Source organism: Nycticebus coucang, chromosome 2, assembly GCF_027406575.1.
Source record: "Nycticebus coucang isolate mNycCou1 chromosome 2, mNycCou1.pri, whole genome shotgun sequence".
NCBI lineage: Eukaryota > Metazoa > Chordata > Mammalia > Primates > Lorisidae > Nycticebus > Nycticebus coucang.
In genome coordinates this window covers 144857993-145099611 of record NC_069781.1, presented here as the reverse complement: position 1 = coordinate 145099611, position 241619 = coordinate 144857993, and the positions used below count along the sequence as shown (strand labels likewise).

Here is a 241619-nt window from a genome sequence, read left to right as displayed (position 1 = left end):
TAACAGTTTAAAGAAAATTTATGGGTCAACTAATACCAAAAAAAACAAATATTTTTACAATTATTCTTCACAATGTGTTCCAACAAAGTGTTTTCCAAATATCTCAACTACCAATTCTCCAATCTACCTCAGAAGAATGTTACGTTTCCGATCTACTTCTACAGAAAAATGGGTAACATCGACAACTTAATAAAAACATCTTCCTTTCAAATTCGTTCCACAAGTTGGACATGGCTCCAAATAAACTGAGGCTTTTTTTCCTCAGATAATAAAGAACCAATGCCAGAGACTGCATAATATATTTTTAGCTACCAAGTTCTTTCCTCATTTGAAGATTTTTGCTCTCTTTACTTCTGCTCAAATATTCTTCATGGAATACACCAGCTATTTCTCCTTTCCTAGCTCTGCTTAGTTCATGAAACTGTCCAACAAAAACTAATTCTTTTTTTTTTTTTTTTTGTAGAGACAGAGTCTCACTGTACCGCCCCAGGGTAGAGTGCTGTGGCGTCACACGGCTCACAGCAACCTCTAACTCTTGGGCTTACGCGATTCTCTCGCCTCAGCCTCCCGAGCAGCTGGGACTACAGGCGCCCGCCACAACGCCCAGCTATTTTTTTGTTGCAGTTTGGCAGGGGCTGGGCTTGAACCCATCACCCTCGGCATATGGGGCCGGCGCCCTACTCACTGAGCCACAGGCGCCACCCCAAAAACTAATTCTTAACAACTACTATAAAAACTATATGGGATAGAGAATATTAAAGGTATCCTGTAGTTTAATTTTCATTCCATGAATACACTCAACATTCTGGTTTTCCTTCATCTTAACATCTTGCCTGTCTCTAAAATAGAACACATAACTTGAAATGGTTAAGCCTGACCTAAGTCAAGCTGCCGGTAGAGCTTTAGAAATTTCGTTAGTGCTTTCTGTCAACTATACAAGATCCTTAAGAGGTAAAACCTTTCCTCCCCTGTCTGTAATCTCCCAGGAAACATTTATAATCTTTAAATGTTTTTTCTTTTAACCCAAATTAAAGATTTTTCTCAACAAATATAAGGATTTCATTTTAGACAGTCGACACTATCTCATTTTGCTTTTATGTCATTTGGCACCAATAGAGTACATGCTTTCCTAGTTCTCAGCTAATCTCCAGGAAAACCTTTGTGTGATTTGAGAAACTGAAACAGATGGGTGCCCAAGATTTTTCATGGCCTACTTGAGTAGGTTTTAAATAAGCAGTTAATTTACCTTAAAAGACCTATTTCACTCATTAGCCTTCCTTCATAATTTAAAATAAAAAAGGAATACAGACTGAGAAAACATGTTCATTCCAACTTCAATATTACAGATAATCCCAAAGCGTTACATATCACTGGATCTACAAAACGTTTCACTCCAGTTAGCAGTTTAGCCACGGTTGCCCAGTGGAATTACAAACCTGGTGACTTCACTGCTTTAAATGTTTCCTACGATTTCAACTAGTGCAATATTGTTAACTTCCCATCCTAAACAGTTTCCTACTGTTATTACTAAAACAGCTGTCAGCTGCTGGGCTTCGGTAACCTCTTTTTACAACCCTTTATTCAATGCTTTGGGATCCTCAAGGACGGGTCATTCCACATCATTCCTCAAAATGAGATCTAAGAACCTGACGCCTCAGAGGGTCTCCGATCATCACTTGCAGGGGCAGGAGAAAAACCACTGCCGAGAGCTGATTGCCCAATGCAGCAATGTTAGCTCACATCCGCATTTAAGACAGCCCGGCCACTCTCCTTTTGATGTGAGACTACTAAGGTAACAACTTCTTCTGGCTTTCATAAGCCTCTCCCTGGACCCGGCTACCTCCAGCACTCCCGACCTGAGAGCCGCAGCCGAGTCTCCGGCATCCCGACACCTAGACTGGCGGCTGGAGCGCGCCCCCGCCTTGCTGGGTCCCGCCGCCGCACTCCATAGGCGCCCTCTCCAGCCGGGCACACTCGCAGGCACACGCTCCTCCAGCAGTGCCATGTTCCGGGAGGCGGCAGCAGCTCAGCCCCAGGAGCAGCGACTAGGGGCGCTCGCGCCCCGCCCCGCGCCCCCGGCCAGATGGCGGCTCCCCCAGACTCCGGGAAGGAGGCGGTGGTGGGCGGGCCGTGGCAGACCCGCGTTGGGGGCTACTAACGGCCTGTCACTGTCAGTCCAGCGGCGGCTCAGCACGAGGCTGGCCAGACGGCGCGTCCAGGGCCGGCCTGGGTGGCTAAGGCGCTTCCCCTACCTTGCTCTGGGGAGGGAAACAGGAGCAGCGCAGAATTGCGGGGGTCTCCTCCCAGGCGCCGGGGACAGGCTCGAATCCACGCCTCTCCCTGGACCCCGCCCGGCTACCACCACACTCTTCACCGAGCTGCCGCAGCTGAATCTCTGGCGTCCTAGCCCGCACCTAGACTGGCGGCGGGAGCTCACCCCCGCCCCCGACTCGACGGTCCGGCCCCCGCACGCCGTAGGCGCCCTTTCCGGCTGCGCACACTCGCACGCACACGCTCCTCCAGCCGTGCCATGTTCCGGAAGGCGGCAGCAACTCAGCCCTGGGAGCGGCTGCGAGGGGCGCTCGGGCCCGCCCCGCGCCCCCCGCCCAGCTGGTGGCTCTCACCTGAGCCCCGGCTCCTCTGGACACAGGGAAGGAGGCGGCGGCGGGCGGGGCCGCGGCAGACCCGCGTCGGGGGCCACTAACGGCCTGTCACTGTCAGGCCGGTGGCGCCTCAGTACGAGGCTGGCCGGACAGGCTGGGTGGCTAAGGCGCCTCCCCTACCTTGCTCTGGGGAGGGAAAGGGGAGCAGCGCAGAACTGCGGGGGTCTCCTCCCAGGCGCTGGGGACAGGCTCGAAACCGCACTCCTGCTTCCTCCTCTCCTGTCGCCACAGCCCCCTCGCCCGCACAGACCCCAGGCACAGCCAGCTGAGGAGGGTTTACCCCATGAAGAGTGCCTCTGCGTGGCCGTCGCTGTCCTTGTCTCCCTAGCCACCGCAACCGCCAGTAACGCCAACGGAGCGGGACTCGAAAACATCTCCGGTCTCGGTCTGTCCCTCACCACAGCCTCCTGGCTCCCAGGACAGAGCGGCCAGGCCATTGGCTGTGGCGTGGGCACGTGACTCCTGCAGACCCGTGACTCCCGCGAGCACGGGAAGGGCAGCTTGACCGCCCTGCCCCACCCCGACCCCCCTAGCGCCCGCCCCTCCGCATCTCAAGCAGCAGGGCGGGAGAGGAGGAACGTACCAAGTGGGCGGTGGCAGGGGGGTGTGCAAGTCGGAACTCCTCCCTTCGCAATGGTCAGTCTCCCCGCCCCACCCGGCTGTCACCGCCTCTCCTCTGTTGTCACCCACCGTGAAAAGGATGAGGCAGCACAGGCTCCACTGACACTGCCAAGCAAACGAGTTGTGCAGTAGTTTTTTGCGGCTACCATAGCAGTGGCTGTGACTGGAGACTCCTGGAAATGGCGGCCATGAAGAGGCCCTACATAGGATACTAATACATACTTTTTATCGGGGGTGAGTAAACAGTTTGAGTTCGGCCACAGGAAAGATGATGCGAGGACCACAGCTTGAGGCTGAGGCGAGGGTTTCTACCCCACCCAGCGGCTCTAGCCAGCAGGCTCGCCCTGCTGTCTAGGCGGGGTAGCAGCGCGCTCTTCCCCTCCACAGTGCGCCTGGTGGGGACGTCCCAGGCGCCAGGCGGGGCCCGGTACCCTCGCTGAAGGCGCAGTGACATGCACCTGTACAAGGGGATCGCAGGACACCTCTTAGTAACATCTTCTGATGGCCTTTTTGAAAGAGAAATTTCAGTGCGATTTTCCAGATGTGGTATACTGAGCATTTAAGAGGGAACTGCCCAGGTACACTGAAAGCGTGCATAAGGAAAACCTACTAATACCAGCTTAGCATTGCAATAGTGCCCTGACTTCTGCTAGTAGGAGCGTTTTATTTACATAGAGATTAATCTGCAATTGTTTCTACATACCTTAACCTAGTTAAGCACCCAAGGAGTTACATACTCAGCGGGAAATCATCTCCATGTCATCTGTGGCCTCTAAAAATTCCTGTAGCATCCGTTTGTGACTTAATGCGTGCAGTTACAAATTTTTATTAGTGACTATCCTTTATGTCACTAAGAAACTGAAGGGTTCAGATGTGACCACGGCAGATGAGGTGACATTCAGACTATTCAGGGACGGTCAAGTCCCAACAAATTACTATATAGAGCATAAACTCACATTAAAGATCAAGAGTTTTTCCTTTTCTAGCTTCTTGATTTCTCCCAACTATAAAACATTACGTTCACATGTCAACAGCATACCTAGAAGTGGAATAGCGTTACATTTTAATTTGGGTACTTATGTAGTGAAATACAAAGAAAAAAATGCCTATAAAAAAGCTAACAGAGCTATATGATAGAAGGAAAAAATTTTCATTGTGTTACCCTTACTGCCACTTGGGAAATTGCTATTGCTACCTTATCTCAAGTAAAAAAGCCCTAAAGGTAGGTTCTTAAATACATACTTAAAATAATCATCATGGGGTGGTGCCTGTGGCTCGGAGGAGTAGGATGCTGGCCCCATATGCCGGAGGTGGCAGGTTCAAACCCAGCCCTGGCCAAAAACTGCAAAAAAAAAAAAATATATATATATATATATATTTTAGGCATAATAATGACTGTCTCAAGAGCAAGGCCCCAAACTGGACTCAGAAATTCTTAAACAATTTGATTAGAGTTGTTCATGCATTAAAGCTATTTTTTCTCATTTGCAAAACTAAAATAAGCTAAAGCTAGTTTATTGAACTAATAATACATAAAGGTTTTATCGTTTCCTCTATATTGTAATATCTATTCTATACAATGTTTTACATATATGCTGATCTTTCCAACTTATGATTATACTTCCAATTTCCTCACTCAATTATTTTTTATATACTTGCAGTGTCAGAGTAGCCAAGGATAATGTCAAAAATGTCTTGTACCTTTTTCTTTTTAAAGAATGATAGTGGTTCTACAGACAACTACCTTAGCCTTCTTATACCTTCAGTGTGCTTGACGTGTCACTTAACAGTTGGAAATACAATAAGTATTACATGATGTAAATATAAAAATATTTAAAAATATTACTGACATAAGTGTATATAAAGGGCATGTTAACTTAGAATGTGGCTGTGGCTAAAGATGTGAAAGCAAAATACATCTGAAATTTGACGGAATTTTTATTTCACAGTAATCCAATATTATTCATAAAAGGGACCAGGCAGTTGAAAATGGATGACATTGGAATAACTGTTAACTAGCTTGTATAATAATGTCTTCATAGTTAGCTATAAATAGCAGAAGACTTTAAAATGGTGCTCTGTTGTTTTGACATAAGTATAGCTACAAGTTGGGTCCAGGTTACCACAAGATGTGCACAGCATAGAATTAACAAATAATATAAAGAGTTTATATAGATAGGAAGTTAATATTTTATTTCTCCAGAGACATATTTACAGGTAAATGGAAGTTAAAGGCCTGCTTGCACACCAAAGCCAGGTCCTTTGGGTGGTTCAGTCAAGGAGGTCTTACCTCCAGCTGACTCACAGGAGAAGCACCCACTCCTAAAATAAAAGCAAGGAATATTAAGTTAATGATTAACATTTGTACATTTTTTACTTAAAAAATTATAATTATTATTTCTAACAGTCCAGTTAAGTAACTATTTGTCCTTTAAGAACTAGCATGTTTTATTTAATTCAAACATATTAACTGCTGCAAAATTTTCTATTCCTAAAGTTAAATATGAAAAGACATGTCAAAACTCATAAGTATGAAATATAAAAATAGCACTAATATTAATTCCCATTTATTGAGCAATGTATATACATTAGCTCATTTAATTTTTACAACAATGCCGGGCAGTGCCTGTAGCTCAGCGAGTAGGGTGCCAGCCCCATATACCAAGGGTGGTGGGTTCAAACCAGGCCCTGGCCAAACTGCAACAAAAAAATAGCCAGGAGTTGTGGCAGGTACCTGTAGTCCCAGCTACTTAGAAGGCTGAAGCAAGAGAATTGCCTAAGCCCAAGAGCTGGAGGTTGCCATGAGCTGTGGCACCGCAGCACTCTACCCAGGGCAACAAAGTAAGACTCTGTCTCTAAAAAAAAAAAAAAAAAAAAAAAATGCCATGAGACAAGTGATACTGGCTTTATTTTAAGCTTCAGAAAGCAAGGTTTGGAGAATTCAGCATCTGCCAAAGATCAGAGTAAAAAACTAAGGTGAAAATAAAACCCAATCTGAGAGAACATTTTTTAAAAACCTGTTTTAATAAACCACGACACTACATTTGTTCTTTCTATACTTGAAGTTTATTTAGATTGAGATCCACTATCACAGTGAACAGAAGAAACATGTACATTTATACTCTGTATTTGGAAGTAACAGAAACTAGATTCCTTGACAAATAAGATTTGGGAGAATATCCCTTAGAAGTAGTGAAGTAATAATCTATTTATGTTTTTTTATGGCTATATAAGTAGTAGCAATTTTTTGAAAAATGATTTCAGACCAGGGTGACCACCACAGACATAAATAGAAGAAAATAAGAACAGGCCCTGATGGAAGAATTTGTGAAGAGAGGCAGAGCAGAGGTAGAAGAACCTGTCTGGCTTTTTTTCATCCCTACACATATTTTCCAGGGTAATTGCTCACCTCTGCCCTGGCTGACCTCTGTTGCTAGAGCCTAGCTCAGCACCTAATCCATATCACTTAACCCTTCCCCCACTATTCCCTGGCTCAGCTAACTTACTTTGTTCCTTCTTTAGATTTTAGCTAAAGAATTTGTTATTTATATGTTTTCAACCCCCTCTGGCTTTGCCCTTCCCATTTTATCATCAATCCTATAAGTCTATTAATTAGAGCCCCAGGAAATCATTTTCTGTTGAAGGCGACAGGAAAATGACACCAGATAATCATCTGTAAGATCTTGCAAGTTATCAAATACATTGCAAATAACTGTAATGTATTGTAATGAACAATGCTACATAGGTCTTTTTGTTCACTATAGAAACAGATCAAATAGCAGTCATTGTATACTATCTGTCAGAGCCTAGTGTTAATGTTGTAGGGTAAGTGGCAAAATGATACTTAGCTAAGAAAAAAGACAGTATTTGACTTTGTATTTTATTTTTGTTTTTTTTTTCCAAGATGGAGTCTCACTTTTGTCACCTTGTAGAGAGCCGTGGCATCATAGCTCACAGCAACCTCAAACTCTTGGGCTCAAGCAATCCTCTTGCCTCAGCCTCAACAGTAGGTGGAACTATAAGTGCCTGCCACAACGCCTGGGTAATTTTTCTATTTTTAGTAGAGACAGGGTCTTGCTGTTGCTCAGACTGGTCTCTAATTCCTGAGGTCAGGCAATCTACCTGCCTTAGCCTCCCAGTGGGCTAGGATGACATGCATAAACCACAACACCCAGCCTGTATTTTTGTATTAACTGGGTACAACTGCTTTTCTTTAACTGCTAATGAAATAATGAAATTAATTCATTTTGGAGGACCTTTCAGCTACCCCTTTCTTCATACTACTCTGTCTACAACTTTTTTCTTGATCAATTATCAAAATGGAATGTGATTTAAATGTTTCCTTTTTGAAGTCTCTTAAAAGCTGAGCATTTAATATCTTAAAGATTCTCATCAGTTTGAATGAATATGGATCTTTTTAAATTAATAAGCTCCTTAATATTAAAACCTTCTTTACCAAATTAGGAAGACTATAATAACTAAAGTTTGGGGAACAATAAATAAAATTAATCATATATACTAAATGAGTTTTCACAGGATTATGGCATTTTACATATGGTAGTAATTTTAAGAATGATCTGGCCCAAATTTCCTAAAATTTGTTCCATGAAATTAAAATCCCGTGATATACTTTATTATTATTTTAGAGACAGGGTCTGGTTCTGCCACCCAGGCTGCAGTACAGTGGCAAAATCATAGCTTACTATAGCCTTGAACTCCTAGGCTCTCGGCTCTAGGGATCCTTCTGCCTCAGCCTCTCCAGTAGCTGGAACTATAAGCATGTATACCACACCCAGCCTATGGCATACTTCAGAAAAAAGGGATTCTAGTGGTCCACTATGGCTGCAAACCTTCTCCTTTTCCTGCCACTCACACAATGCATATTTAAAAATTATAAAGACTATAAAATCTGTCAGTTAAGCCTGTAATTTTGTTTAACCTGTTACAAATGTAATTCTCTGCTAGCCCCATCTGTAAATATGTCTCAGAACACACAAGAGGCAGTGACTTAGCCCTCTGTATTCACCTGACAGCCATAATTTACATGAGGTTTTTCACTTAATGAACAAAGAATGACTTTCCATGATAATATCATGTTTAAAATGCAATCTAATATTTTACCTTGTTGTCTTCATTAAAATTCAAAAAGTACTTTTTTTTTTTAACATTCCAACAATGTATATATATGTATCATTTTAATTCATCTGCACTCTAGAAAACTTGGCTTTCCTGTAAACTTTTATGGCTTAAAGGTAAAGTATTTTATGGAAGTTTAGTGCTTATCTGTTTATTATTGCTGAGATATAGTACAGTCACCATTGCCCCTACTTTTAGTGTTTAAAAACAATAAAGTCTAGAGTCATCTCTCAATAACCACACTGGTACTATAGCCTAGCTATATGTTTTTTACTTCTCAGATATTGCCTCAACCCTGCAGAACTGTGCAAAATTTAAAATCTTTATAAAACTAAATATGAAGAATTCAAATTGTATTTAAAAGTAGTTATAAACTAATTTTTCTATAATAAAAAGAACTTCTATTAATTAGTAATTTAAGCCAGGTTTAGAAGTTATTTTTCTTTAACCAAATTTTTATTTTTTAATTTATATATAAAATAAAAATATTTATTTTTCTTTAAATTAACCAAAAATAAGAACAATCACAGCATACAAATATTTTCTAATGTCAAAATTAAGAAAGAGTATAGTGGACTCTTGAAAAACACAGCTGTGTGTATTGCATGTGTTCACTTATATTTTGATTGTACTTAGCTTCTGCCACCTTTGAGACAGCAAGACCAACATTTCATCTTCTTCCTCCTCAGCCTACTCAAAGTGAAGATGACAAGGAAATGTCAGAAGATACTCAAAAGAGGTGAAATAGGGCAGTGTCTGTGGCTCAGTGAGTAGTGCGCCGGCCCCATATACAGAGGGTGGTGGGTTCAAACCCAGCCCCTGCCAAACTGCAACAACAACAACAAAAATAGCCAAGGGTCATGGTGGGCGCCTGTACCCCCAGGTACTCGGGAGGCTGAGGTAAGAGAATTGCCTAAGCCCAAGAGCTGGAGGTTGCTGTGAGCTATGACACCATAGCGCTCTACTCAGGTGGACAAAGTAAGACTCTGTCTCTAAAAAAAAAAATGTGAAAAATGTAGACAAAGCAACTATCTGTCTATTTGTGTGACAGGAGACTAATATTGGATTAATGTTGTGAATTAACAAAGTATGAGAGTCTAAACGACAAAATTAGAACTATAGAATTATAAACACCAACATCTAATCAGAAAAAGGGAGTCATCTAAAGAAACCAAATAGATTACATGAGGAAATCTTCACTTGAGAAGTTGAAAGAAGTTACCAGTTTGAGCACAAACCTAAAAACAGCATAAACTTATTTAAAAACATCTAAATCCTAAAAAGAAGCTAAAGCTTGTAGAAAACACTATGAGATAGGGTCTTTTCTGGGTAAGGATATCTGTATTTGAAGCAAGATGGCTAAGGGATAGGACCATTAGCTAAGAAAGATACTGTAATGTTAACCAACAAAAGATTTTACTTCAGTTGCCTCTTTATTATAAAGGAGAATGATTTTTCACAATGGAAATGTTTTATCTCCTTAAAAACAAACAAGTATACCCCTAAAAGTGAGGAACTAGGAAGAGAATGCCAAAACTCTTTAAGTAAATCTATAGGCACAGGGTGTTGAAAGTAGTATATGCAGGAGAACCTCTATAAGTTGACCATGCCAGGGACTGTAACAAACCGGTCAACACACGGAGGTGGTCAGCACAAGGAACTAGGCCAACTGCACTGATGCACACATGTTGTGTGTGTCAAGTGAGGTCAGCCTGGGCATGGTGGGTCAACCCTGTAACCTCAGCACTCTGAGAAACTGAAGCAGGTGGATTACTTGAGCTCAAGAGTTCAAAACCAGCCTGAGCAAAAGCAAGACCCTGTGTCTACTAAAAATAGAAAAATCTAGCCAGGTGTTATGGTGAACATCTGTAGTCCCAGCAACTCAGGAGGCTGAGGTGAGAGGATTGCTTGAGACCAAGAGTGTGAGGTTGCTGTGAGCTATGATGCCACAGCATACTACCCAGGCACAGAGTAAGACTCTGCCTCAAAATTAAAAAAAAAAAAAAATTAAGAAAAAAAAATAGAAAAGAAAAAAGAAAATTTGGTCAATTTAAGGAAGTAATCACTGTAGTCAATGAAGGTCCTACCATATCTGCTTCTTAGAAAAGAAAGCAACAGTTAACAAAGACCAGCTAAGCTAGTATTTACAAAACTCAGTTATCTTGAATTGATCTCATTGTCTCTTTAAGGAAGGTTATTAGTCTGCCAGAAGGATGAGCCAGTACTTCTAGAGAGGAAACTATAGAACCACTTATACTTAGTAATTCAACTTTAAGAATTGTTATTTTTGATAAAACGAAGGAAGAAGTATTTAAAAACAAGAGAATAAAGAGCACATAATAGCTCTTTTGAAATATCAGACTAATACGCAGCCATTAAAACCTACCAACATGTTAAAAGAAGAAAAAGTTTATAAGACATTAAGTAGAAGAAATAATTACACAGGGATTACAACCATAAAAAAACATGCAATTATTAAGAAAGAATTTTGAAGGGTGGCGCCTGTGGCTCAGTGAGTAGGGCGCCGGCCCCATGTGCCGAAGGTGGCGGGTTCAAACCCAGCCCCGGCCAAACTGCAACAAAAACAAAAAAATAGCCAGGCGTTGTGGCGGGCGCCTGTAGTCCCAGCTGCTCGGGAGGCTGAGGCAAGAGAATCACGGAAGCCCAAGAGCTGGAGGTTGCTGTGAGCCATGTGACGCCACAGCACTCTACCAAGGGCAGTAAAGTGAGACTCTGTCTCTACAAAAAAAAAAAAAAAGAAAGAAAGAATTTTGAGTAATTGAACACTTAGATATGAAATAGCAGTAAAAGTTCAGTTTATAATTGAAAGAAAAGTTAATTAGTATGACACGATTCTAGCATAGGAGCAACCTGGATAAGCAATGGATCAATATAAAAAGATCTAGGCATTCTAGATGACTATTAAATGCAATCGACTGTGTAATATATCTGAAATAAGGGTTGATGTAGTCTGCGTTATTACAAATATAATGTCTGGAATAAAGGAGGCAGACTCATAATCCTCTGTGCTACTAAGTACATATCTCAAATACTATGACTGGTTTAAGTACCACATTAAAGTCACTAGAGCCAACTAGAAAATCCACAGAGGACAGAGACTAAAGTTGTATTACATAAGGAAAAAAACTGAAAGAACTGTGAATATTCAATCTAAGAAAAAGATATGGAGAAGATAAAATGGCTATTTCAAATAACTGAACAGCTATCATTTGGAAAAGATATTAAAACTATCTTGTGTTGGCTGAGTGTGGTGGCTCACATCTGTAATCCCAGCACTTTAGGATGCCAAGGAAGGAAGATCACTTGAGGCCAAGAGTTCAAGACCAGCCTCTCTCTATAAAAAATATAAAAATTAGTTGGGCACTATGGCGCATGCCTATAGTCTCAGCTGCTTGGGAGGTTGAAGTGGGAAGATCGCTTGAGCCTAGGAGTTTGAGACTACAGAGAGCTATGATTACACCACTACACTCCAACCTCCGTGAGACCCTGTCTCAAACAAACAAAAAAGATTGTGTTGATACAAAGGGCAGAATTAAATTTTTAGGAGGAAATTAGAGGGTTTTAGGAGTAATTAGTCTTTGAGTCAATCTTCTACCAGCATGAATTTTTAAACTATGGAATAGATTTATCTTTGTAGTAAATTTTCCTTCTCTTATAAATACTCAGATACTCAATAGGGTTTTAGGGGGAAAAAAATCTTATTCTAGATACCATCCAAAGCTCTTGCCAATTCCTATGAATTTAGGATATAAAATTTTAAAAATTAAGTTTATGTGAAAGATTAATTTAGGTTAAGCCATTAAAACTTATTATATGTATACGAACAAAAGCATACCTTGGCCCAGGTTTTGGAACTTTGCCAGCCTTAAGCTCATCAATAATATCATTAATATCCTTAGGCGTCAGATCCTCCTAGGAAAAAACAAATTACAACAGTCATGTTGAAATTATTTCATACTGCTTGAGTCTGTAAATCCCTAAAACCAGTTATTTTATTGTCTGCCTGCCTTTCAGCTTACAAGATAGTTACCAAGGTAGCAACAACTGAATAATTCCTATACATAGCATATAGGGCTAAATATAAACTGCAACAAGAGCTGTAGCTGAAGAGGCAATACGGAGTAGTGCTTTGCAGTGAAATACATCTGCATTTAAGTCCTGGCCCCACTACTTACTAGCAATCTTGGACAAATTATTCAGCCTCCCCAAATTTGTTTATCTGTAGAACTACTTCAGTGTGTTTTTGAGGATTAAATGAGAAAATATAGAAGTTAGAACAATGCAAGGTATATGGTCAATAAATGCTATATCCTTGAAAAATGATGGGGTACCAAGTATAATTAGTAACTTGTAAGTAGACTCCTAGTATCGCTCCATAATCTTACAAAGCTCTTACTACTAACTGAAACAATCTCTGTCTCTTCTGACAAATCCATCTATAGGCTGTTGCATTTAGATTTCTAATGCTACTTACAAAGTCTCGACTAATTCCTATTTAAATCCATAATCCAAAAATTCAGTGAAAACACGTTTTGGACAAATGAAACACCAAGTAAAACTTGGCTTCAGGATTTCAAAGCCTAGAGGAGCAAGGGACAAAGCCCTCAGCCAGCCCAAGAAACTCTAACAAGAGACCGTCGAAACCATACAAAGTTAAGATCCCCAAATGCTGTATCCTTAATATAAGAGAAAACAGGAGGTGCAGGACTGGGCTCATGCCTGTAATCACTAGGAGGCTGAGTCAGCCCTGGAGCTCGGGAGTTCAAGACCAGCTTGAGCAAGAGCAAGTCCCTGTCTCTACTAAAAAATAGAAAAATTAGTTGGGCATGGTGGCATGTACCTATAGTACCAGATATTCAGGAGGCTGCAGCAGGAGACTACTGAGAACTACTTGAGCCCAGGAGTTTAAGGCTGCTGTGAGCTAGGCTGAGGCCATGGCACTTTAGCAGGGAGGGCAGAGCAAGACTCTGTCTCAAAAAAAGGGAGCAAATTAGAAATTAAACTATCCCTGAAAGAAAACTGCTAGCCTGGAACTTTTGGACTAAAGGAGAAGAGGAGACATAGGGGACATAATGAGTGAGGGGAGGGGCTTTTCCTAGGCCAGTAGGGACTTCTAGGAGCAAGAGAGGATCCCTTCTTTTTTTTTCTTTTCCCCCTATACAGGGTCTCATTCTGTTACCTGGGATAGAGTGCAATGGAATCATCGCAGCTCTCTGCAACGTCCAATGTCCAGGCTCTAGCTGGGCCACCACTGTACTTAGCTAATTTTTTGTAGAAATGGGGTTTTGACTATTGCCCAGACTAGTCTCTAATCCCTGGCCTCAAGTGACCTTTCTGCCTAGGCCTCCCCCAAGTGCTGGGGTTATAAGTATGAGCCACTGTGCCCAGCCACAGATCCCTCTTAAAGGATCTACTTCACTCTGTCTTCAAAGACCTTCCATAAACAAATTTCTAAGAAATATGACCTAACAAGATCTGAATGAGACCATGATATAACTAGGATGGCAAGTGATTTTTTTGAAAAGATAACAAGAAAATTCCACATATCTGAATATTTCTTAAAAATGTAAAGGTCAAAGACGAGACCAAAAATACAAATCTTAACAGACAAGTACTCAGTTAAAAACAAAAAAGCAATACTTATGAAATCCAGCTAAAGTAGTACTGAGAGGTATGATACCATCTCTATAAAATTTTTAAAACAAGTGCTATTAGTCTGACTGCATACATACATGAAAAAAAATTTAAAGCATGTATGACATGAATACACATTAAATTTATGATAATGGGGGATGAAAGATTTAGGATCGAGTGCTTCACCGTATATATAGCTTATTTCTATAAATGATGACAAGGATAATTGTAATATCTGAAGTAAAATGTGGCAAAATGTTAAGTCTTATTTGTTAAGTCTTCATAGTTGCTATGCCAAGGTTATTTTGTATACTAACATGTAAATTACCAAATTTTTCACAATTTAGAAGTTTAAGACTTTTGTCATCCTCTAAAGGAAAACACATTTAAAGATAATTTTTTAAAAACCTGGGTATTTATGCCAACAGCTTCTTCTAAATGAGCCAATTCAGAAACCAACATCTACAGGACATGAAATCAGTACTTAAGGTATTTTAAATATGACATACAACTTAAACTTACATTAAATGAAATACTCACATAATAATTGCCATTTATTTGAACGATGGGTGCATTTACACAGGCCCCTAAACATTCCACCTCTATAAGAGTGAAAAGTTTATCAGGTGTAGTCTCCCCAACCTTTATTCCTAAAAACATAAATAATCTTCATTAGGACCAGGTTATACTTTGACAGAAATTCAGTTTAAGAAAAAGAAAACCCATAATACATTACAGAGATATACAGTAAGTATTTTAGAGTATTACATTTATTTAAAAAAGAAAAAAAATTGTGTAATTAGAACATGCAAGGATGGCTTTTCCTTTTTTTTTTTTTTTTGTTTGCGACAGAGTCTCACTTTATTGCCCTCAGTAGAGTGCCATGGCATCACAGATCACAGCAACCTCAGACTCCTGGGCTCAAACGATTCTCTTGCCTCCAGCCTCTTGAGCAGCTGGAACTACAGGCGCCTGCCACAACACCTGGCTGTTTTTTAGAGACAGGAGTCTCACTTTTGTTGAGGCTGGTCTTGAACTCCTGAGCTCAGGCAGTCTGCCTGCCTTGGCCTCCCAGAGTGCTGGGATTACAGGTGTGAGGCATGGCACTGTTTTTTTTTTTTTTTTTTTCTTTTTTTTTTGAGACAGTTTCATTTAGTCACCCGTGGTAGAGTGCCATGGGATTGTAGTTCACAGCAACCTCAAACTCATGGGCTCAAGTGATCTCTTGCCTCAGCCTCCTGGGTGCCTGCCACAATGCCCAGCTATTTTTAGAGAAAGGGTCTCACTTTTGGGCAGGCTGGTCTCAAACTCCTGAGCTCAAGCAATCCAACCATCTCAGCCTCCCAGACTGCTGGAATTACAGGCATGAGGCATAGCCCGTGCAAGGATTTAAGCAAATGTCTTCCTTTAAAAAACAATCAAACTTCAACAAACCCATCTCTAGTGTTTATTATTATATAGCAGTGCATCAGACTATATTTTCATTTTGATTGTGAAAATTAAACTAAAATCAGTCACACTATATGATTAGCAAAAACTCAGAAAATACCTAATGTCAAAGATTATTAAAGTTTTGAAGAAAATGGCTACTCTCATATGTTTAAGGAACACAATTTGGAAAAATATGATAAAGGCTAACCCATCAATTCTACTTCTTGTAAATAACTTCAGTATTTAATAGGACAAGTATGCAAAGATGTATGTACATGAAAGTAATTGCAGAGTAACTTAATTTATAATAGAAAAACGAAGCAGACATATATTGTGCTATAGAAATATAGTCAAAATAAAGTATAAAAAGCAAACATAGACATAGTATATTTATGTATTTAATAATCAATATGATATAAAATCTGTAATACACCCAACTGTTATCAGAATTTATACATTAGAACTCAGGAGTAGGATTTTGAGCTGACTTCAACTTTCTGTTCGAATACTTCAATACTGCCCAACTATTTTTACAACATGCAAGTACTGTATATTTAATAACAAAATTAAAGGATAAGTCCTTTTCTTGCATTTGACATATGTAGGTATAAATGCAGCAATGGCATTTCGTATGGAAAAATCCCCATTTACTTTTTAAATGCTACTATTATATAATAACACCTATTTCAAATGCCCCTTCCTGAAGCATTTTTACTACACTCTTATTTGTTCCTTGGCTGCTTTAGAAGAATATATACATAATAATAGTCATTTTTACATGTCACACGCTATCACACAGTAAGTGAAACAATTTTCTAAACAATCAAAATTTTAACACTCCTCGAAGCTTTTCAAACAAACTTAATGATTTAGAAAGAAAAGATAACAGATAACTCAGCTTTGAGGCTAAGAACTAAGGTAGAACACAAAATTGGAAGAAATAAAGGTGGGCAGTAACAGACAGCCTTCTACCAGGGAAATAACAGATACAAGAAGCTGGTGGAAGTTGGAAACCCCAAGAAAATAGAAATATGTCAAATCAATAAAGACAATTTTACTTTTTATCAAAGTCACAATATAATGTATCCCATACCAAGCTTTTTCTGAATTGCTTCCAGGATGCTGTCAGAGTTTCCAAGCCTGCAAGGGGTAGTAGTGCAGACCTGAACGTGATACTTCCCAACTGGCTTTCGATTATACATTGTATAAAAAGTTGCTACTTCATATACTCTCATTGGAGGTACTTGTAAAACTTCCACAACCTAAAATATTAGGACATTTTAAAATATTAATTGAGCTTTTTAGGTATGTTGTAAAAAGTACAATTTCAACATTGCCTCAATTTGGTAAAAATAGAAAAGTTCTTCAAAAGTAGAAAACATTCTTGTATTGATAATTACAAGATATAAACACTTTGATTTTTGCAGACATCTTACACTTAAATCACACAGAGCACAGAAATTAATGGAGTCATAGCACTGCCTCCTCCTTCTACCCTACTCCTCATCTCTGAGAAAGGATATTCTTTTTCCCTTAATCTTTAAGTCTTTCACTATTAAGAATCTCTACTTTGACCAACTCATATTTTGTAATTTTAATAGTCTAAATGGCAAAAATTTAGTGGTCAAATCCCAATAAAGTAAACAATTAGATTTTTAAAACCCTACACAATTTTTTTAAAAAGCCTTGATGTTACTTGTGAGGTACAGTACATGCAAATGGTACTGCAAAAGAAAAAAGGTTCAGAATCAAAGCTATTAGTCCATATTTGTTTACATATCTACATTTAGATATCTCTGCATACATCTCACACACACACTTCTCCAGAATAATCCAAAACACAACTTTCATTCCATATCACAATACTCTTTCAATAGCTGGATATAATAGACAAGTACTTCCCAACCCTTTGCATCAAGGCATGAATAGAAAATACCTGTTTTGATGTCCCAGGGTTCAGGACTAAGAGGGCCACTATCTCAGCATGCCTCTCTTAGTCAGCAATTAAGGAAAACAAGGCTTTCTAGATGTTTGCTAGGGCCTGCTCCTTATACAGTTGATCATGACTATAATCATAGTTATAACTTTCTAGGTGATCTAATATCGTTAAGACTTCCTATCTGACACTCTTAAAATTATACATATTATATGTAGTATGCCCACATTTTAACATAAAAGAAGAGGTCATTAAATGAAATTCAGATGAAAAAAATGTAGAACTTTATCAGGAATTCTAAAGGAAATGTATTCTCAAAAGACATCAAATCATGGCTTGATTGTGACACACAAACTAGCTGTGCTATTTAATCCAGTGATTCTAAACCAGGAATGTATGTGAATCTGGGGAACTCTCTACCAAAATATACATGCTAGAGCCCTACTACTTAAGTAGTTTAACAAACCTGGACGGGGGCCCTGATTTGTCTAATTTGAAAAAGCTCTCCCCTGGAATTCTCCCACATACCTCCCTATGTCTTAGTGACAGAGAGATAATTAGTGAGCTTAAGGATTTTTTTTGTTGTAAGGTTGGGTATTAGTTGGGTGCTTCTTGGATTGGGGAGGGGGAGGGGAAACAACACTAAAAGTCCCAAATGTAAAGTGAAAAGCATCTTGATTCTATTCTCTGTACACTGTTTCCTGCCTCTTCCTCCATACACATCCAACTCTAATTAGACTAGAACAATATTTATTTTTATTTTTAGAAACAGAGTCTCATAATGTTGCCCAGGATGGTCTTAAACTCCTAGGATCAAGCCATTCACCCAACTCAGCCTCCCAAGTAGCTGGGACTATAGGCACAAGCCACCATACACAGGGTGACAGAGTAAGATTTTGTTCTTAAATGTTCTGACATTTAGTTTCTTACTTATTTTCCTCTGCTAAGCTTGTCAATAAGACTCAATAAGACTTCTGACAGGCCTGTCATTATTAAAAACATGAATTTTTACAAAAATCCCCCAAACCATAATTAGAAACACATACCTAAATCATTATTTAGAAAAGTAGGCTATTTAGCTTAAAATAATGTAACTCCCAAAGAAATGTGATTTATTGAAAAAATAACCACCTGACTACGTTTACTCAGGATAGTACCTCACTAAACTTGCTTTATAACATTTTTCACAGTGAGGAAAATAGTAAGGGTCCTCATAGTGTTAGTGTACTGTGCAAACAAAGCAAATAAGAGGTCAATAAACTAAATCTAAAATTTGCGTTAGGGATTCTATTAGATAAACCAAGGGTATTCATATTCTTCAAGACAGATGATGGTTGAGCCTAACAGTTTTAACCCAGTGACGTCTACAGAGTGATAACAATGACGTTCAGCAGCATCTCCATGACATTCAATTAGAAACTGCACTGATTTGGAAATGAATTCAGTCCTAGCTCTATCACTGAGAAATCATTACATAATAATTGGACATCTACCTTGTTCAAAACATTGCCAGTGAAGAAGTCAGTCCAGAGAAAAATCAAAGATATTTTCCACTATAAAGTATGGCTTAATTGTATAATTCTCATAAGAATCAAATAGTATGTGGGGTTTTCTTTCTTTTTTTTATTAAGGGGAAAGCACAAATGCAGTCCCCCACTTCCACAAATTATGCAGTCAAGTTTCCCACATTTGGGGAAATCACAGGGGTCAGCACATCCGAAGTGCAATGGATGAGCCTTGCCCTGGGAAAACCACCTTTGTGATCATGGTATCTCCCCTGCCAAGTAAGTATAGTATGTGGTTTTTTTGTTTTTGTTTTTGTTTCTTTTTTTAGACAAAGTCTCACTTTGTTGCCCTTGGTAGAGTGCCGTGGCATCACAGCTCACAGCAACCTCGAACTCTTTGGGTTTAAATGATTCTCTTGCCTCAGCCTCCCAAGTAGCTGGGACTAAAGGCACCCATCACAATGATAGGCTATTTTTTGTTGCAGTTGTCATTATTGTTTAGCAGGCCTGGCTGAGTTGGAACCTGCCTGCCTCGGTGTGTGTGGCTGGCGCCCTAACCACTGAGCTATGGGCACCGAGCCAGTACATGATTTTTGTATAGTACTTTGTAAATGATATACTATATTGCCACACAAATGTAATTATATTATTAGGATATAAATAAACTTGAAATTTGGATTACTGCTGAAAGCTATTAGAAAAATAAACAAATCTTAAAATATGTACAAATAGACTAACTTCATATCGTTAGCCAAAATGGGTCACTCATATCATTTTTGCAGGTTCCAAGGTAGCATAAATACTACATATTATATAAATTTTTGTTAAAGCCCATAATCAAAGATGTACAATACTAAACAGACTCATACTAGCTATACCCGGATCTTTTTTCCCTGTAATTCTAATGTTTAAATGTTATGCTAATTTTCAGAATATCTTGATGCTAAATTATACACATCTGGGATCTTTTATCTTTATTGTAACTGTTTCAAACCTTTTTTGGGGGTGGGGGTGAGGAGACAAAGTCTTACTCTGTCACCCAGGTTAGAGTGCCATGGTGTCAGCAACCTCAAACTTATGGGTTCAAGCAATCCTCCTGCCTCAGCCTCCTTGAGTAGTTGGGATTACATGGGCCCACCACCATGCCTGGCTAGTTTTTCTAGTTTTTAGTAGACAAGGGGTCTTGTTCTTGCTCAGGCTGGTCGCAAACTCTTGAGCTCAGCTCCCAGAGCACAGGCATGAGCCACTGCATCTGGTCCAGCCCCTCAAAAAACCTTCTTTCACCATAATACTTCTATTTTCTGCAAAGATAGAAAGCTTAAAGGAACCAACAAAAAAACAAATATAACTCAAGGAAACATATAAATGACTAAAGGGCTCCAAACTCCTAGATTCTGACACTGGAGATTCTCAGGGTAATCTCTACATAAGGAAATTATCATACATAATCTCTCCTCTTTTCCAACTAAGGTAAAAATGAACCAGTACCTTATTCATTGCAGAGATGGGCAACCACCCATGCTGCCTTTGAGCTAAATCCAGAACTGGAAGCACAGCGGCTGCTTTATGCCCTTCTGGGTAGTTTTTTACAATTGCCTCTATCCTCTGTATAAAAAAGGAAATCACCCACTTTATACATACAAAAGTTACTAAATATTCTGTAAATTAATAATGATATAGTGTTAACTTAGTCATACCTTATAGTTTTCTGGTGCGAAATCAAATGGAGTATCTGGGTTATTCTCAGGAGTATCTCTGTGCTATACAAAGAAAAAAGGTTTTTCAAAATTATCAACGTGAATAACACTATATATCACTATACTATTACTTGATTGTTTAGTCTCTCCATTTTAATTACAACATGATATAGTATATCTATCTATCCTTTCATCAAAAAGAATGACTAAACACACGAATGAATATGATTACCAAAGTTAACAGAACTCAAAATTTTAGAAAAGTTTTAGGAAGCATTTTTTTAAAGATTAAGGGAAGTAGCTTTAGGACCACTAAAACAAACAACAAAGAAAGTATTATCTAATTTCTTTTTTTTTTTAATTGCAGTCTTCCCAAACTGCCATGTGTGCTTTTACTATAATTCCTTTTTTTTTTGGTATTATCTAATTTCAGTAGATAAGAGGATCTTCTAATATAATTACCAAAACAATGCCAATTATGAGAAGCCTTATGAAATTAAGACATAAGGCTCAGCGCCCATAGCTCTGTGGCTAGGGCGCGGGCCACATACTCTGGGGCTGGCGGGTTTGAACCCAGCCCAGGCCTGCTAAACACCAATGACAACTACAACAAAAAAATATATCCAGGCGTTGTGGCAGGTGCCTCCCTGCTTGGGAGGCTGAGGCAAGAGAATTGCTTAAGCCCATGTTTGAGGTTGCTGTGAGCTGTGATGCCATAGCACTCTACCAGGGGCAAGATATTGAGACTCTGTCTCAAAAAAAAAAAAAAAAAGAAAAAGAAAAAAATTAAGACAAAATTTTGAGTGTGAACATATGTACATTTTTCCAAAAAAAAAAAAAAAAAAGATATCAGCTTGTCAGTGACCAAATCTGTGCCAAAAAAACATTAAGACTCATTACTTAGGGAAGGTACAAAAGGACCATTTCTTCTCCATATTTTTTCCATAAACAGAAAGTAATCAATAGCAAAAACTCTGTTTCTTCTAACAAGAAATCAAATGAGTCACACTGAGATTAACACTTATATACATTAAAGATATGTATGTGTGGTAAATACAGAACTGAATCTCTTGATATGTCAACTCTTGGGAGTTCTACTATTTTTTTTGGGGGGGGGGAGTTCTACTTTTTAAAGGATGTAAATTTAAAAAAGGAAAGAAAATAGAAACTTGGACAATGATCTTAAATATGTGGCCTGTCTGGTATGTTTTTAGACAAAGATGATAAAACATAGCAAAAAGCTATTTATTATACCACTAACTCTTAAATCATCATACAAGCCCATTATATTGCATTCAAACAACACTAGATTAATCCCTAAAAACTGCACCATGTAAGAAACAGGAATACATTATATTTTCCCTTCTAAATTGTGCAAGTGAACTGGTAAATTCATAGACTTCTCCCTGTAATAAAACCTTGAAAACCAAAAATATAAAGGGCAGCTGCTAATATATTCACTCCATTGCTAAAATCCATAAATTTCAAACCACTATTATTTTGGGATTCCCCAAGCTACAGCCTCAGAACCTTCAGTCAACCAACATGATTGATTTTTTGGGGGGTGGGGAGGGGAAACAGAGTCTCACTTTGTTGCCCTTGGTAGAGTGCTGTGACATCATAGCTCACAGCAACCTCAAATTCTCGGGCTCAAGCAATCCTCTTGCCTTAGCCTCCCGAGTAGCTGAGACTAGAGGGGCCTGCTGTAACATTAGAGATGGGATCTTACTCTTGCTCAGTCTGGTCCAGAACTCCTGAGCTCAAGCAATCCACCAACATGACTGAATTTTAAGAACCCAAAGAGTTGTTAGAATCAGGTTAAAGGCTCACAGTAATTTCACCAAAGAACAAAGTAGGTTCTTATTCCTACAGTTTCCCTGGTGCCAATTTAAATATGAGAGCTTTAGGTGGAACAACGTATCTTTTTAAATGTAAATTCGATTAGCTATATGTAAATATCCCAATGGCCATGATATACCAAAGATACTGGTTTTTGAGATATTTTGGCTTAATCACAATCAATTACAGATTCCTTTGTTCTTTCTCCACTCCCACTGCTTCACTTGACTTGTTAAAAAAAGAAAAAAAGAGAAAAAAAGATATTTTGGCTTATTACAATAGATTTACCGAAATTTCCAAGTCTTTTCTTTTTGAAGAAATCTAAGTAATTACTTACCACAAATAAAGCTCCTCCTGCTCCATTTTGCACAGCTGTCTTATGCAAATTCCTCATATGTCTTCTCTAAAATTTAAAATTTTAACAAAGTTCAGTAAATCACAGCCTTAAGAAATGTTTCATAAGGAAATACTCTAAGATTCATAATTTAAAGCAATAAGATTAACTTACAGAAGTAAAAGATCTCAAGAGCTATAGTCTACTACTCTACACCCTGCCCCTGTCTATTTCCAGAGAGATATAAAAAATAAAGACGCAAAGGCAAGGTTATTCACATGCCTTAGGTCACACACAAGAGTCAAAGGGAGAACCAGGACCACAATCCAGATGTGCTGAGCTGTGCACCCTTTCTACCACCCCCTGGCTGCCAATAGCACTGTCACTCTGGCCACCCTGCAGGGATAGGAAACCTGTTGTGGCTTTCTGATTTCAAGATTCTTTTTTAAACATCAAAAGAGGCAAGAAAAGCTTCATCTTTCTCTACTACACCCCTTTTAATAAAAGGATTTGTTCTACAATATTTGGATTCAGTCAAAAGGCTACACTTGAGGACCCAGAAAGCCACATATCACGTTAAGGCCACAGGTTCCCCACTTTTTTTTTTTTTTGAGATAGAGTCTCAAGCTGTTACCCCCTGGGTAGAGAGCCATGGCATCATAGCTCACAGCAACCTCCAACTCTTGGGATCAAGTGATACTCTTGCCTCAGTTTTTCTACTTTTAGTAGAGACTGCTTTTCCTCAGGCTGGTCTTGAACTCCTGAGCTCAAGTAATCCACCCACCTTGGACTCTCAGACTGCTGCAATTACAGGCGCGAGCCACCACACCCGGCCTCCCCACTTCTTTATGAGGACCTAAATAAAAATGTTTTCATTCTATCCAATGAGTCATATATGCTATACAAATGAGTCAACTATATCCTCCTTTTCAATCCTGTATTAAATTAGTTCAGAAACTCCAGCTGTAAAAGTAGTTGCAGAAAACTACTTATGACATATGTTCAATTGCTTTGGAAAGAATCTGATTACTCCCTCTGTTGCCTTCATTTTTCTTTGCCCTTTTGCTCCTACCCTGCCCACTCAAGCAATCAACTATCACTTTAGATTCCTCCCACTTTTGAGTTCTGCTAACCACAGACAAATGAGAGAACCCTGAATTAAAACAAGCATGGAACTGGCAAAGAGTTGGGCAATTCAAAGAAGGCAAACCGAAGAAAGTAAAAGGAGTAATACAACACAATTATATACTTAACTTTCCCCTACGTCCAAATAATGTTTCAGTTGATGAAGTATATTTACCTGGAACATTTGCTTTAATTAACTAGACAAGACCTAGATGTAGAATAAGGGGCATAAGAAAAAAGATGGGAGTGATAAATATTAGTTTCAGAATAACTGGGGAGGAAGCAATTAGAGGGGGCTTCAATCATGTTCGTTTTTTTGTTTCTTACTACGCAGCTGGTGGGTATATAAGTGTTACAATTCTAAAGAATGTTTTTATATATGATAATTTTTTTAAACAAAGAATGCAACATTTACTTTCAAGGAGTCAGTCTAATTTCTTCCAAATTGCTTCAGGATCAATCTGTGAATTAAACACAATATTATATCTATATTCCTAGACTGAGATAAACATGAAAGCATGGCTGTAACTCCTGAGTAATACATAAGAACAATATCAGCATAAAACTTAACTGAAACTAAAATTTAGACGACAGCTATTTTTTCACCTTAGCTGAGAAGATATTAAACAAAAAAGCCACAGAACAATTTTTGAGTAATGTTAGTAAATTATTTACTAAATCCTGAGAGAAAACAAAGATTTCATAATAAAGGCAAAGGATTAATTTTAAGAGTAAAGAAAGTAATCACTCCTCTCTTTAACGTTTTCTGTTGACTGACTTTTTATCCACTCCTATAGTTGGGTTTCTGGGCTCAGTTCTCACTCCTATGTCCTTTTCTCCATAAGCTTATCCATTTTCATCAGTAACTCTATTCTTAGTACTCTCAGATCCTGTATATATTTGGTGACAAAAGGCTAACAGCCTGAAAAGATAGTAGACATATAAATATCAATGAAAAAAATGAGTAAATACCATGAACAAAAATTTCACAGAATTCAAATAGTTAAACTTACTAGTAAGTAAGAACACAATTTAAAATAACTGGCAGCTGCCTTGGTGCCTGTAGCACAGTTGTTGTGGTGCCAGTCCCATACACTAAGGCTAGCAGGTTCGAACCCAGCCCAGGCCTGCTAAACAATGACAACTGTAACAAAAAAATAGCCAGGCATTGCCGCGGGCGCTACTTGGGAGGCTGAGGCAAGAGAATCGCTTAAGCCCAAGAGGTGGAGGTTGCTGTGAACTGTGATGTCATGGCACCCTAACGAGGGTGACACAGTGAAACTCTGTCTCAAAAAAAAACTGGCAGCTGTCAAATTAGCAAAGTTTTTTTTAAATAGCACTTCATTCTGTTGAGTGTATGGAGAAATGGTGCTTTTTATACATTAGATAAAAATTCAATTACCCTTTTTGGTAAGCAAATTATGGAGAGACTAAAAAAGTGTCCATCTTATAAACCTAATAATTATACTTTTAGAAATTTTTCTTATAGTACAAAATGAGAATAAAGATTTACATAAAAACATGTTGCTTCTGTGATATTTACTGCAGCAAAAACACAAGCAACCCAAAAGCTCAACATAGGGAGGTCTTTTTATTTTTTTTTGAAACAGTCTCATGTCACCCCTTGGTAGAGTGCCGTGACGTCACAGTTCACAGCAATCTCAAACTCTTGGGCCTAAACTATTCTCTTGCCTCAGCCTCCCGAATAGCTGGGACTACAGGCACAATGCCCGGCTATTTTGGGCTTTTTTGTAGTTATCATTGTTGTTTAGTAGGCCTAGGCTAGTTCAGACCCACCAGCCTCTGTGTATGTGGCTGGTGCCCTAACACTGAGCTCTGAGTGCCAAGCTGAGGAAGTCTTATTACTGATAATTTCAACACTGAAATATTATATGGCTAACAAAAATATTTCCTAATTTTTTTTCTTCACATAGAAAAAAGCATTTGGTCCACAATCAGAATTGGAAACTATCAGGGTTAAACAAAACAAATACAACAAAAATAGCATTAACTATCATCCTAATGATATTAAATTTAGACACTAAGGAAAAGACTGGAAGGCCAAAAACAATTAGAAGTGTGAATCTCTGTTCTTATTACGTTAACAAGATTATGAGGGACTCTTTTATATTTATCTCTATTTTCCTAATTTCCTATTTAGCATAGAATAATATGACAAACTAAAAGTAAAAAAACTTACTTAAAATAAAATGTTCATTAGGTACAAAGGAAATTTATCACCTCTACTGTTAAACTCACTTCTTGTTCTAATCTCTGTATATCAAATTAAACATTACCAATCCCTACATTAAAAATGCTTCTATTTTAGATCAATATTTGATTTCTTTCTCATTAATCCAGGATGTGTCATGTACTTTCACTTAAAATAGGGAGTGAACCTTGAAAATTGTTCTTTAAACTATGTAGCTAAATATTAGAAGATCTATTATTTTTTATTTTTATAGTATTTTTTTCTGCTCCCAGGGCCTGTTGTGTCCTGCCTTCTCTTCCCCCGGTTTCTGTCTCCATCTGGTTATCAAACACCATTGAAGGCCAGGTTTGGAATTCCACTTGTGAAGTCTGAGGCTCCTTTACAAGTTTTTAGAGTTTGTGCCAATATTAGGAACCAACTGGGAGATGAAGTGCACTGCTAGGATAGATTGTCCCTCCACAGTGTCAGGATCTAAACTGGGAAGGAGGGAGTCAACAGAGGCACCTTATCTAGCAAGTGAAGACAGTTGAGATTAGGTAGAGTGTGAGAGGTTTAGGGATAGAGTCTGGGCCAGGGTCTGCAAGAAGGAGAGGAGGCCTGTCCAGGGATTAAGGATTGACTTTATTTTAAAGGAGCAGAACAGAGTCTGACTAGAAGTCAGCCCCTCACTCAGTTTCAAGGGTTTTTTATTAGTGTAGTTGGAGTGTCAGAGGGGGTCACGAAAGACAAAGGAAGTCTCCTTTGTCAGTGGAGTTATGAACAAAGTAAAGACTAGCTGGGCCAGTCTATGGTCAGATGTGTGTGTATGATTCAAAATGTAAATTAGGTGTCAATCCTCAAATGTATATGATACATTCTTCAAAGTGCAATCACTGGGGAAAATGCAATTAGTCATTCTTAGATTCTTCTAGAAGCTTTACTATTTTCATTTGAAATTCATTCAAATTTGTTTAAAGAATTTAGATGATCACTGCACATTATACACATGTAACAAAATTTTATGTGTACCTCATAAATTTGTACATTTTTCTGTTATTTTTTATTAAATCATAACTGTGTGCATTAATGCATTTATTGGGTACAGTGTGCTGATTTTGTATACAATTTGGAATACTTACATCAAATTGATGAAATAATGCTCTTTATAAAAGCTTTGCTGTGAGAGCCAAGCCACTTCACAGGTCTGATCTGTAGGTGGCAGTGGTCACCACCCTATGGTCGTGAATCCCACTAGCTGAGGTCAAGTTTAAAAAAAAAAACATTTTCCATCCCTTAACCCTGAGTCTTGTTTTGTCTTTCAGGGCTAGGTGTGTCTCCTGGACACAGCATATGGATGGCTTGTGCTTTTTTATCCAATCAGCCAGCCTGTGCCTCTTCAGTGGGGAATTCAATCCATTTACATTCATTGAGGGTATCATTAAGAGTGGTATAATCTGGTGCATCTTACAAGGGCACATGTGAAACTTACTAAATGTAGAATATAAATGTCTTAACACAATAACTAAGAAAATGCCAGGGGTGGCGCCTATGGCTCAGGGAGTAGGGTGCCAGCCCCATATACTGAGAGTGGTGGGTTCAAACCCAGCCCTGGCCGAACTGCAACCCAAAAATAGCCTGGTGTTGTGGTGGGCACCTGTAGTCCCAGCTGCTCAGGAGGCTGAGGCAGGAGAATCGCAGAAGCCCAAGAGCTGGAGGTTGCTGTGAGTCCTGTGACGTCATGGCACTCTACCAAGGGCGGTAAAGTGAAACTCTGTCTCTACAAAATAAATAAATAAATAAATAAATAAAAAGAAAAAAAGAAAAAAGAAAATGCCAGGAATGCTATGTTAACCAGTTTGATGAAAATATTTCAAATTGTATATAAAACCAGTGCATGGTGCCCCATGATTGCATTAATGTACACAGCTACAATTTAATAATAAAGAAACAAATAATAAATAAATAAATAAATCTCACTCTAAAAAAAAAAAGTGGTAGAATTTTATTAATCTTCTTATGAGAAGGTCTGTTGTGTAGTTTTATCCTTTGTGCCATTGTGAAAGCTAAATTTTGGCCTTTGGCTTCTAGCGTTTACTTAGGTGGTGGTCCATTGTGGTGTTCAGTGTTGAGAATAGGTCTAAGTATTTCCTGTAGAGCTGTTCTTGTTGTGGTCAGTTTCTTCAGTGCTTCTACATCCACCAAAGTTTTTTATTTTTTATTTTTTTTATTTTTTTAATTTTCAGATACATGTGAATTTATTTTTTTATTTTTTTATTAAATCATAACTGTATACATTGATATGATCATGGGGCATCATACACTCGCTTCATAGACCATTTGACACATTTTTATCACAGTGGTTAACATAGCCTTTCCGGCGTTATCTCAGTTACTGTGCCAAAACCTTTACATTCTACATTTACCAAGTTTCGCAAATACCCCTGTAAGATGTACCACAGGTGTGATCCCACCGATCCCCATCCCTCTACCCACCCCCCCTTTTCCCACTTCCCCCTATTAAGTTGTAACTGGGTTATAGCTTTCATGTGAGAGCCCCAAATTAGTTTCATAGTAGGGCTGAGTACATTGGGTACTTTTTCTTCCATTCTTGAGATATTTTACTAAGAAGAATATGTTCCAGCTCCATCCATGTAAACATGAAAGAGGTAAAGTCTCCATCTTTCTTTAAGGCTGCATAGTATTCCATGGTGTACATATACCACAATTTATTAATCCATTCGTGGATCGATGGGCACTTGGGCTTTTTCCATGACTTAGCAATTATGAATTGGGCTGCAATAAACATTCTGGTACAAATATCTTTGTTATGTTGTGATTTTTGGTCTTCTGGGTATATGCCCAGCAGAGGAATTACAGGATTGAATGGCAGATCTATTTTTAGATCTCTGAGTGTTCTCCATATATCTTTCCAAAAGGAATGTATTAATTTGCATTCCCACCAGCAGTGCAGAAGTGTTCCCTTTTCTCTGCATCCACGCCAACATCTCTGGTCTTGAGATTTTGTGATATAGGCTAGTCTTATTCGAGTTAATGGTATCTCAAAGTAGTTTTGATTTGCATTTCTCTGATGATTAAAGATGATGAGCATTTTTTCATATGTCTGAAGGCCGTGTGCCTGTCTTCTTCAGAGAAGTTTCTCTTCAAATCCCTTGCCCAGCCTGCGATGGGATCCCTTGTTTTTTTCTTGCTGATGCATTTGAGTTCTCTGTGGATTCTGGTTATTAAACCTTTGTCAGAGATATACCCTGCAAATATCTTCTCCCATTCTGAGGGCTGTCTGCTTGCTTTGCTTACTGTGTTCTTAGCTGTGCAGAAGCTTTTTAGTTTGATCAAGTCCCAGTAGTGTATTTTTGAAGCTGCTTCAATTGCCCGGGGGGTTCTCCTCATGAAATACTCACCCAGACCAATTTCTTCAAGGGTTTTCCCTGCATTCACCTCTAGTATTTTTATAGTTTCATGTCTTAAGTTTAAATCTTTAATCCAATGAGAGTCTATCTTAGTTAATGGTGAAAGGTGTGGGTCTAATTTCAGTCTTCTGCAGGTTGCCAGCCAGTTCACCCAGCACCATTTGTTAAATAGGGAATCTTTTCCCCACTGAATGTTTTTAATTGGCTTGTCAAAAATCAAATAGCGGTAAGTAGCTGGATTCATCTCTTGGTTCTCTATTCTGTTCCAGATATCTACTTCTCTGTTTTTGTGCCAATACCATGCTGTTTTGATCACTATCAATTTATAGTAAAGTCTGAGGTCTGGTAGTGTGATTCCTCCTGTTTTGTTTTTATTTCTGAGTAATGTCTTGGCTATTCGAGGTTTTTTCTGATTCCATATAAAACGAAGTAATGTTTTTTCAAGATCTTTAAAATATGACAGTGGAGCTTTAATAGGGAGTGCGTTGAAATTATATATTGCTTTGGGTAGTATGGACATTTTGATAATGTTGATTCTTCCTAGCCATGAGCATGGTATGTTTTTCCATTTGTTAACATTTTCAGCTATTTGTTTTCTTAGAGTTTCATAGTTCTCTTTATAGAGATCTTTCACGTCTTTTGTTAGGTAAATTCCCAAATATTTCATCTTCTTTGGCACTACTGTGAATGGGATAGAGTCCTTAACTGCTTTTTCAACTTGACTTCCACCAAAGTTTTGATTTCTCCATCAATTTTGAAGCTTAGTTTAGCAGAATACAGAATTTTGGACTAAAAGTTCTTTTGTTTAAGGATGTTGAAGTTGGATGGCCATGCTCGTCTGGCTTGAAAAGTTTCAGTTGAAAAGTCTGCTGTCTTCCTAATGGCTCTGCCCCCCATAGGTCAGTTGGTGCTTACTCCTAGCTGCTTACAGGATTTTCTCCTTCATCTTGACTTTGGACAGGTTCATTACAATGTGTATTGAAGAAGCTCTGTTAAAGTTGAGATGCCTTGAGGTTTGATATCTATCTGAAAGGAGTGTGTCAGGATCTTTAGTAAAACTTGGGAAGTTTACATTTATGATAGTCTCCAGTAGGGCTTCCATACCTTTGGGACAATCTTCTTCCCCTTCAGGTATTTCTATTATTCATATGTTTGAATGCTTCATAGCATCTTGTAGATCTCTAAGTGCCTGCTCTGCTTTCTCTCTCTTTTTCTTCTGCCTCTGTAACTACCTGGGTTAATTCAGAACACTATATCCTCTAGCTCTGAGGTTCTTGCTTCTCCAGGGTCTAATCTATTTTTGACATTTTCTACTACATCTTTCTATTCCCCGATTGCCCCATTCATTTCCTTAAGCTCCATCATATCCTTTCTATGTTCTACATATCTCTAATCCAACTTTTGGTTCTGTCTTTCTATTTTCTCATCCATTCTCTTTATTGTCGTAATCATCCATATTTCAAATTCCCTTTCTGTGAAATCCATTAATTCTTTATAGGAGGAGTCTTCTGTAAAAGCTGCCTCATGGTCCCTTGGAGGAATTGCTCTATTTTGTTTTTTCATGCTGCCTGAATTTTTCTGTTGGTTCCTTCTCATGTGTGCTTTCTTCTTGTTCACTTCTTTGTGCTCTTTTTTCCCTTTGACTTCATCCTTTGCTTCAAATTACCTTGTCTCAGAATTTAGGTGATGAAGAGACCTCTTGGTATGAGGCTAAAAGGAGTAGAAAGATAAAGAATGAACAGGGAGAAACAAGAGGAGAATAAAGAAACAGGAAAAAAGAAGGAGACTAAAAGAGAAGAAAAAGAAAAAAAATGGAAGGAGGAGTAACTGAAAGAAACTTGAAGAATAGGAGAGAAGGAGGTCAGGAAGAGAGGATGAGAGTGATGGAAGAAATGGTATTGATCAGCACAGTGCTAAGGCCATACCTGTAACTCAAGCATTTTGAGGGGCTGGGCTGGGTGCATTGCTAGAAATCAGGTGCTCCTTACCAGCCTGAGCAGACCCAGACTCTTCCTCTGCCAAAAATAGGAAGAGAAGAAAAAGAGCAAAAGCAAAAATCAAGACAGAAAAAATAAGTAGGGATGAAAACAAAACAGAAAAATTCTGCAGCGTGATTGTGCCAAAACTTTCTTCCTAGGATCAAAGGTAGAAAGGTCTCTTAGCCCCCTTGAGTCAGAGTAGTGCTGTGGCCTCCCTGCCAGACCACAGCTGTGTCACCCCAGCTCTCAGAAAAGAAAGAAAGAAAGAAAGAAAGAAAGAAAGAAAGAAAGAGAAAGAGAGAGAGAGATAAAGAAAGAAAGAGAAAGAGAGAGAGAGAGAGAGAAAAAGAAAACAAAAGAAAGAAAGAAAAAGAAAGAGAATAAAGGGAATTAAACATACCATTGTATCAAACAAAGGAGAAAGAGGGAAGTGGGATAAAGAAAGAAAGAAAAGAGAAAGACAAAAAAAGAGAGGGAATATCTTAGAAGTTGCAGAAATGATGTATGTGAGAGAGATGAGAAAGGTAGAAGACTCTCTATCCAAAGAGAGAATGTAGAAGAGTGAAATAGGGGAGAGAGAATAAATGAGGCTAAAGTACCATAACCAAAAAATACAGAGCCATTGCTCTTGATGAAAGTGAAAATGGAAGTTAAGAAAAGAACCAAACAAATAAGCAGGAACCATAACACATCAACACACAATAACAAAAAGCTCTAGAAACCAGAAGTAAGCAACCTCAACAACAAATAAAGGAACAAAAAAGAAAAAAAATGCTAACAACACCAACTAGAAAACAGAAAAAAGAAAAAATATTAAAAATTAAAAAATAATTATATTTAAACATATAATATAAATTCGTATATATTTATATAAATATATATATGGTAGAAGGGTTCAATTTTAGTAGGAATATATTTATGTTGCAATATATTGCTAGAACACCAGGTGGTGCTGTAGCTTTAGAAGACGGACACCACCACTAGTAACCTCTCTCTGGATCCCAAGCATAGACCTGTTTTCCAACTTAATTGTATGCGGTGATCACCTGATTATTTCCTCAGCATTCAGGCCCCACCAGGTGGGGATCTCAACACTCTCCAGAATGTTTCAGAGGCAGGTCTTGCTGTGCCCCCAGACAACAGTTCCCATGGGGTGCAGGGGCTTGGGGGGGGGATTAAAAAGTTAAAACCCCCAAAGATCTCAGCAGGGAGTCTCTTAAAACAGTAAAACTCTGCTCCTCATTAGACAATATTATAACTGATAAACTCATTACAGTAAATTCTATGTATCTCACTGTTTGATAATTCCAGGTCCTTGTCCTGCTAAATGTTGAAAACTAGGTAAATATCCCCATAATTCTGTACACTCCGCTTGTATCCTTTTAGTGTTTTCAGTAATAAGAGTATCCTGATGGGCACCTCTACCAAGTTCTGCAAGTGTGAAAATTAGATGTGAACACCGTACAGTGTGAAAATTAGATGTGAACACCACTTATTAGAGAATACACTTCACTATGTAGCTGCTGATTAATTTAGTTTTCTTATACCACTTTTAATATCTGAAACTATGAGACACTCGAAAAATAAGCTGACCATATTATTCTTTTTTTCTTTGAAGCTTGCATTTTAATATTTAAATTTTTTTATTATGTACATTAATGCATTTATGGGGTACAATGTGCTGATTTGATATACAATGTGGAAAGATTACATCAAACTGGTTAACATAACCATCACTTCACTTATTTATTTGTTGTGGTAAGACATTTATACCCTACTTTTAATAGTTTTGAAATGTATCATCACATTGTACACATTAGGTGAGGTCCCAACAAGTACCCTCCCTTCTCCAGGCCTCCCCTTTCCCCTCCCCTCTCCCTCCTTTTCCCTCCTTCTTTGTGGTCTGTAGTTGTATTTTATCATTTGTATGAATGTGTAGGTGATTTTATATTGGCTTAATAATAGTACTGAGTACATTGGATACTTTTTCTTCCTTTCTTGAGATACTTTACTAAGAAGAATATGTTACATCCAGGTATACATAAAAGAGGGTAAGTCTCCATCTTTTTTATGGCTGCATAGTATTCCATGGTACACATACACCACAATTTGTTAATACAATCATGGGTTGATGGGCACTTTGGCTGCTTCCATGACTTGGCAATTATGAATTGGGCTGCAATAAACATTCTGGTGCAAATTTCTTTGTTGTAAAATGATTTTTGATCATCTGGGTAAATACCTAGTAGAGGAATTGAAGGATCGAACGGTAGCTCTACTTTTAGTTCTTTGAGTATTCTCCACACTTATTTCCAAAAAGGACATATTAGCTTGCATTCCCACCAACAGTGTAGAAGTGTTCCCCATTCTCCACACCCACGCCAACATCTGTAGTTTGGGGATTTTGTGATGTGAGCTAATCTTATTGGAGTTAGATGATATCTCAAAGTGGTTTTGATTTGCATTTCTCTGATGATTAAAGATGATGAGCACTTTTTTCGTGTGTTTGTAGGCCATGCACCTGTCTTCTTCAGAGAAGCTTCTATTCAAGACTCTTGCCCACAAAGAAATTGGGTTATTTGTTCTTTTCTTATTGATTAGCTTGAGTTCTCTCTGGACTCTAATTATCAGACCTTTGTTGAAAACATAACCTGCAAATATCTTCTCCCATTCTGAAGGCTATCTGTTTGCTTTACTTATTGTGCTCTTGGCTGTGCAAAAGCTTTTTAGTTTGATCAGATCTTAGTAATATATTTTTGATGTTGCTTCAATTGCCAGGGGGGTCCTCCTCATAAAATATTCTCCCAAGCCAATTTCTTCAAGCGTTTCCCTGCACTCTCTTCTAGCATTTTTATGGTTTCATGTCTTAAGTTTAAATCTTTTATCCATCAAGAATCAATTTTTATTAATGGTGAAAGGTGAGGGTCCAGTTTTAGTCTTCTACAGGTTGCCAGCCAGTTCTCCCAGCACCATTTGTTAAATAGGGAATCTTTCCCCCAAAGAATGCTTTTGATAGGCATAGCAAAGGTAAAATGATAAATGGCTGGAATCACCTCTTGGTTCTTTATTATGTTCCTTATATCTACATCTCTGTTTTTGTGCCAGTACCATGCTGTTTTGATCACTATAGATTAATGGTATAGCCTGAAGTCTGATAATGTGATTCCTCCTGATTTGTTTTTATTTCTGAGTTATGTATTGACTATACAAATTTTTTTCTGATTTCATATAAAATGAAGTACTATTTGTTCAAGCTCTTTAAAGTATGACAATGGTGCTTTAATAAGGATTGCATTTAATCTGTAGGTTTGCTACAGACATTTTAACAATGTTGGTTTTTCCCATCCATGAGCATGATATGTTTTTCATTTGTTAACCTCTTCAGCTATTTCTTTACTCAGTTTCATAATTATCTTTATAGAGATCTTTCATGTCCTTTGTTAGGTAAATTTCAAGATATTTCATCTTCTTTGGCACTACTGTCCTTGATTATATTTTCAGGTTGACTGAATACACAAGTTTGTGTATTCTCCAAACTTCTTTCTAAAAAGAACATATTAGCTTGCATTCCCACCAACAGCCACTGATTTATAAGTATTGATTTTGTATCCTGAGATGCTGCTATATTCCTTGATCACGTCTAAGAGTTTTGTAGTTGAGTCCCTGGGGTTTTCCAGATATAAGATCATATGATCTGCGAACAGTAAGAGTTCCTCTGACCCATTTTGATACCCTTGATTGCTTTCTCTTGCCTGATTGTGATGGCTAAGACTTCCATTGCTATGTTGAATAGCAGTGGAGACAATGGGCATCCTTGTCTAGTTCCATATCTGAGTGGAAATGTTTTCAATTTCACTCCATTCAACATGATATTGGCTGTGGATTTAATGTAGATGGCCTTTATCAGTTTAATAAATGACCCATCTAAGCCTATTTTCTTAAGTGTTCTAATCATGAAAGGATGCTGGATATTATCAAAACCTTTTTCTGCATCAGTTGAGAGAAACATGGTCTTTCATTTTTATTGTATTTATGTGAGGTACTATATTTATAGATTTTTGTATATTGTAACATATATATCCCTTGTAACCTTGAGATAATGTTATTCTTATAACTAAGAAATGTACTAATTACTGACTAACCTTCAAAGATGCTGGATCTCAGTTAATGTTTATGAATATTATATATATTTACATATCTTTTTTTTTTTTGCCATATTTTCTTTTTATTTGGCCAGGGCTGGGTTTGAACCTGCCACCTCTGGCGTATGGGGCTGGCACCCTACTCCTTTGAGCCACAGGCACCACCCTATTTACATATCTTATACATGCTGTCTGTACAATACAGTACTCTCTGTAGTATATAAGTAGTATATACAGAATAAAAATGAAATTATATAATAAATGTTATAAACATGTCTTTTGCTTAATAACATGTCATGAATATTGATCCATTGAAAATTTTAAATTTTGAATACCTATAGCATTTGTTTTGATTTGAATTATTTCCATGCTATAAATATGGCATGATCTCGGGGGCGGCGCCTGTGGCTCAGTGAGTAGGGCGCTGGCCCCATATGCCGAGGGTGGCGGGTTCAAACCCAGCCCCGGCCAAACTGCAACAAAAAAATAGCCGGGTGTTGTGGCGGGCGCCTGTAGTCCCAGCTACTCGGGAGGCTGAGGCAAGAGAATCGCTTAAGCCCAGGAGTTGGAGGTTGCTGTGAGCTGTGTGAGGCCACCGCACTCTACCGAGGGCCATAAAGTGAGACTCTGTCTCTACAAAAAAAAAAAAAAAAAATATGGCATGATCTCCCAAGTATGAAGAGTGATTTAGAAAAAGGGTTTGTGTTGTGCTTTCTATTAATATAACCCTGACAGACTGATAAGTATATTAATTAGTAATTCTAGAATTAAATTTAATAATTGATTTAATTTTTAGTTTACCATCACTTCATATTTGTTAAAGGTTAAGGGTTGAATATTTCACCAAGCAGATCAAGAAGGATATGAATAAAACAAAAACCCTACATGGTTGTAAATACTATTCATTTTCATCTTCATTAAAAATTTTATGTTCCAAAGTTAGTTCTATAAATGCAACATATACTACCTTTCCCGTCAATGACATCAATTAGAGAACATCAGTTACACCAAGGACCTAGAGTGATTTTCAAAATCTGAAATTCCTTGTTGTGTATAATAAATAAAAAATGAGTCTTATCATATTATCTTTCACGTTAAAAATATGTGCTTAATATCCATTAGCAATTATTATATGAGTATGAGACTGTAACTATTAAAAATGATAAAGTTATTACTTTTTTAAACTCAATTCTTATGCCATGATACGTTTAAATTTCTTATTTAAACATCAAGGAAAACTGAGATAAATTAAATCACTTCAGAGAGATTTTATAAAGCCTTTATTATTTCTAAAACAATATTTTTACCTAATATAATGAAACTGGGCAGAGATTTTCATAAGAATATGAATTTATTCAGTCAAAGAAAAATCAGTGTACCACTCCATAGTAGCTAAAGTCCCACTTCTATCTAAAAATGAGCAGTCACTGGTGTTCCTTTGGAGAATGGCAATAAACAAACTAAAGGCATGTTAACAACCAAAATTCAAGCACCTTAGCAAAATAAATAATTCACAAATATTCTGCTCTTCTAGAGTTCTGTTTTGAAATTAGTATGAAGTATTCCTTTTGAGAAACTACATTGGAAGATCAATTCTATTTCAACGAAAGAGAATTTTGTCTAATCCAGTTACTTTTCTGTTACATCAAATGTTCTAAAATACCACCCCAGTTTGATGTATTTCTAATAAATATTTTTCAACAAACCCTTTTCTACCACACAGTATTCTTCCACTCTTTGGCTTATAGTTTGATGTAGGGAAAGATTAGGAGAGAGAGTAGAGCCCACCTGACACTGAGTTATTCCACAGACTTACTTTTCTAGAGCTCAGTATCCCAAATACCATCCCAGTAACATCTAAACTTCCAAAGCAGACAGAAAATAAGCCATAGGTTAGCAGATAGCAGGAAATTTCCCTCTGTAATAGGAAAGATTTTTCACTTACCTCCGCATCTACCAAGGAGATACAAAAACTGTGCTGTTCAATGATTCTAACTAGATAAAGCTGTTAAAGAGCCATGAACTCAGCCTGTTTCACCAGATTCTTGGTGGACCTTTTCGGACCAATGAATAGTGGGACTCGTTTCAACTAATTTTGAATAAACCTATGGATTCCTGCCTCCCTATCTAAAGAGCTGGTTGCCATGAAGCTGGTTCCCTTTCTCCTATACAAATTGAGCATCCCTAATCTAAAAGCCCAAATCTGAAATCCTTCAAAATCGAAAACTTGAGTGCTACTATGGTGCCACAAGGGACAATTCCACACCTGACCTCACGTGACGGGTTGCAGTCAAAATGCAGGTGCACACCACATGGTTTCTTCAGTGCATCTTCTGCTATGATGTATCTGTTTTATATATGCCCAGATTCCCCCATGCAAGCATGCCCACAAAGGATCAGAAAATGGCACATGTGTAGACCACGATCCCCACAATGCCCCACATGGGGGTCAAGACCTACATGCATCAATCACTGTGTTTTTTTTGCTTATTCCTTGCTTTGTAATATAAAGATATGGTTGAAAATGTCAAAAAGGGCTGCAGATACCCTTATGGGTAACTAACTGGAAGAGCAAGCATTTATGCTTACTATTGCATAGAAAACAAAGCTGTTGGAGAAGCTGGACGATGATGTAAGACACCTTAAAGAGTATGGTGTTGGAATGCCCACTGCTAGTGATGAACAGAAATTAATGAAATATAGAAAAACACTACACAAAGGCCACAGTGAAGATCTCCTTGTGTATTGAAAAAGTGCATCCATCAGTATCAGAGTGAACACCTGCCACTGAATGGGATGTCAGTCTGAAATAAGCAGAAATCTATCACAACGAACTGAAAATCAGAGGGAACTGTGACTATTCGATGAGCTAATTGCAGATGAGCAGCCTGAACTTAAGAAAAAGCAGATTTTAAAAAAAAGCACATTTTTAAAGATTGTGGTAACAAAGGACTTGCTGATCTTTGTGAAGTGGCAGAAAAATTTACTGATGAGGTTGCCATGGTTATTGCTGTTGAAAATCTGATCCCAGAATAAGTCTGCAATGCTGATGAAACACCACTGTTTCTTCATTATTGCTCCAGAAAGAGCCAGACTATGACTGATGAAACATCCCCTCTAAGAATTAAGGATGCCACAGACAGATTCCCTCTGCTGGGGTGTGCTGATGCAGCAAGGATGTGTAAGTGCAAAATTGCTGTGAAAGGCGAAAGTTCACATTGCCACTGTTTTCAAGGAATGAATTTCTTACCAGTCAGTTATTGTGTTAACAAAAAGGCATGGATCACTGGGGACACCTCTTCTGATCGATTTTACAAACACTTTGTACCAGTGCTCATGGTCACTACAGGGAAGCTGGACTAGATGACAACCACAAGATGTTGTTATTTCTTTACAAGTGTTCTGGTTATCCTACAGCTGAAATTCTCAACAAAAATAATGTTTGTCATATTCTCTCCCCCAGGAGTGACTTTATTAATTCAGTAATGTGAGCAGGTTATCCTTAGGTCAATGAAGAGAAAATATATAAACACTTTCTTGAGCAGCATGCTAGCAGCAGTGAACATAGGCCTGGGTGCGGAGGATTTTCAAAAGGGGTTTGCCATGGATGCTTTATATGCTGTTGCCAACACGTGGTCTGTGACTAAAGACGCAGTTGTGCAAGCCTACAACTATGTCCCGTGATAATGATGAACATGGTGGTGACTTTAAAGGATTCTATATGTCAAGTAAGAAAAAAGAAAAGATGTCTGCACTTCCCACAGATGCAAAAATATATACCTTTAGAGTTCATTAGTAAAGCCAGAAGAAGTGGGTATCAAAGTTTTTAACATCCATCTTTAGGCTCTAGTTGTTCATTCACTGACCAATGATGAAATAGCCGAAATGATTCTAAATCAAGGTGATCATTGTAAAAATGACAATTCCAGAAAAAATACCTATACACAACATATATGTATGATGGTCTGATTGAAGGACTAAAGCAGTGTGCATTTGTAACAGGAAAAGAAATCATGTGGTTATAAAATTTAAAAAAACTTCTAAGACAGAAAAACAAAACACAGTGTTATTGAGGCAGATGACTTTGGAGGAAACATTTTAAAAAGCCACCCAGTGGCTGCAGACCATGGCTCATGCCTAGAATCCCAATGTTCTGGAAGGCCAAAGCAGGAGGATCGCTGGAGCCCAGGAGTTTGAGGTTGCTGTGACCAATGAGAACGCCACTGCACTCAAGTGTGGGCAACAGAGTGAGACTCTGTCTCTAATTTAATTAATAAATAAAAAGCCACCCAGGAGAATACTTCTTCATGCCCAGAAGACCCATTTCCTAGTCCCTCACATTCTGCTCACCTAAAAAAATAATAATAATACAACGTTGCACACAGCATCACAGGTGGAGACTGAAAGCCTCATGTTTCCTGCCACTGTGTGTCAGCTGATACAGGTATTCTAGTGATGTTAAGCGTGCTGCTTAGTTACCTCAAACACATTGCTTTTTCACTGTCTTGATGGCATGTCTCTTTTTTTTGTTGTTAGGTACTTACGTGTGTATTAAGTGTAAGCAAATGAATCTTACCGGTAGCATATAAATAAATTCAGAGCCAGAAATGATGATGATGCCAGATAACCACAGATTGTCCTCATGGGTGCCTGAGATGATGAAAGCTTTGCTTTCTGATGGTTCATGTACACAAACTTTGTCTCATGTGCAAAATTATTTAAAATAGTGTACAAAATTCCCTTTAGACTATGCACATAAGGTATATATGAAACATTTGTGAATTTTGGATTTCGGCCCCATCCCCTAAGTATTTCCTTTTGTATATAAAAATATGAAAGCTATAACCCAATTATAACCTAAGAATATGGGGAAAGGGAGGAGAGGGGAGGGGAGAGGATGAGTGAAGAGAGGGTAATTGGTGGGACCACACCTATGGTGCATCTTACAAGGGTACATGTGAAACTTACTAAATGTAGAATATAAATGTCTTAACACAATAACTAAGAAAATGCCAGGAAGGCTATGTTAACCAGTTTGATGAAAATATTTCAAATTGTATATAAAACCAGTGCATGGTGCCCCATGACTGCATTAATGTACACAGCTATGATTTAATAAAAAAAAAAGTTAGTTGAAGCCATGAGGCCATAGACTAGAACACTGAAACTGCTAATACATGTCTATACAATATAGAATTCATTTTGTTTTTTGCATAATGCATAGATTTTAATGTAGGCACTCAATTCAGAAATTTTAAGGAATAGGCATTGCTGTATCTCAATATGAATAAAATGCCACAAAACCGATTTCAAAAAAAAAATAAATACAAAAAAATAAAAATATTCCAAAATCTGAACAATCTGAAATCTGAAAACATTTCTGGTCTTGAGATTTTTTGCGTAAGGGATATTAGACCTGAAAAATACATTGACTCTTCCTTCCTGTAACCCGATGAGTAAATTTCTTCACTGTTATGGGTTCTCATGACCAGAAATTTCATTCAGGGTGTCTATAAAGTTTGTGTGCAGTTTAAAATGTGATGGAATCTGTAAAAAGAATTAGAAAGGAAAACCACTTACAGTTTTTATTGTTCTTGTTATTTTTCAACATGTCCACCATAATTACTAATACAAAGAATATGATTCTGTAGTTCTGAGAAAACATTTTCAAGCTGATTTTCAGTAATACCAGTTATCCTTGCTTGCAAATCATCTAAAGATCAAGATCAAGATTTGCTTGAACAAACATTAGTTTTCACATGTCCCCATAAAAAGAAATCCAGTGGAGTCAAATCACAGATATTTACAAAGTTACAACTATTTTAAATAGCCCACAGACCTTATGGACACCCTTTAATTAACTTCCATTTGGTTTTTGTTTTGAGTTGTTATTGCTGTTGTTTTTAACTTTATTGGCCTTTGTTTGACACCTGCCTTATTCCCAATAAACAGTGTGATTTTTACACACACTATTACTCTGAGCTATAACCACAGTTTAAAATTTCAAGTGCTCTTAGCCTTTCCATCTATTAATGATACTAACAATTAAATAAATGTTTAGCTCTTTTTGTATGACATATACAGCATTTAGAGTTTTGTTATATATACTTCCTTATTTCATCATCACAAAATATCCATGGGTTGGTAGAATAAATTACTGTGTTTTTGTTTGAGGGTACTTCCCAGCCCTTTTCTAGGATGGGAGCACTAGCATTCCCTTTCACGTGACTCACATGAACCCTGACGTTTTCTCCCACTATGAAAACCAAAAAGTGGAGGTCACATTCTTTCATTCAGCTGGTGCAGGTGCAGGTGCATGGCCACTGTCTGAGGCTCCTGTTTGGAACTTTTAATCATAAGAAATTTGAAGACATACCTACTGTTAGATGAAATTTCTGGTGGCTGAATCCTCAGAGGGCTGCAGTGTGTGGCTGTGGTTGTGGTATACGGCACAGACAGAATGGCCAGATGGTTGTTGGGCATAAAGCTAGATTTTTTTAGCTCATCTACTGTTTTTTTAAAACTCTCTTTTTTGTTTCTAGTCCTTATCTTAAACATTGTTATTGTTATTAAATTTTAAGCCTTTTTAATTTTGTGAAGGCAAAAAAATGGAAACCTAATAAACACATGTATATGTAAAAATTTAAAAAATTAGAAAAAAAAGCTCAGTTCTTCAATTTTACCATCAATTTTGTGAGCTACAGATAGATTTCCAATACATTTATTTGCATATCAGATATCTAAAGTCATTTTCTGTTGTTTGCAATTAAGGAGTTAAGAGACACGAAAAGTGTGACTAATGCCTGGATTGTGGGCAACAGCACAAGGGGAATCTGGGTTTAATTATCTAGTTACTTGGAGGTTGAAGGTAGTAAAAACCAGGTATGAGACTCTGCTGGTTCACAGAGCCTAAGGTGGCAAAACAACTAATTAAATTATAGATTTTTATTACCTGAAATAACATGATCTCTAAGGGCAATGCCTTAGGGTACCATGGTGAACTTTCCACAGAACAGGAAGAAGGGTAAGAAGTCAAAGCCAGAGTTTTGTCTAAATATAACAGAACTAGAAAGATTATACCAAGGGTCTTGAATCCTTAAATTATCCCTTGAGACAGACAAAAATCTGGCAATTTCCTATGATTGCCTTAATTGTATTTCCTATACTTCAGGGTAGTTAAAAAACTAAACTGAAATTTAGAACCAGATGTTCCTAATTATGTAACTGAATTTATAGGTCCTCCTAGTAACTTCAGCTAAACTTAAGATCTGGAAAAGGAAAGAGAATAATTCCAATAATACATAATATAAATTTATTGACATATACAAAAGATTCCAAGAACTTCAATATCTCAACCCCTTCCCACACAAACTTCTTTCTTTATTCAAACAAAACTTTAACAGATACCTAATGAAATTGTTTATCTTTTATTGAAGCCATTATTCTTTTTTCACATAACTCAAATAAGAGCCATATTAGCATTCTTGTTTCATTGTCAATAGTGGGAGATAACACTTGAAAGGCAAGCAGCAACAAGTACTTTCAATTCTGTTGTAGGACCATATATGCTAGAGGAAGAAAAAGGCCATAAAAACACAGAGAACACTTCAAAACATTTTCTGGGAGTCCAGTGGTCTGGTACATGTTGGGATATCAAATCTATTTCTTCTAGTGCAAATGAGTCTCTTCAATTTTTGGAGGCAATACTTACTACACTTGAGTTTGCTGCCTGGAGTCATTTACCCATATCTCTGAAAGTCCTACAACTTTAAGCAGGACCTAGGGCAAGAAAATCTTATACAGCTGGGTCAGGAAATAGTAACAGCAAATTTGCTTCTTGATCTTTTTGATCTGCTAGATCCAATGATGGTCAAAGAATCTGTAATGGGTCAGAAGAGATGGAGCTTATGGCAAAATTACAGGGAAAACACAATAGTGTAAAGCAAAAATATGCCTCTTGCTGCTATTATCCTTTTACTGAATATCTTGGCTTCCTGCTAGACCTTGGCAGATAATATACATGTAACCACAAAATAATTGCTCATCCAACTCAAGGATTGTGTTATAAACTAGCACTATCTTACCACATGGCTTTGAAAGCCAATTGTATTTGTCAAACCAGGTTTCAGGAAGTCTATTGAGCAAGTGGTTCACAACTGGTTATGCCTGTCCCTGAAACTGCCTTTGAGCCGTCACACACTGCAACCTATTAAAAAATACTGAGGAGGTGGGTGGTGCCAATGTCTCAAGGAGTAGGGCACTGGCCCCATATCCCAGAGGTGGCAGGTTCAGGCCCGGCCCTGACCAAAAACTGCAACCAACAAACAAAAATACCAAGGAGGAAAGATTTCAATGTGACTCTGCAAGATACACATGCTACAGTCTGAGTTTCTGTGCATAGAGTGGTAAGTCAGTAAACATTTGTTGACTTGAATGAAAAAGATCCCACTGGCATTATTGCTCCATAGACTCTATTCTCTCTGATGGAACATTGTCTCAGTCTGTTTTGTATTGCTATAATAGAATACCTGAGGCTGTGTAATTAATAAAGGAAAGGAATTTATTCTCTCACAGTTCTGGAGTCTTGGAAGTCCAAGATCAAGGTACCAGCAGGTTAGGTCTCTGGTTCCAAGATTGTGTCTCCTTGCTATGTCCTCCAGAGAGGACATGGCAGAAGAGCAGAAGACAGGGAACTTACTCCCCCTTCTATAGTGGCATTAATTTATCCATGAAGGTGGAGCCTTCATCATCTAAACACCTTCCATTATGCCCCACCTTCCAGCATTGTTGTATTGGGATCAAATTTCAGTGTGAGCTTTCAAAGAGCATTCAAACCGTAGCAAACATAGAAGAGACATTCCCACAATTGACAAAGGTTTGAAAGCATCTCACATCCAAATAGCCTCAGAGGTGAATCTAAATAGATTTATAGAGAGTATTTAATGGTTTGGCTGGAAGGAGGAAAATTGGAGGACTGATTATCTTTGAAGAAAAGATATTTAAAAGGATTTTCAGAATACAAAGATATCAATTACCTGGTAGGAGGCTTATTATATGGGCTTCTTCCATAATGAAAGAGAAAAATTATTTATTCTTACCAAACACCCTTACTCTGGAACCGATTATCCTTGTTTACCTGTCTCCCTGTGTTATGATGGATTTACTAATAATTTAGATAATCTAAATTTTCCAGAAACACTGATTACTATCAACAAAAACGGGGTAATGAAAACTCAAGAGACTCACTGGAATTGTACACATCACATCATTATATTGTGAAAAGTTGGAGCAGTTATTGGAAGACTCAGTTACAGGTCAATTAACAGACAATATCTTGCAAGGTTAGATGTCCCATATGACGCTGCATGTATCTAAAATAGATAACAAGTATATGATATTATTTCATAGGAGTCTAATACTAAGAGGTATTTCTTGGTCAGAATACATGGGTCCAAAATCTGTTTGATTTTGGCTTTAGAGTTATTGCAAATCTGGAGTCCTGACAGGTAAGGAAATACAGGACCAATGTGTGAGTAAACACAGGGGCACATCACTCCCAGGAGGAGATGCTGTCCCGGCCAATACAGGAATAGGCTTTAATTTACTTAAATAAGCCTCAGTTTTTGCATGTTCTGTTATTCACAACTTCTCCCTATTCTATCTTTGATGGCTATCACTACACAATATCTAGGAATAATTCTCTGATTAGGGGGTGATAAATTCCTAGAAATAAATTTTAGTAATAAGTGGTATGTATACGTCTTAAGATTTTGATACATGCTACTCTGTTTTCTTCAAGGTGACTAAAACAAAAGCTCTAAAGTCTTGTTTTGGCTTGGCACTGTAGCTCAGTGGTTAGGGCAATGGCCACATGCCCCGGGGCTGGTGGGTTCAAACCTGGCCCAGGCCTGCTAAACAAAAAGCAGATGGGTGTGGTGACAGATGCCTGTAGTCCCAGCTACTAGGGAGCCCAAGGCCAGAGAATTGCTTGAGCCTAAGAGTTTGAGGTTGCTGTGAGCTATGACGCCATGGCATTCTATGGAGGGCAACGTAGTGAGACTCTGTCTCAATAAAATAGAATAAAATAAAATAAATCTTCTGTTTCAATTTCTAAAAATATTAACAGCAGATTTTGAAACAATGCACATCTACTCTTCTAGCTAAAACATACTCAGATTCAAATTAAGGAAGGTAAAAATTTAAACGCTATCAGGCCCAGGCATAATATGTGGCATTAAAGAGCTTCTTTCTTCTCCTAAAAATAAAATTATGATGAATCATTTTCTGCTAAAATTCCATACTGTATCTCACCAGCCAATTTGAAATTCCTCAAACACCAGAGTATGGGTTTTTGTACCCTTTTTTTTGTTTTTGTTTTTGTTTTTGTCTGGGGGGTGGCAAAGAAGAGTTCTTGTTTGGCTTGGCATTGTGTGTTTACTCCAAGTCCCAAGAAAGAAAAACATGGTAAGGACCTTTTGAGAGAGTTTGTGGGAAGGTAGGCAGTTATGAAATTTCTGGTGAAACATGACAGCCAGAAATAAAGCTACTCTCTGGAGGGTCATGAGAATTTTGTGTAAAGCCCAGCCAAGATACCAGGAAGCAAAGAAATAAAAAGCCTTAAGAACTATGGCTAGAAAATAACCTTGTTTAGGGTTATGGTCCTATAGAAATGTTTGGAATCAAAGAAATAGAGCAGTATTAAAATTTTTAAAAGAACTATTAATGGAAATATAGCACAAATACAGAAAAATGTACAAATTACAAATGTGAACTTGTTGAATTTTAACAAGGTTAAAATGCCTGTATGATCAGAGCTCAGAGGAAGAAAATATTTTTCCCTGCCCATATTTTTATACATGAAATAAATACTATTATAAAAAACAAAAGCAACTGAACCCAGAATTTCTAGTTCTAAGCTGGAAGTCAGTAGGCTATGACAAGTTGGCTGCCTGTTTTTGTAAGACAGTGATGTTGGTGCACAGCCCTGCCATTCATTTGCATATCGGCTCAGCCTGCTCTTGCCCTACAATAGCAGAGTTGAGTAACTTAGACAGAGACCATATGGCCACAAAGCCTGCTTTGCTATCTGGCCCTTCCCAGAAAAACTGTTGACCCTTGATGTAAACAGCAGAAGGAAGTACAGAGCAAGTGGTTGGAGGAATGAAAGAGAACCATTCTGTGGTCCAAATGTCTCCCTCTAAAACTTTCACGTTTTTTAGGAAATTAGTTCACTCAGAATTGTATCATTGAAAGCAGGTGATTAACCTTTAGCTATTAAAATAGTGTTCTGCTATTCCAAAGGCTATACACAGAATGTTACAGGACTTCCAAAGCTTTACAAATCCCATGTTCATTCAAGGCCCATTTTACCTAAACTTGCTGGAGATGGCGGCACCTGTCCATTTACTCAGGATTTCCACCCCCATCTTTTCTGACGGTAGTCCACTAAAAGAACATTCAGAAGTTCTCCTGATTTTTCCTTCACAAAAATATCCTCCAGGCAGCCCCTTAAGACGGGGAAATGAGATCTGATGATTTTTAAATTAAGAAAATATAAGGACCATGTGGAGAGCTCTGCTGAGATAATCTGAGTAACTCTCCCTGCCATACACGAGTCTTTCACAATCTGGAAACCCAGGAGCAATTAACAATCTCAGTATGTGCTAGGATCAGACATACACATCTTTCCAAAATTTATATGTTGAAGCCTAATCCCAACATGTTGGTATTGGGAAGTAGAGTCTTTGTGTGATTAGGTCATAAAGGTGAAGCCCTCATAAAAGAAACCTAGGGGAGGGCGGTGCCTGTGGCTCAGTCGGTAAGGCGCCGGCCCCATATACCGAGGGTGGCGGGTTCAAACCCGGCCCCGGCCAAACTGCAACCAAAAAATAGCCGGGCGTTGTGGTGGGCGCCTGTAGTCCCAGCCACTCGGGAGGCTGAGGCAAGAGAATCGCTTGAGCCCAGGAGTTGGAGGTTGCTGTGAGCTGTGTGAGGCCACGGCACTCTACCAGAGGGCCATAAAGTGAGACTCTGTCTCTACAAAAAAAAAAAAAAAGAAACCTAGGGGAGCTCCCTCAACCCTTCCCCCACATGTGGACGCAGCAGGATGAACCAGGAAGTGGGCCTTCACCAGACATCAAATCCTCTGATGCCTTTTTTATTTTTTTATTTTTTTATTAAATCATAGCTGTGTACATTAAAATCCTCTGACACCTTGATGTGAGACTCCCCAGCCTTCAGAACTATGAGAAAGAAATTTCTGCTGTTTATAAGCCACACATAGTGCTTCTGTTACAACAGGTGGCATGAACTATGGCAGTACTGTAGGGATTACTATAATTGAGGGTGTGAGCTTGCTATCAAGATAGATGCTATAGATAATGCTAAATATACAATAGTTTGCACAGATGGCATTTCATTTCCCAGCAATAACCCACTGGTTGATAACTTTGCACATAATTCACTAATTTTCGTAATAGCATGTATATCAATCTATGGCTACAGTTAACACAGAATGTATTTAAAATTTCACAGGCAGCTATTTTCTGCAAGGAAATAAATCATCATTCAAAGGAATACAAATAAATGTGGTTTGTGAAAAAATTATGGAACTAATCATGAATTTCTCCCCCTCATCACCCATCCTCTCCCAATTACTAACCCTCACCTTGCTATTTTCCTTGCTTTTCTCCAGGTAGGATATTGTGTGCAGGGGACAAAGAAAAATGCTAATGAAGATGTTTTCCCACATTGCTTACCCCATTACCCCTCAATGCCCCTGATGTGGATTTTTCCCCTTCATTGCTTCCCTTGCTTCCTGGACGCATACAACAACATGGCAGTGAAAATGATGTGACCCCTCTCAAGGAGTCCACGATGACAGAGAAAGTTATAAACTACACATTGTAGTAAAATTAGATAAGTGCTGATTTGGACCAAGTGCTATGAAATCACAGAGTGACACTAACTTCCTGGAAGGTCCTTGGAATTTATCTCCCTGGAGGTGGCATTAGGAGAGTCTTGGAGGATGAGTGGGAGTTCAGCAAGCACAGAAGGGGTTCCAGAGATAGGGAGGGGGATAAAATCATTTCAGGAGTAGGAAACATGGGCAAAGGCACAGAGAGATACAGTGCGATGTATTTAGGGAGTGTTGCCAGTCTGGTAAGCAAGCAGGCCTCATTTGATTGTGTTTCACTTTACTGCACTTTACAGATATTATGGTTTTTACAAACAAAAGGTTTCTGGTCATCCTATATCGCCAAGACCAGGGGCTCACTTTGTGTATCTGTGTTAGAATTTGTAAGCAATAAAGTATTTTTAATCAAGGTATATGTGATTTTGTAAACATAATGCTATTGCACTCTTAATAGACTACAGCAGCATAGTATAACTTTTATATGCTCCAGGAAACCAAAAAACTTGTGAGACTAACTTGTACTGTGATATTCACTTTATTGCAAGATTTGCTTTGTGAAAATAGTCACTGCCTTCTAATGGTCTAAAATTGCTCCCTAAATATCTCCAAGGTAAGCCTGTAGTTCCTAAAAGAATATAGAAAAATGGACTCATCTCGAAGATGGAGGACTGAAGCCAGCTTTCCACAGAGGCTCCCATCCAGAAGGAGAGTTAAGGGATGAAAATTTAGCAAGTAATCTGGTGGATTTGAGCTGCACCAAGAGAGAAGGTTGAGGAACGCACATCAACCCCACTGAGGTGAGCTGCGACCACAAGGATGCAAACAAAAGGTACAAAATCCATCACCAAGCAGACGGGAGTCCCTCCCTCCCCCATGAGACTGGCTCAAGAGCCCCACAAACAAACAAAGGGACAGAAATCAAAGGCCCTCCCACTACACTCCACGGGAGAGACCTTCTAAAAACTGGACCTACCTCCCCTACTAGGGTGCCATGGCGTTCTCCTGCCAGGTGTAAAACTGTATAAAATTGTAAATATCCTTTGCCTGCAACTCTGAACTCCCAGCACTCCCCTCCACTCTCACTCTGAGGTCTGGAGGCCTGTCCCCCAGGAGTTCGGATTCTTGGGTCATTTCTCGAGGGGTGTGGATAGTGCCCAAGCTGCGGCTGGTCAGGGCTGACTCTGGGGCATGGGAGTGAGGAGAGGACAGTCGGCTGAGGGGGAGCCACACCAGGGTGGTGCTTCCCTGAGTTGTGGTGCAGCAGCCCTCCTTGGGCAGCAATATGGCCAGGCATAAAACTGTGTGAAACTGTATCTTCCCCGCTTGCAACGCTGAGCTCCCAGCACTCCCCTCTGCCCTCACTCTGGGGTCTGGGGGCCTGTCCCCCAGGAGTCTGGATTCTTGGGTGATTTCTCATGGGGTGTGGACAGTGCCTGAGCTGCACTGACTCTGAGGCACTGGTGCGAGGAGAGGATGGTCAGCTGGGAGTGAACTGCTCCAGAGCTGCAGTTCCATGGGATGTGGAGCAGCGGCTGTCTTCTGGCAGTGGTGCGGCCAGGCATAAAACTGTGTGGAACTGTGTGTGCTCACTACCTGCAGCTCTGGGCTCCCAGCACTCCCCTCCGCCCTCACTCTGAGATCTGGAAGCCTGTCCCCCAGGAGTCTGGATTTTAGGCTGATCTCTCGAGGGGTGTGGACAGTGCCTGAACTGCGGCTCCAAAATGGCTCACTCCTGAATATTCTGAAGCCACACCCCCTGTCTCCCTGGGCAACCAGAGGAGGCCACCTGTGAGTAAGGGATTTGCCTGAGGTGACTCACAAACCCGGGAAGTTTCCAGGGCAGGCCGACTCAGAGAGGTAACCAAATACAAACCTCCAGCAGCAAAGACAGGACGTTGGAACTCAGAATAGCTTCTCTTCTGCAGGCGAATTTAGCAGGAAAAGAGACAGAATCCCACAAAGTTGTTCTGTTCTGTTCTGTTCTGTCAGTAACATCAATCAGGGGCGGGGCTGGGCCTGAGAGAACACCCCTTGACCTTCATCAAGTGCCAGAGGATGTCATGCCTCACCTCCTCCTGCTAGATAGTGGCAGAGGGCAGAGGCCTGGCAGATTTCCTTGCAATTCAGGCAGGTGCAAACCCCTGAAGTATCTGTTCACTGCAGGCAACTGGGTCAGCCATCTGCAGGGATATCAGTGACTGAGTCCGACCGAGGGGCAAGGTGGGGAAAGGAGGCATCAACCTTCCCAGACTGATCTATTTGGTGGGTGGCTCCTCCTGACTCCATGCAGCACTGGAGCAAGCCATATCAGAGTAGTCACCAGACCCCTGTGATCCAGTTCCCAGAGACCCCCTGAACTCTCCCACCCGAGACAGGTGCCAATTGAGACAATTGATTTGGACCTTTTGAACTGAACCAATAGACTGAGGACTTTTCAGGTGGTGCCCTGGGTGTGTGATTGTAGGAAGGTTTGATTTTCCTTTTGCAATTGTTGCCAGTGGTGGGTGGGGAGACTTAATTGTTGGTATGTCTCCACAGCTGAGACTTCAACCCAGACTAAATCTTTCACTAGGGTCGAACAGAAACCAGCTGAAAACAAGACAGAACCACTTAGCCCCACCACACCAGACAGGGCCCCAGTTTCTCAGGCCACAACACTGTACGGGCCCTCAACAAAGCCCCAGGGGAAAAATCAAAGGGAATAAAACAACCATGGGTTGGAATCAGTGGAAAAACTCTGGTAACATGAATAACCAGAATAGATCAAACCCCCCCTCCAAGGCAAGATATGGCAGACGTAATTGAAGATCTCATTCATAAACAACTGGCTGAGATGTCAGAAATTGAATTCAGAATTTGGATTGCAGACAAGATTAATAAAGTGGAATTAGGAATTTGAGGAGAAATTCAAAAGTTGTCTCAAGAATTTAACGAATTTAAAGACAAAACCACCAAAGACTTAGACACACTGAAGCAAGAATTTGCAGCCCTCAAAGATATGAAAAATACAGTAGAATCCCTCAGCAACAGAATGGAGCAAGCAGAAGAAAGGATTTCTGACCTTGAAGATAAAGCCTTTGAATGCTCCCAAACTCTCAAAGAGGAAGAGAAATGGAGAGCAAAAATGGATCATTCCCTCAGAGAGCTCTGGGATAATTTGAAGAAAGGCAATATTCGAATCATTGGAATTCCTGAAACCGATGAAATGCCCTCACTGGGCACAGAGGCCCTTCTGCATGAAATTATGAAAGAGAATGCCTAGAGATTCTGAAATACAGATAGCAGACAGCTTCAGAACCCCAGCACGATTCAATCTGAATAAGACATCCCCCAGGCATATCATAATTAACTTCACTAAAGTCAATATGAAGGAGAAAATTCTCAAAGCTGCCAGGCAAAAGAAAGCCATTACATACAAAGGGAAGAATATTAGAAAGACTGCAGATCTCTCTGCTGAAACTTTTCAAACCAGAAGAAGGTGGTCATCGACTTTTAATCTCCTAAAGCAAAATAACTTTCAACCCCGGATCATGTATCCAGCTAAACTGAGTTTCATTTATGATGGAGAAATTAAATACTTTAATGACATTCATATGTTGAAGAAATTTGCCATAACCAAACCAGCTCTTCAGGATATTCTCAGACCTATCCTCCATAATGACCAACCCTATCCTATACCACAAAAGTAAACTCACTCAGAAACTTCTGATCAAACTCCAACTTCCACACTGGCGAAAAGATTAAAAATGTCCACTGGACTTTTGAAAAACTTGATACCAAAATTTCACCAGACTTATCAATATTCTCCATTAATGTGAATGGCTTAAACTGTCCTCTAAAGAGGCATAGGTTAGCTGACTGGATACAAAAACTCAGGCCAGACATTTTCTGCATACAAGAGTCACATCTTAATTTAAAAGACAAATATAGACTTGGGGCGAAAGGGTGGTCATACATATTTCAGGCAAATGGTAATCAGAAAAAGCAGGTGCTGCAATTTTATTTGCAGATACAATAGGCTTTAAACCAACAAAAGTAAGGAAGGACAAGAATGGTCACTTCATATTTGTTAAGGGTAATACACAATATGATGAGATCTCAATTATTAATATCTACGCACCCAACCTGAATGCACCTCTATTTATAAGAGAAACTCTAACGGACATGAGCAACTTGATTTCCTCCAGCTCCATAATCGTCGGAGATTTCAACACTCCTTTGGCAGTGTTGGATCCATCTTCCAACAAGAAGCTGAGCAAAGAAATTTTAGATTTAAACCTAACCATCCAGCATTTGGATTTAGCAGAAATCTACAGAACATTTCATCCCAACAAAACTGAATACACATACTTCTCATCAGATCATGGAACTTACTCCAAAATTGATCACATCTTAGGTCACAAGTCTAACCTCAGTAAATTTAAAGGAATAGAAATTATTCCGTGCATCTTCTCAGACCACTATGGAATAAAACTCGAGCTGAGTAACAACAGGAATCTGCATACTCATACAAAAACATGGATGTTAAATAACCTTATGCTCAATGATAGCTGGGTCAGAGATGAGATTAAGAAAGAAATTGCCAATTTTTTGGAACAAAATGACAATGAATACACCAACTATCAGAACCTCTGGGACACCGCAAAGGCAGTTCTAAGAGGGAAATTTATAGCACTGCAAGCCTTCCTCAAGAGAATGGAAGGAGAGGAAGTTAACAACCTAATGGGACATCTCAAGCAACTGGAAAAGGAAGAATATTCCAACCCCAAACCCAGTAGAAGAAAAGAAATAACCAAAATTAGAGCAGAATTAAATGAAATTGAAAACAAAAGAACAAGACAACAGATCAATAAATCAAAAAGTTGGTTTTTTTGAAAAGGTCAATAAAATAGATAAACCTTTTGCTAACCTAATCGGGAAAAAAAGAGTAAAATCTTTAATATCATCAATCAAAAATGACAAAGATGAAATAACAACAGACTCCTCAGAAATCAAAAAAATCCTTAAGGAATATTACAAGAAACTTTATTCTCAGAAATATGAAAATCTGAAGGAAAATGACCAATACTTGGAAACAAATCACCTTCCAAGACTTAGCCAGAATCAAGTGGAAATGTTGAACAGGCCCATATCAAGTTAGGAAATAGCATCAACCATACAAAACCTCCCTAAAAAGAAAAGCCTGGGACCAGATGGCTTCACGTCAGAATTCTACCACACCTTTAAAGAGGAATTAGTACCTATATTACTCAACCTGTTCCAAAAGGTAGAAAAAGAAAGAAGACTACCCAACACATTCTATGAAGCAAACATCACCCTGATCCCCAAACCAGGAAAAGACCCAACAAGAAAAGAAAACTATAAACCAATATCACTAATGAATATAGATGCAAAAATATTCAACAAGATCCTAACAAACAGAATCCAGCAACACATCAAACAAATTATACATCATGACCAAGTCGTTTTTGTCCCAGGGTCTCAAGGCTGGTTCAATATACGTAAATCTATAAATGTAGTTCAGCACATAAACAAATTAAAAAACAAAGACTATATGATTCTCTCAATCGATGCAGAAAAAGCTTTTGATAATATCCAGCATCCCTTCATGATCAGAACACTTAAGAAAATTGGTATAGAAGGGACATTTCTTAAACTGATAGAGGCCATCTACAGCAAACCCACAGCCAACATCATATTGAATGGAGTTAAATTGGAATCATTTCCACTCAGATCAGGAACCAGACAAGGCTGCCCATTGTCTCCATTGCTCTTTAACATTGTAATGGAAGTTTTAGGCATGGCAATTAGGGAAGAAAAGGCAATCAAGGGTAACCATACAGGGTCAGAAGAGATCAAACGTTCACTCTTCGTAGATGATATGATTGTATATCTGGAAAACACTAGGGACTCTACTACAAAACTCTTAGAAGTGATCAAGGAATACAGCAGCGGCTCAGGTTACAAAATCAACATTCATAAATCGGTAGCCTTTATATATACCAACAATAGTCAAGTTGAAAAAACAGTTAAGTTGAATAAACAGTTAAGGACTTTGTGCCGAAGAAGATGAAATATTTGGGAATTTATCTAACAAAGGACATGAAAGATCTCTATAAAGAGAACTATGAAACTCTAAGAAAAGAAATAGCCGAAAATGTTAACAAATGGAAAAACATATCATGCTCATGGCTGGGAAGAATCAACATTGTTAAAATGTCCATACTACACAAAGCAATATATAATTTCAACACAATCCCTATTAAAGCACCACTGTTTAAAGATCTTGAAAAAACAATACTTCATTTTATATGGAATCAGAAAAAACCTTGAATAGCCAATACATTACTTAGAAATAAAAACAAAGCTGGAGGAATCACGCTACCAGACCTCAGACTATACTACAAATTGATAGTGATCAAAACAGCATGGTACTGGCACAAAAACAGAGAAGTAGATGTCTGGAACAGAATAGAGAACCAAGAGACGAATCCAGCTAATTACCATTATTTAATCTTTGACAAGCCAATTAAAAGCATTCAGTGGGGAAAAGATTCCCTATTTAACAAATGGTGCTGGTGAACTGGCTGGCAACCTGTAGAAGACTGAAACTGGACCCACAGCTTTCACCATTAACTAAGACTGTCACTGGATTAAAGATTTAAACTTGAGACATGAAACTATAAAAATACTAGAGGAGAGTGCAGGGAAAACCCTTGAAGAAATCGGTCTGGGCGAGTATTTTATGAGGAGGATCCCCTGGGCAATTGAAGCAGCTTCAAAAATACACTACTGGGACTTGATCAAACTAAGGAGCTTCTGCACAGCCAAGAACACAGTAAGTAAAGCAAGCAAACAGCCCTCAGAATGGGAGAAGATATTTGCAGGTTATGTCTCCAACAAAGGTTTAATAAATAGAATCCACAGAGAACTCAAACACATTAGCAAGAAAAGAACAAGGGATCTCATCGCAGGCTGGGCAAGGGATTTGAAGAGAAACTTCTCTGAAGAAGACAGGCATGCGGCCTTCAGACATATGAAAAAATGCTCATCATCTTTAATCATCAGAGAAATGCAAATCAAAACTACTTTGAGATATCATCTAACTCCAGTGAGACTAGCCTATATCACAAAATCCCAAGACCAGAGATGTTGGCGTGGATTTGGAGAAAAGGGAACACTTTTGCAGTGCTGGTGGGAATTCAAATTAATACATTCCTTTTGGAAAGATATATGGAGAACACTTAGAGATCTAAAAATAGATCTGCCATTCAATCCTGTAATTCCTCTACTGGTATATACCCAGAAGACCAAAAATCACATCATAACAAAGATATTTGTACCAGAATGTTTATTGCAGCCCTATTCATAATTGCTAAGTCCTGGAAAAAGCCCAAGTGCCCATCCATCCACGCATGGATTAATAAATTGTGGTATATGTACACCATGGAATATTATGCAGCCTTAAAGAAAGATGAAGACTTTACCTCTTTTACGTTTACATGGATGGAGCTGGAACATATTCTTCTTAGTGAAGTATCTCAAGAATGGAAGAAAAAGTACCCAATGTACTCAGCCCTACTATGAAACTAATTTAGGGCTTTCTCATGAAAGCTATAACCCAGTTACAACCTAAGAATAGGGGGAAGGGGGAAAAGGAGGGGAGGAAGGGGGGAGGAGGGTAGAGGGAGGGGGATTGGTGGGATTACACCTGTGGTCCATCTTACAAGGCTATATGTGAAACTTAGTAAATGTACGATTTAAATGTCTTAGCACAATAACTAAGAAAATGCCAGGAAGGCTATGTTAACCAGTGTGATGAAAATGTGTCAGACGGTCTATGAAGCTAGTGTATGATGCCCCATGATCACATCAATGTACACAGCTATAATTTAATTAAAAAAAAAGAATATAGAAAAAAAGTAGAAATGATATATCCAACATAATCTACATAGCTTTTTCACTGATTGGTTTTATTTTTAATTAATTAATTAATTTATTTATTTTTACAGACAGAGTCTCACTTTGTTGCCTTCAGCAGAGTGCCACGGCGTCATCCCGTTACAGCTCACAGCAACCTCCTTCTCCTGGTCTTAGGCGATCTTTTGCCTCAGCCTCCCGGGTAGCCAGGACTACAGGTACCCTCCACAATACCTGGCTATTATTTTGTCGTTGCGTTTTGACCAGGGCCGGGTTCAAATCTGCTACCCTTGGTAGATGAGGCCAACACGCTACCCACTGAGCCACAGGCGCCGCCCTCTGATTGGTTTTATTAACAAGACCATGAAGTGATAGTATGGTTAACTATCACAACATTGATGAGCAATTTCTCTTCCCATAACAATATTTTTTTAAAACCTAAAGAAAATAAAGTTCTCTGTAAAAATATTCTAAATGTAGGTTCCTATAACAAATCTTTATAATCTTTACATTATAAATCAACATTCCTTGGAATGATTAGAGTAATATCTGAATATTCTAGAAAAGTGTCTATGGCCCATAATTAAAATTTAAGAAGACAAGGTACAGAAAGATAGGCTTGGTGCTCATAGCTCAGTGGTTAGGGAGCCGGCCACATAGACTGGGGCTGGCAGGTTTGAACCCAGCCTGGGCCTGCTAAAAACAACAATGACAACTACAACAACAATAACAACAACAAAAATAGCTGGGGATTGTGGCGGGTGCATTTATTCCCAGCTACTTAGGCGACTGAGGCAAGAGAATCACTTAAGCCCAAGATTTTGAAGTTGCTGAGAGCTATGACTCCTCAGCACATACAGAGGGTGACTCTGTCTCAAAAAAAAAAAAAAATACAGAAAGATTGTAAATTTAAATTAAAATGTGAGATATGACCTAAGTACAGTGGCTCATACTTGTAATCCCAGCACTTTAGGAAACCAAGGGAGGAGAATTCCTTGAGGCCAGGAGTGTGAGTCCAACCTGACAAACACAGCAGGACCCTATCTCTACAAAAAAAAATAGAAAAGTATCCAGGCCTGGGAACACGAGCCTATAGTCCAAGCTACTTGCAAGGCTGTGACAGGAGGGAATGCTTCATCAAACTGGGAATTCCCCTCATGTCCTCCTGGTGTACTTTCAGAGGCGGAGCGTGTATACACAGATGGAATTGAGGACACCTATTGATTATATAGTACCCTCCTACACTTCCCAAGTCTGGGCCAATAAAGGAAAACAACCCAAGAGAGTCAGCAAGTAAGGGGATGAGTCAGTCTGTCTGTCTCTTCCCCACTTCTGGAGACAGACTAGCTCAGTTGTATAATAAGGACTTGCTTATGTGATATTGCTCCTGTGATCACTCCTTAGTATTGGCCTTGCTGTGATTATTGCCTCCTAAAGAGCTGGATAACCAGGGTAATAGAACCAAGAGGGGAACATGTGTCTGCCATTTTTTTAAAGAAATTCAATTATAAAGCCAAAAAGGGAACAGATTTGAAGAAGGTAGACTTTGTAAAAGTAACTTAGTAGGTAAAAGGCAAATGCCCTAGAAGAATTAGACAAAGAATCAGGAGAGGGGGAAGAAAACCTCACTTCTTTAAACAGTTTAGAGGTGATGTATTATAGTTGTCAACAAATGATTCTTGAGAGAAGAAACAGTGACCGTGAGAAGAAAGGAATAAACCAACACTCAATGGCTTCGATTGGAAGCCATTGTGAATAAGGAAGATAGACGTGGGGAGAATACTGGAAGAGAGAGAGAAAGAGTTTGAATACTGTCGGGGAAAATGAAAAAAGAAGCCAATAGTTGAATATTAAAAGGACTAAGGTGTAACATATTGGATGGGTTTAGAAACAATAAGGTAAAGCTAGCATGGTTCCACTGCTTCCTTAGGCTGACCAAACAACCAGGAAGCAGATGGTTGAGTTAATGCAGACGATAGGAGGGACAGACATACTTTAAATTGTTGTTTGTTCCATTAATATTTTTCATTTTTAGTGTTTGCATTGGATATTTAAATTGTGATTTTAATTGCATTTTCAAAATTGGTGGAATGTGTATTAGTCTTCTATTCATGTACAACAAATTAGTCCAAAATTCAGGGCTTAACACAATGGACATCATCTCACCATTTCTGCGGGGCAGTGATCTACATGAATCTAGCTGACTGCCTTTGGCTCAAGATGTCTTATGAGGCTGCAGTCATGCTCTCAGGCTGGGCTGTCAGGCTGATCTCATCTAAAGAGTTGATGAAATGGCTACATTAAACTTGATGGAGAGATGGTATTAAACTGAACATTATTTCTGAATCACAAATCAAATTTTAGCCTGTTAGTTCTGGAAAGCCATCACACTTGTTGGGTCTTTGTTTCTTCATTCAAAATATGACAGATTTTTGTCCCATCTTTGTTTATGATTCTGGTAATCTGTGATTTATTTAAAGAACTTTAATTTCCCAATTCTTGTAGTAGCCTTACCCAGTCTTTCCCTAACACCTAATTTTCTTTATGTTGCCACCTTTTCTTTTCTTCTAGACTACCCTTTAAAATTTTTTTTATTCTTCATTCGAATACTACTTTTTTCATACCTTACACATCTAACTTTTTTCCTTTTATTTTTAGTTGACTCATAAGTGTACACATTTATGAGATACAGAGTGATCTTTTGATACATACCTATGATCTACAAAGATTAAATCAGGGTAATTGGGATGCCCATCACACCAAATTCTTTTTTTTTTTTTTTATGTAGAGACAGAGTCTCACTTTATGGCCCTCGGTAGAGTACCATGGCCTCACACAGCTCACAGCAACCTCCAACTCCTGGGCCCAAGCGATTCTCCTGCCTCAGCCTCCCGAGTAGCTGGGACTACAGGCACCCGCCACAACGCCCGGCTATTTTTTGGTTGCAGTTTGGCCGGGGCCGGGTTTGAACCTGCCACCCTCGGTATTTGGGGCCGGCGCCCTACCGACTGAGCCATAGCCGCCGCCCCACACCAAATTCTTATCATTTCTTTATACTATGAACATTTGAAATTCTCTCTTCAAGATTTTTGAAAATATGTAATGAGTTATAATTAGCCATGTTCACCCCATATTGCTGCAGATCACTGGAACTCATTCCTTCTAACTAACTTTGCCTCTGTTGACCAACCTCTCCACATTCTCCCCTTCCCCTCCCCTCTTCAGCCTCTAATACCCACAATTATACTCTCTATTTCCATGTGCTCAATTTTTCTTCAGCTCTCATATATAAGTAATATATTGATCGTTCTGTGTCTGACTTATTTTGTTTAAGCCTTTCAATCTCATCCATGGTGCCATGAGTGACAGGATTTCGTTCTTTTTCTTAAAAGAGGGTCTTTTTATTGTTGTGTTTACTTATTTATTAATATTTTTGTACAGAAGAGTTCTCACTCTCTTGCCCGGTCTGGTCTCTAACTCTCAGCCTGAAGCAATCCTCCCACCTTGGACTCCCAATTGGCTGAGATTATAGACATGAGCCACCACATTTGACCATATTCTTTTTTATAGCTGAAAAGTATTTCATTGTGTATATACTATTTTTTTCTTTATGTATTAATCTGTTGATTCTATATCTTAGGTATTGTGAATACTACTGCAATAAATAGGAAGGTAAATGTATACCTTTGATACACATATACTAATTTCCTTTTTTGAGAGGGGGATACATATCCAGTAGCAGAAATGCTAGATCATATGGTAGTTCTATTTTTAGTTTTTTGAGAAACCATCACAATGCTTTCCATAATAGCTGTATTAATTTACATTCCCATTGAAAGTGCATAAAAGTTCCTTTTCCTCTGCATCCTCACCAGCATTTGTTATCTTTTTGTCTTTCTTATAATAGTCATTCTAGCAAGGATCAAATGGTATCTCATTGTGGCTTTAATTTGTATTTCCCTGATGATTAGTGATGAGGAGCATTTTTTTTTCATGTATTTGTTGGCCATTTGCACATCTTCTTTCAAGCAATGTGTGTTCAGGTCCTTTTCTCATTTTTAATGGGATTATTTGGATCTTTTATTATTAAGTTGTTTGAGTTTCTTTCATATTCTGGCTATTAGTCCCTTATCAGATTAATTGTTTGGAAATATTTTCTCCCATTCTGTACGTTGTCTTTTTACTCTGTTAATTATTTGCTGTGCAGAAACATTCTCATTTTAGTCCCATTGGTCTATTTTTGTTTTTGTTGCTGTGCTTTGAAGTCTGGGATAATTTTTTAATTAAAAAAAAGTTAATGTTTTGGCTGGGCATGGTGGCTCATGCCTGTAATCCTAACACCCTGGGAGGCTAAGGTGGGTGGATTGCTTGAGCTCATAATATCAGCCTCAGCAAGAGTGAGATCCTGTCTCTAGTAAAAATAAAAATAAAAATAAATATATAAAAAGTGAGGCAAGAGGATCACTTGACCGCAAGAGTTGGAGGTTGCTGTGAGCTATGATAATGCCCTAGCACTCTACCCAAGGTGACAACTTGAGACTCTGTCTAAAAACAAAACAAAACAAAACCAAAAAAATCTAATTTTTTAAGGAAGTTTCTGGGAGAGATAAAATGAAGCAAAATATTCAAGGATGTTCTTTGCAGTCTCTCCTCCCCAAATTTATTTCCAATGCAGAGGATAAGTAAATAATTTGGAATTATTATAATTTATTTTTTATTTTATTTTTTTTTTTTGTGATTTTTGGCCAGGGCTGGGTTTAAACCCGCCACCTCTGGCATATGGGACCGGCGCCCTACTCCTTGAGCCACAGGCGCTGCCCAGAATTATTATAATTTAATAAAGAATATATAATAATAAAGAAGGAAGTCTAAGCAGTGAAAATTTAACATTTTTCCATTTTATTGCAAAGAAATTTAAAACTATCATAACAATTAAAGCTTTGAAGCTTAAAGGTGCAGGTGTAGCTATCCAATGATACTTAGCCAGTGTGATTGTTGAAAGAGTCTGGGAAGCCCCGAGGAATCAGTGCATCCCCAGCAATAACACACTCCCTTTATACAGTGAAGACAGTCGCATCTGTTAGGAAAGAAGATAGGAAATTTTCCCATGATGTTCACATACAAAAACAAGATTGAAACATTTCCCAGACATTTATAAAAGTGCTATTTTTCCTGTTTTGTCATAAACCAAAATCTCTCAGTGTACAAATCTGTTAATACGGTACAAATTAGGACTTAATGGATTATATCTCAGTGATAATGATATACAACCATTGACTTAGTCCAGAAAAGGAGGGTTAATTTGAATAATTTGTTTTATTTTGGCGATCACATCAACAACAAAAAAATCTGTAGGACAATGGTATGTGAATTTCTGCTGAAGACAGCTTCTAATAAGGAATATTGTGTCTTCTGCTTTTCTTACTTATGCACCTGATACACAGTTCTTGCTTTGAACATTGAGGAGTAAAAATATCTCCATAGCATCGGAGTATCAGCAAGTTCTCATTTTCTCTTTTATAATTTGTGAGGAATTGGCAGGCCAATCAAGTGGTTATGAGGCTGTAATCATACCATTGGAAACTAATGAATGACATATTAAAAAAAACTTACATAAATTATTTTTAAAAACAGTTTTTTTTAATTTTTTTAATTTATTTATTTTTGTTGTTAAATCATAGCTGTGTACATTAGTGCAATCAAGCCGTACAATGTGCTGTTTTCATATACAATCTGAAGTATTCTCATCAAACTGTTCAGCGTAGCCTTCATGGCATTTTCTTAGTTATTGTATGTAGACATTTGTATTCTGCATTCAGTAAGTTTCGCCTGTACCCATTCTGAGATGCACCATTGATGTGGCCCCACCCATTACCCTCCCTTCACCAAAACCTCCCCCCTCCCTTCCCCTTCCTTGGCCCTTTCCCCATAGTCTTGTGCTATTGTTGGGTTATAGCCTTCATGTGAAAGCTCTAATTTAGCTTCATAGTAGAGCTGAGTATATTGGATACTTTTTCTTCCATTCCTGAGATACTTTGCTATTGAGATATAATTGATACACTATACAATTCACCCATGTAAAGTGTGTAATTCAGTAGGTTTTAGTGTATTCACAGAGTTGTGCAACCACTATATCCATAATTTTTAGAATATTTTCATCACTCCCCAAAAACTTATACCCATGAACAATCACTCCCCATTCCCCACCAACCTATTCCAGCTCACAGCAACCACTCATCTTTCTACTTTGTAGATTCTCCTAATTAGTAATTTTTTTTATATAAATACAATAATAGAATACATGAGACCTTCTTATTTTGAAGGAAGGTGTAGAAAAAGAGCAGTGGCCTGATTTTCTATTATTGTGAGTTTCTTGTCATAACATTTGGAATCCTTTCCCCCCTACATATTATGTCCCTAATTCCTGTCCCAGGTGGTAATAGAAGGGAGGATGGTTTCTGGCTGATTCTTTATAATGTTTTCCAGCTTGTTTCTTGTGGTACAAAGTGCATGCTCATGCTGATCTGTGGGGGATGGGAAGGCATGCCAAGTTCATCTGCTCTTTTCAGGCTTGGCTGCCTCTGGGATCCCCAGCAACCTAAATCACCTGTTAAGGTGACATTATATGGGTAAAAGCCATATATGTAAGCCTATGTTGAAAGTGTGTAATAAAAAGTCAAACACAGGAGTAGTTAGTTCAAACATCAAGTAGAAATGGACAAAAGCAAGACTGGAGTCAGGGTGTGGGGTCTCATATTTAAAGTTAGACAGAAACCAGGGTCTCATATTTAAAGTTAGACAGAAATCAGAGTACATAAGAAACTAGAGATTAATTTAAATGATTTTAGTGAAAGGTCTTTAGTATTCTTAATCAAGAATGTAGGTGGTCCACTGGGAGATACCAAGGAACAATGTTTCTTGGGCATTGATTTCAGTCTTTGCATTCTTGGAGAATGGATAGACATGATGGGTTACCTTTAAATTAGCCCTCTCCCCTTATCCCTTCTACTCTACCACACCCCTCCTCCATTCTAGCTAAGTCTACTTTCTGAAAACACGTTTTAGTATACTCACAGAGTTGTGCAACCAGATATTGTATTCCCAGTCTTTCTTCCAGTTTTGGTTAAACATGAGATCCAATGATGAGCAACATGATCTACTTTGGGATTACTGGGAGACTTACCAGAACCTATTTCCTCCCTAGATAAAACAAACAAACAAACTCCATGAAAAAATTACCATTTGTTTTGGCAAGACACTGTCTTTATTCGATCCCTAGATGTGTAACACCCACCTTGAAATCATGCAGGGACAAGTGAAAGGATGACAAGTGGGAATATAGAATACACCTGAGTCCTTGGTATGCATGCTGCACTTCTGATCTAACCAACCCTAGAATTCCTTCTCTTGAATGTTTGTTACAGGAGTTTTGACTACATTTAATTGCATATTCTGTTACTCTTCATAAAATTATGTTCTGAAACTAATGTACTACTTTCAAAGGATTATTGGTTACAAATCTTGGCTATAAGGTTGAATGTACTGCTGTACTTCCAGTATAATGTTAATTCCTTGGATTTCTGGTCAGGAACATCCTTCTAATGAATATTGTATTTAGCCAATATTTCAAGATGGGGTATGGGGCTGTGTAATAGCAGATCTGAAGAACTGAGGGCAGTCCCTGTGGCTTTATGTGGCAGCGAGCACTTCCTCATAGAGCTCTTCCTCATAAAGCATGGAGTCAGGAAAGCACCAAAATACAGGGCTACCAAATGAGCAGATTGTGAATTTGGGAATGTGGTGTGTGTAGGGAAGGTTGATTTTCTTTGCCATAAGAGTTATACACCTGGCTTTGTTGTCAAAATTGCAAGGGGGTCTTAGTCTAGGTCCAGTTACTCATCATACAATGATCCAGTTATTCAGACAATGAGGATTGCCAATGCAGGAAAGAAATTTTTAATGCAATAAACATCTTGTTGGGGGAGTGGGAGAAGCTGCCTCAAATCCATCTATCTCCCCGACTAAGGGAGATAATAGGCTTTTAAAGGGAGAACCACATGCTTTGGGGTATGTTATGGTATAACTAACAAGGCAGTAGGTGGGTGCCTGGGGGTCAGCTTGTAGGGAAACAGTGGATCTTGGCATTAGGAAGTCTGCCCAGGGGCTATCAGAATCTCAGCTCCTGGATGGTGCCTGTGGCTCAAAGAGTAGGGCCTTGGCCCCATATACGGAAGGTGGCAGGTTCAAACCCAGGCTTGGCTAAAAACTGAAAAAAAGAATCTCATCTCCTGTGTTTCCCAGAAAATCTACCATTTCTGGGAAACAACTCAAAAACTCAAGTTAGTTCAGAGAGAGGTTTATTTAAAGAAAAAAAAAAAAATATATATATATATATATATATTTGTCCATGGAGCCAGTTATTGGTTGAGTGCTTTGAGTTGAGTGCTGGGACCACTGACTAGGACCTGGTCTACACAACACCTCAGTTTCTCTATGCAAAGTGGTGTAGCAGTGCCCTGACACAAGGCTGGAGCAGAAAGGTTTAGGACGGGTTTATTGAAAGGAGACAGAGACCTCCTGGGCAGGGCAAGGATGGTGTCTGCCCCTGGGGCAGTTAGTGACCCCTTTTATATCGGGACATAGAGAGTGGGCCAATTCCACAGCCTGCCCAGAGCTTTGTGGGTTAAGGTCCTTTGGTACATTTAGAGGATGGAGCTAACTAGATTATTTGTGTTATTTTTTTTTAGGAGAAGAAAAGGAAGAAGAGGTTAGGAGGGTCCATGTAGGGACATGTTAAGGGCCCCCATAATCCACCTCAGTAAATATTTAAAGGCAAGCCTTGGCTAAAAAGCAGAACACATCACTTGGATTATGGTTTGGGGTTCATTAAAGGCTATAGCAGGGTCCCTAATTCCTCATGATCAACACACTATGGCACCTCCAAGAAGCAATATTGATGGTTCTTGAACCAGAAATCTATATCCCTTTTAACATTAAAATGATAAAAAAAATTAAATCAAATTAAAATGATACACTTGTGCTGCCTGGCGGCACTGTCCCTTCTAGAAAGTGATATGAGGTCTGGTACCAAGCAACTCTACTATACCCACGTCTTAATCCACTTTTTTCACATTAGGGAAAGTCAAGAATCAGAAAAGAGACATACATTCCTTTTAAGCAAGAGTCCATTCTGCAAAAAATTCTTTGCACTAATCCAGCTAAATGCAGGGTGGCACTGACAGTGGTCTTGACCCCAACTTCGCTCCCACAGACAACTAAGAGGGGATGGAGATAGCAAGTCTGCACTTAGGAAGTGATATTGGAGCTGATAGGAAATTCAGTAGGATGTTGCCCTGGCATGCAGGGGTAGGGAAAGCCTTTTGAGCAAGAGAAACCAGGCATACACATGAGGTCATGAAGACCAGCATGGACACATTGTGGGTAGGGCACAATGAGTACTTGAGATAGAGAATAATGTACTTTACATTCTGAGAGAGTTTCATGTTTGGAATGGAAAGAGGCAGATTGAAGCAAGGAGTAGAGAAAGACAGAAAGCTGAGCTGACGGTGACTCGTAAAGGCTTTCAACAGCATGAGCAGAAAATAGCCTGGAAACTATTGAACATTTCCAATCTGGTCGCATAATTACACCAAGATTCTCTGTCTCACATGCCTGCAGAAGCCAGGTTCTTCATGTAAATCATAAGGAAGCCACATGGAGGTGGTGATGAACTATGTCCATTAAAACAGGCTGCGCCGCCCAGCTCCAGGGTGTTTTTACCACGGGGGATACAGGCCAATATACCTAGATCTGTAAATTTTTTAAAAGAAGCCAGGAAGACAGCTACACAAAATTCCTAATTTCTGAGTACTTTCAACTAAAACAAAACCAAAGTTTTCAAAATGCCAAGACTCTATTGGCCAAATAACACATTTCCACCAGCTGGGTTTGTCAGATATGTAAAGGCGTCTAGGTTTTTAATCAGCACTGAACAATGCTGCAAAATAAACTGCGTGCACATGCATGTAAGATGCCATTTTTATGGTTTCATCACATTAGATTTTTAAGCCAGATTTGAAAACCCAAAGTATTTACAGGGTCACTTAATGGCAACATGGCTCAGGAGACAGGCTGCATGTAATGACTCTGTGGTTAGAAGTCTACCCCAGGACTGCAGCTGATTTATTCAGTGACCTTGAATAAGGTCATTAACCATAGTTTTGCTTCAGCATCTGTGTCTGTAACACAAAGATAGAAACAACCTAAGATACTTTTTTATAAATCACGACATACATTTTCTAACCAAAGAACACTTCTATTACCAGTAAATATATTTTTTTCAATCATTAGGCTCTTAAACTAATTTCCTTTTAATGCACGTTCAATATTTTCAGGCTCATTCCTTCTAAGTGAATAAATTGAGGGGGAAAGGTAATATTTACTTCTCTGTTTATCTACTTAGGAGGCTTCATTTGAGATTTTAAACGGGAGTTATCTGCATATGATCTTTCAGTCAAGGCTTTGAAGAAGTATAGCAGTTGTGCTGCTATAATTTGTAGGAGGACGCATTCAGTTAACTGTAATGGGCTCTTTTTTATTTGATTCCAAAATATATTTAATATTCCTATACTATATTGGTTAAATATATATGTGTGCTACACAGATATACAAAATAACTGTAATTTTAGCAGTTTCTGTTAAATTAATACATTTTATGTACTCCAAATTTCTACATAGCATGTGTTACCTTGTTTCTCTGATTCATTGGTAGGAAAGCCTTTTTCTCTCTTGATATGGGTTATTTTCAATTATGAGTAACCCCTTCAAGCTATCCAAGCTATCAATGACATTAAAAGATAATCTTTATGGGGCAGCTCCTGTGGCTCAAGGAGTAGGGCGCTGGCCCCATATACTGGATATGGGGGGTTCAAACCCAATTCTGGCCAAAAAAAAAAAAAAAAAAGATAATCTTTGTGTTTATTGTTTGCAAATTTTGTAATTTTTTCTAAGCATTATAAGTTAGTTGATGGCTCCTCTCGAACCCTGTAACTACTTTCTCTAAAGCACATACAGCTTTTACACAAGAAGTGTACACAGTTCATTTTTTTAGGAGTAAAAAAAGTAAAAGTAAGTATTATGACATGGTCCCCACTGTATCCTCTTCACCTCTGCTTCTTTCTCTTTAGCCAGAGACCACCTGCTCCAAACATTTTACCCTTATGGGGGCTACATTCTCTGGGTTTTTTTTTGAGAACAAGTATTACTATGTTGCCCTGGGTAGAGTGCCGTGGTGTCACAGCTCACATCAATCTCCAGCTCTTGGGCTTAGGTATTTCTCTTGCCTCAGCCTCTCAAGTAGCTGGGAACACAGGTGCTCGCCACAACACCCAGCTACCTGCCACTTTCTATTGATGGTCTGACTTCATGCATTATGTTTCACTTAAGTGATGGGTAAATCAGTAGATCAGCCATCATGGACTTCCTCATCTTGCAGACTTCAGCTATATTTACATTCGTTGAATTTGCACTAGCCATCTTTTTTATAAAGATGGCATATTGGGTTTTTAAACCCTTAGCTTGTTTGCTATCATTCTTGGGTTGTTTTGTATTATTAGACCATTTTAATGGGATATTATAGAGATACTAGGATTTTTCATCCGTGAAAATGTGAGCTCCGTGAAGGCAGAGGTTTTGGTCTTTTTGTTCACTTCTATATTTCAAATACCTAGAACAGTGCCTGGCACATACAAGTAAGGACTTACTGATGGATGGATTTGATGGTGGACATGAAGGGTAGACCCTGGTCTCATCACCCCATGGATGGAAGCTTTTTTTTTTTTTTTGTAGAGACAGAGTCTCACCTTATCACCCTCGGTAGAGTGCCGTGGCATCACACAGCTCACAGCAACCTCCAAATCCTTGGGCTTACGTGATTCTCTTGCCTCAGCCTCCCGAGCACCTGGGACTACAGGTGCCTGCCACAACGCCCGGCTATTTTTTTTTGTTGCAGTTTGGCTGGGGCTGGGTTTGAACCTGCCACCCTCGGCATATGGGGCCGGCGCCCCACCCGCTGAGCCACAGGCGCCGCCCTGGATGGAAGCTTTTTGTGGCATTGAGTTGTAGTCAGCCATGACAGCAGGGGTCAGTCTGATCTTGTCCCTAGAGGCAAAAGTGTCAAGGAGGTCCTGGTGACAAAGCAGAATCCAGATGAACCCCAGAACATCCAAGACTGCTATCTGGTCAGAGTCAGGCTTTCTGTCTGGGGACTCTTGGTAACAAAGCCCTTTGTTCACCCCCAATGATCTGTGCACATCAGGAGCTCCACAGGGAGAGTGACATGAGGCACACATTGGGGCACTTCTAATCCCTGATGTCCGATAGACCCTACATCATATACTGGACCGTTAAAAGTCCTAATGAGGCAGGAGAGGAGCAGACAGAAGTCAATGTCGTGGGCTCAGGGAAGCCGCACATGGAGTCCCCATGTTCCTGAATGGGATGGGACATAGGAAAGTCACATTCACGGGACTACATACCCCAACTCCCCTGAAGCAGGGTCAGTATTTCCCAGTAGAGGTGGAGCCTTCCCTTCCCCTCTCAGCTCCCACAAGGAAGTTTGCTGCCTCAGGCCCACAGTTATCCCTACATTCACCCTCTATCCTGAGGTGACAGATACCCAGGATACAGGAACCCATCAGTGAGCTAGACCAGCTCTGTGGTTGGAATTCCTCCCTGACCTGTGTCCTCAACTGCATTTCACATCCCTCTGCCTGATTCCTAGGACTTAGGGTGCCTCAGGCAGTCCTAAGCGCAGGTGACTGGGAGGGAAGGAGTGGTGTCTGCTGTGACAACTGGAAGGGCATAGTCCACGCTGCAGAACTGTCCACCTGCTGAGTTGGTCCCTGGGTACTGACTAAAATGTGGGTCTGGAGAGGTTAATTTTCCACATTTCAAGGGAAAAAAGCCAGCCCCACGGACATTGGTTCTAGCTCACTTGAATTAATCATCAATGTTTTGGTGTTGCCAGATTTTTTTTTTTCATTTTTGTTTTAGTTTTTCTGAGACTTCAGGAGCAGGGAATGGAAAAGTGAGAGAAGAAATGTTTTAAACAAGAGGGACTCCTAAGTACAATTTGACTACATGGAACATATTTTAAAATTCAAAAAAAATTAACATAAGATCCTGAGCAGACTGAGGTTTTGTCTCACTTCCACATCTGCCTGTGTCACTGAGTTGATACCAGAGTCCCAGGTCTGAGAGTAATAATCAGCCTCATCCTCAGACTGGAGGTTGGAGTTAGTCAAGTAGCGGTCAGCCCCAGAGCTGGAGCCTGACAACCGGTTAGGGATCCCGTCCCCTTTGCTGCTGCTTCCAGCACTGCTAAGATACATCAAGTACCGAGGGTCCTTCCCTGTTTGTGCTGGTGCCATGCAATGTCATAACTGCTGTGCCCACTGTCCAGGGTACAGGTGACCTTGATCGAGGCTCCCAGGGAGGCAGATGCAGAGGGCAGCTGAGTCAGTGAAAGCTGTGAGAGGGACCCTGGAAACACAGACACCCATTATGACCTGGAGGAAGGAAAGGATGAAGAACAGTCCTGGCATGGGTATGGGAAGTGGGCTGAGGAGTCAAGGTGCTGAGGACTGTCCTGACCAGTGCAGTGAAGAAAGAGAGTGAGGAGGAGGAGTGGGGTCCAGGCCATGGTGCAGACACCCCAGAGCTCTGCTGAGGCAGACACACTGCAAGTCTTTCTTATCCTCCCTCCAGACCCAGGGGAGAGAGAGGGGCCCTGCATGCAAATGTGCTGCTCTTCCCCTGCCCAGCCCAACCCTCCCTGGACGTGTGTACAGCCACACTGGCTGGGTGACATTTCTGGGAGGGGGGTGGATTCTGTTAGGTCTGCGACTCTCCAGTGTCACAAAGAGGACATAGCAGCTGGCTCCAGTGAGCCCTGAGTAGAGCCCAGGGTCAGGTGCCTGGGTTTCCAGGTGAGCCCACAGAGCCCTCAGTGACAGGTCAACAGCGCCCACTGCTGCCCAGCCCAGGTCCAGCATGTCTGTGACCAGGTGCCCGGGGATCCTGACAGAGGCTCATGCCCCCACCAGGGCCATAACCACTGCCCACTCCCTGTCCAAGGGCAGAGTAAAACCCCTCCTCAGGGCGGCTCCTACCTCATCTCATTCCTTAGTTTTCTATTTGGACCTCCCCAGTGGGAACAGGACACACAACTCACCCTACATGTAGGGGATAGGGTGTCTCCTACACAGATGATGATGGAGACTTGCTCTTTCTTCACTGTCAGCCACTGAGATGTCCACAGGATTGTGGGGAAGGAGCCCCTACACTGAAGGACAGTGGCATGTGTAGTATAAAGCGTCACTGAAGGAAGTCTAAGCAGCAGAAGGAGGCAGGGCGGGCTCTGCACAGCCTGAAGTTACAGCCCTGAACCCAGAATCAGACACAGGACAGGACTGAGGATGGAAGACCGAGGCCCCTTGCAAGGCTGGTCTCTGAAATCTTTCTGTTCCTTGCCCTCCATGCCATAATGTGGCCTTTCCAAAAACCTTCTAGACCCACAGAAGATTGTAGACTCTGGGATGGTTCTTTGTCACATTCTCAGCTCTCTGGCCTCCTCCCTGGGAGGAGGGTGTGTGTGGGTTGTACATTATGCAAATATGAGTCCTTCTCCAACACCACCAGCACCATCTGATTCTGGATCCTTGACCCAGGGGCAGCTCTTCTGTCAAGGAGCCTGGGCTGGTGTGACCTTTGCATTTGTTCCTTGGGAGGAAGCACCTAATGTCCCCTTTAAGTCAGGCCAGTGAGCTTAGGCCCAGGGACCATTAAATTTGAACCATTTTAGTTTCAGCCCTGGCTCAGCCCTGAGAAGTCCCACTCCGCCTGCTGGGCTGAGATAACTATTGTTCCTTCTTTGTTCTCCAGTCATGTGAAAGAGCTTTTCCATTGGCTGAATTTTACTTTCATTGTTATTTTCCTGGGGTCTCTCCAAAAAGGATTTTTTTTTTTAAAGTTCATTTTAAAAATTTTGGTTGTTCTATAATTTCCATTAGTTTTGTTTCATGACTTCTAATTTTTTCAGAGATTTTCTCCTTTCCCATTTGTTTCAAGAATATCTACAGTAGCTGATCCAAGGGATGTCATGATTGCTGACTTAGATACATCTGCCCTACAATTCCATCACCTTGATCATCTCAGTGTTGGGGACAGTGTATAGTCTTTTCCTTATTCTAGTTGTGGTGCTCTTGGTTCATAATATGACTAATGATTTTTTATTGTATCCAAGACATTTTTGATATTATATTATGAGGCTTTCTAGAGGTTTTGTCAATAGATCTGAAATAGTACCTGCTCTTGGTTCATTGTTTCTGATTTAATTTTCATTTTTCCTTTCTATGGAGAAACCGGACACATTTCTCTTTGTAAGCATTTAGTTTCAGATTTTGCCATCATCAAATCATATTGGAAAGGAGTTCCCTGCAGTCTGCTTTCCATCTGCTGAAATGCTCCCGAAGCCTCACATCTGTCTCACCCTGTATCATGATAATGACTTGACTCCCAGCAGCAATGCGTGGACACCCATTTCCTCACTGGCCTTCAGCACTGTTTTCTCCTGACTGTTCTAGTTCATGTACACTGGAATGTCATCTTAGTCTTGATTTGCATTTCCCTAGTGGGTAGTTTGCCTGATCATCTTCTTACGTGTGTAACATTATTATGCCCTATTCATGAAATATCTGTTGTCATCTCAATAATTTTCCAATTAGATTTATTTTTTTTAATATTGAGTTTTGAAAAGTCTTCATGTGTAGCAGCCATGAGTCCTTTGTTAAATAGGTCAATTGAACATTTTATCTCAGCTCATATATAATCTTTTCATCATTATACCAAGGACTTTCATAGCTCAGAATTTTCCTTTTTGTTGATGTCCATTTATTTATTTTTAAAATAATTTTATTGATTGTGTTCTTGGTTCTTTCTATGAGAAAGCTGAGCCCTGTCCTAGATGCTGAATACTTTATCTTATTTTCTGGGTCAAGTTTTATATTGAAGTCTATGATATATTTTAAGTTACTTTTTGTTAAAGGTGAAGATATAAATTGAAAATTTATTTCCATTTTCAGTGAATGCATATGATTTTGTAATTTCTGTTCCATGTTTAAATTTCTGTTCAAACATGTTGAATGATCTATGTGACTTGTATCCCATATCCTGGATGAAGTCATTGAATAGTCTTAGAAACGTGACAGTATGTAGTTGCAGATTCCTCTGTATTTTACATGTTGACCTCCCCATCATCTGAAAATAGGGGCAGTTTTGTTTTGGTCTTTTAATTCTCACTGATGAACCTCAGGGCTGATGGTGCACCCACCTGCTTTGCTTCCTGCCTTCAGGGAAATGCTGTCATAGTCCATCTTCCTGTACCATGTGAGCTGTGGCTATTGTGTAGGTTGTTCACCATGATGAGAATGTTCCCCCCTGTTCCTCCATATCTGAAGGACATTTTTTTTTCAGATATCTTTCCATTTAATGTATAACATGAAGCATTATTACATGTAATTCCATAACTATAAAAATAATCTTAAAATAGCATTTTTGTTCTTTAAACATTATTTGAAAAACATACAGTCCACAGTCCTCTAAGTATCTGATTTAGCGGGAAAGGGAGGCATATATTAGGGTGAACCATATGAAACGATGGTTTTTGTTAAGTTAAAATGGTAAAATCTTGGGTATTTCATATGGTTCAACCTAATAAGATCCTGAGAAAATTTTATTTGGCAACACACTATAAATTCAAAGAGAATTTATAGAAAATCACATTTCTAGTGAAGATAAAATCCTTCAGGATAGAAATGTGCACTATGGTCATGCCAAGATTTCTCCTTGTGATTTAAAAGATATGAAATCTTGGAATGTTAAGAAAAATTTAGTGCAGTCTGAAGGACATTTTGATCATGAACAGGCACTGGATGCGTAACCTGCAGACATGGTTAGTGTTATATCTATGGAGTGTTTAGAAGCACAGACTGGGAGCAGAATATTTATTCACTTATTTAGTATTTATTTTATTCATCTTGTATGGTTTAGCCCCTACGTAACTTGTCTGTAAGTATTTCATTTTGATTCTATTATAAGTGATGTGGTTTCATCATATTTGCTATTTTATTGTTAGCACAGCAATGCAGCCATGTCTGTTAGTTGAACTTGTCTCATGAACCCAGATTAAATCTCTCAGATCATAGTACTATGAATGTCTCCTGGACTCTGAGTGGGGCATGGTTGGGATCCATTTTTCTTGATTCCTCCAGTATCTCCATAGGAAAGATTTTTATTTTCTGTGAACAAGGGATGTCTTCCTGGGAAAACACAAATGAGGTTAGAGAGTAAAAGCAACAGCTCAGTCTATCAGGAGAACTGAAGGGAAGAATATGGTCCTGCCAGGGCTACTCTCCTTAGGACACCAGCTGTTCACACTAGATGTTAGCCTGAGCTGGACTTGTCAGGGCCACCAGCAGGGGTGACTGCATCAAGAGCAGACAGGAGGTTTTGATCTCACTTTTCCCTGTATCTGAAACACTATGTAAGCATTAGAATCGTCGTACCATATCAGACAGTAACAGCCTCATCCTCAGCCTGCAGCCCAGAGATGTGCAGGATTGGCTGAGGCATCTTTGGATCCAGAGAAGTGGCTGTGGACCCTGGAGCCCTGGTGAATATTTGAGTCTGACTTGACATTCAAGAGATACCTTGGATAGCTTCCTGGCTTCTGCTGATGCTACCTTATCTAAAAGTCCCCAAAACTGAAGCTATTGCTCACGGTGCAGGTGAGCTTGACTGAGGCTCCCAGGGAGGCACATGCAGGGTGTGGCTGAGTCAGCACAGGCTGGGAGAGGGACCCTGGAAACACAGATACCTGTTATGGCCTGGAGGAAGAACAGTCCTGGCATGGGTGTGGGAGGAGGTGTCAGTGGGCTGGGGTGTCAGGGTGCTGAGGACCGTCCTGACCTGTGCAGTGAAGGAGGAGGCTGAAGAGGAGAAGTGGGGTCCAGGCCATGGTACAGACACCCTAGAGCTCTGCTGAGGCAGACATGCTGAGGGCTCTTCTTCTCCCTCCAGCCCCAGAGGAGAGACAGGGGCCCTGCATGCAAATGTGCTGCTCTTCCCCTGCCCAGCCTAAACCTCCCTGGACCTGTGTGTAGCCCTAGTGGCTGGGTGTCATTTCTGGGAGGAGGGCCAGGCTGGGCTTGGTCTCAGAATCCTGGGGGTCCAGAGAGGACCCAGCAGGCGGCTCTAGTGAGCCCTGGGCGCTGCTAGGTTCCCAGCTGAGCCTCACAGAACCCTCAATGTTGGGCCCACAGTGCCTCCTTTTCCCCAGCACAGGGCCAGTGTGTCTGTGACCAAATACCAGGGGGTCATGACAGAGGCTTCTGTCCACACCAGGGCCTTGACTGCTGCCATTCCCTGTCCGAGGGCAGAGTGAGGCCCCTTCTCAGGGAAGATCCTGTATCACCTCAGCCTTAAGTTTTTATTTGAGCCTCCTTATAGGGAAGAGGACACACAACTCACCCACATTAAGTGTCTCCTATACAAACTGCACATTACGTAAAATATACATTACCTGACAACGAGGACAATTCGGTTCTGAACCCACTTCCCAGGCTGCTCTTGAAGCTGGTTTCTCTGTCTCCACTGGATCCCTTAGGAGATCACACAGAGGGAACAGAGTGGGGAGTGACTGGGGGATAAAGGAGCAGGCTGGAGACCTACTAGAGTCACTGGGGAATGCGGGGAGACCCAGGGAGAAGGACATCTTTTCAGTAATGAGAGAAGAGAATCAGCTCCCTTGGGGTTTCTTCTGAAGTTGAAATCAGAGAAAACCATGAAAAATAGAGGATGTGACTGAAAACTGTCACAGAAGGAATGCCCGTGGCTTTTCTTTTACACACAGTTTAGTAATAGGCTGAGGATCTGGCAGGAAAGAAGGGAGTGGAATGACAGGGAGAGAGACCTGAGGACTGAGAAGGGAAGTCATGAGGCAGAGACGGGAGGGGCAGGGTGACAATGACGGTTCCTGATATAGAAGGGATGGAGGAGAAGCCAGTGTAAAGATCAGACAGGCTTCAGGTGAAGGGTCGGGTTGACAGAGATTGGGGTGTATTTTCTTTCTTTTTGTTTTGTTTCCCACGTAAAGCACAGCCTCTCCCAACTCCTCAGCTGAGCTCTCTGGTCATGTCCCTTGGGGACCCTTCCTGCATCAAATCAGTTTCTTCCATGAGAAGTTTCTTTTTGGCCTCTGTTTTCTGATGGCTTCAGCTGATCCACCATTGTCATTCACCTGGTGACATTAAAGCTCACATGTGGATATTTAGGGAAAGAGACTTTTTATAACTGCCTCTACTTCAGAGTCACCCAGTCAGAATCCATATGGTACAGGTTCCCAGATGATCCATTTCCCCATGAAAGTCTGAGAAACCCTGGTCTGACATTCACCTTTCTCTGTAAAGACCGTCAACAGGAAGTCTGCCCTGATGGGCAGACTGACATCACACCATCATCTGAGTCTCCAGCCTCAGTCAAAGGCAGATTTAGGTCTTGTCCCCCCTCTGGGCATCTCCTGTGCTGAGCACCTTTGCAGAGTAGCCTGCTGTAGTCCTCAGCCTGGACCTTGGGCTGGGTCCCATAGAGAGTCAGGGCAGCTTTTCCCCAAGTAGGGAACCTGAGAACCAGGCAGGTGTCCAGGAGTGTTTGTTGTTCATCATCAAGCAGTGTCCTGGGGACTTGGGCAGACTATGGTTCATCCAGTAAAGATGTTGACCACTGGCGGGTGCTCCAATGCTAGAGTCTCACATGAGAGTGTCTGTCACTCCAGCAGACATGAGTCACAACAGTCACCTCAATACAGAACCCTGAAACCAAATCAGGTACATGAGAGGACTGAGGAAAGAACACAGAGGGGCCCCTTTAAAGGCATCTCTGAAATCTTTATGTACCTGGGCAGAGAGCGAGGAGGGAGAGGAGAAGGATGGGCATCCAGGCTACCGTGTGGGCTTTCCAAACACCCTAGGAGCCCACAGTTTCTGCTGGACTCTGAGATGGTTCTTTAGTCTCCTTTTCCACCCCGGGAGGAGGGTGTGCGTTGGGTTGTGCATTATACAAATATGAGCCCTTCACAAACACTACCAGCACCATCTGAGTCTGGGTCATTGGCCCAGGGAGGAGCAACACTTTCAGGCAGGCTGGGCTGGTGTAAGCTCTGAGTTTGCCCCTTGGGAGGAAGCACCTGCTGTCCCTTCTAATTCAGGCCATTGAGCTCAGGCCCAGGGTCCATTAAATTGGAACATTTGAGGTTGTTTCAGGCCTGGCTGGGCCCTGAGAAAACCCGCAGCTCCCTCTGCTGGGCTGAGGCAACTACTATTCATATTTTCTTCTCTACCTGTGGGAAGTAACTTCTCTAATGTCTAAATTTTAGTTTCATAGTTACTTGTTCTTAAGTTTCTAGAGAGACATTTTTCCTTTCTTTACAAAATTGTCTGTTACTTTTTATTTATTGTTTTATGATTTGTTTTTCAGAGACTTTCTCCTATCATATGTGTTTCAAGAATAAGTGAACTAGTTCATCAAGGATTATATCATCCCTGATTTAAAACTATCTGCCCTATAATTTTATAACCTACATCCTACCAGTGTTATGAATAGTCTTTTTTCATCTAAGCTATAATTTTTCTTCTTCTTGATATAACTCTTTTTTAACTTTAATCAAGACATTTTGGTTATTATAATGTGAGACTGTCTAGAGTAGCCATTCTCAGCCTGTGGGTCGTGACTCACAGGAACTGTATTAAAGGGCCACAGCATTAGGAAGGTTGAGAACCACTGATCTAGAGGTTTGGTCAGAAGATATGAAATAGTATCAGCTTTTGGTTCATTTGCTTTCTCTATTAAATTTCATTTTGTCATTATAAGGAGAAATGGGACAGAGTCTCCTTTGTAAGCCTTTAGTTCTAGATTTTGCAGTCAGCCAAACCATATTGAAGATTCCTCCCCTGCAGTCTGCCTTCCATGTGCTGAAATGGTTCTGAAGCCTCATGTCCCTCTCATTCTATGTCATCATCTTTCTCACTGAAGTTGTCCTACATGTCCCAGTGATGTTTATGCCTTGAGGCAGGGGAAATGCACTTTTGGTTTAAAGTGATGTCCTTTACAAAATCAGCTTCTCCCAATGTTAATGACCTGTGAGCATTTTCTTGCCTCCACAGATGAAACAATTTCATGTCTTTTAATATATTTATTTATTTTGTGGGCCATGAGAGGGTCCTCCTCCCTCTAGCGCTGAGCCCCTTGGGAAGAGGGGAGTAATCTCCAGAGCCTGTGGCTGGGAGCCTTATGGGGCAGGGGTTTCCTTCTGGCATAATCCTGCAAACTGCGCAGTAGCCAGTAAAGACCAGCCCTGGGGGTGTGACACCCAGGTTGGCACTGCCAGCAGGCTGGGCTGCAGACAGTTTTTTTTTGCTCTTAGGGACTGCCAGTTATCAGGGGAGTGTGTGTGGAGCTGAACATTCTCAGGAGAAGCCATATCATTTTAATTTTTTCCCTGGTTCAGGCTTTATTTAAAGTCTTTGTTCAAAAAAAAATGCATAGAGTGATAGTCGGATTCTAATTTACAGATACAGCTTTGACATCTCATATCAAATTAGATCACACAACAAAAACCATTTATACATAAAGGTAAAAACCAATATTTAAATTTTTATATTACAGAATATAAAAAACTTTATATTACAGAAAGCCAAAAAGAAAGTAAATACATGTTAGCCAACTTCATTTCCAAAGATTAGTCAAAATATACACATAAAAAGAAATTATAAAGTCATAATTGAGGAATGATCTTTCTTGTAAAATGTGTTTTATCATAATTTGCAAATGAATCACAGGAGATCTAAAAAGTAAGCCAATGGAGGCAGGAATTCCAAACACTTTAAAATGCCTCAAGTTGGGAGAGAAATGCTAGCTGAAAACAAGACACATCTGTCCAGACGATTATGTGCGTTTTTGCTTTTGCCAAATAATAAATATATCAGAGAAAAAGGTCTGATTTAATCTTGAATAAAACTGTGATTCGGAAATAGTTCATAAGTTTTAAAAGTTAGCTTTGACATTTGCTCAAAATATTTTTAAGTCTAAAACCCACTCAAATTTAGGACAACGAAAGTAACACATTTCCCAAGACTCAATCTTTTCACTGAGTGTTCACATTTACAATCTTAAGGTGAAATCAGCCCTACAGGAAAATAGGAATGGCGCCTTTTCCATGTTTGTAAATTGCATCATAAATCCAAGCACATGGAGACTCATAGTTTTGTCTGTTTTAAGGGAGAAAATCTAACCCACAACTTTCATCCCACAGGTTTCTTATTTGGGTTTCTCCATCTTAAGAGCTCTAGCTCTAATTTGCATATGGCGTGATAAGCAAAAGAAACAGTGATCACCCCACATACAAAAGGCCAGATTCCATCTGGTCACTGGCCAAGAATGGATCCGGTCTGGGGGTTCTGCTGGAGAGATCAGAGATCTGCAAAGTTCAAATAGTACAAATAGGGAGCAAGGTTGCTCAGAGCCTTCCCACTCCGAGATCAGCTTTTTGCACGTGCCAGACATTTCACACCTAATGTTCGAACAGAGAGGGCTCAAAACAGACCTGGGGTGGGCTGGGTGGGGAGAAGATGATGAAACAAAACCGACAATAAAACTTCCCACCAAGAGAACTGGAAAGCCCAATGACACACTTACTCCACCTCTGTGGGTCAAAACAGCCAACAGGTTCCCAGTGCGAAGCAAACCCCGGCTGCCGCAGTATACACTCGCCCTCTTTCAAGTTGTGTGGGTCTGAAATGATCCTGCCAATTCCCAGGCTCGCCACCCCACACAGTGGCTCGCTCAGCCGCTTGGGCCCCAACTGGCATCTCCACCTCCGCCAGGCACCGGTAGTTCTTTTAGGTGCACACAACCGAGATCCCCCTGCCTCGGGAGGGCGCTGGGAGGCGGAAGAGCTCTGACCTATATATATCTACACGTGTGCACAGCCCCAAAGCGACCCTCCAGGGTCATAGCACAGAGGTGACTTAGGCCCCGGGTAGGGTCCAGCTCAGGCTGGCTTGTGTCCGGCAGCAGGACGTAGGCTAGCGGGGGCTGCAGCCCCGGACTGGGCCACACACGGTGTTGCACGGGATCATGGAGCCCGGGTTTCCCGGGCTGGGGTGCGAGAGCCCAGGTTTCACAGCCCCCCAGTCACTTGTAGCCGCTGCCACCACACCTGAAAGGCGCCCGCGGTCAGTCGGGTAGCCCAGTGAGGACGCGCACGGGAGGGCAGACGACCACGACGAGATCTTTGCCATCTTGGAGCCCGGGTGGAACAGCGAGTAGGGGCTGCCGGTGTTGGCTGCGGCCGACCGCGGGAAGTAGACTCGCCTTGTCAGCGGCTGCAGCTGCGGCGGCTTCTCGGGTTGGCCTGCAGTGACTCGGGCACCAGGCAGCCACTTGGATCCGCCTAAAGCCTGGAGCCGGCCCTGAGCGCCAGTCGGCCCCGCCGCCCAGGCCGCAGTGCACCGGGAAGGCGAACTTGTTTTTAGCGAGCAGCGTCTTGGGCTTGCACCGCACCCGGTACTTGTATTCCGGGTGCTGCTTCAAGAGCGTAGTGCGCCGACGCTTCGTCTAGTGGATGAATGGCGGCTTCTCCGACTCCGTGCACAGCTTCAACTAGGCGCCCAGGTACTGGTCCATCTCCAAGCTGTGCATCTTGCGGTTCTTTTGGGCCATCTTGCACCGCGAGTCCGCCGGCGACCACTCCATGAAGGCGACATGGGCCGGGCCCACCGGGTTGGACATGCTCTAGCCACTGCCGCTCCGGAAGCGGCTGGGGCCCTAGGCACCCGCTCAGGTGAGTGTCGTGCGTGTGTGTCCCCGCAGCCGGCGGGGTGGGCATCCATATCATCTTTAAAGTAAGAGATTCCTCCCAATTCCAGATAAAGCAAAATGGGATATCATGAGTCTCATAGTCAGAAATCTTTTAAAAATGTGCTGTTTGAACTATGTAATGTGAACATTCTTAAACAATTAAAAACATTGTCTTAAAACTCCCTTTTAGAAAAGAAAGGACATGAACACATACCTGTATGCACCTACATTTTAAGGGAGTCTCTTTTACATTTTTTTTTTTTGGCCTGGGAGGGCTTAAACCCCCGCCCCCCATCTCCGGTATATGCCGCTGGCACCCTTACTCCTTGAGCCACAGGCGCTGCCCTAAGGGAGTCTCTTTTTATCTAATGCAAACGTGAATTTACATTTGGTATGAGCACTAAGGCTGTGTTTCTTCTGCCTTTCTCTTAATTCCGTCTGGGCTCTGTGGCTTCAGTTTTCCTTTCTCAGTTTTCATGAATCGAATATTTCCACTGCATCTTTCAAAATTTACTTTTACATCCTAATTTGTCAGCAATAATCCAAGCTATGGCCACATCCAGCCTTATCATCTTAGTAACCACATAAAGTCAATATTTTGACAATTTCTAAGCACAGAACTTGACAACCAATTAGGAAATGCCTGTCTGTTCTTTGTGATAATTGGTATGGGTGGGCGTTACACATGCCCATATGTATGAATGATGAAAACAATTGAAACTATTTTTATGCGGGTAATGGTGGTGTTCCTGACATCAACATAACCTTGTGTATCTAACGCATTTTCTTCACCCTGGGTTGTGACCCTGGCAGGGCTCTGTCATGTCAGTGCTTAGGAACTGTAGAAATTCCCTCCACCCAGCTTCCAGTGTTTTTTACCTTCTCTCTTTAGCCCCTGCCACATGTGGGCTAGAATTCAGCATCTTGTTTTTATACAAGGATATACTGGTGATTTATAAACCCCAATCTCCAATTTATTTAAGTCCTAAGTGAAACCTTCGCCATGATCAAGTGTCTAACGTTCTTTAGTTTATTTCAAAGTCTGCACCTTCCTCCTAACTGGTCCTTGTGCGGTGTCTCTGTCATCAATTCAGGGGAATGTTCCTGCTCCATTTGGACACAAATGGAGTCACAGGAACCCGCAGACCTCAGGAGCTGCCTTATAAGGGCAGACTCATGAGCTGGGATGTGCGTGAGTCTCCTATATGACTTCACAAAACTCAGCACTTCCCCTGCCCCAGGCTGTGTGGTAACCACTTTCAGTGCTGTCCCCAGACATGGACACCCATACACACAGGAAGGCCACATGCTCGGACATCTGGAATAAGCAAGCCCATTTTCCATGCCTTCTGCCTGTCTCTGTGGCCATGACCAGGCTGAGATATTTTACCCTAATAGCTTAATGTTAAGATTGGCTGGATAGAAATTTCCATATCCAGAGAAGGGCTTCAGAACTTGGTCCTGGAATGAGTAATAAATATAGGAGTGTCCCCTGAGTCTGGTGTTGGTCACAGAAGTTCAGAGAGGGCCTGTATTCTGGGATGGGGGATCAGACTGGAGGCTTGGGCCCTGGGTTAGCACTGGCCCCACCCACATCAGAGGCGTGATCATCACCCTCCTCCACAGACAGTGTTCCATGAACCCATGTGGCCAGGCCTAAAGCAAGAGACAGGCTCTGGTGCTCTGTGCACTGGGAACCACCAGGCATCATTGTGTAGGGCTTCTCCAGAGAGCTGGTGGGTCCAGGTCACATTACCCATGTGACAGTGCTGCTTGTTACAGGACAGGAGGAGGTGACTGTTATTTCTAGGAGGAGGTGACCTGCTGGGCCAGCTAAGTGAGCACAGCCGGCATGCAACACCCTGCATGGGCACACGGGGTGGGCACCTCATTGCTGGGACACAGCCTGACACAGGGATGAAGTCTGGTGCAGTCACTCCTGTGGTTGAGGTGTTGAGATCAGATGACCAGGAGCCAAAATGATGAACTGAGGTTTGACGAGTATATGCTTGTGTCCAAGGGTGTAGAGTTCTGATGAGGAGTCCTCAGTGTTACCAGGACAAAGTCTGACCATTCTGCGCAGTGCTGATATGTCCCCAGGGCAGCAGGTGTCAGCTTCTGTCCTGAGGATGGGCTCTGCAGGCAACTGGACCAGCAGGAGAAGTGCAGGGAACTGTGAGCACAGGGAGTTCCCAGGGAGTGGCAGAGCTGGGGAGGAAAACCTGCAGGGAGTCTGGAGCCTGGGCCTGGGTCATGGTCCAGGACAGTGAGGAGGAGGGGACCCAGGGCAGGATGAGACAGCTCATAACCTGCTCCTTGGCACCCAAAATGAAGACAGAGCTGCCTCAGATTTCTTTCCCTGCTTCATGTGCAGAGCAAAGTCAGAGGCACTTCATCCACATTGATATCCACCTCTAAGCCTTTCTGGCTTTTTCCTGGGTCCTGTTTTGTGGAACATTCCATGCTATTTGTTGAAGGATGGGGAAGCCCATGCCCTGGGTCCTACAAAGTCCTGAGAAGCTCAAGTTTGAAGATTGCCCCCTGTGACACCCCACTGCACCCCCAGACTGCAGCACTAATGTGGGGCAGGGACACACCCACACGTCCTGGGACAGGCCATGGCAGCTATCGGAGGGGATGGATTTTATGAGAAGAGTCTTCAAATTGTCTGTCCAGGTATTATGGATGCAGGGTCCACTTCCAACCCTTAAAATGTAGTCAGGAACCCAAACATTAGGATGGTGCCCTTTCCTCTAAAGAGCCTTCTGGATGATTCTCTTCAAAACAATTATAGGTCACATTCCTTTATTGGAGTGAAGAGACAAGTCTAAACTGTGCAGGTGACATACAGCCCTGATCTCCACAGTGGGGCTGAGCTGCCCCAGGCCCTCTTTTCTCCCCACTCTCTGCACAGGAAGGGCTGCTTATGCAAATGTATTTCCATCCAGGGACTGCTTAACCCACTTCCTTCCTTCCTGATCCTGGGCTGGGGCTCAGCTCTCTCTGCAGCCTGAGGAGGGGCAGGTTTGCTTTGCTCCTTTGGGGACCAGTGGGAATGGGAGGAAGCACCTGATGAGACCATACAAAGGTCCCTGGTCAGGGGACTGTGCCAGGCCAGAGAGGACACAGCTGCTTGAGTTCCTATGAGTGAGCACAGGGCCCAGACCTGAGGACCAGGCTCCTTGGAGTGACTGATCCTCCCTAAGCTGGAGGGAAGTCTCCCAGTGCCCCCTGCTTGTCTCAGCACACACACCCCCATGGTCCAGACACCTGAGGGCCCCCTTGCTCTTTGCAGTTCCAGTCACTGTCCACACACAGAGGCTGATCCCAGGGTAGAGTGACCCTAATACACTATGAGGGATGACTGGAGTTTCTCACTCCCAGAAGAAATCATGCACTGTGAGAGGCAAAATCATGTGTATATATAGCTTTTTTAGGTTCGAGTCCCCTGGTTTTTTACATTCTACAAAAACCTAACAGATCTCCATCATGGTAGGGACCAGAAATGTTGGAACACTCAAGGTGATTTAAATGGCACCAACAGGCTGTTCAGGGAAATGGAATTGAGAAAATTCCAGTAACCGCATCAGAGATGTGTTTGAAATTCAACAATTCAGAAAAAAGTTCAAAAGTTGTACAATGATTTTATGTATGTGTGTGTGTATCTATCTATCTATCTATCTATTTTTTGTTTGAAGAAAGGGTCTCACTTTGTCACTCTTGGTAGAGTGCCCTGGTGTCACACCTCACAGCAACCTCAAACTCTTAAGCTCAGCAATTCTCTTACCTCAGCCTCTCAAGTAGCTGGGGCTACAGGTGACTGCTACAACACCTGGATATTTTTAGAGAAGGGATCTCGCTTCTGGGGCAGGCTGGTCTCTGACTTCTGAGCTCAGGCAATCCACCCACTTCAGCCTCCAAGAGTGCTAGGATTACAGGCATGCGCCACTGCACCCGCCTGTACAATGTTGATAAAGACTAGATTTTACTTGTGAAAAATTAGTAGTTAGGTATGCATTAACACGGTTTCTGTGAAGTGAGTTTTATCTTCCTAAATGTGTACTTCATGATTATCTAGGTCTTACATTTCATATTAGTATTTGGTTTTAGATAGAATGCAATTTGTTTACATTCTAAACATATTTTTTCTATTTGTATTTTCTTACTTTTTTTTATAGCTTACTAGGAAGCTATGTGTGACATTTTAATGTTTCTACACAAATGCTGACTCCTGGACAGATGAACACAGACACCATCACTTCCTCTCTGTAACCCAGGAGCGAATCTGCTGTAACTGCACAAATGGTTCCCAACCCCTCTAACTTATTATCTCCCTTAGTAAATAACCTATGGTCTGATCCCTGGCTCCCTGAGGTCTCTCTCAAGGCATCCAGAGAGATCCCTTCCATTCAGGACAGACAGGTCACCTCTGGTGTAAAATATGGCCCTGACTCCTCCCAGCTGTTTGCACAAACCCCACACTCTTCAACCCCCTCAGACCACTTTCTGGTATAGCCCTGCCCACCCACAGCCACCTGCAGCCTCACTCACTGCCCTGTCCTTGGGAACCCTGAGCTCCTGAGCCTTCCACAGCCCCAGCCAGCTCTTCCTATGTCTGTGGGGGAGAGATGGGCTTTACCTGTAGGTTAGGGCAGAAGCTGACATTTTGAGATTATCCTGTATATATTATACATACCATACATAATTTTATAAATTTTTGTTTCATATGTAATGGTTTTATGTGTTGTCATCTGGGTGGATTTCACCATATTATTAACTTATTTATTTATTTTGAAGACAGGTGTCACTGTGTTGCCCAGGTTAGAGTGCAGTGCATCAGCCTAGCTCACAGCTCACAACGTCACAGTGCTGAGCTTGAGAGATCCTCTTACCTCCTCAGCCTCCCGAGTAGCTGGGATTATAGGTACCCACAATAATGCCGGCTAATTTTTCTCTTTTTAGTAGAGACTGGGTCTAACTCTTAATCAGGCTGATCTGGAACTCCTGAGCTCAAGTGATCCTCCTGTAATACCCAGCAAAAGGACCCCTAAAGGCCACTAACTAACTGTCTCAGCCTGAGTCCCCACATATCTCACACACACACCCCTTTGGGTTAATTCTGAGAACAAGATTCAGTACAAGCAAGTTTTCTGAGTTCCCAAAGACTCCTAGCTACAGGTAAAACAATGGTGAAAACTTACTCAAGCAGAGTTTTCCAAGCTACCAAGTCTCCTAAGTTTTTTCCCTTGCCAACTGCCACTATGTAACCCCCTGACTGCCATTTTCTGCTTCTGTGCTTGCTTGCCAACACAATACAAAAATGCTATAAAAATCAGCCTGCTCCTCATTTCAGGGCTGTTTGCCCTTTAGGGCTCCAACCCACCTGCACAGGTTTAATAAATCACCATCTGATTTATACTGAAAGTGGGGTCTGAGTTTTTCTTACAGGTGTCACATGAGTACAACATTTCTGAAGGCTCCAGTGAGATTGCAATCCCTGGACCACCAATTAGGCCCACCCTGGAGGAAAGACGTTCCTCCACCCTGGAGTCCTCGGATGTGTGAAGCCAGGGCATAGGTCTCCAAAACTTCTGAATTGGTAATTAATCAGTGACACCTGGGTGAATTTTGTAATATCTATCTGTGCTCTAGAGATTTTGGGGAGGGACCATCAGCCCATTAAACCTTTTGACCACAGGAGGTAAGAAGACACTGACTCTATGTTTCTGTCTGGGGACTGCAGTCATCTGGTATCTGGGGGATGAGGGAAGGTCAGACGTGACATTAATTTCCCATCCTGGACCCCCACAGGATGCTGTGGTGGGTCTCTGGTCTGTCTAGGTTTTGGACTCACAGGGGTGAGTCTCTGGTCTATCTCAGATCTCAGGTTTGTCTAATGTCTCAAGTTTATCTAATGCTGCCTCAGGTCTCAGGTTTGTCTAATGTCTCAAGTCTGTGTAATGCTTCAGGTCCCAGGTCTGTCTAATGCCTCAGGTCACAGGTCTGTCTAGGTTTTAGACTCACGGGGGTAGTCTCTGGTCTGTCTTTGATTTTCCCTTTTAAGACTCAAAAAAGATGAGTCTTTGTTTTGTCTGGTCTCTCTTCTTTAGATTCATAGAATATAAATCTGTTAGTTTCTCTTCTTTAGACTCACAAAGAGCAAGTCTTTAATCTGTTAAGTTTTCTCTTTTAAACTCACAGTGGGTGAGTCTTTAGTCTGTTAAGTTTTCTTTTTAAGACTCACAAAAGGTGGGTCTTCGGTTTGTTTAGCTGGTATGTGTAAGTTGTTTGTCAAATTTTTGTTTGCTGTTTCCAATGGTTTGTCAAAATTCCTTTCAAAGATTGGTCAATTCCAAGTCCAGGTGTCAACATCTTTGTTTTCTTGTTGTCTGTCAATGTGTCAACATACAATTTGTTTTATTCCTTATGTCTCCCACTGCCCTATAACCCACTTGCGGTTAAAACCCTCTCTTTCCATCAATTAAAGACTTACTACAAACTTAGTTAAAACTATTCTTCTTATTGACTGCTAAAAAAACTGTGGTTGCTATGTTACAAATAATCTTGAGATAAGGTGCTGGGATTCAGCAAAAGATCCAAAGTCAATTACCCATTTACTTCCTCAAAACAGCAGCCATTTAACATTACTCTGGTTGGCATGTATTCTGCTGATCTTCAGGCAGCTTCTAGGAGGGGGACAAGAGGTGGTCCCTCTGAGGGGAGGCGCTCCCTGGAAAACATCCCAGGGTCCCTGGAGAACCTGGAGCCCTCAGGAGACTGGCTGACAATCACTACTAAATTCACCTGTAAGTCACCTCTGAAGGTAAGCCACTTTAACATCTAATTTTGACTAGTGTCTACAAACACTGATATAATTATTCATAGTATTTTTATTGTGCTTATTTGTTATACATTTTTAAAAAATATGTAACTGTTTACTAAATCCAATCTTTATAATTTGTGAAGCTCCTCTGAGGGAAGGCCAATGAGATAGAGACCTCAAGTTGCCAGGCTATTAGCCTGGCAAAAGTTTTTAGAAACATGAAAAGCCTCAACCCTACTGCCCAATCAGAGGCTCCCAGAGATGTGTGTTTGTACCCGTCACCAAAAACACCATTAAAGTGAAAGCAGACATCCAATCAACCCCTGGAGTATTAGATCACTCACAGTCCTATTAAAAACTATATGAAAAAGTGTTCTGGTTTTAAAAATATAAGAGTGTAAAAATAAATGTAAACTTCTAGACATTGTTCGTGTCAGACCCATGACTGCTGAGTCATTTTATGTCATTTGTTCAGTCTTCATTAAAAGATTAGTCTCAGATTGAAACAATCTTGTATTAAAGTGAAGAGAAAGAAAAAACATAAAAGAGTTTAAAAGAATTCCCTAGAACTCAGCATTCTATGCCTTGAGACACCTAAGTTCTAATTATTGTCATCAGTTAGAGGTTTCTTCCTCTATATTGTTTGTATAAATGTCTGTCTTTTTTAATTCACTGTTTTTCTGCAACATTCCAGTTCCCTGATGAGAGTGCTCCCCAGCACATTGACTGATGCCATTCCCTAAGAGCCCTCCCGTACTAATTACACAGAGAGGAGGGCCCCAGTAAGGTGACAGGAAGGTCCCATGGTAGTCCTCTGTAATAGCAACCCACCAATAGAGGAATGAACATGCAGAGAAAAAGCAAGCTCTGACAATAAACTTACTTTTTGTTAACTCCATCTGTGAAGTAAAAGGTGAAATACAAACCCCTGTGTATTCCACAACTTCCTCACCTCTGGAAAATGAGGTTTAACTACCCTCCCCAACTGTTTGTGTAAAATCGTAATACAACCCCCTGTGTATTCCACAAAAGTTATTATCAGTTTAACTGAATAAATAATTAGCTTCATAGTAAATTTGGATCCTGCTTTATAAGAAATATATTTCTTTAAAAGTAAGAGACAAAAGTTAAAAAGATCTAAAGTATTTGTAAAATGTCTATACAGGTTAAATAAAACTTATAAAATAGTTTACATGTAATCCAGTTAACTATGTATTTGCTTTAACTTTCATTAGAAAGATAAAATGTCTGGGAGTATTACTAACCCAACTCCAAACAAAACAGAAATCAGTTACATGGAACTAAGCTAGTTTGTAATGACTTTCTGTTTAAAATATTATTGATTCTTTTTGTGTTGTTTTCCAGAAGTCAAGAAAATAATTTTCTGTCTTTTGAGCTATTTGTAGCTTTTCAAGCAATATATGTACTTATAAGCAAAGTTTAAATCATGTATTTTCTCTCTCCTTGAGATCTCTGAAATTTAAAAGCTATTTGTAAGTATTTTTAATTCTTGACAGTACACTTATTTGCATAAGTTCAATAAAAATCTGTTTTGTTCTATAAAATAATGAAGGCACTAGTTACCAAGGCTTTGTCTAAAATAACATTTCCAGAGGTGTTAAGACCGCACTAAGAAATTGAGGTTGACTTTATAAAGCAAAACAAACAAATAAACAAACAAAAAACCCTTTAAAAAACTGGACAGATACCCATCAGTAACATTTCCTGATCTGTGGTAAGTAGCAAAGGTCACTTGCTGACAGGTCCAGGAATCAAAATATGCTTGAAAACCTCAAAATGGAGAAATTTACCCAATGCATACAGGTACCTAATGGCACAGATGAAACTTAGGTTTATAAAAGGCTTTCAAGAAAGTCCAGCCTGAGATTCCTTATAAAAGGTTCCAACAAAGCCAACTTTTTAAAAAAGCCTAAATGGCTAATAATTATTCTTATTGCACTCTATGCAAATAATCAGACTCAGTATACTGAAAGTACAGTTTATTTTGACAACTAAGTTAATTTTGCTATATTTTGTTTTTAGTAAAGAGAAAAATTAGAGAGAAAAAATAGTTCAAAGAGAGGGGAAAAAAGGCTCTGACCCACCTGTATTAAATCCCAGCCTTGTCTAAAATGTCAACTCATAAAATAAGACATAACTGTTTTACTAAACTAATCTGTTAAATGGAGTTAAGAAACTGGTCAAAGAGTATAGAATTATATGCAATAGTTGTATTTACTCTGAAGCCTTAAGACTCAACAAAGATCACTTGTTAGCTATACTAGAGAATTTGTGCAGTATCAAATGTCAATTTCCCAGTAAATGGTGTAACTGTAACATTGCATACTACTGTGCCTAATTCATATACTCTGCTGAGTTTGTTGCTAGTAGAATCCAAGTGGCCCACTTGTGTGGACTTAAAAGATGACATCTAGATACAGTCAACATACCCTACTCTGGCCACATACTAAGAGCTGGCTGGTCAACACATGGCTGAAGCCTGAAAAATCTCCTTGAGGGACTTGTCTTAATTAGACTTTTGGACTTTGGGGAAAAAAGGAAGGGAAAATGTCACAGTTAAAAGTATATTAGCCCATCCACCACAGTACTATTAAGACCTGAGTAGAGAACCCAAGAAAAGTCACAGTCCCTAAGACCTCAGTGCTAAAATATCAGCACCTTAGGAAACAACATGATATTGAGACCCTAAATCAACTCCTTAGATATTAGATCACTGGCAAGTCTGTGAAAAAGTGTATGAGAGTGTATAAGTGTGGTGTGACTGAAAAAACTCTAAAAAATAGATTAAAATTGTATACATGTGAGTGCTTAAAAAATGACTAAGACAGGTAACAATAGATGGGGCTTCGCCCCCCACCCCGCCATTCACAGGGTGAAACAAATGCGTGAGTGTGCCCTTCTTCCCTGCTTCAACTTTGTCCCCTGGCTATTCTAAAACAAACAAACAAACAAAACAAAAACCAGTTCCAGGTTGTCCACCTGTTTTAGTTTTCTATCTATCTTTAATAGTGGTCTCTAAGGTAAACAACTCTAAAAGTGGAGAAGAGACCCAGATCAAAAGTTTCCTTTTTCTAAGGGTAAATAATTGGCCCTAAAAGATATTTTAACCAGAACTTGGTAGATAAAAAAAATACCTTTACATACTAAAAAAGTGTTCTAAATACAAACCCTTACCTTAATCAAGGTTATAAAGTCTTTACTGCAGTTTTTTGTCTAGAGAGGAAAATAAGGTGTGTGCTCCTTAGCCACAGTGGAGCCATCCAAAATGGTTAAAACTGCTTTGTTCATGACCTTGCTAAGGCTCAGAGAGTTTGTGCCTGAAAATAAAATTCTGACGTCTAAGCTCACCTGAGCCTGAAAAAAATAAGTGTTCCCTGCCCAGCCCTAAATATCAGCCCCTTCCCAGCAACACAGATGAATCAAGGATTTGACTCCCAAGAAGACAAGCGGGGAATGTAATAACCAGCAAAAGGACCCCTAAAAGCCCCTAACTATCTCAGCCTGAGTCCCTGCATGTTTCAAACGCCCCCCCCTTGGGTTAATTCTGAGAACAAGTGTCAGTACAAGGAAGTTTCCTGAGTTCCCAAAGACTCCTAGCCACAGGTAAAACAATGGTGAAAACTTACTCAAGCAGAGTTTTCCAAGCTACTGTGTCTCCTAAGTTTGTCCCCATGCCAACTGCTATGATATAACCTCCTGACCACCACGTTCTGTTTCTGTGCTCACTTGCCTGCTTGCCAACACAGTAAAAAAATGGTATAAAAATCAGCCTGCTCCTCTTTTCAGGGCCGTTTTCCCTTTGGGGCAGCGACCCACCTGCACAGGTGTAATAAATCATTATCTGATTTATACTTAAAGTGGGGTCTGAGTTTTTCTTACAGGTGGCACATGAGTACAACACTCCCAACTGGAACTCCCAGAGAGCCAGGATTCCAGGCATGAGCCACTGTGCCAAGATGGGTTCTACCTTCTGTTCCACATCTTTTTTATTAGTGGAAATTAAATAGTAATGTTAGTACTTGTATATATTTTTGTCTTTTGGGTTTTTTTTTTTAAAGGCAAAAATGAAACAAAGTTTATTGGGAAAGAGAGAGAGGTTTATAGAATAAAAGCAAAGTATAGGTTTATAGAGCAAGATATGTTCTCTAGGGGCAGCAAATGGGCCCCCATTGCCAAGACAAGGAAAAGGTAAGGAGGTATTGGGTTTTGCTTTTAATTTTTAGATTCTATAGTCATTTGGGGCAAAAATGAGAGAGAGTACAGTGGGGGTGGCTCGCATGGAATGCAGGCCCAGGGCAGCATGTGACCCGCTCTGGAGCTGAGCACCTGAGGCTGGAGGGCATCTCAGAGCAGATCCCTCCAGGATAAGGATCAGGCCAGGGGACACTTGCCGGGGATAGTGAGTATGAACAGGAGGTCACCAAGTAGGAAATGGACATTCATGGATGAAATGTAGATGGGGTGGGGGAGATGCTCAGCGCCTTCCAGAGCAAGGCTCAAAGGGGACACAGCAAATACCAATGTGGGGGCAGAGAGTGTGGAGGAGGGTGTGGGGCCTGTGAGTCCAGCAGGGATGATGCCCAGGACCCTGGGGCTGATTATCCTTCATGTGAGGGGCAGATGGTGACCCTTGGCTGTGCCTGTCCTCAGTTATCCATTATAAACTCAGTTCCAGGAGAAAAGCTCTAGGAGAACTTGGGACACATACCAGGAAGGACACATTCCTGGGAAGTTGGATGAAAATGATAGCAGAGCAAACAGGAAAGGGGTAGAGTGGCCTGTATCCCTGTGCTGGGACATAGGAGACAGTAGACTGAAGCCCAGGCTGGCAGAGAGGAGAAGAGAGTCCAGAGTGTCCAGAGAGGTGGTGATGCTGCAGCTGACACAGGAAAAGCCTGGAAGAAGAGCCAGACTGAGGGCTGCAGTGGGGTTGGTTGTATTCTGTGACTACAATGGGACAGTTAGGGAACAGGTCAGCACAATTCTGAAACAATCAAGGCTACAGAAACTCATTTACTTTCCTATAGATAATGTGGGTATTAAAATAATCATCTCAAACTAGCCGGGCCTGGTGGTGGGTACCTGTAGTCACAGCTACTTGGGAGGCAGAGGCAAGAGCATCGCTTGAGCCCAAGACCTTGAGGTTGCTGTGAGCTGTGATACCACAGCACTCTACTGAAGGCGGCAGAGTGAGACTCTGACTCAGAAAAAAAAAAAATCATCTTGGAGGAAAGTAGGGTGAATTATTCATTCTTTACACAAATATTTAGGAAGGCCTATCACGTGTTAGATGCCAGGGTTGGAACAGTTTAGGGACAAGGCCTAGATCCCTGGAGCAGGAGAACCAGCATTGAAGAAGGTTGGAGATGGTTCCAAAGGATGCCCCAGGCCAGAAGACTTCAGTGTGACTCAAGAGAAGTGGGCTGCAAGGAGTCAAGTCTTCCACAGACCCCGCCCCCCAGCAGACAGCTCAGTAGAGGGGTGTCTCAGTGGCTGCAGGGCCTGTGGGTGGCAAAGGCTCCAAAGCCTTGAGACACCTCAGCGTTGAGTTCACTCAGGCTCCAGTGGAGGAGCAGGCAGGGGAGGAGGACACAGCCCTGTCCTGAGGGTGGACACAGCAGCAGAGGATGGTGCCCCTGAGACCTCCCCCCAGGAGAAGCTGCAGGGAGCAGCAGAGGTGGTCTGAGCCCTGTCCTGCCCATCCTCCCGCTTCTCCTTTCACAGGTCAGGTCTCTGGTCTGAAGTCCCCTCCTCTGCCAGCTCCCTTGCCCATTTGTCTTTCACCCATTCCCCTCCCCACACAGAATAAATCTCTGTCCAGTCCCTCACTGTCACCTGCTTATCACTTGCTCCATACTCAGAATATTTTAGTTTGCAGAGAAAACCTCACTTAGGAAACTGTGAGAAACAGGCTTGTTTCATTATAGCCTCATCCCCACGTCGAAACCCTGAGATGAGCTGCATCCAGTACTGGCCTAGGCTTCCCTGGATCCAGGGGAGAGTCAGGGACCCTCAGCCCTGGAACTCACCTGCATCTCAGGAGATACCAGGGAGGTTCCCTGGCTTGTCCCGTTTCCAGTAAGAGTCACAGGGAACATAGATGTCACCTTCTATTTTCTGTCAAAGATCCCAGCCTTGCACCACTTGACACCAAAGGACTGAAGTATTTTTAAAAAGCTGTTATCCAGTTCTCAGATTGTTCATGAGAGGTTAAAAGCTTTCTGTACTATGATGTCAGTTCTGGACTGTTTGTTGTTTTAAATTTATATGAAAATAGTTTCCTTATCTGGAATCTCACTATGTATAGAACTTAGAAGCAATTCTGCATGACGCATGCTTTTGCTGGGACCTGGAGCCTACTGGGTTTGCAACTTGGTACCTGATAGCTATTCTAAGGCTGCTCAATATCAAGTTCTTTCCTAACTGTTAATGAAAGTTTCTTCTATGTGTTCTAGCAATAGTGCTAACTGTTTACATTCATTTTGTCTCATTTTATTCCACTTAAAGGAATTTTAATTTTTCACGGAATATTGTTTTGTACTCTTTGCCACATGATTGAGTAGAGGCATTGTGTGGGCCTGTGGTTAATAATGATGATTTCCTATGTGCATTACAGCAAGTCCCTCCACAAATCTTGGTTCCACTGGAACATTGTCTGCAGAGGCTATAGGGGACACACTCTGGACCTGTTGTATGTCCCCTGTGGTGACTGAGTGACAGGCTCTAGAACAGACCTGAAACCCAGTGTAGCCCTGGGGCTATTGTGACTGGCACAGGTGGAGTCTACAAGATGCTGTGTCTCCTGAGCCTGGCCTGGGTGGATGGGCCTCGTTCTGTCCATTCTATTGTCTCTAGAAGGAGATCTGTTCTTGAACATGAATTTTATGCTCGTGGAGGTGAGCAGGCTCAGTGTGTAATTTCAACAATATCTCAATCTAACGTGTTTTGAAGTCAGGGAAGAGCCTCAGACCTTCCTGGCTTATTCATAATTAGAATCAAGATTATGAAAAGATTCCTGACACCATCAGCTACTGGGAAATGCAATAAGTTTTAGAATGAGGTTCCACTGCAGTCCCATCAGGGTGGCTATAAACAAAATGATGGATAATAGCAGATGTTGCTGAGAATGTGGAGAAATTGAAACACTCACTTATTAGTCATGGAGATGTAAACTGGTGCAGCCTCTTTGGAAAGCAAACATTTTCCTAAAAAGAGTTACTATGTCACTCTGAAATTTCACCCCTACTAGACAGTGTATCAGTCAAGTTCCCAGCAGAAAGCAGGGGGCACACTCAAAGCAAGTAATTTAAGAGGGGAAGTTAATAAAGAGACAGGGCAGGGTTTAGGGACAATGCAGTGCCCCTGGGCTTGTTACAGCAGGAGCCATCAGCTCTCTAGGCTTGCAGGAATTTGGGGAGGACCTGCTTTCTGCAATGGAGAGAGGCAATTATTTTCAGAAAGCTGCTTGGCAGGAGCTCTGGCCTTTGGTAGAGAGAGGCACCCAATTCACAGTGACCTGGCAGAATCAACCCTAACTTCACTTTCTTTCTTTCTTTTATTTTAGAGACAGAGTCTCACTTTGATGCCCTCAGTAGAGTGCCATGGCGTCACACATCACAGCAACCTCCAGCTCTTGGGCTTAGGCAATTCTCTTGCCTCAGCCTCTTGAGTAGCTGGGACCACAGGTGCCCACCACAATGCCCGGCTATTTTTTGCTGCAGTTTACCCTGGGCCAGGTTTGAACCTGCCACTCTGGGTATGTAGGGCCGGTGCCCTACTCACTGAGCCTAACTTCACTTTCTTCCAGACATCCCTCATGGTGCTTTCCTTTTGCCAGACCCAACCAGAAGCTGAGACCTCAACTGTGGCCAGCTGCCCTAGGGCATAGAGGAGGGTGGGGTGGGGAGTGGATCTATAGTACACCTGTCTTGAGCTTAGCCTCCCCACCCAACTGATCCTCTACATCTCCAAAGCCCACATCTCTTCCTGCTCTCTTCAAATCCATCAGATTACCCCCATTATCTGTGGACTAAAACTAACAGTTTAGTGCTAGTCATGAGAGCTGATCATGAGCCTCACTTCTAAGTCCACACTCAGTGACCGATGACATCAAGTCGACAGCCTGAAATCAGGTATGAGGAAGTATTTATACCACAGAATTGGCAAATGCTACTTGTCAGGGCATTTTTTTCTTTGACTGCATATATAAGGTAGTCTATGTAAAAATGTTTTGTTACTAACCCAGAAAGTGTTTTTCATCATTAAACAATTTCCTTTCAAAAAGCTTAGAAACCCAGTGCGAGGTGCACCCCAGCACCCACACTGCACTCTCTAAGTACCATTTCCCCCTATGGCAGCCAGGACTGGCTGTAGAAACAGCTGATTCCAGGGCTGGGGTGAGAAGTGTGACAAGATGAGCCTAGAAGATTTTGTCAGAAAGCAAAGGACTATCAAAGACTATCTGGGTTATGTCAAAAGGACTCAACAATTACCAGGAAGGTGTTTCTACTAGCCAAAGACAGGACAATTTGAATATTAAAATATGTGTGTATGTGGGTGTATACATGGGATTGAAAGACATAAAATATATTAAAAATCCAGGAGTTCATAATGATTTTTTTTTTTTTTTTGAGACAGTCTCACTTTGTTGCCCTCAGAGTGCCTTGCTGTCATAGCTCACAACCTCAAACTCTTGGGCTCAAGCAATTCTCTTGCCTCAGCTTCCTGAGTAGCCAGGACTACAGGCACCTGCCACAGTGCCTGGCTATTTTTAGAGACAAGGTCTTGCTCTTGCTCAGGCTGGTATCAAACCAGTGAGTGCAGGTAATCCACCCACCTCGGCCTCTCAGAGTGCTAGGATTACAGGCATAAACCACGGCACCTGGCCCATTTCATAAAGTTTTTTTTTTTTTGCAGTTTTTGGCTGGGGCTGGGCTTGAACTCACCACCTCTGGCATATGGGGCTGGCGCCCTACTCCTTTGAGCCACAGGCGCTGCCCTCATAATGATTTTTAAGAAATTGGAACCTCGTTGGTCACCTTCAGAAGATGCTAGGGAACCAGCTCTTCCTGAGAGCTGGTAAATAAAGCTAGAACATCAACCATTCATCATATTTCCAATTTTAATGTTTTATAAGGCAACAAAGTGGTTGATAAGAAGTAGTTTTAGAAGAATTCTGCTAAATGAATAAAGAATGCTTTTGCCATTTTGTAACCCCTAATAAAAGATCTAGGCAGTCAGTATCAGTGGCTGCTGAATCCTTGTGACATGTGATGAAAGGCTGATGGGAAGCTTATAGAATGGACATAAGGTTTGTGTGAAATTTAAAATAGTTTAACATAGTAAAGTGCACACGAACTTTATAGCCACCCTATACAATGAATTGATTAAGCTGGCAGCATCTGAATCAACGACCAGTCTTTACGTCATAAAAATATAAGCCCCTGACGTGATAGAAGAAGAATTCTGAAATATTCTTTCCAAAAGGTTGAAACTGAGTCTGATTCACGAGAATGAAATGAGAAACCCAGAATGTGATTCTACAGGATCAAGTCAAATAAATTGCAAAGAAAAAAATAATTTATAGGTTTTGGAGACTTATTAGTCAAAAATAATGTGTCATCTTGCTAGGTACCTGATTCAAACATACAAAACTGTTTAAACAATTATAAGATGAAAAGGGGAAATTTAAACTGTGACTACATATTTGATATTTTAAAATTAGCTTGATAATAGTATGGAGATTTCTAAAAAAGTCCTCTGTAGGAGTGGAATCTCTCCCCAGACATATTAATATCTAAGGCTGGATTATTCTTGTGGTGGCTCCATGTTGCACTGTGAGACCCAGCCCATCCCTGACCTCTACCCACTTGCTGCCAGGAGCCCCCTAACATCAGATCAGGTCAACCCCAAATAGCTACAAACATCACCAAATGTCTCTTGGGGAGAAGATTTGCTCCCTGTTGACAAAACTGTGTTAAGAGATACATACTGAAATACTTATGGTTCAAACTACATCTAGGATTTGTCAAAATAACCCAAAGGGGAATAGGTGGAGTTGAAACAGGTTTAACCACAAGCTGTTAATTGTCTAGGCTGGAAGTGTGCAAATGGGAGATCATTTGTCCTCTCTGCTTACATGTCAAAAGTTTTCCATAATAAGAAAAAGTTTAAAAATTGTGGTGCCAAGTGAGTATTAAAATATTTCCATTTCCTAGGCTTAGTGCTATAGCTTAGTGGCTAGGGCGCCAGCCACATGCACCAGAGCTGGCAGGTTCGAATCTAGTCTGGGCTTGCCAAACAACAATGACAACTGCAACCAAAAAAATACCCAGGCATTGTGGTGGGCGTCTGTGGTCCCAGCTACTTGGGAGGCTGAGGCAAGAAAATCACTTGAGCCCAAGAGTTTGAGGTTGCTATGAGCTGTGACGCCACTGCACTCTACCAAGGGTGACATTGTGAGACTCTTGTCTCAAGAAAAAAGAAAAATTTCCATTTCCTCAAAGCATCTTAGCATATTTGAATTAAAAAGTCATCAAAGGGTTATTAGTATAAATAACTCATTTAAAAAGTCTTGGCAAAGTCCTTATCCACTTTCCAGTCCTGAGAAAATGGATGATCTAATGATAAATTATTCTCCAAATCAGGCAATTTTTTAATGAAATTGAAGGACCTAATCATGTTATACTTTATTGAGGTTTTTTTGGAGTCCTAAGGAGTCCTAAGAAATGAATGATATTCCTTATAATAGTACAACTCAATGTTTCTCAGAGCTTACATTTCTAAAAATGAAAAATAGGATTGGTCATGAGCTCTAATTACAACAATATTTATCATAAAATTTTATTTATTTCTTTATTATCTTTATTTACTCCTCCTCCAGACTTTAGCTTGGAAAGGGTATGAGCTCATTGACACTACCCTTTCCCCACCTGACACTAAAAACTTTGGGCATTGGTTAGTACTTCCCATGGAAGCGTCATTGATTAAGGATCCTACCGGTCAGCCCCAAACAGGTGATGAAATGTGTAAGATCAGTATTATCACTGCCATGATCAACCATTTCCATATTGTTTGGCATGGAGGAGGTAATTTGCCTAAAAGAATGCAACCTGTCATGAAAATTGGAGTTCTAAACACTTTGAACAGAATGGCTAACCTCTCTCTCTTTTCTTCTGTGAAAGCCTTCACTGGTTTCATTGGTGTAATTTTGTTAATTATTCTGTTACCTAGCTAGAAGGACAGCTGCTTGATGAGGACAATGAATGAGATAGACAACTGCAGGTTTCTCCCTTATCCCGTACAAGAATATCTTAAACTGGAAAAGGGGGGAGAAGTAGGAGACTGAGCACTAGGCTTGTAGAAACAGTCACCAGTTCTTGTGGGAAGCCCTGGGAAGCGGACAATCTCCTAGTTAGCATAGAGATGTTTTGCAGGCTGGAGACAAACCCTCAAGCAACTGCATGCATTAATGGGATAGGATTGGTAGCTCGTTAGCAAGCAGGTGTTGAACCTTAGACATTTGTGGTGCAACAGGGTGAGAGTCCAGCCCCTAGGGAAAGAATACACAGCGACCATTAAGCACGTGATCCTCCTAGTAATTGGGTCCCCACACCTGTTGTATACTGTTTCACTAAAAGGTCATGGCAGATGGCAGCACCTGTGGCTCAAAGGAGTAGGGCACTGGCCCCATACACCAGAGGTGGCGGGGTCAAACCGGCCCTGGCCAAAAACTGCAAAAAAAAAAAAAAAAAAAAAAAGCCACAGCAGAGATTACTTGGAGCTTTCCCTGCACCTCTGGGAAGTCCATCTCTTGAAAGTGTGTACTTCTAATCCGTGTCCCAGCTGTTTCATTCACACAGTGACCGGGTGCCACAGTGACACTGGCGCGCCACTACGCCTGGCTATATTTTGGTTGTAGTTGTCATTGTTTGGCAGGCCCGGGCTGGATTTGAACCTGCCAGTTCTGGTGTACATGGCTGGTGTCCTAGCCATTGAGCTATAGGCGCCAAGCCAGATGCAAAATGTTTTGTAGGCCGTTTTGGTTTTCTTGGATGTGGGTACTGGATTGAACTGTCTTGGGAGATCTTGGGCAGGTGTGTGCAGATGACTTTGGGCATTGTCTGGGGCCCTGGTCTGAGCCGCTGAGCTGGAAGGGAGCTAATATCGTTCAGCTGCGGGCTGCCTGCGCAGCTGCTGTGGGAGAGCTGCCCCTGTGTGTTGCAGGGTGGAGATCAGCCAAGGAGATCTTGGGCGAGCAATCTAGTGACTGAGCTGCTCTAAGGCAGGGACTGAGATGCTGGGGAAGTGCGGAGATCCAAGTGTGGCAGATCAACAGCCTTGGCTCTCAGGGGCATAGTGGGAGTCTGGACTTGGTGCACTGGATAAGCAGGCAGCCACACCAGGAGAGATCGTAGGGTTAAGGGCTTTCTTTGGAAAGCTTCTGATTGACCAAGGTTCATAGTTTGGAATGTCTTTAAAGTGGGCTAAGGAGACCTTTGGGCTCCCAAGCCTGTGGGGTCTGAGAGATCAGCAGAGGCCTCCAGTCTCCATCTCATAACATCTTATGCCTTAAAAGATCACCTGTTGTCCAGACAATATTTAGCAAGATATATATACTGTTTGGTTCTTTGATTTGGGGGTTTGGGGGTTTGTTTTTTTCTTAATTTCAACGTTTTTCCTTGGCATTTTTCTTTTTTTTCCCCACTATTCTACTTTAAATACAATCTTCCATTTTTGCCTTCTTTAACAATTAGAACTTCATTTTTGCCAGTGTTTCTGCCCCTATTGTTATCCCCTAAGGGTTTTTGCTTGTTTGTTTTGGTTTGATTTATAGTATTTTTGGCTTTCCTCTCTACCTGGTGGAGGTGGGGTACTGTGTCTGATCTGGCTGGCAAAGAGCTGTTGACCTCATCAAGGGAATCAGCCAACCCAGCACCCCCAGAGGTTGGGGGTCTTCAAGGTTGGGTCATAGTACCCTACTATACACCTATATTACTCCTGTTTCTTTCTTTTGGTGCTTTTCTTCTTTTTGTCAATATTTCTTTTTACTCTCTCTTCTCTTTTTTCTTTCTTTTTAAAATTTTTTTTCCCTTCTTGCTTTTCAATTTTCTCATCCTTCTGGTCTCATACCAAAAGAACTCATTAAAACTTTAAAGAGCAAGAAAAAGTGAAAGGATAATTAGGGTAAGAAAACAGATACAAGAAAGCACTCATGAAGAAGAATCAGCAGAAAAATCTGGTAACATGAAATACCAGTCCAGAGTAACCCCTTCGAGGGATCACGAGGTAGCTACAGCTACCAGAAGAGGATTCTTCCTATAAAGAAATGTTAGAAATGACAGAAGGGGAATTTAAAATACAGATGATGAAAACAATGGAGGAGATTGCTAAGAAAGTGGAAAACAATCTAAAAATCAATGAAGGAAATTGTTGAGAAAGTGGAAAACAATCAAAAAACGACGAAGGAAATTGCTGAGAAAGTGGAAAGGAACTTTTCCACAAAAGGAAATCCAAAAACAGAATCAAATTAAGAGGTGAGGGCGGCACCTGTGGCTCAGTGAGTAGGGCGCCGGCCCCATATGCCGAGGGTGGCAGGTTCAAACCCGGCCCCGGCCAAACTGCAACTAAAAAATAGCCGGGCGTTGTGGCGGGCGCCTGTAGTCCCAGCTACTCAGGAGGCTGAGGCAAGAGAATCGCGTAAGCCCAAGAGTTAGAGGTTGCTGTGAGCCGTGTGACGCCACGGCACTCTACCGGAGGGCGGTACAGTGAGACTCTGTCTCTACAAATAAAAAAAAAAAAAAAGAGATGAAAGATACAATGAATATAGAAAAGATACAGCAGAGCTGAAGGAACTGAAACAGTCAATTAGGGAACTTAAGGATGCAAAAGAAAGTAACAACAGATTAGATCATGCAGAAGAAAGAATCTCAGAGGTAGAGGACAAAGCTCTTGAGATAACCCAGATAGTTAGAGGCAGAAAAGAAGAGAGAGAAAGCAAAACGTTCACTGATAGAATTATGAGACTCTATGAAGTGTTCAAATATACGAGTTATAGGTATCCCAGCAGGGGAAGAAGAATGCCCCAGAGGAATGGAAGCCATTCTAGAGAATATTATAAATGAAAATTTCCCAAATATCACCAAAGATTCTGACATACTCCTTTCAGAGGGATATCGGTCCCCTGGTCGCCTCAGTTCAAATAGATTCATCACAATGTGCCTTGGAGAAGCTCTATCTAAAATCAAGACAAGGGCGGAGCAAGATGGCAGCCGAGTAACAGCTTTCTTGCATCTGGGCAACGTGAGTCTGGGGAGATAGAACTCCAGGCATCTCTGGCTGGTGGGATCTGCCTATCATCACCCCTGCGCGGATACAGGGAGTCAGCAAGAGACTTCTGGACCCCAAGAGGAGGACTAAAACAGTGTAAAACCAGCAAGTGGTCGCGTGTGTTCACTCCGTCTAAACCCGCCTGCAACTGTTAAGTTCAGTAGCAGCGAGACTGCAAACCAGAAAGGCCTTACCTGTGAACTGTTCTGGTGTCTTTGGACTTGGCACTCAGTTGAACTGCCTTGGGGAGAGCCTGAGCGGGAGTGCGGAGAACTTTGGCCATTATTTAGGGCCCCAGTCTGAGCCGCTGAGCCAGACGGAGCTAATGGTGTTTGGCGGTGGGTCACAGGGAGACATTGTGAGTGATCTGCCCCGGCAAGCTCCGCCCTCAGGGTCGCAGAGCTAGAATTGGGTGGGAGCTGGTAACCCAGTGACCAAGTAGCCTAAGGGCGGGGTCTGAGCCGCCTTGCAGCCCTAACCCTCAGGGGTAGAGTGAGACCAGTTTTGGCACACTGGGTAAGTGGATAGCCACTTCAGCAGTGATTCCAGCGACAAGCACTTTCCTGGGAAAGCTTCTGCTCAGCAAGTGAACAAGTTCAAAGTGCCTTTTAAATGGGCTGAAGAGAGATTTAGGGTGTCTATCTGCTGGGGTTTGAGAAATCAGCACCCTCCAGTCGTATCAGAACTGTGATTAACATCTCATACCCCAGAAGACCACGTGTTGCCCAGACAATATTCAATAACATATATATACTGCTTTGTTTTTGGTTGTGTTTTTTTTTTTTTTTTTTTGGTTTGGTTGGGTTTTTTTGTTTATTTTGATGTTGATGTTGTTTTGTTTTATAAGTGCAAACTTTTCCATACAGATCCTTTTTCTTTCTCAATTTTTCTAGTTTAATTATAATTTCCCATTGCTGGCTTTTTCAATAATTAGAACTTCATTTTTGCTAGTGTTTATACTGCTATTATTTGGTTTTTCACCCAATTTTATCCCGTAAAGTTTTCTCTTTGCTTGTTTTGGTTTGATTTATAGCATTTTTGTCTTTCCTCTCTACGGGGTGGAGGTGGGGTACTGTGTCTGATCAGGTTAGCAAAGAGCTGCTGACCTCAAGGGAACGACCCAACTGGGCACCCCCAGAAGGTGGGTTTTTTTTAAGGTTGTGTCAAAGTACCCTACTGTACAACTATATTGTTCTGTCTCCCTCTTTTTGTGCCTCTCTTCTTTTTGTCAATATTTCTTTTACCCACCGCCTCTCCTTTCCCAATTTTTCTTTTTTTTCTTATCACTCAGTCCTCCTTTCTTTCATCCCTTTTTTGCTCTTCAACCTTCTCACCCCTCTGGTCCTGTAACCCTTAGTCCACAAGCACGAGAACTTAAAGAGCAAGAGGAAGTGAAAAGAAAATTAGGGCAAGGAAACAGATAAAAGAAACCACTCATGAGGAAGAATCAGCAGAAAACTCCAGGCAACATGAAGAACCAGTCCAGAACAACCCCGCCAAGGGACCATGAGGTAGCTACTGCAGATGATTCCACCTATGAAGAAATGTTAGGAATGACAGAAAGGGAATTTAGAATACACATGTTGAAAACAATGAAAGAAATGATGGCAATAATGAAGGAAATTGCTAATAAAGTGGAAAATAACCAAAAGGATATCCAAAAACAGAATCAAATAAGAGATGAATGATATGAAGAATATAAAAAGGATATAGCAGACCTGAAGGAACTGAAACAGTCAATTAGGGAACTTAAAGATGCAATGGAAAGTATCAGCAACAGGTTAGACCATGCAGAAGAAAGAATTTCAGAGGTAGAAGACAAAGTTCTTGGGATAACTCAGATAGTAAAAGAGGCAGAAAAGAAGAGAGAGAAAGCAGAACGTTCACTGTCAGAATTATGGGACTTTATGAAGCGTTCCAACATACGAGTTATAGGAATTCCAGAAGGGGAAGAAGAATGCCCCAGAGGAATGGAAGCCATACTAGAGAATATTATAAAAGAAAATTTCCCAAATATCACCAAAGATTCTGACACACTGTTTTCAGAGGGATATCGGACCCCAGGTCGCCTCAACTCTAACCGAGCTTCTCCAAGACACATTGTGATGAACCTGTCCAAAGTCAAGACAAAAGAAAAGATTCTGCAAGCTGCCAGGAGTAAGCGACAGTTGACCTACAGGGGCAAATCCATCAGATTGACCGCAGACTTCTCTAATGAAACTTTCCAAGCAAGAAGACAATGGTCATCTACCTTTAATCTACTTAAACAGAACAATTTCCAGCCCAGAATTCTGTACCCTGCTAAGCTAAGCTTCAAAATTGACGGAGAAATCAAATCATTTACGGATATACAAACATTGAGAAAATTCACCACAACAAAACCAGCTCAACAGGAAATACTTCAACCTGTTCTGCACACTGACCACCACAATGGATCAGCAGCAAAGTAAGAACTCAGAAATTAAAGGACAGAACCTAACCTCCACACTGATGCAAAAGATAAAACTAAGCAATGGATTCTCACAAAATAAGACGAATAGGATACTACCACACTTATCAATTATCTCAATAAATGTTAATGGCTTGAATTCCCCACTGAAGAGACATAGATTGGCTGACTGGATTAAAAAACAGAAGCCATCCATTTGCTGTCTGCAAGAAACACACCTAGCTTCAAAAGACAAATTAAAGCTCCGAGTCAAGGGTTGGAAGACAATTTTTCAGGCAAATGGAATTCAGAAGAAAAGAGGAGTTGCAAACTTATTTTCAGATACATGTGGATTTAAAGCAACTAAAGTCAAAAAAGACAAAGATGGTCACTTTATATTGGTCAAGGGAAAAATACAAGAAGACATTTCAATTCTAAATATCTATGCACCCAATTTAAATGCTCCCAGATTCTTGAAACAGACCTTACCCAGTCTGAGCAATATGATATCTGATAATACCATAATAACAGGGTACCATAACACTTCTCTTACAGAGGTGGACAGATCCTCTAAACAGAAATTAAACAAAGATATAAGAGATTTAAATGAGACCCTAGAACAACTGTGCTTGACAGACGCATATAGAACACTCCACCCCAAAGATAAAGAATATACATTCTTCTCATCACCCCATGGAACATTCTCCAAAATTGATCATATCCTGGGACACAAAACAAATATCAACAGAATCAAAAGAATTGAAATTTTACCTTGTATCTTCTCAGACCATAAGGCACTAAAGGTGGAACTCAATTCTAACAAAAATGCTCAACCCCACCCAAAGGCATGGAAATTAAACAATCTTCTGTTGAATAACAGATGGGTGCAGGAAGAAATAAAACAGGAAATCGTTAACTTCCTTGAACATAACAACAAAGAAGACACAAGCTACCAAAACCTGTGGGATACTGCAAAAGCAGTTTTGAGAGGAAAATTCATCACTTTAGATGCCTACATTCGAAAAACAGAAAGAGAGCACATCAACAATCTCACAATAGATCTTATGGAATTGGAAAAAGAACAATCTAAGCCTAAACTCAGTAGAAGAAAAGAAATATCCAAAATCAAATCAGAGATCAGTGAAATTGAAAACAAAAGAATCATTCGGAAAATTAATGAAACAAGGAGTTGGTTTTTTCAAAAAATAAATAAAATAGATAAACCATTGGCCAGACTAATGAGGAATAGAAAAGTAAAATCTCTAGTAACCTCAATCAGAAATGATAAAGGGGAAATAACAACTAATCCCACAGAGATACAAGAGATCATCTCTGAATACTACCAGAAACTCTATGCCCAGAAATTTGACAACGTGAAGGAAATGGATAAATATTTGGAATCACACCCTCTCTCTAGACTTAGCCAGGAAGAAATAGAGCTCCTGAACAGACCAATTTCAAGCACCGAGATCAAAGACACAATAAAAAATCTTCCAACCAAAAAATGCCCTGGTCCAGATGGCTTCACTCCAGAATTCTATCAAACCTTCAAGGAAGAGCTTATTCCTGTACTGCAGAAATTATTCCAAAAAATTGAGGAAGAAGGAATTTTCCCCCAACACATTCTATGAAGCAAACATCACCCTGATACCAAAACCAGGAAAAGACCCAAACAAAAAGAGAGAATTTCAGACCAATCTCACTCATGAATATAGATGGAAAAATTCTCAACAAAATCCTAGCCAATAGATTACAGCTTATCATCAAAAAAGGCATTCATCATGATCAAGTAGGCTTCATCCCAAGGATGCAAGGCTGGTTTAACATACGCAAGTCCATAAACGTTATCCACCATATTAACAGAGGCAAAAATAGAGATCACATGATCCTCTCAATAGATGCAGAAAAAGCATTTGATAAAATCCAGCATCCTTTTCTAATTAGGAGACTGAAGAGTATAGGCATAGGTGGCACATTTCTAAAACTGATTGAAGCTATCTATGACAAACCCACAGCCAATATTTTACTGAATGGAGTAAAACTCAAAGCTTTTCCTCTTAGAACTGGAACCAGACAAGGTTGTCCTCTGTCACCTTTACTATTCAACGTAGTGCTGGAAGTTCTAGCCAATACAATTAGGCAAGACAAGGAAATAAAGGGAATCCAAATGGGAGCAGAGGGGGTCAAACTCTCCCTCTTTGCTGACGACATGATCTTATACTTAGAGAACCCCAAAGACTCAACCACAAGACTCCTAGAAGTCATCAAAAAATACAGTAATGTTTCAGGATATAAAATCAATGTCCACAAGTCAGTAGCCTTTGTGTACACCAATAACAGTCAAGATGAGAAGCTAATTAAGGACACAACTCCCTTCACCATAGTCTCAAAGAAAATGAAATACCTAGGAATATACCTAACGATGGAGGTGAAGGACCTGTATAAAGAAAATTATGAAATCCTCAGAAAGGAAATAGCAGAGGATATTAACAAATGGAAGAACATACCATGCTCATGGCTTGGAAGAATCAACATTGTTAAAATGTCTATACTTCCCAAAGCAATCTACCTATTCAATGCCATTCCTAACAAAATACCAACATCGTACTTTCAAGATTTGGAAAAAATGATTCTGCGTTTTGTATGGAACAGGAAAAAAGCCCGTATAGCTAAGGAACTTCTTAGTAACAAAAATAAAGCTGGGGGCATCAGCATACCAGATTTTAGTCTGTACTACAAAGCCATAGTGCTCAAGACAGCATGGTACTGGCACAAAAACAGAGACATAGACACTTAGAATCGAATCGAAAACCAAGAAATGAAACTAACATCTTACAACCACCTAATCTTCGATAAACCAAACAAGAACATACCCTGGGGGAAAGACTCCCTATTCAATAAATGGTGTTGGGAGAACTGGATGTCTACATGTAAAAGACTGAAACTGGACTCACACCTTTCCCCACTCCCCGTTTGACACATTTTCATCACACTGGTTAACATAGCCTTCCTGGCATTTTCTTAGTTATTATGCTAAGACATTTACATTCCACATTTACTTAAACAGAACAACTTCCAGCCCAGAATTCTATATCCCACTAAGCTGATCTTCAAAATTGATGGAGAAATCAAATCTTTTATTGATATGCAAACATTGAGGAAATTTGCCACAAGACCAGCTCTCTAGGAAATACTTCAACCTGTTCTACACACTGACCATCATAATAGACCTTTGGCAAAGTAAACATCCAGAAATTAAAGGACAGAGCCTAGTTTTCACGGTGATGCAAAAGACAAAACTAAGCAATGGACTTTCACAAAATAAGTTGAATAGAACGCTACCACACTTATCAATTATCTCAATAAATGTCAATGGCTTGAATTCCCCACTGAAGAGGCATAGATTGGCTGATTGGATTAAAAAACACAAGCCATCTATTTGTTGTCTGCAGGAAACACACCTCATGTCAAAAGACGAAATAAAACTCAGAGTTAAAGGTTGGAAGTCAATTTTTTAGGCAAATGGAATTCAGAAGAAAAGAGGGGTTGCAATCTTGTTTTCAGATACATGTGTATTTAAAGCAACTAAAGTCAAAAAAGACAATGATGGTCACTTCATATTGGTCAAGGGAAAAATACAACAAGAATACATTTCAATTCTAAATATTTATGCACCCAATTTAAATGCTTCCAGATTCTTGAAACAGACCTTGCTTAGTCTGAGCAATATGATATCCTATAACACCATAATAACAGGGGACTTCAATACCCCTCTCTCAGAGCTGGACAGATCCTCTAAACAGAAATTAAACAAAGATGTTAAGAGATTTAAATGAGACCCTAGAACAACTGTGCTCAATAGACCTATATAGAACACTCCATCCCAAAGATAAAGAATATACATTCTTCTCATTGTCCCATGGAACTTTCTCCAAAATTGATCATATCCCAGGACACAAAAGAAACCTCAACAGAATCAAAATAATTAAAATTCTACCTTGCATCTTTTCAGACCACAAGGCACAAGTCCAACAAAAATGCTCAACCTCACACAAAGGCATGGAACTTAAACAACCTTATGCTGAATGACAGTTGGGTGTGGGAAGAAATTAAAAAGGAAATCATTAACTTCCTTGAATATAAGGAATGAAGACACAAGTTACCAAAACCTATGGGATACAGCAAAAGCAGTCCTGAGAGGAAAATTTATGTCTTTAGAAGTCTACATTCAAAAAACAGAAAGAGAACGCATCAACAAACTCACAAGCCATGTGATGGAACTGGAAAAAGAAGAACAATCTAAGCCTAAACCCAGCAGAAGAAAAGAAATATCCAAAATTAAATCAGAGATTAATGAAATTGAAATCAAAAGAATCATTCAGAAAATTAATGAAACAAAGAGTTGATTTTTTGAAAAAATAAATAAAATAGATAAACCTTTGGCTAGACTAACTGGAAATAAAAAAATAAAATCTCTAATAATCTCAATCAGAAAAGACTGAGGGATTGATCCTCGTGAATCGAATATTGACTAATTCTCACATAAATTGGATTTAATTTTGACCAAAGTACATTATTTAAAGATTAATTTTTAATTTAAGTTAATATGTTGTTTAGGATATTGCATCCTCATTTGTAAGTGACATATGTTTGTAATTTCCCCTTTATAATAATATATTTTCTTCAATTTTAATATCAGGTGTACCCAGATCAAGCAGAGTAAGTTTGAAGCATTTCTTCTTTTTCTATTGTCTGTAAGATTTGGCATGATCTGTTTTTCGAAATTATCTGTTACTTTTATTTATAAATATTAGTTGTCTATTTTTTGAGACTTAAAAAATAATAACTGATGACTTCATTGTGAACTTGAAAGTCAAAGCATTCTATAATCGACATACTCTTATTTGACAATGTGAATTTACTTTCTTTGCATTATTATTATTATTACTGCTTAATATTTCGATGTAGCAACTGTCTGATTCCTTTTCTGAATGTATTTGTTTGCCCTTTATGAGGTTTTTGTTTCTATTCTTTAAACAGTTATTGTTATTAAAATTTAAGCCTTTTTAATTTTGTAAAGGCAAAAAATTGGAAACCTAATAAACACATGTATATGTAAAAATAAAAATAAATAAATAAAATTTAAAAAGACTATAAAGGAAGGGGTTGTTTTCTGTTGTATTCTTAACTATTAAATCTCACCCTAGTTATTAACACTGTTTAGTAGGAACTGCTAACAATGAAACTGAGAAAAACACAAACGTGAACAAGTGACCTTTTATTTCAGACAGAGACACAAAGGCAGCTGTGAGCAGCAGGTCCGATGGGCAGTCCAGATTTGAGGGAAGAAGTAAATTCATGGTGAATGTCATGAGGGCTGGTTGAAAAGAAGGTCAGAGGAGGCGAGACGAGCCAGAGAACACTACAGCTAGTAAATAAAATCTGTAAGCTTCATGGTTTCCATGCCACAGCTTGAATAGGATATTCACTATACTCTTATGTTCATAATTCTACACAGTTGTTGTCAACATTCCTTGAGTGCTTTTTGTGCTATTTTATAGTGGACGTTGTTAGTTAAAGGAAATATAATCCTTCCAAATAATTGCATCATATTATTAGAGGAGTTGTAAACTTTGCTTGTCACTGTGTACCTTGGATGTGGCCTTGTGGGACAGCATCTGGGATGGAAACCCTATGAAGGAAATAGGGCTGATGCACTTGGTTGGTCCCAGTTTTTGAGGCGAGGCTAGATGTAACAGCATATTCTTTTAAACTGAGAAAAATGTTTACTAAAAAAACTGTCTTCCAAAAATACAACAAAAAACAAGGTCAGGGTACTGGTAACTCCTTCCATGGCACTGCATGCTTCCTATGCACTGTGCCCATGGACCTGACCGAGGAAACTGTCTCACAGAAACACTTCTCCAATACTTACATTTGTAAGAGGGACACACCACATACTGTGTTATTAATTACAACAATTTATTGGCTTTAAATATACATCAGCACATTTTTAAATGTTTATTATGCTAAATTTTATGATAAAAGAACACTGAACCAAAATACCAAAGAAAATAGAGGCTCAATAGCATGATTTCAGTATATTTTCCTGGATAAACAGATTTTCTTTTTTTAAAAGGACAAGACCTCTCCAAGAAAAAACCTTTCTAAATTCAATGTTTACAACTGAATTATTTTTTACTCTTCCCAGAAGACGGGGTTCATAAAATAAAAGCACAATGTAGGCAGCAAAAGAGCAGAAAGAAATGGGGGGAATTTATTTTACCTAAGTGTAACATGGGTTGGCTGGTTTTGTTTTACATTATTTAAGGAAAGATTATATCTCTACAACTCTGCAGATAAATCCTATTGTTTTAGCTATACGGAAGTTTTAAGAGTTCAGATATACAGACAAACCAATTTTTTAAAAAGTCTTAAGAGAATTCTAAAGGCTTCTGAAGCATTACATAAATCTTTAAAACTCCTATCACCCACATTTTAAGAAATCAATCTTTAAATGCTTTAATAAGGTACTCAAGATAAAAAAATAGTTTAAGAACAATTATTTCTATGCTGGGGCTAACCGATTCTTTTGCTGTAAGAATGGAGTGGACAATCTCCACGATTGAGTCAATCTCTGTGCAACAATATGAGCAGGTAGGTTCCTCAACCCATTCTGAATTTACCTAAACAGCTAAATTTTATCAGTGGGATTCTCTCACTACTGGGGTGGGAGCCGCACAAACAGAACTGCCCAAATTTGATGGTGAAATTTAAAAACAACACCTCCTTTTTCTAAGAAATGCTTCCTTTGAACACAGAACAGTGACTTCTGTTAGCTTCTCCCCATATAGGAAAACAGAGTGGAAGAGACCCAATGATCCCCACGTATTTCACTTGTACTGATGGGACACAGAGGAGCTTCACTTTTACATGACAACTGTCAGAATTGACAATTCAGCTGTGTATCCTACTTGTTCTACACTCCCCATTATATAAACAACAATATAAAACAAACACTAGAGCTTACGGTACAGCAGCGTGACCTCTAAGTCTGTAAGAACAGAAATATTTTAGTGGCGGCTCCACTTTTTCCTAAGTGATGGAAGAAAATGAACATGCCAGAAGGGTCAGACTAAGCCTGAAAACAAAATCTCACTATGAAGAAAGGCACCTAATGTTCTGTCAGAGTAAGGTTAAAAATGTGCCTTGGGAGCGCGTCAGATCAGTCATAGGCTGTGGGCTGGTCTTTGCTTCCAGAGAGCAGAGGAGGAGCCCAGAAGGCAGCCATGAGGTGCTGCCTCTGGCAGCCTTGTGAGCTGGCAGCAGGTGAGCAGCTACTTCCCATAGAACTTTTTGTTGAGAAGGAAGATCAGGAGGTTGACATTTACTTTGGCTCTATCGAACAACTTCATGACTGCAACTCCCTCATACTGCAGCTGCAGCAGGTCCTGCTCAAAAAAAAATGTTGACAGATAAGTCTGTGCAACAAGAAAGGAAAGAACACTGTGTAGACAGGGACCCAGAAAGAACGAGGACCCTGTGCCAGATGTCAAGTGGGGCGGGAGAAGTCCCCAGCTATGAAACTGTCCACTGTGCAGCCACCCCGTGGCAGCAGGGTACTTGGCCAGTGGAATCTTCTGGTTCCTTTGCTGTTAGGGAGTCATGTTGTGCATATCAAAATTCCCAAAATAGGAAAAGAGAAAGAACCATTTTGTCTAGGTTATGGGTTACCAGTTTTTTTTGTTTTTTTTTGCAGTTTTTGGCAGGGGCCGGGTTTGAACCCACCACCCCTGGCCTATGGGGCTGGCACCCTACTCCTTGAGCCACAGGCGCCACCCTGGGTCACCAGTTTTAACGAATCTGGAAAAGGTTACGGTATTTCAACTGATGATAAAACACACTAACCACTGACAAGGAGACAAGGCTAGTGATGTCTCAGTAGTATCTGCTGGATCCTTGGTTTCTGTTTCACTTGAGAAAGCGTTTGTACCCTGAAGGCAAGGGAAAAAGAGAGAACTTGACATTTACTAGGTGGCTGCAGCAGCCTGGGCGTTGTGTAAGCACATGACACGGTATCTTGTTATAGCCACACAAAAGTCCTGTGAGTGTGATCACCCAAACTTTAAATATGAGTGACCAAGACTCAGAAGTGTTAAGTGAGCTGCCAGGACAGACAGGACAGAGCAGATGTGCACATCCAGACCTGAGTTCACAGCTCTGTTCTTCCTGCTACCCTCCACTGTCCAGAACAAGTAAGAAAACTGAGGGTTGCACCCCTGAACTTGAGGAAAAAGCAAGTCAAAGGGCTTGAGGACTCCAAAATTTCAATCAATTCATCTTCTGAAAAAAATCCTAACAGCTCCATAAGAGCTGGGATCTGTCATCTGTGCCTGCTGCATGCACCTGGTGGCCACCCCACAGCTGATGAACCTGTACATGGACACATCACCTCAGGCAGACTGGGGGCCTGACAGAACTTGGTGTAACTGAGGAGATAAAAGCTCCTTTTTGTGTGTGAAGTGCTTCAACCAGCTATGTGTATGACAGATCATCTCACATTTGTTCAGCAGTTATGTTTTAAAAAGGTCTACTGGTCGGGGCAGTGCCTGTGGCTCAAGGAGTAGGACGCCAGCCCCATATACAGGAGGTGGCAAGTTCAAACCCGGCCCCTGCCAAAAAAATAAAAAATAAAAAGGTCTACTGGTCACTGAGAAGGAAACAAAGAGACTAAGACATTCTCCTTCCCTCAAGGAGTTCATGGTTTTAGGGAATAGGACGTACGTAAATTGGTATCTTCTGTGGACAGGAGGTCTCAGGGATACAGTAGAGGGGAACCTCAGTAGCTGCTTTGCTGGGAGAGACCCTGGCGGGTAGGGGCTGGCAACATACACAAATGCTCAGTGAATGGAGGAGGGACAAAGGGGTTGGGCTGGCAGAGGGAGCAGAAGGCCACATGCATGTCCCCAGAAGGCTCCTGCCCAGCTTGCCGGTGGTGTTATGGAACAGAGTGATGTGGGAGCAGACACTACAAGCTATATACACAAAGCTAAAGGAGTCTGGATATTACCTGGGAATCTGCTCAATGCTCTGACATTTTTTAATGTGCAAAAAATTCAAAATAAAAATTAGAAATCTTTATGCTACAAAATGAATCAATACAGAATTGTCTACAAAAAAAATTTACACGCACCTTCTCAGAAGTGCAAACAGCCTTTTAAGAACCTATAAAATCCTGGCTCAAGCGGCTAAGGTGCCAGCCACATACACCTGAGCTGGCGGGTTCGAATCCAGCCCAGGCCCGCCAAACAACAATGATGGCTGCAACCAAAAAATAACTGGGCATTGTGGCAGGTGCCTGTAGTCTCAGCTACTTGGGAGGCTGAGGCAGGAGAATCGCTTAAGACCAGGAGTTGGAGGTTGCTGTGAGCTGTGATGCCACAGAACTCTATGCAGGGCGACACAAGTGAGACTGTCTCAAAAGAAAACAACCTATAAAGTACCTATAGCAAATCAAAATGAGAAAAAGGATTTCAGGCTACTAAGTAGGCTCACAATTGTGTAGCATTTTTTTCAAGTCCAAAATATCAGCTTTTTGGGGGGTGAGGGGGAGAACAGGTCTTACTTTGTTGCCGTTGGTAGAAGGCTGTTGAGTCATAGTTCACAGCAACCTCAATCTCCTGGGCTAAAGCGATTCTCTTGCCTCAGCCTCCAGAGTAGCTGGGACTATAGGCACCTGCCACACTCCTGGCTATTTTTAGAGATGGGGTCTTGCTCTTGCTCAGGCTGGTCTCGAACCCGTGAGCTCAGGCCTCTCAGACTGCTAGGATTTCAGGAGTGAGCCACCACACCCAGCCAAAATATCAGTTTGTTTTAGCTGTAGCACTAGTGCAAGCTCCAGATGAATGCTTTCTAAAAATTCAGATAGCTGTAAAGGCTCAGCCAAGCGCATAGGCGAGGCTGGACTCTTGAGGCCCAAGGACCTCCCCTGCAAGGAGCCTCACCCCTGCAGGATGCAGGTGGCTCCCCCTGAGGCCTCCTCTGGTCTGGCCTTTTGCCCTGATGAGAGCTCCACATAGAAAGCTCTGGCCCTACTGGTGCACCCACCTGATAATGCAACATGAAGGTCTCCATCTGAACTCCCATGAATTTGGCTTTCACTTCAAAGTCTCCAACTTCTTCCGTTGGACTTATTTCAAAGATAACATTTTTAAACCTGTTGAAACAAAACATCATTTATGTTTGCATATGCAAATATTCTATGAAATGGGGAAAGAGATGAACCATGTCTAAGGGTGAAAAGGGGTAGAAGAAAGTGCTTCCCTGCAGAAGCACTTGCCCCCCCTGCCTGCAGCCTGGGGCTGCCTTCCTAAGTGTCATCTGCCATGGGGCCCACGGAGGAATGGCAGCCTGTCCCTGTCACCCATGTGTTCCACTGAAAGAGGGACCCCTGAGGAAGGCCACAAGTGGCCTGTGGCAGGATGATAGCAGGGGATTTTCTTGGCCTTCCATGTGGCTGGCCACTAGTGAAACCCAACAAGAGAAGGAGGAGAGGAAGAAGCTGGGCCGGCAAAAGATGTGTATGTGTTTGCAAGCATGTTTGCGAACTGGGAGAACCAAATAAGTAAACAAAAAGGCAATCAGAACAGAAAATGCCAAGGCTAGACATTTTCTGAAAGACTATAGGCTAAGTATATAGATGTACTGAGTACAACCAGAGATAATCACCATTATTAAAATCAATATGTTACATGCCAGGAAATTTTATGGCTCCAGAAGGAAAGATGCTGCTGCCCTCATGTAATGACTGTGCATCACCTAGAGCTCTAGTGTGGAGTCACTCACCTATAATGAACAGAGTGAGAACCAGAGAGAAGCACAAGAGGCCACCAAGAATCTCTGAGAAGTCACAAATTGAAACACAGGTGCTTTACTCAAACGGACCACCTTTCAGGTTACTCCTTATACTTACTTTAAGTGATAAATTATTTTAACAGATTTTGTTGGTCACTTGCTTTCTAAGCCCACAGAAACAAATTAAAAAGAAGTTAGAAAAGCAAATGGGGTAGGCAATTGAATAGCGGTGCATAATAAGGACCAAAAAAAAAGAAGAGATAAATATTATAAGACAAGAGATTTAAAAAATCCTGTGTTTAACCTGGGAAGCCAACGTGGGTGGATCTGTTGAACTCAGGAGTTCCAGACCAGATTGAATAAGAACAAGAGACCTGTCTCTACTAAAGAATAGAAAAACCAGCCATCATGGTGGTGGCACCTGTAGTCAGCTATTTGGAAGGCTGAGGCAGAAGGACTGCTTAAGCCCAGGAATTTGAGGTTGCTGTGAACTGGGTGGACAGCATGGTACTGAACCTGTCTCAAAAAAATGGCCTTGGAAGAGGACACATGAACTGAGGACATGCTGTTATCAGAACAGCTACAGTCTCTACGGGCTCTGAGACTTTTTTTTTTTTTTTTTATCAGACACAAGAAAGTGCAGTGGCCTGAGGTCCTGGGGCTGCACAGGTGCTTGTTAACTATGTCTGGCCCAGGACCTAGGGAGTAGTACATCAGGTCACATCTGGGAACTGTGAGCAAGCAAACTAATGCTTTCCAGGAAGGAAAACAAGGTAAGGCTCTGGTTCCAAGCCACAGTGAAGTAAACTCCTCCTCTTCTTCTTCTTGGTTCAGAGACAGAAGAAATCAAAGGAATAGCTTCCCGTTTTATGTTTTTTTCGGGGGGGATAGTCTCTCACTTTGTCACTCTCAGTACAGTGCTGTTGCATCACAGCTCACAGCAACCTCAAACTCTTCGGTTCAAGCAATTCTCTTGCCTCAGCCTCCTGGGCAGCTAGGACTACAGGCGCCCGTTATAACACCTGGCTATTTTTAGAGATGAGGTCTCACTCCAGCTCAGGCTGGTCTCCATCCCATGAGCTCAGGCAACCCACCTGCCTCAGCACCCCAAGTGCTAGGATTACAGGCGTGAGGCATTGCACCCAACGTGGCTTCCCATTTTAAAGAGGAAAAATTATGATCAGGCCCTAACAAAGGTGTGAATGTGTTCTGAGACAGTCCACAAGTAAGGAAGAGAAATACTTCCTCTTTAATGACAAACATTGATTCTCAGTATGAGGCCTAATTCTGGACATAAAAGATATTAAAAGTAACATCCAGAAAAGAGAAATAAAAGCAAGAAAATAAAACTTTCTTTTTTTTTTCAGACAGAGTCTCACTCTGGCACCCTCGGTAGAGTGCCGTGGCGTCACAGCTCACAGCAACCTCCAACTCTTGGGCTTACGCAATTCTCTTGCCTCAGCGTCCAGAGTAGCTAGGACTACAGGTGCCCACCACAATGCCTGGGCTATTCTTTGTTGCAGTTGCCACTGCTGTTTTAGATGGCTGGGGCTGGGTTTGAACCGCCACCCTCAGTATATGGGGCCAGCGCCCTACACACTGAGCCACAAGCACTGCTGGAAAATTTTTTTTTTTTTTTTGTAGAGACAGAGTCTCACTTTATGGCCCTCGGTAGAGTGTCGTGGCCTCACACAGCTCACAGCAACCTCCAACTCCTGGGCTTAAGCGATTCTCTTGCCTCAGCCTCCTGAGTAGCTGGGACTACAGGCGCCCGCCACAACGCCCGGCTATTTTTTGGTTGCAGTTTGGCCGGGGCCGGGTTTGAACCCACCACCCTCGGTATATGGGGCCGGCGCCCTACCGACTGAGCCACAGGCGCCGCCCGAAAATAAAACATTTTTTAAAGATTTAAAAAAAATCAATTAATAAAGTGAAAAAATACTCACTGATTCACTTGAAGGTCCTCAATCTCCAGCAGAACTCCTTTTTCATGTAGTCTTGCTGCTGTATATTTCAGAGAAATCTTTTTGCTTTTCTTTCCTTTCATTTCCCCAGGCTTTTTGGAGACCCTGTAAAAAGTATATTCTACGTCACTTTCTGTAAGTAACCATCTACAATGAAACTTCATGGTTGATAGTTTGAGGAAATGAGATTAGAAAACAAACATAAGTAACATACCAATTCTAAACATGCCAATTCTAAAATGGTAAATAAATGACAGAATTAGCCTAAGCAATGTCTCTGAAAAGAGGGGAAACATTATTAAATTGCTTTTATCTTTATTTAACTTATATTTGAGAATATTTTTGTGAATTAGTGTCATAATCCTTCTGGGGAACCTAAGCATCTAACACGTATGTGTGAAAACTTCACATGTCAGCCTGAGGGAAAGGCACTGAATCCAAGGGGTGAAGAAGTCACTCTAAGCCCGTCACCTATGCAGGGAAAAACAAAAATAATTTTTTTGAGACAGAGTCTCTACCCTGGGTACAGTGGCAGTCCACAGAAACCGCAAACTCCTGGGTTCAAGAGATCCTTCTGCCTCAGCCTCCTGAGTAGCTGGGACCACAGGCACCTGGCACTATGCCTGGCTAGTTTTTCTATTTTTAGTAGAGATGGGCCTTGCTCTTGCTCAGGCTGGTCTCAAAGTCCTGAGCTCAATGATCCTCCTATCCCAACATAGATCTTGGTTTCTAAATATCATTCTTCATTAAAAGGAACTAGGGACACTTGGGGCAATAGTTCTTTCTGGGCCTAAGGAGGAAAAACTAGAGGTTATGTCAGATAGTCAGGAAGTGGACAAAGAATAACGGGCAGGTCAAAAGTTCACAGGAGTTAGCTGTGCAAGCTGGGTTAGATGGATCTGCTTCTCATCCCAGCTGCCCTACCTCACTCCCTGTTATTGTAGGGAGGGGGAGAAAAAACAATGTATGTGCCTTTAAGAGTACGCGAGGCGGGGAAACAGATATGGCAAAATGTGAGAAGCAAGTGCATCAAGGTGAAGGTACATGGCTATTGTTCTATTCATTCAGCCTTTCTGAGATTTGAAAACTCTTAAAATAATTAGGAGTAAAAAATAAACTAACTCTACCAGTAGAACCTGATCTTATCACCTCACCTTTCTGGGTCTGCAGTTCCCTTCCTGGGAAATAGGCTGATGGCTGATGGCCAGTGCCAGGAAGGCTGCATCAGACTTTCCTCTGCACCTGGGAAAAGGTCGATCTATGATCCTATCCCCAGAAGGTACAGACAGAAGCCGGGAAATCCAAATTTTTATAATACTCCTAAGTGCCTTTCAGGTATATCTAGGTTTGGGGACTAGATGTCCTTCCATAATTATCTAGTTTCTAGGGCCAGAAGATATTCTGGAAGAAGGGGTACTCAGCTTAGCTATATGTTATTTATACTGTGTACTAACAAGTGGAACTAGGAAATATACAGATAAATAAATGCAAAATAAACAGAGCCACTGTGTTAGGTTAACATTCCACAGTCACTTCAGTTGACTCTGAAGTGCTTCAGAGTTGCTTCTGCTTTTTTTCTTTTTCTTTTCTTTTTTTTCTTTTTTTTGAGATAATCTCAAGCTGTCACCCTGGGTAGAGTGCCATTGGCAGCATAGCTCATAGCAACCTCCAACTCTTGGGCTCAAGCAATCCTCTTGCCTCAGTTTTTTCTATTTTTAGTAGAGATGGGGGTCTTGATTTTTGCTCAGGCTGGTGTTGAACCTGTGAGCTCAAGCTAGCCACCCGTCTCGGCCTCCCAGAGTGCTAGGATTACAGGCACAAGCCACTGCAGCTGGCTGCCTCTGCTCCCCTCCACCCCGACATGGATTCTTAAAAAAAAAAAAAATACTCACTTCCCCTTGCTGGCTAAGTTATCCAAGCAGGTTTTGATATAGCTTTTATAATAATCCACCTGTTCCCCATAAAAGGTGGCTTTGGAATTGAGAGCAGAGTATGTTTGTTGCAGTTTCACCAGTTCAGCCTTTCTCCTCTGTCGGTATCTCCTCTGATTCCGGATGTCCTGAAACAGTTATTAAAATCAGGAAAGTAAGAGTAGGTATCATATGCTTCTTGAATCATCAAAATTCTAGAACCTGGCAGTGCTTAACTCTGCCTTGAATATGACCACACATTCTTAACAGGGGAAATGCATTACTTTTACACTCACACATTTTTGGCTTTACTGACACAGCTGTTTTAGGCCTCTTAACTATACGTTGGGATAGGGAGAAAAAGAGACTTGTGACACATCTGTCCCCAAATCCCCAGTGTGCACGGGTTGTTACCGCAACAGCAGAAACACCCAGAAGGCCAGCATCAAAGCTATTCCTCAGGAGGATTCACACAAGTCAGGACTAACATGAATTTATACTTCATGTAACCAAGAAAGAGATCTGGAAGAATTCTGTACAGAAAAAGGCAAATTTAGTCCCAGGAGGCTCTGGTTAGGGTTTTCTCCCTATTACTTCACTCCACAGAATAAGCCACTAGGACAGATGAGGCCCATGTGATAGATGGACAGAAATGGCCTCAGGGGAGGGCACGTGAACTGAGGCCACACTGTTATCAGAACAGTTATGGTCTCTACTGGCTCTTTCTAAGCCTCTCAAACAGCATTAAACTTGGCCAGGCCACCTCTGTGCCCCCAGTGCAATACCCTGGCAATGTCGTTGATCAATTCTTGGTACTTGTTCTTTGGGTCCACAGTTCCAAGCTCCGTTAGCTTCTTCAAACCTGTGTGAATCTTCTGTTTCTTCTCTTCAAGAGTGAGGTTGCTATCTTCCTTTACAGATTTTGACTTTTTCATCTTGTCAGGAGTCTTGGCATCGCGGATAGCACGTCTCTGCATGGCCCTCTCGTGGTCTGCTTCCTATGAGTGAGAAAAAGCAATTCTTGGTATTTCATCACACTAACTTTAACCTTGAATGTTTTTGTTTGTTTGTTTTTTGAGACAGCCTCAGGCTGTCACCCCGGGTAGAGTGCCGTAGCGTCATAGCTCACAGCAAACTCCAACTCCTGGGCTTAAGCGATTCTCTTGCCTCAGCCTCCCAAAGAGCTGGGACTACAAGCGGCCACCACAATACCCGGATGTTTTTTGGTTGTAGCTGTCATTGTTGTTTGGCAGGTCTGGGCTGGATTCAAACCCGCCAGCTCTGGTGTATGTGGCTGGCGTCTTAGCTGCTTGAGCTATAGGCGCCAAGCAGTAAACTTGAATTTATATAGCATATCTGCACTTGAATTTGCACAGTTCCTAAACTCCACCCTGGAAACAGTCAGCAGAGGCAGATCTCTCCATCTAGAAGAGATTATATCCATGAAATTATACAACTTGAAGATGGCCTCTTTCCTGGATTTGAAGAACAATTGGGAAGATTGGACTCGACTGTCAAATCTCTCCTTTTCTCTATCACATTGAGACATAAAGCCATTTAATTTTATTCAAAATGCAACTCCATGAGTGTTTGAACTATGCTAATGCAATAATACCAGTACCTAGTAAATCCTCACTGATTCTTTTTTTTCTTTTTTTGAAACACAGCCTCAAGCTGTAGCCCTGGGTAGAGTGCCATTGCATCACAGCTCACAGCAACCTCCAACTCCTGGGGTCACGCCATTTTCCTGCCTTCGCCTCCCAAGTAGCTGGGACTACAGGCACCTGCCACAATGCCCGGCTATTTTTTTTGGTTGCAGCCATCGTTGTTTGGCAGGCTCGGGCTGGATTTGAACCTGTCAGCTCAGGTGTATGTGGCTGGTGCCTTAGCCACTTGAGCCACAGGTGCCGAGCCCTTACTGATTCTTTTTATTTATATACTTATTTTTTTGAGGATGACAGATCACTCTGTCATCCTGGGTACAGTGTTGTGGCATCATCAAACTCCTGGGTTCAAGTGATCCTCTTGCCTCAGCCTCCTGAGTTGTTGGTACTACAGGTGCCCGCCATAATGCCTGGCCAGTTTTTCTATTTTTAGTAGATATGGGGTCTCACTCTTGCTCAGGCTGGTCTCAAACTCCATAGCTCAAGAAATCCACGCACCTCAGCCTCCCAGAGTATGCTTATTCTTTTTACGACCTTGTTCAGGTGGAATCATGCCTTTCCTTTCCTTTTGAACATGCTGTAATCACCACGATCTCAACAGGGAAAACCTTCCCTTGATTCTGACACTTTCCTAATTGCCATCCAATGTTTGCCCATTGTGCCCTGTCCAGCGAATGGTATACATTCCTGTTCCATTCTCTACAGCACTTCCTTCTCTGACTTCTCACCAACTGCCAGTCCCCACCCCAAATCTAGTGCCTTTTCTTAGCTGTTACCTTGCTCATTTTTGATGCCCTATGTATGGGTTGGGTACTTGCAGTGGCTCTAGCCATGTCTGTTTACTCTCAGTGGGGCACATCAGTGACCGCCCCCCTCCTGACAGACCCTGTGTCTTTGTGTCTCAGGTCACAGTGCCATATTGTGAACCGTCTGTGCTGAGATGTCTGTGCTGGGAATGGCTGGTAGTTCAGACTTGTAATTCCTCCCCACCAGGAACAATTCTTTCCAAATATTTTCCTTTCTGATGTTAGCACTACTCAGCATGACATAATGCCATGAGCATCAGCTCTGGAATTAGATGGCACTGGATCCAAGTCTGGTTCTGATACTACCTGCTGATGATCTTGGGCAAGTTATTTAAACTGTAAGGATCTTAGTTTCCTCATCTGTCAAATGAGAACGAAAAGATGTACCTCAGAGGGATGTTGCAAGGATTAAAGAAAAGAACACAGATAAGAGCACCAAACACATGCTCAATAAAGACTGGCTCCTCCTCCTCTACTTCAAATCAGTTACCAGTTACAGCATCTAAAAGCTGAGAGCTTTCAAATGTCTTCTGTGCAGTCTTCAGAGTTCTCCAGAGGTGCCACAGGTCCTGCAGGGCTGGGTTCCAGGTAACCATTCCTGGAACTACCAGAGTAGCTTCCATTTGCCCTGCTTTGTACATTGGCCTTCTAAGGAAGTTGTCATTTAATGAAACAAATTCCCATGCTTCCAATTTCAAAATCAATAATTTGATCTACTTTCTCATTTGACAAATGAGAAATGGGGGTCTCGGACATGAAGTGACTCACCCAAACCTTCCCACTGCCACGCTCCCACTCTCCTACGTCCCCCAGACCTTACCACACACCTAGGAGACTCAACTGCCACTGCTCTGATAGCATGTGTGTTAATTAACACTAAATGGTCTCTCCAATTGTACAAAGCCTCCCAGGACATCTGCAGATTATTTGAGGACTGTTTTACTTATCTGTGTGCTGGACATCAAGAAAAATGCACACAGACCTTTTTTGTTTGCTTATCAGCTTTCATTAGTGTTTGTGTAGTGGCCCCAGCATAACTCTTATTCTTCCAATGTGTGGCAGAAAGAAAAAAAGGCTGGACTCCTGCACAGACTCCTTATCTCTACATTACCAGACTCCTGCCTAGCTGAGTACAAATGAACATGCTGTCACATTTCACCTCTCAGCACGAGTAACCACCTACACCTTTACTCTAGGGGTGCAGTCTGCTCCTGTCATGCTCACCCTTCCTCCACACCTATGATGCACGCATGGGCTTTCCTGCTCTCACCTTATATGATGATGCCCCAATCTTATTTATCCCTTATAAGTTTGGCTCAAGTTCTACTTTTTTCTTTCTGTTAAATAGAGATGGTTTCTGCCACCCAGACTGCAGTGGCCCAATCATAGCTCACAGTAGCTCCAACTCCTGGGCTCAGAAGATCTCCTGCCTCAACCTCCCTAGTAGCTGAGACTAAAAATGTGTGCCACTGTGCCTGGCTAATTTTTAATTTTTTTGTAGAGATAGAGTCTTGCTATGTTGCCCAGGCTGGCCTCAAGTAAACCTCCTACCTCATCCTCCCCAAATGCCAGGATTACAGATGTGAACCACTGTGTCTGGCCTTTTTATTCTTTTTTACTAGACCGGGTCTCCTATGTTGCCCAGACTGGAGTATAGGGGCCATTCACTAATGTGATCACGGCTCACTAAAGCCTCAAACTCTTGGTCTCAAGTGATTTCCCCCTGCTCAGCCTCCCAGCTAGCTGGGCCTATAGGTGCTGCCACACCTGGCAAGTTCTACTTCTCTTCTGAAACTTTCCCAACATAGTGCTTTTCACTGGCCTCTTTCCTGAGACTTCAATCATTTGTATAGTCAATACCACAGTTAATTTTTAATGATCTTATAATTTTATTATTAGTTTAAAAATTTCAGAATGTTATGGGGGTATACACGTTTTGGTTGCATAGTTTACAATTGTCTTATCATTGTTTCAGGCACATATGCCATATTCCCCAAGAAGATCATGAGTTTTTTTATTTAGGAATGACATTCTGTACTTTTCTTCTAACTACCAAGGCACTTAACACAATTCCAACTACATAATATTCAATAAATTACAGTCCACCCTCTGCACTCATAGATTCAACCAAATCTGGATAAAAAAATATTTGAGAAAAGGCCAGGTGCGGTGGCTTATGCCTGTAATCCCAGCACTTTGGGAGGCCACGGGGGGAGGATCCTTTGAGCTCAGGAGTTCAGCCTGAGCAAGAACGAGACCCCGTTTCTACTAAAAATAGAAGAAATTAGCTGGGTGTTGTGGTAGGCACCTGTAGTCCCAGCTACTCAGGAGGCTGAGGCAGAAGGATCATCTGAGCCCAGGACTTTCAAGTTGCTGTGAGCTAGACTGACATCCTGGATGACACAGCAAAATTCTTATCTCAAAAAAAAAAAAAAAAAAAAAATTGACACAACTACAAGAGGGACTCTACCTAACAAATGCAAATATTGTAACCTAGTTGTTTGTACCTTCACATGAATCTGAAATAAAAAAAAATACAAGAAAATTGAAAAAAGAAACCAATAAAAAATAACAAAAATAGGGCGGCGCCTGTGGCTCAGTCGGTAGGGTGCCGGCCCCATATACCGAGGGTGGCGGGTTCAAATCCGGCCCCGGCCAAACTGCAACCAAAAAATAGCCGGGCGTTGTGGCGGGCGCCTGTAGTCCCAGCTACTCAGGAGGCTGAGGCAAGAGAATCGCTTAAGCCCAGGAGTTGGAGGTTGCTGTGAGCTGTGTGAGGCCACGGCACTCTACCGAAGGCCATAAAGTGAGACTCTGTCTCTACAAAAAAAAAAAAATAAATAACAAAAATAGTTACATACCATTTATACTGTGTTAAGTACCATGTGTAAGTAATCCAGAGATGATTTAAAGTATTCAGGAGAATATAGACATGTTATATGTAAATACTACCCTTTTAAATAAAGAACCTGAGCATTCTCAGATTTTGGTACTAGCAGGAGGTGTGGGCGGGGAGTGTCTGGGTCCTGAAATTGAACCCTGCAGATGCTAAGGAACAATAATACTGGATGGACTCACTGATTGTGCCCAGGTCACATTAATACACACACACTCTGCATGTAGGTGGCAGTAGTGATTTTCATGTCCTAAGAACATCTCCTTGTGGATTTAGGAACCAGTAACTTTCTCAGAAAGCCCTAACTACCACCACCTTCCAGTTACATCCGTGCTTACCCCTAGGTTACCACCTCTTATCTGGGCCTCCTTCTTTTAACCTTGACATGTGCCCATCATAGGAGAGCTTATCTACCTCTCAAAGAGGTAAGTTAAACCCTATATTTTACCTCTTCTTTGGTGGCTGGTGTTTCTAGGATTTCAGTTAGGGTCTCTCCTGGCTGGAACCGGATGACATCCACAATTAAACGTTTTGTGCTGAAATGAAAAATGTATTTAAACATTAGCGAGTTTTCTAATTCTGCTCAAGTGGTCCTAAGCAGCAGCAGTGCAAACTCTGCCTCATAGAGGTCCCAAGGAATAACTAAAATATGGTAGTGGAGGCTATTATATACATGTACTCAACAGAGCAGATGCCCCAGGTCAGGATGACTAAGATTTAAATTTCATTTTAGTGTATTAGCAAAATAAAGCAGAAAAGTCCTGTGCCAAGTACAACATGTGAAGTGACCAGAATCATGATGGCTATGACATTAACCTAGCTGGCTCACTCACCAGAGGCCAGGGATCTTTGGGTTATAATACTCACTTTAGTAAGATGGTCCGAGCATCCATTTCTGCATTTTCATCACCAGGCACATCAAACTTGTTGGTCAGTGTGAGAGATACTTCTGTCTTAGCCAGTGCCTCCTTATTTGGGTCATTTAAATTGCCAGAACTTTCCCCTAAAGTTTTGGGAGAGTAGAAAAAGTTACTACAATAAAAGAAAAAACAAAAACAAACAAACAAAAAAGAAAGTTACTACAATAAACAGGACATATTGGGGGAAAAATAATGCAAATTAAAGATGAAAGTCTAAGATGATACTTAAATAAGCCAACTTATACAGTATGGCAAGAACAAGAAAGTGTTATGCCAAATGGTAAAGGCAAAGGGTCAACAATAAAGTAATTTCAAAAATATTTGACAAATCATTTCAACACTGTAATACCAATTCTCTTTCAAAATGCTCTTTCCTTTGCAGGACTTAATAATCTCTTGTTACATAACTGTATGTGCTTCTGTATCTAAAATGATCTCTTCGGCCAGGTGTGGTGGCTCATGTCTGTAATCCTAGCACTCTGGGAGGCCAAGGCAGGTGGATTGCTTGAGCTCAGGAGTTTGAGACGAATTTGGGAATTTTAGAGAGACCTGTCTCTACTAAAAATAAAAAAACTGAGGCAAGAGGATTGCTTGAGCCCAAGAATTGGAGGTTGCTGTGAGCTATGACGCCATGGTACTCTACCCAGGGGGACAGCTTGAGACTTCATCTCAAAAACAAAACTCTTCTACTGGATTTGAGCTCCTCACAGACAGGACCACACCTGTTTTGCTTCCCAGGGCACACCCAGAGAGTTATACAGTGCAAAATAGAGGAGGTGACCACAACAGCACTTCTGCTGTGTCCCCTCTCACCTTCTGGGTGATTGTCAGAACCTTACCTATCAGGGACTCAATGGTGGGCACCTCGCCAAGGTCGTCCAGCAGCTCATGGATGGGATCGTTGTGCTCTGGAGCGATGGCGTCCTGGTGATCTAACAGGAGCTGTACCCAACATCCAACAATCAATTCCATTTACATACTGGACCTTCTAGTCCTATCCCTGCCTACACTGCCTAACAGATCTGCGCAAAAGAAGTTAGACAACAAAGCTCTTACAGTCAAAGAATGGATAAGCCAATCCTCAGCAAAATAAGCTCCCAAATCAATGTAAGAAAGCATCAACAGGGCACTGTTAATGACATATGTTACGATGTGTAGAGAAAAGGCTGGTTCTCTCTTAACCTCATGCCCATAATGAATTCAGATGAGCCCTGTTTAAGGAAAAGCAAAGAAATCCACAGAGTTCAACACCCAAGGTCATCAATGTACCCTACGTCCTGCTCAAATAATTCATATCCAGACCTTTACTTAATGTTTCCAAACTATAGTACCTGTGGTTCACAGGAACGTGCACCACATCAATGCTAGTGTCTCTGCAGCACTCAACAAAGCCTGAAAGATGTCACCCATCTTCAGAAATGACAGTACTTGAAACTTCTTTTACATTTTACATAGGTCCTCATTTTATGGGTCCCAAAGGGTAAAAAAAATGAATTATTTGAAAAATGTGAAGAGGAAACAGCACCCCAGGGAAAAATCCACTCTCCAGAGGAAGAAACTAGTATTCTAAATTATGCTAGAAAAATAATGCAGAGGGCTGGGGTGAAAAGAAGGAAGATTAAAAGCATTATTTTATCAAGCTACTACTGGACCAACGTGGACTTTAAAGCCCATCCCTGGGGATTCTGATTCAGCAGGCTGCAGTGGAGTCCAGGAAATTTAATTTTTAACTATCAGCCCACATGATTCTGATGCAAGTGGCCTGGGGATAACTTGTGGGAACTTAGCAGCAGATGTTGTTAAGCAAAATAAGCAAAGGAAGAGAGACAACAGGAGATGGGGTGTCAGGAAATCACAGGAAGGTGAGGTGACCTGGCTTCCAAGGTGACAAGCAACAGCCATGGAAGGTGATTAAGGACAAAGCAACACAATTAAGTGATTAGAGAAAAATACTTACAGTGTGGGTGTTGATGATTTCACCAATGGAAATGTAGATAACTGGCTTGGTGAGGGTAATTAAGTCAGAGTACTCATCCACATTAAACTTATCCTGAAGCTCTGGGACATCACAAGCAGTTTGAAAAAAACGTCTGAAAATAAGCACAGGAGGCAGCTCCAGACGAGTGACATGTGCATGAGAAACCGGCAGGAGAGCACTCTGTGAGCCTCTTCAAGCAATGACTTCACACAGGAGCAAGTTAAGACAGCTGACTCTAGACCAGCAGTTTTCAACCTGTGGGTTGCGACCCACAGGAACTGTATTAAAGGACCGTGGCATCAGGAAGGTTGAGAACCACTGCTCCAGACAAACTACTTCATGTTCACTTGATAGCCTTCGTATACTGACTAATAACGTCTCTACCTACTTTTACAATTTTAGTTATACCCATAAGAACCACTGAAGTATAATTTAAAACATTTCTCAGACATCTGCACCATCAGGAGAACCAACTCACTCTCTGAAACAGTGCAATAAGGCACTGAATTCAAAACCAGATATTAATTAACAAACAGTAAAAGCATTCTCCAATTCTTGTGATTATAAAGTAACACACGCCTAATGCATAACCATTGTTTTGATGATAACTATGGTCTGTTTCATATGAAAATTCTCTTCAAAATAAATGTGTCATCTCTGGGTGTCCTGAGCACACTAAACACATATCCTATAGTACGGTGGTCTGGGGAAAGCTAGGGTGACATTTAATCTTATCTTTCCTCTTAAGAGATAAAAATGTACCCACAGAATCTTTCAATTACTTTGTTCCTCTCCCCTTACCTGAATTTCTGGTAGGACTGGGATAGATATTCATTAATGATGCTTAAGTGAGCATTATCCCCCAGAAACATCTTATTAGAAGCAGCGTGCTGCAGCATCTTGGCAATGGAGCCCAGATTCCGGCGCTGGTCTGTGGTGAGCTGTCCTCCTGCTGACAGGTCAATGATGTCAAATGCATCGGGAGCAACAATGGCTGGATTCATGTATCGGTAGTAAAGCAAGTTACCGATAATCTGAAACAGATGAGACAGAGAGATGAGTATTAAAAACCACACCAATGAGTAAGCCACAAATGACTTTGCTAGCAAAGAAAACCAGAAAATGCAGCCCTGTGAGGAAAAAATAAATAAAAAAATACACACACACACACACACACACACACACACACACACACACACACACACGCAGGCATCATGCAGACACAGTTTCTCTCAAGGCCTAGACAAAACAACCAATTATCCCTTTTATTGGATGTAGTAACAAAAAAAAAAAAAAAAAAGAGAGAGAGAGAGAACAGAACTGAAAACCACTACCAGTAATTAATGAAAGAACAGGTTCAGAGGTAAAAATAATAGGCTTATAGCCCTAAAGTCTGTTACCAAGCACTTGGGGGCATCTTTTGTTTATATATCACTGCAGCAGGTAAGGCAGCTGCCGCCCAATGCACTTTTAATTTCACACAGGGACACAGCTAAAATAAGTCCTTAAACATGACCAAATTTGCACAGTGTATCTGGCCCCCATCGTCCTCATGTTGCAGACTTCAAAGGCCAAGTTCATGCCACTGAAATTAAATTCACCCAACACACATCTCTTCCATAGCAGAGTTCAGGGACAGTCACAGTACTTCCCCTAGAGTTTCATTCAGAACAAATAAAATTAATTCACCTGAACAGAAAGTCTAGAATCGAGGCCTCACTGTAGGAAAGCACAGAACTAGGAGAGAGAAGAAAAAAGAATTCAGATTAAAAAAAAGGAGGAGGAAGGAGCAAGCTCAGTAAGAGTTACCAGCAGCAGCTTGGGCAGAGAGGGACAAGCAGACTACCCGCCACCAGCAGAGGAAGCAGCTCTCCAGCAAAAAGAGGACGCAGAAATCTCTCTCAAGGCAGGAAAAATTCATCTTTCTCTACTTGTTTGAAGTTTAGGCACCACTCTAACTGGATAAGAGCTGTTTTGCACTAAAAGAGTTGTCATATGCAATCACTTTCAAACGCTTGGGAGGTGGCAAGTCTCTGCAGAACCCACACATGGACACTAATGAACGGTAGGCCTGGTCTGGGCTTAGTGCCTTCCTCAATGGGCTATGGAGGGTGGTGTCTCTGGACTCTCACCTTCAGCAGCTCGTCCTCACCAGCATCAGGGAACTTTTCGTGCAGCGAGTCCTTTAGTACTTTGGCAATGAAGCGCATTCCATAGCTGTGGGATGAACAGAAGCCAGTGAGAAGGGACAGGGTGAGAGGGCATGTGTGCCAGGGGTCATGACAAGGATGGCACTCACGGGATTTTGTCCACAGAGCTGATGATGGCCGAGAGAAACTTGTCTGTCACCGCCCGCATGTTCCTAATGGAGCTGTCTAGCCGTGTCTTCACTTCTTCATGAGCCAGTGCCTGCTCAGGGGTCACGTCATAGGGCAGTTTGCTGGAAAGCAGAAATAATTCCCAGCTATATTAGACCAATGTCCAGGTGCAGCTGGAGGCAGGGACCATGTATTTTTAATTACAGACCCAGTGAGATTAGGCGACTGGACTGCATGCTCACTGCGCTGGGAGGTGGCAGGGCTTGAATTTGAACTCAGCTCTTTAATTTTGAATCAAATGTCTTAAATTACATGCCAGGCACTATGACAGCACTTGGGAATTAAAGAGATAAGACATGATACCCTCTCTCCTGAATCTCTTATAGTCTGTTGGGAGAGACAAACAGATTACCACAAACACACTGTGCTAAAAACAGAAAGCTTACCAAAAGTGCTGCAGGACCACAGTGAGGGGCTCCTACTTAGACTGGAGAGAGCCAGGAAGGCTTCCTCAAGACAGGGAAAAAGGAGAGGTAGGGTCTTCTAGGAAGGGAGGTCAAATGCAAAGAATAAGAGGAAGAGAAATGAGTGTGGAAAAGTAATCAGGGATCAGGCCATGGAGGGTCTTATCTATAATACTAATAAGCCTAGACTTTCCTAGAAGCAGAGGCTGGGGCAGAGGGCATTAGAAGACAGGAGACCTAAGCTAGACATGGTGGCACACGGTAGTCCCAACTACCTGGGAGGTGGGAGGTTCACATGAGCCCATGAGTTTGAGTCCAACTTGGGCAATAAGCACAAGGCTCCCAAGTCTAAAAACTAAAATAAAATTGTAAAATAAAAAAAATCGAAGATCTTCCTTTTGAGGAAGATTGCTCTGGCCCATCATGAGGAATGAATTAAACATGGACAGTCACAGACAAAAGAAACAGGAGGCTCTCACCCATCTGACCAAGAAATGATGAGAGCACAAACAAGGATGCGGCAGTGGGCATCAAGGCAATGCCTCCATCTGACAGGCACTACGGGGACACAACCATGGGATTTGGTGACCCTTTGGCTATTGGTAAAGGAGGAGGCAGTTGCATATAGGAACTGAAGATAGAGGTCCTGATAAGATCACTCTAGGAAAGGGCACATTTAGTTGGAAGAAACTGGCTAGAGAATAGTAGAAGTGCCAGAACATGGGGCCAAGGCCTAATCAGGAAGGAAGAACAGAGGGAGCTGTGGGACAAAATAAAGTGTGTGCATGTGCACGGGAGTCAATGTTCTGGTACTCTCTTACATTATCCAGATAGGCCCTAAGTCCAATCACAAGTGGTCTCCTAAGAGGCAGAGGGAGAGTCAGTACATACAGAAGAGGCAGGAACATGATACCAGATGCAAAGACTGGAACTATATGGCCCAGAGTTAGAGTCAAGGGACACCAAAGCCAGCAGAAGCTGGAAGCGGCAACGAGCAGACCTTCTACTTGAGCCTGCAGAGGCCCTGCCAGCACCTTGGCTTCAGGGATAATGATTTCAGGTTCTGGCCTTCAGAACTATGAGGAAAAAATTTCTGTTATTTTAAGCCAGGTGTGTGGTGGTTTTTTACAGCCACCACAGGAAACAATACAAGTAGATAGGGCAACAACTCCATATGTGACAGTGTGACTGAATTATAACAGGCAAATTGTGAACATAAGAATTCTGCAAAAATCAAAAGAAACATTTGGTGAGAAACAACTAGATAAATGGAACTTATAAAAAAGAGTACTGAATATTTTATTACTTATGACATTTAAAAAGTAGGAACAAGTAAAAGAAATCAAGATACTAAAAACAGAAAAAATATGCCGCAAAGATGGCAGCTGAGTAACAGCTTTCCTGCAACTGGGCACAGTGAGTCTGGGGAGATAAGACTCACATTTCTGGCTGGTGGGATCTGCCTATAATCATCCCTTTGAGGATTCAGGGAGTCAGCAAGGGACTTCTGGACCCCAAGAGGAGGACAAAAACAGTGGGAAACTTGTAAGTGGTTGCGTGTGTTCGATCGACCTAATCACGTCGGCAACCATAAGTACAAGCAGCAGTGAGACTGCAAACCAGAAAGGCCTTACCTGTGAACTGTTTCGGTGTTTTTGGACTTGGCACTCAGTTGAACTGCCTTGGGCAGAGCTTGAGCAGGAGTGTGCAGAACTCTGGGCATTGTCTAGGGCCCCAGACAGAGCCACTGAGCTGGGCTGCAGGGAACCATTGTGCGAGAGAACCACCCTGGCAAGCTCCGCCCTCAGGGTCCCAGAGCAAGGATCGGGTGGGACCTAGTAACCTAGTGACTGAGCAGCCTTAAGGCGGGGGCTGAGCTGCCTTACAGCCTTAACCCTTAGGGGCAGGATGACACAGTTTTGCCACATTGGAGGCTCAGGCTGTTGCCCTGGGTAGAGTAACGTGGTGTCACAGCTAATAGCAACCTCAAATTCCTGGGCTTGGCGCTGCTTGGACCTCCATAAGATCTGTGCCGCGACCCCGCACCAACTGGGCCTCCGCATGCCCTGACCAGGAACTGCAGGAGCCGTGCAACACTGCGTCCTCCCTCCTGTGACCTCACTGCCCCACACTGGCCCGCTTGTCTGGCTAGGGATACTGGTAGCTGCGTGCCCTCTGGAGCCATCCCTGCCTCTGCGCAGAGCCCTTCTCCAGTCCAGAGACTTCTGGAGCCTTGGTCTCTCTGTGCCAAAGTCACTGGGCACCAGGCACTCCCAGAACCATGCACACCACCTCCTGCCCTGTTGCTGGATCTGGGTGTGTCACACACCGGCACTGCTTCCACAACCAGAACTCCCTACCTGGAGCAGCCCCAGAGGAACTACACAGGGTCACTCCCTACAAAGATCAAGCAACAATAGAGTGATCCTGCTGGGATCTAATCTTGGAGACACACCTCCCCAACTCTGAGGATGGCCAGAGGCAACGGTGAAAAACAATCATGAGGCAAAATCAACAGAAAGACTCTGGCAATATGAATAATCAGAGTAGATCAACTCCCCCAAGGATGAATGGGGCAGACACAGCACAAGATCCCATGCACAAACAAATAGCTGAGATGTCAGAAATCGAATTCAGAATCTGGATAGCAAATAAGATTGAATTAGAACTCCAAGCAGTAACCCAAAAGATATCTCAAGAATTCAACGAATTCAAAGACCAAATGACCAAAGATTTTGACACATTGAGACAAGTTGCTGCATCCCTCAAATATATGAGAAACCCAGTAGAATCCCTTAGAATGGAGCAAGCAGAAGAAAGGATTTCTGACATTGAAGACAAAGCTTTCGAACACTCTCAAACTCTCAAAGAGGATGAGAAATTGAGGGCAAAAACAGATCACTCTCTCAGAGAGCTCTGGGATAATTCGAAGAAAACCAATATTCGTCTTATAGGGATCCCCGAAAGTGACGAAGTGGCTTCACAAGGCACAGAGTCTCTTCGCCATGAGATTATGAAGGAGAACTTTCCAGACATGCCAAGAGATTCTGAAATTCAGATAGCAGACAGTTTCAGAACTCCAGCATGACTCAACCCGAATAAGACAACCCCCAGACACATCATAATCAATTTCACTAAAGTTAATATGAAGGAGAAAATTCTGAAAGCTGCCAGACAAAAGAAAACCATTACCTACAAGGGGAAGAATAATAGAATAAGGTAGATCTCTCCGCTGAAACCTTTCAAGCTAGAATAGGATGGTCATCGACTTTTAATCTCCTAACACAAAATAACTTTCAACCCAGGATCCTATACCCAGCTAAACAGAGTTTCACTTATGATGGAGAAATTAAATACTTCAACAACATTCACATGTTGAAGAAATTTGCCATAACTAAACCAGCTCTCCAGGATATTCTCAGACCTATCCTCCATAAAGACCAGCGTAATCCTCCACCATAAAAGTAAACTCACCCAGAAAATTTTGATCAAATTCCAACTTCCACAGTTGCAAAAGGATTAAAAATGTCCACTGGACTCTCGAAAGGCTTATCAATATTCTCAATGAATGTGAACAGTTTAAACTGTCCTCTAAAGAGGCATAGGTTGGCTGACTGGATACAAAAACTCAAGCCAGATATCTGCTGCATCCAAGAATCGCATCTTACATTAAAAGACAAATATAGACTCAAGGTGAAGGGATGGTCATCTATATTCTAGGCAAATGGAAAGCAGAAAAAAGCAGGCATTGCTATCCTGTTCGCAGACGCAATAGGCTTTAAACCAAAAAAAATAATTAAGGATAAGGATGCACACTTCATATTCGTTAAAGGTAATACTCAATATGATGAGATTTCAATTATTAATATTTATGCACCCAACCACAACACACCTCAATTTATAAGAGAAACTCTAACAGACATGAGCAACTCAATTTCCTCCACTTCCATAGTAGTTGGAGATTTTAACACCCCTTTAGCAGTGCTGGATAGATCCTCCAAAAAGAAGCTAAGCAAAGAAATCTTAGATTTAAACTCAACCATTCAACATCTGGACTTAACAGACATCTACAGAACATTTCATCCCAACAAAACTGAATACACATTCTTCTTATCAGCCCACGACACATACTCCAAAATCGATCACATCCTAGGCCACAAATCTAACCTCAGCAAATTTAAAAAAATAGAAATTATTCCTTGCATCTTCTCAGACCATCATGGAATAAAAGTTCAACTAAATAACAACAGGAACCTGCATACCCATACAAAAACATGGAAGCTAAACAACCTTATGCTGAAAAATAGATGGGTTATAGACGAGATTAAGAAGGAAATCACCAAATTTTTGGAACAAAACAACAATCAAGACACGAATTACCAGAACCTCTGGGATACAGCAAAGGCAGTCCTAAGAGGGAAATTTATAGCACTGCAAGCCTTCTTCAAAAAAACAGAAAGATAGGAAGTTAATAACTTAATGGGATATCTCAAGCAACTAGAGAAGGAAGAACACTCCTACCCCAAACGCAGCAGAAGAAAAGAAATAACCAAAATCAGAGCAGAATTAAATGAAATTGAAAACAAAAGAATTATACAACAGATCAATGCATCCAAAAGTTGGTTTTTTGAAAAGATCAATAAAATAGATAAACCTTTGGCCAATCTAACCAGGAAAAAAAGAGTAAAATATCTAATTTCATCAATCAGAAATGGCAAAGATGAAATAACAACAGACCACTCAGAAATTCAAAAAATCCTTAACGAATACTACAAGAAACTCTACTCTCAGAAATATGAAAATCTGAAAGAAATTGACCAATACCTGGAAGTACGCCACCTACCAAGACTTAGCCAGAATGAAGTGGAAATGTTGAACAGGCCTATATCAAATTCTGAAATAACATCAACGATACAAAATCTCCCTAAAAAGAAAAGCCCAGGACCAGATGGCTTTACGTCAGAATTCTACCAAACCTTTAAAGAAGAACTAGTACCTATACTACTAAACCTCTTCCAAAATATAGAAAAAGAAGGAATATTACCCAACACATTCTACGAAGCAAACATCACCTTGATCCCCAAACCAGGGAAAGACCCCACAAGAAAAGAAAATTATAGACCAATATCACTACTGAATATTGATGCTAAAATACTCAATAAGATCCTAACAAACAGAATCCAACAACACATCAAAAAAATTATACATCATGACCAAGTGGGATTTATCCCAGGGTCTCAAGGCTGGTTCAATATACATAAATCTATAAATGTAATTCAACACATAAACTAAAAAATAAGGACCATATGATTCTTTCAATTGATGCAGAAAAAGCTTTTGATAATATCCAACATCCCTTCATGATCTGAGCACTTAAGAAAACTGGTATAGAAGGGACATTTCTTAAACTAATAGAGGCCATCTACAGCAAACCCACAGCCAATATTGTATTGAATGGAGTTAAATTGAAATCATTTCCACTTAGATCAGGAACCAGGCAAGGTTGCCCATTGTCTCCATTGCTCTTTAACATTGTAATGGAAGTTTTAGCCATTGCAATTAGGGAAGAAAAGGCGATCAAGGGTATCCACATAGGGTCAGAAGAGATCAAACTTTCACTCTTCGCAGATGATATGATAGTATATCTGGAAAACACTAGGGATTCTACTACAAAACTTTTAGAAGTGATCAAGGAATACAGCAATGTCTCAGGGTACAAAATCAACACCCATAAATCAGTAACCTTTATATATACCAACAATAACCAAGCTGAAAAAACAGTCAAGGACTCTATTCCTTTCACAGTAGTGCCAAAGAAGATGAAATATTTGGGAGTATACCTAACAAAGGATGTGAAAGATCACTACAAAGAGACATGATTGCAAGAGGGACTTTACCTAACAATTGCAATCAGTGTAACCTGGCTTATTTTACCCTCAATGAATCCTCAAAAATAAAAAAAAAAAAAAAAGAAAGAAAAGAAATAGCTGAAGATGTTAACAGATGGAAAAACAGATCATGCTCATGACTGGGAAGAATCAACATCAGTAAAATGTCCATACTACCCAAACCAATATATAACTTTAATGCAATTCCTATTAAAGCTCCATTGTCATATTTTAAAGATCTTGAAAAAATAATACTTCGTTTCATATGGAATCAGAAAAAATCCTCGAATAGCCAAAACTTTACTCAGCAATAAAAAGAAAGCCGGAGAAATCATGCTACCAGACCTGAGACTGTACTATAAATCAATAGTGATCAAAACAGCATAGTACTGGCACAAAAGCAGAGAAGTAGATGTCTGGAACAGAATAGAGAACCAAGAGATGAATCCAGCTACTTACCGTTATTTGATCTTTGACAAGCCAATTAAAAACATTCAGTGGGGAAAAGATTCCCTATTTAACAAATGTGCTGGGTAAACTGGCTGGCAACCTGTAGAAGATTGAAACACCTTTCACCATTAACTAACATAGACTCTCACTGGATAAAAGATTTAAACTTAAGACATGAAACTATAAAAATACTTGAAGAAAGTGTAGGGAAAACTCTTGAAGGAATCAGCCTGGGTGAATATTTTATGAGGAGGACTCCCCAGGCAATTGAAGCAGTATCAAAAATACACTACTGGGACCTGATAAAACTAAAAAGCTTCTGCACAGCCAAGAACATTTTAAGTAAAACAAACAGACAGCCCTCAGAATGGAGAAAATATTTGCAAGTTATACCTCCCACAAAGGTCTAATAACCAGAATCCACAGAGAACTCAAACGTATTAGGAAGAAAAGAACACGTGACCCCATCTCAGGGTGGGCAAGGGATTTGAAGAGAAACTTCTCTACAGAAGACAGACACACGATCTATAAACACATGAAAAAAAGCTCATCATCCTTAATCATCAGAGAAATGCAAATCAAAACTACTTTCAGATATCACCTAACCCCAATAAGAGTAGCCCACATAACAAAATCCCAAAACCAGAGATGTTGGTGTGGATGTGGAGAAAAGGGCACACTTCTACACTGCTGGTGGGCATGCACACTAATACGTTCCTTCTGGAAGGATGTTTGGAGAATACTTAGAGACTTAAAAAGAGACCTGCCATTCTATCCTATAATTCCTTTACTAGGTTTATACCCAGAAGACCAAAAGTCACAATATAACAAAGACATCTGTACCAGAATGTTTATTGCAGCCCAATTCATAATTGCTAGGTCATGGAAGAAGCCCAAGTGCCCATCGACCCAAGAATGGATCAGCAAATTGTGGTACATGTATACCATGGAATATTATGCAGCCTTAAGGAAAGATGGAGACTTTACCTCTTTTATGTTTACATGGATGGAGCTGGAACATGTTCTTCTTAGCAAAGTATCTCAGGAATGGAAGAAAAAGTATCCAATGTACTCAGCTCTGCTATGAAGCTAAATTATAGCCTTCACATGAAGGGTATAACTCAACTATAGCACAAGACTATGAGGAAAGGGCCAAGGAAGGGGAAGGGAGGGGGGAGGTTTTGGTGAAGGGAGGGTAATGGGTGGGGCCACATCTACGGTGCATCTTAGAATGGGTACAGGCGAAACTTAGTAAATGCAGAATACAAATGCCCACATACAGTAACTAAGAAAATACCATGAAGGCTACATTGAACTGTTTGATGAGAATATTTCAGATTGTATATTGAAACCCGCACATTGTACCCCTTGATTGCACTAATGTACACAGCTATGATTTAACAATAAAAATAAATAAATTAAAAAAAAGATACTAAAAACAATGGTTATAGTTAGAGAAGAGAATACCAAATTTCTACAATTGTAGACGTGAACATTCCTAAGAGGTGCTATGATGCCACTTTGCTGTGCATTTGGAGGCTGAAGTATAAGCAGAAAGCTCACGGCCCTGTGATGCCTGCACACAGGACAAGATCCCACCGCACCATACCACCTTGCAACCTTGGCTATTTTTAAAAGGGTTAAAATCGATTTCTCTTTCATGAATAGCAAAGTACAACACTAGTTTCTTTTCTTTCTTTTTTGAGATAGAGTCTTACTCTGCCGTCCTGGGTACAGAGTGCCGTGGAGTCATAGCTCACAGCAACCTCTAATTCTTTGGCTCAAGTGATCTTCTTTCCTCAGCCTCCCAAGTAGTTGACACTATAGGCACCCACCACAACACATGGCTAGTTTTTCTATTTTTAGTATAGACAGGGTTTCACTCTTGCTCAGGCTGGTCTTGAACTCCTGAGCTTAGGGCAGCGGTTCTCAACCTGTGGGTCACACCCCTTTATAATACTAAAAATACATCCTGCATATCAGATATTTACATTATGATTCATAACAGTAGCAAAATTACAGTTATAAAGTAGCAACGAAAATAATTTTATGGTTGGGGGTCACCATAACATGAGGAACTAAAGGGTTGTGGCATCAGGAGGCATGAGGAAAATTGAGAACCACTGGCTTAGGGGATCCACCCACCTTGGCGTGCCAGAGTGCTGGAATTGCAGGCCTGAGCCACTGTACCTAGTCAAGATACCAGTTTCTTACAGGCACCCACAAGAAAAAAAATCCTGAAATGTCAGATGGAATTTTGATCCAAAAATGACTGACTCGTGGGCCAGAGGAATTAACTCAGCAGCCTTGTGCCAGTGTCTGTGGGTTGTCTGTAAGCTGCAGGTGCCTGGGTTGCAGGCACAGCTTCCCAAACAAGTGCTTCAATTGACTGACTGCACTCTAGTACTCAGGCCTCAGGTGTGCACAACAACAACAAAAATTTTATCATACCCAGCAATGGTCTGCCTCCCGGTAACAGACTCACATAATACTCAGAGCCAAATCAGATGTTAAATAACTTGCAGTAGGGAATAAGCTTTCTACAAACCAGTAGAATGCCTTACTTTCTACCCAGGTATTCATCACCCTTTGCCTGGCACCCAGGTATCTAAGAAAAAAGTACTGCAGAGAACACCACCCTACAGACCTGTCACAGATGAGACAATGGACTGAGCCAGAGTGCCAGTCAGTGCACAGCTTGCTTAGCGACATAGGGGGATTCTGTTACAGGCTGCAAGTCAGACTTGAACAGCTACAGCACAGAGAGCCACTTTTCCTAAGCCCCAGAGAGCTTCATGCACGACCCCAGCCTACTCAACAAGAAAAAACCTACAACAGTTCTTCTCTCCACTCTTTGCCCAGACTGAATAAGCCAGACATTCTGACTTGCTATAACTGTAGTGCCATACTTGCTTTAGGTAAGTTATCACCAGTAGCTAAACACTGTCCTGGCAGGGCAAGCTCCGGTATGCATTAATGAATCAGCCCAGGTCTCAGTACTCCAAAGCAGCTCACTCCTTCTCCCACGCCATTTTCTCTTTCCTTTAATTCAGTGGTTCTCAACCTTCCCAATGCCACGACCCTTTAATACAGTTCCTCATGTTGTGGTGATCCCCAACCATAAAATTATTTTCGTTCCTACTTCATAACTGTAATTTTGCTACTGTTATGAATCATAATGTAAATATCTGATATACAGGATGTATTTTCATTGTTACAAAGGGGTTGCGACCCACAGGTTGAGAACCGCTGCTTTAATGAAATGGTGATCCCACCCAATCTGTACGAACCCTGAAGGGACCCTGACGCCAGGTCCCTTCAGGTCCTAGACCCTCCACCTTAGAGAGTTCAAACATGAAGACTCTGAATCTGGCTCTTAGCAAGCCTGACTCCATCTTCTCCTTCAGGCCTCAGCCAAATCACAGCTCACCTTCTCAGATAGGCTTTCTCTAACCACCCTACCTACATTATCTCCCTAAACTTCATACCTAAAACTTCATACAAATTTCCTCAAGTTTTAATTATACTTTCATATTTATGTATGTATCTATTTGAACTACCAAGAGAGGGTGGGGAATATGTGTATTTCATTCATTATTGTATGTTTCACTAATTACTGGATGTATGTGTATTTTACACAGTGCCTAGCACATACTAAGTAGTACTTGATAAATATTTGCTAAATAAGTGAATTCATTACCAGGTCAATAAAGAACTGAATAATTCTCCATTTTTAAATCAAAGGTTAATAACTGTATTAATAAAAAAGAGAAAAAGAAAATAACAATGTGAAAGAAAAATTGCTGTGGTTACCATACCTTGCCTCTCCCGTCTGAGACTCCATCTGATTAACCCAAGATTTGTAAATATCCACAGGGTCAGTTTTAATGTTGAGAGATTTGTCATCCATGATCTCCTTCACAACTGGGGCCAAGATCTGTCGCAAGGCATTCTGGCCCCGGGCACCACGGTTGAAACTTACAACCATCTTAATAACTGTAGGATTTCCTGTCACAATCTCTTGAATCTGATCTACCTTTGACCTATAAAATATCAAATATAAATTCAATTTAAAGTAACCACAAAATCTACTTAAAAGATCCTCCCACTGAAAGACTCTCCCTCCTGAAAACAGAGTTTTTCTCTAGAAACATTTCCCAACATGCACAGAACCTTCCTGCAGCTATATACTCAATTGTGGGAGTCATGACTAGGTCCTCTGTTAGATAAAAATGTGGAATCTTTGTTTGGATCAGCTTTTTTTGAAATTACCTCTTAACATAGAATGTTCCCAAAATTAATTTAGCAAATTATATCTCATTCAACCCCCTCCGCAGAAGTACTATCATTTTATTTATTTATTTTTTTTGAGACAGAGTCTCACTATGTCACCCTCAGTTGAGTGCTTTGGCGTCAACCACCAACTCTTGGGCTTAAGTGATTCTCTTGCCTCAGCCTCCCAAGCAGCTGGGACTACAGGCGCCTGCCACAAAGCCTGGCTATTTTTTTTGTCGCAGTTGTCATTTAGCTAGCCTGGGCTGGGCTTGAACCCTCCAGCCTTGGTGCATGTGGCTGATGCCGTAACCACTGTGCTACGGGAGCCGAGCCCATCATTTTATATTAATTTTAAAAATATATGCTTCTTCAGGGTAAGCATTTTTCACAAATTAATTGAGATCAAGGAAAGGTACAGGCAGGTGTGAATCTTAAACTGGGAGACCCTCAGACAGTGGGAAGGGTCAGCCTGCCGACGGTGCATACTTGATCTCCTCCTGCAGTGCCGTCTTGAAGAGCCGCAGCAGCAGGTACTCCTCCCGCTGATTGGACGCATAGTTGTAAAGTGTGAAGATTACAGAGTCCATGAACTTGGTGGACTTGTTCTGAGGCATCTGAAAAATCAGCTTGGCCAGATACGTAGGATTGGTCTAAAACAAAACCAAGGGAAAAGTTATTTCTAGATAATATAAAGGCTGCAAAGACAAAAACCAAAAAACAAAACTAAAAAACCTCAAGTTTTTTAATCTTAAAGGATAAGAATGTGTAAGTAAGGAGAAGTAAGATGCTTTTCACTCACCCCTCAGTGGAAGTCAGAAATATTTCCAGAGAGAATTATGGGTAAGGTTTTCTTATATGAAAGTAAATTAAGTAGCACTCCAAGAATTAAAGATGCAGGAAGCTGCCTGAAACTCTGACATTTTAGGCTACAGGCAGATTGGACAATGCCATTTAGTTATTTAAAAATGATTGAAACTATTTTTAAAAGAGAAAATAAATTATAAATATTAACTTATATTAAAAATTGAAATGGCTACAACTAACTAAAATATTCTCTAGAACCCAGAAAATTTGCAGCAAATTTTTAGTGAAAACTAAGAAATGGCACAGGCTTCCTCCAAAATTGATTTTCAGGTAAATGGTATATGGAAGAGAAAAACTAGGGATTGTTCCCAAACGGATGTTAAATAATACATGAAGAGGAGCAACGCCAGTCAACCTTTTATTTTTATTTTCTTAGAAAACCTTGTCTACGTATACTGTCTGGCTGAGGGAAGTACGGAAGGAAGAGAAATCATTGATCATATTACAAGCTAAACAGTCAGACTGAAGGTTTTTTCTGTTAATCACATTGACCTAAACAAAGAGGAAGAAAAATGAAGGAAGATGGCCTGTCTAGGATGAAGGATATAATGAATGGGATCATTAGTGGGTATGGCGACAAATTAAAACTGATTAAGTTTCAAGACTACATCTAGTCTCCTCCACACCAATACACAATAGTTATTTTGATAGGTACTTATGTATTAACTTGTAAATACCAGGAAAAAGCATAGTATATTTGTTAAATTTTGATGGAGAGGTAAGGATACTGGGAATATTTGCTCTTAAATAGATGAAAAAACACTGATAGCACAAAGTCAGAAAACTGTGGATCAAGTTCAACAAACTTTTGAGAAAGAACAATTATGACATATAACACTGTCAAATAAAAAGTAATAAAGTAAAGCTACATATACAACAAAATCCACCTAAGAAAGCAGGAAATCATGAAAAAAATTTGGAAATGAAGAATCTTAATAAACTATTATTGGCATTTTAGCTATTTAAATACTAAGGATAGACAACAATTGTTGAGCCTGGACATGTAATTATTTTATCCATATAAATAACAAAATCCTGAGCTGAAAGATATAAATTTAAACATGATTTATATACATATTTAGCAGCAAAATAAAAATAATTACAAGGATAATAAAAACAATGAAATAGAATTCTAACCTTTTAAGTATTTTCATAATCCTTTTTTTATATTTGAGACATACTTATATTAACAAAATAAAGTATTCTTCTTTGAAAATTCAACTTTAATATACGCATCCTAATTTTATTTGGCACTCTTATTGGTGAGAGTATATTTATTAGACATTTAAAAAAACCTATCAACATAAAATCTGATACTGTATTGAATTAGATATTATTTAGTACCCCAAAAAGCTGTTATAAAAACCTTTTAGAAGACAATTAGAGAAATAATGAATATATAATGGGTATTTAAACTGAAAAAACACTGACATGAAAAATGATATTAACCAAAAGTGTCAAGTGGTACTATATAGAGTGCAATTTTAATTTGTGAAATATGTATGTTAGGGCGGCGCCTATGGCTCAGTCGGTAAGGCGCAGGCCCCATATACCGCGGGTGGCGGGTTCAAACCCAGCCCCGGCCAAACTGCAACCAAAAAACAGCCGGGCGTTGTGGCAGGTGCCTGTAGTCCCAGCTACTCGGAAGGCTTTAGGCAAGAGAATTGCCTTAAGCCCAGGAGTTGGAGATTGCTGTGAGCTGTGTGAGGCCACGGCACTCTACCGAGGGCCATAAAGTGAGACTCTGTCTCTACAAAAAAAAAAAAAAAAGAAAAAAGAAATATGTATGTTAATTTAAACGGAAAAAGATTCTAAGGAATAAAGTTTTAATGGTAGTTTTCTTTGAAGGCTAGAGAAATATAGTTAATCGTTTTATTTTCATGCTTCTATATTTACATATACCTACACACATAATATACTTATTTCATTATATTAAATTCTGTTCCCTGTGTTTTTGAAATATTGAATAATAAAAGTATTTGAGAATTATCTGTACTTTCTATTCAATTTTGCTGCAGACTTAAAACTGCCCTAAAAATTTTAAATTAGAAATAGATCAACTGTCATTATTTTGATTTCACATACTCATCTAATTCATTTTTAAAATACATAAATTAATTTTAAGTTATCAATTTTGAATGATTCATTTTTCTCTTTGAGTTTCTAATTATATACCTTTAGCCTACAGTTTTTTATCCCAATATAATATACATGTTTTGCTTGATAGTTTCTGAGCATCTTACCACATTGCTTTGTAAAAATGTATGTGAATTGAAATTTTGTAGAGTTTAATCTTTTACTTGAATATAAACTTTTACTGAAACATATTTGGAATTAAATTATCATTATAAATATTAAGAGCTAATAAAAATAACATTAGAGAATGATTAAAATAAACATACAAATAAAATTATATGGGAAATGCATCAAAAATGGGCTTGATGGGACTTTCTTTTGACTATTTCATGTATCCATGTATAAAACAACATTGCTAGAATGATGTTAATTTGCAAAAATTCACAAACAAAAAGTATGTGGTTTCTAGTAAGTATGAAACTTACAGAAAGTACTTCAAAGTTTATTATATTAGTAATCATATAAGAACAAAACATTCTGCTAAGACTGATGTACTAACTACATAAATGGAATAAGTAAAGAGAGAAGCTGATGGATAGAAAGCCATTTTCAATGTTTCTTACTATTGTGTACTACTTCAGGATTACCCCTCATAAGTCATGAAATCTTTGGTAATTTTGAAGGTTGTAAAAGGCAAATTCATTAAATGAAAACTGCCTCAAAAAAAAAAAAGAAAGTAAATTAAGTAGATTTTTATAACATCTATTCCAGGAGCCACTCACCTGCAATAAGTAAAACAGGTGCTGATATGCTTCCAATTTCTCCCTTTTCTCCTTGCTCAAAGCCTTGAGTCCTCCCTTCTGTTTATTTATCATCATCATATCAGATAACTGTTCCTTGTTTTTTTTAGTAAGTTTCTTGCTGTGGGAAACTACATCCTATAAACAAAAACAAATATATAGATCAAAGATTTCAAGAATCTTGAAAATGTGGGCATTGTGGTAGGTCTCCTGCACTGGCAGGCCCTGTGATATTTCAGAGCCCTGCACTTTACCTTGTTTCCAGTTACACCAATCAACCCCATTCCCACTTTGTCTTCCTATTAAAAACTTGAGCCATAAAAATATCCACTGACGGCCAGGCACAGTGGCTCACGCCTGTAATCCTAGCATTCTGGGAGGCCGAAGCAGGTGGATTGCTTGAGCTCATGAGTTCAGGACCAGCCTGAGCAAAAATCGAGACCCTGTCTCTACTAAAAATAGAAAAACTGAGGCAACAGGATTACTCAAGCACGAGTCTGAGGTTGCTGTGAGCTACGACACCATGACACTCTACCCAGGGTGACAGCTTGTGACTACCTTAAAAAAAAAAAAAAAAAAGAAAAAAAATTCATTGACTCAGGAAACCAACTTCTAGAACCGCATCATAACAAGTCTGAAATATAATAAATGTTATACAGACATTAACATTTTAATTGCAATGTTATTTATAAATTAAAACTTGGAAAACAACTTACATGTCAAATAGTAGGGTAGAAAAGAGGTAAATAATAGTATATTTTCAAATGACTTTATTATGCAGACATAATAATACGCTTATAATACACTTTAAATATTATAAATAGGGCAGTGCCTGTGGCTCAGTGAGTAGGGTGCCAGTCCCAATATACCAAGGGTGGTGGGTTCAAACCCAGTCCCAGCCAAACTGCAACAAAAAATACCCAGTGGCAGGTGCCTATAGTCCCAGCTACTCAGGAGGCTGAGGTAAGAGAACTGCCTAAGCCCAAGAGGTGGAGGTTGCTGTGAGCTGTGATGTCACGAGGGTGACAAAGTGAGACTCTGTCTCAAAAAAAAAATTATAAATAATATTTGTGACTATATGGAAAGAGTCTTATCCTCTAGTATTAAGTGAAAATGTAGGACACAAAATCATGGTGGGGAGGTAGAATTAGGGGAGGACTTTTTAACCTTTTATCTATCTAAAATATCTGTCTATTAATTTTATTTCCTACATAATTTTTAAAGATTTTTATGGCATTAGCTGAGAAGAAAGTCAGCCTCCACCTGCCCCGCCAGTCAAAAAAAGGAGATGGGTTGACAGTGCAGGGTAACACTGCAGGGGACCCTGAGTTCCCTGCTGGCCCTGAACCATACCTGCAGTGTAATCTTATTTTTGACTAGTAGTCCAATTTTAATATCCATGAGATTGAGGTCATTCTCCAGCTGTTGGTTGGAACGAATGAGGGTGATAACCTCTTCCCGCATTTTCATAAGATCAATCTCCTCCTGAAAATCCTGGTCACTCTGGTCCAGTAAGTGGACGAATTTTCGGACCACAACCATAGGAGGATCCTCAGCATTGACTGACAGAAAGAAAGCAATCATCAGACAGACAGTGGGATTACCATAAAAAGTTCCAAGTCTTGGTAAATACCAGCATTGTCTTGAAAAAGTAGTTGGACTCACATCTTAGGGGTTCATTTTTGAAGTGTGCTGACACAGCGATAGGTAATATTCTTGGGGATGCCAAGGCTATGTTGTGATAAAGGCAAGCATAGCAAGTTCCAAGGCATCTTATCCCGCCACATGTTAACCAAGGGGCTCGAATCAAAGGAAGCACCCCATTCCCCAAGCCTTGCCTTCAGGACAACAAAGAGATCCGCAGAGGACACCCAGAACCTGATGGCTGTCAACCACTGCCTCAAGTCCTCCTGGTTACTCACTGAGAGTCTTGTAGTCATCACGAGCTTTGTTTGCCCGAATAAAAGCCTGGATTTTGATAATGTCCTTTATCTAAGGAACAAAAAAGAAGATGAAATTCCTTTGTCCACTAAAAATTTGGCAGAACCGATTTACTGGCCCTTAACATCCAAGGGTACTTACATGGTCTCGGAAATACTGCAGGCGATCTCTATAGCGCTTTCTAGCTTGATGCATCCTTGCCAGGGACTGAATCTGAGGAAAACAGATTCTGGAGATTAGAAGAACCCTTCACCTCCATACAAGTCGCACTTGCACCCACATGCAGAAACCCTGCTCTGGCTGCCATACCTTTACAACTTCGTCTTTATGGGAGTGCAGGTAAGCCAAACGATCTTGATATGCCTTCTTCTGCTTGTATCCTCTCCACTGAGACTAAAACCATCAAATCATACATCACATATTATTCCCCAAGGACCAGTGGAAGCTAAAAAAAAATCTCTTCTTGATATATTATCCAAGTGCAAGTCCGTGACGAAGCTTTAGTATGGACTGTTTCCAAGGGCAATAAGGGCACAGGCTGAGCCTCCACCAGGAGGACCTCTGACATCACATGGCACTTCACACTGTTTGAAGTGCAGCCATACAGATCCCTTTATTGGCCTCTTACAACAAATCAGGGGAGGATGATAAGATAAAATAGGACATTAGTATCTCCGTCTTATAGTTAAGGAACTAAGCTTAGATTTGCCACTGCTTCGCAGCAGTGGAGCCATAATTCCTGACTCAGTATTCTTTCTGTGACAGTGTGTTATACTGTCACTGAGGCAAAATCGCAGTGTTTCACTCTAAGTTCACATCTTACATAAAGGCTCAGTCTCAGAAGAAGAGGAGGTGCCTGAGAACTGATGCTTTGCCACCATTAAGCACACTACGATGGCAGGAGCGGTAAGAGGGAGTGCCTGTCAGCAGAAAGACAAGACCAAGAGGCCAGAAGCAAGAAACACACTTAGATCTTCACACATGGTGTGTGGTATATTACCCTGCTCTAAAGCCAGCTTGTTTAATAGGCTCTGAAATACCTGAATGCAAGTGATGGCAGGGATTTGTTTCTTCAGGAAATTCATCCTGGAACGGAATTCCTGTCGAACTAAATATCCACGGCAGCAAGCCTGCAGCTTGGTGATCAGGCCTTCATTGGCCAGCCAAAGCTGTTCTCTGTTATATGCAGCAGTCACCCCAGAGATGGAACTCTGAAAAATCATTTGGTCACATGTGAAGACACTCACAGGTGAGAATGGACATAAATTTTAACTAAGTATCATCCATAGCACACAAACTAACCCCAAGGCTTCCTCAGTCTATACCAGATCTTTAGCTGAGCAATGGGAGCAAAGACCTCAGGTCTCTTTATAGGGCCAGGACCAGGCTGTTCTCACAACAACAAAAAATCATAAATGAAACTTGATCCTTTACTTATTTTTTTGAGACAGAGACTCACTCTGTTATCCTGGGTGGAGTGCCGTGGAGTAATAGCTCACAGCAACTTCAGTCTCTTGGGCTCAAGAGATCCTCCTGCCTCAGCCTCCCGAGTAGCTGAGACTATAGGTGCCTGCCACAAAGCCCAGCTTAGTTTTTCTATTTTTAGTAGAGACGAGGTCTTGCTTTGCTCAGGCTGGTCTGGAACTCCACCCACCTTGGCCTCCTAGAGTGCTGGGATTACAAGTGAGAGCCACCACACCCAGCCAACTTGATCATCTTCTATGTCATATCATCTCAGTTACCAACCTACCTATCCAACCCTGACTGTGCTGGGCACTGTGCTGGCTGCCTGGGGCCACTGCTATCAAGAACATGGAGTGACAGGTACCCTTTATTGTGAGGAATGCCACAGCATAAGATACCTCAAGGGGACTGGCCAGGGACAGGACCGAAAGCCTTACCTCCAGGAAGATTGCAATAATCTTGAAAAGTAGCCAGAGAGTTTAGACTGTTACTAAAGGTACTGAAACAGTGAGCTTTCAAACAGAAGAATAAAACTACAGATTTATTTTTAAAAACAGCACTATTAGAAGAGCAGCTGATAGGTTAGAGAGAAGAGACTCATGGAGAGAGGATGAATTAGAATACTGCTACCATGATCCAAGTAAGAGAGTCCTGAAAGCTACCCTCTCCCTTCTCCTTGGTATCAGAGCCTTGATTATTTTTCTGGGCAACCATGAACTCACTTTAAAGATTACAGGAGTCAGGGACAGCTCACCCACTGTGAGCAGAAGATCTTTGGGAAAGGTCTTTAAGAGACAGCTGGACTCATGCCATTTTTTGCTTTGCTTTCCCTTCCTATTTCCTCCCTGGATTAGTGATTTAATGGTTAAAACTCCAAGTTTTCATTGTGGACAAGGTGACCTTGAGAATGGAAGCCACATGCTAAGAATAACAAAGCACAAAGACAGGAAGATTCCGGGACAGATCATATCACAAAGCCACCATGCCTTCTCTGGGCTGCCCAACTCCAGAACTATTTTATGTGAGGAAAAAAACAAAAAGCAACAAACCACTGTTGAAGCCTTTATTTTTTCTGAAAGACTGTGTTTGACGTATCTGCTGGACTTACAGACTACAGATGGAAGGGCTAACCTGGAGGTGAAAAGGGCTCAGGTCTAGGCACAGATGTGGAAGTCACGAGCACAAAGGTAAGAGCTGTAGCCAGTGGCTCAAATGAGAACTGGAGAACTTGTGGAGGAAGAGAATAGGGCCAGCAGAGTCCTGATACAATTCAAGCAGTGGCTGGGAAAAGGAAGGTAGTAGCAATAGAGATTAAGAAGGGACATTCACAAGTAGAAGAATAAGTGAGTTGTACTAGACTAGACAAAGAAGCTGAGGATTTGAGGAAGGGACTCCAGAGAGGTCAAGATGATGCACCTCCTACCTGAATCTGGCAGCCAGATGTTGATGAATCTAAAATCACAGTTTCACTAAAGTAATGGCTGCACAGGAAACCATACTGCTTTGAGCTAAGAAATGAATGGTCATGGAGACTGAACTAGTGAGGGGAAGACTAATTTTTAGGTACTCAGCGAGGACAAAAAAAACTATGAATGTATGTAAGGCCAAATCCGGGAATCTATGGGTGCTTATTATTTTGTTTTCAAAGATGAGAGATTTAAAAGATGATCCTGTAGGCTGATACTTTTAAGTACCAGCAGCATCAGCATGACTGGGGAGCTTGTCAGAAATGTAGACTTCCTTGGGGCCAAGACTCAGAGTCTTTATTTTAATAAGACCCCTAGGTGATTCATATATAATAAGCACTAATCTAGATGATATACACTTGAAAATACTAGCAGAAAAAAGCCAAGCACAGTGGCTCACACCTATAAATCCCAGCACTTTGGGAGGCCAAGGTAAGAGGTCACTTGACATCAGGAGTTTGAGACCAGCCTGAGGAACATAGTGAGACACTCTCTCTATAAAAATAATTTTGAAAGAGAAAGAAAGAAAATGTAAGAGGAGAAAGAGTACAAGGTCTGCAAAGAACAGGAAGAGGATGAAATAAAGCAATAGGGTGAACAATGAGCTTTGGAAAGGATAGATTTTTTTTCCTCCAGAGAGAAAATGATAAAGGATCCAGTGAAAATCCAGGCAAGTTCCCAAGTACAGAGAGTAGCAGTGGGAAGAGGAAGGATCGATCCTCAATGGCCAATGTGTAGGGGGTGGGGCAGGGTAGGTAGCTACCTCACATGCTGAAAATGAGGTAATATCACCTGTTTAAATTCTTAAGTTCATATGCAAAACACTACCTCAGCATGAGTGTTTCTGTTTAATAAGATTCTCAATATTAGTTAAAAATCAGTCTGCCTGAACACGCAGCCTGGACTCCTCAGCACAGCACATCAAGCCCTGGTGCTTCACCTGAGCCCCCCTCTCTGCCCTTTTTCTGCTGCACAGCTCTATGCCAATTGGCAGCACTGCTTGTCTCCCCTTAAATGGCCCACCTTCTCTTTGCCCTCAGTGCCTCTCCCTTTCTGTCCACAACAGCCTTTTCTTTTTCTCACCTGCTAAAATATTATCTATGCTATCTTCTTCCAGGACAAAATTTAAATTTCTCTTAATATTTCCATTATTGTGCTGTCATCAGAGAACCACTTCTCGTGGTTTACTGCAGTACTGAGTTCTGTGTCCGCTGTGTTCACAATAAATGAACACCTGAAGGCAGAGACTCTGATTTATCTTCATATACCCTCAATGCCCAACACAGAGTCGAGTTCAGTCACCTGTAAAAATCATAAGTGATAAAGAGGCCAAGGTGGGAGGAGACCAGCCTGGGCAAAAGTGAGACCCCATCTCTACTAAAAATAGAAAAACTAGCTGGGCGTTGTGGCGGGCTCCTACAGTTCCAGGTACTTGGGAGGCTGAGGCAAGAAAATCACTTGAACCCAAGAGATTGAGGTTGCCGTAAGCTTTGATGCCACAGCACCGTACCATATCCAGGGTGACAGAATAAGACTCTGCCTCAAAAAAAAAAAAAAAAAAATTCAGAGAGGAGGTGCTTCTTGAGATGGATGTGCCTGGAAGGACAGGATTCTGACATATATAGACAGCAAGGGAGAGACATGATAGCAGGGCTTTGTTTTATTCATGATTATATTCCCATTGCTTTGAAGAGTGCCTTCTACATTTAAGGAGGTGCTCAATAAGTAACTAACTGTTGATGAACGAATAAATTCTAGTATGAATGAACAACATACACAGAGACACAGGATGATAAAGCCCTTTAAAAGCTATTATTAAAAAAGGTTAACTTTATTTAAAAGTTTGTTTGAAAGTGCAAGCTGTATTCTAACACAGTACAGTTTGGAGACTGTGGAATCATCAGAAAGACTGAAAATGTAAATTGAGAGATTAAGCAATTGTTGCACTTAATGAGGAGTCAGAGCAACTTTTCTTTTTTTCTTCTTTCCTGGTCATCCATGTTTTCTTTAGTAAGCACACAATTTATCTCACTTAATTTACAATTTAGATGTTTTACTAATTTAGCCCTTGGTTACTCCCCTAACCACTATAAAAAATTAATACATTTTCCCATGTAAAATGTGTGCCTGTGTATAATGCAAACGTGTTTTTGGCCCCAAATTCCAGGAAAACACCCCTGAGAAAGTGGCCAGCTCTGGGCCAGCAGCAATACACATGGGGAGAGCTAACACTGCTCCAGTAAACATTCAGATCGCACCACCCTCCCTTGGCTGCTGCTCTGCGAAGGCTGTCTCCCAGACGGCAACGTGAATGGCCAGAGGAGCAGGTGCTTCTAAGGCCACTTGGCTGTGGGTGAAGCCAGGTGGGTCCTAAGTCCTCCCTGCCCCTTCTGTGCAGCTGGGTCTTGGTCCTCAGCCCTCACCCCAAGTCACTGTGGCCCACTTTGCTAGTCCCACCACTGCCCCGTCCTGATTGCGGTATTCAGTGGAGACAGCTCTGGTCCACTCCCACCTGGCCCTGGATCCTCCTGGACTGAAACACATTGTGCCTGGTCCAGGCAGTAGGGTGCAGGTCCAGGCAGTAGGGTGCTCCCACTGGGCTCCCCTGTTATACTCCCACGTGTAATGCACATCCTCACATTTCCCTCAAAAATTTGGGCAAAAAATTGTGCCTTATAGATGGCAAAATACAGTACCCCAAAACAGTTCATTAAATAAATTTTAATTTAGGGCTCTGACCACATGCTCTGTTCCTCTTACTAGCTCTAAAACACTTTCTTTCAGAAGGGAATACTGCTGGGATTGCAAACTAATACAAAGAGCTAAATGTAGACCTTCTATTTGATCCTGCAATTCTATTACTAGGTATCCGGAAGAAAATAAATCATTTTATCACAAGGACATTTGCAATAGAATGTTTACTGCAGCTCAATTCACAATCGCCACGAGTGGAATCAATCCTAGTGCCCATCAACCCATGATAAACTGTGGTATAGGTATACCATGGAGTATTATTCAGCCATAAAAAGATGGAGACTTTACATCTTTTGTGTTTACCTGGATGGAGTTGAAATATATTCTTTTTGGGGGGTGGTTTATCCTCTTTTATTTATTTATTATTCAGATTATATGAGGGCACAAATAAATGATTACATTACATTGTTTGAAACACATTCTTCTTAGTAAAGTATCATAAGAATAGAAATGAAAGTATCCAATGTACTCAATCCTAATATGAAGCCAATAGAAAAACAACTACATGCCCGTAGGAGAGAATAACACAAGTATATTCTTTTTTTTTTTTTTTTTTTATTGTTGGGGATTCACTGAGGGTACAATAAGCCAGGTTACACTGATTAACACAAGTATATTCAAGTAGGGGTTGGGAGAAGACAGAAAGGGGGAAGGGGAGGAAGATGGGGACTGTTGTGCTCTCACCTGGTGGGCATAATGTAAGGGTATATAGCACACCCCCAGGGTGAAGGGCTCAACTACAACTTGAATTTTACCTTAGAAACATAAACAAAGTAACCTAATCATTTGTACCTTCATATTAATCTGAATTAAAAACAAAACAAAACAAAACACTTTCTCTCAGCTTCTTCCCACAGAAAGGAAGGTGACAGGTGACCTACCTGGATCTCCTCCCGAGAGAGCTGCGTAGAATTCTGCACAAAGTTTGGGGGTTCGTTCCATCCTCCTTCCTGGGTCTCCAGGTTGTGGTAATAATAATATCCACCTTTCACCCAGTGCTTCACCCAATTGCTATTATTATCTCCTGACATAAAAAAGAGGAAAGATAAAAGAAATCCACAACCCCACTCCCCAGTTCTATGTCCAATGCTATAGGACTCTTCCAGTTAGGGTTAACAACCTAAATGAAGACCACTACAAACACCTGGGAAAGGGGCCCTAAGTCCTCATGACATTAAGGCCTTTTGATGTCTAAATCAGCTCATTTGTATATCACAAAAAAGATACCTAATTATAGATTAATGATGATGAGCACTGTTGTTCCCAAAGCCTGTGTCTAAGACCTACGTGTCAGAAGTTCTTCTCAGAGAAGATTTGCCATCATTCATCCTCTCCAGTTAATAAAAAAAAAGCCACAAAATGGGATGAGAAATCTTACCTTTATAAACACTTTTAACTGCCCATAGGCTTAGATAATCAGAGCTACTGACACGTGATGAAAGATAAAGAATCAAATATTCTGATTGTTCTCACATTCTTAGAAAATTTGTCTTGTTAATATAGCTGTCCACAAGGGGGAAAAAGATTTCAAAAAGAGAGATATTATCTCCTCTAAAATGAGTCTAAATGCTGCATGTCTAAATTAAAATATCTTTTCCTATGGCTTATCCCTTCCTGTCCCTCACACACTCTAGCACTTAGCTTTAGGGTACATATTTATTTTCCCATAACTCACCTGCTGTCAGTTTTTTCTTCTTGGCTTCAGCAAGGTCACTCTGGTAAGTTTCACCACATTCAGGGATGACTCCATACAAGCCGACATCAGGGCAGCGAAGGGCGGTCAGTGTTTTCCCGACATCACCACTTTCTACCGCTTCGTTAATGGCAAAGATTCCTAAGGCAACTACCCCAGAACAGAAGTGTTACCAACACAGCTTAGAATGTGTCTAAATGTACACAGCAGTTCACCTAACCCTACCTACAGGCAAACTGAGCCCCCAGATCTACCTTGGGCAAGCTGAATGTTAAGATGTAGTACCCTGTCACCCTACACTGTACCCAAACAACCAATATAGAAGAAATAAAACAACCAATACATACACCTCTGTGCTTCCTGAGTGTCTTTGTTGGACTGCCAGATTCCACCTTGAATTTCATCCAACCATAATACAGCGGACTCATCCTGGGTTTCCTGCATATCGTTAAAAGCAAAACAGTATTAAAGGCATAAAAATGGAGTATATATGATGGGGGGGACTTCTGAGACTCAATAAGATATAGAGGAAGAGGGCGGCGCCTGTGGCTCAAGGAGTAGGGCGCCGGTCCCATATGCCAGAGGTGGAGGGTTCAAACCCAGCCCCGGCCCAAAACCACACACACACACACACAAAAAAGATATAGAGGAAGAATTTTAAAATATACGAGACGCACAGGTTAGTTAAACAGAGAAGCCAGCCATTAGAAACCTAGCAAAGGCCACAAGGGAATTGGTTCCGATGGAGGTGAAGAGCACACGAAGTTACACTCAAGTGCCTCAGGGAGACCAGGGCAGCCAGCAGAAGCAGGAAGAGCAGATGTTCTGGGACAGACGTCTGACCTCTACGGTGTCACAGACCAGGCTATGTAGGTCAGTATGCACTGCTCACCCTCCTGTGCCAACAACAGTCAGAGGAAGTTAATATTCTCTATGACTGCTAATGTGCTGAGACTGTCAAATCTGACTTAACCAGAACCTGTGAATTATCATATTTAAAGCCAGAAGTCTCTATAGGCAATCTAAACTCATTAATAGCTTATACTCTAAAACTTGATGTTAAATCAGTGGCTGGGAACTTAAAAGCACATTTTCACAGATACAGACAGTTTCCTCAGTCTGGCCACGAAAAGCCTCACTAGCCAGGGTGTGGCTGACTTGGGAACTCAGGTGATACAGTATAAGTTGCTTACTTCTCTCTTACTAAATTTGGTTTTAAATATTTTTAATAAAATGTAGTTTGTTGTTGATCGTTTATTCTGAAAGCCAGTTTGAATAAAACTAGACCAGCAGAACTAGCTGCCTTTTGTCTCTTCTAATACCAGGAATCTAGCTACCTCCTCTGACAAGGGAAATAAGTGGCTGTGGATTAACCCTAGGTGGCTGCCAGTGCCAGTGCCAGTTAGCACAGCAGGTGCTCCTATCCACCTGTTCTCGGCGTTAGAACACGAGCTGGAAACTACCAGGAGACCCAGTTAGCCCTCAGTGGTCATACTTGGTTTCTGTAGCTTCGCCCATCTCAAAGTGTGAAAGTCCTGGGATGTCTAAGGTGTTTCTAAAGTCTTTACAGAAGGTGTCAATTCAGCAGATTAATGTGGAAGTCTTTTCTAGAAAAGGCAAGGCACCTCAGGTTTTTAAGTGGCCAGGCTCTGAGAGTCATGTTTGTGGTGATCCTGGCAGACCTAACACAATTAACATGCTCCTTAGACCTGAGCTAATAGCAGCGGGGATAAACAGTAGCTCAAAAATCCACTTAGAGGGCTGGGCTCGGTGGCTCACGCCTATAATCCCAACACTGTAGGAGGCTGAGGCAGGTGGATTGCCTGAGCTCAGGAGTTCTAGACCAGCATGAACAAGAGTAAGAACCCGTGTCTAAAAAAATAGCGGGGCACTGCAATGGGCACTTACTGTCCCAGTGACTTGGGAGGCTGAGACAGGAGGATTGTTGCTTAAGCCCAAGTTTGCGGTTGCTGTGAGCTATGATGCCACAGCCCTCTAGTGAGGTTGACAAAGTAAGACTCTGTCTCAAAAAAAAAAAAAAAAAAAAAAAAAAAGTCCAGTTAAGAGTGCTTGGTACCTGCCAAGGTACCAAGGAGGCAGAATAAAAACTCAACCAATAGCTGCAACTATGAGGCCAGATGAAGGAGGGCCTGAGCTTTAGGGCAAAGTGGAAAGTTTCACTGCCTAACAGTCAAAGGCACAAAATCTTAGGGGAGGCTTGACTTCCCTCTGCCTTGTTGTGGAGAGATACAACATTTTACTCAGAAGGAAGCTGTCACAATCCCTGCAATTTACAGAGAGTGCTGGTGAAAGGATAAGGCCCATGCCTGTTGTGCATATTGCAAGGGTACATGTCAAATATATTAAGAGTAGAGTATAAATGTCTTAACATAACAATTAAATAAGTGAGGTGAAGGTTATGTTAACCAGTTCAATGTAAGCATTCCAAATTGTATAGATAGTCAGCACATTGTACCCCATAAATGCAGTAATGCACACAGTTACGATCTAAATAAGCAACAGAGCTATAATATGAAACCCAAGAAGAGAAGAATGGATTAGTGAGCAGGAAAACACAATGCAAAACACCCCTCCCCAGAATGAAGGAGGGCAACAAGACAGCACACGTCACTCATCCCAGTGTAAGGAAAGAACAATTAAACCAAGATGACAACAAAACCTGAAATCCTTCTAGTTAAGTTTATTTCTGAAGAGCTTATCCAAGATTAACCGACCCAGAGCATTAAAATCTTGGGCTGGATATTACAGCAAATACTGAGATAAAATAGATTTACTGAAAAAAATGCTATAGGAAATATATTGAAGTATAGCCCCTCGGCAATTCTGACTGACACTCAGAAACACATTGACTGCATTTCAGAAGACATAAAGAGATAGGGACCAGAAATAAGAATTACAAAGATAAGTGAGGCCGGGCACTGTTGCTCACATCTGTGATCCCAGCATTCTGGAAGCCCTGGGCAGGCAGATCACCTGAACTAAGGAGTTCGAGACCAAACTAAGTAAGAGTAAAATCAGGTCTCTACTAAAAATAGAAAAACGTGCCAGGCGGCGCCTGTGGCTCAAAGGGGTAGAGCGCCAGTCCCATATGCTGGAGGTGGTGGGTTCAAACCCAGCCCCAGCCAAAAAAAAACTGCGCAAATAAATAAATAAATAGCAGTGAACTAAAAAAAAAAAAAAAAGAAAGAAAAACGTGCCAGGTGTTGTGGTAGTTCCTGTAGTCCCAGCTACTCGGGATCCTGAGGCAAGAGGATCTCTGGACACCTGTTGCTGTGAGCTAGGCTAAGGTCACTGCACTCTAGCCCAGGAGACAGAGTGAGATCCTTTCTCAAAATAAATAAATAAATAAAAATAAATAAAAAATTAAAAAACAAGAAAAAAGGATGTTTGGAGGTAAAAGAGGTAAAGGAGCCACAAACAGGGGTTGCACTCAACTCTAGAGGGCGCCTCTCACAAGCAAAATTTCTAAACCCCTCCTTCTTGACTACATGGCAGGTCTGTATGTGTGATGACAGATAAATTATTACCTGTCTATGAATACAGATCTAACCACATACACATACACAACTATACAGCATATTTATCAACCACACAATAAAAACACTGACCAATCAGAATGGGACAGAGTCCTGTGGCCCTGATGATTCAGGTCATCAATCCCTTAGTTGCTACAGAAGAGGAATCTCAGGGACAGAGGTAGAATTGGGGGATAGGGACACAGATTTGGGAGGGTTGGGACAGCAGCAATGTTGAGACCACAGTGTCCAGACTTACTTCTCTTTATAATTCATATTTCTGGTCCCTACCTCTTTACGTCCTCTAAAATGCAATGTGTTTCTAACTGTCAGCAATGTACCAAACAAAATACAAGTATTTCAGTATCCTAACAACTGGTACAGTGGTGCAGGTACACCCCAGGTGATTACTAGCTACATGCATGTAAGCAGGTATGTACATGTGTGTACACACAAGGGGGAGCAGAGCTTTAAAAGTCATATTTATAATTATAAAATGAGTTTCTGAAAATCCTTGATACTTACGTCTTAGCATATAGATTTTACGCCTCAATGACTAGTAACCTACTGTAGAAAGGATTCCAAAGACACTAAATGTAAAAGAAGAGAGGGCCAGGTGGGAGACTCATGCCTGTAATTCCAGCACTCTGGGAGCCCAAGGCAGGTGGATCCCCTGCATGCGGGAGTTCAAGGCCAGTCGGAGCAAAGTGAGACCCCATTTCTACTAAACATAGAAAAGTTAGCCAGGCATTGTGGCAGGTGTCTGTAGTCCCAGCTACTTGGGAGGCTGAGGCAAGAGAATCACTTGAGCTTAGGAGTTTGAAGTTGTTGTGAACTATGATGCCACGGCACTCTACCTCAGGGACAGAGTCAGACTGTCTCAAAAAAAAAAAAAAAAAAAAAAATTAAACAAACAAATAAACAGAGAAGTGACATAAGTGAAAATGGTAGAGTCCTCTCCATTTCACTATTGTAGTGAAAATCCTCTCTACCATAGAACCAACAGAAATACTGGCAAGAAAAAAATCATCAAAGTCAGCTTTTAAAAAACTATAGGGATCCATGTACCTCAGAATAAGCAGCTCTTATCCAATTCTGATATAAAACTATGGACAGTAGAAACTGACTTAACAATGTAAGTCACAAGAGAAAGTGCAATGGGGTGCCAAGTGAGCGATATAGAAAACTGTAGTTCTGAGTCTGGAAAAGCAAATACATCACTAAATTTGGGAATAATTACAGAAAGACTGTATGGAATCTTGAAGAATTGAGGTGATTCCATGGAAAAGAGAAGAATTGGCATTTTACATACGGATAGGGAAAGAGAAGGGAGAGAAGTTGAAAATTTGCCTGGACAGTAAATAGACCAGTCCGATCATTTGTGAAAAATAGACAAACATTACTTCCAACATATATTTTTTAAAAAAATAATTAAAGCTCTTGGTGAGTACCCTCAATGAATCTCCAACAATAAAAAATAAAATCAAATTAAATTTAAAAAAAAATTAAAAAAAAAAAAAGCTCTTGGTGAAATAGTCCCTTCAAAACATTATTAATGTGGTAGATGTATTTGTTTTAGGATAGATGGTGCATACAATTATTTATTTGGTGGGAATTTCTAAATTTAAAAAATAAAATAAAATAAAAACTATAGGGATTAACTAAAGTCTTACAGAAATTGGAGAGAGGTTATCTGAGAAAAACAGCTGAATCTTGGTAAGAGAAGTCATATTTGTGGTGCTTTAAATTGTCCCCTTCCCACTCCCACACACCTGTTTCTCTCATTCTAAGAGAACTGTCACTAGCTGTCCTGTTTAGTAGTCCCCTGGAACATACATTCACAAGGCTGTTTGTACTTGACTTGACCAAGAACTCACCCAGTGTGAACAGTCTTTTCTCTAGGAGCATTTGTCAAAAACAGTAAGGGCAACAGTTTAGGCAAACAGCAAACTAACCAAAAGCCTGAGAAGAAAAAGCTGGAGAATGAGATGTCCATCAAGAGCTCTGAAAATCTGATCTATTCCTGGATGGGAATCCACATGCCGACATTGCATGTGTGGGCTATGCGCATGTCCCGAAAGGATCTGCTAAAGTTCTAAGCTTTCAGGCTGACCTTTTGGCTCTGGGAGTGCATGAAGAGAAAGTTAAGGTAAAACTGTACTGGCTGGCTAAGGTCTGATGGTGCATCCCAAGTGTACTCACAGATGACCACTAGCAAATGGAGTAGAGACTTCAGCAGACACAACAAAGAATGCTAACTTTACAGAATTAATTCAGAAAAGTTACCAAACAACAGCCACCAGTGATAAGAACAAATCCTCAAAAGGGGGTGAAACCTGATTTCTACCCCCTGTAACATTATTAAAATGTCTGGTTTTCAAGGAAAAAACTACAAGACAAGCAAAGTAACAAGAAAGCAGGTCCATATACAGGGGAAAAAAGCAGATAACAGAAATATCCCCAAGGAAATGGCAAGTTAGACTCAGAGACAAAGACTTTATCAGCTATTTTAAATTTTTTTTGAAGAACTAGAAAGGTGTCCAACCTTTTTACCTTTCTGCTGCACATTGGAAGAGTAAAAGTTGTCTTGGGCCACATGTTAAATACACAAACACTAACAAAAACTGATGAGCAAAAGAAAAGGTCTGTGTGTACTTTTTACAATACTCAGCACCACAGAGAAGCTAAAGAGTCCTTAAATAATCTGGAGGTTGCAGGCTAGACACCCCTGAAAAGAAAAGCATGCTTAGAGCACTAAAGAAAAGTATGAGAACAATGTCTCACCAAATTGAAAATACCAACAAAGAGACAGAAACTGGCCACGTGCAGTAGCTCATCCCTGTAACCAGCACTTTGAGAGGATCACATGAGACCACAAGGTCTAGGCCAGCCTGGGCAACACAGTAAGCTCCTGTTTCTCAAAAGATATAAAACTAGCTGGGCATGGTGGTGGGTGCCTCCAGCTATGCTGGAGTCTGAGGCAGGAGGATAACTTGAGTCTAGGAGTTTGAAGCTATAGTGAACCTCGGTCAGGCCACTGCACTCTACCTGGACAACAGAGCAAGACCCCTTTCTTTAAAATATAAAAATACCTCCCATTTGATCCTGTAATCCCCTTACTAGGTATCTACCCAGAAGAAAAAAAATCCTTTTATCATAAGGACATTTGTACTAGACTATCACAGCTCAAGTTACAATGGCCAAAATGTGGAAACAGCCTAAATGCCTACCAACCCAAGAATGGATTAACAGGCTGTGGTATATGTATACCATGGAATACTATTCAGCCATCAAAAAAGACGGAGACTACATCTTTTGTATTAACCTGGATTGAGTTGGAACAAGAAGTAAAGTATCACAAGAATAGAGAAGCAAGAATCCAATGTGCTCAGCTATAATTGAAAGTAGATGATCTAATACAAGGTTAAGGGGTAGGGGAATGAGGGAGTGAGGAAAGGGGAGGAGATGGAGGTCACAGTGTAGGAACACCTCTTGGGGGCAGGACACAATTATAAGAGACTTTACCTAACAAATGCAATCAGTGTAACCTAATTCTTTGTACCCTCAATGAATCCCAAATAATAATGATAATAATAATAAAATAACAATAGAAAGTGTTATGTAGGACCAAAAATAAATAAATAAATGTAATACAAAAAATAAAATAAAATATAAAAATAATTTTTAAACAAAACACACCAAAGGGTGGTGCCCATAGCTCAGTGGGTAGGCGCTGGCCACATACACCGAGGCTGATGGGTTCAAACCCGGCCCAGGCCAGCTAAAATAACAAGACAACTGCAATAGAAAAATAGCCAGGTATTGTGGTGGGCACCTGTAGTCCCAGCTGCTTGGGAGGCTCAGGCAAGAGACTCGCTTAAGCCCAAGAGTTTGAGGTTGCTGTGAGCCGTGACACCCCAGCACTCTACCCAGGGCAACAGTTTGAGACTCTGTCTCAAAAAAAAAAAAAAAAAAAAAAAAGGATAACTAAAGTGTTGTACAGCCATACAATGGAATATTATTCAGCAATAAAAGGAAATGAAGTACTAATACATGCTACAACATGGATAAATGAAGAAGCAGCCATTCACAACGGATGTTGTATGATTCTGTTACCATGAAATATTCAAAATAGACAGATCCACAGACATGGGCTGTCTAGGGCTGGGAGGTTAAGGAAAATGAGAGACGACTTCTGAACATGGGGTTTCTATCTGGGGTGAAGAAAATATTCTAGCCTTTCCGGCGGTGACGGCCTCCACACGCCAATATGCCTCTCGCAAAGGATCTCCTTCATCCCTCTCCAGAAGAGGAAAAGAGGAAACACAAGAAGAAGCGCCTGGTGCAGAGCCCCAACTCCTACTTCATGGACGTGAAATGCCCAGGATGCTACAAAATCACTACAGTGTTTAGCCATGCACAGACAGTAGTTTTGTGTGTTGGTTGCTCTACTGTCCTCTGCCAGCCTACAGGAGGAAAAGCAAGGCTTACAGAAGGATGTTCCTTCAGAAGGAAGCAGCACCCTGCTTGAATGAATGGGAAACCATCCCAATAAAGGCATTTTGGATATAAAAAAAAAAAAAAAAAAAAAAAGAAAATATTCTAAAATTGATTGTGGTGATGGTTATACAATTATATGAGTATACTAAAAACCACTGAATCATATACTGAATTGTATGATATGTGAATCATGTCTCGATATAGCTGTTAAAAAAACTTACAGCGGCTCAGTGCCTGTGGCTCAAGCAGCTAAGGTGCCAGCCACATACACCTGAGCTGGTGGGTTAGAATATAGCCCGCAACCACCAAACAATGACAGCTGCAACCAAAAAATAGCTGGGCATTGTGGCGGGTGCCTGTAGTCCCAGCTACTTGGGAGGCAGAGGCAAGAGAATCGCCTGAGCCCAGGAGCTGGAGGTTGCTGTGAGCTGTGATGTCACAGCACTCTACCCAGGGCAATAGCTCAAGGCTCTGTCTCAAAAGAAAAAACAAACAAACAAAAAAAACACACACACACAAAAAACTTATGGCCTTACAAAGCTTAACATATATGTATTCCCTGTAATCTACTAATCCTACTCCCAAATGTATACCTAATAGAAAAGCATATACACATACATACACACACATATATTTATTTACAAACGATGTGCTAAAATATGAGGTGTGACAATTAAGTTCCCAAACTTGTCCTAGAAAAAACACTGGAGACCTCATTACTGAGTATGCTATGGTCACCTTTGAGTACTCCTCTTGGACATCTTAGATGACAGCTCTGATGGCCATACCAGAAAGAGTTCCAAAATTGCTTTGAAGAGTGGAGTAGGTGCTGGCATCAGTGCATAGCTTCCTAAAGGGAGTACCTCAAAGATGACTGTAGTGATGTTTAGCAATGAGGTACACGGTATTTTTTCTAGGATGAGTTTGTGTACTTAATTGTCAGACCTAATATTTACAGAAGCACTATTTACAATAACCAATTTTTTTTTTTTTGGAGACAGTCTCACTTTGTTGCCCTGGGTTGAGTGCTATAGCATCAGAGCTTACTGGAACCGCAGACTCTTAAGTGTCACTCTTGAGACTCTAAGTGATCCTCCTGCCTCAGTCTCTCAAATAACTGGGACTACAGGAGCTGTCATAAAACCCAGTTATTTTTAGAGACAGGATCTTGCTCTCTTGGTCTTAAACTCCTGAGCTCAAGTCATGCACCCACCTCGACCTCCTAGAGTGGTAGGATTACAGGTGTGAGGCACCAGGCCTGGCTGCCAAAAAATTTTAAAACCACCAAAACTTCACCAATAATATATAAACACACAATGGAAAGATATAAAACAATAAGAATGAACAAATTATTGCTACACGGAACCACATGGATGGGTATCGCTACCATTTTGTTGGACAAAGGAAGCCAGACACAAAAGAGCATGTGATGTATAATCCCACTTAATATACCTCAAAATGGGGCGGCGCCTGTGGCTCAAGGAGTAGGGCACCAGCCCCATATGCCAGAGGTGGCGGGTTCAAACCCAGCCCCAGCCAAAAATTGCAACAACAACAACAACAACAAAATAAGTCATTCATTAATATAGCTCAAAATGGGCAAAATGAACCCTGGTATTATAAATTAGAATAGTGGCTGCCATCAAATGGAAGGTGAATAAGGAAAGAAGGACACGAGGTAGATTTCTGTGGTGTTGGTGAAGTATTTTATAATCTAAATACCAATTACACAGCACGTTCGCTTTTGAAAATGTATGCAATTACATACCTAAATAACCTGTGCAATTTTCTGGAACTTATATTTCATTAAAGAGACACGTCTAATAACTAACAACAAAAAACAAACACCCAAATGTATAAAAAAGCATAAGCCCCTGCAAGATAGAATCTATGTCTCTCATATTCTTGTGTCCCTCCAGTGCTCTGAATCTAAGGTTGCCCACAAAGTATTCAGAGTGAGTCAAGGCAGACATTCCTACCTCTATTTTTGCTCTAGGAAAGACGAAGTGTTCTGAACAGCAAGAAACAGTTTTGAGGCCACTCACCTGGGCTTTCTCTCTCTTTGCTCTGATCAGTGTGTCTTGGTAATGCTGGGCCACTTCTGTGAGGACTCCCTCAAGTTTAGCTGCAGGAATTTGCAAGGCCTGCAGAGTCTTTTGGGCATCACCTTCATCCAGGGCTTCATTAATTAAACCGATGGCTAAAATCCCTAAATACAGAGGCAAAAATTATTTTAATTAAGAATATAAACAAATCAATCTGGAAGCATGCTAATCATAAACCCACCTGAGAGCAGGTATGATTCAAACTTCAATTTGTCATCATTAACCCTTTAGCTACGGAGTTTGCTGGGAACTAAATGTGCCTATAGGCATCATTGGCACCAAAGAATATCATGTTTGAACAGTTAAAAAGGGTTACATAGCTCTGTTTTTATAAGTTAGTGTTTGTTAAATTAAAGTCCCTCGTATTCATATTCCTACTGAATACAAGTCCTTTCGTTTCAATTTTTTTTTTGTAGTTTTTGGCTGGGGCTGGGTTTGAACCTACCACCTCCAGTATAGGGGGCTGGCATCCTACTGCTTTGAGCCACAGGTGCCACCCCTTTTGTTTTGTTTTTAATTCCTCTATCTTAAACGTGATGAGAATTTTGTTGAAACTGGCTTTATAGAATAGCTTTCAGGCATATTCAGATCAAACCCATTCCTGATTCATAAAAAGTCAGGGTTTGAGGGATCCTAAAGAGTCCCTAGGGCGGCGCCTGTGGCTCAGCCTGCCCCATATACTGAGGGTGGCGGGTTCAAACCCGGTCCCGGCCAAACTGCAAAACCAAAAAAAAAAAAAAAAAAAAATAGCCGGGCGTTGTGGCGGGCACCTGTAGTCCCAGCTACTCGGGAGGCTGAGGCAAGAGAATCGCTTAAGCCCATGAGTTGGAGGTTGCTGTGAGCTGTGTGAGGCCACGGCACTCTACCGAGGGCCATAAAGTGAGACTCTGTCTCTACAAAAAAAAAAAAAAAAGAGTCCCTAATTCCACATTTTTATAGAAGGAAAGACAAGGCTTAGGAATCTCCAAGATCGCACGCAAACAAGCAATAGATGGAAGATCCAAGCCCAGGGCTCCCCACTGCAAGGAAAAGTCTCTTCCCACTGAAGAGTTGAATACTTCTCACAAGAAATACAAACTAAAAGTAGAAATGTTAACTCCTCAGTTATCTTGGGCAGCTGGGCTATTTTTTGAGGACTCTTACTATGTGACCAAGTTTGGCGGGTCTTTGTCCCTGGGAGGGAGGGTCTAACCCCTGGAATGTCCTGAAAGACAGGTATGTATCCTTAGTCATCATCAGGCCTCTCAGACTGCCCCTGAATTCATGCTGACCAGTGACTCCTGGTAGCCTCTACAGAGCTTTAGGATGGAGGCTGAAAAGATCAACCATCTGATTGTAAGACTGGGACTTAGAGTCATGTATACCAGCTTGGCCTCCTGATCTCCAGGGAGGGAAGGCCAAATGGTAATTGAATTTAATCACGAGGACTATAATTCAATCAACCATGCATATGTAATGGCGCCCACATAAAAACTCCGGACACTCAAAGCTCAGGTGAGCTTCCCTGATCAGTGAAACGTATCAGTGTACAGGAGGGTAGCAAATCCTGAGAACACAGAGTTTTGTATTGGGGACCCTCCCAGATACTGCCCTATGGGGTGTTTTCTTTCAGCTGGTCCTAATTTATAATCTTTAAATTAATAATGAAATGGTAATTACAAGTCTAGCACTTGCCTCAGTTCTGAGTCATTCTAGCGAATGATTAAACTTTAGGGAGAGGGGGAACCCAAAAATTTGTAGCCAGTTGTTCAAACACAGGGGCTAGGGAACCCTACAACTTGCAGTTGGTGCCAGAAATGAGAAAAGTCTTGTGAAGAACTGTGCCCTCAACCTGTGCAATGTGACCTAATTATAGGTAATGTCAGAACTACCTATTAACAGTGTTTCACCTGTACTCTTCTAAGATGCACTGTAGATGTGGTCCCATGAAGGCTATGTTAACCAGTTCGATGAAAATATTTCAAATTGTATATAAAACCAGCACATTGTACCCCATGATTGCATTAATGTACACAGCTATGATTTAATAAAAAAAAAAAAAAACACCCCACAGTGTTGAGGATCAGAAAACAGGATCTCAAAATGAAAGCAGCCTCAGAAGCCAAAGTTTTATCTCTGATCTTCTCCTGCCCTCGTCTCTTAGTCCTATTCTCCCCTGAGGCTAGTCACAGAAACTAAAGTCCCTGTTCCCCAAGGCAGGTCATAGAAACCAGAACCTCTTTTCCCAAAAACCAGCCATGAAATCTAGATTTATTCTGCATAACAACTGGACATATAGGTGGTTCACACCTGTAATCCTAGCACTCTGGGAAGCTGGGTTGGGTAGATAACCTGAGCTCAGGAGTTTGAGATGAGCCTAAGCAAGACTGAGACCCTGTCTCTAAAAAGTAGCCAGGCATTGTGGCAGGTGCCTATAGTCCCAGTTACTTGGGAAGCTGGCAAGAGGATCTCTTGAGCCCAAGAATTTGAAGTTGCTATGAGTTGTGATGTCACAGCACTTTACCCAGGGCAACAAAGTGAGACTCAGTCTCAAAAAACATAAAAAAAGGAATTGGACATAAAAAAATTATCTGACCGGGCGGCGCCTGTGGCTGAAAGGAGTAGGGCGTTGGCCCCATATGCCAGAGGTGGCGGGTTCAAACCCAGCCCCGGCCAAAAACTGAAAAAAAAAAAAAAAAAAAAAAAATTATCTGACCTACCTGATGTGACTGTAGGTCATAAGACCCCCATTCCAGAGAGGGCCCTGCCCCACACCCAGAAGGAAGCAATAGCAGCTTAAAGAGGCCAAGAATCTAGGCAGACAGGTTTTGCTGGGTTCCCTACTCAGTCTATTAACATTAGACCATACTATTTTTGTCTGATCATATTTCTACATGGCTATCCATACTTTGTTGAACCTAAGCATAAAAATGGATAATTTCTTCTCTTTCTTGGAGCTCTTCATTATGAAGGCTCCTATGTATACACATTCAATGAATTTGTATGCTCTTTCTCCTATTAATCAATCTGCCACATCTCAGTGATTTTTCAGTGAAGGGGGCAAAGGGTCTTTTAATGGCATTTAAAAATAATAGACCATAGTATCTGTTCTAATCAGTTTAATATCTGGTATGTCCTCTATCTGAAGAATATGTATGTATGTATGTATGTGTGTGTGTGTGTGTGTGTGTGTGTATATATATATATATATATATTTTTTTTTTTTTAGAAAAAAAAATGCTGCCCTTGGTAGAGTGCCCTGGCATTATAGCTCACAGTAACCTCAAACTCTTGGGCTTAAGTGATTCTCTTGCCTCAGCTTCCTAAGTAGCTGGGACTACAGGTGCCTGCCACAATGCCCAGCTATTTTTTGTTGCAGTTGTCATTGTTGGTTAGCTGGCCCAGGCTGCGTTCAGGGCCAGGTTTGAACTCGCCAACTTTGCTGTATGTGGCTGGTGCCGTAACCATTTTGCTACAGGAACCGAGCCCAAAGACAATATATTAAATGGATTTTTGGAGTAGGGAGTTAGAATAGAAGCTTGCTCCCTCCACTCCACTCTATACATAAACCTAGTATTATAGTACCTCCAGGAATGGTGTACTCTCTGGGAGAATAAAAAAAAAGATCAAGTTCAACCGACTCCTGAAAAATTTAGTTCTTATTAGATACATACCTAATTATAGCAACTGCCTAGTGTTTCAAAACAATATCCAACTTTAGACATTTTAGTTTTAAAGATACTTTTCTCAATCTCTGACTCCAGGATCCTGCTAGGATCAGTGCTTAGAGCCAGCTCAAGGATCACACTATCTTCATGGTGACATCATGGGGGCAGGAAGGCCACTCACTCTCGTGTTCCTCTTGCACCACCAGATTCACGTGGTCCACACAAGCTTGGATGTCGTTCCATGTGATGAATTTGTTATGCTCAGCATGGGCCTGAGCTTTCAGTTTCATTAGCTCATCAAGATACCTGTCCCAGCCCCAACAGAAAAGACAATAAGGTATAGCATTAAAAAACAAACAAACAACAAAAAAAAAAACTTCAGGATTTTAATGGAGGACAGCAATGGGAAGACTCCAGAGGAAAACCCAAGACTGCCAGGGTATACATTCTAGAGCTAGTATTAGGACTAGGAGTTACTGTAAAGTATGAAAATACATGTTATTCTCAGCTGGGAGGTGCAGTGGCTCATGCCTGTGATCCCAGCACTCTGGGAGGCCAAGGCAGGTAGACTGCCCTGAGCTGACAGGTTTGAGACCAGTCTGAACAAGAGCAAGAACTCTGTCTCTAAAAATAGCCAGGCATTGTGGCGGGCACCTGTAGTCCCAGCTACTGGGGAGGCTGAGGCAAGAGAATTGTTTGAGCCTAAGAGTTTGAGGTTGCTGTAAGCTATGCCACGGCATTCTCCCAAGGGTGACAAAATGAAACTGTCTCAAAACAAACAAAAAAAAGAAAATGCACATTATTCTCAATAACTTGTTCTACACTCTAAAATCCAGATAGGACCAACTTTAGAATCAGAAGAAGCAGATCAAGTAATTCCTCTAAAGATAAGGAAAAAGGCCATACAGGAGCTAATGAAGGTAGAAACAATGACAGATCAAAAGTTGTCACTCAGTGACTGTTACAGAGAGTATTGATTTAGGCAAAAGTTATCAATTGGAGTTTAAAATATCAGGTGAGGCTGAGCACAGTGACTCATACCTGTAATACCAGCACTCTGGGAGGCCAAGGCAGATGGATCACCTGAGCTCAGGAGTTCAAGACCACCTTGACCAAGAGTGAAACACCATCTCTACTAAAAATAGAAAAACTAGCCAGGTATCATGGTAGATGCCTATAGTCCTAGCTACTGGGGAGAATGAGGCAGGAGGATCGCTTGAGTCTGAGAGTTTGTGGTTGCTATGAGCTAAGCTGACACCACAGCACTCTAGCATGGACAACAGAGTAAGACTGTCTCAAAGAAAAAATAAATCAGCTCGGCGCCTGTAGCTCAGTGGCTAGGGTGCCAGCCATATATTACTAGAGCTGGTGGGTTTGAATCCAGCCTGAGCCTGCCAAACAACAATAACAACTACAACCAAAAAATAGCTGGGCATTATGGCGGGCGCCTGTAGTCCCAGCTACTTGGGAGGCTGAGGCAAGAGAGTTAGAGGTTGCTGTGAGTTGTGGTGCCACAGCACTTTACTCAGGGCAACATAGTGAGACTCTGTCTCAAAAAAAAAAAAAAAAAATCTTGGCGCCCATAACTTAGGGGTTAGGGTACCAACTACATACACCAAGGCAGGTGTTGCTAAACAACAATGACAACTGCAACAAAAAATAGCTGGGTATTGTGGTGGGCACCTGTAGTCCCAGCTACTTGGGAGGCTGAGGCAAAACAATCACTTAAGCCCAAGAGTTTGAGGTTGCTGTGAGCTGTAACGACATGGCATTCTATCCAGGGCTATATGGTAAGACTCCGTCTCAAGAAAAAAAAAAAATCAGGTGAATAACTGATGGGGAACCATATATTTTGATGGTACAAAAAGAGGTGATATTCTGATGACAAGAGAAAAACATAAACTTATAATGGAGGCATAAGCTGCCTTCCCAACCCAAGCATCAATCCTAGTATCTCTAACAGTGGGGAGAGTAGATTTCATTTGTCTTTTGATATGAAGCAATATGAAATACATATCACCAATATGTTGAAGTGGATTGCAGTAAACCTTTAGGTCTAATTTTCAATTTATAGAAATAAGTCAAATATGAGAAAGCAACCAGGATGATCTGTAAGATGAGACTAATGATCTGTGAGACTTTTTTCTTTTTCTTTCTTTTTTTTTTTGACAGAGCCTCAGGCTGTTGGCCTGGGTAGAGCGCCATGGTGTCACAGCTCACAGCAACCTCCAACTCCTGGGCTCAAGCGATTCTCTTGCCTCTTCCTCCCAAGTAGCTGGAACTACAGGCACCCGCCACAACACCTGGCTATTTTTTGGTTGTAGCCATCATAGTTGTTTGGCGAGCCAGGGCTGTATTCGAACCCACCAGCTCAGGTGTATATGGCTGGCGCCTTAGCCCTTGAGCCACAGGCACTGAGACAGATGAGACATTTATAGGACAATTGGCCCCACCACTTTAACAAATTAAATGTCCTATAGAAAGGGACAATTCTACATGAAAAGATACCTAAGGGACACAATAGCCAGATGCAACTCATGGTCCTGGGCTGACTTGTGATTTCAACAAAACAGCTTTAAAGGAAAGTTTTACTTATTATTTTTTGAGACAGTGTCGCTTTGTTGCCCTGGGTAGAATGCTATGGCATCACAGCTCACAATAGGGCAATAGTGATCCTCCTGCCTCAGCCTCTCGAGTAGCTGGGACTACAGGCACCCACCATAATGCCTGGCTAGTTTTTCTGTTTTTAGTAGAGATGGGGTCTTGTTCTTGTTCAGTCTGGTCTCAAACTCCTGAGCTTAAGTGATCTACCTGCCTCAGACTCCCAGAGCCCTGATATTATAGGTTTGAGTCACTGCATCTGGCCTAAAGGTAAGTTTTCAAACAACTGAAGAAGAATGAAAATGGACTAGGTTTGGATAATCTTAAGTATTACTTATTTTGTCAGGGTATGAGAGTGTTATTTTGGCTGTAGAACAACATTAGATAAAGCATACATTGGAACAGAATGTCACGGTATCTATAATATATTGTAAATCCTTCCACATAATAAAGAATGAACTGAATCAAAGTAGAACAAATGAAAAGTATGACCACACTATAATCACAATGCCTACAAGAAAGAGGAATGTTGACAGAGATAACAACTAGGCAGTGCCTCCCAAAAGAGGTAACAGCTAAGTAGGGCCTCCCATCTGCAGACTCTGGCACCCACCTCTGACAGTTCTCCTCCTCAATGTTGGTAAGGCCTGTAACTGAGCTGCTCAACTGCCTCCACACGGTATTCACGTCTCCCGATTCCAATGCCCTGTTAATTAGGGCTACTGATGATAGCATCTCCACTGCGACAGAGAGCTCTGGATGGGTGAGGTTATGCTGCACAAAAAATGGGTGGGGAAGAACAGCGAAGAAAGACATTCTCAAATGTCAAAGGAATCAGTTGTTTAATAAAACCATAAGAAGACTAAGTTTCTGGAAAAAAGGTCTTCCTAACCACACAAAGTGGGTACTGAATTCACACCCGCTCCTTGCACTGGGCTCACTCACTTCAGGGCTCTGCTGCTGCAGTGTAGCCAGCTCCTTCTGATAGAGATCGGCAGCAAAGGGGTACACCTGGGGCAGCTGGGCTTCGGGGTTCATTAGCTCCAGAACAGTCTTCTCAGCCACACCCTTCTGGATGGCAGCATTAATTGCTGCCACCGCGACCAATCCTGTGAAGAAAACAGATCAGAAATGCAATAGGCTGAGAGTCCTGAGAGGGAAGAGATGCCAGTTTTCATGAAAGAAAGCTACCTTCTGTGGATAAACTATCAGTCATGAAGTTTGAAGTGGAACTTTCATCTTTAAAGCCGCTTCCTTTGCATAAAGAGTTAACCATATCTCAGTAAAGGGTTAAAAAGAAGAGGCAGCCTCCTGACTGTCTCCTCACCCTCACCTTCTTTCCACTCAAATCACCCTGCAGACACCACTGCTCTCCACCTAAACCATCTCATCCTTCCTCTACAGCCTGGTAAATAAAATGTCAGCTTCATAAGGTGCTATTCAAAGCTTTGTACAATCTATTCAACCCTAGCATAAAAACAGATACATAGATGAATGGAATGGCGTACAAAGCCCAGAAATAAATCCATGCATTTGCAACCAACTCATTTTTGATACAAGCACCAAGAACATGCACTCGGGAAAGCACAGTACTATGGTCTGGATATACATGGTTTGCCTACACCAAACCTCACGCTGGAATTTGGTCTCTAGTGTGGCAGTGTTGGGAGGCAGGGCCTTGAGGGAGGTATGAGAGTCATGAGGAGAAACCCCTCAGGAATAGCACAGTTCTATTCTTGAGATTGTCAGTGAGATCTTACTCAAAACTGGATGGGTTCTCAGGGGAATGGGTTAGTTCTCAAGAGTGGGCTGTCATAAAACCAGGATGGCTCTGGGGTTTGGTCTGTCTTAGCACCCGCCCACTTCCCCCTTACCCTTTTCCACCAGTTTCTGATGCAGCACAGAAGCCCTCATTGAAAGCTACACAATACCAGCATGATGCTTTTGCATGGCCTGCAGGACTGACAGCCAAATCAACCTTCCTTTACAAACTACTCTGACTCAGCTCTTTCTTCATAGTTACACAAAAAGGACTGATTCAGTCTCTTCAATAAATTGCACTTGGAAAACTGGATAATCATATGCAAAAGAATAAACTCTATCTTTTCACCACACACAAAAATCAAATCAAAATGGATTAAAGACTTAAACCTATCAACTAGAACCATGAAATTACTAGTCAAAAATACTACAGAACTCTTTCAGGACATTGGTCTGGGCAAAGACTTTTTGGGAAAGATCTTACAAGCACAGATAACAAAAGCAAAAATATACAACTGAGAGGGCATCAAGCTACAAAGCTTCTATATAGAAAAGAAAACAATAAAGTGAAGAACCAACCTACAGAATGGGAGAAAATGTCTGCACACAAACCATCTATCTGACAAGGGATTAATAACAGCAAAAAAAAAAAAAAAATCTGATTAAAAAATGGATAAGCACTCTACCAAGGGCGACATAGCGAAACTCTGTCCCAAAAAAAAAAAAAAAAAAGGACAAGCAACTTGAATAGACATTTATCAAAAAATGATGTTCAGGCTGAGCATAGAGGCTCATGCTTGTAATTATAGCACTCAGTGAGCTATGATGATGCCACTTGACTTTAGCTGGGGTGACAGAACAAGACTCTGTCTCAAAAAAATTAAACACATACAAATGGCATATGTATATGAAAAATGTTCAACAACACCAATCATCAGGGAAATGCAAATCAAAACTACAATGAGATGTCATCTCATCCCAGTTAAAATGGCTTTTATCAAAAAGACAAAAAATAATGGGTGCTGCCAAGGATGCAGAGATAGGGGAATGCTCATATATTGTTGTTAAAATGAAAATCAGTACAGGCACTATGGAAAACAGCATGGAGGGTCCTCAAAAAACTAAAACTAGAACTACCATATGAGGCTGAGTGCAGTGGCGCACGCCTGTAATCCTAACACTCTGGGAGGTAGAGGCAGGTAAATTGCTTGAGCTCAGAAATTTGAGACCAGCCTGAGCAAGAGTGAGACCCTGTCTCCAAAAATTAGCTGGACATTGTGGCAAGTGTGTGTAGTCCCAGCTAGTTGGGAGGCTGAGGCAAGAGAATCCCTTGAGTCCAAGTGACAGAAAGAGACTTTGTCTCAAACAAAACGAAACAAAAAAATCCAGCAACCAGTAATCCTACTGTTGGGCATACATCCAGAAGAAAGGAAATCACCCTTGAAAGAGATCTCTGCACGCCCATGTTTATTGCAGCACTATTCACAATAGCTAAGATTTAGAATCAACCTAAGTGTCCATTAATGGACGAATAGATAAAGAAAACCTGGTGTCTATTATTTTATTCAGCCAGAAAAATGAAATCTGTCATTTGCAGCAACATAGATGAAACTAGAGGTCATCATGTAAAGTGAAATAAGCCAGGTATACAAAAACAAATACATTCTCATTCATATATGGGAACTAAAAGAGTGGATCTTACAGAGGGACAGCACTGACTAGTGGTTACGAGAGGCTGGGAAAGGCAGTAGGGAGAAGGGAATGAAGAGAGGTTGGTTAATGAGTACAAAAGTACCCTTAGGTAAGAGGAATAACAGCTAGCATTTGATAGTACACTGGGGTGATTATAGTAAGCAATATTGTATAATTAATTCAAAATAGCTAAAAGATAAGAATTGGAACATTCTCAACATAAAGAAAAGATAGGCTGGGCATAGTCACTCATGCCTATAATCCTAGCATTCTAGGAGGCAAGAAAATCACTTAAGCCCAGGAGTTTGAGGTTGCAGTGAGCTATGATAATGCCAATGTCCTCTATCCAGGGTGACAGAGCCCGACTGTTTCTAAAAAAAAAATAAAAATTAAAAAAGAAAGAAGAGAGAAAAAAATAAATGTTTGATGTGACGTCTTACCTGGTTTGATCATTACATACTGCATGCATGTATCAAAACTTCAAAATATGTATAGCCCCAAAATATATACAGCTATTACATATCAATTAAAACTAGAAGAATCTTACTCCCACCAAAAGTAACTGGTTAGTGGGCTCAGGGTGAGGTGTAAGGGGTGACAGAAGCTAACCTCAGACCCTTCAATAACATAAAGCCACACTTTCCTCCCTACTAAATACCCTAATGGACATCCATGGGGTGCTCTTACTTCTCTGATACTGCTGGGCAGCATTGTTTGCAGCATCCACACCAGACTGCAGTTCCTCCTTCTGCAGGGGATCAGCCTGACCACTCTGAGAAAAGCAATGGACATTTATGTAAAGATTACTCATGCCTGTGCCTCCAGACCTTACAGCTCTCAAATCTCAGCAGCAGTCCCTAGGGACAGAGAATGACAGACTTAAATGACAGCTCCAGGTTGCACCCAGCCAAAGGGGCCGCACAAGCTGGAGACACAGCCCTTGATAAATCTGGGGTAGAGTAACTTTCTAGATACTTATACATTAAAAAAAATAATATTCCATTAAAAAGCACCAAAACATACTGAAAGAAATTGTTTATAGGCTCTTCAGCACATTAATGCTTACTTTGACCAACAGATGGTAGAAATTTGTAAAGTGTGTATTTTCCCTTATTTAGACAAAAAAGAAAGCCCTCCCATGTTTGTTCTAAGAAAACCACCAAGTACAATCCCATACAATCTACTCCACTGCACATTAAGTACTTTCCCAGTGTTGGCCAGAAGAAACTAATGAGGTGTGGCTTTTTAAAATGGAAATTCATGATATAAGAATGTAAAAAAAAATTCAGGTTTTTCCCAATAGCTTTTAGTCAAGGAGAGACAGAGATGGTTGAAATGAAGGGTGGTGAGACTAGGGGTAGATGGGTATCATTTATTTTGAAAGAGGATTCACGGTTTTAAAAGCAAAAGAGAGCTGAAGACAATATGTACTTTCCCTGAGGGTTTTTTAAAAACCCACTAATTTATAAACAAGAGAAAAAGTTGTACTAGGAAAAAAAAGCTGCATTAATATCTTTAAATGACAGCATGGGATTCAAATGGGCACAAACTCCTACAGCCCTGCTTGGGGGTATGTTCACCTGTTTTTTCTGCTGTCTGTTGCTCAGGAGCTGCTTGAGGTACCAGTCGCTGTTCTGGGGCTGCAGGCCTCGCAGGCCCAGGGCCGGTGACTGCAGGGCCTTGAGCAAGGCCAGCGCGGCTCCCTGCTCCAAAGCTAGGTTGATGTTTGCTAATGCAGAAATTGCTGACCAGGAAAAAAGACAAAAACTTGTGAAAAAAATGACATTAATGAAATGGCCTAGAATATTTTTCCTCCCCCCCAAACCAATCTCTATTCCTTATAAGGGAAATACAACTCAAGAGAGCCTTTTTTCTGTAGTATCTCAGAAGCATTAAGATCTTGGGATTAGAAAACAACCTTAAAATCACCAAATGCAGGGGTGACTGTTCATCAGCTTTCCTATAGCCCTAGGCCACCCCCTGGGCCTACTTAAAGCCTTCCAGATGCAAATAACTTGGCACCACTATGGGCAGCAACACTAGAGCCACCAACCAGATCAAAAGGATGTCTATATTCCCTCTAAATGCCAAGTAGTCCAGATTATGCTTATAGACCACTAAAGAGGAGAAAGTATCTCCCACAGCGATTTACTACAAAGGTGATAAGTGAGACTCTGTCCCCTACCCCCCCAAAATGTATTAGATTGAAAGTCAAAATCAGATAATTTCTAATTAAAAATTAAATCAGAATCATAATTACTTAATTACTTTCAGTTTCCCTTTTCTTTTTGGAGACAGAGTCTCACTCTGTTGCCCTTAGTAGAGTGCTGTGGTGTCACAGGTCACAGCAACCTCAAACTCTTGGGCTTAAGTGATACTCTTGCCTCAGCCTCCCAAGTAGCTGGGGCTATAGCTGTCTGCCACAACTCCGGGCTATTTTTTTTTTTTTTGGTGTTGTTGTAGTTGTCAGCAGGCAGGGCCGGGTTTGAACCCACCAGCCACGATGTATGTGGCCAGCGCCCTAACCACTAAGCAACAGGTGCCAAGCCCAGTTTTCCAATATTATTTATTTATTTTTTATTATTAAATCATAGCTATGTACATTAATGTGATCATGGGGCACCATACACTGATTTTATAGACCGTTTGACACATTTTCATCACACTGGTTAACATAACCTTCCCGGCATTTTCTTAGTTATTGTGTTAAGACATTTATAGTCTACATTTACTAAGTTTCACATGTACCCTTGTAAGATGCACCACAGGTGTGATCCCACCAATCACCCTCCCTCTGCCCATCCTTCCCCCCTCCCTCCCCTCCTTCTCCCCCTTCCAATTTTTAAAGGAGAAGATGCCTCCCTCCACCATTGCCCAAGGACAAACATCTGATTTTATCACCAAAGTAGCAAAAAGAAATAAAAACTAAAAATCAAATATCTGGGGCATAGCAGTAACATTTCAATTCTAGATGTTTTTATTAGTAAAAAACAAAATAAATAAGCTATTAAAAAAAAATCAAAATAGCCCAAAGGAGAATAAAGTCTCAAATAAACTAGAAAATGGGAGATGAGGGCAATGGGAAAGAGAATTAAAAAAAAAAAAAAAAAATCAACAAAACCAAGAGGTAAAAGGAAGAAAGAGTTAAAAAAAAAAAAAATGCTGTAGATTTATGGTTTCACTGCAGGCTCCTCAGAGACTGCTTGTTTCTTCCTCATAATTATGCCTTATAACCACATCAAGGTGGTGACTTCTTAAGCCCTGGTCACGGGTCTATATGACTGTTAGCCAACTAACCGTTCATCCCTCAACATTTTCTGAGACCCTACTATATGCTGGAAATATACAGTAGATGAAACAAATATCCCCATCCTCATGTAGCTTTCGAAGTAGCTGGGGATAGAAATAAAATACAGGTAACAGCTGTATCTTCTCTAGGTATGCACCATAAAATTTCAGTATCTATCTACAAAAGCATCTACATCAGTCATGCTTTTTCTAGAAGAGTAAACTTGCCACCTTAAATATGTAAATGAATATTTACTAACATTGCAAAGATGATAAAGTTCACATTATTTAAACATTTCTTCCACTGAAATTTAATTATCTAACTCTAACTTTGCCTATTCTACTTAACAAAAAATAACATAAAACCCTTTTCTCTAACTACTGGCCTATGCTTTTTTCTGGGGCAGTGTTAATGACCTTATTGCTGGTCTCGAGGGCTGTGCAAAGAATCTTACATTAATTACTAAAATTACATTAAGACAATTCCATTACAATTGTAATGGATGTAATAGAATGGAATATTTCAATACAATTACATTAAGACACAGGAAAGTCCCTATGTTTTCCTGGCATATAACTTTCCCTTGCTTCCAACTTTTTCTACATTTAGGAAAAGACTGTGCCTCTGTAAGGAATTCTGCGTATCCTTACCCTCTTTATCTATCTTAAGAATCCCAGTGAAGGTTCATGTAACTGAAAACCTACTCAAACTCTAAGCAAAGTCATCATTCCTTTCTTTATCCTACAGCTGCTTCTAGTGCCCCTTTGGTACCTGTTCTAATCAAGCTGCCCTAAAATTATTCATTTGGATGTCTATCTTCTCCCACTGTACTGAAAGTTATTTGAGGGAATTGTTATCATTTTGCTCTTCTAACCACATAAGAATATGAACAGAACATTTTAAGAACATATTCATATTGCTTTTTAAATGTATATAACTAATATATAATTATCAAGGTAAAGGTATAAAATCCCAAACAATATAGTAGAAAAAAAATCCCTTAGTAAAACAAAACTGATTTTATGTGGTCTGTGCAACAAGAAACACACTGAACTTTCTTCTCACAAGGAGAATGAAGGATGGGGATGCTCCAGTTTTTATGTGCTGATGTTTAAGTTCACACAGATTCAGGACAAGGTACCACTGATACCTGAATGGAAGGTCACTCAAGAAATCAGAAGGTCATTATCCTCAAAGAACTAGCATGCAGCAGAATACAACACCATATGCTATGGAGCTTGTAAAATCTTGTAAATTCTTTCTACTTATCAAGAGTTGAACTATTAAAGAACTACTGAACTATTTGAACTATGAAAATTCAAATGAGAAATTAAGAGCTCCACATGACTGATGAGAGCAATGATTACTATACTATTATTACCCTGAGCAAAACAAGATCAACACAGGCCTAACTGATTTAAATCAAACTGATTAGGTCTTTGGGTGACTCTAAACCAGTGCTAAGAATTACAAGGCCTTCGAAGAAGCAGTGTAAGTAATCTCTACATCTTTACATTTATAAAGATGTCAGAAATAAAGAGCAAGCAATGCAAGATGATACATAATTAAGTACAAAATTGTGGTAGTTAGCCTATTAATACTGTTGGAGATTTGAAAGACAAGTATATCCGTGAACTGGGACAGGCACTGAGGTGAACCCTGAACTGGATCTTGAATAGTGGATACAATTTGGATTAGGTAAGAAATGAGGCACAGGGCATTACAGTGAGGTGACTACATGACTAACAAGACAGTAATGCTCATATTTATTGAGTAGTTACTAAATATCAGGAAATGTATATACATTATCTCAATTAGCCACTTTACTCCTCTGCTGCAGATGTCCAATGTCACACAGCCATTAACAAGTGGACATGAGGTCAAATCCTAGGTCTATACCACTTCGGAACCAGACTCTTCAAATGTCAGGAAATGCACAGACTCCTAAGCAAATGAGTTTCTGGAGTAGTAATCATAAAATATTATATGAAGTAGGCTAGGGATCTACATTTTGTCTGGCAACAAATAAGGAGTCAATGAAGGTTCTTCAGCAAAGAAATGGCTGAAGAACAAAAATGATACTTTCAAGAAATTAATTTGTTCAAAACAAAAATGATACTTTCAAGAAATTAATTTTTCAAAAGTGTCCAATGCATATACAAAAATCAATTAAAAGTATAATCTCCTTTTTGTTTAAATGCATTTTGAAAGACATATAAAATGTCAACAGTGGCTATTTCTAAGTGATGGGGTCTAATTTGTTGTTTATTATTTATTTCTGGATAGCTTATATTATTCTTTAAAAGAAAAATAAAACCATAATGTTTCTTTAAAAATAGGCAAATGACTTTTTCTAAAGTGTGTAATATAGGGTGCAAAAGTGAAGCTGGAGTCAAAAAGACCAGCCCCTACTGCAGAGGACAATAACTGACACAGAGGCATAGGGATACAAATCTACTCATGTCTAAAATATACTGGAGGCAGAGCATCATGGCGGACGGGAAGGACGTTTAGCTCAGCTCTCCTGGAACAACAGGTGAGAGTGAATGGGCTAGGTCATTCCCAGCGTGGAATATTGGTGTGGAGTGGCAGTTCGGGGTGTGCAGCAAGGTGGCGGTTTGCTGGATTTGAAGTATAATCTACAGTTGCAGAGACTGCCAGGAAAAGGTTCTGTCCCACTACAGCAACTGCAGGCGACAACCAGACCCACCACGGAGGATTGCAGTTCCCAGTTTGTGGGGAAACTAGGTAAAATATACTTACTATTGACTTTGTTTATATTGCCTTGAATCTCAGCTTGAGTGAGCAGTTCCTCATAAACATCCCTTTCTCTCTCAGAGTTTTCTGTCTGAAAATGAGTAAAAAGTGTAATTAAGTTAGCTCAAGTGTCTAAGAAGACCACAGAAACGTATCTATGCTCCTCTCTCACAATAGCAGAATTGAGCATAGTATGAGTGTGAATTAAAATCTTTTATAATCCCCACTACTTGGGAGGCTGAGGTGGGAAGATCACTTGAGCCCAGGAGTTCAAGACCAGTCCTGGCCAACACAGTGAAACCCCCATCTCAAAAAGATAAACAATCCTTTATAAAGAGCAAAGCAGAATGCTAAATGACTAAAAAGCAGATCTATTTTTCTTTTTAGACAGTCTCACTTTGTCTCCCCACGTAGAGTGCTATGGCGTCATAGCTCACGGTAACCTCAAATTCTTCGGTTCGAGCGATCCTCTTGCCTCAGCCTCCTGAGTAGCTGGGACTACACATACCCGCCACAATACCTGGCTAGTTTTTCTATTTTTATTAGAGATGGGGCCTGGCTCTTGCTCAGGCTGATCTCAAACTCCTGAGCTCAGACAATCCACCTGCCTCAGCCTCTCAGAGAGATAGGATTACAGTTGTGAGCCACTATGCCCAGCCAGCAGATCCACTTGTTAATAATGAGTGCAGAGGTTCTTGTTGGCAAGAGGAAGCACAGAATTATACCTGCTTTATTCACTTAGAAAACCGCACATTCTTGCCCCAAACCTGAGCAGAATGGCAACATATAGGTCCATAGTCTTGGAGCCCCTCACTGGTGACATAGGCAGAGGCATGGCAGCAGCATCTTGTCTGCAGGCCAGTTTAGCACCTATCTTGGGGGTTAAGATCCCTGGTCTATGATGTAAAATACAAAGAATGTTTTGAGAGTGAGCTTGTCTTCATTTTTGCCAAGTGGATACATGCCCAAAGAATTGAGAGTTTTAATCACTAATTTTAACAAGGAGCAAATATGTTTTATGTAAAGTTTTTTTGTGTGTGTTTGTGTCTTGTTTTGTTTTTTGTTAGACAGGGTCTCTGTCTCCCAGGATAGAGTACGGTGGTGTCATCATAGTTCGCAGCAACTTCAAACTCCTGGGCTCAAGGGATCTTCCAGCTTCAGCCTCCCAAGTAGCTAGTACTATAGGTGCCACCATCAGACCCAACTAATTTGTATTTTTTTTTTTTTGGAGATGGAGTTCTCACTATGTTACCCAGGCTGGTCTTGAACTCCTCACTTGAAGGGATACTCGCACCTCAACTTTCCAAAGTGCTGGACTCCAGGTATAAGTCATGTGCATCCTACTACATATGAAGTCTTAAATGAAACTCTTATCATCATTTTTTTTCAGGTCAGAATCATTTAGCTAACTTCCTATAACCTGTAACAACAGTACACAATAGTTCAACCTAGAGAATCTGGCAAAGGATAAAGACTAATATTTGGAAATAATCTTTCTGAAGGATACTATTGATTTTTAATGGCTATACTGCAGAACTTTATTTGTACAAAATTCAAGGAGAAAGTAGAGGTCAAAATGGAGTCTAGGCCAGGCTTAGTGGCTCATGCCTGTAATTCCAGCACTTTGGGAGGCCTAAAAGGGAGGTTCACTTGAGGTCAGGAGTTCAAGGACAGCCTGGGAAAGAATGAGACCCCCCCATCCCTACAAAAAATAGAACTAGCCAGGCGCTGTGGTGCACACCTGTAGTCCCTACTAATGAAGAGGCTGAGGCAGGAGGAGGATCACTTGAACCTAGGAGTCTGAGGTTGCAGTGAGCTATGCTGATACCACTGCTCTCTAGAATGGGCAACAGAGTGAGACTAGATCATTAAAAAGAGAGAGAAAGAGAGAGAGAGAGAGAAGTCTAAAATCAAAAAGACACTGTTTTATTTGTATTTATTTATTTATTTTGAGACAGAGTCTTAACTCTGTCGCCCTGATATAGTGCTATGGTATCACTGTAGCTCATAGCAACTTCGAAGTCTTGGGCTCACAAGTAGCTGGGACTACAGGTATGTGCCACCTCTCTTAGCTAGTTTTTCTATTTTTTAGTAGAGATGGGGTCTGGCTCTTGCTCAGGCTGGTCTCTTGAGCTCAAGCAATCCACCCTACCTTGTCCTCCCAGAGTGCTAGGATTACAGGCGTAAGCCACCTCACATGGACCTCAAAAGATACTATTTAATGTAATTTATATGAAATTCTAAAAAGGAAAACTATAGTAATTGAAAACAGATTGATAGCTGCCTGAAGTCAGAGGTAGGGATGGGTGGGGCAGATATTCACTGCAAAAGAGCACCAAAGAACTTTCTTGGGAGATGGTTAAATAACCATATACATTTATCAAAACTCAGACTGTACACTTAAACTGGGTAAATTTTATTGTATGTAAATTATACCTCAATAAAACTGACTTTAAAATGGAGTCATAATCAAATTACAAAACAATATAAATTAGAAAGAATAGATGTTCCATTTTTACCCTGTTTTTAGCATTTGTCATTTTGTCTTGCTTGGCCTGGTAAAGTATATCCTGGTAAGTGGACGCCAAGGGCTCTTCAAGATTTACAAGCATGGCATTAGGATTTTTCAAAGCTGCAAACGTGTCCACCGGAATTCTACGGTCAATAGCTTCATTGATAGCAATAACAGCAGCATGTACTTAAAAAAAAAAAATCAAGGACAGAACACTGAAATTATATAAAGGAGGTACATCACTCACACAAAACAACATTGCAACAGCTATAACAGAGAGAGGTTCTTTTCATAAATGGAGAAACTACACAGGGATGGAAGAATGGCTCCCTGGGCCCTAGGAGTCTGGTCTCTTCCTTACGATGTACAAATTCAGTGCAGCTTCCCCTGTGATCCGTATCTGGGATGCTGAATTTGGAATCTCAGAGGGAAATATTCATAAGAGTCTTGGAAGTAGCATTTACTGTGGAGGTGTTCATACTTAATTACCAACTAAGTATCTTGAGAAAATAAGAAACTAAGTTGCTGAATTGTAAGACTGTCTTCATGTTTTTTCTTCAATTGAAATTAATCACTTATTCCCAAATAACAATAGCATAGAAGATTATAGTAATATTTACAACTACACCTACGGACTTAATCACTCTAGTATTAATTATTGGAAATGGTGGCAAAATCACATCTGAACCCACAAAACACTTCTCTTCTTACATGCAGCTTCATCTACTGAGAGCTCGTTAGCCAGGATCCCCCCAATCTTGCTGAAGGCAGGCATCTGGATCCCATACTTCTCCAGCTCCGTCTTCATGTTGTTGATCTCTTCTTCTGCAGAAGAGAATTAGGACCCAGTCAAGCAAGGTCTTTCTGTAACTCAGACAAGGAAATAGATTCTTTAATGACAAAATGGGATAAAATGGCATGTACGTCTGAGGGTTGTTGTAAGGACTTAATGAGATAATACATGGAAAGCACTTAACACAGTACCTGGCCATAGAACACATTCAATGAACATTAACCATTATTATTATTATTATTATCATCATCATCATCATCATCAAGGACATAAACAATAGCTATCATCATCATCAAGGACATAAACAATAGCTATAAAGGGAGAAGGCCTTATAGAAATAGTTTTTAAAACTGCTACTCCCGGGTGGCACCTGTAGCTCAAGGAGTAGGATGCCAGCCCCATATACCGGAGGTGGCGGGTTCAAACCCCGCCCTGGCCAAAAACTGCAAATAAATAAATAAAAAGTGAATTAAAAAAAAATTGCTACTACCCCCGACATTTCCTACAATGAACTTATAAATGGAACAGATTTAACAGGAGCTCAATAACAAGCAAATAACAAATTATTCAGTTGTCCTAGTCTTTATAATCCATATCACTATCTGCTCTTCAACAATTTCATTTCTAAGACAGAAAGCCAAATGATAAAGAAATCACCACATAATGTTTGGCCCTTGCCCCAGATTTGGTGAACAACTTCCCTAGAAGGAAAAATATCATAGATAAAAGCTTTATTACCACAATGTTTAAACTCCCAGGCCTAGAAAATAATCACCAGTTTCAAAGATTTGAATCTACCTTACCCCTAACCTAAGTGTCCCACTCTTCAAGTACCTCCCAAACAGAAACATCCAAACAAAGTAAGATGTTAAATATTGTCACCTTTGTATCATCTCACTCCCCTACTCTCCCCCTTAATTTGCTCACAATAGGTCCTTGCTGAAAAGGAAAAAGATTATAAAGTTTTTTCAACATACCTGAGCATTTAATGTTAACATGATTGTATGTTAATGTTACTTCCAATTTACATACAGGAAAACTGAGACTAATCATGCCTACATTATGAGTGAAAGAACAGAGCCTGAAAGTCCATGTTTAGTGTTCTTTCCACCACACTCGGAGAAGCAGGTTACTGTCTTTCTTCTGTCTCCATCGTCAGAGTACTTTTAAAGTGCTAGAACTAAAAAATTGGTACTATCGACTCTCTAGGCATTTCTTGCCAAGTTTGTACTCCTTACCTGTGAAGTCAACCTTCCCATATAGGTCTTGAATCTGAGGAGCAAGGCCTAGTTTGAACAGGTACAAACTGGAAAACACAATGTGCAAAAGAGTAAGGGCTCCCAGCTGCACCTTGCTGTTGTTTTATGCTCTGTTTCATCAACATAAAGAGGATAGTGGAGATGCTCTGAACACAGACCTCGCTCTGCAGTTAGAACGCCTCACCTCAGAGGCTTTTTTAGTTTCACATAACATTGTCTTAAGGCAGTGGTTCTCAACCTTCCTAATGCTGCAACCCTTTAATACAGTTCCTGTGGGTCACGACCCACAGGTTGAGAACTGCTATCTTAAGTAGTCACACAATATAATGCAAACCCATGGGAGGAATCAGTAAACAACAATTCAAATCCCAATTCTGGCATAAATTCAATGTGTACTTATATGTTAACATTAATGTTAATATAATTAATATTAGTCAAGTCTCTTCATTTCTGTTTACTCTTCTGTGATCAGTAAGTTTTATGTAACAAGACATTTTTTAAAAGTGTGATAAAGCAGCACCTATAGCTCAAGGAGTAGGGTGCCAGCCCCATATATGGGAGGTGGCGGGTTCAAACCCGGCCCTGGCCAAAAACTGTAAAAAGTGTCATAAAAATGGCTCAGCAAATCTTACCTAAACCAAAATCATATTACTGATGAAAAGGTTTAATCCGGGTAAATCTAAAAGTTTTAAATAAAGCATATATTATGTATTTTTGCTCTTTAGATTAAAAAATAAATCTACTAGATGCTAAGTTCCAAGAAGGCCAGGATAATATAAGTCTTACTCACCAATGTCTACCTAGAGCCTAGATTATATTAATAAATATTAATCAATACTTCACAGATGGATAATTAAATGTCCATAACGCTGTGTCAGTTTAAGTGGATTCTAAAGCCCTAGAACAGTGGTTCTCAACCTTCCTAATGGCACGAGCCTTTAATACAGTTCCTGTGGGACACAACCCACAGGTTGAGAACCACTACCCTAGAAGATCAGAATCAATACATTAGAAAATACCAGACGGGAACTTTACAGAGATTGACATGAGTAAGACACTGACAGTCTTACAGTAAGGAAATATAAACTATATAAGAAACAAAGCATAGAAAAGTAATAGAGTGGTCTACAGTTTTTACAGGTAATCCATAAACCTTGTATTGAAAGACTTGGGGCAGAACCCCCCACTCAGCCCGGAGCTCTGACCACCCCAATCAACCGCAAGAGACGTCGCTTGATGCAAAAACGCAAGAGGATTTTTATTCCAGTATACTGGGACTTGATTGACTCACAACTCTTTTAGGAGCCAAGAAGTCAAGCCCCGCACAGCAGTTTTTTACAAGCTTATAAAGGCAAAAACTAAAAAGTAGGCGGGAATAGCAGACATGCCAGGGGCTCTAATAAAGTAAGAGAGAATACACACAGCTGGGACTCTAAATAGATAAGAAGAACTCTAGTTCACTATTCAACTGTCTTAAGACTAACAGTCAAATATTTGCTGCAGCTCCTGGGGCTATCTCCTGGAACAGTTACAAAAGGTCACATTCCTAAGGTAGGGAGTGAGAAGTGGTCACATTCTCATGGTAATATTTTCTTTCAGTATCATCTAAATACTTACATCCATCAAGCAAACGGCATTCACAGAACTGACTAGAATTTAACCCAGGCATCCTCAAACTTTTTAAACAGGGGGACAATTCACTGTCCCTCAGATCATTGGAGGGCCAGACTATAGTTTAAAAAAAAAAAAAACTATGAACAAATTCCTATGCACACTGCACATATCTTATTTTGAAATAAAAAACAAAACGGGAACGAATGCAATTCACACCGCTTCATGTGGCCCGCGGGCCGCAGTTTGAGGACGCCTGATTTAACCTGTTTATAATAAACCCAAATGCATAATATAAAACAAAAAACACACTGGGTATTCTGAAACACATTAGAAGTAATACATCCAGGCCAGGCATGGTAACTTACACTGGAAACTCCAGCACTTTGAGAAGCTGAGGCAGGAAAATTGCTTCAGGCCAGGACTTCAGGACCTGCTTGGGTAGTGAGACCCCATTTCTACAAAAACATTTAAAATTTAGCTGGGTGTGATGGTGTGCTCCCATAGACTCAGCTACATGGGAAGCTAAGGCAGGAGGAGCACTTGAGCCCCGGAGTGTGAGACTGCAGTGAATTATGATCATGCCACTCTACTCCAGCCTGGGTTACAGACAGAGACTTTGTAACCGAAAAAATAATTTATACATCCACAACAGCTAATCATTTTCTCAGAGCAGTTCAAGTATAAATCATATATATAATTAAGTCCTTTTGTTCTTTAGGATAAAAACTCAAGATGGTACTACAGGCAGTCCCCAGTTATGAATGAAATAGGTTTTGTAAGTTTGCTTTAATTTTTTTTTGCTGTTTTGGCTGGGGCTGGGTTTGAACCCACTACCTCTGGCATGTGGGGCCGGCGCCCTATTCCTTTGAGCCACAGGCGCCACCCCTGTAGGTTTGCTTTTAAGTTGAATTTGTATGTAAGTTGCAAAAGGTACATTTACCCATTACCTGTCATAGCCTCTGTCCATAAGTGTGAGTCATACACCAGTCAGATGTTTGTAACTTGAGGATTTACTGTAATAGCTTCCATTAGTATGTTTGAATTTTATGTAAGTCGGATGTTTGTAACTCAGGGACTGCCTATATATGAAGTTCCTCTCTCAGAATATTTTAAATCTATTCAAAAAATTTTCTAAAGCAAAATAATAACTTTTATACATGAAAAAGGGAAAAATACATAAGATGTTCCCTTATGTATTTTCCCCCATAATATAGCCTACCTGCATTCTAACTAAGTAATATTTTTCTCTAAAAATTTCTCCTTCTTTTATTCCTATTTGGAAATAACAAAGAAGTTGTCATGCTTTTAGGTTCAGGCATGTCACTTTCAATGGTAGGTTGTTATCATTGGCTGATTTAAAAAGTAGAGGATAAGATAACACAGGAGCATCATCTTTCTTTCATCTTTATTAGGTAGTTATTAGGACTATTTTAAGGAGATACTGGAACTCTGAATGGATTCAAAATAGACACTTAGGTCCTCCTACCAGATTCATAGTACTTAGCCTCACACCTGAAACTTAGAAACTCTAATGGTAAACAAATTCTTTAATCTTTTTTCCTGTTCTCCCAGGCCAACTAGTAGGTGCCTATAATTTCAGCCTGTAACTGAGCTTAGATTTCTTTTTCTTTTCCTTTTTTCTTATTTAAGCTGCGCTTTGCTTTTTAACAATGGGAAGAAGTAAACTATGTTAACCTATCTGTATTCCAATTATCTTCACTAAATAACAGAGTAACTAGAAATCACTATGCTAATCTCAATACCACAGGTGATTAGAAACAGAATGCAGTGCAGGAACACAGTCCCTTACCTAAATTCTTTGGGCCAGATATGTTTGACTGTAGAATTTCTCAAATATTAGGAAAGTTTTACAGTGTAGAATTTCTCAGATATTTGAAGAGTTTTAGGCCCCTCTGCCTACTTGCCCTGGTAATGGGGAACTTGCTGTCTATTGTGAAGTATCCTGCTTTATAAACTTCCTTATTCTGTAAGCCTGTCTTTCCCTTCCTCAATAAATTTTTTTTAATAGCAAGCATGAAACAAATACTTTAACAGTGCATTTTAAAAGTAGAATTTCTTAGATGCTGGAAGGGTGTTTTTTTGTTTGTTTGTTTTTTGAGACAGAGCCTCAAGCTGTCACCCTGGGTAGAGTGCCATGGTGTTACAGCTCACAGCAACCTCCAACTCCTGGGCTCATTAAGCGATTCTCTTGCCTCAGCCTCCCAAGTAGCTAGGACTACAGGCACCTGCCACAATGCCTGGCTATATTTTGGTTGTAGTTGTCATTGTTGTTTGGCAGCCCCCGGCTGGATTCAAATCCACCAGCTCTGGTGTATGTGGCTGGCACATTAGCCACTTGAGCTACAGGTGCCAAGCCGGAAGGGCTTTATAGTATTATAAAAATGCTCCCAGCATGCCATAGGGCAGTATCCCCAATCAAATACATTTTCTGAGAAACATGCAAATAATCATAGTAAGTAGATTAATATTCTAAATAACCTCAATTATCAGGTTTTGGCAATGAATAAGCTTGTACCAAACTTAAACTCAACTTTCAGAGATTTTAGATTTCTTTTTTTTAATTTAGAATATGAGATTACAGGGCGGCGCCTGTGGCTCAGTGGGTAAGGCGCCGGCCCCATATACCGAGGGTGGCGGGTTCAAACCCGGCCCCGGCCAAACTGCAACCAAAAAATAGCCGGGCGTTGTGGCGGGCACCTGTAGTCCCAGCTACTCGGGAGGCTGAGGCAAGAGAATCGCTTAAGCCCAGGAGTTGGAGGTTGCTGTGAGCTGTGTGAGGCCACGGCACTCTACCGAGGGCCATAAAGTGAGACTCTGTCTCTACAAAAAAAAAAAAAAAATATATATATATATATATATAAAAAAAAAATAGAATATGAGATTACAGACCTATTTAACCCCCAAATCAGTTCTTAGAATAATAAAACACCAGGGGAAGTGAAAAGAAAGCATACAAATATATTCAAAATAATGGAGAATTGGGGACTTATCTAAGAATGGAATGTTATCTAAAAAGTAATTTAGTATAACTGAAATAAAATCGCCATCTCTGGAATACTGCCAATCAAGATTACAATAAAAAAGGCAGGAGAACATAGAGAGATCATGCCTCTGTCACTAGTGATCAAAAGGAGGTGGTGCCTAACCCAATACAAGGAAGTGAGGAACCTGTGGACACTGCTGTGTTTCTAGAGCAGTGGTTCTCAACCTGTGGGTCGCAACCCACAGGAACTGTATTAAAGGGCCGCGACATTAGAAAGGTTGAGGACCACTGTTCTAGAGGCTCAGTTATAAATACATTCCCTGTATCTTCAAATGTTGCCAACTACCCTTCAGGAAAACACTATAAGAAAAAAACCATAAATCATGAATCAGAACACATTGCTGTATGTACACTTTCTAAGCACAAGACTGCATATTCAAGAGAAACAGAAAACAATAGTGGACTTCCTCTCTTTCTCATTCTGACTCCATCATCTTAAAGGCAGAGTTAATTCTTCAGTTCTATCAGAGAATGCAATGGTCAGGAACTAGGTTATGTTGCAGAGAGTAGCGGCTACAGTACCAGCAGATAATTCTGCCAATTTAGCATTAGCACCTGCCAAGTGCCTTCTCAAGATAAATCAGCACAGACAGAGCTCATGTAACATGAAGTCCATCACAATACTCAGAGCTAATAGTACATTCTCAACATAAGATATTCACCAGTCCTCAGCTATATTCATTCTTTTGTATGTTTCACACTGATCCCACTAATACCAAAGACCTAGTACATGTTTAATCAAGCAAATGGAGATGATAGGCTTCCTAGATTATAGGAATGATTATATTATACATACATTCACACATGTAATTAAGCTTTTTAAGCAAAAAGGATGCTATATCAAAAGAGCAGCCCAAGCAAAGAAATCTCATATTCCTATCCCACTCAAGTCTGCCATCTTGTCCTTTGGTCCTATGGCCATTAAGTAAATTTGCTGAAATGCTATACTATATATAATACATGGGCAGAGCACCCAAATGTGAAAATCCAAAATCCAAAATGCTCTGAAACCTGAAATTTTTTAAACACCATGATGACGCTCAAGGAAAATGTTCATTGAAGCTTTTCGGATTTCATATTTGGGGTGCTCAACTGGTAAGCATAATGCAAAAATTCCAAAATCTGTAAAAATCTAGTATCTGAAACATTTCTGGTCCCAAGCATTTTGGATAAGGGATACTCATCCTGTATAAGCATCAACTTCCATCCCATCCCATCCTCCCTCCAGACATACCACCCTTTCCTTCCAACTCAGTACACTGTTGCTTCTAGGAACCTGAAATTAAGTCATATTGCAAATGTGCCATGAAACTGTGCAAAGAATAATACATACTGTTTCAGTTCCTATTAACATATTTGTATTGGTAAAAAAAAAAAAAAAAAACAATTCAATGAGTGAACAAATGGCTTATCAATGGCAAGGACTGGCCAGGCATGGTGGCTCAGGCCTATAACCCTAGCGCTCTGGAAGGCCAAAGCAGGAGGATTCCTTGAGCTCATGAGTTTGAGACCAGCCTGAGCAAGAGCAAGACACTCTCTCTACTAAAAACAGAAAGATTAGTCCGACATTTTGGTAAGGGGCTATAGTCCCTGGTATTGAGGCCAAAGCAAGAAGATTGCTTGAACCTAGGAGTTTGAGGTCGCTGTGAGCTAAAATGACACTATGACACTCTAGCCTGGGCAACAGAGTGAGACTGTCCCCCCAACTAAAAGGGGGTACGGGAGCTAAGAACCTAGATGACTATTTAAAAGACCAAACCCCTAGTGAAATGCATAGTTCAGAGAAACCCTGTTTCAATAATGAAAGATTATATAACATAGTTTAGAATCAAATTATCTGCTATTATGGGAATAAATAAATCCCTTCTACAGACAGCCGTTTTTCACTATTTTGTTAGGATAATAGTATTCTATCCTATTTAAAGATTCTAAAACTAATAAAAAAAAACTTTTTATCTTACACCAAGGATAAAAAGCTGCATACTCCCTTGTGGCTGCAGCAACCTCGATTTGGATCAGAGTCACGGCACCAAAAAAAAAAAAAAAGAAAGAAAAGAAAAGCTACATACTCAATTCAGATAGTATTCCTACACTGCTTATTTTACCAAGAAAATACGTTTACCTGAGTGCATGGATACAGTAAATACATCTTGGCATGTTTTTTCGATCATAGATGTCTGTAGTTTCTGGGTAAAAAATCTAGAGAGAAATAAAAGAAGCAAAATATCCATCCACTGCTTTTATTTGACATTCACCAATCATCAACAATACAAATAAAACTATGGAAAATCAGAGAAAATTGTTGGTATTCAGCAAATAATTTCATTAGGGTGAACAGACGTTTACCTTAAGTATTCCAAGGAATAAAATGCTGTAACAGAATGAAAAGTACTATACTCAGAAAATCTCTATTTGATTAACGCACTGAATTTCATTAGGTGTGTGAAGGTAATTTACTTATTTCAGACCCAGCTACAGGCAAATGAAACCCAAGCTTAAATCAGTGGTAAGTGCATGAGGCTTAAGAACCATATCTTCCTAGTCCTATCTGCCATGCCTAGATGGAGTAAAAACAATGAACATTTACTAAGTGCTTTAGTTTGGACAAATTACATTTAGACATTGAAAAAAACTACAAAATATTAATATGTGCTATAATGCTGGGGGGAAGTGGGAAGTCATACACATGACGTAGCTAAACAGAGGATGTATACAGGATGGGATAAACAAGTGCTAGTACAGAGGGTGTATATGGGAGTGGGGCAGACAAGTACTTCCTTGGTAGCACTTACCACAATCAATCATTTGTATTTATCTGTGTGGCGATTCCAACAGACTACAAGTCACAGGAAGGCAGGGAGTGAGGGACTAGGTCTATGTTATTCACTGCTGTACCTTCAATACCAAGGAACAGGGTCATGGAAGAAGCTCTGTATTTGATAAGCTAATGAATGAGGTAGGATAGGAACAGAATAGCCTTGTTTTTCAAGACCTGTTCTCACAGTAACGTGGCACCATACAATTCAACCTGTCATTGAGGGAAATAGGGACAACAGTAGATTGGAGAAATAAAACATTGAATAATAAGGTGCTAAAAACGTACAGAACACAGCGTGGATGCAGAGAGAAGGGAACACTTCTACACTGCTGGTGGGAATGCAAGCTAATATGACCTTTTTGGCAAGAAGTTTGGAGAATATTCAAGGAACTAAAAGTAGACCAACCAGTCGATCCTGCAATTCCGCTACTAGGTATATACCCAGAGAATCAAAAATCATTTTACAACAAAGACATTTGCACTAGAATGTTTACTGCAGCCCAATTCACAATTGCCAAGACATGGAAACAGCCCAAGTGCCCATCAACCCATGAATAGATTAACAAATTGTGGTATATGTATACCATGGAATACTATGTATACTATGCAGCCATAAAAAGATGGAGACTTGGGGCGGTGCCTGTGGTTCAGTTGGTAAGGCGCCAGCCCCATATACTGAGGGTGGCGGGTTCAAACCCGGCCCCGACTGAACTGCAACCAAAAAATAGCTGGGTGTTGTGGTGGGTGCCTGTAGTCCCAGCTACTTGGGAGGCTGAGGCAAGAGAATCGCCTCAGCCCAGGAGTTGGAGGTTGCTGTGAGTCCTGTGACATCACGGCACTCTACCGAGGGCGGTAAAGTGAGACTCTTGTCTCTACAAAAAAAAAAAAAAAAAAGATCAGTGTAACCTGGCTTATTGTACCCTCAATGAATCCCCAACAATAAAAAAAAAAAGATGGAGACTTCACATCTTTATCTGGATGGAGCTGGAATATATTCTTCTTAGTAAAGTATCTCAAGAATGGGGAAAAAAGTATCCAATGTACTCAATACTACTATGAAATCAATATATAATCATTCATATGAATGGTAAAACATATCTATAGTCCAGAAAGTAGAAGGGAAGAGGACAGAGAGGAGAGGGGAGGGCGGAGATGAGAGGAGGAAGGGTATTCGGGGGGAACCTCACCTAATGTGCATTATGCAATGGTACATTTCAAAACTATTAAGAAAAGAGTATAATTGTCTTACCACAACAAATAAGTAAGCGAGGTAATGGATGTGTTAATCAGTTCAATGTAAGCATTTCACATTATATATCAAATCAGTACATTGAACCCCATAAATGCATCAATGTACACAGTTATAATTTATAAAAACAAAAACAGAAAACAAGCTTGGTCCCCATAGCACAGTGGTTATGGCACCAGCCACATGCACCGAGGGTGGCAGGTTCGAACTCGGCCCCGGCCAGCTAAACAACAATAACAACTGCAACCAAAATATAGCCGGGCATTGTGGCGGGCGCCTCCCTTCTTGGGAGGCTGAGGCAAGAGAATCACTTAAGCCCAAGAGTTTGAGGTTGCTGTGAGCTGTGATGCCATAGCACTCTACTGAGGGCAACACAGTGAGACTCTGCTTCAAAACCAAACAAACAACAAGAACAACAAGAACAACAACAACAAAAAAAAAAAAAAACAGAAACACACAAAAAAAGGTAAAAAAGATTAAAACGTACAGAACACATTTCTAGAAGTAATAGAAAAATAAGCTTGGGTGGGTAAGATGAGATCAGATTATCATGGGCACTGTAACAGTCAGACAAGTTTGAACTTGGTAAGTAGGACATGAAGAAGTATCCTAGCTTTAGAGCTAAGGATTAAAACAGAGCTTCAGGAAGATCCCACTGGAGACAGAACACAGATACGCTGAATGACGAAGAGTGCTGAAGAGGCAGTCTGGGAGGCTGTCTTGACAGCAGATGGATAAATGGAGAAGGCTTGCAAAATTACTCTGCTTAGGAGTCCAAGGTTATCTGCAAGTTTTGAGACTGGGTAACTGAGAAAATGGTGACATGGTACCATTTACTACAGAGAAGGGGAAGTTCACTTGACCAAAAGATAGAATTAATTTTAGATATGAAAAATTCTAGGTAACAATTGAATTGGTCTAGTAGCCAATTGAAGATACTATCTCTTATAGAAAAGAGTCTTGAGAATAACTGAAACCATAAGAATGGAAAAAATATGGTTGATGCCCATAGCCCAATGAGTAGGGCACCAGCCACATACACTGAAGTTGGTGGGTTCGAGGCCTGCCCAGGCCTGCTAAACAGCAATGACAACTGCAACCAAAAAATAGCTGGGCGTTGAGGCGGATGCCTGTAGTCCCAACTACTTGGGAGGCTGAGGCAAAAGAATCGCTTAAGGCCAACGGTTTGAGGTTGCTGTGAGCTGTGATGCCCCAGCGCTCTACTGAGGGCAACACAGAGAGACTGTCCCACACACACAAAAAAAAATCAAAATCGAAGTCAGAAAATATTTCAGAGAAAAGGTATCTAAAAGTACCAATTATATGAGGCAAGAGAATCATCTAAGCCCAAGAGTTTGAGGTTGCTGTGAGCTGTGATGCCATAGCACTCTACCCAGGGCGACATAATGAAACTCTGTCTCAAAAAAAAAAAAAAAATCAATAAACACTATCTATATATTGTCAATCATATATCATACATTATAGGCAACAATACATTTTTAAGCTAAGTATCTTTAGTTCATATTACTCAGAAGTAATCAGTAGAGTAGACATCACAAGGTGTATAGCCATGATTACCATGTTGTCCCTGAAAGCCGTTAGTAAACTCTATGTTAATTGCCATTGTGGTCCAGGACAATACCCTACTGTTAGTAAATAAAAAATGTAACAAAATTCTATCATTAACAAAGCATTTTGTAGTAACAATATTACTAGCAGTAGAAGATATTAATAAGACTCTTAGTGCCATTCAAAAGTGGTTAAATTATCATTGCCTACTGGCAACAGACTATGTCAAAAACAGGAATAGGAAATTACATTACAAATTACCTAATAGGTGTATTATATGGTATTTTATACTGTATAGTATTTTTTTTTTTTTTGTGATTTTTGGCCGGGGCTGGGTTTGAACCCGCCACCTCCGGCATATGGGACCAGCGCCCTACTCCTTGAGCCACAGGCACCGCCCTATACTGTATAGTATTTTATACTACATAAAAACCAGAAACCGGAAGTTACAGGTGCGCAGTACAATATTTTATACAATATAGTACTTTATACTATATAAAAAACAGAAACAGTATAATATTTTATACTGTATAGTATTTTATACTATATAAAAAAAAAGCAGGACCAGGAAGTTACAGATGCACAGAAAGGCTAAACAGCTGTAAACTCAACATACTGCATTTCATGACCTTTGGGAGGCCTAATTCTCAAACATACCAGTGGCAAGGAAGAGAACTTCAGCACTTGCTCTGAAATAGAGGACAAAGCTAGTCTCCTGCAAGGACTCAGCTCTGGATTTAAGTCAATTCAACAACTATGTAAGCAACAAGAGAGCTTGACACTATGTAAATACCAAATATTCATGTATAAAGTGGTTTTAGCCACCATCTGATATTTTATATTTTATAAAAGTATTTTATACTTTTAAAAAACCTTTCTTTGATTACACAAATCTGGACTCAATAAGAAAGAATAAAGAAAATAAAAATCACCCCTATTCCCATCACATAGACACAAAAGCCATATCTCTTTACAGACTTTTGCAGTTTTTTTTTTTTTTTGACCGGGGCCAGTGCCCTACTCCTTTGAGCCACAGGTGGCACCCTCTCTTTACAGACTTTTCCCAAGAATATTCAGTTTATTTTTACATAAAACTAGAGGTCTCTTCTTAGCCAGAACACAAACTCTTATAATCTCAAACTGTCTTCATCCCCTGCCACTTACTATATCAAAGACAACTTCCTCTATTTATATAGGTTAATAACCTATGTTTGTTTTTAGAAACAGAGTCTTACTTTATCATCCTTGGTAGAGTGATGTGGCATCACAGCTCACAGCAACCTCCGACTCCTGGACTTTAGGTGATTCTCTAGCCTCAGTCTCTCGAGCAGCTGGGTTTACAGGCGACTGCCCGGTTATTTTTTTGTTGCAGTTTGGCCAGGGCCAGGTTCCAACTCGCCACCTTTGGTATATGGGGTCCGCGCCCTACTCACTGAGCCAAAGTGCTGCCCTGTTTGTGTGTTTTTGAGACAGAGTCTCACTTTGTTGCCCTTGGTAGAATGCCATGGCGTCATAGCTCACAGCAACCTCAAAGTCTTGGGCTCAAGCAATTCTCTTGCCTTAGCTTCCTCAGAGACTAGGACTACAGGAGCCCACCACAATGTCCAGCTAGATTAATAACCTTTTAAATGATACTAGTATTTGACAGCTATAATAATACCCCGAGTGAAGAAACATGTAGTTTTCTATCATAAGTAATACTTTTATATATACTGTATCTTTTTGTGTTTGTCTGATTGATATTTTTTAGGAGGGGAATAGTGGAATTCTTAGGTCAAACGACATGGAGAAAAAAAGAAAATCAATCAATCAGTGCATGCTTCTGAGAGTGACAATGAAACATGGCCTTTATGGCAGGAGGGAAATTGGAGGAGGAGTCTCACTGCCAGCAGCAATAAACACATGCCTGAGCTAACACTCAAGCTGCACACTCCCACATCAAAACTACAGCCATCTCCAAAACCAGATACAGGAAGTAATGTCATTATATTGCTTCTACAATTTGAGCTTTTGTTAGGATATAAACGTATATCTTGGGGTTAAAGGAAAGGGGAAAGAGAGAGCAAAGGGGCAAGAAACAGCATGGCATCCCAAAGAAAGCAAGCTTGACTCCACAATTTAGAATATAAAACAACCCTTCATACTATATACTCTCCACAGATTTCTAAAATATTTCTTGTGTTTCCTAAAGTCAATTTTTATTTTATTTATTTATTTATTTAGAGACAGAGTCTTACTATATCGCCCTCAGTAGAGTGTTAGAGTGCTGTGGTGTCACAGCTCACAGCAACCTCAAACTCCTGGGCTTAAGCGATTCTCTTGCCTCAGCCTCCCAGTAGTTGGGACTATAGGTGCCCGCCACAATGCCCGGCTATTTTATTTTTGTTGTTGTTGCAGTTGTCGTTATTCTTTAGCTGGCCCAGGCTGGGTTTGAACTCGCCAGCCTCGGTGTACGTGGCGGGTGCTATAACCACTGTGCTACAGGTGCCAAGCCCCTAAAGTCAAATTTTAATGTAACAACTTTGTGAATAAGTCAAACCACTGAATTTGTACACTTTAAAATGGCCAATCTCATAGTATGTGAATTCTACTCAAGGAAATAGAGCTGAACGTAAGCTGTGATCTGACAGGGTATAAGTGCATATCATCCTGGGGAGTTTCTCTGGGGTGATGTGAGATGGATATGAAGGACAGAGCAGAAAAAGACAAAACTGTTTCCCAAAACAGATAGAAGAGAGCTCTCCAGTGTTAAAAAAAAAAAAAATTAAAGCGTCTCAGAATAATTGTATAGGTAGAATAAGAACTGCTATGCCAAAATAGCCAGAAGATGACTTTACCTTAGGCAATCCAATGTCGTCCATGGCATTCAACCACTGAATCACATTATCAGTGTGTCTAAAGTGGAGGCCAGTTGCCTAGAACAAATAAAAAAACCATTAGGTGTTGGTAGTCATATTGACACAAATACTAAATAAAAACTCTCCTTGCAAAAGCCCCTGTGCCACATTCCAATCCCAAAATGCCACGCCCACATCTTAGTTCCGCCCACTTAGGAACCGCCCAGAAAAACTTCATGTGAAGTGTGTTTCACAGAACAATCAAATCATTTTGTAATCAAATCATCTAGGATTCAATCCCTGATGTGGCCATGGAGTTTCCCACCTGGAATACCTACGTGCTACGTTGTGAAGAGTAAATGAGACCGTGCACAAAGAGCACCCGGCGTAAGCTGAGCATAGAAGGTGCAGAACAGCAGATAGTATCAAGTACTTCAGTCAGGACTCTCACACTCACACAGAAAAAAACCCTTTCCTTCCAAACTATTTTTTTTCCTGCTACTTTTGAGCAAGATTTACTCTCAAGAGGGGTACAAAGGTCAGACTTTAATTGTTGCTGCCAAGTTTCCACTTTCCTTTACTATCTTGCCTCTGTCTACAAAACCATCAGAGTTGTCTTCAGAATAACCATTTAAAACAACATGCAAGTCTTTGCTTTTGATTAAGAAAAGTCTCTATTTAAGGCCAGGGCACAGTGGCTCACATCTGTAATTCTAGCACTCTGGGAGGTCAAAGTGGGTGGACTGCCTGAGCTCACAGGTTTGAGACCAGCCTGAGCCAGAGGGAGACCTCATTTCTAAAAATAGCCAGGCGCCCCTAGTCCCAGCTATTTGGGAAGGCTGAGACAAGAGAATTGCTTGAGCCAAAGAGTTTGAGGTTATCATGAGCTATGACGCCATGGCACTCTACCAAAGGGCGACAAAGTGAGACTCCTGTCTCAAAAAAAAAAAGAAAAAAGGAAAAAAAGAAAAGTCTCTATTTAGGATGCTGATTTTGGCTAAAGACCTACTTCTTCCATGTTTCCCTCTGAATTTAAAGGTAAAATATAAAATCTTCTTTTGACACTGAAGCAGCCTTACTTGGGTCTGAGTTTTGGCCCGGTTCTTATAGTAGAACACCCTTACACTATCTTTCACATTCATCCTCTAGAAGAGCTCACAGGCAAGCTCTCTAGAAGAACTATGCAGACATCAGAATTTGGTCCTTGTCAACATCCCAACTTAGCTAAGCAGTCGTCGTCATCGTCTTCTTTTTGTTTTTTAGGGCCCTATCATTTATCTCAATTTTCATGCAATTGGATCAGTTTCCCATTGTAGCATGAACTCCAATATTGCAGGGTAATTTTTTCCCCTAAGGTTGCCAGCAAATCTCAGAGCTTGGTGAAAATCATATTCCCCTAGTTATTGCTTCTACCTTCTAAACAATAAAAAAAGCTGGCTCGGTGCCTATAGCTCAAGTGGCTAAGGCGCCAGCCACATACACCAGAGCTGGTGGGTTTGAAAACAGCCTGGGCCTGCCAAATAACAATGACAACTGCAAACAAAAAATAGCCAGGCATTGTGGCGGGCGCCTGTAGTCACAGCTACTTGGGAGACTGAGGCAAGAGAATCGCTTAAGCACAGTAGTTGGAAGTTGCTGTGAACTGTGACACCACAGCACTCTACCCAGGGCAGCATAGTGAGACTCTTGTCTCAAAAAAAAAAAAAAGAATAAAACTCAGAGTATTGAGTTGTTTTCAAGACTATGAAAATTGCTGTATACACACCATAAGAATTCTACCAGAAATACAGACAGCCCAGGTTTCTTTACTATTATATTTTGACTCTGCAGTAATTTCTCCATCCTGTGAGACATTTTAAAGGTTAATATTTTGTTAGAAAAAACACACCTTATACATTCTCTCAGTAACTCTCACACAAAATAATGTATGTAACCTTCTCTCTCAAATTTACAGGAATCTGAGTACCAAGTCAGGAAGGACTCACCTTGTATCTGGTCTGCTCTCGATCATAGATTTTTTTCAGGGACACCACTTTGGGAGAGAAGAAGTTTCCTAATTTGGCAAGGTAGACGCCATTCCTAAGCCCTTCCTCTAGTTCCGTGGTGGGAGGCAGATCTTCCCCCAGGCAAGCTTCCATCCACCTGCACAAAAGGAGAGAGGATAATGAAAAAAGAGAAGGGGAGGTCAGACTGTTCCTGAGAGAGAGTAAGCTTTATTTCCTCTCTCCGTGGAGAAGTATAGTCAAACACAGCAATACTCTTTAAGATCAGCTCCACATACATCTTTCCCTGGCTCAGTCAGATCTCAGAGGCAGGGAACCTGGGAAAATTCCTGAGCATGAATACCACCTCTTTCTACCCTCCTTCTTTCTACTGCAGCAACAGGACCAGCTGGCTCCCCAAACCCTGACTGCCCCACAAACTTCAGACCCTTCTCCTTAGTCCTACTCTTTGGGAAGTCCTAAGAAAAACCATACATAACAGAAGCTACTGTCTTAACTGTTCAGAAGCTTAAATTTGTTGCTGATATTCTCTTCCAGTTTCAGAATTTAGAATCCACAGTGAATTTCTATATTTAGGTTTTAATGTTGTTTGAGAGTTATCAAAACAAAGTCAATTAGCTAAAATACTGAAAGAAACTCCTATGGAAGCAAGAAACAGTGAATTCTTTTGTGTTTTTCACAGGTAGGGGGAGAGGAAAGGAAAAGAAAATTGTACTTTTCCCCTCAAATACTTCTCATGAAATTTCAGGGAAGCTTAAGATAAAACAACAAAGGAAAGTTTAGTTGTATTTTCTACCAACAGAAACATAGGTAACAGAAAATCATTTATGGCCATGGTTTTAAACCACTTTTGAGCCACAGAGTCCTTTGAAGTTCTGGAAAGCTAAAAATTCTTTCCCCAGATATATATACATATATTTAAGGTTTACATATAACTTCAGAGATTTCAATGACTTTATGAACCCCAGATTAAAAACCCCTAATTTAGAATTATTCCACTCAAAATTGACAAGACTGATATTATTTTCATATTCTTCACTAAACTAGAAAAGAAAACTACCAAAACGCTAGATGTTGCCTGGTTTGTTTTACCAAAATGATAAATCTTTGAAAAGGCAAACATAAAAAGGGCTCAAGATACAGCAAACTGAAATAAAAATGAGATTTACTGCCACATTAAAATCAAACATTTATGTTTATTAATATATAGAAATTTAAAATACAAATAAAACTAGAAGAAACATTGGAATGTTCCATATACATACACACATGCGTATATCCACAAACGTGAATAAGAAAAACACTAACATAGCCAGGTGCAGCAGCAGGCACTGGTAGTTCCAGTTACTTGGGAGGCTGAGGCTGTAGGACCACTTAAGCCCACAAGTTCGGGGCGGCAGTGAGCTATGATTGCACCACTGCACACCAGACGGTATAATTCCCTGTCTCTTATAACATAACAAAAAAAACTAACATCCAAATAAAAATATAGGCTTAGTAATATTATGATCCCATTTATATGTTTTATCTATTCTTTTTTTTTTTTTTGTGGTTTTGGCCGGGGCTGGGTTTGAACCCGCCACCTCCGGCATATGGGACCGGCGCCCTACTCCTTGAGCCACAGGCGCTGCCCTTTATCTATTCTTTATATTAATAAAGTTGCTAGCCAGACGCAGTGGCTCACACCTATTAATCCCAGCACTCTGGGAGACCAATGCAGGTGGATTGCTTGAACTCAAAACTTCAAGACCAGCCTGAACAATAGCGAAACCCCATCTCTACTAAAAATAAAAAAACTGAGGCAAGATGGATTGCCTGAGCCCAAAAGCTTGAGGTTGCTATGGGCTATGATGCCATGGCACTCTACTCAGAGTGCCAGAGTAAGACTCTGTCTCAAAAAAAATAAATAAATAACTGCTGAAGACTATACTTTCTCATACTTTTATAAATTTTATTTCATTTCATTTTATTTTTGAGACAGAGTCTCACTTTATTGCCCTCAGTGAAGTGCCATAGTGTCATAGCTCATAGCAACCTCAAATTCTTAAGCTTAAGTGATCCTCTTGCCTCAGCCTACCAAGTAGCTGGGACTACGGGTACCCACCACAACACCAGGCTCTTTTTGGAGACAAAATCTCACTCTGGCTCAGGCTGGTCTCAAACCTGTGAGCTCAGGCAATCTACCCGCCTCGGCCTCCCAAGTGCTGGGATTACAGGCGTGAGCCATCATGCCTGGCCTTAAATTGTTACTTTTATACTTCAGAATAAGTTTCCTGTATTAAGTCCATTTTATCGAACTGAGAATATTACCCAGAATCTTTTAAAAACAAGGAAAAGCAACACAATTTCCTTATTTTTCCCAAATTCTATAGAATAGTTACTCAATCTCACTTTAAAATCTATTCTACCTTTAAAGCAGCTACTGTACTGTCTGACAATTAGTACGTACTAAAATAAACATTAGATCGATATATGAATTGACTGAAGAATTTTCTGTTTGTTTCCTATACCCAGTAACAATAACCTTCTCTTCTGGCTCTTCTTTCAAGTAATAGAATTTAAATTGTAAAAGGGGGGGAAAGGAACAAAATGAGTTTTCCAGGAGAACTGCCATAGTAAATTAGATACCAATTGATAACAACTAGAAAATTTAAATTATACCTCTGCAAGAGCCTAAAGATCAGAAGAGTAATGCAGAAAATGGCAGTTCTTGGTATAGAAAAACAGATGTAGTCCAAGGACACATCTCATACAATTCTAATGTTTCACTGCTAAAAAGTATGCAGATAAAATCATTCTGGCAAATAATTCTTGGCAACCTCAGCTCTCAGGGGACAATCTAACTTGGGTTCTCATTAATTCAAATCTAATAATTATAGCCTAAGCCAAAACTAGCACTCTAGCGTGTAACAGTTCAAAGAAAAAATTACTTATTTTCTTCTCAAAATGAGGTGAACACACAGGGAATACTATTGCCTTGGATCAGAGCTAGGTATCAGAGGCCTCCTCTGAAGATTACTGGACTAAGACTGAGGAAGTGGAGTGCAGGGTGCCTTGGGGCCTGTCACGCCCTAGTCGGAGGCTGAGGCAGAAGGATGGCTTGCGGCCAGAGTTTAAGGCCAAGGTGCACTGTGATCACACCTCTGAACAGCCACTGCACTCCAGCCTGGGCAGCACAGTAAGACTTCATCTCAAAAAAAGAAAAAATTATTAAAAGGAGGGCCTTTAGTGACATCTCCCCCATTCCTTTATCTTTCTCCATTTTGATAAAAACAGTTCTGACTGAAACATTTCCTACAGTGGGGTAGAATACTTTGCATATCACAAAAGTGTCAGGTCAGAGGAAAAAAAGCTAACCATGATTTAATGAAAGGGATTAAGCAAAGCACAAGAGCTAGGACAAATAGTCAGAAGATTAAGTTCATGAACGCGTCTTAGAGAAAGTGCTACCTACTTTTGCTGAGTATCACCACCACCCTTGATGAGCTACTCCCCTTATTCAGCAATGCGATATGTAGCACTTTTTCTAGGAGGAGTTTGTAAACTTAAAATTGTCAGACCTCATAGGCAAAATATAGAAGTATTTTTAAACAACTGCCCTAATCCCAAACTGCCCTCCAGGTCACCAAATGCGTGGCTCACCCACCAGTATGAGTTGTCTCACAATTGAGCGTCACCTGATTTGTTTAAAAAATAAGTTAAATCAGAATCAAACTGCTTTGAAAAGTAGGGTGCCAACTTACTATAATGTTAACGTTAGTTTTAAGTAGGTGTTATAGTTTTTAATGTTGGCAGAAGTTCAGAGTAACTCCAGGGCACAGCAAACTGTCCTCTCAGTCTTCCTCTACAGCTGGAGTGAGCTTCCCCGCTGCTACTAAGTCACAGAGTCACAAAAAGCGCGAGCCAGGAACCTCGTGCACTTCTGGGGCAAACAGCTTTTTTGTTTTTGTTTTTCTCAAATATAATACATATCCATTAAGGAAAATTTCTAAATATTTCTCACAATTTTCTGGATATTTCCTACATATTACATAGTTTCTGAAGACTTGAAGTTATATAAAAATTCTACCAAATGCTTAATCAGTCACCAGTGTTGTACATTTATGTCTTTTTTTAATATGGAAACATCCCATTTTTTATTAGTTTTCCTTTGAAAGCTGCAACAACTTTAAACCTAAGTCTTCTCAAAGGTGTTATGCATATTTCCTAACAGCATGGCATAAATTTATGTCATTTTTAAATATTTTCAATCATTACATAATATTGCAGGGCATATCTCTGCTCACAGTGTGCTTCTGTGTTTAGAATGAATTCCTTAGGAGAGAGGTCTTCAGAAGTATAACTCTAAAATAAAAAATTATAAACATTTAAAAGTTTTATTATTGCCCAAAAGGCTACTCAAAAGCTGCACCTATTTGCATAACCCCCCCTTTGTGAATATAAGAATAAGGCTTATTCCAAAGTCACCTGCTGACTAGTGGCAAAGGTGGAATAAGGAGACTCGGATCCTGAGTTTCATACCTCCTTCTACACACTGCTGCTCTAACCTTTAGGCTCATCCCAAAAACCTCAAGGGGTAGAGCTCCACAGGCTGTCTTAACAGGGCAAAGTTTCAGGTACACAGTGCAGGACAAAGACTGACACCTCTCCATGTTCTGTCCACTTTATGGGGTTTTTAGGTATTTCAGCTTAACAAGTGATCCACCAATGATTCTCAACCAAGATATAAAACTGTCTTATAAAACTTAAGCATTTAGTTTAGCTTTACAAATTTAACAATAAATTCATGCACAAAAGAAACTCATTGGTCAACACAACTTTTTACCAGTTCTCATGTTTAACTCTGTCCTAGTAATAATCATAAACCTCAGGGTTGGGCATCTCATTGAACATGTTCTACAAACCACCTCACTCTCCCCCTTCTCTTTCACTCCCTCCCCTCTCTGATACCTCAATTCATCCACAATACCTTAGCTACATCATGATGCAGGCTGACCCTGAACTCTGCTGCTGGTGGGGAATGGAAACTTGAAGGTAATTCAATTTTATTTCTGGATTCTGTAGCCAGAAAATTTTTGTTAAGCCAGCACCAATTCTCCACTGGGCTACTGGAGCAAGAAAACACATGAAATAAAAGTGTAATGTTACTAGAACTGGCTATGGATTTATACAAGGGTCATTACAAAAGGTTTGAGACACGTTAAAAAAAAAAAATCAGGGCGGCGCCTGTGGCTCAGTCGGTAAGGCGCCGGCCCCATATACCGAGGGTGGTGGGTTCAAACCCAGCCCCGGCCAAACTGCAACCAAAAAATAGCTGGGCGTTGTGGCGGGCGCCTGTAGTCCTAGCTACTCCGGAGGCTGAGGCAAGAGAATCGCTTAAGCCCAGGAGTTGGAGGTTGCTGTGAGCTGTGTGAGGCCACGGCACTCTACCAAGGGCCATAAAGTGAGACTCTGTCTCTACAAAAAAAAAAAAAATCAAAAAACGTAAAAATCTCTCTGAATGGAAACAAATGAAGCCCTCCCAGCAACACTGATAAGCTGAGCAAGTTGAAACTTACACAGGTGAATCAGATGTGAAATAATGGACCATAACAGTCTGTCTCAACACTTCCCTAGTGACAATGTATCCTGTCTATGGCACTTTCCAAGACAGCAAGCCACTTGACCAGTTTCTTCATTTGTTAAAAGGGAGCAATAGTACCTTCCAAATAGTTTTGTCCTTGAGAATTAACAAAGATTCCAAATGAAGTACAAAGCTTGCACAGTGCTTGGCTGGGTCCTGAAAAAAATATTTGTTCCTTTCCTCCTATTCCCTCATATGATGAGTCACATGATAACACTTTCATATGTAAAATGATTCCAGTTCCTTTAAGCACTCTTCATAAAAAGAGACAATAATAGCACCTACCCACAGAATGTTTGTGAAGATTAAAGAAATAACACATAGAAAGTGCTAAGATAGCTGGGCGTTGTGGCGGGCGCCTGTAGTCCCAGCTACTCGGGAGGCTGAGGCAAGAGAATCGCTTAAGCCCAGGAGTTGGAGGTTGCTGTGAGCTGTGTGAGGCCACAGCACTCTACCGAGGGCCATAAAGTGAGACTCTGTCTCTACAAAAAAAAAGAAAGAAAGTGCTAAGAACAGCACCTGGCCCAGAGTGAGCAAGCCCTCAAAATGTCACTGGGTGCTACCATTAGCATTTAGCAGGATTCCTGGGCCCCCCCTCCATCCTTCTCATCTCAGCACTCCCCACCTGAACACTGTGTTCCAGTGTGGTCTGGTAGGCTGAGACAGAGCAAGACTGCCACCTTCTTTTTGAGCACTCCCATCACCACAAAGCCTCAGACTAAATTATTATTATTATTTTTTTGAGACAGAGTCTCACTTTATTGCCCTCAGTAAAGTGCCGTAGTGTCACAGCTCACAGCAACCTCCAACTCTTGGGCTTAGGCAATTCTCTTGCCTCAGCCTCCTGAGTAGCTGGGACTACAGGTACCCGCCACAATGCACAGCTATTTTTTTGTTGTTGTTGCAGTTTTGCCGGGGCTCGAACCCACCACCCTCGGTATATGGGGCTGGCGCTCTACCCACTGAGCCACAGGCACCCCCTACAGACTAAATTATTTTATTACACCTTCCCAGTCAATAGAACTTCATTATTTTCCAAATACAGAACTGCTAAATAGTATTTCTAAAATTCCTTATTGAAACTATTATTTCCATTCAACGCTATAGTTCTTCATGTTAGATTCAGACAATTATCCCTAACATCGATTATCTTTTGTGATCCTATTTCTGCCACCCAAAATATTAGCTTCTCACTCAACTTCACATCATCCACAAATATAATGGGTTCTAAAGAATGAAGAGGAGTTTACTAAATGGCCAGGGCACAAAAGGCCTCCAAACAAAAGAAACCCCATGCACAAAGGTGGGGAGGCACAAGAAATCAAGGAATGTCACCAAGCAGCTCAGCACAGCCCTGCTAGAAGGTAAAGGGGACAGGGATGGTGGGGGGGGGGATGAAGTGTCAGCAGGTGGGACCATGCCACAGGTGGTTTGTCATCACGGGAGGCACTGAAGGATGGCTTGATCAGATCTATGTCAAAACTCACTTTGACAACAACGCAGGGTCTTTTAAATTTTCTTCATTAGCAAGTAAGAATGTTTTAACAAATAGGCAACTTTTAAAAAAATATTTTGAGAATACCGTACCAAATGGTAACATCAGCACATTCTACATCTTATCACGACGCCAGACATAGTCACAAACATAGCTCAGCCACAACAATCTTATGTTTCTTTTATTTCTCAAAAGATATGAAGAAAGTGGAGAGTGAAGTTGTCACTTCTCAAGTTTAACCCCAGAACTGCTGTAGCAAATCCAAGTCAAATGCAAATTATAAAAAAAAGTGATAGCAGGCTCTGCCTGTGGCTCAAGCTGCTAAGGTGCCAGCCACACACACCAGAGCTGGTGGGTTCAAATCCAGCCTGGGCCTGCCAAACAACAATGACAACTACAACCAAAAAATGGCCAGGCGTGGGCGGCGCCTGTGGCTCAAGGAGTAGGGCGCCGGTCCCATATGCTGGAGGTGGCGGGTTCAAACCTAACCCCGGCCCAAAAAAAACCACAAAAAAAAAAAAAAAATGGCCGGGCGTTGTGACAGGCGCCTGTAGTCCCAGCTGCCTGGGAGGCAAAGGCAAGAGAATTGCTTAAGCACAAGAGTTGGAGGTTGCTGTGAGCTGTGATGCCACCGAACTCTACCCAGGCTCTGTCTCAAAAAAAAAAAAAACAAAGAAAGAAAAAGTGATAGCAAATCTGAAACACAACTACTCAACAGGAAAGCAGTGACATCTGAATCATTCATTTTCAATATAAATAACATTTAAAAACAAATCTCAAACATTCCATGTGGCAGATACAAAGCTACATACTTTATACACATTATATCACTGGATCTCTACAACAGCCTCCAAAGATAAGCAGTTATTACTGTTTTTATTTTACAGATAACAAAACTGTATGTCTCTAAAAGTAAACTGTCCAAGGTCACCCAGCTAAGTTCACATTGAACCCAAGTTGGTATGACTCTAAAGCCTACATCTTAATTGCTGTAGTATACTGTTTCCTTCAAGAATAATAACAACTACCTTCTACTGTATATTCACTAACAAAAGCTCAAGTTCTGCCTGGCATAGGCCAGGCGCGGTGGCTCACACCTATAATTCTAGCTCCCTGTGAGGCAGAGCCTGGCTTGAAGCCAGGAACTCAGAGACCAGTCTAGGCAAGAGCAAGACCCCACCTTTACAACAAATAGAAAAATTAGCATGTGTAGTGGGGGCGCCTATAGTCTCAGCTACTCAGCAGGCTGGACCAGGAGGATCACTTGAGCCCAGTAGTTTGTGATTGCTGTGAGCTGCACTCTTGCCACTACATTCTACCCAGAGCAACAAAGTGAGACCTTGTCTCAAAAACAAACAACAACAAAAAACCCCAAAAAACAAACCAAAACCTAATTTCTTTTTTTTCTTTTTGGCCGGGGCTGGGTTTGAACCTGCCACCTCTGGCATATGGGGCCAGTGCCCTACCCACTTGACCACAGGTGCCACCCAAAACCTAATTTCTTATGCTGGGCTTCCTAGAACTTCTCAAGTCACAGTATATGGCTTCATTAACAACTCTTCTAAAGCAAACTCCAAGGTGGGGCACTATTATTAAACTCTGGTAATAGTCACAACTAGCATAAAAATTGAGGACTAACACAAAAGCCTCCCTTTAATCACACAGCAATTCTTACATTTTTTTCAAATGTAGCTTTTTTATAAAGTTTTGTTTTATATATATTTTAAATCAATTCTTTTTTTGCAGTTTTTGGCCGGGGCTGGGTTTGAACCCACCACCTCCAGCATATGGGGCCGGCGCCCTACCCCTTTGAGCCACAGGCGCTGCCCCTTAAATCAATTCTTTAAAAAAATTATCTACTCCATGGGCGGCGCCTGTGGCTCAGTCAGTAGGGCGCTGGCCCCATATACCGAATATGGTGGGCCCCATATTACGGCCCTGGCCAAACTGCAACCAAAAAATAGCCGGGCATTGTGGTGGGCGCCTGTAGTCCCAGCTACTTGGGAGGCTGAGGCAAGAGAATCGCTTAAGCCCAGGAGTTGGAGGTTGCTGTGAGCTGTGTGAGGCCACGGCACTCTACCGAGGGCCATAAAGTGAGACTCTGTCTCTACAAAAAAAAAAAAATTATCTACTCCGATAGCCACATACTCATTCAGGAAACATTCTAACTGATGACTCTGTAACACCTACCAGTGGCACAGTATGTGCTGAATTCCAGTCCCTATCTATAAGGGAATCATTCTCTGGGAAAAGAGATACTAAACAAATAACTAATATAGGAGCTGATATTTGAACTAGGTTTTGCTAAGCTAGATTGTATTTAGAGAGGTAAAAATCAGGGAAAGAAATATTTAAGACAGGGAAATAGTATAAACAAAGGGCAAAAGAAAAAAAAAACAGAGCATGAAAACATAGGGCACATCCAGGGACTGACAAATCGTGGTGGCAGAGGAACAGGTGAGGATGCATCTGGGTGTGTGCCAGCACTTCACCTGAAGGCAATGGGAGCTACGGGTGGCCCAGCACATCTGACATTTAGAAGGGCGACAAAGACAGTAGCCAAGAAGACAGACTCAAGGGAGAAATATTAGGCAACTATTTCAGGAATCCAGGTGAGACATAATAAGGTCTTTAGGGCAAAGGCAGAAATAGATAACCAAATAGATAACCAATCACAAAGGTAGAATTGATCTCATTTGACAATCTGCTAGATGGGTGGAGGGAAGTTGGTTTCAGGGCAGTGGGGAATATGAACATTCCTTAAGATTGAAAAAGGAGGGAAAAAAACTCAGCAAAGTTAGTTCCTGACTTCACATTTTGTAATTAACACTAAAAGCCAAAAAAAGAAAAAGGAAAAATTACAGAAGAATACTTGTATAATCTTGAAGTGGGAAAGTAAAAGGAATTTACAAACAAGATCTCAAAAGCAGAAATGAGAAAGGAAAAGATAAACGGGTTAGTATTTAAACTTCCATGAGGAGGAAGGTCACCTGTGACCCCTGTGAGGGGCTCTGGAGTAAGGAGGTAAAAGACTAAAAAAACAGAAAAGTAACCAGAAGTAGGGAAGGAGATGTAGCAAATATAGGTTTCTTTTTCAAAAAGTTTAAGAAGGAAAGAAGGGAAATGGGGTGCGGGTGGGGGGTGGAGAAAGGTTTGTCTGAGATGGCAGCATGTCCAGGGAAGGTGTCATTTTTTTTTTTGCAGTTTTTGGCCAGGGCTGGGTTTGAACCCATCACCTTCAGCATATGGGGCCGGCGCCCTACTCCTTTGAGCCACAGGCGCGTCCAGGTGTCATTTTTTCTAAGTGATTAAAGCAGCACATATTTGCTGTCCACAAGGAAAGAGTAAGTGAAAGAGGCACTGAAGTACGAAAGACAGCAAGGTTCTAAAGAGCAGAGTAAGCAGCTAGTTACAAGAAGGAACATACCCGCTTCTTCCCTGAAAAAAGAAGGAAGGAAATACGAATGACCAAGAATGACATGTTATTAACTAACTAACCTCTCTGAGCTTCTGTTTCCTGTCTGTAAAACAGGATTAGCAGTACCTCTCAACCTGGTAAATTTACTGTGAGGATTAAATGAGATAATATGCATGAAGCAATAGTAGGTTCCAGAGGTCCTCAAACTTTTTAAACAGGGGGCCAGTTCACTGTCCCTTAGACCGTTGGAGGGGTGGACTATAGTTTAAAAAAAAAAAAACAAACTATGAACAAATTCCTATGCACACTGCACATATCTTATTTTGAAGTAAAAAAACAAAACAGGAACAAATACAATCACACCGCCTCATGTGGCCCGCAGGCCGCAGTTTGAGGACCCCTGCATGGCAGCTATAGATTTGTGTGTGAAACAGCTAGATTCTCAGAAATAAACCTGCTTTTAGAATCTGATACTCAGTAACTTACGTAATACCTGTCTACCTTGTCCTGCTGATACCATTTTCAAAGGGAGTAACACTTGGTCCTACCCAGTCTACCACTCAGCCAAGACAAAGAAATGACTATACTGAAAACTCTACAGCGGTAAACCTTAAAACAAGCCCAGACCAAGAGCACATGTAGAAAAGAATCAGGGTGGAAATCTGAATTAAGGGTCTGTGGAGAGAAAACCAGTTGAACAAGTCCTGCAGAGCACATAACTTCAGTGGTTTCCCAGCTCTGTGTAATACAGAAGGGGAACATGCCAATGCCGGAACTGCCCACTCCAGCCCATTGAGATTCAGTTCCTCCAGGAGCAGTCCTCTGCTACCACACCCATTGTGCAGAGCACTACTCCCCAAAGCCAGGGTTACTCTATGCTAAAAGCCTCCCAGATTTGGCTGTCTTTCTCATAATTAGGATTCTACTAAACCACAAACACATCTGAGCATCAGCTAGGCACTGGATGAACAGCTTAATAATTTAAGGTAACAGTTCTCTACAGGTGAAAAACATAACAGGGTAAGTCCAAGCCTTGAGAGGAAGGAATTCAAAGTATTCAATAAAGCACTCTTTACCATATGAAGAGGGAGGATGATCAGGCCAGTTGAACCAGAGAAAATGGCATTTCCTAAAGGACTTGTATGTGTGTGTGTGAGAGAAAGAGAAAGAGTGAGAATAGGGGAGAACATCTCAGACCAAGGGAAGAGAACAGGTAGAGCCTACGGAGAATTTGAAACAGGAATGAAAGGATAAGATTTGATTTAAAAGGGCGGCGCCTGTGGCTCAAGGAGTAGGGCGACGGTCCCATATGCCAGAGGTGGCGGGTTCAAACCCAGCCCTGGCCAAAAACAAAACAAAAAAAAAAAAGATTTGATTTAAAAGATCATTCTAAGCATTATGGATAAGGATGAGGAGGCAGCGAGGGGTAAGGAGACAGTTAAGAAAGTACAACATGCATTGTGGCTCACGTCTGTAATCCCCAGCACTCTGGAAGGCCAAGGCGGGTGGATCACCTGAACTCTAGATTTCAAGACCAGCCTGAGCAAAAGTGAGACCCTGTCTTTAAAAATAGCTGGGCATTGTGGCAGATGGCTGTGGTTCCAGCTACTGGAGAGGCTGAGGCAAGAGAATCGCTTGAGCCCAAGAGTTTGAGGTTGCTGTGACACCATGGCACTCTACCAAGGGTGACAGGTTAAGACACTGGCTCAAAAAAAAAAAAAAAAAAAGTACTGTAGTAATCTAGGTAAGAAATGAAAAAGTTTTATTTGGGCGGCGCCTGTGGCTCAGTGAGTAGGGCGCCAGCCCCATATGCCGAGGGTGGCGGGTTCAAACCCAGCCCCGGCCAAACTGCAACCAAAAAATAGCCGGGCATTGTGGCGGGCGCCTGTAGTCCCAGCTGCTCGGGAGGCTGAGGCAAGAGAATTGCGTAAGCCCAAGAGTTAAGAGGTTGCTGTGAGCCGTGTGACGCCACGGCACTCTACCCGAGGGCGGTACAGTGAGACTCTGTCTCTACAAAAAAAAAAAAAAAAAGAAAAAGTTTTATTTTCCAAGCTATACAAGCAATATGAGGGAACTCCTGATAGCTTATGTTACAAAAGAAACTTCTGAGTATAAATATGAAAAGCTATAGGGATAAATAAATAAAAGACAAACTCGTTTCCCTCTTTTAAGTAATGTATTTAACGTTTGTATTTATTTATAACTAATACAGACCCCATTCTTGAGCAAATCTTTCATTCTTATCATAACTGCATAGGGCAGGTCAAGCCTACTTACAAAAATTAAATGGCTAATTGTTAATTTCAACAAAGTCCCTGGTCTGATATGCAAGCTAGACTATTCTGATGGGTTGGTTGTACAACTTGGTAAGTTTGCTAAATATTATTAATACACTAAAAATGGGTGCATTGTATAGTATGTAAATTATATTTTGATAAAGTTTTTTGTTTTGTTTTGTTTTTTATAAACTACTTATTCCCAGGCCAAGTCGTCAGAAGCACAGCCCAGTGAAACATTACCACCTTCAACCTGCTGTCTATCTGTCCATCCATCTCTACCATATGCACATCATGAAGCATGAAAGACTTTTAATCTTAAATGAAAAAATCCTGAAACTGAATTAAACTGACGATACCTGTATTTCAGAAGGTACAGACTATACTCATTACTAAGAGCAGCTCTTGAGAAAGAAATAGGTAACAGTCCTCTACAGGTGAAAAACATAATTCTTTGCAAAAGCAATCCTCTGCTAGAACCCTGGGGAACAAGGACAGCATGTCCAGCAAGTATATGTCAAAAACTTAAACAGATATTCAGATCTATTACTCAGTAAGAACACATGAGGAAGAAGGTTTCGCTCTACTCATTGAGGACATAGCCCTTGTCCCCTAAGGCTCAGAGTGTATTAGAGAAGAGCAAAGCTATAATAAAAGTTACACAGGAGATCAGACCTAGGTGAGGGTGGGTGTCCAGGCAAGCTTTCTGGAGGAATACTAACTGAATTGTACTTAGATAGGCAATGTATTTTATAAACAGGTCAATACTTCAACACAGTTCAAAATTCAAAAAGCATAAAAAGATATCCAATTAAAAGGAAGAAAACTTCATGAAGGAAACAGAGAAAAAAAGTTTCCATCAGACAGAGTGATTAGGTCGCTGGTGTTAATGAGCAAGAGAAATTTTAGTGGGGGAAAAGAAGGCTCAAGAATTATATCCATTCTTAAATCAGGGGGAAAAAAAGGAATTTAAAAAAATAATAATTACATGCACACAAGTCAGGATAAAGAAGTGAAGGAAGTTTCCTTGAAGGAATAAAAAGGGACAATAATCGGAGGTGAGTCTAGATTAAGGAAGTGTATCTTGAATGGGTGAGATTGTTTATGGCTAAGAGAAAAGAACCAGCTAGAAAAAAAGTCTAAATTATAGACAGAAAACAAGTATTGGAATAGAATCCTACAAGACAAGAAGGGATGGGATCCCGACCACAGACAGAAGGCTGAGTCTTAGGAGGAAAGATACTTCCCCCATTGCATTAGGGAAGGTTAAGATGGCATGTTATTAATAAATGATAATTATAACAGTTATGGCCTAAATTTGAGGAAGTTTGTAGAAAAAACAGAGGTCATCGAGCCATAATGTAGAAAGCTAGGAATGGAGATAACCACTGAGAACAAAGATTTGCAAAAACTTTTAGGTGATCAGCCTCACCTATCTCTGCCAATTCAAATGTTACCTTTAAAAGCCACCTCCTCCACCTCCTCCATGAACATGGGCTAACACCGGAAATACCCTCTTCTTTCTCCGAATTTTCTCTAAACTCTCCAGTAGCACTTTGTATCTCTTTACCTCTTACCACAGTTATTTATCTACATAATAATGAAAGCTTTCTCTAATTTACCTTTGAAGCTTGGTACTGCTTCATAATGAAACATAATGAAAGACATACTGTTCTTTCTCTGTTACTTAAGGGCTATACTTCTGGTTTCAATTATCACCAAATAATAATAATTTCTAAAATCTAGAAATTATCCCCCTCCCATCGCCACAACACTGAAATTCTCTTTCCTGCCACACCCCCACAGTCCACACAGACCCTGCACTAACTCAACTGAACAACATCCCTGTGCACATACTTTGTGGAAAGCACTGTGGTAGGAGGGCTGCTGGATCCCCAGATGCAGAAAAAGACAGTCCCAACTCGAAAGTGGCATAGAGTAAAAGACAAACACACACAGTGCTATGCTTTCCCTTCTCCCCCAAACTATGTCGGTTTCATCTTGCAAACTCTAGCATAAAATATCTCCTTCATCTGAACTTTCACACGTTAACTGTTTGCATCACTTCCTTAGCAATTACATATTGCCTTGTGACATTGAGACCTCTCATTCTCTGATGTTGGGTAACTTTTCAAATGTTTATGCCCTGTCTATCCAATCAATCTATAAACCTCCTAAAGGCAGAACTGGGTTATACCTTAGCATCCTCACCAATTCTGCCAGAGTGCCCTGAACAATGGAGGAGCTAAAAGATGTTTTTTACTTGCTTTGAAGTAATGATTTACTTTATTGGAGGTATTTTTTCCCCATCTTCCTAGCCATGTCAAAAAAATGAACAACAGATCACTATCAAGTCAATCAAACTAAAAAGTTTTTAATAACATAGAAAATACAAATAAAATTGTTTCTAATTAACTTGAAAAAATACTTAGGTTAGAACACAGTAACAATCTTCCACTAAACTGTTTCACAGTCTGCGCTTGAAAATTGTCTGCAACATGAGTTTTCCCAAAGCAGCTCACATACTTTTTGGAAATTTCTTATGGTTATAAAGTTCCTCCTCCCATTCAGCAGATTCTCATTGCCTAGTTCTGTTCCCCTAGTACCACACATGATTAACTGAATCCCTCCTTCCATTGCTCAGGTATTTTTTAGTAATGTAGGTAAAATGTTAACACAATAGTTGAATGAATCTGCTTGGATAAGAGGTGAAACTTCTGAGACTTCTTTTATATTCTCTCTAAATCTTGCTTCCACATTAAATGGCCTCAGTCCTTTCAATTATTCTTCATACATCATAATTTTTAGACCCCTTTTCATTCTGGTCATGTTTACCCAACATGCTTTGGGAGCAATAATCAAAAATCAACTAGTGGACTAACACCCACTGACAGGGTACAACCAGTTACAAATCATCTTAATTATGAGAAGTTTGAGACAGACCCTGTTACAGGCCATCATTTCACTTCCAAGAGACACAGTGACAAGAGTCCTTTCTGATTCACCCGTGCAAGTTTCAACTTGCTTGGCTTATTGGAGTTTCTGGGAGGGCTTCATTCGTTTCCATCAGAGTGGATTTTACATTTCTTGATTTTTGTGTATCTCAAAACTTTTGTAATGACCCACATTATTACAATCTAGTTCACATTTATCCAACCTGTCTGCAAGAGTAGTTTACAAAGACATACTTTAAAACATCTCCCTGAAATCTAGACATACCATGGTTTTCTGATTCATCAATTTGGTGACCCAAAAGGAAATGATGTTAATGCAACAGAGTTTTTCTTAAGGAACCCATGCTGGCTCATAAATGTCAAATTTCTAAGTGCCCACAAACTATCTACTTGACAGTATGCTCTAGACTTTTGCCCATCTAATGTCTTACCAGAAACTAGTTTACTAGACCACAGTCTGTGGTATCTTTTTTCTTTTTTAATAATTAGTAAATCGTACTCTCCATTTTTGAAAACTATATTCCTGTCCTTCACAATGCCCTCAAGCTCACTAAGTGAAGTTCAGTAATTACACACACCCACTTAGCACAACTACAGCTTTAATTTAAACTCTGTGAGCCAAAAACAGCAAAACTCAATGGAGAATGGAAAGAAACTATAATAAAACATAAATTGGTAGGAAGTAACTGTGAACTTGTCCCAAATTCTTATTTGAAACAGTACCTCAAATCCATAGCCCTATTAGTAGTGTTTCCCAAACCATCAGGATAACCTGAATACTATTCCTAAGAAGATAATCTGTGAGCAGAGTGACAGTAAGGAATGTTTGAGGAGGACTGCATACATGCCTTGGATATTCAAATCCACAGCTCCACAGTAAAGATTCTAAGTAATCTGCCAGTTAAACAATTCATTTAACTTGTTTTCACCCAGTGTTTCTGAAATTTGTTCCATCACTAAGCCCATTCTTCAATGTTGCAGCACTCAGTAACAGAGCACACCTCACAATATACTGATGTGCAATGTTAGCCACACTGTTTTTGTTTGTTTGTTTGTTTGTTTTGTGGGTTTTTTGAAGACAGAGTCTCAAGCTGTCACCCTGGGTAGAGTGCTGTGGCGAAACAGCTCACAGCAACCTCAAACTCCTGGGTTTAAATGATTCTCTCACCTCAGCCTCCCAAGCATCTGGGACTACCAGGCGCCCGCCACAACATGCAGCCATTTTTTGGTTGTAGTTGTCATTGTTATTTGGCAGGCCCGGGCTGGATTTGAACCCGCAAGCTCTGGTGTATGTGGCTGGCGCCCTAGCCACTTCAGATATAGGCGCTGAGCCAGCTGTACTGTTTTTTAAACTCTAAACTTGTATACTCCTTAAGACAAAGAATCAACTATGTTAGTTTGGCATGTCTATTCAACTATTCATAGTCTTTATGTCAAAGCTGTTAATCCAAAACCTATTTTCTCAATGCCAATTCATTATATTGGCAATTCAATGAAAATTCATTATATGCTATTAATCTGTTTAACATCACAATACTACTCGCTTGAAAGCACTCTGGAAAATTCTAGTTGATTTCCCCCAAAAGATTTTTAAGCCATATGTTTCAAAAATCTCAACAGCTATAGCTGACTTGTTCTGCAAAAATTATGATCCCAGTTTATATACTAGAGCACATGGCTCTTTTCATAAGAAAGCCATTGCCTAATGCCCAAAATTAAAGATGTTATCCAAAAATCTGGGAGAAAAAAAAAAAAGCAGGATCTCAACCTAACTCCTCACACCAAAATAAATTCCACTAAAGAGTTAAATGTCAAAACTCTTTACATCCTAAAATAACTTACTAGATAAAAACATGTGGAAATGTCCTAATTTAATCTCAGTACAGTATAGATAAGGATTATCTAAAAATGACACAAAAATTCAAAAGCTAAAAATAAAAGTTTAAAAAAGTTCAATATGTTTTAAAATTTTAGATTTTGGAATTTAAAATTTTGAACACCTTACACAAAGCCCAAATTTAAAGGATAAACTAAACTAGAATAACTATACCATACAAAGAGCCAATTCCCTCAATACATAAAGAGTTCTTACAACTCAATAATAAAACGACTAATAATCCAGTCAAAAATTAGAAAGGATCCTGCCAAAACAGTTCACAGAAAAGGAAATACAAATGGATATAGAAGATGTAAAGATAATCATCTTTACTAGGAATTAGATGATCTGAAAATGAAACTATAATGCAATACCATTTTCATTTTTTTATTTTATTTATTTACTTTTTTGAGACAGAGTCTCACTTCTTAACCCTCGGTAGAGTGCCGTAGCATCACAGCTAACAGCAACCTCCATGCAATACCATTTTCACTAAGAAACATTCTAGGTTGATAAAACTGTGGAAAAAATAGCCCTTTCATACATACATGACTGTCCAAACAGAGTAATTTGGGAATATTTATAAAAAGTAAACATGCATATTCCCTTTGACCCAGAAATTATACTTTTAGAAATCTATCCTGCAGGAGGCGGAGCAAGATGGCAGCCGAGTAACAGCTTCCTTGCATCTGGGCACCGTGAGTCTGGGGAGATAAGATTCCAGGCATCTATGGCTGGTGGGAACTGCCTATCATCACTCCTATGAGGATACAGGGAGTCAGCGAGAGACTTCTGGACCCCAAGAGGAGGACTAAAACAGTGGAAAACCGGCAAGTGGTCGCGTGTGTTCAATCCGTCTAAACCCACCCACAACTGTAAGTTCAGTAGCAGCGAGACTGCAAACCAGAAAGACCTTACCTGTGAACTGTTTTGATGTCCTTGGGCTTGGCACGGAGTTGAACTGCCCTGGGGAACGCCTGAGCAGGAGTGCGGAGAACTTTGGCCGTTGTCTAGGGCCCCAGTCTGAGCCACTGAGCCAGACGGAGCTAATAGTGTTTGGCGGTGGGTCACATGGAACCATTGCCAGTGATCTGCCCCGGCAAGCTCCGCCCTCAGGGTCAAAGAGCTAGAAACGGGTGGGAGCTGGTAACCCAGCAACCAAGTAGCCTAAGGGTGGGGTCTGAGCCGCCTTGCAGCCCTAACCCTCAGGGGCAGACTGAGACCGGTTTTGGCACACTGGGTAAGCGGATAGCCACTTCAGCAGTGATTCCAGCGAGAAAGCTGGGAAAGCTTCTGCTCAGCAAGTTTACAAGTTCAAAGTGCCTTTTAAGTGGGCTGAAGAGAGATTTAGGGTGTCTACCAGTTGGGGTTTGAGAAATCATCAGCCTCCAGTCGTATCAGAACTGTGACTAACATCTCATACCCCAGAAGACCACGTGTTGCCCAGACAATATTCAATAACATATACAAACTGCTTTGTTTTTGGTTGTGTATTTTTTTCTTTTTTTTTTTGGTTGTTTTTTTTTTTTGTTTGTTTGTTTATTTTGACGTTGTTGATGTTCTTTTGTTTTTTAATTTCAATCTTTTCCATACAGATCCCTTTTTCTTTCTCAACTTTTCTAGTTTAATTATAATTTCCCATTGCTGCCTTTTTGAATAACTACAACTTCATTGTTGCTAGTGTTTCTACCGCTATCATTTGGTTTTTCACCCAATTGTATCCCCGTAAAGTTTTCTGTTTGCTTGTTTTGGTTTGATTTATAGCATTTTTGTCTTTCCTCTCTACTTGGTGGAGGTGGGGTACTGTGTCTGATCAGGTTAGCAAAGAGCTGCTGACCTCAAGGGAACCACCCAACTGGGCACTCCCAGAAGGTGGGGTTTTTTAAGGTTGTGTCAAAGTACCCTACTGTACACCTATATTGCCCTGTCTCCCTCTTTCTGTACCTCTCTTCTTTTTGTCAATATTCCTTATCCCCACCCCCTCTCCTTTCTCTATCTTTCTTTTTTTTCTTATCACTCGGTCCTCCTTTCTTTCATCCCTTTTTTGCTCCTCAACCTTCTCACCCTTCTGGTCCTGTAACCCTTAGTCCACAGGCACAAGAACTTACAGAGCAAGAGGAAGTGAAAGGAAAATTAGGGCAAGGAAACAGATAAAAGAAATCACTCATGAGGAAGAATCAGCAGAAAACTCCAGGCAACATGAAGAACCAGTCCAGAACAACCCCGCCAAGGGACCATGAGGTAGCTACTGCAGAGGATTCCACCTATACAGAAATGTTAGGAATGACAGAAAGGGAATTTAGAATACACATGTTGAAAACAATGAAAGAAATGATGGACACAATGAAGGAAACTGCTAATAAAGTGGAAAATAACCAAAAGGAAATCCAAAAACAGAATCAAATCAGAGATGAACGATATGAAGAATATAAAAAGGATATAGCAGAGCTGAAGGAAATGAAACAGTCAATCAGGGAACTTAAAGATGCAATGGAAAGTATCAGCAACAGGTTAGACCATGCAGAAGAAAGAATTTCAGAGGTAGAAGACAAAGTTTTTGAGATAACTCAGATAGTAAAAGAGGCAGAAAAGAAGAGAGAGAAAGCAGAACGTTCACTGTCAGAATTATGGGACTTTATGAAGCGTTCCAACATACGAGTTATAGGAATTCCAGAAGGGGAAGAAGAATGCCCCAGAGGAATGGAAGCCATACTAGAGAATATTATAAATGAAAATTTCCCAAATATCACCAAAGATTCTGACACACTGCTTTCAGAGGGATATCGGACCCCAGGTCGCCTCAACTCTAACCGAGATTCTCCAAGACACATTGTGATGAACCTGTCCAAAGTCAAGACAAAAGAAAAGATTCTGCAAGCTGCCAGGAGTAAGCGCCAGTTGACCGACAGGGGCAAATCCATCAGAGTGACCGCAGACTTCTCTAATGAAACTTTCCAAGCAAGAAGACAATGGTCATCTACCTTTAATCTACTTAAACAGAACAATTTTCAGCCCAGAATTCTGTACCCTGCTAAGCTAAGCTTCAAAATTGACGCAGAAATCAAATCATTTACGGATATACAAACATTGAAGAAATTCGCCACAAGACCAGCTCTACAGGAAATACTTCAACCTGTTCTGCACACTGACCACCACAATGGATCAGCAGCAAAGTAAGAACTCAGAAATCAAAGGACAGAACCTAACCTCCACACTGATGCAAAAGATAAAACTAAGCAATGGACTCTCACCAAATAAGACGAATAGAATACTACCACACTTATCAATTATCTCCATAAATGTTAATGGCTTGAATTCCCCACTGAAGAGACATAGATTGGCTGACTGGATTAAAAAACACAAGCCATCCATTTGCTGTCTGCAAGAAACACACCTGGCTTCAAAAGACAAATTAAAGCTCCGACTCAAGGGTTGGAAGACAATTTTTCAGGCAAATGGAATTCAGAAGAAAAGAGGAGTTGCAATCTTATTTTCAGATACATGTGGATTTAAAGCAACTAAAGTCAAAAAAGACAAAGATGGTCACTTTATATTGGTCAAGGGAAAACTACAACAAGAAGACATTTCAATTCTAAATATTTATGCACCCAATTTAAATGCTCCCAGATTCTTGAAGCAGACCTTACTCAGTCTGAGCAATATGATATCTGATAATACCATCATAACAGGGGACTTTAACACACCTCTTACAGAGCTGGACAGATCCTCTAAACAGAAATTAAACAAAGATATAAGAGATTTAAATGAGACCTTAGACCAACTATGCTTGATAGACGCATACAGAACACTCCACCCCAAAGACAAAGAATATACATTCTTCTCATCACCCCATGGAACATTCTCCAAAATTGATCATACCCTGGGACACAAAACAAATATCAACAGAATCAAAAGAATTGAAATTTTACCTTGTATCTTCTCAGACCATAAGGCACTAAAGGTGGAACTCAACTCTAACAAAAATGCTCGACCCCACCCAAAGGCATGGAAATTAAACAATCTTCTGTTGAATAACAGATGGGTGCAGGAAGAAATAAAACAGGAAATCATTAACTTCCTTGAGCATAACAACAATGAAGACATAAGCTACCAAAACCTCTGGGATACTGCAAAAGCAGTTTTGAGAGGAAAATTCATCGCTTTAAATGCCTACATTCGAAAAACAGAAAGAGAGCACATCAACAATCTCACAAGAGATCTTATGGAATTGGAAAAAGAAGAACAATCTAAGCCTAAACTCAGTAGAAGAAAAGAAATATCCAAAATCAAATCAGAGATCAATGAAATTGAAAACAAAAGAATCATTCAGAAAATTAATGAAACAAGGAGTTGGTTTTTTGAAAAAATAAATAAAATAGATAAACCATTGGCCAGACTAACTAGAAATAGAAAAGTAAAATCTCTAGTAACCTCAATCAGAAACGATAAAGGGGAAATAACAACTGATCCCACAGAGATACAAGAGATCATCTCTGAATACTTACCAGAAACTCTATGCCCAGAAATTTGACAATGTGAAGGATATGGATCAATATTTGGAATCACACCCTCTCCCTAGACTTAGCCAGGAAGAAATAGACCTCCTGAACAGACCAATTTCAAGCACTGAGATCAAAGAAACAATAAAAAAGCTTCCAACCAAAAAATGCCCTGGTCCAGATGGCTTCACTCCAGAATTCTATCAAACCTTCAAGGAAGAGCTTATTCCTGTACTGCAGAAATTATTCCAAAAAACTGAGGAAGAAGGAATCTTCCCCCAACACATTCTATGAAGCAAACATCACCCTGATACCAAAACCAGGAAAAGACCCAAACAAAAAGGAGAATTTCAGACCAATCTCACTCATGAATATAGACGGAAAAATTCTCAACAAAATCCTAGCCAATAGATTACAGCTTATCATCAAAAAAGTCATTCATCATGATCAAGTAGGCTTCATCCCAGGGATGCAAGGCTGGTTTAACATACGCAAGTCCATAAACGTTATCCACCATATTAACAGAGGCAAAAATAAAGATCACATGATCCTCTCAATAGATGCAGAAAAAGCATTTGATAAAATCCAGCATCCTTTTCTAATTAGGAGACTGAAGAGTATAGGCATAGGTGGCACATTTCTAAAACTGATTGAAGCTATCTATGACAAACCCACAGCCAATATTTTACTGAATGGAGTAAAACTCAAAGCTTTTCCTCTTAGAACTGGAACCAGACAAGGTTGTCCTCTGTCACCTTTACTATTCAACATAGTGCTAGAAGTTCTAGCCAATACAATTAGGCAAGACAAGGAAATAAAGGGAATCCAAATGGGAGCAGAGGAGGTCAAACTCTCCCTCTTTGCTGACGACATGATCTTATACTTAGAGAACCCCAAAGACTCAACCACAAGACTCCTAGAAGTCATCAAAAAATACAGTAATGTTTCAGGATATAAAATCAATGTCCACAAGTCAGTAGCCTTTGTGTACACCAATAACAGTCAAGATGAGAAGCTAATTAAGGACACAACTCCCTTCACCATAGTTTCAAAGAAAATGAAATACCTAGGAATATACCTAACGAAGGAGGTGAAGGACCTCTATAAAGAAAACTATGAAATCCTCAGAAAGGAAATAGCAGAGGATATTAACAAATGGAAGAACATACCATGCTCATGGATGGGAAGAATCAACATTGTTAAAATGTCTATACTTCCCAAAGCAATCTACCTATTCAATGCCATTCCTATCAAAGTACCTACATCGTACTTTCAAGATTTGGAAAAAATGATTCTGCGTTTTGTATGGAACCGGAAAAAACCCCGTATAGCTAAGGCAGTTCTTAGTAACAAAAATAAAGCTGGGGGCATCAGCATACCAGAGTTTAGTCTGTACTACAAAGCCATAGTGCTCAAGACAGCATGGTACTGGCACAAAAATAGAGACATAGACACTTGGAATCGAATTGAAAACCAAGAAATGAAACTAACATCGTACAACCACCTAATCTTCGATAAACCAAACAAGAACTTACCTTGGGGGAAAGACTCCCTATTCAATAAATGGTGTTGGGAGAACTGGATGTCTACATGTAAAAGACTGAAACTGGACCCACACCTTTCTCCACTCACAAAAATTGACTCAAGATGGATAAAGGACTTAAATTTAAGGCATGAAACAATAAAAATCCTCAAAGAAAGCATAGGAAAAACACTGGAAGATATTGGCCTGGGGGAAGACTTCATGAAGAAGACTGCCACGGCAATTGCAACAACAACAAAAGTAAACAAATGGGACTTCATTAAACTGAAAAGCTTCTGTACAGCTAAGGAGACAATAACGAAAGCAAAGAGACAACCCACACAATGGGAAAGGATATTTGCATATTTTCAATCAGACAAAAGCTTGATAACCAGGATCTATAGAGAACTCAAATTAATCCACATGAAAAAAGCCAACAATCCCGTATATCAATGGGCAAGAGACATGAATAGAACTTTCTCTAAAGACGACAGACGAATGGCTAACAAACACATGAAAAAATGTTCATCATCTCTATATATTAGAGAAATGCAAATCAAAACAACCCTGAGATATCATCTAACCCCAGTGAGAATGGCCCACATCACAAAATCTCAAAACTGCAGATGCTGGCGGGGATGTGGAGAGTAGGGAACACTTTTACACTGCTGGTGGGACTGCAAACTAGTACAACCTTTCTGGAAGGAAGTATGGAGAAACCTCCAAGCACTCAACCTAGACCTCCCATTCGATCCTGCAATCCCATTACTGGGCATCTACCCAGAAGGAAAAAAATCCTTTTATCATAAGGACACTTGTACTAGACTGTTTATTGCAGCTCAATTTACAATCGCCAAAATGTGGAAACAGCCTAAATGCCCACCAACCCAGGAATGGATTAACAAGCTGTGGTATATGTATACCATGGAATACTATTCAGCCATTAAAAAAAATGGAGACTTTACATCCTTCGTATTAACCTGGATGGAAGTGGAAGACATTATTCTTAGTAAAGCATCACAAGAATGGAGAAGCATGAATCCTATGTACTCAATCTTGATATGAGGACAATTAATGACAATTAAGGTTATGGGGGGGAAGCAGAAAGAGGGATGGAGGGAGGGGGGTGGGGCCTTAGTGTGTGTCACACTTTATGGGGGCAAGACATGATTGCAAGAGGGACTTTACCTAACAATTGCAATCAGTAACTGGCTTATTGTACCCTCAATGAATCCCCAACAATAAAAAAAAAAAAAAAGAAATCTATCCTGCAATGGGCAGCACCTGTGGCTCAAGGAGTAGAGCACTGGTCCCATTTATTGGACGTGGCAGGTTCAAACCCAGCCCCAGCCAAAAACTGCAAAAAATAAATAAATAAGAAATCTATCCTGCAAGAATACTCACACATGCATAATGACTGACCTACTCACAAATTTGCTAATCACATAATTACATAATAGCAAAAGCTGGGTAGTGAATGTGCATTGGTAGGTTAAATACATAACTGAAAACTAAGCAACTGTGAAGAAAAACAATGACACACTCTATTGTATTCACATGGAATGAGTTTTAATATGCAAAGCAAAATGTATAGTATGCTACTATTTCTAAATGAAGTGATAAAAGTGATTTGTATTTATACACACAGAGTATATGGAAGGATGCACAATTTTAAGAACAGTTACATGAGAGAAAGATAACCTGGTAGCTAAAGAAACAGGAACAAGGAGACTTTTTTTCCAGTGTATATACTTCCTTAGCTTTTGAATTATGTTACGTGTCCATGTATATCTACTTTTTAATTAAGAAAAAAGTTTTAAATCAAAAAAAATGTTTTTAAGAGCAAATCTTTCTAAAATACTTCTTTGTGAGGATTCTCAAACTTTTTTTTTTTTTTTTTAAACAGTCTCACTCTGTCACCCTGGGTAGTGTGCTGCGGTGTCATAGCCCACAGCAACCTCAAACTCTTGGGCTCATGCAATCCTCATGCCTCAGCCTGCAGAGTAGCTGGGACTACAGGCACCTGCCACAGCATCTGGCTATTTTTACAGACAGTCTCACTCTTGCTCAGGCTGGTCCCAAACTCCTAAACTCAGGCAATCTACCTTCCTCAGCTTCTCAGAATACTGGCATTACAGGGGTGAGCCACCTCACCCGGCCAGGATTCTCAAACTTTTAAAGGAAAAATCTCCAAAATCAAGCCATTGTCAGGACTTCCTTTTCAAACTATCAATGATCAACAAGCATTGCCCAAACTAATACATAGCAATATATCTTCAGGGAAGAAAAACATTTTCGTAAAATGGTCATGTGAGTAGGTAATTTTTGTTTTCTTTTAACTGTTTTAAAGATCATCTGTATGTTATTTACTACATACAATAAAATGACCTATTGATTACTGACAACTGCACATCTGTAAGACTTTTTCTATCTAAATTTTATCTTAACATTTTCCTATCTTTAGTGGTCATAAGATTTTTCATCCTCTTTTCAACTTTTCCTTTTCTCATTTTCTTCCTATTCCTTTTTATTACTTGAGTGTTTAACATCTCCCATTAGTCTTAGTCAAGAAAATATTTTTAGTTTCTTATGTTGCTAATCAACGATCCCAAGGATACTTTTTAACCATATGGATAGACACCTATCACAACAACAATATTTCCTTCCACTGCAAAAATCACAGTTCTTCTCTCAGTATTCTCTCAGTCCCAAACATCTGCCCCAGTAGAAGTCAAGCTCTGGACTGGCAGCTGCCTCTCCAATTTTCCATCTGCTTTTCATTATGATTTCCAGTGAGTCAACAGGAAGGTATTCTGAGGAAAGGAGAAAGAGGCCTTTAGACAGGCCTTTCCTCTGCCCACAACCCCTAAAAATACAGCTCTTGCCAAATGATCTAAGGCAATTTCCAACCCAGTTTGCCACTCCTGTCTGCATGAGGTCACCATTTAACAAATAAGAAACTGGTAGAAAGGATCACCTTTTTAAGCTAAATCCAAAGCATGTATCAGGTAAGAAGGAAAAAGCAATTTTAGAAGTGTCCAAGACTTGAGTTACACAACAAAAATACATAAGACAAATTAGAAACTAGCACTTATAAAGTCAGAGTGGCAGGTGGAAGAGACTGCAAGAGATAATTCCAGTCCCCCAGCCACTTGACAACTAGGCAAAGCGACCTTGATGTTGGACTTAAGGGTTATCCCTTCAGTATCTTAGAGTTTAAGAGTGCTAAATTAGGGCGGCGCCTGTGGCTCAGTGAGTAGGGCGCCGGTCCCATATGCCAGAGGTGGCGGGTTCAAACCCAGCCCCGGCCAAAAACCACAAAAAAAAAAAAGAGTGCTAAATTGATGTCACACAAACATAAGACTTAAATTCCACAGTAAGTCATATGACCTTGGGACAAGTGACATTAACTTATTTTCCTTATTTATTTATAAAAGAGTCTCCCTCTGTCACCCTAGCTAGAGCACCATGACGTCATAGCTCACAGCAACCTCAAACTCTTGGGTTTAAGCGATCCCCCTGCCTCAGCCTCTTGAGTACCGGGGACTACAGGCGCCTATCACTAGGCCGGGCTAAATTTTCTTTCTTTTTTTTTTTTTTTTTTGTAGAAACAGAGTCTCACTTTATGGCCCATGGTAGAGTGCCGTGGCCTCACACAGCTCACAGCAACCTCCAACTCCTGGGCTTAAGTGATTCTCTTGCCTCAGCCTCCCGAGTAGCTGGGACTACAGGCACCTGCCACAACGCCCGGCTATTTTTTTTGGTTGCAGTTTGGCCGGGGCCAGGTTTGAACCCACCACCCTTGGTATATGGGGCCGGCACCCCACCGACTGAGCCACAGGCGCCGCCCCAGGCTAAATTTTCTATCTTTAGTAGATACAGGGTCCAACTCTGCTCGGGCTCCTTTCAAACTCCTGAGCTCAAGCAATCCACCCACCTTGGCATCCCAGAATGTTAGGATTAAAGAAAGATGTGAGCCACACTCAGCCTTTTCCCCCCTCTTTAAAATAATTTTTCAAAAACCCTATCTCACAGTAATGTATATCAATTTCATCATTCTGCTCAATTAATAATAGTTACTATTTTTTTTTTTTGAGACTTACTACTGTCCTTAATTTTAGCATTAGTACTGCAGCAGTAGGCTGACCTATGAGCTAGGAGCAAGGGTCTTGAAGTTCTTGCCAAACCTGAAATCTCGATCTACTCAGCTATTCTTAAAGCCCCATGAGGTACTCATTAGATAAGGGAGGGGGGGAGAAACGGAGGACACTGATTTTGGGACAGACAGGAAATACTTTAAGACCATGATGGCCTCATAAATTACAGGTTTTTGATTGGGCTTCCTTTTAGCTGTCTTAAAGGTAAAGCACTGAGGTTCCATAATAAAATGACTTATTGAAATAACTAATTCTTCCCAACACACAATTATAATTAAAAAAATTTTTTTAATGCCAGGTGTGGTGGCTCACACCTATAATCCTAGCACTCTGGAAGGCCAAGGCAGGAGGATCCCTTGAGCTCAGGGGTTCGAGACCAGCCTGACCAAGAATGAAACCCTAGCTCTACTAAAAATAGAAAAACTAGGGCGGCGCCTGTGGCTCAGTCGGTAAGGCGCCGGCCCCATATACCGAGGGTGGCGGGTTCCAACCCGGCCCCGGCCAAACTGCAACCAAAAAATAGCCGAGCATTGTGGCGGACACCTGTAGTCCCAGCTGCTCGGGAGGCTGAGGCAAGAGAATCGCTTAAGCCCAGGAGTTGGAGGTTGCTGTGAGCTGTGTGAGGCCACAGCACTCTACCCAAGGGTGGTACAGTGAGACTCTGTCTCTACAAAAAAAAAAAAAAAAAATAGAAAAACTAGCCAGGTGTTATGGTGGGCACCTGTAGTCCCAGACATTTGGGAGGCTGAGGCAGGAGGATTGCTTGAAGCCTGGGAGTTTAAGGTTGCTGTGAGCTTTGACACCACTGCACTAGGGCTGAAGTAAGACTGTGCCTCAATAAATAAATAAATAAATAAAATTTTAAAACACAATATTCAAACTTAAGCAAGTAAACTCCTGCTCTTCAACACAAATCATTATATGGTTAAAATTTCTTGATTCACATACTGTCAAACCACAGGGATCAATCATATTACTGGGAGCATTCCAGTAGGAAAAAAAAAAAAAATACAGCACAGTCCCAATTGGATCAGGTAGGCCACAGGCCCTCACACAGCCAGCTCAAAGATACTGTCTCTAGGCAACTAAACTGTGAATTAAACAAACTGCCGAGTAATATGAATCACTTCCGGATGGTCTCACTTTGCCTACCAGCACTTTCTTGCACAAATACTTCTTGTCAAGGGGTTTATTTAGCAGCCCCAATTAGAAACAACCAAGAGTTGTTCAAAGAGTTCATCAAATACTACATGGCCTAACAATGTTCAAAACATGGATGGAGCTGGAACATATTCTTCTTAGCAAAGTATCTCAGGAATGGAAGAAAAAGTATCCAATGTACTCAGCCCTACTATGAAGCTAAATTATAGCTTTCACATGAAGACTATAACCCAACTATAGCACAAGACTATGGGGAAAAGGCCAAGGAAGGGGAAGGGAGGGGGGAGGTTTTGGTGGAGGGAGGGTAATGGGTGGGGCCACATCTATGGTGCATCTTAGAACTGGTACAGGCGATTGCACTAATGTACACAGCTATGATTTAACAATAAAAAATAAATAAATAAATAAACAAACAGGCCCTGCTACCAACCAGAAACCCCAAATTGCTACACTGTGAATGAAGTTAAGAGGAAATTACACAGAAATCAAACAAAGCCAGAGAATGAAATTCCTACACCAAACTGGGTCCTTAAATATGTTTTTACTGTCTTGTCATTAAGGGCATTAAATTAATAAATACAATTACCGCTCTGTCCTATAAGATGAGAAGAAATATATGCCAAATTAGTTCAAACTAATCGGCTTACTTAACCCAGCCAGACTTTTTCTCAACCTTGACTAGTGGACAATTAACACTGGTATTCCTTGGTCACACATAGTTCAACATCTACTGATTATAAAAGGAACTGAAAAGGTATGTAACCCAGCTTTCTTGGCCACCCACTCCTCTTTTCTGCACCAAAAGCATCTTACCTGTGCCACACTATTCTCCATGAACTAAGCAGAGACCATTTAATCTATTCACAAGAAAGAAGGAGACTTAATTAAAAATGATAACTATAATAAGGTGAAGCAACGGCCATTAACAGAACCAAGGAAAAGGAATCAAGACTGTAGAAAATCAAGTCAGTGAAACAAAAGACACTGTGAACACTCATCTAGAATGGCACTTTGATGTGAGCACACAAGGAAGAATAAACTATGCAGGTCTAACCTCCAAGGCTGAACTAATGCACTATAATCAATTATTAAAGGTATAACAATTTCGTAGAGCTAAAATAAAACAGATACTACAAATTACTAAAAAAAAAAGGATATTATAAATCAAGAAGAGTTTCCACACTATAGGCAAAACTGATAAGCAACTATGATCAACTTGAACATATAACTTACAGAAATGTTTTACTTCAAGGAACAAGAATTCTACAAGTTTCAAATCACAAAAAAAAGTGAGGAGGGATCAAGTAGTTTGTCATCAAGCTAAAATTAAGCTAGCTTCAGATGTCATTTCTCAATAATAAGTATAAGCAAATGAAGTCATATACATTTTCCCTCAAATATGAAAATAGCTTACCCTAAGAGTATAACCAAATCCTGAACTATACATAATTTAATATTTGACAAAGTAGACATCAATTGCTAATGGTAGTAAAAAAATATGGTTTTTAAATATTAGAATTCAGAAACAAAGATTTACTCTTTAAAAAAAATTAAATCACAGAAAATCTAACAGAATATAACACTGCAAATTTTAGCAAGGTTTTAGAGAAATTAAACTATTTGTGAATTGATAGAAGAAATTACAAACAAAAAAGTTAACATTTAAACTCCATAAAATTTAAAACTACAATGAAAAACCAAATAAAATGGAAAATCAAGTGAAAATGTTTGTAACAGTATGACAGAGGTAACATTCATATTATATATAAGAAAGCTCATGAAAGTTAGCATGACCCCAGAAAACAGGCAAATGACATGAAAAGAAAATTTGTGTAAGAAAATAACATCGGTGGGCGGCGCCTGTGGCTCAGTGAGTAGGGCGCCGGCCCCATATGCCGAGGGTGGCGGGTTCAAACCCAGCCCCGGCCAAACTGCAACAAAAAAAAAATAGCCGGGCGTTGTGGCAGGCGCCTGTAGTCCCAGCTGCTCGGGAGACTGAGGCAAGAGAATCGCGTAAGCCAAGAGTTAGAGGTTGCTGTGAGCCGTGTGACGCCACGGCATTGTACCCGAGGGCGGTACAGTGAGACTCTGTCTCTACAAAAATAAATAAATAAATAAATTTAAATAAATTACAGGGTGGCACCTGTGGCTCAGTGGGTAGGGTGCTAGCCCCATATACCAAGGGTGGTGGGTTCGAACCCGGTTCCAGCCACCTAAAACAGCAATGAGAATTGCAACAAAAATTAGCCAGGCATTGTGGTGAGCACCTGTAGTCCCAACTACTTGGGAGGCTGAGGCAAGAGAATCGCTTAAGCCCAAGAGTTGGAGGTTGCTGTGAGCTGTGATACTACAGTACTCTACCAAGGGTGACAAAGTGAGACTCTGTCTCAAAAATAAATAAATTAAATAAATTAATTAAAACATGAGATAGCAAATGAAAATAATAATTAAGTCAGAGATGTCTGCATTATCTTATGATGGCCCCAGAACAATACCATTCAGTACAAACCATATTAGGTGTACCCAATCATTCTTCACTTTCAGTACAATATTCAATGAATTATATGAGATAGTCAACCTTTTGTTATAAAACAGGCTTTGTGTTAGATGATTTTTGCCCAACTAAAGTTGATGTCAGTATTCTGAGCATGTTTGAGGTAGGCTAGGCTAAGCTGAGTATGTCAAATGTGTTAAGGATATTATGATGGATTTATCAGAAAGCGACCCCATCATAAATCCAGGAGCATCTGTATACCAATTTAAATCTGAATTTGTGATTACCACTACCTAAAAAAAATAAGGAGTCACAAGTCTCTTTTACTTAATCCCTTCTATTTTTATTATAAAATTCACTATCATTGTAAAATCCATTTTAAATATATAGAACAGTAGTAAATACAAAGAAAATATCTTCTCACACCCTTTGCTCCCATCTTACTCTCTAGGGGTATCCTCTATTTCTGGTATTTCCCTTCAGACAAAGTTTAAGTCTGAGATGAAATAACGAGAACAACCATTCTTTAGGGTCTAGAAAGTGACCAGAAAAATACATTAGTGCCCTCATCATCTTCATATTAAATCTGCTTTTGCCCAAAGCAGGTGCCTACCATATTTCACTGTGCCAGGCACTTACCCCAGGGTCCCCTGCAGACACAGCACTCCCATTCTTCAGAGCACACATCTGAGCTCACTTCCTGCAGTTAGACAACTTGCAAAATGAAAATCATAACTCACATCTGCCAAAACTTTTCATTCTTTTCACTTCGCCAAGATATCTCAACATTCAAGATTTTCAAAGACATTTTATTCAGACTTTTTGAATTTCTGTTTTACTTAATTGTACGCACTATGAGAGCATAAAATCTTATTACTTTTCTTAATAATAATGGTGAGTGCTAACTAGCCTGATACACACCAAGCTACTCTCCACGTTTCTTTTTTTTTTTTTGTAGAGACAGAGTCTCACTGTACTGCCCTCGGGTAGAGTGCCGTGGCGTCACACGGCTCACAGCAACCTCTAACTCTTGGGCTTACGCGATGCTCTTGCCTCAGCCTCCCGAGCAGCTGGGACTACAGGCGTGCACCACAACGCCTGGCTATTTTTCTGTTGCGGTTTGGCGCCCTACTCACTGAGCCACAGGCGCCGCCCCAACTCTCCACGTTTCTTAACTGATTTTGCTAAGTATTTCAGCTACATGGTAAGGCAAAAAGCTTTTGGTGGCCACACTAGGAACTAAATTCCCATTTGTAAGATTGTTACTATGTGAAAAAGCACTTAATTTCAACCACTTTAACAAATATACTTTTATTATGTTTTTTATTTTTTGAGACAGAGTCTCTCTTTGTCACCCTCAGTAGAGTGCTGTGGCGCTCACAACCACCTCAAAGTCTTGGGCTTAGTGATTCTCTTGCTTCAGCCTCCCAAGTAGCTGGGACTACAGGTGCCTGCCACAACATTAGGCTATTTTTTTGTTGTAGTTGTCATTGTTGTTTGGCAGGCCTGGGCTGGATTCGAACCGACCAGCTCCGGTGTATGTGGCTGGTGCCCTCGTCGCTGAGCTACAGGTGCCAAGCCACTTTTTTTTTTTTTTTAAACAAATATACTTTTAAATGCAACCCATTTCTTATGGTAGAATCTGTCCAAGACAGGTGCACTAAATTAAGGTCACCATTCTAAAAGTCAAAGATAAATCCTATCCATACATCCGTTTGGTGATTATGAATGCATCCACTTCCTAGTCTCTATGTGCTGTTAAATAGTTTCATGCTATGGGCCCTGATCACATTGGGTCTTGTGAGGTAAGTAAACTAGATATCTCATTTATAAAAGAAGAGTTTGGGATCTGCGCCTGTGGCTCAAGAGGCTAAAGCGCCAGCCACATACACCTGAGCTGGCGGGTTCGAATACAGCCTGGGCCGGCCAAACAACAATGACGGCTGTAACCAAAAAATAGCCGGGCATTGTGGCAGGCGCCTGTAGTCCCAGCTTCTTGGGAGGCAGAGACAAGAGAATCGCTTGAGCTCAGGAGTTGGAGGTTGCTGTGAGCTGTGATGCCACAGCGCTCTATCCAGGGCAACAGCTTGAGGCTCTGTCTCAAAAAAAAAAAAAAAAAAAGGAGGGTGGCACCTGTGGCTCAGTGAGTAGGGCACTGGCCCCGTATGCCGAGGGTGGCGGGTTCAAACCCAGCCCCGGCCAAACTGCAACAAAAAAATAGCCGGGCATTGTGGCGGGCGCCTGTGGTCCCAGCTGCTTGGGAGGCTGAGGCAGGAGAATCGCGTAAGCCCAAGATTTAGAGGTTGCTGTGAGCCGTGTGACGCCACGGCACTCTACCCAAGGGTGGTACAGTGAGACTCTGTCTCTACAAAAAAAAAAAAAAAAAAGGAGAGTTTGGGTCAACCTCCTATAAATTATCTCCTTCAGTGTTTTCAACCTTTTTTATCCCAGGGCACACTTGAACCTGTACTTAAACTTCCATGGCACACTTAAATTACATTGGATCAAAAAAAAAAAAAAAAAGAGTGAAAAAAAGAATATACATACTATGCTTTGAACTTCTTTCAAAAATAAATTAATAATCTTTAAAATTTTCATGGCACAGCTAAGATCCTCTCCACAGCACATCAGCTGAAAATCCCTGCTTTAAGTGATGATTCTTCCTTTGAGAAGTCTAGAAGCTGCAGGATACACTATTCTTCCTAGCCACCTCTTAAGTATCTTAACTTCTGTTTTCATGATTACAGTGTGCCAGCCTGGATATATCTAGATGTTCCTGAAATTCTGGTACCATTTAGAGCAGTGGTCCTCCACCTTCCTAATGTCGTGACCCTTTAATACAATTCCTCATTTTGTGGTGACTCCCAACCATAAAATTATTATTATTTTCGTTGCTGCTTTAGGTATTGCTACTTCATAACTGAAATAATGTGTTTTCCAATGGTCTTAGGTGACCCCTGTGAAAGGGTCATTCGACTCCCAAAGGGGTCGCGACTCATAGGTTGAGAACCGCTGATTTAGAGGGAAAGAAGATCTGAAGAGCCCATCCTAGAAAATGTCCTATGCCAAGAATAAAGACATACACAAAAGAGAATTTGTTCTCAAGAACTAATTTCTTTCCAAGATATTTTTTCTTTTTTTTTTTTTTTTTTGTAGAGACAGAGTTTCACTTTATTGCCCTCGGTAGAGTGCCGTGGCATCACACAGCTCACAGCAACCTCCAACTCCTGGGCTTAGGCGATTCTCCTGCCTCAGCCTCCCGAGTAGCTGGGACTACAGGCGCCCGCCACAATGCCCAGCTATTTTTTTGTTGCAGTTTGGCCGGGGCTGGGTTTGAACCCGCCACCCTCGGTATATGGGGCTGGCGCCCTGCTCACTGAGCCACAGGCGCCGCCCACCAAGATACTTTTTCAATTCCACTAAATTACAGAAGGTAAAGTGCTTCTATTTAGTACTAAGCTCTACTTAACACTGTAGAGTTTCTGACAATTTCCAACCAGCCTCAGCCCTTTCCCTTTTAGGAGGGATGTGTGCCCTGCTGCTTGAAGGTGCACTATGGGCAGTCAGCAGGGAAAAGGTGGCCTATGGCAGACTTGAAAGAGCACATCAGGAAGTCTCTGAAATAAGGAATCATACTGACAAACTCCCAGAGTGGAGGAATTAACCTCCTCTCTATGACCTTTTCTTTTGGAGACAGGGTCTCACTCTGTCAACCCAAGCTGGAGTACAGTGGCCTCATCAGAGCTTACTGCAGCCTCAAACTCCTGGACTCCGGTGATCGTCCCATCTGGGCCTCCCAGAGTGCTAGGATTACAGGTATGAGCTACAACACCTGGTATGTGACCTTTAACCTAACAATTTTTTTCCCTTTCCAGTACTACTCATACTTTCTTCTCACCCGCATACTTCCCTAGTTCTGACCTTCATAATGTTCTCTTCTTGGTTATTTTCATATGATCCATCTTCAGATCTTTCTATTACTTTCTCCTATCCAAACACCTGAACACCTTATTTCACCTTAATATTAAATTTACCTTCTATTAAATGAAGGTGTATCCATTCCTCCTACACAATTGCTTCTTAGCCAAAACAACAGGCAAAAGGATATAAATAAACATACACTAAGCATAAACAGTAATTTAAGATGTCTGCGTTTGCAAAGCTCTCTATCTGCTATGCAGCCCTTAGCAAAAAGCCTCGAATCCTTAAGTGATGTTAGAACAGCTTAATTTTAATATTGAAGCTACTTTCCAAAAATAAAGCAGAAATCTCCATATTTTCTACTTCCCAATCATCCCCTGAATATACTTTTATGAATTAACCCTAAATTTTCCCACTTAACCTTTTGAGGAAGCACAAACCCACATCCACAACACACTCTCATCTCCCTACACCTCAACCTTGCTCACTGTGACCTCAAAGTCCTGGACTCAAGCTGGTCGCACACAATGTTACACCCACTGTCTCCACAAATTTGCATTCACTCTCTCTACACTCTCCTCTCTTTTCCTAAGAAAGAGCTACTAGAGGTACAGCAGAAAATGAAGTGCTGGAGATACACAATGGGGCCACTGTACCAAAAGGTGGAGCTTGTAGTGCCTGGGAGGAGAACCGGGATTATAAATAGAATTGAAAAGGGGAAACTTTTCTCCCTTGGATCTCTCTGATCTTTACTGCTGCCCTTGGAGAGACTGTAAATCCCAGACCTTGGGGCCCCTCCAACTTGGGAGGGATGGAGGTTATGGAAAAAATAAAAATAAAAAACAGGATGGAGCCAAACAAAAAAGGTAAATTGGGCCTTGTGCTAGAGGGGAAAGAGGAACCCTAGGAATACGCAAGATATGGGCCAGCTCACTGTGGTAGGAGAAAAAGCTGGGAGCAGAAGCCCTAGGTACTAAAGAAGAGAATGTAATTTGTCTGCAGTGCACCCAGAACATCTTTTAGGGGTGGCAGCAGCAACATCAGGTAGCTGCTAGGGATGCTAGTCCTCTTTTCTCAAAGTAACATTCCAAGACTTTTCTTAGTTATCTCTAGTTAGAAAATCTAAACAGTGTAGGGCCCAGTGGCTCACACCTATAATACTAGCACTCTGGGAGGTCAAGAGGGGAGGATCCTTTGAGCTTGGGAGTTTGAGACTAGTCTAAGCAAGCACGAAAGTCTATCTCTAAAAAAATAGCCAGGTGTTGTGGTGGGTGCCTGTAGTCCCAGCTACTGGGAAGGCTGAGGCAGGAAAATCACTTGAGGCCAGAAATTTGAGACTAGCCTAAGCAACAAAGTAAGACCCTCATCTCCACACAAAAACAGAAAAATTAGCAGAGCCTGGTAGCGGGTGCCAGTAGTCCCAGCAACTTGGGAGGCTGAAGCAGGCCAACAGCTTGAGCCCAGGACTTTGAGGTCACAGTGAGCTATGACCCTCTATACAGGTCATATACAGTTAAGAACTGTATAAAGTGATAGAAACTATTCTTCAATCAAGAAAACTACAGTAGAGGTGCGGCACCTGTGGCTCAAAAGGAGTAGGGTACCGGCTCCATATACTGGAGGTGGGGGGTTCAAACCCGGCCCCAGCCAAAAACTGCAAAACAAACAAACAAAGAAACAAAAACTACGGTAGACCAAGAAAACCCAGGCCTCAGTTTCCTCATTGAAATGAGGTAGTTAAACTAGATTAACAGTGGTTTTGGAGGGTAGGGGCAGTAGCCAAGACTTCCTCTATAAAGAGAAAATTTTACTGTGGAATATCAAAACGAGGGCAGAACTGCTTGGACAAGGGAAGGAAGGTAGGCTGAGGCTCAAAAGAATCACCAAGGTTCAATGAAGCACAAGACAGTCTCTTAGACCAGCTGCAGCTTTTAAATTCTTTGACCTTCTGGGCAGTACCTGTGGCTCAGTGGGTAGGGCGACAGCCCCATATACTGAGGGTGGCGGGTTCAAACCTGCCCCCAGCCAAACTGCAACAAAAAATAGCTGGGCATTGTGGTGGGTGCCTATAGTCCCAGCTACTCAGGAGGCTGAGACAGGAGGATCGCCTAGGCCCAGGAGTTGGAGGTTGCAATAAGCTGTGACACCATGACATTCAACAGAGGGCGATAAAGTAAGACTCTGTCTCAAAAAAATAAAATAATAATAATAATAATAATAAATTATTTGACCTTCTATCAGAAGTCCACAATTTAAATGACAGAGGATTTAATTTTTTTTTTTTCATTTTTTTCTTTTTTTTTTTTTTATTGTTGGGGATTCATTGAGGGTACAATAAGCCAGTTACACTGATTGCAATTGTTAGGTAAAGTCCCTCTTGCAATCATGTCTTGCCTTTTTTTTTTTTTTTTTTTTGAGACAGTCTCACTTTGCCACCTTTGGTAGAGTCCTAAGGCTTGATAGTTCACAGAAACCTCAAACTCTTGGGCTCAAGAGATTCTCTTGCCTCAGCCTCCAAGTAGCTGGGACTATAGGCACCTGCCACAAAGCCTGGCTATTTTTTAGAGATGGGAGTCTCACTCTTGCTCAGGCTGGTCTCGAACTCGTGAGCTCAAGCAATCCACCCACCTCAGCCTCTCAGAGTGCTGGGATTATAGGTGTGAGCCACCACGCCCAGCTGGTTTAATAATTTTCTTCCCTTATATGATTCATATGAGAAAATGCCTCTTTTCTAATGGCATATTAACCTCTTATTTCCACTCTTAGGTTAGAGTTATCATCCTTCCCACCTAAACCATCACTAAAACTCCAGCCATTTTCCTGGAAGAGTTTCAAGCTCAAAAAGTGAGAAGGCACACATAATGCAGATTAGTGGTTGCTCCAGGGGAAGGAAAATTAATTGGATGAGAGAGGGTCACAAAGTAGACTAGAATTCAGTTACCTTTATTTATTCTTTAGAGGAAAGGGAAATAACAGAAGAGTAACACTTGTTAGTTCTGGAATACAAGAATGTTTGCTATCTTGGTCTCTGAACTTTCCTGTAGCGTTTTAAGAGTTTCAGAATTAAAAAAAAAAAAATTGACAGTGACTGTGGCTCAGTAAGTAAGGCGCCAGCTCCATATACCGAGGGTGGCGGGTTCGAACCTGGCCCCAGCCAAACTGCAACAACAAAAAAAATAGCCGGCCGCAACAACAAAAAAAATAGCCCGCCATTGTGGCTGGCACCTGTAGTCCCAGCTACTCGGGAGGCTGAGGCAGGAGAATCACCTAAGCCCAAGAGCTGGTAATTGCTGTGAGCTGTGATGACACGGCACTCTACCAAGGGCGACAAAGTGAGACTCTGTCTCTAAAAAAATAAATAAAGGGCGGCGCCTGTGGCTCAGTGAGTAGGGCGCCAGCCCCATATGCCGAGGATGGCGGGTTCAAACCCGGCCCGGCCAAACTGCAACCAAAAATAGCCGGGCGTTGTGGCGGGCACCTGTAGTCCCAACTACTCGAGAGGCTGAGGCAAGAGAATCGCTTAAGCCCAGGAGCTGGAGGTTGCTGTGAGCTGTGTGAGGCCACGGCTCTCTATCAAGGGCCATAAAGTGAGACTCGATTTAAGGATTCCATATTATATATCAAATCATCATATTGTACCCCATAAATATATACAGTTATGATTTAATAAAAAATGAAATTTAAAAAACATAATTAGCAAAATCAAAGAAAAAAAGAATACATGGTCTATAATTCCATTCATCTACTCTGGGAAACACAAGTACCAGAAAAAAAGAAATGAATCACTGATAATAAACTGACACTCTAAAACTAAGATCCCAAGGTCTTGGAGCAACTGAAAAAGGAAAAGAGCAGTTTTACATTCACTTTAAAGGAATGCAGAGGATGCTGCCTTTGAATACTGATCAATGGATGAACCTATACCCACAGCACTATACTTTTAAGCCTCCCAAACCACTACACACTCCGTAAATCATAGGAAAAAGGGACTCAATTCCTATATAAATCAACACTAGTGAAGAATCACTAAAACAATAAAGCCAAGAACTTCAAACCCTAAAAATGCTATTTCTCCCCACCCCAGTTAGTAAATGCCCAAAACATGCACCATTAAACTTGAGACTGAACAGCATGAATCTTAGTTCAGTACACTGAAATGCCCATCACAGTGTTTGGCGATAAATTGTCATCAACGGTACTTACTCCCATGAATAAACACTTTACCTTTACTAATTCCCTCAACTAACCAGTTACACCTGCAACACACCCAAAGCAATAGCTATCTGTGCATATATTAGTTCTATTCTCCTAGTATTCTCTACAGCCCATCTTTACCTCTTTGCTTCTTCCAGATGACAAAGGTACTCATAAGCCACATTCTGCCGTCTCCTTTCATCCATCTCCTCTGCTGTAAGTCTCTCATTATCCAGAACAGCTAAAAGATTAAAGAAAAAAATGTAAATACAGGATCTGTAACCTGAGTGATAAAAGAATACCATGGCATCAAATTCCAGCTAGTTACCCAGAAGGTCAGGTTAACCGGTATGTATGGACAGCCAGGTTTACTAAAATGATCTTCCTAAAAAAAGGACTATGGATTGGGAGGCTGAGGCAAGAGAATCGCTTAAGTCCAGGAGCTGGAGGTTGCTGTAGCTGTGTGAGGCCACGGCACTCTACCCAGGGCCATAAAGTGAGACTCTGTCTCTACAAAAAAAAAAAAAAAAAATGACTATGGAGTTTCAACTATACTCATCTTGCCCCTTTAAAAAAATACATGACAATGGGCAGCGTCTGTGGCTCAAAGGAGTAGGGTGCTGGCCCCAGATGCCAGAGGTGGTGGGTTCAACCCCCCCAAAACACCCCCTGGCCAAAAACTGCAAAAAAAATACATGACAAACAAAAAGAAAAAAAGGTTTTTTTGAGACGGAGTCTCACTGTGTAGCCCTGGGTAGAATGCCATGGTGTTATCATAGCTCACAGCAACCTCAAACTCCTGGGCTCAAGAGGTCTTCCCGCCTCAGCCTCCCCACGAACTGGAACTACAGGAACCAGCCACAATGCCAGCTAGTTTTCCTATTTCTGTTTTTTATTTTATTTTATTTTTGAGACAAAGTCTCACTTTGTCACCCTTGATGGAGTTCAAACTCCAGGGCTCAAGCAATCCTCTTGCCTCAGCCTTCCGAGTAGCTGGGACTACAGGCGCCCACCACAACGCCCGGCTATTTTTAGAGACAGGGTCTCACTCTAACTCAGGTCAGTCTCTGACTCCTGTATTCAAGCAATCCACCCGCCTCGGCTGCCCAGATTACCGGAGAGAGCCACCACGCCACCACGCCCCACCCCTAGTTTTCCTATTTTTACTAGAGCCACCACGCCCCGCCCCTAGTTTTCCTATTTTTAGTAGAGATGGGGTCTCACTCTTGCTCAGGCTGAGCTCAAGCGAACCACCGGGGTCGGCTTCTGGGAGTGCTGGGATTACAGACGTGAGCTACCTCGCCCAGCAAGGAAAAAAAAACCCAACTTTTTAAATGTACGATAATAACAACAAAAGCCAACAATTACTGACAACTAAGTGGCAGTAATTATGCTAGGCATTTTACATGTATTCTCCATTGAAATCCACAACAATTCTGTGATTATCACTTCATTTACAGATGAGGAAACTGAAGCCGGGTGACCTCAGTCCCATGGCTGAAGTTGGCAAGGCTTGGATTCAAACCCTGTGCCCAAAGCTTGAGCTTATAACCTCGAAGCTACCTGCCTCCTCACGGGCATCCTGGTGCGGCCCGCGCCCTCAACTCCTCCGAAGGCACCAGGCCCTTCCAGGCCAGCCTGGCCCTCCCCGGCGCCCCCGCCCCTCCCCGCAGCGCCGCTCCAGCTGCCCCGGCCCGCGCCCACGCTGCCCTGCACAGCCGGCTAGCGCTGCTCGGTCTTCGTCACCCACGGCGCCGCCCAAGCACCGCTGCCCGCACACCTGTTTCCCCATTAAACGCTCCCCGAAGGCAGGGCTCTCGTTGATCTCTAATTCACAAACGTGGCGCAACACATGTAACTGTCGGTGAGTGGAATTACCCTCTAAAAATGAACTGTATTCCCATGATGTAACACTGAAAACCTCAAAATCCCGAAGGACACGCCTTTAGTCACGTCCCAGGGACGTCGGCAGAAAATGAGGAAGTCAGAAGACTTTTTTACATTTATTTTTATTTTGAAATCCTGATGAGGGGACCCGGCAGGAGAAAGCGCAGCAACTCGCCCCAGGTTGCGCCCCTCCGCCAGCGCGGGCCGGGCAGGTTCGGACCCAGGCCAGCCTTGCAAGGCAGCGCCGCCCCACTAAGCCGCAGAGGCCAGCGCTCGCTGGGCCTCGCCCCAATCTCTGCCGGCCCGGGCGGGCGGCGCCGGGTGGGGCTCGTCCTGCCCAGCCCGGTCAAGGCGGGGAGGCCGCCCCGTCCCCTCTGCCGCCTCGGAACCCAGGGGTCCCGGGCTGGCGCTTCGCCGTTGCCGCCCCGTCGGGCCGGCCCTTCCGGGTCCGCGCAGCCCGCAGCCGCCCTGCCCCGCCTGCTCGCCGAACCCCGGGAAAACCGCGCCTCGCTGGCCGCGAGCCCCGTCCCGAAGCCCCCGCGCCGCAAAGCCCCTCACTCACAGCCATAGTGGGGCCGGGCCACGCCCAGCCCGTCAACCTCATCCGCGGCGGACATGGCGGCGAAGCCCAGATCTCTGACAAGCAACCGGTTAGAGCGCGAAGGCGCGGGCGGCGGCTGCAGCTCCTGCCTGGTGCGCGGGTTGCCCAGCCCGAGGCCCCGCCCTTGCGGCCACGCCCTTGAAACTCCGCCCCGCGTCTCCGGCCCCGCCTAGGCGGGCTGAAGGGGGTGGGATCAGAAGGGAGACCCAGCTCTCCCTCCCTCCACCAACGAGGCACCGCCTGGGCTCCCTCTGGTCTGTGCGGGCGGAAGAAGGAGGTGTCCGGCTCTCGCCCAGCCCCACAGCCCCGCCCCTGGGCGCCACCGCCCGCCGCAACTCCTCCAGGAAGGCTGCAGTACCGCCGCCTAGAATCACAGCCGTGGACCCCGCCCTTCCGCTG

At 40.9% G+C, this 241619-nt stretch overlaps 3 protein-coding genes, 1 long non-coding RNA gene, 1 other non-coding gene and 1 pseudogene across 5 annotated transcripts in view; 1 reads left to right on the top strand and 5 right to left on the bottom strand.

Moving 5' to 3' along the window:
- The window catches only part of LOC128579859 (uncharacterized), a 34224-nt gene extending 31176 nt beyond the window's left edge, over positions 1-3048 (bottom strand). Inside the window, exon 1 of the long non-coding RNA XR_008378284.1 lies at positions 2944-3048. This is a non-coding gene — a long non-coding RNA (uncharacterized LOC128579859). The remainder of the gene's footprint in view (positions 1-2943) is intronic.
- Positions 3049-5512: 2464 nt separating this feature from the next.
- Positions 5513-24676, bottom strand: LOC128560426 (NADH dehydrogenase [ubiquinone] flavoprotein 2, mitochondrial-like). The gene is made up of 8 exons (XM_053554024.1): positions 24358-24676; positions 22821-22886; positions 20645-20707; positions 20436-20552; positions 16600-16768; positions 14616-14725; positions 12277-12353; positions 5513-5606 (listed from the first exon to the last, which is right to left on the bottom strand). Exons 2-8 carry the CDS (start codon positions 22875-22877, stop codon positions 5513-5515), a joined length of 687 nt encoding a protein of 228 aa, XP_053409999.1. The 5' UTR covers positions 22878-22886; positions 24358-24676.
- On the bottom strand, positions 19071-19234 carry LOC128580169 (U1 spliceosomal RNA). Its single transcript, XR_008378504.1, has one exon. It is a non-coding gene; the product is annotated as a U1 spliceosomal RNA (small nuclear RNA).
- A 44226-nt stretch (positions 24677-68902) lies between the features above and the next one.
- Positions 68903-70220, bottom strand: LOC128560417 (immunoglobulin lambda variable 4-69-like; annotated as a pseudogene).
- A 39136-nt stretch (positions 70221-109356) lies between these two features.
- On the bottom strand, positions 109357-241338 carry IQGAP1 (IQ motif containing GTPase activating protein 1). The gene is made up of 38 exons (XM_053582066.1): positions 241182-241338; positions 238874-238973; positions 199125-199281; positions 197140-197217; positions 190789-190865; positions 183968-184035; positions 182648-182761; positions 181944-182122; positions 179431-179515; positions 174959-175122; positions 174066-174150; positions 170871-171034; positions 170539-170699; positions 167506-167630; positions 163618-163781; positions 153884-153974; positions 153519-153686; positions 152725-152867; positions 147200-147370; positions 146469-146552; positions 146301-146372; positions 146141-146210; positions 145572-145780; positions 144201-144356; positions 140965-141128; positions 140022-140246; positions 129383-129523; positions 129216-129300; positions 127885-128117; positions 127063-127195; positions 125945-126047; positions 125053-125188; positions 124634-124721; positions 119605-119817; positions 118802-118968; positions 116892-117014; positions 114199-114307; positions 109357-111542 (listed from the first exon to the last, which is right to left on the bottom strand). The coding sequence occupies exons 1-38, from the start codon at positions 241234-241236 to the stop codon at positions 111429-111431; spliced, it is 4974 nt and encodes a 1657-aa protein (XP_053438041.1). The 5' UTR covers positions 241237-241338; the 3' UTR covers positions 109357-111428.
- Positions 161316-161641, top strand: LOC128579855 (40S ribosomal protein S27-like). Its single transcript, XM_053582072.1, has one exon. The coding sequence runs from the start codon at positions 161343-161345 to the stop codon at positions 161601-161603; it is 261 nt and encodes an 86-aa protein (XP_053438047.1). The 5' UTR covers positions 161316-161342; the 3' UTR covers positions 161604-161641.
- Positions 241339-241619: the final 281 nt, after the last annotated feature.

Excerpts from the sequence above, each read along its gene's own strand:
- LOC128560426 (XM_053554024.1), bottom strand. The coding sequence starts at position 22,877 with ATGAGGAATTTGCATAAGACAGCTGTGCAAAATGGAGCAGGAGGAGCT. Across the intron at positions 16,769-20,435 it reads CCATCTCTGCAATGAATAAG|GTTGTGGAAGTTTTACAAGT; the intron begins GTACTGGTTCAT and ends CTAATATTTTAG. Across the intron at positions 12,354-14,615 it reads AAATAAATGGCAATTATTAT|GAGGATCTGACGCCTAAGGA; the intron begins GTGAGTATTTCA and ends GTTTTTTCCTAG.
- LOC128579855 (XM_053582072.1), top strand. The coding sequence starts at position 161,343 with ATGCCTCTCGCAAAGGATCTCCTTCATCCCTCTCCAGAAGAGGAAAAG.
- IQGAP1 (XM_053582066.1), bottom strand. The coding sequence starts at position 241,236 with ATGTCCGCCGCGGATGAGGTTGACGGGCTGGGCGTGGCCCGGCCCCAC. Across the intron at positions 197,218-199,124 it reads GAGAGCAGACCAGATACAAG|GCAACTGGCCTCCACTTTAG; the intron begins GTGAGTCCTTCC and ends TATTTGTTCTAG. Across the intron at positions 171,035-174,065 it reads TGCCCAGCAGTATCAGAGAA|GATTGGTCGCGGTGGCAGCA; the intron begins GTAAGAGCACCC and ends TTTTCTTCACAG.